This window comes from Chaetodon trifascialis, chromosome 10, assembly GCF_039877785.1.
Source record: "Chaetodon trifascialis isolate fChaTrf1 chromosome 10, fChaTrf1.hap1, whole genome shotgun sequence".
In the NCBI taxonomy this organism is placed as follows: domain Eukaryota; kingdom Metazoa; phylum Chordata; class Actinopteri; order Chaetodontiformes; family Chaetodontidae; genus Chaetodon; species Chaetodon trifascialis.
Genome location: NC_092065.1, coordinates 8829140 through 9117497, shown reverse-complemented (window position 1 = coordinate 9117497; position 288358 = coordinate 8829140). Strand labels below are relative to the sequence as shown.

The 288358-nt window shown below is 43.3% G+C and overlaps 8 protein-coding genes across 31 annotated transcripts; 4 read left to right on the top strand and 4 right to left on the bottom strand.

The window, feature by feature from the left end:
• Window positions 1-8104: 8104 nt before the first annotated feature.
• LOC139337401 (reelin-like) lies at window positions 8105-98559 on the top strand. 4 transcript variants are annotated; one of them, XM_070971944.1, is made up of 65 exons: window positions 8105-8655; window positions 28446-28553; window positions 44111-44249; window positions 54230-54300; window positions 61829-61861; window positions 62004-62082; window positions 62209-62305; window positions 64586-64637; window positions 65804-65912; window positions 66400-66640; window positions 66822-66967; window positions 68768-68919; window positions 69067-69182; window positions 69873-70081; window positions 70455-70583; window positions 70669-70778; window positions 70988-71054; window positions 71335-71568; window positions 72614-72775; window positions 73523-73759; window positions 74086-74278; window positions 75081-75193; window positions 77098-77235; window positions 77399-77585; window positions 78388-78593; window positions 78705-78876; window positions 79095-79301; window positions 79432-79667; window positions 79826-79983; window positions 80069-80276; window positions 80365-80441; window positions 80957-81115; window positions 81228-81422; window positions 82796-83069; window positions 83193-83333; window positions 83446-83623; window positions 83747-83831; window positions 83968-84150; window positions 84270-84438; window positions 84593-84698; window positions 84819-85045; window positions 85166-85389; window positions 85657-85807; window positions 85922-86180; window positions 86373-86622; window positions 86948-87116; window positions 87247-87387; window positions 87627-87804; window positions 88542-88735; window positions 88837-89087; window positions 89193-89347; window positions 89453-89667; window positions 89867-90044; window positions 90144-90319; window positions 90425-90531; window positions 90664-90906; window positions 91015-91190; window positions 91273-91346; window positions 91639-91800; window positions 91898-92055; window positions 92311-92536; window positions 92695-92892; window positions 93279-93377; window positions 95239-95365; window positions 97139-98559. In XM_070971944.1, the coding sequence occupies exons 1-64, from the start codon at window positions 8403-8405 to the stop codon at window positions 95357-95359; spliced, it is 10461 nt and encodes a 3486-aa protein (XP_070828045.1). In that variant the 5' UTR covers window positions 8105-8402; the 3' UTR covers window positions 95360-95365; window positions 97139-98559. The 4 variants fall into 4 exon arrangements, with proteins under 4 accessions (XP_070828045.1, XP_070828046.1, XP_070828047.1 ...); XM_070971945.1 differs by having other exon boundaries at window positions 8106-8655; window positions 92311-92530; XM_070971946.1 differs by lacking the exon at window positions 95239-95365 and having other exon boundaries at window positions 8106-8655.
• An 814-nt stretch (window positions 98560-99373) lies between these two features.
• On the bottom strand, window positions 99374-100346 carry bncr (bouncer). Its single transcript, XM_070971878.1, has 2 exons — window positions 100339-100346; window positions 99374-99764 (listed from the first exon to the last, which is right to left on the bottom strand). The coding sequence occupies exons 1-2, from the start codon at window positions 100344-100346 to the stop codon at window positions 99374-99376; spliced, it is 399 nt and encodes a 132-aa protein (XP_070827979.1).
• Window positions 100347-100455: 109 nt separating this feature from the next.
• Window positions 100456-101562, bottom strand: LOC139338112 (protein Bouncer-like). The gene is made up of 2 exons (XM_070973040.1): window positions 101517-101562; window positions 100456-101264 (listed from the first exon to the last, which is right to left on the bottom strand). The coding sequence occupies exons 1-2, from the start codon at window positions 101537-101539 to the stop codon at window positions 100775-100777; spliced, it is 513 nt and encodes a 170-aa protein (XP_070829141.1). The 5' UTR covers window positions 101540-101562; the 3' UTR covers window positions 100456-100774.
• Window positions 101563-101813: 251 nt separating this feature from the next.
• On the bottom strand, window positions 101814-102947 carry LOC139338175 (small integral membrane protein 29-like). Its single transcript, XM_070973131.1, has 5 exons — window positions 102893-102947; window positions 102491-102757; window positions 102383-102408; window positions 102181-102286; window positions 101814-102092 (listed from the first exon to the last, which is right to left on the bottom strand). Exons 2-5 carry the CDS (start codon window positions 102635-102637, stop codon window positions 102054-102056), a joined length of 318 nt encoding a protein of 105 aa, XP_070829232.1. The 5' UTR covers window positions 102638-102757; window positions 102893-102947; the 3' UTR covers window positions 101814-102053.
• A 1062-nt stretch (window positions 102948-104009) lies between these two features.
• On the top strand, window positions 104010-119361 carry pik3c2g (phosphatidylinositol-4-phosphate 3-kinase catalytic subunit type 2 gamma; the record flags this gene model as incomplete). The annotated part of the gene is made up of 32 exons (XM_070971877.1): window positions 104010-104198; window positions 104279-104358; window positions 104602-104759; window positions 105127-105241; window positions 105357-105468; window positions 105868-105938; window positions 106112-106175; window positions 106366-106491; window positions 106595-106625; window positions 107805-107988; window positions 108105-108227; window positions 108395-108523; window positions 109106-109220; window positions 109308-109441; window positions 109595-109783; window positions 110677-110770; window positions 110912-111006; window positions 111223-111403; window positions 111536-111643; window positions 111734-111826; window positions 113338-113467; window positions 113573-113709; window positions 113806-113975; window positions 114065-114221; window positions 114491-114600; window positions 114701-114869; window positions 116002-116120; window positions 116215-116311; window positions 116403-116466; window positions 116762-116841; window positions 116949-117074; window positions 117786-119361. Coding segments are annotated over 32 exons (3903 nt in total), but the record flags the coding sequence as incomplete, so codon positions are not given.
• Window positions 119362-119624: 263 nt separating this feature from the next.
• LOC139337332 (1-phosphatidylinositol 4,5-bisphosphate phosphodiesterase zeta-1-like) lies at window positions 119625-135075 on the bottom strand. The gene is given in 11 exon segments (XM_070971876.1): window positions 119625-119707; window positions 119928-120077; window positions 122734-122860; window positions 124694-124866; window positions 127101-127217; window positions 128243-128402; window positions 128583-128759; window positions 130444-130596; window positions 130886-131030; window positions 133305-133506; window positions 134886-135075. Coding segments are annotated over 11 exon segments (1677 nt in total).
• Window positions 135076-154707: 19632 nt separating this feature from the next.
• Window positions 154708-237184, top strand: LOC139337128 (pleckstrin homology domain-containing family A member 5-like). 20 transcript variants are annotated; one of them, XM_070971544.1, is made up of 29 exons: window positions 154708-154831; window positions 154933-155009; window positions 156406-156463; window positions 199656-199739; window positions 208591-208711; window positions 208853-208957; window positions 212591-212663; window positions 214921-215021; window positions 216281-216396; window positions 217928-218434; window positions 219905-220385; window positions 220990-221073; window positions 221774-221893; window positions 222965-223018; window positions 223955-224035; window positions 226898-226960; window positions 227048-227128; window positions 228163-228312; window positions 228449-228550; window positions 229158-229313; window positions 229900-230055; window positions 230669-230783; window positions 231353-231468; window positions 232773-232988; window positions 233082-233243; window positions 234201-234334; window positions 234782-234924; window positions 235241-235340; window positions 235985-237184. In XM_070971544.1, exons 1-28 carry the CDS (start codon window positions 154740-154742, stop codon window positions 235330-235332), a joined length of 3840 nt encoding a protein of 1279 aa, XP_070827645.1. In that variant the 5' UTR covers window positions 154708-154739; the 3' UTR covers window positions 235333-235340; window positions 235985-237184. The 20 variants fall into 20 exon arrangements, with proteins under 20 accessions (XP_070827645.1, XP_070827652.1, XP_070827654.1 ...); XM_070971543.1 differs by having other exon boundaries at window positions 154719-154831; window positions 217925-218434; XM_070971551.1 differs by lacking the exon at window positions 229900-230055.
• A 14937-nt stretch (window positions 237185-252121) lies between these two features.
• LOC139338094 (zinc finger protein AEBP2-like) lies at window positions 252122-277304 on the top strand. 2 transcript variants are annotated; one of them, XM_070973012.1, is made up of 9 exons: window positions 252122-252758; window positions 253717-253927; window positions 255984-256091; window positions 256445-256631; window positions 258015-258139; window positions 264553-264620; window positions 272987-273100; window positions 274308-274337; window positions 275380-277304. In XM_070973012.1, the coding sequence occupies exons 1-9, from the start codon at window positions 252217-252219 to the stop codon at window positions 275384-275386; spliced, it is 1392 nt and encodes a 463-aa protein (XP_070829113.1). In that variant the 5' UTR covers window positions 252122-252216; the 3' UTR covers window positions 275387-277304. The 2 variants fall into 2 exon arrangements, 1 of the variants encoding a protein (XP_070829113.1); XR_011602557.1 differs by having other exon boundaries at window positions 252127-252758; window positions 256445-256620; window positions 275380-276365.
• The last annotated feature ends 11054 nt before the right edge of the window (window positions 277305-288358 follow it).

Here is a 288358-nt window from a genome sequence, read left to right as displayed (position 1 = left end):
GCAGACAAATGGGTCTGAATACAAAATGAAGGGAAATATTTTCAGGACATCAGGTGGTTTGAGCTGAACGTTATCACAGGTCCACAACTTCTACCTTCCCGAAGAAGGGCTGAATGAAAGATGGATCCATCTGCAGAAGGAATAATCACATACACAACAGCAACTGGGCCTGAGCTAAACTGGACCAACACGAAAGGACTCTGTCCAGTCTCATGAATCATGATTAACTGGATCCAGTTTTTTTTATGTACAGTCAGAGCAGAAGTGGATTAATACTTTGTGCAACTCACTGTGGAAAACTTGTGCTGTTTGTCTTGTCTGTCGCTGACTTTGAAGCATTGTTGGTGTTAAAAACAGATAGGTACTGCTGTTCAGCATGTGAAAATGTCCACTTTGTTTCTGTAATTCGGGAGTCAAAATATAGTGTTTGTCTTCTGGAATATTGGCATTTGATTTTTTTCTGTGGCAGCAGTGCACATGGAAAAAGAGCTCTCCCATGTGTAGTGACTTAAACTGAGGCGAGGTTACAACGGAAAATCACAGACTTGGACTCGTGTGTCAGCAAACTCGCTCATTATAACAATATCTTAACTTTCCTTTGGTCCGGTTGTGTGCACTCATATCTTTCTTTTGCAATTAGAAAGAATTGTTGGGGTCTTTGTGTCTGCTCAGCATTCCTGTAATTTGTGTTGTGTGATTTGTGCCAGTAACTAAACCAACAAACAGTAAAAACCATGTCTGGGATGTTTATGGTCTCAAGACACTCAAGTGTCTTTGTGTGAGTGTTTTCATCTCATGTGCCCACTGCTGAGACCCGACTACCAGCGGAGTTTGCTCCTTGTGCGCTGGCCCAGTGAGAGCCTCGCTGTTTGTGACTGCAGCCCTCCCACTGTGACAGGGCATTGAGTTTTTGGGGTGATCCTGGCTGGTTTTATTTACACATCGACCAATGCACCCCTCCTTTCACTCCTTTCAGGGGGGACAATCTTTTCATGGGACTAATTGGAGTGTGCAAGCCATCATAGCTGAAGTGCTCCCGCAGGGCCTCTCTTTCTCTTTCTCTCTTTTCTCTTTTTCTCTTTTTGCCTTCTCCCCTCCTCCAACACCCAGGCTTTTATTATCATTTGCCATATCGAGTAAACAACCTGTTAGTGTAAATTAGGGTCCAGTGAGTGATGAAGCGACACATGCAACCCCTCCTGCCTCCCCTGCTTCTGCTTTCCCTTCTCTCCCTTGCCGTCATCCTCTTTCCATCCCTTTGAGCTCTTTCCTCTTTTGTGCCCCCACCCTCTGTTCTGCCTTGTTTGGCACGCAGCCTTTTCAAAGACAGTGCTAAGGATGGTGGCTGTGTGTGTGTGTGTGTGTGTGTGTGTGTGTGTGTGTGTGTGTGTGTGTGTGTGTGTGTGTGTGTGGATGCAGGGGGTCTGAAATGAAGATTGAAGCGGACAAAAAAGCCCTGGCGCAACCTTGAGGTGGAAATTAATAATGATAAAAATAATTACTGCCCCACTCCCCTCGCCCACGCCTCCCCGACCTAGTTTTCATAATGGAGAACGATAGCCCCCAGTCGCACACCATGTGTGTGTGTTTAAGTGTGTATTAGTGTCTGTGTGTGCACGTAGGGGAAGGGGCTGCAGAATGGCCGTGGTGTAGTCGGGATGGATGTAGGACAGGACCTACATGAAGAAAACACAGAGGCCATCAGGTACAGGGATGTGTGTTGCTGTTAATAAAGACTGCTACAGGTAAAACAGATGGCTCTCCTGGCACATGCTCGTTCTCTCTCCTTCTGCCTCTTGAGCATCAGAAACACTTTCGCTGGTGTTCGTTCTGTCTTGGTGCCGAGATCAAGGTTCTTCATTTGGGCAAATGTTTTTGTGTGTGTGTGTGTGTGTGTGTTTGTGTGTGTGACACAGTTTACACAGTCACATTGTGGGGACTCACGTGCCTTATGGGGACAAAGTGCAGGTCCCCTTAATGTAAATCATTAAATTTTAGGGTGAAGACTGAGGATAGGGTTAGGTGAGGTCAGGTTAGGTTTAGGGTTAGGAATAGGCAACTAGTGTTTAGGGGTAGGGTTAGGGTTAGGCTCCAGGAAATGAACGCAAGTCTATGTAATGTCCCCACAAGTGATAAAAACACAACGTGTGTGTGTGTGTGTGTGTGTGTGTGTGTGTGTGTGTGTGTGTGTGTGTGTGTGTGTGTGTGTGTGTGTGTGTGTGTGTGTGTGTGTGTGTGTGTGTGTGTGTGTGTGTGTGTGTGTGTGTGTGTGCGCGTGCGTGTGTGTGTGTGTTTGCACTGCGAGCACGTGTATTCAGCAGGGGTGTGTGGAACAGACGGTGAACACTGTGCTGTGACCAATCTCTGCTAGCAGCTCCGGTTAGAGAAGGCTGCAGAAGGTCACACACAAACACAGATATGTGCATGCACACACACACACACACACACATTTTATGATGATGAACTATGACACACTTACACTTACACTTACACACTTTGGTGACCTATAGATAGAACATTTTTGCCATTATAACACCAGGGCTGTGTGTGTGACAAGGCCTCACCATCTTACTAATCTGACTTTTAACTTGTAGTTCTTACACCTTGGTTTGTAGGTACTTTATGATTGCACATATTCAGCTGGGCAGCTCAATGTATCCGTGGACTGCACTGTGGCAAAAACTGGGCCCAGATCAACTTTTTGCCAGACAACCCACCCTGAGTTTCTTGCTTGTGTCTTATTCGCCAACAAACCTGTTCCGCCAATCCAGTGTTCTCATTGAAATGAATGAGGCTTTACGAAAATCTTTAGGCCAGCCAAATGCCCCAATTTTTTTTGGTGACTTGAGCTCCTCCCTAGATTCATGGTTTTGCTTTTACAATCTCCGTCCCTCTAGCCTGCTGATACTTTTCTGCTAATCAAGGAGGTCCCTGGGCTGTCTAGCCTGAAAAGACTTGGTTCTTCAGGTGCCAACGTGACCACAGCCACAGAGGACCTTTGGGCCACTGCTCCGAGTAGCCTTTGCATTAATGGAACCTTTGGCCTTTTCAGATTCCATGTTCCCAACCATGCAGGAAAAATCTACCCACGACTTCTACACGGTCGCAGAAGACAGGCTTATTGTTCTCAGGGCCAAACTCCAGCAGACCGGTACTTAGGAGAGAGCTGAGAACTGTGAGCTGTTACCACTGGAGAACTGCTGAGTCAGGATATAGTTGAACAACAGTCCTGACTGACACACCCTCTCTGGACCCGAGGACAACTTTGCCCATCTCTCTGGCAAAAGCCACTGAGGTTGTAAAATTGCTCCACAGTGGCACCAGGCCAGTGGTTGGGGAGATTCATGTTAAAACGTTGAAAGTTGAACAGTGTTGAAACATTGTTGAAGTGCTTTGGGTGTCATGGCTCTTCAGTATCGAATGGAGAACAATGACTGGCAACTGGCAGAAATAGATTGGGGTTTCCACAGTAGTGGCTCTGATTATTGGGTCAGACTGCTCAGCCTCACCTTCTCCTCTCAACAACAGGTGTGTTTAAATCCACCTGTTTTATGTGGAATTTCAGTTTGTGTATAAAACAAACGTGGATATCCTGAAAAAAACGCTAACAACAAAATGCAACAAAGTGCAATAGAAACAGTTTCAGCCAACTAATCATGACATATTGAAACTTCCACTCCATTGAAGAGACTAAAAATAGTAAAAATGAAATTTGTGTTGAGCAATGAGGATACTGTAACCTTCAAATTTGCACACGAAGCAAAGCAAGCATGCTGTCTAAATCTTTTTCCACTATTTGAGGTTAGACTGGTGCTTTTTTTAATTGCGTCATCTCATAGTGCCCTCTCCTTCTGCAATGGTATACTGGCAGCTGACTGGAGCCAACTCCTAAGATTCACATAACAGTAGTGAATAGAAACATGCATAAATTTGCATTTTCTGTTGCTGCTTTTCTGAAAATTCAGTCAAGATGTTTGCTACATTTGGATGGAAACTTATCATAGGGACTCTTAGTGTTTGATATATATAGTGGCCTGTCTGCCGGGTTAAGTGCATTTTGCTTTCTATTGTTGGCCAGTTGGCTTGCAGGTGTAGTGTTTTGTACTGACACTGTACAAGACAGCCCCATCAAAATTGTGACATCCAATATGACCTTAAAGTATGGCGTTATCTGCACATATTGGAACCACTTAAGAGCAAACACTCAGTACATTGCTAACATATGTCACATTTGCCACATGTAAACATGTCCCATGCTTTCAGATATATTGTACTGTATATATTATATTTTCATCCATCTGAAACCATTTTGACTGATTATTAATACCAAATGTGGGAATGCAGTGAAGTTGTGCTTTAAGTGATTACTTTCAGCTTCCCAATTTTATCTGCGAGAACAGAAACGTCAACATATTTTTGCTTAACCATGCAGCTAGCCAAAAGGATTGGAATGGGTGTTTTGTACTTTGGGCTTGGATGGCAAAACACATTGTGATTTTCAACATTTTGACTTTCCCCTGTCTGAAACTCTGGTGGCAGCATGAATCTCTGCATCTGGCTGACATCTTTTAGCGGATATCAGCACACCACTTCAAGCTCAACCACAACAAGACTGAGCTGCTCTTCCTCTCAGGAAAGGCATCTGCTATCCATATGAACTCTCCTTTAACAGTGAGAAGTCTGGTGTCCCCGGCTTTGACGGCAAGGAACCCGTCTGTGACACTGGATGACTAGCTGGCCTTCACTGCAGACATCACTGTCCACAACATCAGGAGTACATGTGCGTTCCTCATCCAGGAGGTGGCGCAGGTTCTGGTCCGGACTCTTGTGATCTTGCACTTAGACTGCTACAACTCACTCCTGGCTGGTGTTCCAGCATTTGTCATCTGGCCTCGGCAGCTCATCCAGAGTTCAGCAGTCCCAGTTTACCCAAGTTCTCCCACACTACACCGCTCCTCCGTGCCCTGCACTGGCTGCCAGTGGCTTCTCGACCCGCCTGAAGACACTGGTACTTTTCTACCATGCTGTGAATAGCTCAGACCCATCCTTCGTCCAAGACTTTATCAAACTATCCACCCCAGCCTGCCCACTACGCTCTGCTACAGCTGGTCGACTTGCTACTTGCTCATTATGAGGGGCCCAGATGCCGTTCAACAGATCACAACTGTTTGTTGTTCTGGCTCCACAACGGTGGGACGAGCTCCCCACTGACATCAGGGCAGCAGAAACTACACATCAACTCTACTCATCTGTTCAGGCTGCACATTGGCTGAGCCAAACTCTTCTTTATTTCTCTTTCTAAATGTAGCTCTTGAAACAGTTCAGCATATTTGATGAAACTGATGTACTTGCATGATGCTTGCAATTTTTGGCTTGTATCCTCATGGCTGAATGCACTTATTGTAAGTTGCTTTGGATAAAAGCGTGTCTAAATAAATGTAACTGTCTCTTGAGGCAGTGAGGCTTTTTTTGGATCCAAAAGGAACTTCTGGCTCACTTGTTATTAAAAAATAGAAGTTTAATGCTGAATCCAAGTCAAAACTTGAAAGATACATTTTTCAAGTGCAGGCTCAAGGCTATAAGTACAGTATGGCAACATTTACCGTAAGGAATGCTATCGAAGCTTCACATACTGTCAGGACTTAAGCTCTTTAAGAAGTCTCATCGGTGAGTTAATGCAGTTACATTAATTAAAAGTGCTTAATTAAGGCAACGAGGAGCTGGAGGGTGGCTGTGGACTGGTTAAGAGGAAGAGCAGAGGAGGACTGAGATAACCTCTGACCTCACTCTTCAGTCTCAGCAGAGTGGTCCACCTAGCTGACCTCGTAGAGCAGCTGGGGAGGACACACACTGCTTCTGAAAAGTTATTAGGTTCAGTTGGACTGTTTCTTATCGTACTGTACTTTCTTTTCCTTTGCTTTTCTCACTGTGCTGTAGTGCACATGCTTGACATTGTCTTAAATTGGCATACTAAAACAAACGTTACAACACACCTTGTGAAGCCTTTGCCACGCTTTCCACATAACTTTATTTAGCTTTCTGATGTTGTGTTGTCCCCAGGGCAACAGTAGCAGCAGGGGTCTCATTCTCGGTGTTTCCATAGACTCTATGTGAAAAATGATTGCTTTCTCTTTTGAGCTGCTGTGGCGACTTAGTTCTTTAAGGTGTTTGAGGTTTTGGGAGAGAGTTGTTGCCACATGTGATGTCCATGGATGAAAAAAGCAAAAAGATGAAGAACTAAAACTCAAACACATGATCTCATCAGGCATGAAGTGTTCACCATGGAGAATGAATTGTAGAACACTGTGACGAGGAGAGGACAGAGCAGGCATTTATGGGGATAAAAAGAGGTGCATTTTTTGTTTCAGATCTGACAGAATGGAGAGCGTTTCATGCCATTTCTTTAAAATCAGACTAGCTGTATTTGAAGCATTTCTAGGCTGTGTAGATTTGTCTCACTTTTATGGCTTTTCTGACAGTTGTAAGGTGATATGTTGTAGATCTGACTGGCCACCTTAACAGAAAGTGAGTGAAGCTCTCCCTTAAAGTTGCATAATATTTGCCTTTTTGTCCAGCCTTCTTGGATGTCTGGCCTGCTATGTGGATAAACATGCTGACTGTTGCTGGTCTGGGTGCAGCAGCTTGCCTGGCAGGTGAATTACTTCACTCGAGCAAAATATAAATCTCTCTAAGTACCAAAGCAGAGAGAGGCAAGAAATAGGCAGAGACGCAGTGGTACACATGCATTTTGCTTCTGCATGTGTGTTTTGTATCCGTGAATGTGAATATGGACGTGTGTAGGGATATCTGTGTGTGCATATGCATGTGTGTGTGTTAAAGAGAGAGATCCAGGGTTTAGACTGTGAAAGCATCTGGCCATGCCGGCCTGGCTGCATGCTCCTGCTGTGGGTCAGTCAGGCTGTTTGGACATGAAGTGACTGTGAGTGTGTGTGCAGCTTGCTGGCTTGGGAGTGTTTATGTCTGTAATAGGCACTTAACCACACAAACCCAGCAGGCAGCTGACTAGAAACGCCGGTGGAGACACTCAGTGGTGTTAATGGCAAGCTCTTTAAGTTCCCTGCTTTGTTATAATTTGCTTAATGTGGGAGAGAATATTTTTGGTGAGGGTGGATAGTGTATCACTTTCCTACAGAGCAAGAGATGGACGAGCAGAGAGAGAGACATGAGTGAGCGTGCTGCTGAAAAGTGTGAAGGGTGCAGATTCATATTGTTTGTATTTATTCCCAGATGAAAATAGAGCGAGTGAGATTGGGTGTGTACAGAGTCTTAGAGAAATACTTATCCATCATTTGGTGAGCTGGAGCAGAGACCGGTGGGGGAGAGAAAGCAGCATTATGGCTTATGTCTGCACCGTAGTGGTGGGTTAATCTAGAGCAGAGAGGTGGCTCGCCCTGCTCTGACAGGGAGAAAAAAGTTGGAGAATCGTGTGGAAAAGGAGATTCTGATGGAAAACCCCTGAAAAAAGCAACAGCAGAGAAGAAGAAAAACAAGTTTGAGCGCTGCTTAGGACGAGAGAGGAGACAGAGAGGTACGGGGCTGGAAAAAGAGGGAGATCGAAAGAGGGGAGGGGGACTATGTGGGAGAGCAGCAGAGAGACTCAGGGAAGGAGAGGGAGGTGAAGAGAGCGGAAGAGGGAGGGAGAAAGGAGGTGTGATAGTGGGTGGGAGAGGAGGAGACAGTCTGGTGGATGGGCAAAAAGACAAAGGAAAGAGGAGAGTGAAAGGGATATGTCAGTGAGCTGGTTAGGGATGAAGAAACTAACAGATGCATAGAGATAAGACAGCCAAGGTCTCAGGAGGGGCATGCAAGAGTGCAATGTGGAGTAACACAGTGGTTTAGTGAGAGGTAAAGAGAAGGAGAGGAGAGAAGGGGGGAGGAAGAGATTAAGGAAAAAGGCAGAGTGATAGAGTGGCAGGGAAGAGGGAGGAGGGAAGAGCTGGATGAGAGAGAGGAGGGAGGCCGTCTCGCAGAGCGCATACAGCACGCGTGGAGCTGGTGTTAGAGCGAAAGAGAGACAGAGAGAGGGAGGGTGGGAGGAGAGAGGGAAACAGAGGGAGGGGGTGAGGTATTTAAACGCCGGAGCAGGACAGCACAGGCGAAGCTCTGAACTCCCAGAGAGTGAAGGTAGGACAGGGAGAGGAAGCAGAAGAACAGAGCTCTGTAGTTTTCCCGACGGCCAAGCCCACACACTCACACACACGTACATACTGCACACACAGACGCACACACTCTCACGCACGCACTTTTGGACTTTCGACTCGTCTGTGGACTCCACGAGCGGTCCTCTGGAACTCTACCTGTGCCGTCCTCGCTCCCACTCATCACTCTCCTCACCTCTTCACCCACCTCCACTCCCACAGTCCCTCGCTTGGTGAGGGTAGATGGCCATGGCGCAGGCCTCTCTCGGGGGTGCCTTAAGCTGTGCCCTGCTGGCCCTCGTCTTGGGGAGCAGCAGCATGGATTTCGGGGCGCCCCCTGCAAGCTTCTACCCCCGTTTCAACCCCTTCTTCTTCCTGTGCACCCATCACGGGGAGCTGGAGGGAGCCGGGGTGGCAGAAGGTGGGGGAGAGGTGCTACTCACCCTCCAAATTACAGGCAACCCCACTGCCTACACCCCTGGACAGGAGTATCAAGGTGAGCACACCCCCTACGGTGTCCACTTTCTTTTTTGCTGCATGTTGAAGAGAATGGGATTCATCATTAGTTCCGAATCACATAAAGAAGAAATGTGTTGAATTGATCTGATTGTAAAGTTCAGTAGTTGTGGAAAGTAATGCATTTTGTGTTATTTTAAAATAGTTTTCCTCTTTGGAAAGAATTTCACTTGTCCTAAAATTGTTATTATACACAAGATACATTTTACATTAAAGATATAAATAACAACTTCATGATCAAAAATTCTGCACACACACGTGTGTGCAGTGCAAACATTTCCTTGCAGGTGTTTTTTTTTTCCACACATGACACACTGCTGTATTGTTTGCATATGGGAGTGTGCAGTTTGTGTGGGGTGGCTGTTGTTTGAAACCGGCATTTATGTAACTGTAATAAGTAGTGATGCTGAGTGGGACTCCTGTTCAGTGCCGTGAGCAGCTTTGGTGTTTTACTGAGCTGTGATCCTGATGCTCCATGTGTAGGTGGCTTCTCCACAGGACTAACAGCGAGATCCCTCCAATTGAATGAGGGAGAGACTGAGAGAGAGTGTGAAAACTGCGAGTGACGATAGACAAACGGAGCATAGAAAGAGATGCTCAGACTGGTAGAAATAAAGATTTAGAAATCGGTAAACCATGTGTAGACTGCGAGAGGAGATTAATGTCCCGTTTCCCACACTGATGTGCTGGCACCTGGTCCTGGAAAAACGATCTCCTCTGACCTCCCAAACTGTGTCATCATTGCTCAGCCACTCACTCTCGCCCTTCACTTAACACTGGGGACAGTGACCCGCACAGGCCACCACAGACCGACTAAGGTCACGTTCCCAAGCAGCTCTTCTCTAGGACTCGGATGTATACACATTTTATGTATATCGCTGATTTATCTAACTTCCTGAATACACACACGTATTTATACACTGCCCATATCTTTTCCTAACTCTGTCTTTGTTGTATTGCACCTAATATGTTATGGCAAACAGTGGATTTATTACACTGCTCTTGCGCTGTTAACAACTGTATTCCATTATCATGGCAAATAAACCTCTTGATTCCAAAAAGGATATGTGCTGCAGAGTTTGTGTAATTGTATACAGAAAGAAAAGGATATGAGAGGGACAGGAAAACAGCAGGAAAGGAGAGGAATCTGGAAGAAACAGTATTATCGTCTGTATGAAAATAACAGCCTGGATCAACCCTTCAGTCAAGCACCTTTTAACGGGGGCCGGGCTTGTAGGCAGAGCGGGTGGGGAGAGATTTGAATAACGAGCTGGTGGATGGGAGGGATGGAGCACGCGGAGAGGTTTAAATAATTAGCATTAGAAATGTGGTGGACTGGGAGGAGGGGGAGATTTAAATAGGGCCACGGCTGGGATCGGATGGAGTAGGGGGAGATTTAAATGACGATGAGAGGATTGAGCAGATAAGATACCAGCAGTGGGGCTTGCACAGAAAAATGACAGGGTTCCAAGCTGCTCACTTTTTTTTATCCTCCGTCCCATGTTTTGGCACACGATGGCAGCTCATTGTTAAATTTTGACTGAGTTTGCATGAGGATGGAAGCATAAATGGCAAGTGAGCAAGTGCAACGTGGCCGGCTGTGCGCTTAGTTGTGCAATCAGGAGCAATCCCAGTCTCCCTCTCTCCCTCCCATCTCTCTCATCTCTCCACAAACCTTGATCCTCACATGTTCTTACCACAGTCACTGCCCGGCTCATTGTGGCAGGAATCAGGTGGTTTGAGGTCTACGTGCAGAGGTGTGGGATTGAGGGTGGGCATTTATCAGTCTGCTCTGCCGAAACCAGAATCAGAGAAAAACACACATCTTCTGGTGGTGTGGAGGAAAGGGCGAGGGAAGCGCTCGTGCCATTGTTTTGGACGTTTCTGCGAATGAGCATTTGTATTCCAGCTTGCTTCTTTTATTTGGTTTTGATCGGTTTTTTTATGTGTTCTTTGGGCTTTAGTTTTTGGATTACATTTCGGTTTAATCTACTAAAAGCAACGTGTGATCTAACCACTGAAAGAGCTGCATGTGGAAATGGTGGGCGGAAGGCATTAGAAATGCTGGCCGTGTGGTTGTTGAAGGGCTGTAGAAAAGAAAACTAAAGAAAGAGCGCAAAGGAGAGAGGTTGTTAGTGGAGGGAGGGAAAGTTGGAAAAAGAAAAGAGACAGGGGGTGAGTGTCTTAAAGACCCACCTCAGTATTCGGTGCCGAGCAAGTGGAATTCTGTGTGGCCGATTTGTCGTACAGTAATTGGGTTTCTGACCTTCTGCCTCTTCTGTTGCTTTCGAGTGATAAGACCATGTGTGGGCAGCGTGCTCTGTGTGCGCGCACTGAAGACGAGATTACTGTGTTTAGCCATCAGAATGAAATCACCAGGAGAGGTTGCGTTACTCTGTGTGTGAAATGTTTGAGAGGGTGGGTGTATTGGCAGGGTCATAGTGGACAAAATGGAAACAGAAATACTGTAGAGACACTCTGAACTGCAGGGAAACAGAAGGAGCAGAAATGAAAAGATTTGTGGAGATTTGTGTGCTTGCATTCAGACTCTAGGGTCAATCCTTGTGCCAGACAAATGAAGACCAAGTGTCACTCACTCACACACACACACACACACACACACACACACACACACACACACACACACACACACACACACACACACACACACACACACACACACACACACACACACTCATATACTGCCCACATACAGCCTTATCTTTCAGAAGAGAGAGTAAAAAGAAGTAAGGTCACGCTTGGATTTCAGCCTGTCCTCTAAATAATCAAACGACCCTTTTGAACCACTTTCACAGGAACACTCAGGAAGCAGTCCTTTATTTCTGTCAAGCATTTTTATTTTTTTTTAAATTTTGTCTCTGACCTCTTTTAACACTGCTGTGGGAATGTGAGATGTTCTCCGTACAGCAACCGCATGTTTATAGGAACCAACATCAGAATACAAAGCCCAGAGCCCTGTTTCTAAACACAGTCAATCAGAGAGTGCTGTTTTTCATTCTTCTTGGTTCTTGTGTCCCTGCATTGGAATCATTACGTCTTCGTTTTCACAGATGAACAGCAAGCAGGGATGGTGACAGAGCAGAAGGAGAACGGGAAAAAGGCAAAATTCCTCCAAACAGACTGTTTTAGTATCAGAAAACATGACCTTTCCAGTGAAACACATTGGATTCAAATCATGAGAGGGGACTTGCTTCTGCTGTGGTATGCAGTATGATTAGACAGCACAATGGAAAAGATTGGTGAGGGAATTAAATGGCAGTGCGGTGTCCTCTGCAAGTCAGTAGAGAATAGCTGGAAAAATGGAGGTGCATGAGCAGAAATGGGGCCAGTGAGATTGATTGAGTGCCTTTGTGTGTCGAGGAATTTGTACCATTTTTTTCCTGTTGATTTCATCCTAGTTTGTAATGATGCGTGTGCACTTGTGATTAAAGCTGCAATGCATGCTTGTTTGCGGAGAACACAGTGTTGTGTCAGGTGTCAATTAGTCCGTCAATTTTATGTTTATGGTGCGTAAAAGGCTTAAGTGAGTGCTTGAGTTTGCCATATGCCTATTTGCATACATGCAGGGTTATTCATGTCAGTGTAGAGCACTGAATGAGCCACTCACACGGGCCCGTGCTGAGGCACGCATGTTCAGGTAGGCAGCGTGGCTCTCTCTCTCTCACTACATTCATTGTTCCTACACACTATTGAAAACCAAACAATATTCAATGGGATTCAGCAGTGTGCGTCTACCGCAGCGCAGAATAGAAAAAGCAGGAGGAGAAACAGTGTCGCGAGGGAAAGTGACAGAGGCTAAAACAAGAGAGACTGCTTAGAGAACTAGTTGACAGCACAGGCTGAAATGGCCATTGCTAATCTGTCAATGGTCTCCACAGAAGTCCCTGTTCCATGGACCTTTTCATGTGCAAATGATTGAAGAGGCCCGGGAAACAATCAACATTTCAAGGAGATTTGGATGTTGCCACTAAATGACATTCTTAATGGGAACTTGGAGATAAATTCATCCGCACAAAATGCCATCAGCTCTTCCCGTGATAACCTATCAGATTAGACACTGTGAATTACTTCAGCAGCTCTCCTGCCAACCACCAGAAACAACTCACTGTGCTTTGCAATGGGAAAGAGGCCATTATCTCTCTGCAAAGTTGATTACTCGTCATGGTTGGGGGAGTTTTTCCGTGAGTGTTGACTGATGTCTGTAAAACAACAAGTCAGTCATGTTGAAGTGAAGGTCACACACACACAGAAGGTCCCAGTAAGGCTCTAGAAAAGCAGATATTATCTTAGCGAATGGCAGGTCGCATCGGTAAAGCCGCAGCGAGACATCATGGAAACACAGGGCCCCATCTTTAAGTCTTCACAAGCATGCGCTCAGAGTCCATCCAAAATGGCATCAGTCTGCTGTGTCCTCAACAGCCCATCGGATGTCACCATCGCCTTCTGCAGCACTTAACCCCTGTGGCGACTGTTAAGGGTCTGTTTTCTGACCTCATACCACTTCTTGTCAGTGCTGCATTGCTTGGAGCTCTGCTCCAGCGCAGTGATTAGATTTGGCTGGTGTCCCCACTCTTCCAGTCCACCAGTCTAGCGCGCCTCACGTCTCCATTCAGCTTATCTGTAGCATTTTATATTTATCTAATTAGGACTCTAACCAGGAAAACTCTTAAGTATTTCTTGCAGTGCAGTGAGCAATGGTCAGTGAACCATCAAAAAACTGGCCTAGTTTTCATGACATCCAGTTTAGAGGAACAGGGACGCTGAAAAGAAGTTAAGAGTGTGGAAAGAGCAGAGGGGATAGGGGCTAATGGTTTAATAGAGCTCGCTTGTGAGCGAAGGAAAAGCAGCATGCAGATAGGACTTTCAAATGGTCCAAACCTGTGCATTCATTAGCTTCCCAGCTCTTGAGCCTCTCTGCCTCCTGCTCCTTTGTCTGAATAGGTCACTTCACTGAGTAGAGAGAAGTGTGTCAAGTGTATAACTGTTTGTATGGGCGTGCTGGGTGTGTTTGGGTGTCCTGTCTTTGTGGACATTGAATGATGAACCATTTAGAGAGCATTGTATTCACTGAGATATTCCAGTTTCCTTTATACGAAGGAGCAGATGGGCGAGAAATGAGAATGGATATTCATTGGGAATCTTCCCTTTGTCACACATGCACGCTTGGCCATGCACGCAGCAGTGAGCTCTTAGTGGGTGATCCATCATGACATGGAGACAGGTCAGATGTTCCACTGGCTAAACACCAATGTCCTGATCAGCAGGCTATTACAATTCTTTGTGTCGATGTTACAACAGGATATGACATGATAATATGAACAGGAGGTCACTATTTTCCTTCTGTCAGGTGCTAAATGGCTATGTCAAGTTGTTTTCATAGGAACATACTCTGGCTGTAAGATACTGTACAAACCTATAGCAATGTAACGACGCTGCACTGTCTCTGCTTTTGTATTTTCTCATAAAGGGACAGCGAGCTGCAGCAGCTCTGGAGAATTTGAAGCCGTGATAGTTGAGATTGCCCAGATGCCATCTATATGGTACATTTCTGGAAAATTGATTTACTGCATCAGAGCATGGAGAATCGCCTCAGATAGCAGCAACATTGTTAGCCTTTGCCAGGCTGGTGCCAGAATGATGCCAGCGTGGTGCCAGGTGTGGTGGAAAGAGCTAAAAATGAAGGCAGTGAGTGGATCCCTGCCAGGCAGAGGTGTGTGCCTGCACCGGTGTTATTTGGACGAGCAGCAAGGAGCGCTTACATTTTTTATTTTCAATTTCCTCAACGGATTCATTTTCCAGCCAAAACAAGAAAGCTTTTAACAAGCAAATGTGAGTTGTGTTTTCACTAACTTTCATGAGTGGGCAGACGAGTGGGTGTAAGTATTTTCAGGATGTTGGAGTGTGTGCTTGCCTTTTGGGGGTTTGCCTGATTTGAGTGCCTCTTTGTTGATAATACAAGCTGGGGTGTGCAGATGCTGGGCTCCCGCTGTCCTAGTACGTACTTGCTTACTTTCCCTTGTGTTCCATTCGGGTGTGTGGAGGTTTACGTTTTAGACAGCACTCCTGGCATTTACCGCCCAAAATATGGTGGCATTAAGCGTTTTTCCACGCCTGAAGCTCAAAGCATTTGCTAGCATTCCTATTGGTTACTCACTCACATTCACGTTGTTGCTGAAGATTACGTTTGACGAGGATTGGTGTATTTCAGTCATTGTATGCAGTCACATAGTCCCTACGGTAAACCCTTAGTGAGGAACATAACGGCAGCTCACAGAGCCCACACAACATACTCTAGACCCTGAGGGTGTGAGGATGAATCTCAACCACACTGTATTTACTGCCTAAGTTTTCCAATAGAAAACACAAGGGACACACCCTTCTACAGTCTATTTAAATTAATTTTTATTGGCACATTACAGTTTCCCCCCCTTGCCTCTGCCTCTTTGATGTTTACTTTCAACTTAAAAGACAGGTTGTAAACATAATTACAGCGTTGTTGTTGTTTTTTTCCATCTCAGAAAGACCAAATACCAGCTCTGCATATGACTGCATATTAAAAGCTCCCTGCGTCTATGCAAACTCATGCTAATGTTCCCATCCCAATCTACCTCATAACAATGGACCAGTGTTCATTCTCCTTAAGGAGTACCAAGTGGCCCTAAGCTGGATTTGAAAAGTGATGGATCCTTTTTAAACCTTTCTGCCCTCCTCCCTATCCTTCGTGCTGGACGTGTTGTTCTCATCGGGTGGTTTCCCAGCCGCTGTTGATTAGCGTGTCAGCTTTTGCCAATGGCCTCTTCCTTTTAGAGAATGGAGCTCCTGTTGGAGGATTGTGTACCTCCTCCTCCTTCTTCTCCTCCTCTTGCTCTGGATCCTCCTCCTGGCGGCTTCATTGAGAGAGCTGTAATCCCTGCTTGGGGGGCAGTGTGTCGTCTGTGCTGATAGCATTCAGAGGGCCTTGTAGCGCTCCAATGGACCCACTACAGAGGAGGCGGCATGGTGCAACTGGCTGGGTGCTGGGCACATGGCGCGTGGCACAGGCGGATTAGCCCCAGCTCTACCCCCCATTCAGCACCAGCCCCCTTCAAACAACCAGGCCCACTCTGCCCGCAGAGACATGGCAGGCTGGACGAGACAGATTACACATCTGCGCGCATGCACCAGCTCACACGTATTCCAGCCGAAAGAGACAGCATGGGTGAGGGGGTTAGTGTTTACAGGGCCCCTGAAAATACTTCATTCCCCTAATGCTCTGTTGTGAAATCCCACATATCAAACCTCATACCTCCAGCCCCCACAGGTCTGTGTGTCATCACTGAGCTCTGACTCAGGATTAGAGCATCCACAGAGATTCTCCCTGTAGACCACGATAGAGATTAGTACATTTGTCTTGCTTTCAGCGTTTATCAGGAAGATTTCTGAAAGACAAGCTTACCTCTGCCTTCCATATGCCTTCAAAAGTATTTAGCTGCTGTTCTTGTGTAGTGTGGTCAAGATCAGCCCCCTCCGATAACAGACCTTTAGAAATCGGCTATCAATCAATCAGTTGTTAAGATAAAAGGTCTCTCTTCCCACCAAAGAGTCCCCCGTGGAGCAGCATGTCTTACGCCTCAGCGGATCAGGTGTTTGATTGCGTCTTGCTTTTCAGTCTGTGATTGTCAACTGAAATTCAGAACAATGAAGAATGAGAATAAGTGACGTTCACCGTCCTGCCTCCCTGCACTCTCGGGAGACTGCATGTGTCCGTCCCGTGTAAAAGACAGTGTTCCTCTTCCTTTTTCTGTCCTCAGCCTCACTTTTTCTTTATTGGCAACATGTGTCTGTCACCCAGCGCTCAGTGCTCCCTTTCATAGGGACCAAGAATATGAGACCAGCTCTTAATCACACCTCAGCATTTACCTCAGCACCCTCTGGAGATGGCAGTCACACCAATGGCAGTAAATAAACAGTCATGTTTATTTATTGCATCCGTTTTGATCTTTCAGTGAAATTGCTAGTTTACAGTTTTTTAGATCAGTCACATGTGAGGGAGAGTAAATATCCGGGAAATACCTGCGCTCTCAACTTTTAATTTAGATGAAAGTGCTCAGGAGTCACAATGGGAGCAGCTATGACTCAGAAGTACCAAAAAGTAATTAAGAAAACCTAAAACTAGTGCCTCTATCAAACTACAGGGAAATTTGTGGCCAGTTGCAGAAGACTGTGTACTTGAGGCTGTGAGTAAGGTCTGGCCAAACTTTAAACAAGTGAACTACTACACCGCAGATGTGCAAGCTGTGGTCATCAGATTTAAATGCAGTAGCTTTTGGTTAGAGACACAACAAATACCAATGCGGCCGGCTTCCCTCAGACTACTTTGTCGGAACGTAAGCATCACAATGTCTTTGTCAGTGAGTCGACACGTTTTTTTACGTGCACACGTCACTGCGTCCTGACAGCAGAGCATACAGAGCGATAGCCATCGAATGATCCCCGCTATCGAGTGAACGCAGAGGTCTGAGGTAGAGGTTAAGACAGGAAAGAGGTGGGGGTGAGAGAGGGGCGATGGAGGGAGCATGACAGCCTTAATTACTGTAATGAGTGCATTGTTATCAAGCTGAGCTGGTGTGATTAAGACTGGATGTCAAGGGAAACACTCCCCATTGATCCCCTGCCAGTAGAGACCATCTAGTCTTTCATTACTGCAACCAGCTTGTTAATTAGAAATCAATCTCTCCCCCCTCTGCTCTATGCCCCCCCCATCACCACTCTCCCTCCACCCAAACATTCATACCCAAAAGCTATGGAGAAACGTCAGGCTTTGACTAATGTCAGTGCTTTTTCACTTAGTTGGCCATAATCTGTAATTTTCACGCCAAGAAAGAGCAGAGAGCAAAATAGTGAGGCACAATATCCTGGTTTCCTTTCCAGGCTCCCAGGACGTCTCTGAGTTCTTAAAAGAATCTGCCAAATGTTTGGATTGCTGTAAGATCGAGGACTGAATTCAGATTTATTAGCTGAATAATTGTTAGCATGTTGTCCTTCTGCTACATCTGTGTGCAATTGTGCATTTTCAGCATCAATGAGTCCTGTTGGTATTTTTTGTGGAAAACAAAATAAGACCAAATGGCACGATGTGTGGCTCATTTCTCTTTAAAGGAGACTCATTGTACATCAGTTCACACCCATGATGAGCCATTTGGGTAAGTTGATCTATTGATTATGCAATGTCTCACTCTTCTGAAAGAAAGAAGCAACATCTGGCAAAAAAAAACAACCAATTAAAAACTTTATATTATATGATATTATAGTATATAAGATAAAAGCACGTGCTGCAATCATGAAAACGTTGTGTAAGCATGATTGAGAGGGGAAGAGGGTGTGGACGAGATGCTGAAAAGGACTGACAGAGCAGGGATGTAAAGTGAATCTCTGTGTAAAGTGACAGTTCCATTATTCATATTAGGGCTATTATATCTGTGATAGCAGGAACGTGGTGGAGACTGCTGTCAGCCTGGAATACTGCAAGCAGCTCGAGTCTGAGCCTGCACTGAGAGCTCTGTGTCTGTATGCGCCTGCCTGTGCACATGTGCATGGGTGTGCATACAATAGTTGCTGCTAATAGGCAGAGCAGCTGCCTGGTTTTGCAAAAGGGAGATGTGTCCAGATGTTTCTGGGCAGTGGGCATTCAAAACAGCGTACAGATGTTACTATGTCACAGGCACAGGTGGATGGACTCATTTGGGGACAAATTTTATGTGTCAGCTTGAAAATATGCAAGGATATATTTCATCTACAAATGCTAATTTCCTTTCTTTTGGTGATAACTGACCCCAGTGAAGCCGTCCCAGTGCTGTCTCTGTCAAGTGTGGCCCCTGGAAGCCACAAGCGTGTTACGTAAAAAGTCACAGGTTACTTGAAAATCCATGCACGCCGTCCGCAAGAAAAGCTGACTTGTTTTCAGAACACTCATCACAATTGCTGTCCAACATAAAATGAGCACCATGTCTTTTACTTTTCATGAAGCTCAAACAGTTCAAAAGTCCAGGTTGATCTGATGAAAACTGCAGTTTGAAGTGTCAGCCCATGAGGATGGCGAAGACGAGGGCAGGTTCACCTGGTGCTAACTTACTTACTTATTCTCTTTCATCTCATAAGCTTTAGTGAGCCTGGAATATGCAATGTTGGAAATACAGGGATGGAAATTCAGCAAAACAAACAAACAAACAGCAGGACTGTGTTTTGGAGATATTCTTTAAGTACAATGTGAAAATAAAGTATTTACTTTTTATTTCATCTCTGGCACTGTGAGTCATTTTAATAAGACATGACTGAGTTGCTCCGAGACATTGACATTTATTAAGGTTGGTCTCTTCGTCCTTTGAGTGGTCTATGTTGTGTGTCACCAAAAACAGCATGTCTCTTCAATAAAACAATGATGGACTAGAATCTGTAGCTCAGTTTGACTCCAGTGCAGGTAGGCAGGCTTTTAAGCTGCTTTCTCCTGAACTGTATAGCTGCTGTCTCCACAAATTCATCTGTGGTTTTGACCTTTTGATTCCTTACTTTATTAGTTCCCTTAGCCATTAAATAGCCCTTCAACACCCCGAAACAGCTCTAATGTTGGATGGTTAGCTACATCTAATATTCTTTTACAGAAGAGTGGTAGAAAACTCAAATTGAAGAAGAAGGATACCTTGATTGGGTCTTCATGAAACTTATGAGCCAGCCAGATTTGGCTGCTCTTGATATGTAATGATCTTCATTAAGTGATGAACAACCTTAAGCTCTTCTTCTTTGGATCGGTCACATTGCCTCTTTTATCAGCATATTAGCATGCACACTGAACAGAACAGAGATCTACTGATAAAGGTGCTTACTCTCATATCAGATATTGAATATGATGGCCTGCGGGACAAATTTCCAAAATGTCAGTGCAGGGAGATTTTAAATTCTACAGACCTCTGGCGATCACTGTTTTGAGTAGCTGTTGTGTCAATGTGAAGAAGCCAACTGATCCCTTCTCTGCTTGCCGTGTTAAATAACTGGTTGTTTGAATGATTTGACTTCTGTGACGAGGACGGCCAAACTGGAGAGGGGTGTCACTTTGTTGACGTGAGCTTCTGTCCCTACATGTCTGTGAAAATTCCTGCTCTTCCTTGCTTTCCCTACTCTCAAGGCCTTGCTTTGACAGATGCCTTCCGGTCATGGCTCGGTCAGTTGTGAAGCGTTTTCGGGTGGACGGGGTCCTGGGAGGTCGGGGACAGACCAGCTGTGGGAAGGGGATGCAGGTCACTTAGGCTAAGTAGCCTGGTGTCCCTCAGAGGGACGTAGCAGGCCATGAGGTTATATAGGTTGTGGTTGACAGCTTGGCCCTCATTACCTCCTTCCTGTTTCCTATCAGGGCAGCTCCCGATGGGGCAGGTGAGATGGAAGGGGAGTTATGCAACAGCGCTGGTTGATGTCCAATGTCTGCATTTTGTCTGTGTGTACTTTTACAGCTGGCTTGCTGGTCGGCTCTCTGTTTGTCTCTGTTTGAGTGTGTGTTTGTAGTTTTCTGAGCAAAGTTAGCAAGTGATGATGAGGCGTCTCTTTATCCAAATAGATGGCTGTTTTTAAAGGATGTGTTAAGCTTGCTGTAGTTTTTTTATATTTCTATACATATATATTTAGTGATATAGTGTGTGTTTGCGTAAGGAGTTGTGGTTTGGGTTTTACCCGAGTTTTTAAGGCTGACTGGGCTTTTAATGTTTTCCTACATTCCTAGGATTTTCTCTTGGGAAGGCTAAGCCGTGCGCAGTGGCAACTTTCCTCTGCAACCTGTGTTAGTTTACTTTAAGATTGTTTATATTTTCTGGTACATGCTTCATATTTAGAGACCTTGAATTTCATTTGTGTGTTAGCATGTTCAGTGTGACTCTGATAAGTAAAGAAGGATGCTTAGCTTGTCAGTGCTGGATGGCTGAAGCCTTTTCTCTGTCTGCAGAACACATGGTGTTGATCATAAGGACAGCTCACTCCAGTCCTGGCAGTCACCAAGCGACAGAGGGAAAGAATCATGGTGTTCCTGAACCCCATTACAATATAACCCTTTACAGCAACCACCAATTATGTATCGCATGCTGAATATTCCCTTCATACTGAATGTTTAGTAAATTTAATGCTTTATAAGGTGGCTTTAATGAGTAATTATGCAGAATTCTGTTGCTTGCTGTTTCAGTTTTCTGACTTTTTTTTTTTTTTAAATCCAGTTGTCATTTGGTCTTATACCTACAGTGCTTCCTTATCTGTTCTTGTCTCAGTCTATCAGGATTCCATCAAGACTGATGAGGACGAAGTCCACATAACAGAAGTGTAGCTTATCAAAACCCATTTAGAGTCTCGCATCAGAGATCGGCACTGAGATGGGATCTGTGTGCTGTTTGAGGCCTCTGTACAATGAACCACTGAATAATGTTGAAAGCCCAGAGAGGTGATTTGCTATCAAAGCCAATCTCAGGTAGAGAGAATAGCCTTTGAGTTGTCACAACTTGATGTGCTTCTTCTGAACATGCAATGTTATGAATGCTATGAAGAAAAGGTTCTGTCATAGCTGATTTGGCCTTGTTGATTTGTGGATATGCCTTCCCAGTGGGGTTGTATCTTCCTTGTAAGTCAAATTTCAACGTTTTCGACACATCAGTGAGAATGAAAAGCATATATACGCAGTACATTGTGTGCAGAATAATATGACTTGTAGATCACTTGCAGATTATATGTAAGCAGTGCTATCCCAAAGGAAATGCCCTCAATTTGTGTCCTCTGAAGACTTCGCAGCAAGAGAATTCTTAGGAAGACATAAACTGAGGCTTCTTTTGTGTAAAATAAGTTATACCTGCACACCTGTGCTCGCTCGTGTTCAACCATGTGACACACAGGCGCATATGAATGTAAACAGACACACGCATACATTACATCGTATGAGAGCGGCACAATGAAGTGTGATTCTGAAGCAGATTATGTGTGAGGAACAGGATGTGTGTGACAGAACTGCCTCCTCACTCCTGTTTTTTCTCCACGGCTGTTGCAGGGGTGAAGCCAAGCTAAGCAGGCAGGAAGGCTTCAACTCCCCTTCTTGGTAAACAGAGTAGAACCTCAATTGAACTAGATGGACCGAGAACAAGAATAGTGTGCGCGTTATAATCTCTGGCACTCATGAAAGGACCTGTAAACTGGTCCCAAGAGATTAATTGCTTTCCTTCAGCCCTTTGTGAAAAATGTTGGAGATGTTGCAGTTAACCAGACCTGTAGAAACTCGGTGGCGGATAGGTTGTCTGTGATCTGGTGTTTCACAGCAGCAGATGGTGGTGCCGGCAGGCCAGGATGGTGCCAGAAGGTTACGCAATGGAATGATGCCTCTAAGACCTGACTGGAACACCACATGACACATATATGTGCAGAAACACACTTCCCACACAATCTTCTGAAACTATGCAGAGACAGAGATTCAGTTGTCTGTATTCTCGAACTTGTGGTCGGCTTAAAGGACCGGCCTTTCCGTTCCTTATCAAAGGAAATAGCTGCCTGTCCTTCGTGGTGTCATGCTCAGGTGACTGACAGTTTGAACCGTTTCAGGAAGCTGAGAGTGAAGTGGCACCCCGACACTGGCATGGCCATGGAAACAGATGGAACTATAGCTTCCCCATGGTCTGGCCTCCATTTCCTGGTCCTCTCTGGGGCACGTGTGTGTCTGCCAGTGGGATATGGGTCAGATGGTCGGCTATCTTTATCCAGATTGTTGCCAGGAAAACCTCCATCCATTTGGAAACAAAAGGGGCGTCCTCCTGGTTCACTCGGGGAAAGAATTGGGAATTTCATTGATAATACTTTCTGCTACAGTATCTATTTTGTCATGTTGTGCATTTCAAATTACTTGCCTCACTATTTGGCTCATACTACCTTAAGCTATGATATTTTCTGCCTGTGGAATAAGTGGGCGCTACCAAATAAAATATTGTCAGAACCTCATTGTGTAGCCATGTCTTTCCAGTCTTGGGTACTTTCTAAATGTTTTTCCAAGACTTGTTTAAGTAAAGTAAAGGTTATGAATGTGGGTGTGGTGAAGGCTGGTGGGTGTGTTTGTATACAAAGAGCAGAAAGGAACTGTTCAGACCATGCCAACCACACGGGGACTTCAGTGCAAGTGGAATAGGCTGCGACATACATCAGGTCTTCTCTCAGAGCTCCCAGGCTTCCTGTCCAGCTCCAGCCTAATCCCTCGCCATGCTGTTTTCTAAGAATGAGCTCATGCCACCAAGCCTTGCCAACCACATTGCCATCCACGCTTTGCTACACCTTAAGGAGACGTTACTGTTGCTTTTAAGATGCCACTGGGCCATTTTTCATATGATTGCTGACCCAGCATCCAGTGAGCAGCACTTTGGTCTGTTTTTCACTATTTAATAGACCTGCTTCTTGGTAAGGAATCAACCCAAATCATATACAGCCATAGCTGATCCCACACTGCTTGTACTATAAATAAAGAAACAACCAGAAAAAAATGGATTCTCTATCTACCTCAGGTGCATCCATTCCTAACGGCAACCACACACCGCTCTGGGACTCGAGTAAGACCGTGCTCTAGTATCTTATCAAATTTTAAACGTCTACTCACTGTCTTCTTCCAGTACCTTGTTTGTTCCATGTTGAGGATGCTTTTACAGTATTTGGATTAGGTGATGCACTCAGGTAACACCAGGAACCGATGAACCCTGTTGTTTTGATTTCCAGGTGGTCAGAAGAAGTTGGGAAATCCTATCTGAAAAATTGATCAGACAAATTCAAACCAAGAGTTAGCGAGACAAAAGAGGTAACACAATGTTCTGCACATGGATAACTGTGGATGGAAAATCCGCTTTCAGATTTCCTGGCAGTTATTTGTGATCTTATTTTTGCTGAATGGATTTTCACAAAAGAATAATTTTCCATTACTCATTAGTCGTCACTGTGTGTGTTCTGTATCTGAGCTCTGAGCGACTCGACAGCAGAGCCAACATTGCATTTGTGAATGTGTGTTTTGTGGCATTGTGTGGTTTGCTGGTACTTAGTGCCTTAACATTACTCCTGTTGGATCCAGAGAGGTGAAGAAAGCCCCAGGCCCATCAATAGTTGAGTAGGAGCATGGTTGTGTGTGTCTGTAATGAGGCATACCACATCGCATCATCAATATTACATGCTGGCTTAAGGCCAAGGGATGCGCTCTGTGGTGTGTTCAAGTATAAAGTATGAGCGTGTGCGTGTGGGTGCGAGTGCTATGCATACAGTGTAATGAGTGTTTTGTAAGACCTAGGTTAGGTGCACTTTGCAACTGCAGACACCAGACTTGTCCTGGAGCATGAAAAGGTCCCAATGTGGAGTTAAAGAGGGAGGGAGGCATTAAGAGCAAAGGGTGCCGGTAGGTCAGGAGCCAAGGTGCATCTGACTGCCAGAGAGGAAGAACAGCTGCAGCCTCTGCCACCACCCAACCCACCCCCCAATGCTGACCTGGCAATCAAAGACAATAAACATATTGTATTTCCACAGAATTAAGTATATATTTGCATGCATTTCTGCATCATATCCACAATACCTCATTTCAGAGGCATGCACAGTGCATGTTTAAAAAAAGCCTCCTGTTGTTTGGCCTGTAATTCAGTTTTATGTAGGTCTTTATCTCAAAGTCTCTTTCCGCCCTACAGTACATGTTTCATAGAAAAGCTATTTGTCTCCTTTGAGTCTTGAAGCAGGGAGAGCCTGAAGTTCAGCCCAGATGTTTGAATGACCTGCCTAACACCTGGCTTGTTTACACTTGAACAAATCACACACAAGCGCTCATATGTGCACGCACACATCCTCACACAGAGCCTGCCTCAGTGTTTGTAATAAAGTTCACCCCATTCCCTCCTCATGGCTCCCCCTCGGCCAAGAGAACAGTATGCAGAAATGAAGTATGGACAAGAATTTTAAAGGCTACCATCAAAGGCCGCCAGCCTCTTCCTTTAGATCTGTGTGTGTGTGTGTGTGTGTGTGTGTGTGTGTGTGTGTGTGTGTGTGTGTGTGTGTGTGTGTGTGTGTGTGTGTGTGTGTGTGTGTGTGAGAGGGAGAGAGAGGTTGAGTGTGTGAATTACCCCCACAGGTGATTGGATCTCATCTCATCTCATCTCATCTGATTGGCTCATCCGTCTGTTGCGTTCCACAGGCGAGCGAGAGAGGGGTGTTAGAGGCCTGTCTAAATAATTTAGATCTTGCATTTGTATTGATCAGGTAGCTCTGCTCTCCGTGGGCCACTCCACTACTACCTATCCTCTCCATCCCTCTTCGCCCCGTTCTTGTTTTTCGATTGTAACCTCATGCCCCTAGCTTTGCCTCCCCTCCACCCCCCCCCCCAACCTCCACATCAAACAGAGTGCAGGCATGCTGCTGCGAGGGAGCAGAAAATGCATGAGAAAGGAGTAGATGGGAAAAGTGCAGAAGAGAGCTTTTTTTTTACCATGATTCCTCAAGTGGGAGCGAGGCTGAGGAAGAGGGGCTGGAAGAAAAGTGTAAGCGGTGGATAAAGAGAGAAATAGCATGGTGGAGGCAGAAAAAAAATCTTTTGTGTGTTTGTGCGTATGTTGCCTATATGCAAGTGTCTGCGGAGAGTAATGGAGTGTGTGTAACCTTGGTGCTGCAGGTCAGTGGAAATGCAGAAATGAGCGTATTGTGTGTACGGAGGCTGATGAAGCCTAGTCCAACTTTGCTGTGCTTTGAACTCGGTCCATTACTCCATTAAATACTGCATCATGCCACGGCCTTGGATCAATACAACATAATGTAAACACATATAACCTGTCTCACCACACACTGGGATGGATTTGTTGAAAAGGTAATGTATTCTGGGGAGCAAAAATAGCATAAAAGAGTAGCACATGTATGCTCAGCATGAACATGATAATTGCTTGCTTGAATGGGAAGGCCTCTTCCCTGCATTCTGTTGGTATTGCAGTGTTAGAGGTGCACTAAGCAACATGGATTGAATATGATAATGCTTCTGTTGCCAAGCAAAATATCTGCCTTTCCCACAATACGGCGTCTTGTACACGCTGTACATGCTGATAGAATTTGGCAGTGCTCACGGCCGACAAGAAAAAGGAATACAGAGAAATTACTTGTTGCTTGCTTGCACAGTGTTATTGGAGCCATTCATGCAAAGAGAAATATTTGCAAAATATTTAGAAGTAACTTACGTTTTGCATTGTTAGTCAGCTCAGATGAAGACGAGTCAGTGAACTAATTTCCTCGCAGATGCTAATGTTTTATCTATGGCGTTCCTATGTGTTGGTTTCTATTTTATGCATTTGTTTTATGCTTTTCTGAATATTTTTTGGTTTGGATGTTGCCTGTATAATACAAATTAATACAAATTTCCGCAGATGATTGAAACAAAAACAGCATGCACTGCAGAGTTGCAGCGAGTGTCAACCATATACTTGAATCCCATCACTGAAGTGGACATTTCTACATTTAGATTTTTAGAATTAGGTCGAGCAGCCTTACAAGCTCGTCATTTACTGTTGTGTGTACTGTAGTGGAGCAGAGAGCATTGTAAAGACAGCATTAAAGCTATAGCTGCATTTCTGTTTAAAAACAGGATAAGAGAGGAGGAAATGTCTGGATGTAATAAAGAGACTTGTGGGATGAATTATTGAGGCTTTGATATGGACGGGAGAGATGGGCTGAACTGCGCTCTTAAGACAGGGTGTAGCACATCCAGTGTACACAGACACATGCAGAACACACACACAATTGCTGGGCGGCTTGTGTGGGGACGTGTTAATGGAGTCACCCAGACAGACAGACAGGCTAGGAGACGGGGCCACACAGGAGTCTGCTGTGCTCAGATTCCCTCATCGAAAACACACCCAGAAGAATGAATGCCCCAAGACTTAACTGACATGCTGCTATTCTTACTAAAAACACACTGACGCCGCGGGTGTCTCCTCCTTTTCCCCATTCGCTTTTGCCCCAAAAGGGAGGGGGGGATTCCAGGGTCAGGAAATAACAATGCCTCCACCTTTCCCCTCTGCAAAGGATTTTATCCCTCAGCGTGTAAAAGTGTATTTTTTGGGAGTGTGCTCTCCTGTGAGCCACAGACTGTTCCCCTGTGCTCTGATCTGTCTGGCTGGAAGCAGTCCAGTGGCTGAGCTCTTTTCCTCCAGTGGTGTAGCCGACTCTGTGGTCCCATCACTCAGGGCTTTTGTTTACTGGGTAGATCAATAGTTAACTTGCTGCTGGATACACTAAGCTGTAGATCTGTACAGCTGGATAATAGACCTCTGGCAGTTTTCTGCTCTGCTGCTGCTGTTTGCGGTGACCTGTGATGAATAGAGGCTTAGCAAGGCTATCAGGGTTACAGCCAATTAGCTCATCAGTCTCTTCTAATATGGTTGTCAATAGGGACAGGCTTTGATTAAAGCAGTGTGATTTGTTCAGGATGACTTAGATTACATTCCTGAGCTGTTTGCGGTGAGTCAGACAGTGAGGTGAAGTTAGCGGATTGTTCTATTTTGTTCATCTACTTTGAAAGTTGAACCATTTAGCAAGCTCCTGTGTGTCTCTGTATATCTGTGTGTGTGTGTTTGAGAGATATTGTTGCTTTTGCTTTAACACCTGCTTGCATCCACTTCCACATACTTCAGCCCAAGACCTGCCAGGGTTATTGTTAGTAGTAGTATTAACTGGCATTAGATATATTTTTTGCTTTATTTTTATGTATTGTTATGTAAAATAAAGATTTATTGGTTGTAGAATAACGAAGAATAACGACAGCGTCAGTGTATAGACTGGCTCTCTATAAGCCTCACTTTCACCTTGTGATCTTGTCTGCCACCGGGTACGATCTCAGTCAGGCTGGCAGCATTTCTCTGTGCTTTCATGTCTCAATTATACATTAAATGAATGAATGAACTCACATTTTTTTCTCCTAATGTTTTCTTCTACTCCCACTTCCACCCCGAAGCCAACCCCTGCTGTACTTACTTGTTTGCATGAAGCAATACACAAACTACGTTATTTCTCCATATAGAATTACAGCAATTTCACTTAACCTCTCCGGTGAATGTGCTCCCTCTTCAGTCCTGTTTCCAAGGTGGCGTTGATCGTTTCTTCACGTAAACGTAACAAACGCGGTGCGTCCTGTTTTTGGCAGTTGTTTGGCTCTGAGGAAAAAGTTGTCTGTTTCCACTTTAACGGATTTCCTCTGAAACACTCTCATTTAACACAGTACATGCATTCTAGACACAGGGGATTCATAAAAAGAAAGAAGAGAAATAAAATAAAATGAATTGATTAAATAAAATAACACCTGTTTGCACATCTGCGCTCTCTGCTCTCCTGCTGCAGGCCGTTTGGTCTCACTGGCCTCCCAGTTAATGGTCACTTCACATTTACATTTGTTAACACCTGAGCTCTGTGCTCATTAGCAGCAGGATGTCACGGAGCTGGAGTGTGTATACACGTCCAGACTTCCTGTCCACACGCATGTACATCACACACTCTAATTATCAGTGTAGCGTGCAAATGACGTGTGAACATATCTTAGTACTTGTGAACTCTGACACCTTATTAGCGGTAAATAGAGTTTACAGGAGGTTAACGTATTGTATTTCATAACTTACATTTGTGAAAAAACTTGGTTTGGTGCTTTGTGACTTGTAACATTCAGCTTGAGAGTAACACCCCTATTAAACACCTTCCTTTTTTCTGTCTTTTCAGTCACCATCTCCACCAGCATATCCTTTGATGGTCTGCTGGTGACTGGCCTCTACACCTCCACACCAGTCCAGTCGGCTCCCATCCCTGCTCCAGCTGCCTTCGGCTTTGGTAAGTCTTCAGAAGATACCACTGTAGACTGTAGAGTGGCTTCCTCAGCCATGCTCCTCATGCCAATACAAGCCCCTTATTTAATGCTCAACTTAGCTTCGCCTTAAAACAAACTCTCTAGATGGTATCTTAGCACTGGAAGTATCACAGTGTGCACGACCCGGCTCAGTGATCCACATCCGTTCCCGGAATGAGCATAAGACCACTTCCCCACTCCTGTCGTGACAGGCCCGTGATGGATGAGGAGTGGGGATGATGTGACCGTGGGTTCGGCCAGATGCGTTTTCATTGATGCTCGAGTGAAGAAAAACAGAAAACTGAATGAGATGAGGAAAGGGAATTGGAAAACAGAGCAAGAATTGTACATTGGGCCTGTGACAGGCAAAACCAAACTTCAAATAATAAAAAAAGAACATTAATATTCATCAGATCAGATGGTCAGATGTTGAGATGCAGAAAAGATGCAGTGGTCTGGTTGAAAAGCATTTGGTTCATTAACATACAAGTTCACACTGTACCTTTTTACTATATTACAATCAAAGAAGTGGATATTGGTTTTGGAAAACAGTCTAGGAAATAGATAGAGTTTAATTTTACTGTTGCAAAATCTCTTGTTTGTGTCCATGAATGTACAGTGTGAATGACCATTATTCCACATGTTGCAAATATATAAGGTTAAATTTAGTCTTGAAATTGACAAGTGCAGTCTAATTACTATGTTAAGAGGCAACTGAATTAAAGTTAAGTGTGACCCATTTCTGGACACACAATGAGGATTTTCAGACTCAGATGAAGTGTGTGTGGATGGAGCCCCTGTGTGCATGGGTGGGGGCTCTCTCGGGGTGATGGACTGGCCATAAAGAACTCCTTAGAGAACAGGGCTATTGGCCCAGAACTGCTGCCCAGCGGGCTCACTTATCCTGACTGACTCCACTGTTCTTCAGACGCTGACTTCACCCCGGCCAGGGCAGCTCTTCACTCTTGGCAGCCCTGTTTACTGGGGAGGCATCCAAGCAAGGATTGCGTCACCTTTGCTTCACTCTCATTAATTTGAAAAGTTTTAAGAGAAGGGCTGCACAGACTGATAGGCAGCAGCTTGTGGGACTGTGAGTTTCTGCATGGTGTGTGTTTAAATAAGTCTGCAAAGCCTTCCGTTACAGTATGTGTAATCTGCTAAGCAGTGATGCCATCCAGGTTTCACAGCGTCAGTCACTGAGTCTGTCCTCAGCTGAAGAGCTCTCTGTACTGTGTCTCTCTGCTCTGATTCTCCGGCATCCCCTCCCAGCGAGCTGCTTCAGGACTGGAGCTACACAGTGTTTTCATCAAGGAAACAGAAGGGTAATTTATTATTGCCACCATAGTCCTCCTCTTAGTGCCCATGGTGGCACTGCTGTCTACAGTTGCATTTTTCCTTTACTTCATTTGTCTGCAATTATTTGGAGGATGGGGTTTTTATGGGACCACATCCATACCCTAACTGACAGCAGCCCGACTGGCCTGCAGACCACGGTCCATGGCAGGGTGTCACATCTGTGGAGAGACGGCTCTTCAGCCTTGGGAGAGCTGAAGAAAGATGCTTCCAGAGAGAGAGAGAGAGAGAGAGAGAACTTCATCAATGAGCTCATGGAAACCCAGTGACATCGCTGTGCATAACAGAGCCAGTTTTTGAGCAAAAGGCTTTGAAGATGATGCGGTGGAACAATAACGGAATGAGACACCGCTTGATATCCATTGTTGTTGTGACAAATATAAAAGGATCTGTGAGGACAACAGGGTCACGCAACTCCACGAGGGAGTTTTACGAGCCTGGTGTTTAGCGTAGAGTGTCTAAGATAGGGTGCGGCACTAATCTCCCTCAATGGAGGCATATAGGGGACAGGGATTGACAGGAACAGCAGCATGCATACACACACATAGAATTCAGTAAAGAAATTCCACCCACTCTCACTCAAAACCACACACACACACACACACACCCCAGCTGCGTACAGCTGTTCGTGCGGCGGCTGGCTGGGGGAACATGTGTCTGACAGATGTATCAATGCAGGAACCAACATGAACCTCAGCACGACAAGAACGAAACCTCACTGCACCACCACCACAGGATGGCACACACAGGGGGAAGATCAGCGGTAAATTAAGATGGCTGAATGCGTTTGAGATTTGAAATCACAAGATAATGATGTAGAAGAAAGGGAAGACTTTTTAGCTCGTGGATCTTTCATTCTTGCTGGGTTGAAGTCAGTAAGTCAGAGAGGGAGAAATAAAGGCAGTGATGTGTGGCGACAGAGAGGTTAGTGTTTGTACACTCTGTGTGGGGATGTCTAGTCGTTGGTGTGGTCAGAGCTGTTGCAGCGAGCAGACAGGACGACTGCACGCCGCCGCCCCCCCCCCCCCAAGAGAGAACTCCCCTCGGCCTTCTGTGTCACACTTCACAGCGTTTTACGGAGAGCTCATAAAACCAGCGCGTGTGCACGTGCATGACCACACCGCATGCAAATACACAAGCTCCATCACCGGTCCTCTTCTTTTGCTGTCTGGTGTGTTTTTGTTTGTAGGTCTGCCACATACAGTAAGCCAGACACCCTCATGTGTGCACACACAGACACGACAACGTGGAGACAGAGGAGCGAGCATTTTATTGGCTTCCACTCCCTTTGGATAACAATGCATCACACTGCATTTGTAATAAAAACGCAGAGCTTTAAGGGACTGACTTTTTAGTGCGTCGTCAGGCTGAACACCCACTCATTGTCGAATTAGCTCAAGTTTGATGGAGCAATTGGGGTGGCAGTCAGGGCAGTCTGAGGAATGGCATGCTTTTGGCTTCTCGGCTGAGCTGCCCAAGGCTCGTTCCTCCACTGCCTGAAGGCAGGAGATCCCCTCTAGCCGGCGGGTGGCGAACCACAAACCTTTACGATGCTATAATTGCTTTGCTATGGCGAGTGCAAAATCAGACAAACTGGAGCTAAAAACAATGTTGACAGAGGCGGAACACAGGAGTGTAAATTGACTGTGGCTTTTATAAATGTGCCCATCAGGGGTCTGTTAAACTATTCTGGCTGAGGCACAGCCGCAGCAGTGATCCTGTTTCAAAGTGTGAGGGGCTGGCAGGAAAGACTCAAGGTGTCATTGCGGGATTCATGTAGTCACAATCGACAGTTAGTGGACAAGGCAGACTGTGTAAAGTGATTCATTTCATTATATTGCCTATATAGTTTGACAACCTAATTGCTCATGAGAGACCTTCGCACCATATTTTACAGTGAAACTTTTAGACAGTGTGTGTGTGTGTGTGTGTGTGTGTGTGTGTGTGTGTGTGTGTGTGTGTGTGTGTGTGTGTGTGTGTGTAACATGCGCAGAGGGGATGTCCATACACACTGCCAGAGAAGCAACATGAGTCTGGACTGACTCAGCTGCTGGAGAATTCCAACTGCTTCGTGTTTTTCCCTCCTTTGACTTTTATTCCATTAAGAGCTCTTTCTTTCCATTCCAGCCTTTTGGCTTTCTGAAAGGAACTCACACAGCCTTCACACTGGCGTCCGTCTCCAAACATTATATGATGAAAACAATGACTTATGTACATTGTCATGGTTTTGATTTATTTCGGGTTTACACGAGAACAGTTTGCTGTTGTGTGTTGCGCAGCGATGATGAGGTGACGTATCGGACCCCACCGCAGGGCCCGGACGGAAAGAAATGTCACATGTGGTCTGATTTGTATTGCTCCCCCAAAATGTTTCCCATCACATCATTACCCATTCCAGCACAAAGACAGAACAAGTATTCATTCTAAATGTCTCCAGATTTATAACGCAGATGATGAACAAAATCCACTTGAAATGGAGGAGAGGGCTTTGAAAATAGACAGGAGAGGGAAATGGATAGGCGAAAATGCCAACATGGGGCTGACAAAGTGTTTGAGATTAAGGGAATGAGTGTGAGAGGAGAAGATTGGAGAAAGTGTGCATGAAAAATGGCAAAGAGGGACCAATAGAAGGGAGACAGTATGTGAATGATATAAGGAGGGGGAAGGTGAGAAAGAAGATGAGAGGATGGCGTTCCATCACTCCCTCTGACGGAGTGGCTGATTGGTGTTGCCGTGCCAATGCTGAGCTGCTGAGAAACTGGTCATTGATGGATGGCTCGTTTGCAGGGTGATGTTTATTTTGTCGTTAATTTGCATATTTGTATGTATTTGCGGGGTGGTTGGCTTCTGCTAGCAAGGATCAGTCCCCATCTCCATATGATGGATCTGGCCGTCTGACAAAATGGACAGCTTAGTGACAGGGACATCCAGCCGACACTCGGTCCCCATGACGAATGGGCTCATGCTCACACACGGCGCCATCAGAGATGAAATCCTGCTGCACCTTGACCTGTGGAGGAGGGGCCAGAGAGGGTGCGCAGCCAAAAGTGTAATCATGCCACACACATATTTAGAAACACACAATCATTAATGGTCTCTTCTTATCATTATGCACAATTATGCATTCAAATCCTGATATCCACACACACTCATCCATCTCAGGGCTGAAGGTCGGCTGTCTGTGCCCTCTTGCCAGCAAGCCAGATTGAATGTCAGCCAGAATGTCAGACTGTGAGAGATGGCACATCATCATGTCAGTATTTACAGAGACACACGCGCAGGTATGTTTCCGACTGAACAAAGCCTTGTTTTGGAAGTACTAACAGTCCCAAGAGAGCGCAAGTGTGCCTCCACATACCCCCTCCATCAATGGGATGAGGAGAGAAGCTGAGAGGGAGATACTGTGTAGGGAGAGATGGAGGATAAAGAGGAATGATATAGAGAAAGGGTGGTGCAGGGAGGAGAGAAGGGGTGAGGGAAGGGGGTTCCCATGGGGAGAGAAGCTGTCAGTCCCTGGGAGACTTCAAACGCACTGCAGCCCTGTGATCAGCCTGCTCCCTGGCTCTCTGCTGACAGCTCCCTGACTGCGCCGCTTAGACTCCTTCACACATGCACACACATACACACGCATATACACTTGCTTGCTACCATAAGAGCTCTCACACTCGGTGATTTATCCACTCATACCACAACACATTCAAATTCCATTGACATACGCACACTCACGCTGATTCTCACACTAAGGATGCGCATCTGTGACACATTTGCTCTGACATCCATCCTTATAATAACCTTGAACACTGCCAAAGTTGCAACTCTGTCAAGGACATCACACAGTCCCAAACTGTTGCTCCTCAACTACGGGCTGAGCAGAGGCAAGGTGGTGCTGGCCTTGGTGGTGGTGTTGATGATAATGATGATGATGACTTATCTGAGCCATTACTCCTTCTCTGCTCTGGGCTGAGGCACCCAAAGGCAGATCCCTCCTGATGATGAATTCATTAGTGCGGAAGATGAAATGAGTTGTCAGGGGCAGGGTTATGTATGGGAGGTGATTTGTGTTCTCTGCGGCACAGCGTTAGATCAGACTCAAGATCGGTCGGGTCGGCTTGCTGTAAATCTCCCTGCTCTGCTGGCACAGGACTTTCCCACCCCTCGTGCCCAGACTGAGCCTCTGCTCTGTCCCTCCCGTCGCCCGACACGTCCTCCCCCTCCAGTCTCACAATGCGTGGAAGCTGCTAACAGGTGGCTAAACATTTGTTTGCTCTCAGAGTCCAGAGGAATGCATGGGTGATTATGCATCTCAAGTCATGTCGCTACTTTCTATGTGCAAAACCTCCTCGGAAGCAAAAAGCAACCCCAGCTTCAAAGAATTCAAACAGAACACAGCATAATCCATTATTAATTTAAGGTCACCCACAGCAGACTCCAGACTGGTCCATTAGTGCCGGCCATACATCCCAACAGCATAGGTCTTGCCTCTCAGGTGTGATGGTACAGTAGACCTGCTGGAGCACTGCTGCTGGCTCACTTAGTGTACACCAGCTCTCCTGGAAAACATAGTCCCTTCTTTGAACTCCCCCTGCTTCACTAGGTGTGCTACATCTGTGCGTATGTGCACGTCTTGTGTTTTTGAGTGAAGCTGTGCATGTGTGTGTGTGTTTATGTTTGCTTTTTCAAAGAGCACACATGTATTTGTATGCACATGCTGAGCATTTGAGTGCTTTTTCCTTTCTTCTCCGTATTTTTTGCATCCAAATGTATGGTTAAAAAAAAAAGGTCCAGGGTGACTGAGAAAGCAGAAATAGGGGAAAGCAGGAGCTGGACTGACTGTGATAGAGATTTCAAAGTGGTGTGTGAGATGTTGGCCAGTTTTTTGTTATTTTTATTTTTTCAATCGTGCAGGAGAGAGCAGCAGGCGTAGGCTGTTTCTCCCATGTGTGGTCTCTCTTGAGCAGAGCAATGTTATTTTCTGCCATGCAGAGAGGTTGGTTACATGCCAGAGAGAATGAGAGAGAAATAAAGATAGAATAAAGACAGAGAGAGCTTTGACTCAAAGACTGCTCAGTTTGACACATTTCTGTGAACACTAGTGGGTTTGCATCATTTCGGCAAAGAGGCAAGCTGACTTTGAAATGTATCTTTGTTGTGTTGTGATATAAAACATCTTATACCCGATACCTCCATATGCACCTTGCAAGTGTGTGGGCATCTGTGGGTTTGCTGTGCAAACGGAGAGAAAGTGATTTTACAAAGTCTTCTCCACAAAGTGCATGCCATCCAGGCTGCACTCTGAGATCTATTCATTTTTAAAGTTCCCTTGCAGAGAGTATTAGAAAAAGTGCAAGTGCTCTCTCTGAGTCTGTAAGATGAGGAAGCTTAGTGGTTCCACTGGTTTCTCCCTGTAGGGCCCTGACTGGATCTGGCTCTCCACCCTCTAAAAGCCTCAGAGAAAAACTGGAATGCTCCGCTGCCTGGCCCTTTTTTTTTTTTTTAAACATTACATGTAAGTTATCTGTGAGCAACTCACCCAGATCCAATCTGACCCATATTTTGGCAGCAGAAATAGTTGGTGACCTTCTCTGCGTTTCGCCCTCCTTACAAGAGCCAGGCTGTTGCCGTGATTAGTTCACTGCCTCCCAGCACTCCTCTGTCAGACCAGGCTCAGCTCCAGCCTCCTCCATAAACACATTTAGGTTCGCACACATGCTGTATATACACACGCATGCAAATGCAGCACAGGCCCTATGCCTTCCTTTCCCGAGGCTTTCCACTGGCTCCTCACCTGTCGCCCCGGGTCTCTATCTCTCATTCTCAACATGTGTGTCAGGACAGAGCCTGCGAGTCCACGGCCTCACCAGTTTGTTTGTTTGCTGCATTGACGGGTGGGGAGCGGGGACGTGGGTGCAAGAAATTAGCACAAGTCAAATCAGATTAATTAATCCCCAGCTCAAACTATTAGCTGAGGAGTCGTGTTGAATTAAAAATCAAATTAGCCCTGGCGCCTGCCGCTGAAGCTGTGGTGTGTGCCTGCCAAGCTACAATGACACACACCCACAGAAGGCAGCCGCTCATGGGCTTCACTGATAGATGGACGTATGGATGAATGGGTGGAAGGGTAGAAGAAGAAATTGGAGCTCACGGACTGGAGGGATGGGGGAAGGAGACTTTAGTGACTTTGCCACCCAGTGTGGAAAGCTTCTCCTGGGGCACAGAGCTGGCTGTTCTCCACTGGGTGCTGCTCCACAGGCCTCACACCACTAGCACTCAGCAGGCTTAGCTATGTCAGTCCAATTAGGGCTTTCAGCAACATTTCACCCTGATGATTTATATAACACACACACACACACACACACACACACACACACACACACACACACACACACACACACACACACACACACACACCTTGAGCCTGGGACTGAACCCAGTTTTAAACAGGCTCTTGTTTCTCAGTGTGACTCTCAAAAACAGGGAAACGGGGAAAGCTAAATTTTGTTTTCAGACAAAAGTTATTGTCATGGCCTTGCCCTCTCTCCTATCAGCAGTTATGACATTGCTGAGTTCTGAAAAAGTGGCAGTATCTCTTTAAGAACGTCCAATCCTGCAAAAAACACGACAAGCCTGATGATCAAACAGGTTTTAAACACATTTCTTCTATTCTATGATTTTAACATTTGAGGGCTGTTCACTTTTGCTTTAAATACTATTGCTAAACTCTTCTTGTCGGACTTCGTTGCAGCAATGTTATGATATTCTCAGCTACTGCTTAAGTGAGTAAAATGTTACCGGTAATGATGGAAATGATGGCCCAAACCATGAAAATGAGACTGAAGTTGTAACAAACTGCGCTTTTCATTAAACTGCCTCAGTGTATTCAGCAATATAAGTTGCAGTCGTGCATGTATATATGCATTGGGGTGTACTATTTGTACTTGTGTTTGCAAGTATGTGAGTGTGCCTTTGAGATGGATTGCGGGGCTGTGCAGAGATGTAGAGGTCTCATCTATCATACAGGGTGGGGCTCCAAAACACACAGTACTTGTTTGATTCAGAACAACATTCATTTCAATTATGACACATTAGTTCGGGGGGGGTATATTATGCTCCAGCAGTGTTCCTGAATTCCATTTATCATTCATGCCTGTATGGCTTGTAGCGCTTGATCACTGAAAGGAAGCAGTACGCAGCCTCAAGCAATGAACTAAATGCTTATTTTCTTCATACTTTGATATGTATGGGACATTTTACAGTAGACAAAGCAATTATTAAATTAGTATCAGTATTAAATAATCGTTCATGTATGACCATATGTTGTTGTGTGCTTTCTCCCATTCAGCTGGGTAGAGCCATACTGGCAGCTCTTACAATAAGCTCCAGCTTTGTATGTTGTGTTGTGTGTCTTGTGTGGGTGTGTGTGGCCTTGCCTTCAGGAGTTTATGGATGACGGATGCTGTGAGATACAATGGAAGCCTAAATGAAAGAGCAATTGTTCTCTGAATGTGTGCATATGGGCAAAAATTGGTTTGGTGCTGAGAGCCGGGCCATGAATACATACATTTTATCTACACACAAGTGGGTTCTTTCACAGAACATTTAATTGAACGTACTGTGCGCACATGGGAAAACATAATAATGTAAACATAAACATGTGCACAAGAAGTCTCACATATACACTCTTGCGCATGCTCACCTACACACAGTCACAGCTCAGCAGACCTCCAGGTGTCCTTTACTGCCAGTTAAACTCTCTTTCATTCATGTGGCAAATGCCCCCCCCCACCCACATTTTCCCACAGAGTCTCCTACCCCCTCTCCCCCTGGCCACTGGCATCTTTCACCACCCATATTAACACACAGCTTCCTTCTGGCAATGCCGTGCCGGACCCCTGCCATCGCCACAACGCTGCCAACCCGTCTCCATGGCAGTATGATTGGCAGATGCTGAGATGGATGCCCATTTCAGCCAATGGCAGATCAGAGCCGGGCTGTCATGCGCCGACCCTGCAGTGGTCTGGCTGACCAGCTGAGGATGGCGTTGGGAAGAAGGGGTGAATGCAACGCAACAGGCGCACACACACACTCACACACACACTCAGCAATGCATCATTCCGCAGCACAAAGCGTATGGGGTCCCTGCTCAGGCTGTCAGTACTGTTGTGATGTATCATTTATGTCGCCATTGTGTGGCCTTCTCTTTAAACATGTTGACAGAAGCATTATTCTGGCTTTTGACAGATTCCCATACATTCACAGGCTTTTAATAACACATGTTAATGCTCCAATAGGTTTATGACAGGTTTTAAGAATTACCACATGAAATATGAGCCTTTAATGGGCCTGCTCTCAAATTATCTGGGGTGGTATACATTGAATTTGTAAGTCTGAGCAAGTGGGAGAATGAGCTCTGCTTATTATCTGTCTGAGTACACACACACACACACACACACACACACACACACACACACACACACACACCAGAAGCACACACGCAACAGGCCTGGAGGACAAAAGATGCGCATCATAAACATTAATCTGTGCTTTTTAAATGAGACCCACTTTTCTCCGTTTAATCAAAAAGTATACAGTCAGAGGTGACAAATACAAATTCTTCAGACAAAAATCAAATAACCTAATCTGCTTACGGCACATTACGCTGCTTCATAAAGCTTTCATTAACGCTCCGAGCAAACTGCTGTATATACGCATGCAGTTTAATATTCTGTTTGCGTTTGCCTTTGTATGCACATGTGCAGACATCCAGGGTGATGAAGTGCATGTGTGCGTATGGTTGTGCATTAGGTGTGTACTCCTAGGTGTCCTGTAGAAGAGAAGAGGCAGCAAGCACCCAGATTGGTCTCACCTGTAGGACTCAAATGCATTTTCCCACCGCCCTCCTGTTGATTAGAAATCTGCCAGGAAAGACATGTTTAAGTGTCTTGAAATCAACCATTTATCAAGAATGGAGCACTCAAACTAATAGATTTCTGTTGCTCCACTAGCCAGACACTGTTCAAGGACAGTTGTGAAATGAGTGCAAAATCCAGTGGCTATTTGCTACTGACCAGATGTCAAATGGTTTGTATAAACTCTGAATGATTCTGGTAAATGCGCACATCAATTTGAATGGTGCCTCTCGAATCCTCGCCACTCTGCCACAAAGCCTAACTATCAGTTCTAATGCCAGTTAGACCGGCTCCTGCTGGTCCTACAGTGTGAAGTCGCTGCCAGCCTGAGCCACCGATTGCCCATCTGCTCCATCGGGGAGAATTCTCGCTCCATCTATTTGACTTGTTTTGAGCTTGGCTGTGGAGCGCTCATTAGCTTTGCAAAGTGAGATACAAAGACAGATAAAAATGCTGTCTCCAAATAGAGCGATGTTAAAGAGGACGCAGGCAGATGTGGAGTGAAGTGTTTACATGTTTAAAAGATGCAAGACCAGACGGAGGAGAAAAATGTGATGAAGCCTTTGTTTCTGCAGACATGGGCGGACTGAAAATGAATACATAAGAGGCGCTCAACTTCCCACTTCCTTTTTGTGGGTGCTTTAAAAATCACTACAATTACCAGCGGAGATTGATGTCGGGGTGACACTCCTACAACCAACATATGACCCTTAAAATCCTGACACACCCATTTCCTGTGTTTCTGTGTATCTGAGTGAGTGTGTGTGTGGGCATGCCCGACGGTGCATGTATAAGCATTTGTGCGTCGTGTATATATGTGTGTGTGTGTGTGTGTGGGTTTAAATGTATGAAACATGCTCTGCCCAGTCATACCGTGGGAGTTAGCAGGTCATCTTCCCTTGCCATTAATCACTGCCGACAGCTCATAAGTGCCCAATCTGCATGTGAAAGAACTGCGTGTGTTTGCGTGCGTGAGCGCGAGCGTGCGTGTATTTGCATCTGTGCATTTGACTGTGGATGTGTGCTCGCAACGGTCCTTCAAGATCCCCCTGTGGCTGCTTATTGAATTAGAAGTGGCCTCTGCTGATACTTATCCAACATGCAGCATGGATGCATCACCGGTGGCATTTGGACTGCAGCTACAACATGTGTCGCTGTCCGCTCATTGGCTGAGGGCTGCACCTGTGGCTGACTGTGGAGTCCCGTACGTAGACAACAAACAAGCACAGCTGATAAAGCATAAAATGTTGAGAAATTGGGACGATCAAGAGTAAGAAAAGAGGATAAACACAAAATACTGACAGATATCTGTCATATAGGTAAAAACTAATGCAGAGGTCCATCCATCCATCCATTTTCTATACCGCCTATCCCTTTCAGGGTTGCGGGGGGGCTGGAGCCTATCCCAGCTGTCAACGGACGAGAGGCGGGGTACACTCTGGACCGATCGCAGGGCAACACACAAGACACACAACCATTCACACCTAGGTGCAATTTTACAGTCACCAATTAACCTAATGAGCATGTTTTTGGTCTGTGGGAAGAAGCCGGAGTGCCCAGAGAGAACCCACACATGCACGGGAAGAACATGCAAGCTTCACACAGAAAGGCCCCGCCCGGGGATCAAACTGGCAACCTTCTTGCTGTGAGGCACACGCACTACCTGCTGCGCCACCGTGCTGCCCAACGCAGAGGTCAACAGAGTAAATTGATTACTTTTTTCAGTCGGTGTGACCGTGTTGCATAAGGACACAGGAAGGGCTTTGTTATATATTTTCATTTCACAATGACGAAAGAGTCCGTCGCTCTGTGTCTCTGCTCGTCTCCCCAGACAGAACCAGGAATGTCAGAGCTTCCTTTTTTCCCGTCCAGGTTCACTACAGCTTGTTGCTTTAGTGGAACATTTGGGATTTGGATCTCATTGAATAATAGTGATTTTTTCTCTCTCTCTCCACACCCGGACATGAAAGGGACTAGTTTCATTATTTGCATTTTTATGCCTGAGTGTATTTTTCAAGTGGGAATAGAAATTCTGTGAGCAGTGTCGAGTCCCAGCGCTGCTGTGTCCTGGAGTGCATCAGTCTGCCTTTTCATCTTCACCCTACTCTAACTGCTCTCTGCTTTTCTTCAGCCACACCACAGTTCCTCCCTCTGTCTACCTCTCACTCTGCCTGCTACTATTTTCTTTATTTTCTCACTTTTATCACAGTGCTAAGAGTTACAGTAACCTGTAGTAAATTAATTTGTTTTGTATTACAAGCATTGTTGTTGGTCCCCATCTCTTCCTTTTACTCATTGATGAGTGACAGCCCCGTAAATGAGAATATTCCTTTGAATGAGCGAGTTGAATGAGTGATTCATTGTCTCTGTCCCTCTGTCCACACCGACGTTTACTTTCTCCTTCTGCTATCTCCGCTGCTCAGTCTGTTGCTCATCTTCATCACCACACATCTCCTGCTCTGTTTGTCTTTGCAGCTTTCCAGCCGGTTTCCATTGCTACCACAAGAGCCAAGCTTGTATTATGCACACCTGCAGGGATTCTCAAATTGCACCGCAGCTCAGAAAGATTCACAGCGCTTCTCCTTCTATTCTTCTGCCCCAAAATTGGACAATTAGTGCCAAAACTGTTGTCTTGAGTGCCTTGGTTGCGGCGGTAAATGTGTGGCACCTAACAGCAAGGAAATTGTTCTGGAAATGGCATTTTTTTTGTGTTAGGGGGGTTAAAAAGAGAGAACGATGCATGGGTATGTCAGTGCATGCTTCCCTGAGTGCTATGTAAGAACAGCACAGGAACAATTTCTCTTTCTCCATATGTTGGCGGTAAAGACGGGGTGCTGAAGAGATCTCGCCAAGGCGAACGACGCGGCAATAAGCCTTGACAGTAATGCGTGTTTATGTGCGTTTCCCTGTGTGAGTGTGTATGTGCTTGCTTAAGATTAAATCATGGCCATTACGCAGAGAGGTTGTAGCTGAGGTGATTAGAGAACAGCACTACTATTAGTGGGTGATTACATCTCAGTCTATTATTACACAGCGGCAGCTCCTTCGCGATGCAAAAGGCTACGTTGGGCGACACCTCGTAAATCTGAGGCCCACACGCTGCTTGCACACATAATGACACAATATGTTGTTGTCATGTGTAACCTCTTAAATCATGTAGCATTGATGATTATTCAGTTTGAACTCCAGTTAAGGAGTTTGATGTTTCGCTACGTGATGAGAAAAGGCACAACTCCCGAGTGGAAGAGAGCCGTTGCAAACCCAACAGGGTAAACAAATAAATGCATGGTGCTCAGCTTAAAAACAAGCTTGTTTTTCTTATTTTTCCATCCGACAGCAATGATAACTAGGTTTGTTTGTAGCATGCCACACACAAACGCATAAACATAAATATCTTGCAACAATACAGAGGAACACACACACACACACACACACACACACACACACACACACACACACACACAGCTGGCCGAGTCGAGAAGAAACATTTATGGAGCTGTCGACATTGTGTGTATTTATGGATGCAATCTGTGAGGTCAGATTTATTACTGTCAGAAATGGGCGGAATTATTTCTCTTTAAATAATTAGTTTTGAAACACACACACACACACACACACACACACACACACACACACACACACACACACACACACACACACACACACACACATACACACACAGTCTTTGCATATTGATTTGCACATTGATTCAGGGGATATTAAAGCTCTGATGTTATTAATCATTGCTGATTATGTTTTCAGTGAGTTGACTAATGATGGAGGAGAGGAGAGGATTGTGTTTGCAGGTTACGCAGAGCAGAGGCTGGCCACCGGAGCCCTGCAGCTCAGTGCACTTCCTCATACATAGACGGGACATAACATACATTTTTAAACTGGCTGAATGTGTTTGCTCCATGTGCACTGGACCAAAATATGTTGGTAGAATAATGATAAATTCCCAAATTATCTGCCTGTGCACTCCTTATTTCAGTCGTCCTTGTATTTGTGATAGTTACTGCACAGTTTGGATGCTACAAAGCCATTTAGTTACAGTAAATTATTAAACTGTTCTGTATGTCTGCGCATTGATTGATGAGTCCGGCGGCGTCCTGCCCTTGCCCTCTGTGATATGAAGGAAAGATTGTGTGACATGATGTCATCCCATCGGTGCAATCATAGCCGGACACAGACCCTCATTAATAAGAGCATCATTATGTCGTGTCAGCTCACAGGGATGAGGAAAAGAAGGAGAGGGCCGGGGGGGGGGAGCAAAGGAGAGAAGGTGAATGAGAAGTGAGTGTGAGGCAGGAGGCAGTGAAGAAGAAAAAGAAAACTGTGGGATGCCAGAGGAATGGAAAAAATAACAGTAGAATGGCATGAGATCAAAGTAGTGAGGGAAGAAATAAAAAGCAAATGGAAAGAAGAAAAGAGGGAATAAGGTGGATGTGCATCTGCCAGATCTGTGACATTGGTAGATGTCAGTTCTCTCCCTTGTTTCCACTATCAGTTCTCCTTCACACAACAATGGCCTCATGGTTTCTCTTTGTGTATCTGGTGAAATTCATTAGCCAGTTACTTTCTGCCTGTTCTCACTCCCAACACGTCAAATACAGCAGCTTTGTTCAGTGGCCTTATGCCTCAAACTATGTTTTTCCTATGATTTCCCTACTGTTCATACTTTCATTACTGTATATAATCAACCTGACCAGGCTTGGTTGAGATACTGTACAGCTGATAATCCGTCGCAGTGAGCATCATTTTTGTGTGTGTTTTGTTTTTGTGAAAATAACTGTGCGGTCATGTAATGAGTGTGGATTGATTAAGTCTGCTGTTTGGAAACTGGTGAGGGTTGGCCACCAGTAAACAGTCTTTTTAATTCAAGAGACCATAAATTAAACATAATGCTTTACACCACATCCATGTTTTAGTAATTGTTTGTCTTTGGGTGTGGTTTTATGGAGGCGGTGTTGTTCAGGGGGCCGGTGAACACACACCACTGGCAGGCTGTAAAGATCACTATCTTATAAATTGGCTTACCACACAATGATAATGTAACTTTTAATGCAACATACAAAGTAAAACAAGTTTTATGTGCACTTAACTTTAATACTCTAATAAAATAAATGGAAACCATCTGATAAGTGGAAGTCAGGGTAAACATCTACAAGACTAAGGTTAGCTTTGGAAAATGTTTGCTAATAGTTAAATTATAGTAGGACACAAAACATTAGAAACACTCCTTCGTTGGTCTCCTGCTCATTCTCTCCTCCTCTCCCCTCCAGGTGTGATGCCAGAGCGGCAGTTCGGTGGAACGCAGTTTGTTTGCAGTGTGGTCGCCTCGCACGTCAGCCACCAGCCCTCCTCCAGCTTCAGCTTTGTCTGGATCGCCCCACCGCCTGGCACTGGCTGCGTCAACTTCCTGTAAGTCATGTGCGAGTGTGTGTGGGTAAAAGAGAGCAGCTCATGAGATAGAGAAATTGCAGACAAGTAGATGTGGTGCAGATTAGGACCTTTACAGCTGACACCCGTCTAACCCAGACATGGAAGTCGTAAACTGTAACAATAATATCCGTTAATGTTGTGTGGCTGCATTTTGACCCAGTAAGCCTTGTGAGGCTTATCAGCTGACATCATGGGCGGTGTTTTCTCTGTCAGAGTCACAGAGAGGATGTTAAAAGGTCATCTGGTCAGAGAAAACATGCAGAATGACTGGAAAGAGGTTAAACTGGGGACATGATCCTCATGCTTGACATGACATGACCCTGCTGAGAAGTAACAGAAATGTCCTCGTCCTCTCACTCGGTCCCTCTGCCCATTGGAAAATGTGTGAGTGGTGAACAGATCCACCCTTCCCCCGAGGATGGGCGTGATTCAGACTCATACACACAAACTTTCTGAGCTAGAAAAACTGCATGAAAGCATTAATAAGCAGCAGTTATCCCCTCTCACTCAAACTCACTCATACAAATGGCTCCTATTAGAGGCTCAGGATGGATTTTTAGCCCATTGCAACAAACTGTGGGGCTGTTGCTGAGGGATGCTGCACAGGTGTGTTTGTGTACACCTTACTGCGTTTCCCTGAAGCTCACATGTTGTTTGATTGGCCCAAGATCTAGCTTATTACATCTGAGAACAGCCGTGGTCTTTTTCCTTTTTGTCATTTTCATTCCCCCCATCATTTTCTCCATCTCTGTCTGTTGGAAACATCCTCTAACTCTCTTTCCCTGTACTTCTCTTGGCTGCTGATTTACAGCCACATGCTGATAATCAGTCAAAATGCAATTAGCAGCTGTTGCTGGAGAAGCATAAAGGGAAAGGGAGGACTCCAGTAACTCTGCCCCATGCAAAGTCACAGCAGCACATTAAAAAGATCTTTTAGAAATTCGCTCAAATTTTGTAATATTTATACATTTGACTCGGGTACTGCTCACATTTCTACATCAAGGGCAACGTTTTTCGAAAAAGAAATCGAAGCATGAAAACATCATTAGGATTTCAATCCTTCAATAGTCAAATCAAACTGCAAACTAATCTCTTATTTTTTTTTCTTTTTTTATTACCAGCCATCCTCTTTCCAAACTTGAAAGACATTGCAAATTGCACATCAGTGTTTCACAGCTAAATTAAACATTTTGGCAGTACTGACAAAAATCCCTCAATGAATTCCTGGAGGGACACGATAGACTATCAGACAGAGACTTTTATGGACAGACCGACGGACAAGGATTCAGTTGGGGAATTTGCTGAAGTGGAGCTGCCATTTAGACAATATCCACAGAGCCAAACAGATTTACTGGCTTTTTTGTCTGCCAGCAAACACATTTACTGTCGAGCGTGTGTCAGGATTGTGTGTTTCCTCAGTATTTGTGTGTGTGTCCATGCGTGTGCTGTGTGTTCGCGTGGAGCAGCAGTGTGCCAGTGCTGATGACAGTGGGGCTGGCAGGGGGCCACAACTGTATGACAATAGGGGCCCCTGCGGCTGACCTTATCAAAGTCAGCCAGTCACACTCCAGCTGGCTGGAGACTGCTCCTTACATACACACACACGCAAAGACACACACACACACACACACACACACTCTTACTGCACCCTTTTCCAGTTCACAGCCCCCATCTCCACCAGTATATCCTCACATCTAGAGTTGCCCTCTCAGGGTTCAGTAACGTGACTCTGTGAGAGGAGAGGCCCTTGTGAGGGTTACCTTTGGTGCCTTATATGTTTTTCCAGCACTGAACTGTCAGTGTTATCACTCTTTAGGTCGAGATGTGATCAGACGACTGTCATTTCGTCATATTTCCTTGATTTTTCTAAAAAAATTCGCCCATGAAGTGCGATTTTATGGCAATTGCTTCAAAAGTCAAGCAAGATAATAAAAAATGTGCATGTAAGAGAGATTGAATGTACAAAATGTAAATAATGGAATGTCCTACCCTTGCCCACACTGCTCCCACCCTGACTGATACAAGGACCGTATTCCACAGGCAGTGTCCATGAGTGTTTAAATTAACGGCGCAGACATCCTATGTCCTTCACAGCGCTGGAGCTGGTCCGCCACTGCATCAATATGGGGCCTGTGAGCAGTTTTATGGGCCATATTGTGGGAGTGTCGCTGGTAACAGATCACTAGCAGGAGTGTGATAGAGTGCAGTGACGTGGGCATCCAGAAGAACTCATTTTCTGGGTGGCTGTAAATTGCCACCTTAAAGAGAAGGGGAGGCCTTGGAGGAGGAGAGGAGAGGAGAGCAGGCAAAGGAGGTAGAGGAGTGGGGAGAACACACACATACATACAAGTCACTACAACTAGTCAATCACCAGACAATCAGCGTGAGTTTTGAAAACGGCTGATCATTTTAGCTGTTTATCAAGCAAAAATGCCAAAAAACGTTTGCTGGCTTCAGCTTCTTAAATAGGAAAAGAAGGTGTTATCTCTGCTATCTACTTTCAGACATTTTACAGACATAACTATTAATGAATCAATTTAAAAAATAACTACAAGATTAATCAGTTATAAAAGTGATCATTAATTGCAGCCCTAACAGGATTCTCAGCAATTATTCCTGTGAAGTCAAACTGTCAGCCAGGAGCGAACCTTTCCTTACACTCAAAATGCAAACCAACTCTTGCTTTAATAATTGCATAAAACACAGTTGTGTCCCACTTTTTATTCTTCTTGCTCAGACTTGTCAGTCCACACCGCGACATAATGCACTGAATGCTTTGCTGCACTTAACGGAGGTGAGAATGGTTAAGAGCCTCGTCTGGTGAATGCAGAGATGCACTGGTGTGTCTCTTCCTTTCTTTGCCTTTCTTCTGCTTCACTTACAGCCTCGCGGCAGTCAGGGCTGTGCGTGTGTTTGTGTGTGTGTGTGTGTGTGTCTGCGCGTTTGCGTGCATGGGGTTTTATATGTAACAACGGCCACATTCAGAGAAACATATCTAAACATAACTCATAACTTGTAACTCTTGCAAGTGCACACGTGCAGCCCTGCATCAGCACGTCCTCGTGTGTTGATACATGCGTATGTGAGATTTTCAGCTGCGGTGTTTTGTGCTGTCTCCCTGTGGATCTCTGACAGCTGCATGGTTCGAGATTGCTTTAATTACTGCATGTGAGCCCCCTTCCCAAAGTGTTCCCCTGAGGATGTCTGCAGATCTGATGGTGCTCTGCTCCTTTATGTCATGGCATGCTGTGTACGGGTGTGTTTACATGCATGTGTGCATTTCTTTGCAAACACTCCCGTGTTTGTTCTTTTTCTACATCTCTGCTACCTGTGGTTCCTCTGTGGAGTCCTCAACTGATTGAAGCCACTTGTAGGAGCAATTAGGAGGAGAAATAGAAATAGGGCAGGTGGGCGCTAAAACACTCTCTTGTCTTGTTAGCAGTAATTGAAAAGGAACAGTTCCAACGCTGCAATTATGTGGGCGTTGTTGTGTTGTTGATACTGCCATCTGTTCAAAGTAGGCAGGTCTGTGTGCGCATGAAGTTTGTGAAACACGCACTACGGTATTGCATAGTATGCGGCTGACTGCTGCATGTGAACACAGCCTGATTTGGCTGCTGAACAAGCATGGCTGTAGCTGGAAGCTGTCATTTTAGAGTGAGCTGCAGCGTGCAGTAGATGTGCTGCTGACTGTAGGTGTGCTGATAAAGATTTGGGTTGACCTTTCTATTTTGTGACAATTTTGTGTCCTTAAGCTCATCCAGTCTTGTTACTCTGGTAATCAGGATGATGGACAGCTTGTTAGATTAATCAGAGGTCAGAGTTCAGACATCAGGCCGACAGATGACCTATCTTACCCAGCACCTAATTTCTCCTGGTATTAGTCATCTCCATTGATTTCCTATTATTCAAGTCAATCTTTCAGTCTGTTTGAACATAAAATCACTGGTTAATGAGCTCCCCTCATCACTAACGCTCCATACTAGCCTGTGGCAGTGTGACAGATTCACTGTAGACATTGAGCCAGTGAAAATGAAAGATTGGTTCAAGGTAATCGCATTTTGGCATTGTAGATATAGAAATACGGGGCAGAAATGTGAAGCATGACAGAGCACATAAATCTGATCCGCTTTTTGTCTCCACAGACCGGCCAGAGCTGCAAATCTGGCACAGTCCACCCATATAATTCTAATTTTCATATATCACACATTCACATATAAGACAGCATATCTCTCATATTCATGTGCTTAACCTTTCTTAAACTTTTAAAATGTGCCAGTTTTTCAGGATTTAACAGTAAATCAAAGTTGTTAGAGGCAAACCCACTCCCATGCTCCTCAGCAGATCGCAGCCTGGACTCCTGTTGCTGTTTACCCTAGAGGTCTCTGCATCCATGATATGGTCTTATTTCCCAAGGGGCGGTCCATGACCCCTGTAATTATACACATACACCTGTGTACACAGAGACACACATGCACACACATGTACACCCACATACATGCATATTGCACATCAGCGCTCTGATCAATACCGCCACAAATTGTCCACATCACATCTGTGCCGCACCAACATCACACTTTCATCAGGAGGTCACCATCACACCTGCTGGGACGGTGACCTCCTTATCAATTCTAGATGAAATAGCGCGTGGAGACTGAACCACGCTCAGGGGAGAGGGGGCCCGCTCCTCATGGATTTTGTGAGAAATGATTGCTTCACATTCTGCACTGACAAGATGAATCACAGACTTGACTTGTTGTGGGGATTCATCCCGCTTTTGTTGACTCTCAGTCAAAAAGGTAGATTCTTCTCCTTCTCCCTCGCTTGTCCCAGTCTAACCCTTCCTGAGAAAGTGAGGAATTGCGGGTTTTCTCAGACATCCATTTTTTTTTTCTTGAAGTAGCTGCCTTCAAGACTAAATCAACAACAGCATTTTTAGACTCCACTCTTTTTTTTTTCGCCTCGTATATTTACTCCTAACTGCTGTTGTTTTCCTAATCCCCCTAATTATGACTCGCTAACAGTAGTCAAGGTCAATTGCTCTTCTCCTAGCTGTATGCTGAGCATTAACTGCACTTCTTCTGGCACTATTTGGAGCCGTAACTCTCTATGACCCTGTGCTAACAAGCAGGTAATTTGCCAAACAACTCCCAAATCCCTGCTCTGTGGAGCTTCATTAAATTTGCATGTTCTCCAAGAGCCTTTTTCAATTAATTAATTAAGGGGTGGAGGGAATGAGGGGGGTAATGTGATTCCACAAAGCCAGTCACACCCTCTGAGACTCTGATGGGGATGTAAATATCAAGGTTGGGTCGAAATCAAGAAATCGTACTTTACATTTCATCAAAGCTCTTGATCAGCGGTTTTCTGGATAACTGAGGCAGTGGATTTCTTTTTATCTGCCTCTCTCATTGTCCTGTCTTTACCTCTCCGTTCCTTTACCTGTTGTCCCTGATTGTGGTGCCCAACCCACAGCTGGTCCTCAAACATGGAAGATAAATCAACCAATTAGGGTGTATTATTTTAAGGGCTAGGTCCAAATGCACCAAATCAGCGCTGGCGACTGGAACTGCGCTCCACTCATATTAATCATGATTACCAACAGGCCTAGCGAGCTGGGAGAGAAAATGAGCTTTTAATTGGGATTTGAGGAGAAGAGGATGGGAGAGTCGTCTAACGAGGGAAGAAGTGCGAGGCAACATGTGTTTTCTCCCCCCTCAGATGTAATAGTTCTCAATAGCATTGTGAAAAACCTGCTACAGAAGTTTGTTTGTGTGGTCAGTGTTCAGTGAATACTGCGGTCTTACAGATAGCACCGGCTATATTTAACTGCATGTATATGGCTTTAGGGTAAATCAGCCACCAGTGCTCCCCGCTGCGTGTGTGTGTGGTTAGCAGGGAGCTGTCAAGCTGGCTCCTGGGGGATACTTATGGCCGACAGCAACATGTAATCTAACATGGAAGACATGCCTGGTAATTACCCACTCCAGGCCCTTTTGGGAGCTCTTTGAGTGACAGCCTGTCCATCTGCATACATGTTAAAGCTCATATGTGGCTTGGAGTGTGTGTGTGTGTGTGTGTGTACATGTGGACTGGATCTCTGCCCTTCCTCACATGCCTCGCTATTTGACAGCAGATTGTGGACTTTGAAAGACAAGGCCATCTAACCCCCATCTCTCTCTCATCTCTGACCAAATCCCAGCCCCCACCCCCTCCATTTATCCATATCTCTCACTCAATCCTTCTCTTTTTCTTCATCTTCCTCAATCCCCCTCTCTCTCTTCCCCATCTCCCAGATTTTCCCCTCCTGACTAATGAGAGGGGAGAGGATGACACTTATTTTCACAAGATGAATGATCCCTCGTTTGAATCAGAGAAGGAGAGAGAGGAGAAAAAAGAAACACCAACACGTTTAGGCACTTAATTGCTTTTTTCCCCCCAAAGAAAGTCAAATTAACATTTAGATGTTCAGTAAATGTTTTGTGTATGTCAGCGCTGTTCTGTGTGTGTCAGTGCTGTTCTGTGTGTGTGTGTGTGTGTGTGTGTGTGTGTGTGTGTGTGTGTGTGTGTGTGTGTGTGTGTGTGTGTGTGTGTGTGTGTCTCCCAGAGTGGAGATGGTAATGAGAGACACACGCTGAGGAGCCGCTGGAGTGTGACGGCAGGACAGACGCTAGCGTCGCGCTGCGCCGATCACACACACTCCGGCTCAGACTAAATGCCCTCTCCTGGCTACTGTTTTAATGACAGACACGTTATTAAGTCACACATAGTGAGGAAGACACACACACACACACACACACACACACACACACACACACACACACACACACACACACACACACTCGTCAAAGGAAGCACTTTTCCCACTGAATATTTCTCTTCCGTCATTGTTTGCTGGATGTCTTTGTGTTTCATTGGGGGGGAAGAAAACAACATCATTAGAAACAGACAAGTGCTTTAAGACTTTTCAAAGACACATCTGCATAGTTGCATTTTAAAAAGCTTCCCCTCAAAAATACTACAACAGCTTTCACACTGCAGTCAGAAATGGTGCAATATAACAAAGTACAATCCCATTTTATGTTACTTTATACTTATATTCCACTGCAATATCGTACCTTGATTAGCAGATTAAGATTTTACCAACAAAACATATTGTCAGCTTTCTCAATATTAATGCATTGTTATAGATTAAACAACCCTACACTATATAAAATAGTTAAAATGATATCACATTGAAAGGGGCCTTTCTGCTGTATAATAAATACTTTCACTTTTAATACTTTCATTTTATTTTCTTGTACTTGTGCACTTGAATGCAGGACTTTTACTGTGGAGTATTTTTACATTGCTGTGTTGCTGTTACATTGCATCTGAGTAGTTCCTCCACTACTGCGAGCTTTACAGGGCATTTGTCTCCTACCTGGCTCGGTAAGGGTTACTGTCACAGATGTGTGTGTGTTCAGTGAGTGTAAAAGATGTGTGTGAGGTCAAATGTGCTCTTTGATGGAGCCCCCTGTCCCCCGGCACTTAACAGAATCTGTTTAGTGAACTTGAGCTGCGACTGTGTTTAGTAAATATTTAAGGGCCTTGTTCCTACATCCCCACCCGCTGTTCGTTGCGCGCCATCTTTTATTCATAAATACCAAACTCAAATTAGTTTTCACCCAATTCTGAAATATGAGTGTAATTAAGTATGTTTTCTCCCCAGCTCTGCACAGGCACAAGAGCTCTTTACTAATTAATGAGGGGCCTATTCATTATTCATCAGCTGAGATGAACGAGTAAATGCCTTGGCACCCATAAAAGGCCTGAGTCTGCATGGTGGGCCTGGGTGGGGTAGAGTTTGGGAGGTGCGAGGCAAAATCAACATGGGACTGTGGAGACGCAAAGATGAAGCAGGAGATGGAGAAGGTCTGAAAAATGGATGTGGGCCTCGCTGACGCAGGCACCCACCGTGTTGTGTTCACCTCATGAAGTTTTCCTTATTTTTAATCCTCTCCTCCTCTTCTAAACCTGCGTTGTAAAGGACAGTGTGATGAGCGGGTGTGGCAGAGCACACACACACACACACACAGACAGTATGGATTGCCTGCATTGACTTATAGTGAGTTTGAAATCACAGTGAGGTTACTCAGACCTCCACTTTATTTGATTTGACTTGTATAACAGAAAATGTTGTGTAATGTCTCAGATCGTGGGAATGTCCCGAACACTGAGACAGCAGTGTGTCCTTACATGGCACAGACCGAGAAAAGAGGCCTCTTATTTCCACAAGTGCCCCTTGATGGAACTTTCTCACTGTACTGTATGTGGGTGGCTCACATAGTTCTGTGTCAGTGTGTGTTTTTAGCATGAGGTTGCTCTGATTTACAAGCCACGGATGATGTTCATGATTAAAAGCAAAGCCAAATTACGATGTTAGACAAAAGTCTGGGTGCCAGACAGATGAGACGAGACGGCCGACTCCCCTCGATGTACAAGCAGTAATGCTGCGAGCAGTCCATGAGGAAACACACCCTGGCTGTGATATTTATCCTCTTTATGTTTTTGACCTCAATCCCACTCCAACTGTTTCCCCCTGTGTATTATGTGCGGAAAACGCAGGTCAGTGGTGTAATACAGCTTTTACTAGCCATCTAAAAATGTTCTGTTGTCTCATGTTGCACAGGACTGTCTTCATGGGGGCACTACATATCCCATTTTGCTGCTGCCACTGACTAGAATGAGCTGCAAACGCCTCAAGGGCTCTAAAACTTTACAGTCTTTTTCACAATAACTCATTCCAAGGACTCTGAAAATTGCAGCTTCTTCCATACTCTTTCCGCCTCAATCTCCCCCCTGTGTCCCAGTTATGGGCCTTTATTTTTCTTGTCTTTCACTCTTTATCCCATTACTATTATCCACTGTTTTTGCATTATAACAGCTCCTGTATTGTCATTGCTATTGTTATCATTGTTATTGTAAGGGATGACAGTTCTGTACTGGAGAGCTGCTTCGTCAGTGTGCACTTTTACTAATGTAACTCTGCTATTGCAAACTACATGTCTGCAGTGCAGCAGAGCATGTCTCAGTGTCTGTGTAAAATATCCCACCGCACTCCGAGCCATTTCACCCTCTTCGACTTTTAAAGCTTGCTCCGTTTTCAAATGAATAATGCATTTCATGGCCATCGGAAGGAAATTCATATTACATTCCATACATACCGCACGCAACATACAGTTGGATTTACATTGGCATGCAAGAGCGCAGTGTGGTACTGCAGTGATATTTGATAACCCAATAAAAAACTGTATGTAGAATAACGTGAATAAGGAAATATCCCAGTCAATATCATATAAAACAGTAACTAGAAGAGTCGAGCAGGTGTGTCTGGAGCCGTGTGGTTCTTGAACAGGAAGTGCATGGCAGGCTGCAGCAGCAATGCAAAATGTCAAATGCCAACAGCAGAATCTGCCAACAGCAGAAACAAGATGCCAAAACTGAAGCAGCTGTAGATCACTGCGGCTCCAGAGGAGTGAGGAGTTAGCATTTACCGGTGGTATAAACGGAGCAATCATAAAAAAAAGCTTTTCAAAAATTTTGAATCAACGCAACTACAAAAGGACCTGGCGGAGATAATTATCCTTTTAGTCACAGGATGTGCAGTCATAGTAGCAGGACCTCCAGCTTTGCTCAGCGGTGACTGTGAGAGGAGATTGATGAAGCTGTGTTTGTGTCGGTAGCCCAGCTCACTGTCCTGCTTTTTTTTGGCTTTATGGTCATATTATCAGATTCCCTATGTGTAAATTCAGCCTCTGAAGATTTTGTTTTTTCTTGTTTTTTAAAGTTGCACCATAATAAACTTAATAAAATGTTTGTGCCAGATTGGTCTTCATAAATTAAGGACAGACCATTCATTTTCTCTTCATACTGTTTGTGTTAATGCTCTCCTTCTCTTTCTGTCTTTTTTCTATCAGAGCCACAGCAACGCATCGAGGACAGATCATTTTCAAGGATGCTCTGGCCCAGCAGCTCTGTGAGCAAGGAGGTGAGTAACAGTGGCAGGACAACACAAATACACCCCGACTCCCGCTTTATGACAGAAACATGAGCGTATACTGCACTAGCAGGCATATTTATTCATATGTGAAACGACACCTATATGTTGAGGCACACGTGCACCGAGACATACCGTACCCCCTCCTCTCTTCCCATTACTGTCCATCATATGCACAGATTGTCAGAATATGGATGACACAATATGGTTGATGTGCTGCTTCTTCATGACAGTGGCATTGCAGCACTTCCTGGCTCTCTTTCTGCCTAATGATGCAGCCAGAGCCAGAGATATTTGGATGTCCTATATTGCCAGCTTAATTTCAGCTTATGCTAAACTCAGCTTTTTTTTCTCTCTCTCTCTCTCTCTGCCGGAGATTTACGCTTTATGGCCGACACTTCTTACATCCACTTTCTGTGACAGCCTTAAGTAGCTATTGACAGACAGTGCAGTCCCACTCTGCATGCTGAGTGTGTATAATTGCTTGTTTACAGGAAAGAAGCCTCCTCCTCACTCAAGAACTCCTCCTTGTAGATCAAATTTGACTTTAATGCTCAAAGTGGAGAAGTACACTAACTGCTGCTGGGGTCTTCTCTAAGTGTTTCAGGGGAAAAACAACCAAATTTCAGCTGTAAAATATATACTTAATCTCCATTAGAAAAAAAAAAAAACCTCTGTAGCAAATGTCTGAGGGCTCCTCATGACAAGTGTGTCCCTCAGCAGGTCATTGGAGACACTACTGTTGATTGTAGCACACGCCAGGAAGAGAGTGTTCAACTTGATGGCTCCATGCCACTTGGAAAGATGGGGCACAGAGCCCTCAGTCAGGCCTGGAAGAGTGACAGAGAGAGAGCGGCAAGGCTCTTCTCCTCTGTCTCCTCGCCTGAGAGCTCATCCTCTCACCACCGCTGACACACTGCCCCAGTCTTCTCCCTCTGCAAATGAAATATCTACAGCCAACAAGAGTCACTTAGTTGTTTAGTGCCAAGGCCCTGCAGTATCACACTAATACACAACTACTCACAGCAGACAAGCTGGAAAGCAGAGATTTAGACCTTACAAGGCCTTGGAGGAGGCAAGTTGTGAATGGGAGCAGACGGAGAAAGTAGCAGTGAGGTACTGTAAAAAAAAGAAAATCTGCACAGAACAGAAACAGGTATGAGAGCTACAGAGGGACAGGAGGTGGGAGGACGGTGGGGACAGTGATGAGGGACACACAGGAGCGATAGCAGAGGGATGTAGAGCTATAAATTGCTTGTGTCAGTAATGACAGTTTCTAACTGGTAAAAGAGAGACGAATGGATGGAAGGATGAAGATACAGTAGTAATGAGAAACCTGAGGGGTGAGTGTTGTAGAGGTAGTGGGTGATTGAACATCTTTGGCCAAAGAAAAGTGGGGAAGCAGTACATGTGAGCACGTGGCCGACCTTGTTGTAGGCTAATTCCTTTGACGGCCAATAATGCAAAGCTCTTTCTGTCTCTGAGCCACGCCAGGAAATCTGAATTACAAATGAGAAGTGAACATGCCGTAGGCAACAGAAGGCGAAAGGAGACAGAGGAGGGACGAGAGAAAGGAGGAGACAGAAACAGAAACGGGTCTGATCATTTTTGGTCTCTTGTGGATTGTCCGAACGGAGACAAGCATCGTTTCTCTCTGCTCCACTGATCTAACTCACCGTAGTCAGTTCCTCTTCCTCTTTCCAAACCAAAACCTGCAACTTCAAAAGAGCTGTGCAGATTAAAAAAAAAAAAAAAAAAATCATGAAACGGGAATGTGCAAGGCGCTCGACATAAAACCGAAACCTGGGAACTTCTTTGACATGACACAAACTTTGCCGTGGTGTAGCCAGGGCTGCATTACCGCGTGGAGATTTGTGTGAAGTGTTGTGTGAAAAACTAGGCATAAATCATTTATTTTAACAATTATTCTTTTATTGAAAAGCTGCTTCACTGAAGACTCACGCTGGCTCATCCATGATTTCATCAAAGGATTTTTTAATTCATAATCAGAGAGCCTTGGATTCCCTTTGGACAGCCAACCAATACCATAAACTTGAATTATTAGTAAGCTGGTCACTGTTTTCTTCATTTTTTCTTGACTGCTGGTCATATCCTTGAAGAACACCTGATGTTTTTCCTTCAGTTTTTATTATTCTATTGTTCTTGACCCAGTGCAGCACTCCCTTTTTTTTCTTACACATAAATTGTGTTTATTGTGTTAATTCCCTTAAAGCCGGACGTAGCAGCAGCTGAGACCTGTAGACTTTTCCCTCCTGGCAGGAATCAAGTAGGCTACCATCCCAAATTCAACCGCAGAGTGGCAAAGTGAGTGCAGGCTGCTCTGAGCAAAGTTACTTCAAATCTAGGCATTAGCATTCAAAGTGGAATAAAAGATACGGGGCCCAGCTCAAGCCACTTCAGAAGTTCATATGCTTAAGACTCAAGCTTTGAAGAGCTGGAGAAATGGAAGCTATCTAAAGCAGGGTTATGATCCATGGAGGAGAGGGAGGGAAGGAGGAAAAGAGGAAGGAAGCGACGGAGGAGAGAATCAGAGGGCAAGCTGCTCAAATAAGAAGGGAATCAGGGATGATCAGCCGGGTCGGCGATTTAAGAGCAAATGGGCAGATTAGCCAGGAAGCTAGAAAAAGAAGGTAACTTTGCAGCTCGAATTTGAGCTTAGCATGATAAAGAGATGGAGGAATAAACTCTAATGTAAATAAGAGATTTAAGGATAAAGAAAGGTTGGGGGGGGGGATAAGCCTTTAACGCGCTGCGGAAGGTCTGACATGCAGCACTTTGCCTCTCGGTAACAGAAAGCCTCCCTGCAAGTTCATTGAGACAGGTGTCTGTTTTAATGTTTCCACTCTGAAGCCTGCTGAGACATAAGCAAAGGGTGGATTTGTGTGTGTCTGCTTGTGTGTACATGTGTGTAAAATAATCTGTCTAGCAGTGTTGGGGGAAGCGTGGTCCCAGACACACCGCTCTCAAAGCTCCTTTCTGCTGTGCCAGCGCCCTTCTTCACCCCATGCCTTCATTCAACATCCAACTGATCCCTCCAACTTCCCTTCGACTTTGTTTTGATCTACACCCCATTACTTTACTTAATAACCAGCACAGAAAAATGCCCTTATATTGCTCTTATTTGTGGATTCAGAAGACAAAACTAATGGGACTCTGACAAATACTGCTGCAACCAAACCAAATGAAACACACAGCACAACGGAGTAGTTTGTGGCGCCAATCAGCACATTGCCAAATTGTTTGGACAGGCTCCTGGAGACACTTTAAAGCATGACGCGGCAAAATGCAAATCGCCGCCACAGTTTTAAATGACTGCAAGTATGCGAACAGACAGGCAGGAGGATGAAACAGAAGTACATTTCCGCTCCTACTGAGCAACCATAAAAAGACTTATTAAACACAGATGAGAAGAGCCAGGGCAGGGGATGAAGAGAGGTAGGGGTGGGCTAGGAAAGGGTGCTCTGCGCTAAAAGGGTGGAGTGGTTGTGGCCGTTGAATGGCGCTGCAGGCCGTCCATCAGCTCTATCTCCTGACAGCAGGGCCAGCGGTCCCTGCTTCCCGCCCAGCATCGCCAGGTCTTCTCATTTCCAGCAAGGGAATAAATCAGGTCTTTATGGGCCTGGCCAAGTGCACTGCACCCCAGATGGATTATTAAAGGGACATATAATTCAAAGAGGCCACTGCTCCCTGAGGGACGCCAGATCACAGTGCAACAGAGGAGGGACGGGTGGCCTCCACTCTTCCACCTCCTCGCCACCCGCCCAGTCTGCCAGCCAGCCTGCTCGCCTGGCTGAACCCCGGCTCGCCTGCCATCCTTCATCCCTCACCAGCAAGAAGCCTTGAGACCTCGCTAGTCTATATTCCCCCTTTTTCAACCTGTCTCCTCAAAACACTCTTTTCTCCTGTTTTCTCATTTCTTTGTTGTTCTCATTGCATTAAGATTTTTCCTCTTTTTGTGTGTGTTTTTTTTTTGTTGTTGTTGGAATTACCTTAATGGTTTGATTTCAGCAAGCAAGAAAATGTGGAAGGAGATGTGTTGTGTTTTCCCCGCTCATCTCCAACACATTGACAGCCAGGAGATGTTTGCCAAAGAGACAAACACAAAAAGCCATAAATGGCATGCTAAATAAGCCTGTCCTCATATTTGAGACACTTGGCGAGACGCCTTAATCCTCACTATTGTGAGGAAAAATATGTCTCGTCTCTGCCTTGCATTCCACCTTTACTTTCAGCTAGAAAAGGTAACACTGAAATTGGAAAATAGTAGTGAGTGTAACTTCTTTGCTGGTCTCCTCTCCACTCACCTATGATTATTGTAATGATGCCAATTGAAGCCCACACAAAGGCTGTGGTTTTCATTGAGTGGAGTGAAGTGGCTGCAGTCTGACCTTGGAGAACCATTTCTTTCTAGTCATTGAAGGCAAAACAACAGCATCCTGCATCCTGGAGAGTCAGTAATTGCAACCGCCAGTTAGACGGGAGCAACTCAACTTCAAACGCGGTTCATGTCGTGAAGGATGTGAGTCAGACGGAGGCAAAAAGAGCAAACGAGAGGAGAACAAGGGAGACTGGGGAGAGTGGGTGCAGTTTACAGGGTGGGGAGAAAAGGAGGAGAGAGAGAGGAGATTAGAGCTGGAAGATGGAGAGAAGAGGGGGAGAAGATTTAACATGACTTGTGCCCTGCGCTCTTTGTGCCGAGATGTCTGAGTCTGCCAAAGCTTATGCTCATTTAGCCCCCCCTAGCATCACCCCAACCCTGCTCATCAGCACCCACCCGATTTTAGTCCCACTGTAGTTCATTGAAACCCCTTCCTTTTTAAGATCTCCTTCTTTTTATTGCCCCTGTTTATAGGTGTGCATGTGCACAGCAGTGAAGTAGCAGAGAGTTGGGTCAGCGGTGGAAGGCAAAGCCGTCTGTGTCTATGTGTGCATTTCTGTGTGTGTGTGTGTGTGTGTCCCTCTGCATGCTTGTGAGTATAAGCCCTGGCCAGGGAGATACAGGCATTAGCAGAGATGAGCCGCAAATAGAGGAGGCAGTAATTGAAGTCTTTAAGAAAGTGAGAGGGGATTAATCCAAGTGAAATGAGCGCCACTGTCTGCTCCCGATGCACAGAGGGTTAGGCAGAGAGAGACAGAATGGGTGCGGATGGAGGGGTGGGCAGGAGGGAGAGATTGTGATAGAAGGCAAGTGAGAGAGACAGCAGGAGAGCGTGATGAAGCATGGAGAAAGAAAACTGTAAATGAGGCCTTTTTGGAAGCTTGAAGGGATTATCCACCCAAAAAAAAAAAATCTTTGGGCCTTTCTCCAGCCAAATGGCCTCACTAGAAAGACTGGGAGCGATTTAGAAGAGTTTGTTTAAGAGGGAGACGGGAGAAGACTGTAGAGAGCAGAATACCAACCAAGCATTTATTACTGTGTCAGTTTGAGAGAGTGGATTACCAGGAATTGGGTTTTACTACAAGCTCTTTTCAAGTTCAATATGTAAGATGAATGCATGCTCACGTAAACTGAGCGCACGCAACTGCATATTTTTATTGTTCTTCTAATTTAGTAAGATAATAAGGAACAAGGAGAATGAGGGAGTTACACATGCTGGGATTGATAGCTCCTCTAAACATGTTTTGAATCAGCAGACATTGGAGGATTAGAGAGCGAAGAAGGAGGAGAGCAGGAGAGAGGAAGAGGGCCCTTTGATCTGCTTTTAATGGGCTTCATCGTCGAGCCCGAGCTGCAGCCATGGAGCTGAGCGTCAGGGCCCACCAGAGCAGCAGCAACGGCGGCAGCAGTCGCAGCCACTGAACCGCCCAGCTCTGTCACACAGGCCACTAAGACTTCAACTTCTGCAGTCAGCATGAAACTTTACCAGCGCTCTGTGAATAGTAAATCCATTTCTTAAGTGCCTGGCATTTGGATCCAATGAGGAGAAATGAGGGCAGCTAACAAAAGTGAAGCTCGAGCTCAAAGTAAAGACATTAGCAGAGCCATTACGATAGTAAGAAACCTTTTTTTTATAATCCCCCCTCTCATGATTCAGGTTCTGTTGTTTATGAGGGGTTTTAGGTGGGCTTTCTTAAATGTAAGCCCCTCACTTAGAGGAAATTTCAGAGCTGCTGTAAGGCTTGAAAGACAGTTTTAAGGAACTTGAAATGAAACTTTGGAATGAGTCCTCACTGTGTTATCTCAGTGTGTTTTATCAGGTGGGCAGGCTCATCCTGGATGGAGAACACTGTGGCAGATTATCCCTCTCGTCAGTCTGCAGTAAGGCTGTCTTAGAAAAAGCCAGGAGAGAGTAAAGAGGCTCAAAAGGGATTGAAGGGTGACATGTTCACTTAGGTTAAAGCCACTGTGCCACTCAATGGTGACTGATCATGAAACAAGGCTAAACTCAAATTCCATAATATGGGCGTGCAACATAAACTTGCTTAACAAGATAAAGCAAACGTGTGCAAGATGCATTTTTTGCTTTATTTTCTCAGTGGCTGAGTCCTAAGTATACAACAGGGAAGTTCTCAAGCTCATTTATCAGCCGGCAGCCTTTTCTTTGTGCAAGTCTGAGTTTAGTAAATGACATCCACCGAGCTGTGTTATGCATCACACCGTTCTATGTTTCTATGTGTAGCAGCTAATAAAACAGTTTTATCTTGTGCAATATCTTTTTGTGGGATATGTGTGCAGTGTTTTGGTGCAGGGCATTGTGCAATATTCTTGATGTGATCCTGCAGATTGTGCATGTGTGCTACATCACTGTGTTCTCTTGATGCCTGAGACAAATTTCTCCCACAGGAGATGATAAAGGCTACACTAACTCTGCTCTGTCTGTAGTTTCTCCCAAAGTAATCTATCAAAAAATCCTGATTAATTTTTAAACCTCACTATGCTCTACCTCCTTCATCTTTTTTAGCACAAAGGTTGCACCCATTCTCTGCAACTTTATGATATTATGCCCACATGTGGATGCATACTGTATTTTACAAGTGTTCTCAGTAATTGAGTTAGAGCCACTCTTTTTTTTTTTTTTATGCCATCTTTGATTCATTAAGTCTTAACACTCACTAACCCCCACCATTCACCTCCCTCCTCTTCTCAGAGCTGTGCATCCCCTGGGAGAGATTGATGGTTGAGTTTGTTAGCCAGGCAGTGGCCACAGATTACAGCACACGCGCCTCTGGGGAGGATGGCGGTTAATTGGCATTGAACCGTTAATCATGGCCGCCCGGCCTTTCATTACTGAAAGGAATTAACATCAGCAGCAGCCAGGAGACTGCAGCCATGGCCGGCCAGGACACAGAGAAAGTTTGTTTCACTCGGGGATGATTTGAGAACAAGCCCATTTTCCTGCACTTACTGACTTATACCCACTTTATTCATACAGTAAACGATGCAAAACTGCACTGGCAGGACTGACATCAGACATTAGACGATACCTGAAAATACAAGATGTTCCCACTTTATAACTCACAATATTTACCCTCTTCTTCTCTTCTCTGTCTTTTTCAGCTCCAACCGAGTCCCCATTGAGACCTAGTCTTGGTGAGACTGCATTTCATTGCATTGCATGTTTGTTTTTCTTGTCTTCTGATGTTATAATCACACAGGTAATTACAGCATGAAAAGACAAGGTGTCGTGCAGATTGTGTCTAACTGTGAGCATATGGTGTATGTGCTTGCGTAGTGGAGCTCCACGGTAAACACGCCGTGCTGCGGGATGACTTTGACTCCAACCTCCAAGGAGAGCTGGACCCGAGCATCTGGTAGGTGAAAAGGTTATGACTCCTCCTGTAATCTTAGGGTGCAGCTGCTACATCTTCAGTGATCTTCCCTTGATCCTTTTTGCTCTTGCTATAACTCCTATTTTCTCCTCTCTCCCATCCTCACAGGTCTGAGTGCAACAACTGTGAGGTGGGCGAGCAGTGTGGTGTACTGATGCATGGCAGAGCTGTGACTTTCTGTGAGCCCTTTGGAGAGCGAGATCTGGTAACTGCCATGTTTGACCACACTGCAACCGCTGTACATTTTACGGCCCATTGACCATACATCCAAACCAACCACTCAGTCGCCACAATCACAACTGTAGTAAATTACATACATACTAAGTGTAACCATGGTAGGATCTCATGTTTAAACATCTGTATCTCAGTAAATTATCTGCAAATTTCTACACTATAGTGCCATTCTCATAAGGATGGTCTGATTGTGGTAAAGGACTGGACATTTGTCTGGCCTAATCTAGCTGTTGGCAATGAATTTCACAATAAAAGCATGCATTTGGCAGCAAAACAATTCACACATTTTGCATTTTCCTTAAAGCTGCAGTAGGTAACTTGTATAAAATATTTTTTTTGTCATATTTGCTAAAACTGTCCCTATGTCCAGACAGCAGTACATGAAACATATAATCAGTGAAAAAAAACAGCTCCATTGGTCCCACCTACTGCTCCTACTGCGATTTGCAAGAATCCACCGCGCCCGACACAAAACAACCAATTAGAGCAGTATTTCTCAATTCTGGTCCTCGGGCCCCACTGCACTGCATGTTCTAGATGTTTCCTGCTCCAACACTCCTGATTCAAATGATCAACTCGTCATCAAGCTCTGCAGTGGCCTGATAACGAGTCACTCATTTGAATCAGGTGTGTTGGAGCAGGAAACATCTAAAACAAGCAGGGCAGTGGGGCCCGGGGACCAGAATTGAGAAACACTGGAGCCAGAGGAGTGTCTGAGGGAGTGTCTGACATCTGTCAATCACTACTCACACACACTGCGAACTGCCCCCCTCTCTGCTCATGCTGCCGGCTGCCACTCAGTCAAACAGCTCTGTGAGTGGTGTCAGGAGGCGAGTGAAAGCTATGGCGGAGCAACAGCCATAGAGAAACTGCCCATACTGCCGCTGCCAACAGCAGATACAGCTAAGACAACAAATAACCATGAAGCTAATATGGTGATTGTTACTGTAACACTCCACAGCGTGTACGGTATGTTAGCGACTGTGATGTAGCAGCTGGGCAGAGTTAGCTTGTTTCCAATGCTAAGGCTAATGTTACTGGTTGTCATGGCAGCCGCGCAGATGCCGCAGGGAGGAGGGCCTTGGAGGCAGGGCATGAGTGCAGCAGAGAGGGAGGGGGAGTGATGTGGAACTTGTGTTAGTTCAAATTTTCAGGCTAAGTCAGCTTTCTTCTCAATCTTACCTACTGCAGCTTTAAGATGACGTTTCGGGCTTAAAATGTGTGGAAACAGAAGAATTGATATCATTTCTGGCACATCCACAAAAGTAATTTTATGGGTCTCATGATTTCTTTGTTCTATTTTCATTCTTCGTGTCAACACATTACAAGAATTTTTGTATAACTTCTATTAGATTCCACTAAATCCTACACACTGGCCCTTTGACTCAACATATTGTTGCACCTGTTTGGCATCTGCGAGTTTTTGCTCCAGCAGTTTTAGACAAACTTCTCGGATCACAAAGTTTGGGAATTTAACAGTGAAGATGAAAACAAAAGTAGAACAAAGGACTTAATATCATACTATGAATATTTTACAGTAAAGTACAGTAGTATCAGGATACTGCCAGACAGCCAGTGTGTCAGACAGACACACATCATGACAACACACACGCCCACTCACTCGTAATTGCTTATCAAACCTTTTCATGCCCTCTTTCTACCATTATGAAGTTGATTTCAGACTGTTTATTCTGCCGTAAGAGATGAAAGCCAGTCGGCAGCAGCGAAGTGTTTAGTGCCTCACGAGTTTATGTACTTCTCTGATAAGCATTTGCTTTGTCTGTCACTGGTCCAAATGTTTGATGCCGCTGCCTGGCAGCTCTTCTGTCAAGTGCAACAAGCGTGCACATCCAGAAACACTGACACATTTACACAGGGATAGTCACAAACACAACATCATCAACAATGAGAACATACATATTCATGTACACAGAGGAGAAAAAAGCTCCACTAACTTGCCATTTAAAGAGCAACTTAACACCACATGATGTTGTCAGTGTCAGTGATACAAGAAATGTCTCCAGAAGGGTTTAAAAAGCTTGATGTCATTGTTGAATTTGACTACAGGTGCAATAGACTAGAGAAAGCATCAATGAAGCAAAGCTCCTCAGCAAGGCGTTCAGTTAAAACCACTTTCCTACTTTAGTGCAGCAAATTATACTGGAACTGCCTCCACCTGAGTAGTAGTTGATATTATTTCATTTGGTTATTTATGGGTGATATTCTAAACTTCCTTCTGTGTCCTCCACAGACCACTGTACCTCTCAACACAAGCACAGCCTCAGTCCTGCAGTTTGCCCTGGGTGAGTATTAAATCTCCACACACAGAAAAACAATAGGACAGATTTATGTATGAAACATTTTTAACCCTGTTCAAATATCTTCACCCTGCGTGCAACAGCAGATCCCTTTGTCATCCTAAAGAAATACCCCTGTGACATGTCAGTAACTGGTACACTGTGTATTTTTGTGTTTCTATCTCTCTCTCTGCTCTGCCTCTCCTATCACAATAATGAATGATTTACAGTATTCTGGAAAGACACCCAGAAGGCCATGGCAGAGTTTTTAGAGGTGTTGTATTTTTCATGTCCATTACATGCATCCACCACTTCTCATGGGAACGCGACTAGGAGGAAATAAGAGTACATACCGGAGCGACAACCCTTCCTGTACTTCTCTTTCTCTCTTTTTTCGCCATCTCTCCATCTGTCTGGCTGCTCTCTTGTTTGCATTAATATGAGTTTGCGATGCAGGACTGTTGTGTATGTGTTCAGTAGAGCAGTGCAGTGAAGGGGTTCCAGGTTAATGCGCAACTATATTCATTGGGGATGGAGCGGCACGGCAGGACACTGACCTGACATGGACGCTGCACACTGTCAGACGGTGGGGGAGGAGGGGGAGAGCATGCATGGGGGAGAGGAAAGGTGGAGATGTGCGGGTTAGCCTGCTTCCTCCATTAGCAACCTTTGATCCCCGCCAGCTCCCACAGCACCCTCACAAATCTGCATTTTAAAGGCGCAAAAATAGCCTGATCCCACACAAACTCTGAAACAGAAATGCACAAGAACATGGGCGCACATACACACATGCACTCAGAGAATCTAGCCGCAGCATAGCGTCCTACATCAGCGCTTCTCCTCCGATCACCTCTGTGCAACCCCTTCATGCCGCCTCCTAACTTCTCTCAGCCCTGTTAAGCTGCTGATCACTTAGTTCCACCATGACACCATTTAGACATAATTTTCCACTTGGCTGAAGGAGGGAATGTGGGAGCAATCGGTCAGAAGAAGCCACCCTGCCGTGCCTGGCTGCCCCTCAGGGCATACAAAGGATCATTGCCCAGCTGATAAAATTCAATTGTTGAAAAAAGGAAACTCACTAACACTAGCTGTTCCCTCAACAGGAGAGTGTTAACAGTCCTATATGTCTGTCCTGTGTGTGTGCGTGTGTGCGTGTGTGTATTCCCCAGGCTCAGGCTCCTGTCGGTTCAGTTACTCAGACCCCAGCATCACTGTGTCATACAGCCTAAGTGGTAACACCAACACCTCAGATGACTGGATCACACTGGAGAAGATCAGGTCTCTCTCTCTTCTTCTTCCTTCTTCCTCATCCATCCCACAGTCCTTCCATCTGTTACGAACACCCGCCCGCTCTTTTTTTCCCTCGTTCACACCTCCCCCTCTCAATTTGTCATTCTTCTCCTGTTTGTGTCTCTGTGATCCCCCTGTTTTTCTTTCCTCGATCCCTGCCTCCCTCTATTTAGTCAGCTCTCAAACAGTGGCATAATGTCATGATACTGTCTTCTAAATACAATATTCAGCTGAAATATGTGCACGTTATGCTTTTGTATATACACAGAAACCAACTCACAGACCACCAGCTACTTAATCGCTTAAGCTCATTCTCAAAACTACTTTTCACTTCTCATAAGGACATGCAGTGTCTCTCTGTATTTCTCCATTTCGGCCTTATTTTATTGATTTAATGCGTAAACATGTAAGAATGAGTCACATACACCCATACATTCACCCAGACCCTCATGTTGTACGTTTTCCTCTCCTGTAGAGCCCCTACCAACAGCAGCACCGTCGTCCACCTGCTCCCCCTGCCGCATTTCTCCAAGGCTGATAGTGTCCGTCTCCGCTGGAGTCAGGAGGCCCCCCAAGGCCCCGAAGGCTATGAGTCCTGCTGGGGGCTGGATAATGTGCTGCTGGTCAATGCTGCCCACAGAGCCCCTCTCATGGAGGACAACTTGGACCCACCAGACACTGCCAACTGGCTGTTCTTCCCTGGAGCCACCATCAAGGTAAACTGATGAACCACTGCATATTTCTATGGATTCCCTACTATGTATGGATTTTAATTATAATTACCAGCGTGAGGTGCTTTTAACCTTAGAGCAGAACTTTTTCACGTGAAAGGTGATTTTCTCAAGACACTGCTTTGCAGAAGTGGTCACTGGTTGCACCTGTTTTCTTATTGGCCAGCATGCCTGTCAGTCCGAGGGCAATGCCCTGTATTTCCATGGTGGTGAGGGAGCTGGCCAGAGCTTCGCGTCCTCCAGAGACATTGACCTGCATCGTGAGGAGGGAAGGAGCTACTGGGAGGAAGACTTTGAAAGCTCACCCTCAAAGTAAGTCAAGACGATGGTCTCATTTCTTCCCCCACAGGATCAATTTATGTAAATGTATTTTAAATAAGTAAGTAAGTATTCTTTATTGCTATTGCACCTCTCATAACTACACTTACAAAGTGCTTCACAAGTGCACATAAAAACAGCAAAATATGGCAAAACAATTACAGGAAAAGGTCAAACTAGACAACAAAAAGCTCTGGAGTAATACTCGATTAAAATGCCAATCATTGCAGATTTGCAGGTTTTTAAACAGCTTTGAAAGCTTTTTGAAATGGTGCACTGAGAGGGAACAATGGCTTTAATATAGTAAAACCAAATTTGGTTGCAAGATCTGAGGCAACAGTGTTTTATGCTTTTAAAACATCAAAATAAATAAATAATTAAACTGCAATCAAAACAAAATTGACCCAGGAAAACATCATGTGGTGAAGGGGCAATTTTGCATGATAGATTTGACTTAGCTGACAAAGAGAGAGTTAACAGAGAAGGAGGATTCTGGTAGGATATCAGTGCTCTGGTGTTTCTGTGTGTGTATAGTGACACCTGTCACTTGTCATATGTCAAGTGATGCGACATGCAGCGTGTTGCACAAGCTTTAAGTCGAGCTTGGGGGCTGACACAGGTGAATGCCATGCCTCTGACTGCTACAGAGACAGCAGTCCATCTGTTCAGAGTGGGACACATATACACAAACACATGCCTGCAAACACACACTGGACAGCAGACAGCAAGGAAACACTGAGAGGCACCGCAAGAGGTGGAGAGATAAAAGAGGAGAGATGATAGATAGTGTTACTGCCAGGCAGTAATTAACAGGCCTCATGCACCGGCTCTGTCAGTATGTTTTTCCATTAATGATAAGGACGGCAGACAGGAGAGGGTTTAACGGCTGCCCCACACCCTCACACCTTCCTGCAGCATGCTGACATGCTACACTGCATGCTAGCTCTCACCCATCAGGCATCATGGGCTGACACGTGTGAGGCATGCATGGAGAGCTTTTGCTTGTATTAATGCTGCAATCCACTAAGTGTCATTTAACCCAACGGTGGCTGTGACAGAGACACACCAGCATATATGCTGCATGGCAGAAAATAGGGAGGAACAGGGGGAAAGAGGGGGGTAGAGGAACACAGGAGAGGGCTGACACACTGAGTTAACTTCTGTCAGTGCTAATGAGGATCCTCTCTCCACTGTGTGAAATATGTGTCTGCACGTGTGTCTGTGTGTGTGCGCGTCCTGTGTGTGTAAATCCTCTTTCAGGTGATTTTGCTGCCATTGTGTGTTTGTTCACCGGCAAGGTGCGAATTATGGCAACTGTTTACTGACTTCAATAATACTCCAGAGGGAGATGCTGTGTTAAAGAGGCAGTCTATGAACACAAGTGTTTGCATCCTATTATGTCACTGTCTGTGTCCGTGCGCTGCTATGTCAGTAAAGTCTAAATTGGTGTTAATATTTGGTGAAGGTTAAGTGCCTCAAAGTGTGATAAATGGAGCCTCAGTTTCTTTTCTACTTTTTAAACTGGAAATGATATATTGACACTGTGTTGCTGTTTCCATCTTTAGCTAACCTACTCTCAAAAATTAATTGGTTATTACTTTTAAACTAGATTCAAGCCTTAAACCATTGGGCTACAACTGCGTTATTAAAGTAATGCATCATGTGGCATGCTTGCTTGAATGTCATGTCTTCTTGAATTACTTATGTTGTTGCATTTGCATTTTGACACGACATTTTGTGCTGAGAAACTTCTTTTACTAAATCAGCCCTCCCTGTCTGTGTTTTTTCACTCAGCTGGGACATAGAGGGAGCCACCTATGGGACCCAGTGTGGAGAGATTGAGTCGGGCTCAGCTCTAGTGTTTGAGAAGGAGGGCCGGAGGAGAGTGTGCACCCCCTACCTCGACACCACGTCTTATGGAAACCTTCGCTTCTACTTTACCATGGGTGTGCAAATCCTCCATCCGTAATAGTTTGTCAGTTATTTTGGTTAAACAACAATAGCTTTGCTTACAAGACATTTCTGTGTGCATGGTGTTGCTCTTTGTGGTGCCTTTGTGCAGTACACTGTATAAACATAGTGTTTCTATTTAGGTGGTGGCGAGTGTAATCCAGGAGAGTCCCATGAGAATGACGTGATTGTGTTTGGAAGGTCTGAAGGCAGGAGGGAACGCGTGGTGCTCGACACACTTCCATACTCTTCTTACAGGGTGAGACATACAACCCCGATTTCAAAAGTGACGCTGTGGAAAAAATGAATGTGATCATTTGCTGATCCTTTTTGACATATACTCAATTGAAAACAGCACAAAGGCAAAATATTTAGTGTTTTACCTCATCAGCTTCATTGATTTTTTGTTCTTCTGAACTTGATGCAGCAACATGTTTCAAACAAGTCGAAACAGGAGCAACTAGAGACTGAGAAAGATGTGGAATGCTCCAAAAACACCTGTTTGGAACATTCCACAGGTAAACAGGCTCATTGGTAACAGGTGATAGTATCATGATTGGGTATGAAAGGGGCATCCTGGAAAGGCTCAGTCGTTCACAAGCGAGGCTGGAGTGAGGTTCACCACTGTGTGAACACATGACTGTATGAAGGATATTACTACATGGGATCAGGAACACTTTGTAAAACTGTTGTCAGTAAACACAGGTCATTTGCAAATGATTGCATTTACTGGTTCTAGCCTTTCATTTGTGAGGATTAGCGGCTTTTCTCCATCTAATGATGGTAAACGGAATATCTTTGGATTTTAGACTGAGCAATTGGAAGACATCATCTTGAGCTTTAGGGAAAATAGCGATTGTAAAAAATGTACGACTTTTCACTAATTTCTAATTAGTACCTTCCCTCTGGTCTGATCTAGTCATTCTATCCTCTGTCTCTCCAATCTCAGACTCCTGCGGTGGTATCAGTGGCACTGCCCACTGAGCTACAGACACCAGTCACCCAGTTCTGCCTGGAGCAGCGGTCACATGGGGGTGCCAACCGCCATGTGTGGGCCGTGGACTTCATGCAGCTGCTCCCTGTGCTGCCTGGCACCCACACACATGTCGCTCAGTTCTCCATCAACCTAGGCTGTGGCTCGTACCAGCCTGCCAACAGGTGTGACACATTTTAAAACTAGGTTAGGCAGTGCTTTTATGTGGAAATATTGCCACTTTTTTTGTCAAAATAGCACTGCAACAAAGCAGACCTCCACAGGCCAAGTGAGACACCCTAGATTCACATAGTTATTTTGGTGTCAAGAATGGTAACTGGTGCACACAGGAAACTGCCAAGATGCTTTTAAACAGCGGCATCTAGAGAAAGCTGAACTCCAAGAATAAGAAATATGAGTTGAAGGAGTTTATTCAGATCATTTTAGATTTTTTTCGAGGTATTTAAATCCTCAAGATTTAAGCTGTCGCTGTCATTTACACTGTTTTAGGTTGAAAATTAAAATGTAGAGACAAGATGTTCTTTTATTTTTCATTAGCGTGAGTCTGGAGTTTTCCACCAACCACGGCCGCTCCTGGTCTCTGCTCCACACTGAGTGTCTGCCAGAGCTCTGTGCTGGACCCCATCTACCTCACAGCACCATCTACTCCTCTGACAACTACAGCGGGTATGAACGAGTGTGCAACTGTCCTTATGTGGATATGTCTCTCTCTGTGGATATATGCACTACATATTGTTTTTTGTCTCTCCAGGTGGACCAGAATCTCTATCCCTCTGCCCAACGCTGCCCTGACGGAGACTACACGTTTCCGCTGGAAACAGTCTGGTAGTGGAGTGGGCAGCATGTGGGCCATAGACAATGGTTAGTATTATACATACAGTTCACTTAGTCTCATGAAAAGCCTTATCTTGTTTACTTGGACCCCACAAATAAGCCACAAAACCTCCTCCTTTCATGCCTCAACCTACAAACTACAGTTTATTAAAGCTCAGCTAAATATGCCAAAAAAAAAGAAAAGACTTTCTTCCAGTAAAAGAAAATTCAATTTCCTTGTCTGTGTTTTGCTTCAGTGTATATTGGTCCTGCCTGCCTTCGTTTCTGCTCTGGGAGAGGACATTGTTCTCGCACAGGCTGCAAGTAAGGATCTACGTTTTATTAAACCAAATAAATCCAGTGTCTCTCCTTCAAAATGAGTCTGCTCATTATCCAGCTAATGCCTTACAGCACCAATCACCATTCAAAATTAATCCAATTGTATTATGGTTATGATTTATTAATGGATTTTCATTATCTCTGTCTTCGTTTTCTCGTTTATATCCTTCACTCTTTTTCATGTCTCATGTCTTCCCCTCCTGCCTCTCCTCTCCTCCTCTCTCTCTTCTTTGCTTCTCTCCTCTCCTCTCTCTCCATCTACCAGATGTGACCCGGGCTTCAGTGGTCCAGCCTGCGAGCTTGCCTCCCAGACCTTCCCAGCTTTCCTGTCGGAGGGTTTCTCCAGCCCGCGCCTCTCCTCCTACCACAGCTTCTCCTCACTTCGTGGGGCTGAGGTCAGCTTCGGCTGTGGGGTGCTGGCCAGCGGCAAGGCCTTGGTCTTCAACAGGGACAGCAGGAGACACTTGGTCACCGCTCCATTAGACAGTTCCCAGGCCAGGTAATGAAAGCAGGAGCAGGATCACGAATGTGAAAGCAAAACCAAGCTTGTTTCATGCACATGCAGACATAAGCAGAGACACGAGGGAAGGAACGAACGCTCTTGTACAAACATGTACATACAGATGTTCAGCACGCACACAAGCAGATCTACATTCTGCTGTTTTTGCCATCGTTAGATTACTTTGCAAAACAGTGGCTGCTCTTCATCAGGTATCTTTACTTCTGATTTATAGTCTACTGTAAATATTCAACCCAGTCAGCCATCCACTCTCCTCCTTCACCAATCCCTCTTTCCCTCATACTCAGTGTTCCTATGCTGGGAGATGGATTGTCATCATGGGGAGGACTGCAGATGAGGGGAGAGATGAAAGGGGAGGATAGAGAGAAGGATAGAGAGGAAGCGATGAAGTTAGATATGGCATCTGTGTTAGATTGATTATGCCTGTTGCGGCTCTCAGTATGCCACCTGATGGCCGTATTTAATGCCAGTTTCCTGGCTGATTGAGTGAACAGCTGCCTGAAAGAGGAAACTGCAGCGTTATTGAAAGCACAGCTCAAGCCAAGGACAGAGAGAGCTGAGAGGTGACTGGCAGCTCCAGATAGATGATGGAAATTATAATAAATACTACATTAGTATTGATGATGTCAGCCAAAAACAAAGATGAACACATAAGAGGACAAAAACGAACTAATGCTAGAACTTAGTACAGTAGTTCTGTCTCTGTCGTACTCTTTTTTCCTTCCACCTCTTCTCATCTAATTTTGTCCTCATTCATTTAATCATCTCATCCATCATCCTGCCACTTCCCTCCCACCGCTCTGCTCTGCATGACTGCCTGTTTATCTACCCTTTTACCCCTCACTCTCCTTCCTGAACACACTCTTGGTCACCTTACTTTTTCTTCCTCTCATTTATCAACCTGCCCTTCTCCTTCTTTCTGTGTCATTTCCTCTTTTTACACTTTCTTTGCTTTACCTGCTATCGTACTTCCCTTCTCTGTCCAACTCATTTTCTGTCCTATTCTTGCTCTCACTCTCTGCAGGTACCTACAGTTTACACTTCGCCTCGGCAGCCGTAGCACCCTGAGCTCATGCCCTGCCCCAGACCAGCCAGGAGAAGGTGTCCTGCTGCATTACTCCTCAGACAACGGCATCACCTGGACGCTGCTGCAGCACTACGCTTACCAAGGCTTCCATGAGCCAAGGTACCTCTTATGTTCAGAGTGTGTGTGCATGAGATGTGTGTGTCCGCCTCTGCACGCTTGTATGCCCATGATTCCACAGAGACACTGTAACTCCATTAACGCACACATTTGCACCGTTAATGGCATGCTGGAGGTGTAAGCCACTGGGACCTATTGAGTCAGTTAGTGCTATCTATGTGTGTAATGAAGACAAAGTGGGCTGGGTTCCAGCTGCGCGGGATGGGTCTCTGAGCTCTTCATCAGCGCTAGAAAGGTCAGCAGGGGGCAGTGAGTCAGGGACAAGTCCTACACAATTCTCTGACCTGCAGGTGCAAGCACATATTCGTACTTTATCGAGATACAAATCAGCACAATAGAGGAATCAGTCCTGGGAAAGAGAAGAGTGGCCTTTGTGGAAAACAGAGTAAGTTATAAGAAACTAAAGAGTGACATAAGAGGCTGTCTTCATAAATCTTGGTTATATTGACCATCTGCATTTTGTCAGTCTTCAGATCGTTCAAGCGTTCATTACTTGCAAACCACAGACTGCGATTATGTGGGCTTTAGATCCAAGTCAGAGTGTGAGTCACAGTTCAGTCAGCTCGTGTGATTAATTCCAGCTAAAATGCCAGTGCCATTATCAACACTATCCCCAAATACGTCTCACTGCTCTTATGTTTGTCCTCTTTATGTTTGCGTGCGTCAAGCAAACTCTCCAATAAAAGTGTGAATAAAGTTCAGTTTAAAAATCTCTCTCCCCCCAACCAGGATTGTGTCAGTTGAACTCCCGTCCGGCGCTCGTAAGTTTGGCGTGCAGTTCCGCTGGTGGCAGCCGTACCATTCAGGCCGTGGCCACGATGTGTGGGCCCTGGATGAAATCAGCATGACGTCTGTGCTGTTCAACACCATAAGTCTCGACTTCAGCAACGTGCTGGACGTCACCCAGAGTCTTGGTTTCTATCTTGGCCACGTCCAGCCCTACTGCCAGCACGACTGGACCCTCAGGTACGAGACTTAATGCACTGATGCAAATACTGTCACTACTTGGCAGCGGTGTGTGAATGCTGTTTTTAATTTAGTCAAAATGGGTTAATCGTGTCGAACATGATTGAGCATTTGTCAGTTCTGTGATGCTATGTGGAAAAAACACACAGTATATGCAATGAATGCATTTTAGCCATGATCGTCTTTGCTCCTACAATCCAAAAATGATACTATTAAAACAATCAGGATGATGTTACGATCATATAAAAGTTCTACTCACAGTGGCTTTAAGGTCACGCACCACAGCATACATCATACAGTATCTCCTCCTCCATGTTGTTCTCTAGTTTCTCCGGTGAGCCCAGCCCTGGCTCCAGTATCCGTTACGTGGAAACTCAGTCAATGCAGATCGGGGCCTCCTACAGTCTGCAGTTCTCATTGGTGATGGGCTGTGGCCGCGAGCCCTCCCCTCACATCGACACTCAGGTCCGCCTGGAGTTTTCCACCAATCACGGCCTCACCTGGCACCTGGTCAAAGAGGTAAGGAGCATGAACCGTATTCAGCTGCGTTGCCTCTGTAAAGTGACTGTTAACATCCCTTTTCACAGCCTGGCTCACACCTTTGTTTACAACTAAAACTTGTAGATGTAAGTCAGAGAGATGAGGAAACATATCATTTATTCATGATCATGAATATTGATTTACTCATTACAGCCTCTGTAATAATGTGTAAATAATGAGAGTCTTCAAATGTGGCACTTTGTTGCAGATGAGAAATTATCGCAATTACTTTTTATCATCCTACTATTAGCAAATACATGGCAGTACTTGAATCAGCAAGCAGATTATCTTCCCATGATTCAACAAAGATTTTCTGTGATCACAACTGGCTTATAAATATTCATAAGGCACCAAAGTATCTGCCAAGATTTTTATTGCCTTTGGAATTGAATAGGGCGTAATGAGTCCTCCATCAGTGAATTTTCTCTAATTCTCCCATGTGCATGAAAATGCAGTCATCTGGCAAGTGCAGAATGTAGCTCACTGAATGTCCTGTACTGTTAATCCTCTGCTTGTCTTCCAGTGCTCAAGGTCAGAGATACTATAATCCTGTGTTAGCCTTTTATGTGCGTATACTGTGGGGTTAATGCAGCCTCTGGGTGTGTCTGCAGTATGTCATTCTGTTTCTGAAGAATTAAGCTGTAAAACGAAATTCACAATAATAAATTAAAACTTTGTTTTTTGAATTCTGCCTAACCAACATTCAGCAATGCCTTTTCTCCCCAAATGGTCATGCAATAAAAACTGTATTGTAATGAAACCCCTTGTTTCTTTGTCCTAGGCCTGTCTGCCTGGCATGCCAAGCTGCTCTGAGTTTACAGCTCCCAGTGTCTACCACCCATCAGAGTTCAAAGACTGGAGGCGCATCACTCTGTCTCTGCCTCAGAAGACGTGGTAAATAACACACATACATACAATAGACATAGAAGAAAAGATCTCTGATCTTAGTGTCATGCTGTTTTTTGGAGCTAACAAGCATATTGCACCTGAAACACAGTCAGGTGTGCAACACAAAGCTGAAAAAGAGAACAACAGGAAGCATCCACACCTGCTCATTGCTGCGTGTCCACACATACTAAACATATGTAGACACACGTCCATACACAGCTACATGTGCTCAAACTATTTGACATCCATCCATCTTTAAAAAAATGGAGTATGCTTTGTTCACAAGTGTTTTCAGCGGTTAATATTGCACAACACTTTTCAGCACCACTCCAAGATTTTAATCCACGAACAAGGACCTTTTGTCCCGCAAGCCTTTAATATAAAATACTCTCTCTCACCCCCAGACACACAGATATCATCTCAAATATTTACTGAACTTTTGGGGTTTGGTGTGGTGTGTCTTTGGTGCAGCTGGAAAAACAGAGATTACATTTCCTACTATTCTTTTTGGAAAAACAACACTAAAAAAGTGACTTATGGGTCTTTAATATCTGTCCAATTTGGTCATCTAAAAGATCACAAAAAGCCAGTATTGCTTCAAAAGCAGGAGCAAAACTTTGCACACTTGAAGGACCAGAGAAAGGAGCAAAGACTTTCTTATTTAACTGATATCCTCAGCTTTAAACACTTGTTGTGTTGTGGAGAGAATGACTTGCAACTTGTTAGATGCCAACACAAACGAGGTGCACACAGTGCCTGTCCGGTGTACTGCTCCTTGTCTGGAGAAAAGAATATTGAATAATTTTCAAAGCAAAATTCTCTTAAATGTGCCAAATCGAAACAGTATGGGAAACTCCTCAAGCTCTGGCTCAATCTGACTACCACATGTTAGCTCAAACCCTTGGTTTTGTATTGTACATGTGTGAATGTAAACACTGTAAAGACATTGTTTTAAGCTAACAAGACCTGAATTTTTCACATAAAACAGAACTGAATCAAGCCCCATACTGGACCAGTCATCCTGTACCGAGCAGTTCATGAGGAACACATGTACTGTGAACAGCCTTAGCTCACACATATATCATCTGGAATAATAACACATAAACCTTCTTGACGGAGCACTGCGACCTCCACCTCCAGTTCATTCTGGCCAGCTACTAAATAAAGGTGGTCTAATCTCCTGCAGGGTGTGATGAGAGGTCACAGGGTCATGGCAGTAAATGATAATAAAACAGTCCTGGCCAGCTCTGTATAATCAGGAGGTGGTCTGAGTTGATATGGGTCACCGCAGCAGCGCGACCAAGAAACCTCGCTGCCATATAATCCTCCATATACCTGACTATCTATGCTTTTACAGCCATTTGTCATTGCTGTGCATGCGCCGAACAGCACAAACATGTCCCCGCACTGCACACACGTTCACATCCACAGCCTGCCTCGCACAGAGGTGACGCGATGATGATATTGCCCTCTCTCTGACATTCGTTCACACAGCTGCAGAGCCCACACACACACACACACACACACACACACACACACACATATGAAAACAGACATACACACATGTGATAAGGTTAATCTTTACCTGCCAGAACACTAAATCCACAAATCTCTACCCCCCGGAGAAAAGTAGATTAGTGAGTATAACATGATGATGTGGACAAGCAGGCAAAAACTGTTGATTTTTGAGATCATGTGATGCTTTTTTAACATTCTATTAGTTTTTATCAATTATAGTTGAACAGACAGTTACAGTATTGCAGTTTTTCTTCCATCCATGCACATTTTGTTCAGCTTTTGGGGTGTGAATCTAGTTGAACTGTTTGTGTGTGTGTGTGTGTGTGTGTGTGTGTGTGTGTGTGTGTGTGTGTGTGTGTGTGTGTGTGTGTGTGTGTATTGTCTGTGCTCAGGTCCAGCGCCACGCGGTTCCGCTGGATCCAGAACTACTACAGCGAGCAGGATGAGTGGGCCCTGGATGACATCTACATCGGCCAGCAGTGTCCCAACATGTGCCACGGACATGGCTGGTGTGACCATGGACACTGCAGGTCAGCTCTCCCACACACGGACACATTAAATTTCTCAAGGCTGTTATTTATTACTTTTTCAATATCACTCACCATGGAGACCCATAAACATCTGAAGGATGTCTGCGGGATTCATATTAAAGCATAGATGAGCAAAAAGTTGAGCCGCTGTCTTCTCTTGTAGGTGTGATGATGGTTTCTCTGGAGCAGACTGCCAGCCCTCCTCACCCCTCTCCTCCAGTGTACTCTCTGACTTTGAGTCCCAGGATGCACTGCTGGCCACATGGCAGGAGGTGATTGGTGGAGAGGTGGTCACCCCTGACATGGGCTGTGGTGTGGTCTCATCTGGATCGTCCCTGTACTTCAGCAAGGTAAAGCAAGTATAAAATTGTTGTGTTCAAGAATGTTTTTTGTCTTCCTGATAGGTATCAGGGTATCAAACAAGTAAAGTTTTGATTGCAGAGGAATAAGTGATTCAGTTATTAGTGCAAATCCAGATCCAGGTTCAGATCAGGAACTCTTTAAACAATTTCTAAACATTGCCAGAATACAGCATTTTGGAATATTTTCATAGTTTTACTCACTAAATCAGGCACATGAATTCTATAATTGTGCTTGTTGGTGCAAATCCAGATCCAAATTAAAAATATGAAAATATTTTGTGTTCTTAAAATAACTCATTTAGGAGGACTGTGCAAACTTGGCAGAGGTACAGAATGCAATCCCTGATTACTTTCTACTTTTTACTCCCAAAAACATCTGACCTTTGACCTCCAAATGACCTCTACCATTAAAATGTGTAGTGTTTCTCATCATGCCATGGGTCTCAGGAGCGCTTAATTCTGATTGGATGGAGGGTGTGCACAATTTTCAGTCAGCTGCACACCTCTGATGTTTTGGAACAACCTCATAACTTTTCTAAATTAGTCCACAATGCTGGAAATGTAATTGTTGCAGCTGTTACCAGGAAGCAGCCTCTCCTATTTGCTGCAGTAAAAATGTATTCCAGGATTGACAATGATATTGGCAAAACAATATTTAAATTTCAATCACTGGAAAGTGGCCATGATACAGTATAAGTGGGACATCTCTGATCAGTGGTTATAAAAAACAACCTTTACAGTATGTCGTAAATGGTCCCTTCCTTAATATTGTTTGTTGTGTTGTTGTCAGGCCGGGCTGAGGCAGCTGGTGAGCTGGGACCTGGACACTGAATGGGCGGAGTTTGTGCAGTTCTACCTGCGGGTGGGCGGAGACTGGGCGGAGTGTAACCAGGCAGACAGCAGGGAGGAAGGAGTGCTGTTGCAGTACAGCAACGACGGAGGCATCAGCTGGGGCCTCATCGCTGAGATGTACTTCACTGATTTCACCAAACCTCGGTGAGAAAGCTGGGGTTGAAGAAAGTGGAAAATTCACATTTTGTATGGGGAAAGTCGTTGTGATGATTGTGTGTTTTGGAGGAGAAACATCAATAATCTGTCTCTTCTCAGCTTTGTCCACTATGAGCTTCCCCTGGCCTCTAAGACACCCTCTACAAGGTTTCGTTGGTGGCAGCCTCTTCACTCTGGCGACGGCTATGACCAGTGGGCAATCGATGACGTCATAATTTTGTCAGAGAGAGAGAAACACATCATCCCCATGGCCAATCCAACTCTCCCACAGGTCAGGAATCAAGCCGAGGATTTTACCTTTAACTTGTCTTTTGTGACCTCGTGTAAGGCTTTGTCTTCAGATATTGCTTCTTTTGTTGTAATGGGAAGTGTCGGCCACACTGAGATAGAACAGCTGTAAAATCTTGAGTCTCTCCAGGAGTGTATCAGACACTGGTAGCTGTTTACACAAAACACTACAATAAACTCACCTGGCTTCTGTCACTACAGAACTTTTACGAGAAGCCAGCATTCGACTACCCTCTGAACCAGATGAGTGTGTGGCTGATGCTGGGCAATGAAGGCATGGAGAGGGAAAGCAACAACAGCTTCTGTGCCCCAACGCCGTCTGCCATGGTGTTTGGGCGCTCCGATGGGGATAGGGTGGCCGTCACCAGGGACCTGGCCCTGCGCCATGGATACACCCTTCAGTTTAAGGTACCCACATGGAAAGTGTAAAACCTAGAAAGGCAGAAGGTATTTTAAAGATGCCATATGAGAAACAGGCACACAGTGCTGCTGAATCACAGCTGAATTGATCTTTAGCGATCTGTCCACTGTTTCCCAGTTGAACATAGGCTGTGAGGCAGAGTTCAGCGCTTCTGCTCCAGTCCTGCTGCAGTACTCCCATGATGCTGGTCGGACCTGGGCCCTGGTGAGAGAGGGCTGTTACCCAGGAACCCCTGGGGCAGGAGTCTGTGAGGGCAGTGGTCGTGAACTCAGGGAGCCCACGGTCTACAACACTGGAGACTATGAACAGTGGACCAGGGTCACTGTGGTCATACCACGCAATGTTGCAGCCAGGTAGATATGGTGACACATATGCAAATGGTTCTGCTGATGAAGACTGATTTTCTGCATTTTCTTTACACACTGAATATTTTAATAGCAGTTGATTACCATGATTTAAATGTCTATCATATTACTCTCTTTCCCTAACCCCGCTCCTCTCATTTTCCCAGTAAAACCAGATTCCGTTGGTTCCAGGAGAGCAGCATGTACAGAGATGCTCCACCTTTTGCATTGGATGGGGTCTACATCTCTGAGCCATGTCCAAACCACTGTGGGGGACATGGAGATTGCATCTCTGGAGTCTGCTTCTGTGATATGGGATACACAGGTACACGCTGAAGATGAAGAAAAAAAAATCATATTTTTCCTGTGTCTTTATGTGTAACATCATTTATCCCTGTCTATTTCCACAGTGGAGCAAGATAGTTGTGTCCCATCTGTAGCCAGTCCCACTGAGCTGACGGAGGGCTTTGAGGGGAAGCTGAGCCCACTCTGGCAGAGCCTAAGTGGGGGACAAATTGGAGGTGGTTGTGGCATCATCGGTGAAGGCAAAGCTCTTTACTTCAGTAGCCCTGGGAGGAGAGAAGCACGCACGGTGCCTCTGGACACCACCAACACACGGTGAGTGGAACTCACACCTTTAAATCTCTCATCTCAATCTGTTCATTTAACATGAAACTGAAATTTAGTTATGACTGTTTACGTACAGGTTGGTCCAATTCTACATCCGAATTGGCAGCAAGAGTTTGGGGCCCACTTGCACCAGGCCTCGCTCCCGCAATGAAGGTAATCACCACATCCTGTATTGAGGCCCTCTGCTGCAGTCATGTGGCTGTTCCTTAACAGTGCAGCTTGTAGGGAGCCGCTCCGCATCTGATTTGATCAGCTCACCGCTGGCTTTTCTCCGTTTGCTTCTTCTCACTCTTTGTCTTTGATCAACCTTGTGAACCAGCCAAAGCTGCGTCGCTACAGATCTGGTCCTCGCTGTGACTGTTTTTTCCTAGTGGAGAATCAAAGTGTGTGTTATTTGTTCTATTCCATTTCGTCAGTCAGCAGATTGTGGATCTCGAGCCTGCAGCAGTGCTGAAGGCTCAGTCTGATCGTTTCTGCAGCATCAGATAAAACCCTGCCAGCCTCCTAAACAGTGTGTCTGTGATAATCAGGGCTTCTGGACTGTGATTATATAAAATTTCATTATATTGTTTATTTTTATTTCCTACTAAACTTGCTATTTGTTTCTCTGGAAAATGATTTGCCATCTAAAAGTGTTATCCACTCTGTCGTTTTTTCTATGATTCCAGGGGTCATTGTTCAGTTCTCTACCAACAATGGTGTCCAGTGGCAGTTCCTGAGGGAGCTGGACTTTAGCTCCTTCCTTGAGCCCCAAGTGGTGACTATTGAGCTGCCACCTGCAGCCAAAACGCCCTACACAGTATTTAGGTGGTGGCAACCACAGCAAGGTTAGTGCATAATTAGGGTGTGCACAAAAAAAAAATAAGTAAAATTGGTGCGTTACAGTATCTTTTCGATATCATGTCTTTCATTTTTACCTCTTTCTCTCCATCCTCGTAGGGAAACACTCTGCTCAGTGGGCTTTGGATGATGTCCTGATTGGTATGAACGACAGCTCCAGAACAGGCTTCCATGACAAGTTCGACGGCACGACCCCTCTGAGGCACAACTGGTACCGCATTCAGGGTGGGGAGGTGACCGTGGACTGTTTGTCTCTGGACACAGCACTTACCTTCAACTCGGAAGCCATTGACAGTGAGTCACACAAACACATTACTGTTCATAAGCACATACGTTTAGACAAGAGGGCTTATGACCACAGGGCTGTCAGCTGTAATTGTGTGCATGAAAAGGGAAGGAGTAACTCGCTGCTCCCTCAACAATCACTGTCAAGTGGCCCCTGAAAAAGACACTTAACTGCTTCAGTGAAGCAGCAGTGTTTGTAGCGAGCAGCCCAGTGTGAACGTGCTAAAGTGAATGAATGTACAGCAGGGGGTTACTGCAAAACGGCTGGACGCCTCGGCTGACTTTGCGTGAGGAAAGAACGGCAAAAGATGAGACAATACACACGTACATGCATGCGCACATCAAGTATACCACCGACACGTACACACATACTCAACAAACCACATAAACGGCTGTACAGTGACATCACAGCATTACCCACACAACAGGCTGAAATTGAATCACCCATTTACTGTGGCGCCGTGGGTCCTGAATTATTAATGAGAAGAAACCTGAATGAACATCCTGCTTGTTATTTATGCTCACATCAAGCTGTCAGCTGATTTACTTTGCGCAAATATTACATTACAACTGGACCCATTCATTAAGCGCGCACAGCAAGAGCAATTTGGCAACACATCTATAAACATAAAGCTCCTGTGTCCCTGTGTGAGCACATAAAGCACCGATTGTCAGATCCCATGGCCGTTCTCATAAGAAACATGCGCACATTTCCCACATAATTCAGCAGTAAGTATTATTTTTAAGGCTATTTTCGCATTTGCGTTCGGGCTTGTATCGAGTTTGTGTTTTGGAACACTATTCATCTCATGTTGGAGTGCTGTGCGTGCACTGCCTGAGCAGACACATTGTACTTAAGGCAAGACCTCACATTTGTGATGAAACTATGTTCAGGTGATGTCACTTGAAATCTTGTTTAACTGAGCTTCAGTGACGTGGCCTTCTCCAAAGTGAGCCTAAAGGGCATCTATCCACCCACACTTCTCGAACCCACTCAGCATATTTAAACAATGCAAATGAAGAATGAGGGACAAACAACTGTAGGAGGCGTTATTTTGTTTGTTTTTAAGTTTTAACATCAACATACATAATGAACCGTGGAGTCTTGCTTATTTCGTCATGTTAAGGAGGGGCCGGAGAATTCACGCTAACCAAACTTTAAAATCCAAGCCAACACAAGCTACATTTGAGCAGAAAAAGCAGTTTTATGCGCACAGTATGAAGGCCTAATGTGTTTCTGAAACGTTTTGATTTATATACACTTGTCCTCTTAAGGTGTTGTTGAAGAAAATAATGTTAAGTCATTGTAACCTGATGTGGACACTAAATCGGGTTATACTCAATTCCAAAAAAATGTGGTGTTGCTTTTGCACGATCTACAGAGAAGCCAAGATACGCAGAGAGCTGGGACTTTGAGGTTTCGGGCTCGTCATTCCTGCAGTTTGAGCTGAGTATGGGCTGTAGTAAGTCCACTTCCTTCTCCCATGGTGTGCGACTGGAGTACTCGACAGACTGCGGTCATCACTGGTCTCTCATCACCCCGGAGTGTGTGCCACCAGCCATTGGCTGCGCTGGTTATACTCAGAGTTCCATCTATACCTCGACCCAGTACAAACACTGGAGGAGGATCACCGTCTACCTGCCCAGTGCTGCTAAGTACGTGTTTTTTATCTTTTTACCCAAAATAAGTACACAGCAGTGATGTGCTTTCTGAGTGTATGAGCTGTGCATGAACTCCTGAAGCTACTCTTCTTTATAACTTGCTGTTGAATCCCCCAGTTCCCCCAGAACTCGGTTCCGTTGGATCCAGACCCACTTCACACCAGGGGCAGAAGGATGGGCTCTAGATAACGTGTTACTTGCCCCCGGCTGCCCCTGGATGTGCTCCGGTCATGGTCTGTGTGACAACGGACGCTGCCTGTAAGTAAACTCCTGCACAGATCATTAATTTTAATCTTGAGTCATTTGTTACACTTATTTTCTGCCTAATGAAAATGTTACTTACCTTTATTTTTCTCCCTTTTTCACACAGGTGTGACAAGGGTTATGGAGGGGCACACTGTGTGCCTTTGGCCCCCCTGCCATCTGTGCTGAGAGAGGACTTTAATGAGAACCTGCAGCAGGAGACGTGGCCTGAGGTGTATGGAGCAGAGAGGGGAACTCTGAGCGGAGAGCCTCTTAAATCTGGCACTGCACTTATCTTCAAAGGGGTAGGGCTCCTAAACACCATGCAGAGAACATCCAGAGCCATAATATTACAGTTAAATCACAAAGACGCAGTCTGATATGTTTATATCACAAACCAACCATGTAATCCATGTCTTTGTTTGCAGGATGGTCTGCGAATGATAGTGTCAAGGGATCTGGACTGCACCAACACTCTCTACATCCAGTTCTCCTTCAAATTCATCACTAAAGGTCAAAACTTTATTAAAAACATAACTTTCTTCAAACATAACTCAGTTTGCTCCCTCGTGGTTTACATGTATCTTTGAAGTACAGGGTTTTTTTGTGGGGATGTAGTCGTAATAATTTATTTTGTGGCCTTTTCTAGGTGTCCCAGAGCGCTCCCATTCAGTGCTGCTGCAGTACTCTGTGAACGGAGGAATCAGCTGGCTGATGTTGGACGAGTTTTACTTCCCAGCTTCCACTGACACTCTGTTCCTCCACCTGCCGTTGCCAGCCAGCGCTCAGACCAACGCCACCCGCTTCAGACTCTGGCAGCCTTACAACAGTGGTGAGTGGACACATTGTGTGGTCTTGTCTGTTTCTTTTCCACCTTTTCTACAAGCTTTCCTGAACCTGTAAAAAAAAAAAATCTATGTGTCATAATCTCCACAATGTTATGCCCTTCAGGTAAGAAGGAGGAGGTTTGGGTAATAGATGATCTCATCATTGATGGCAGCTCCTTACACAACCCGCCGGTGGTGATAGACAGCTTTGAGGAGGGCCCCAACGAGTCCAACTGGCTGTTCTTCCCCGGGGGAAACACTGGCCTCTACTGCCCCTACCAGAAGACTGGACTGTAAGAAAAACGCTCAGATTTGAATGTTGACTGTGATGGCGCCTTGGCAGTGTTCTTGTTTTTATTTCATCTATGAGCCCAATGGTGATAAAACTTGCAAAAAGATGTTTTTACCCCTGACTAATCTTTGTGTTTGTGCGTGGGATTGGTGCAGGGAGGAGGATGAGTCAGCCATGGTGTTTGTCTCCAGCGAGCTTGGAGAGCACTCCATTACCACCAGGGACATTGACGTAAATGAGAACACTATCATCCAGTTTGAGGTACACAAACACAGCCGTGATGACTTCTATTCCAAAACAACAGTCATAATACTTGCTCATTCAAGACACAAATCATGGCTCGTCATCTTCGCTGATGTTAACGTATATTTATATCTCCAGATTAATGTGGGCTGCACAGCTGAGAGCTCCTCTGCTCATCCAGTGCGCCTTGAGTTTTCACGAGACTTTGGTGCCACGTGGCACCTTTTGGTGCCCCTGTGTGCCGGTGCGCCCCAGCCCTCCTCGCTGTGCTCCACAGAGCTCCACCCTGCCAGCATCTATTTCCCTGGTACGACTCAGGGCTGGAGGAGGGAGGTCATCCACTTTGGCAAGCTTCGCCTCTGCGGGTAAGAGCAGGATACATCTTGTGCAGCAGATGCACAGAAGAAAACAAGCGGAAACTTTTTTGAAGTTCAAGTTGATTCAAGTTAATACTCTCTAATCTTTGCGCTTTGACCTCTCTACAGGTCAGTGAGGTTCCGTTGGTATCAGGGTTTCTTCTCAACCGGTTCTGCTCCTCCAACATGGGCGTTAGACAACATCTACATCGGCCCACAGTGTCAGGACATGTGTAATGGTCACGGGGCTTGTGTGGGCGGCACCTACTGTGTGTGTGACCCCAGCTACTCTGGATCTGACTGCTCCGTGCCTGACACCCCCAACCCCGACTTCCTCAAGGAGGACTTTGAAGGTACACCAACATGCAGATGCACACAAAAAGCCATCAGGACTGTGTGTGCGGGCATTTGATGGACCATGCATCTGTGTACTATTCATTGATGTTTTCTCTTTTATGTATTTTTAATGCATTTGAAAATATTGTTCTGATTAGTGCCCAGTAAATAAAGGTTCTATTAGGGCTTCAGTTTTCCTGTTTTTTGTATGATGGATTTATGATTGTGAGTTTACAGTTTGTTGCTTTCTGTGTGTGTGTTTGTGTATGTACTTTTGTCTCCAGGGGGAGCTGTGGATGCAGAGCGTTTCAGACTACTGAGCGGTGGTAAACCATCCAGGAAGTGTGGCATCATGTCGAGCGGGAACCACCTGTTCTTCAGTGAGGATGGCCTGCGCATGCTGGTCACCAACGACATGGACCTGTCGAATGCCAGGTGACGCAACAACCACACAAACAATCAAAGAAAAGCACTCACCAACACACATGTACCGATACACCATTAACAGTTTTCAGTGACATCTCATGGGTTAATGGCTGTACTCTGCAGGTTCGTTCAGTTCTTCCTACGTCTTGGCTGTGGTAAGGCTGCTCCAGACCCTCGCTCGCAGCCAGTTTTGCTGCAGTTCTCTGTGGACGGAGGTCTTACCTGGGGCCTACTCCAGGAATTCCTCTTCAGCAACAGCAGTAATCAAGCTCGCCTTGTAGCCCTGGAGATCCCGCTGCGTGCCCGCACGCCATCCACTCGCCTCCGCTGGTGGCAGCCATCTGAGAACGGACACTTTTACAGCCCATGGGTCATTGACCAGGTACAGTAAGTGACGACTCATCCACCCACCCATCCATCCATCTATAAGTCTTTTAATCATTTCCATGAAAACAGTAAAATAGCATGTTATCCATTCAAACTTTCATTTTTCATCCGCCTGCCAAATCCCATCTAAATGTAGTTCCCACTTTCTCTGCCTATGGAAACTATGCAAACACGTATCTTTCCCTAGGTGGTAGTAGGTGGCAGCGCCAGTGGCTGGGGACCTTTGGAAGATGATTTCTCCTCAATCGACGGGCGCTCATGGCTCCTCCACCCTGGAGGAACCCGAATGCCTGTTTGTGGCTCTGATGGGCCTGCATTCGCATTCATAGAGAAGTCCAACACACGCTACGCTGTTACCACTGACATCAGTTTGGGTCAAGACGCCTTCATCCAGTTTGACTTTTCTGCTTCCTGCTCTGTCACCAACTCCTGCTACTGTAAGTATTAAAAAGTGTGAATAAGATTCTCTCATATGAGAAGTTGGGACCAGAAAATGTGCAGCATTTAAATTATTGATATATATCAAAATAGTCGCAAATAATTTTTTTGTCAAGTATTCAGTCAGTTGTTACATCGCTGTTTGCATGCAGAAATCAAGCGATAAGTGACGGTAGAGCAGTGTTCAGTGAGCATTATTTTGAAAAGATTTTAGTTCTCACATCAGTCATTTTTTAACCTTCTCCATTTATATGCTGTTTATGTTGAAATTTGTTTCTGGAGTTTCTTTAAACGTAAAGTTGTGCTTCTCTTCTTCCTCTGCAGCTGTAGAACTGGAGTATTCTCTGGACCTGGGTCTGACCTGGCAGCCTGTTGTCAGAGATTGTCTGCCAACAAGCCCTGACTGCTCTGCCTACACCCTGCAGAGGCTGCTGGTTTCCGACACTTACAACAAGTGGGGCCGTGTTACCCTGCCTATCCCATCATATGCCAGGTCAGGACTGCCCTGAACTTCACTCAGACACAAGGACAAACTTTTGTAGCTCATAGCTTATCCTGATTCTGCAGTATACTCTGATTTGTTTCAACTTAACTGTATCTGTGACTTTAATTTATGTCTCTAGGTCTCCAGCCACAAGGTTCCGTTGGTTCCAGCAGGCTCCGTTTGACAAACAGCAGACTTGGGCTCTGGATAATCTCTACATTGGAGATGGCTGCCCAGATATGTGCTCTGGACACGGACGCTGCCAACAGAGCTCCTGTGTGTAAGTAACGGCAGCCTTATGCAAGCATGCACCAGCGTTTTAACTGTAAATGTCTGGAATGTCAGCTGCTAGAAATGAGGTGTAATGCTTTTATGTAACATGTGGCCATGTTGCTTTATAATCTTATTTATGTGCTTACAGAAAGTTGTATATGAAATATTGTCACTTCACGCACTATAACTTGATGGCCAGCTTGTCTGACTCTGAGTATTTGTATGTGACTTCACCATCCTCCCCAGGTGTGACCCAGAGTGGGGTGGGGAGTACTGTGACGAGCCTGTTGTTCCTCTGCCCTCCCAGCTGAAGGACAGCTTCAGTCGAGCTCCCTCACTCAGCCACTGGCACATACTCACCGGTGGGAAACTCAGCACTGTGTGTGGAGCTGTGGCCTCTGGAGCTGCTCTGCACTTCAGTGGGGTAAATATACATCTACCCATGTTGTTGGATCCTGTTTTATTTAATTTTTCCATCTGTCCTTTACTTTCTTGCTACATTTTCTACCATGAAATGCTCCACAACCAGGAATTTGTTGAAGGATGAATGCAGTTAAGTTTTCACACATCCTCTGGGGTATTCACTCTCCACACGAGTCATTTTGTTCTCCATTAGGTTACAATTTTTTCATGTGAACATGAGCTATGCATCAGTCACCATCCACTCATGCTAGGAAAGGACAAATGTCTGCATATGTGCTGATTCAAGGAGACAAACAGATGATAAAGAGAGTTAGAAAACAGAGACGTCCAACAGTATTGGAAGGATGCTGCTTGAAGTATTAATCTGTTGAATAAAAGACCGCAAAGTAAGTAACTGTCAGCCGTTATGTACAGCTTAAGCTTTCCTGAGGCACTTAGTGCGGTGTTGTAAATGGATACCTACTGACAGGCTGATCTTGGATGGACACACTGCCAGAGAAACCTTTTAAGAGCGGCAGTTAAGGTCTCGCATTAAACTTTATGAAGATAAATTACTACTCTGGTTCACTATAGTTAAGTCAGTTTTATTGTTCTGGTTATGTTCCACTAATGTTCTCTGTAATAAAAATAACAATGCAGATTATGTTTGAGACTGTTGGATGTTTTCAGATTGACAGGCCTTGACTGGCTGAGCCCCCGATTGACTCACACTGCGTTCCTCCATGTGTCTGTGCACAGAGCTGCAGCCGTCAGCTGGTGACAGTGGACCTGAACCTGACCAACGCGGAGTTCATCCAGTTCTACTTCATGTACGGCTGCATGATCCCACCCAGCAATCGTAACCAGGGTGTGCTTCTGGAGTACAGTTTGAATGGAGGAATCAACTGGCACCTGCTGACAGAGATCTTCTATGATCTGTACACCAAGCCTGGGTGAGTGTTTTCACCAATGACACACAGACATACGGCGCATACAGCTTGTGAAGCAGGATGTTTGCGACTGTCTTTATGGTGTTTTTTTTGTTTGTCTTCAGGTTTGTTAATGTGCTGCTGCCCCCTGCTGCCCGTCAGGAAGGAGTGCGTGTGCGCTGGTGGCAGCCACAACATGAGGGAGCAGACCACAGTGACTGGGCTCTGGATAATGTCCTCATCGCAGGCTCAGACCCACGAGCGCAGATATCTGACACATTTGGAGGGGTGGCACTGCCCAATCACGAGAGAGCTCCTGCTGATGGGACCTCAGGAAGGATAGGGCAGCTGAGCGAGCAGGAGGAAACACCCATAGGTATTTCTGAATCAATGCCTCAGTCAAACAATCCGCAATAACTTCATCTTGTTTTTATTGCTAAAGAGAGCCTCTTGGATAAGTATGTAATTTCTTTGTTGTCAGTGAGCGACCACTGGTTGTTCTCAGAGGACTGCTCAGTGCAGCGTTTCTGCAGCTCCCCTGACGGAGTGATGGTGTGTGGCAATGCTGATGGGAGAGAGGTGTATGCTGTCACACATGATATTGTTCCTGACAAGGGCTGGGTCATGCAGTTCAAGGTAACTAATGAGCCTGAAAATGCCACACAGGCAATGAAAACACTTGTGATGTCGGTGGTGTTGCTATGATGACGGGATGCTTTTCATGCCTGTGTGTTGATTTAGATTGCAGTAGGCTGCAGTGTGCCAGAGCGTCATGCAGACCGGCAAGTTCACGTTCAGTATTCAGTGGACTTTGGAGTGACCTGGAAGTACCTGGTGCCCCAGTGCCTGCCTGCTGACCCCCGCTGTGGAGGTCAGGTCTCACAGCCGTCAGTCTTCTTCCCTGCTGAAGGCTGGAAGAGGGCGGTCTATCCCCTCCCTGACAGCCTGGCTGACACGTGAGTCATCCTACCGCAGCATGCTTTTGACAAAACATACACTTGTGCTTCATTTTTAATGGTACCATCATAGCATGCTTCACATAAATAATTGATAGATCAAATTATTGTCATCATATAAATTATTAAAACTATTGTCATATAAATCATGAAGATGGTTTGCATGTTGTTTGAATAACCTCTGCTGTCTGTTCCTCAGTGCGGTGCGGTTCAGGTTTTACCAGCAGCACTCAGACATTCAGTGGGGCGTGGAGAACTTTTACATCGGGCCAGCCTGCGACGGACACTGTGGAGGACATGGAGATTGTCTGGATCAGCGCTGTCTCTGTGACCCAGGCTTCACTGGGCCAAACTGCTACGCCAGCACTGCTCTAAAGGTAGAGCCTGGCTCTCGCTCACAGAAAAGAAGAAGATGAGAAGAATTTATCTGTCTGAGATGATATGTCATTCAGATGTGTATGCTTTTTTTTCTGCAGGCGTCTCTGAAGGAGCGTTTTGACTGGGAGGGGGCAGCAGGTCCTCAGTGGCAGGTGCTGGAGGGTGGTCGGCCCTGCACAGACTGCGGTGTTTTGGTAGAGGGGACAGCCTTGTACTTTGGGGGGGCTGACGCCAGACAGGCTGTCACTGCTGATCTGGACCTCCGTGGAGCAAAGTTAGTACTCAACTTCTGTCGACCGCAGCCAGAAGTTTTCTGTTCGTCTTCACACACTGTGCTGCTCTACAGTACGTGCATGTTGAGCTGTGTGTTTGTGGATAGGTTTGTGGAGTACTGGGCCAGGATTGGAAGTGAAGACAACATGACCATGTGCCACCGGCCAACTTGCCGTAAAGAGGGAGTGCTGCTGGACTACTCTACTGATGGAGGTGCACTGACAACATGCGTGCAGTGCATTGTGTATTCTTACTTTTTCATCAGTCCATGATGTCTTATCTCCCTGATTTTCTCCCTCCTTTCTTTTCCTTTTTATTCTCACTCTGTCCACATCCGTCCCTCAGGTGTGTCCTGGACACTGCTGCATGAGATGGACTATCTGAAGTACGTGTCAGTGAGGAGAGATTATATCGTCCTCCCAGAGGGAGCTCTGACCAATGCTACTCGTCTGCGCTGGTGGCAGCCGTTTACCATTTCCTCTGGCCTTGCCACCCCCAGCCTGGAGAGAGCCCAGTGGGCCATAGATAACATCTTGGTGGGGGGGTCAGACATCAACCCATCCACTCTGCTTGACACCTTTGATGATGGTGAGTGTTTGTGTTGATGTAATCTGAGCCACGCATCACCAGTCAGTGATCTGGAAATCACTTAGACTCTTCCTCCTCTTCTCTTTTTATGTCTTCGCCTTTCATCAGAGGGTGTTTCTCATGAGGAGAGCTGGAGTTTCTACCCTAATGCTGTGCGCACAGCTGGCTTTTGTGGAAACCCCTCATTCCACCTGTACTGGCCAAACAAGAACCAAGACAGGACACACAACATCCTGGCCACGCGAGAGCTCATAGTGCAGCCTGGATATATTCTCCAGTTTAAGGTACAGTACTGCAAGAGTGCCACCTGCTGTATTAAAACATGAATGTTTGGTCCTTTACTCATCATCTGTCTTGTCCATGCAGATTGTTGTCGGCTGTGAAGCAGACAGCTGTGAAGACCATCATTCTGTCCTGCTGCAGTACAGGAAGGATGCAAGGTAACAGTTACAAATCAACTCATTTATTATTTGATGGTGTGTCTTTTCTATTCCAACAAGGAAAACAGCCATTGTGGAAATAGATATTTATGAACAACCTGACAGTCAGAGCAGGTGGTGCCATGAAATGATCTAACACGTCAGTGTTAAATGTCAGGTCGGTTGCCTCAATAGCTAAAATCAATAGTTTGTCTATGCGCCCACCACTTGGCATTTAAACATGATTTGAAATGATTGTTAGTCTTTAATGCATTTTTACATGCAGTTTTCAGCTGTCGATCTCTCCCTGTAGGTCTGACTCATGGCAGCTGGTGCAGTCAGAGTGCCTCCCCTCCTCAGTCAACAACGTGGGCTGCTCTCCCTTCCAGTTCCATGAGTCCACAATCTACAGCCCAGTCAACAGCTCAACATGGACCAGGGTCACTGTCCAGCTGCCGGACCATGTCTCCTCAGGGTAGGAGAACTTTTTCATCACTATCAGCCAAATAAAAGGCAGCAGTTCTCTCTGCTGAAGCAGATTAAGCCTTGTCTGATTTGTTGTATATTTCCAGGGCTACCCAGTTCCGCTGGATTCAAAAGGAGGGGACCGGAGAGCGGCAGAGCTGGGCAGTGGACCACGTTTACATCGGCGAGGCCTGCCCGGGGCTCTGCAGCGGCCACGGCTACTGTACAAGTGGAGTGGTCTGCATCTGTGATGAGGGACACCATGGTGGGCCACAAACAGCACATTTTCTTCAAACTGCTCCATAGATACACACACAGTTCTTTCTCATTTGCACTGATCTAAAGAAAACATACAAACATTTAGACTGAGAGCATTTCTGATGAGACATCTTGAACACTGTTTTCTATCAGGGCTTTGCGCTGTTTATGTTTTCATTTTACAAACTGTGAGTCCTCACCATCGACTGGCCTGTAATCTTTATTTTCACCACTTCCACTCTGCTTCCTCTCGCCTCAACAGGTGACGACTGCTCCCTCTCCAGCAGCGACCTGCCAAGCTCCATCAAGGACAACTTTGAGTCAGGCAGCGTGTCTCAGGAGAGCTGGCAGTTGATCCAGGGTGGTGGCGTGGGCAGTGGGTGTGGGCAGCTGTCGCCACATGCCCACGGAGACTCACTCTACTTCAATGGCTGTAAGATGAGGCAGGCAGTTACCAAACCGCTGGACCTCACTAGAGCCAGGTACAGGTACTACCAAAACATATTGTACATGAATTACTAATTATGTAAGCATACACCTACCTACCTACCTCATAGCTATAACAGATGAATTCTCTCCACATTAGGACGTGAATTATCGAACGTTAATGTTTCCTTCTCTCTTTTCCTTCTCTGTCTTCCTCCAGTAAGATCATGTTTGTGCTGCAGATCGGCAGCGTGGCACAGACAGACAGCTGTAACATAGCTCTGGATCAGGCTGACACAGTTGACCGGGCCGTGCTGCTGCAATACAGCGTCAACAATGGCGTCAGCTGGCATGTAATCGCCCAGCATCAGCCCAAAGACTTCATAAAAGCCCAGAGAGTTTCCTACAATATTCCACTGTGAGTACATCAGTTTAAACTACAGCACTTTCTCTTAAGGGGCCATTTTTAAAGGTTTTATTAGATGCAACTAATGGCTTTATTATTGTTAATTAATCTTTTACCAGTGCTTTAGAAATATTGCCAAGGTAATGTAGTTGTCACTCTTTGATCAGGTCGTAAGTAACCAAGTAAGTAATTAATAAAAGTGATCTATAAAGCATTTGAAAATTATTTATTTTTCAGTAAAAAGCCATCAGTTACAACTCTTGAACCATTCATAATGGTGCCTCATTAGAAAGTGGTACTTAGAAACCAGTGTGGTTAGGTTCGTCTTGCTGGTTTGTGGCTACTAGAAACGCTGACGACCCTCACTGACCTTTCAATGTTTCCCATGGTCTCTCCAGAGAGGCGAGGGTTAAAGGGGTGATGCTGCGATGGTGGCAGCCACGCCACGATGGCGCAGGACATGACCAGTGGGCGCTGGACCATGTGGAAGTAGTTCTGTGAGTACCCAATTCCTAGCCGGCCCACGGCCCCCCAGACTGGCCCCCAAAAGAGCCCCGATCTGCCCTTGTCTCTACCTCTGCCTCAGCCTCACCTGTAGAAACGGTCCCCTCTACTCCACACAAACACAGGGATACAGTAAACACACACATATATTGTAATATCCACACGTGTGCTGCTTACCACCCACAACCAACCTCTCAGCGGTTGTTTAAAATGCTCATCACGGCTTCTGGTGTCAGGCAAGCAGAGTGGAAAAATGACTGCAGTGTGCTTTGCTGTTTGTGGATGGCTGTTCTGTGTACCACAGATCAACTCCTGCTATCAGATCATCATATTTTCAGTGTCGTGTAGAACCCATGCATCACCCAGAAAAACAACTTATCAAGAAGTTTCTCCACCAAAATGTCTAAAAAGTCTTAAAATGTCCCAGGGTGTAAAGAAATTAAAACCTTTAAAGATCATAGATATAGTTGCCATTTTGTTTTGTACTGAGGTGTTCATTAGATGTGAAGCACTCATTGCGTGTCCATTTCTAATTTACATCTGCCCCTAGTGGCCATTTTGAGGCATGACACAGCGCAGAGCCGAGATCATACTGTGTGTAATACAGGAAACTGTGAAGGAGGCTTCACATCTATGACAGTGAGTCTTTGTTCTGCTGTGAAACAACTGCTATCACACAGGCCCATAATCTGATTGGTCTATTTTTGTCTTCATATTCACATTCATTCCATGTGCAAAAATGATCCTGCATTTCATTCTACTGGGAATAAAAAAAATCTTCAGATTCCTTAAATTTGATCTGATGGAACTTGCAGACCCCCTGCACTGATTCACTGATTCTCTCTCTCTTTCTTTCCTTCCCACTTTACATTTAAAGTGCATTTTGGTCCATTACCAGGGCCAGTAAACATTGTTTCTATGTGGAAGACAACGCCAGTGTTCAAATAAAAATGGCAAAGCTGGAAATTCTGCAGGGCACTGAACATATCATGAACACGATCTATACTCAGCTATTCTTAACATGCCAGTGTCATAAAGCATTTTGAATGCATTCCCTGCATGTTGCTGTGGGTATCAGAGCAATGCTCCCTCTCCTGTGGGTTCTGATTGTTCATTCGGATGTGTACCCGATGCATTTCAAATGCTGCAGTCACAGAAGGCACTCTCATATTTCATGCACAGTTCATACAAAAGTTGCACATACAGGCAAACACACACTTAAGCCTAACCTGACCTGAGCCGTCCTTGGTCCAAGTGGTCGTGACCTGTCCCACACCCTCCCTCGCACTCGCACGGTTTTCAACAGTGTCTGCTGAAAAGAGTGACCGTGATCCTCACACTTTGCTCTGTTGTTTATTTCTCTCTGTTCGCCACTCCTCCACTCCTTCACACATTCTTCCTCTCACACCTACTCCTGCTCAATCTTTTCTTTTGCTCCACACGCCTTTCCTCCCTGCCGCTTAAACGTGTTTGATCATGTGGTCATGCTCACTCCTCTGCTCGTGCCGCATCGTATCCTGCCTTACTTCACCCTCCTCCTCGCCCTTCTCTCCTTCCTCAAAACTCCTTCTTTCCCTTTTGCTCTTTTTCTCTTCCCATTCTGGCATACAACGGATGGATTACTTCTGTTTATCTTGCTCTCTTTCTTCACCTCTCCCTGTGGTTGTCTCTCTCTCTTGTTCCATTTCTCTGCTGTCTTCTACTCTTCTGCTCTCCATTCTTCTCTCATATCCTTTCCTCCTCATTCTCTCTGTCTGTCCAACTCACTTTCACTTCTTCTTCCTTGAACCTCTGACTATCTTTATGCCTCTCCTCTCTCCTCCCTTCCCCCTCTTTGGGCCCCTGCCTCCCCAGGCCAGGGCTCCTACCCCCCCAGACCTTTCTGCGAGACAGCAGTCCCCTCCTCCTGCTTCTCCCCTCTCGCGCTCTAACCTCTGCTCTCTTCTGTATTCTGCTCCCTCTGGCATGGCTGTAGTGTCAGGTAAGTTCTCCGCCTCTTCCTGAATGCAGCCCCCTCCCTCACCCTCCTCCCGACCCTCTCTTCTCCCCTTTACACTGTGCACACCCTCCGTCACTTTCACTGACACACCCAGCCCTCCTCATTACCACCACAGTCATATTCATGCCCTCGCTTTGATTCAAGCCCCAGGCGGGTCGACAAGCGGCCAGCTGCTCGCAGCGTCCAGGTGGAGGCTCGCTGACAAAATGATCCAACATACAGATCTGCACAGGCAGCACAATATTCACAACAAGACGATGAATAGAGGCATAAACAGGGCAGTAAGATCTTGACTGGTGGCAAATTTTACAATTCTGAAATGACATTGCATCCCCTAAAAGGGGCCAACACAATGTCCGCAGATGAAGACACATTCCTGCTAAATGGCGTTCTACACAACCCTTGAGGCATTTTTAATGTAATAACTTACATATGCAAATGTCAGCGGTGCTGTGTTTGTGTGTATATGTGTGATGTAATCCATCACTATATCTATATCTGTTCGTTTTGTTCTTTCTACTGCAAACTGTTTTTGACCTAGCTGCTAACATACAAGCCAACACAGTTCAGTGATCCCACTTGAAGAAGTCTACTGTTTGTGGGTGCAGCGTTTATCTCACTGCAGCCCAAACACTGAAAGTTTTTTTTTGTTGTTGTTCATTTATCAACATCAGTTGCAGTGCAGGGCTGCTCAAATCACTGATTTCAAATGAAGGCCCATTTGGTGGGAGAGTTTCATCTGACTAACCTCCTCCATCCAGCTCCTTGCATGGCTTTATGGACCGACTGCTGCATCTGCTCTCCATCCCCTTTTTTCACTCATGGCTGTCTGTCTGTCCGTGGACAACAACAACATGAACCTGAACCAGGAGCCCCCTCCTCACTGCCCTCTGTTTTCTGAGTGAAAATCAGAAAAACAAGTCTTTACACACACGCACACATTCTGTCAAAACGTTATCAGCCATCCCTCCCATCTGCCTTCACATCCACCTCCATAGCATCGCTCATCACACACACGCACACACACAGACACGCACCATCCACCACCCTCCCCCTCCCCTCCTGACCCCCCCCCCCCCCCCCCACGCTTCGCAGAGGCCCCTGCCTGCCCTGGCTGCACTCCTGGCTCACTGGCACCGCCCTGCTGGATGGAAGAGGCAATGAACAGGCTAAGCAAGAGCGATCTACAGCAGCTTTTCTCTGTGTCTCTTACTTTCAACCCCCCCCCCTTCTCTGCTCACATCCCTGCACTTTTATGGCTTTGATTTAGTGATTTTTTTCTTTTCTTCCCAGTGATGGCTGTTAACTCTGACCTCAAACACTCAGAGTCAGAGTTTCCCTCTAGTATCTGTGGTAGTATGTTTGTAGACTCTGTGTCCCATGTCTTGTCTTGTGACATTTGGTCTTGGATACATGTAGCTAGTTCTACCACCACGTTCACCATCTAGCTGCTCATTTTTGTGCAGAGCGTAAATGAATCCAGTCGTGTAGAGTAGCGCCACCCATTCTCCAAGCCATGAGACCCATGCAGCTGTTGAGTGTTTGAGGTTATGGCTGAAACATGATTAAAAATGCCAGCATGAACCTGGGTGTGAGTGGGTACGAAAGCTGCATTCGACCATTCGTGTGTTCTGCGTGCATGGATGAGAGTGCGTGCATGGGAACGTGTGGCCTTGTCGCGGCCTTTACGTGGTCACTAATGTTCACACTCCCCCCTCTTTCCCTCCCTCTTTCACTGTCTTTGTATCCCTGCAGCACCCGTAAACAAAACTACATGATGAACTTTGCCAGACAGACCGGCGCGCGTCACTACTACAGCCGCAAGAGGCGGGCACTGCTACAGCGTGCCTGAACCTACGGAGAAGGGATTCGCCCTCTGACCTGCCAATCACACATCGAACCGCCACGCTCATCCCTTTTCTCCTGACGGCATATCGCCCCGTCGAGTCCCATCCACCAGTGGATTCCAGTCAGCCTTAGACTTCCCTCACCCACCTCTCCCTACCCTCTGCCATAAACACAGGCCATCCAATCAGTTTACGCCAGCCAATCAAGGCCTTCCCAACCACACGGGTCGGCGGGAATGAAACTCAGAAGAAAGGAGTGAAGCGGCCATTTTGTTTACTTTTTTTCATGGACGGTCGGGGTTTCTAGTTGTTTTCTAATTGTTGCTGTGGTTCCTCTGATTCCTGTTCCCACCTCTGATAACCCTCCCTCTGGCTTACCTCCCCGTCACTCCCCCCGTCCCCTCTCCTCATCCTCCTTTTCCTACCACACTGTGAAATTGAGAGATAATATATCACTGCTGAACTGACCAGCCGATTGGAGAGTTGCCTCCCAGTTCCACTGAGCCGCCTGGGGGAGGACCACTCCACTGCCGCCAACCAGTACGCCAGGAGAAAGACCACGACGATGATACTGACCATTAAGAGGAATAACGGTGATGAAGAAGCTCAAAAAAGAAGAAAAAAAAGAGTACTGTGTTCTTGCTGTTCTGTGTGTCTGTGGGTTCTTTTTGTGATGAGTTGACTGTGGTGTTCTGTTCATTTGTTTGTTCGTTTTCTACTAATTCATATGCTTTTAAGGGGGGGAGGGGAGGGGGGTGCTGGGTTCTGTTTCCTTTTTCCTCGTTTACCTGGAACGGATGTGGGCAGAGCGGGAAAGGCCCGGCCTGCACGGGAAGAAGGAAGGAAAGAACGATTTGCACGACAGGAAAAGGAGAAAATAAGAAAAAAAAATTAAAGACTGAATAATGATTTTTTTGTTTTTTTTTATCATTTTTTTATATATGTTGGTTCCCGAAAATACAGATATTTATGGTAAATGGTTCTTCACGTAACCTATTTAAGATGCACTGTGCGTGAAATCTGTATGTTATTTTCTAGTGTTAAGTTATTAGGCAGTCGAGTCGAGCTCTCAGACTGCATCATCTCCCCTCTTCTCTTCCCTCTTCTCTTGTGCTGTTTCCCCCCCTCCCCATCTCTCTCTCTCTCTCTGCTGATTTCTCAAACCTGGAGGTGAGGCTCTATTAGTGTTGTTTTTTGAAGTCTGTGTAATATGGACCCTCTGCCCTCAGTGTAACTCCAGTATAGCAATCTCCTGTATATATATGTATATCCACTATGGGGAGACCCAGCAGCCTTATAAAAGGGAAATAAAGAACTGTCCAAACCTCATACTGTACACATCGCTTGAGCTGCTCTCTTTGACTCTTTGAAGATAAGCCTTTCATCTGTTCATACTTTTCTTATTGTCAACAATGTGTTAGTTGTCTCGCAGTACTATCTGACTTGCCTTCCCTGTCAGCGGCACTCAGTCCAAAGCGCATTCTCATTGGATCTTATCAAAGATCACAAAAGAAAATTACACTCTGCATTTGTTGGGAGTTATTTTCAGCTGTGAATTAATACACATCTTCATGCTCCAGTGAGCTTGAGTATCAGCTCAAACTACAGTGTTCATTGTGATGAAGGAACACGTCACCCTGTGCAATAGTGTCGCTCATTTATGTGTTTTTAATTTGTGTTTTTGGACATCAATGGAGCTTGAAGGCATTTTGGTGTTTAAGGGATTTGTTGACAATAAGAAAAATATAGAATATCGCCAGCTTTATCTGGTGTGTGTGTGTGTGTGTGTGTGTGTGTGTGTGTGTGTGTTAATGTGATGGAAAAGTGCTTGAAACTATTAAAAGAGCACAGAATAAGATTTTTTTCAGATATTTATTTAGACAATAAAACCTAATAAAAACTGAGTTCTAAGATATTGTAAAGAATAAAATACGCTGAAGTCTCTGCCGTCAGCTCGGTGCACACCTCAGTGTCTTCAGACTGGGTATGTACCACATATTTGTGCAGACCCTCTGCATTGCTCCATGCTGAGGCTGCAGAGATGGCAGAGCACTGCTGGCTTGGTGTTGAACCATATAAGCATCCTCCCCCTTGACATGAACTCCTGGAGATTCTCATAACATAGCGCATCAGGAGTCTTTAGTCACAAGCTGCCGACCAGCACAGCTACAGTCAGCAGGGTTATGGTGATGCAGAGGGAACTGGCTGTGATGCCCGGGCAGGAGTTACAGTACGGCCAATCACAGCAGCCGTAGCTCATGGTATAGACGGTTCCTTTGAGGCGGATGCTGTGCACCTGGCTGCAGGCCTTCTTCGGCATGCAGCCCCTGGCCGACAGGGCGCTGTGGTTTCCGTAGCGTCCATCTGCTTTGAAGCAGAGCTCATCAGGAGGGCACTCTGTCACAATGGGCTCAAATGTCTTCTCCTTCTCCAGGATGGGGCTGTAGTAGCAAAGCAGGTTGTCACAGAGCAGCGAGGGGAGGAGAAGGTAGAACCACAGCACGGCGACACGCAGGAGCTGCAGTACGTTGGGCCTGCAAGTTGATGAGCAGCGTTTGGTGTTTTAGTGACATTAACTCATATTGCGGCTAGAAAATGAAAGCACAACTCAGGGTACATCAAAGATTTATTACTGCACTCCCTTAAAATTTGGAGACATAAAAACATATTAACATACAAAAAACACTGGTTCCTGCACTTCCCATAATGCAATTTGATAGTAAATGCCCTTATTCAAACATAAAAATATGACATTTCAAATTCCACTTTGTGTTAACGTGTGTGCTCTCAAGGCCAAGATCAGGTCACATCTCAGACTTGACAAAGCTCCTCCAAAGTTACAAAAGATGTAATTCAACTGTTTTCATTAACTGTAGTACTCTACATGATTAATATATTGACTTTGACATGTAAAATCACTCTTCTTTTATCACTTTTTTCTTGTTTAAAGACTAAAAAGAAATTCAGCAGATTGTTTGGCTCTGATTCTTAGCACAGGTGTCAGTGATTTCTACTGATTGAAACAGTTAAAATGCTGAAGGCTGTAAAAGCAGAAAGTGATGAAACATTTTCACTGTTCAACTTTTAAAATGCAGAATTGAGACTCACCCGTCCATTGCAAAGGTTCTAACATAAATCAAACAGGTAAAACTTTTCAGAGCTTCTCCTGGTTAACTCTGAACTCCCTGCACAGGCCAAACCTTCTGACACACCTGCTTGTAAAAACCTACACCAGGTGGGAGCTTTAATCACGGTGCTTTTATTTTGCTGCATTCATCAGTGATCACAGAAACAATGTCTGCATTTACTCTGCTGCATCAGGAGGATGGCTGACAAGTCCACCTTTTCTCTCCAGAGCAGAAAATGTAATGACATAGAATATCGACCATGATGCATTTGTTCCTTCATTTACACATTACAGTTATTTAGCTAAAATAGTAACAATCACAAACATTTCAACATTTGACTAAATGTTAGCCATGTTGTGGAGACCCAGGTAAGCACCTGTGGCTAACAGGCCTCCCCCAGGCTTCTACAAGCACCTCTATGATGCAGCAGCAGGTAATGTGGAGCTCTTTGATGATGTGTAATTTGCACATGAATCCCATGGCTCCTCTTCAAGAGCATGAGTGGTGTTAGTGTAATCCATTTTTTCTGTGATCATCCCCAGTAGCATCTTCAGGTTGGCGTCAGACTTTTGCGGCACATTACAAGAGTCCTTGCAGCAGCAGGTGTGGCTGATGTTGTACTTGACCCCCCGATAAGAAATGATTTCATGGGAGCCGCAGAGTTCAGGGTCCACGCAGCCCTGAGCGGACAGGACATGGATGGAGCCGTAGCGGCCTCTGGAGCTGGAGCAGCGCTGATCAGGCAGACACTGGCTGGTGATGTTAGGGCAGGACTTGCCTTTGTGCTGCAGAGGACAGTAGTAACACAGGAGGCTGTCCAGGCTCAGAGCAGGGAGGACCAGAGCAGCTGTGGCCAATAGGATGGAGGTCAGGAACCAGCGTGGTCCCAACAGCTGGACGTCCAGACTATCGTAAATCCACACACACACACACACACACACACACACACACACACACACACACACACACACACACACACACACACACACACACACACACACACACACACACACACACACACACACACACACACACACACACACACACACACACACACACACACACAGTTAGGAGTGAGAGACTGCAAACATACTTTCATATAACTAATTACATGCATCACTTCGATGTTTCGGGTTAGGGTTTCTGTATTTAGTTCACCTTCCCTTTCTTTGCGTTCTCATCTTCCTGTATGTAAAAACACCCAGAATGTGATCATGTGTCAACGTGAGGAACCTCCAGAGACCAGCAAGCCCTCTGATTACCAAACAGAAACAGGTGAAGCTCATCAAGTCTAATTTTTAGATACACAGACAGACAATGAAAAAAAAACAAAAAAGCATTTAAACTGGGTTTTAACTTTCAGTTTATTGATTAAAAAATAACACCTCATCCTTCAAAACATGTAGGATACTGGCTTTAAAAAAAAATAAGGATATTTCTCAACTCAACAAAAGACAAGATTACAGTGCCATCTGCTGTCTGCTGTGCTACAGTGAAGATGTCATGGGGGAAGAAGATTAAATTAAATGGTTTAAAGTGGTGCTAGTAGCTGTTGAATGCTGCCCAGATGTTGTTTATGAATCTCACAAAGAAGTCCAGTCTTTAGTTATTTAACATCTGCAATACAAAATATGAGGGAAGACGTGTTCTAATCAGAACCGTCTCCTTTCTTTCTTGATTTTCGGCTCATGTTACTCATGAGAAGGAGAGCTTTCCCTCTTTGTACAAAGGTTCCTGTGAAGAAAAACAGACTTTGTTTAAGTCCAGGTACAGAATGGAGGCTTATTGTGTATGACTTGTAAAGCTTTGGTGGTTCGCTCACAGCCAGTTCCTCCTCCTCATCCTCCACGCCGCCGTCACCCCAGTCCTCTTGCTCTGCAGGGTCGTAGCTGTACAGAGGAATCAGCCTGTGGCGCAGCTCATCCAGTCTGAAGCAAAATATACAAAAGAAACTAAACTGTGACAGAACATGACACAAGATATCAAACTGATCTGAAAGTGATGCTTTTCAGAAACAAACTCACCTTGATCTCCTCCTGATATAAACAACCTGAAGAGAGAAGCACAACAATAAAGGCACACGTTTGAAGCATCCAAGTGAAATTAACTCTGCAGAGCGTGCTGGATCTTACCACTGCCACTATACATCCAATCAGCAGGAGTAGCACAAAGAGGACGAGTGCATAGTAACCAGGAAATCCAGGTTTGGGATTATGTGTTGAAATGAGGGGAGTTGTGTAGTTGAAATGCATTTCTTTCTGCTCGCTCTCCTCCATCATACACCCCTCTGCTCCGTGCACCTCAGCTGACACCTTTGTGACACATTCAGTGGAGTGCCGTTGCTGTCATTCCCACTGAAAGGCCACGGTTCTCAACCCCAGGAAGACACATAATTAATGCTATAGAGCGTGAAAGAGACACACTCTACGAAGAGCTTTATAATCCAAGAAGGTAGGAAGCTGATGACAGTATAAATTATGCCTTCTACAACACATTCATAACATTCCTCAGCTAAAAAAAGCCTTCAATCTTACCTTATATGTCATGTGTAGAGGATGTGAACACACATTTCCACCTTGGTGCTTTAATTGTGCTTCACATGAAAAAGTCACTGCTGACATACCTCAACCTGCTCAATGACATTCCTGAGTGAGGAGGGACTATGATGTCATGTGTAGGTTTGGTTAAACCTGAGCGATGTGTTTGTCACCTAGAACGGAAGTTGACACTTTTATTAGACATTCACTTAAATCCTTCCAGCAGGACTAATTAAACAATGGTGTATTATAGTAATTGTTTTAATAAGGGCCAGACTCATAACACTTTAAATAGTATCTTTAAATAGTGTCGGCATATTTGTGTGTATGTGCTGCTGGAACTAACTTACCTCTACAAGCAGAGCGTACATGTTCTCTTTCCTCCAGCAGGGGGAGAGCTGAGCTGTGGGCTGCAGGAGGGAGAGGAGGAGAGGGGAGGAACAGTGGCAGGGGTGAGGAAACAAACGGGAAGCTTTCCAAATCTTGCACTGGTCTAACTGGCTGAGCATGGCCACAGCCAAGCGCTCACCTCGTCCACACAGGGTGGGAGCTCTCAGGGTAAGTTACCAACATGGAAAAGTTGGAATACTTTGCTATTAGACATTGGTATTTGGAGCTAATTTTAAACAGTTAACTGTACATCTGCTCATAGTAGATGTCTGTTTTTTGACTGGAAACATACCTTTCTGTGTTCCTGTGGATTACATTTTGACTGAACAGAATTTATAAATTCATTTAACTCAGGATGTGAAACAAGTTGGAGTGATGATGGTGGTATTGATGACTTTTGTCACGTTTCATTCTACATGCCATGATTATAATGGCGCGCACCTGTAGATTACCTGTTTGAAAGCCTGTTAATGATTAGACCAACGTAAACTCTCAGGTTCAGTTAGACTCCAGTCATAAAACTGTTTGCTTGTCCTCCCAGTAAGTCTCTTGTGTAGTTAATCCTTTATTCTGGTTTTCATGATTTTTTTCTTTTTAACCACATAGTTCTGCACTCTGCTGTGATGTGAAGTGAGGACATGCTGAGATATAACACCATCTATGAGGACTTGTACAACTTCCTGTGATGGATCCTCCTCAAAGGCAAAATGGATCAGTCCAGAGACAAGATGTCCATCGCCCTCCCCCTCCTCTCAGAACCAGACTTCCTAGTGCCTGTCTGTCAGGTACACAGGGCAGTGGACCCCCTCCTGTTCCCCCCAGGACGCGAGTACCCCTCAGCAAAAGATTTTCCTGTGACATCTCCGAGTCTGCTCACAAACTGAATCGTTCCAGGACAGAAATAGACAACCATGTGAGTTTCTCCCCCAGCAAAGACAAAGAGCTCCTTTATGATTTAATGAAATGAATCAAATTAATCTTTTTCCACATCAGGGTCCATGGACCATCAAACTTATGGACACGCCACAAGGCAGCACCAAGAGTCTGACTTCCTTTTGTGCTGCAACTTCCAAGTAAGAGAGAGCATCAACATTAGTTCTTACATATTTACAGTAGTTTATTTTTCAGCATTATCATTCGGCTGCGATAAATATGTTAAACTGTATCTAATGAATATGAGGAGGATTGTTAAAAATATCTCTCGACATAAATTTTTTCATGTGAGTAGCTTTTTATTACTGGACTTTTCACGGTTCAAATGATGATATTTGAAGATTTCTTCCAAAGAGAAACTGTTTTTCTTGTCCGTCTGGCAGGCTTATGTCACGGTACACGCACACAGACAGCGATCATAACTCAGGTGTGGTGTGGGGCCGAGGGCTGCAAATCCATCCTGCCCTGCTGCAGCAGGTGGAGGTGGTTGTCAGTGTGGCCTCTGAGTGGGATAGTCACCAGCTCCCCTTCCCCACCACCGGTAAGATTAACCCCAACAGGTACCAACACAGTACCACAGTCACTGAGCCTCTGGTTTTCATTTTAAGTCACACCTAAATGATAATAATCATAATAATGAGGCGTAGATTCATCTTTGTACTGTAGTGTATGTTGTGTGGAAGAGCACTCTTTCATGTATATTTGCGGAGGTGGAAGAAGCAGAAAATGGAAGTACCAGTATGTCAAAATGGTACTTTCATGCAGCACTTGATTAAATTTATTTCATTATATTCCACCACTGCATGTTGGTTATGCTCCACAGTATCTGAGGACTTTTCAGCTCAGTCATTAGTCACTGCACATGGTGGCAGAAGTGTGTGAACTCTGAACTCTGATCTTGTATTCAGTGAACAGGACAGTGCAGAGTCTAATAGATGAAATCTTCCATCTGCTGGGCCTCACTCCCAGCGCAAGTGGACGTTACGTTTTAAAACTGTGCGACTCTGAGGAGTTTCTCCAAAAGTAAGTCACTAATCCAGAAATTAACGTTTAACTCTGAGCCTTGAAGTCTAGTCTGTGATCACACAGTGTGTGTTTCCATTGTCAATTTCATGCCATTTCTCATGTCTCTCCTCAGTGAAGAACTGCTGGGCGTGCATGAGACTATTCAGATGTACTACAAGTTTAAGCTAGCAGTGCCCCTCCGACTGCTCAATTTTAACAGCCTCAAACACCGTCTGACCAGGGATGTAAGTCAGTTGAAACTCCTTCTCTGTTCCCACATTCAGCATAGATCATTTACCAAGAAGGGGTGGCTTGTCTTCAGTCTTGAGATGTTGCTCACCTGTGTTTGGCCCCTGGCCAGCCTGTTATCGTCAGGGCCGTAAAAACCTCCACCCTGAGTTCTTGACTTTGTTCTGTTTACACATCATGTCATGCCTGGTGACATTTAGCTGCAAGGATAAGAATAGAATTAAGGTGAGCCTAATGCGGCCTTTCATTTGTAGTCATGCAAAGCCAGTTCATGCCATTTAAAGATCCTTCTACAAGTTGAGTATAAATTCTGTATGAGAAGTCTCTGTTTATTCAAAAACACCACACAATAGATGCACAGCAGTCAGTATTTCAACCTATGTTTCCTCTCTGAGGGGGAGGACGACCGAGCCCCCTGCCAGCTGTACCATCTCCTGCGTCCCGCCGGTGTCTTCAACACCTGCAGGTAAGAAGGCGAGCAGTCCTCCATCCCACATCAGTTTCAACGACAACCGTTCAGTGGGTCATGTGTCAACCGGCGTCTGTTTGTAGAAAACATTAGGAAAGGTAGCTGTGCTTTGTGGTTTCCTCCTACTTTGTCATCTGTGTGTGTGTGTTTCACCTTTCCTCCCGTCTCAGGTTGAGTCTGCAGAATGTGCTCAGCAGCTACAGCAGACAGGCGACAGAGCTGATGAGATGTAAGGTCAGTCGAGACAAGATAACCACTGGAGAAGTTATGTCTCTCACACACATATCCAGCAGTGATCTGATTCTTTGCATTTAGCAACTTGCAAACATGTGCAATGTGAGGTTTACCTCAGGGTACTTCAGATAGATCAGCAGCTGTAACGTATCTTTTTCTGACCTCCTGACATTTCTCTTTGTGTCTGCAGTCTGGGATGAACGTGAATGCGCTCGTGGGCTGTGCTCGCACCATCAGCAATCTCCTGTGTGGGCTCTCGTGTCTGGAGTTGGAGGACACCATTGGCCGGCTCAATCGAATCGCTCCCAAAGCTCTGGTAGGACATCACATACGTCTGTCCAAGTCTTGTGACACTGCAGTGCACCAAAAAAAGTCTTTGATCAACAACACAAAGCCGCCTCTCCTTATCTTTGTTGCAGAGTCATGATGAGATCTCTGAGTGTGAAACTGGTGAGTCGCTGTAACTCAAATGGAATGCCATTGTTGTGTGTTTGTCTTTTAAAAGATTTTTTTTGGCATTTTGCCTCCTGTTTCATAACCAAGTCTGAGATATTGCAGCTATATGATAAGAGACTAGGCCACAGGTCGTGCTACACTGCCTTTATTGTGTCTGAATAAAACAGCAGGCATTAAAGGGAAGTTTTTTCATGTTTTATGTGGATATCTAATCAGTGTGGATGGTAAATGTAGTCAGCTGAAGCAATGGATTCCTCAGTGTGTGCTATGTTGGCAGAGAAAGCTCTTTTCTGCTTTGTGTTGTTCTTCCAGCACCAGCGCCATCATTTGACATCTGCAGTGACGTAGTTGGTGTCACAGAAGAACTTCTGGCTATTTCAGATTAGACCAAATCTTGGCTTCCAAACTAGCCATGTGTCCAACGATCACCCCTAAACTTGAGTGCAGAAGATGTGATGGAGGAGGATACTTTTTATAGTATTTTGACTTACTCGGATATTCAGGCATATTCATTTGTGCCAGAGGAAATACAGTGAGGAGAGGCTTTGGCTGTATTAGCTTTATAAGAGGACACAGCGAGCAGGGACCAGAACCTGAACTGCTGAGAGCAATCAGTGATTGGTGGAGCCTTTACTCAGATTGATGGCAACTGAATCATTCTGCTGCAATGAATTTGAGTGATTGCAGTTTTTGCCGGATGGTGTCGCTGACGCCAACCCAGAGAGTCTGTGTGTGCATTACTATGCAAGAAAGTTGTGCTCCTCACTTGAACAGAGGTGTGCTTTAAATGTTCTTCAAGATCCTGAAGATAAACTGGAAAAGACAACAAGACCAGCAAGGCCAAGAGAGCAGAAGAGCAGTGAGTGAGTGAGTGTTTTTGTTTTGCCAGCAGAGGAACAACTGTAGGTCGAGGTGGCTGTCAGAAGCTCAATGCATCCTGGTACATGTAGGCACTACTGGCCCGGCTCTACAAGCAGGAGAGCTCAGCATTCCTGGTCACTACAGCACACACTGAGGAATTTATTGCTTCAGCTGACGAGCATCAACACTGACTGGACATCACACGTCTGCCTATGTATTATAACCCATTTATTAAATGTGTGTATACTGCTTGTCGGCTTGCTAGATTAATATTTTGATTGTCGAAACTGGTGTTTATTCCCTGCACTGTAGCCATGATCCTGCTGCACCGGGCGCTGCTAAAAGTGCTGCAGATCTTTTTTGACAACTTCCTGTCCGACTTCAGAGGTCAGCAGGTAACCAGCAGACCACAAACACGAGATGTGGAGGACAGCGCTGAAATCTTCCAGTTCAATATCGCTTCTCTCTACCAACTACAGCTCGCCTGGCTGACCAAGTACGTGTGCATTTGCAGTCACAGACAGACACTCACTCTGATGCTCGTGTGTACAGATCGAAATTGACCACATCCATAAGAAGACCACCACGATTTATTGTTTTCTCTGTTTTTAGTTATGAGTGCTTCTCCGTTTCCTGTGATTTGACGTACGGCACAACAAAGATCTGTGACACTGGTATTTCTGAAAACATCAGCACCGCCTTGTCAAGTGGGAACAAGATCCAGTGTAACCGCATGTAAGAATCTCCTAGACTCAGTGTTAATTTACCGTATTCAACTTCCTCTTCCCTTGTTGACACAAGACCTCCATTGTCCAGTGTGAGAAATGATCTGTGAGTTCATTTTAATACAGACACAGTTTCATACTTTTCCTTTGACCCTATGTGCACTTTTTTCATTTTAGGATGGTGTTCCCTGTTCCAGTAAATCAGCTACCATATGAGTGCATGTTGACATTTCGCCTCAAAGGCTCCAAACGAGGCAAGAACGCCGAGCTTTTAGGCTGGGCTGTATTACCTCTTTACAGCGACAAGTAGGTGTTCGCACAACATTTAAGCTATCTCATAAAGTTTTTGACTAAATGCTAATACAGGAGGACCAGGGAAGGTGGAGGGAGGTATGCTCCTGTAGCAACAAGCTCAGCGTTGAACAAGCACCAAATGTTTCTGTGTTTCATATTTTGAGAGACAGACGATTGGAGGGTGTACGAAACCTGCCACAGGGCTCCGTTTGTAAAACTGGTGGAATACCCCTTCAATGATTCTTTTCTCAGCATGCATCTACAGATCATTAAGTTTAACCAGTTTTCTCTAGTTTTATTGTCTCTGTATTTGCTGCCATATGCCCTCTGACTGTCATGAAGACTCTAAGATAAAGATAACTTTTTGTTATTAGTCAGCTGTCAGATTTGTTGCTTCTGTCTTATCTGTTTAAAGGCTGATTTAATTGTATATCAATTAATTGTACTTCTACTAGGTGCCATATTTTTATTATTACTTCCAATCAAAAACAGTACTTCATGTACATTTTCCTTTCTATTTTGTCACCATTTCCTGAGCTCTTAAGCACAGCGCTCTAACTGGTGAGATGTAATAAATTTCCTTTTTTTGTCTAGGACTCTGTTGACGGGGACCGTTCTTCTCAGTATGTCCACGCTGGCTGAGCCGCCTGCTCCTCCATCTCCCGCCCTGTTTGACAGCCACAGACAAGCCGTCGGGGTCATACTGCAGGTCAGTATCACTGGACGACTCAGATGATCTAAACCCTAATGACACCACATCACCTGCTCAGTCGTTCATCCTCCCATCGTTCTCCAGCTCCAGTTTCAAGATCAGTTTGAGTGGAAGTATCAGAGGCCCATCGCGCTCCCCGGTTCAGTCATATTTACTCAGCCCTGTGAGGAACTGCAAAAGAAAATGCTGGACGTCTCGAAGAAGCACTGCCTCTGCTTGTGAGTGACAGAACAGACATTATATCATGAACCACTGTGCATGTATATGTGGCATACTTTTGTACATTAATAATATTTTCATTCCTAAAGACAGATTTCTAATCTTTTCTGCTGTCCCTAAACTCATCCCTGACATTATCCATCTTTCCCCAGTCTGACACAAAACGAGAAGGCTTTCCTCTGGAGTAAGCGTTACTGTAGTGACAAAGGAAGTACTTTCCTCCACCTGCTGCTGGGTGGAGCCCCCCGGTGGCAGCCTGAAGACCTGACAGAAATCTATACTGTTGTAGAGCACTGGCCCCTCTATCTACCTGAGGAGGCGCTCTTCCTGCTCAGTGACAGGTAAATATGGACACAGTCATCATGCAAAGCTGCACACAAACAGAGCACACAGAGAAAGGCTTGTTTTGTTGTTGTTTGTTTGGTTGTGTTTTAGTTCATAGCTACAGTACATCCTGCAGTGGTGGAAGTAAAAGTAGTCATACCACAGTATAATAATACTGTTACAAGTGAAGGTCCTGCATTTGAAATTTTAAGTAATACTACATAAGTATTAGCATCAAAATATTCAGAATCTTAGGTATTATATTACTGGATTATAATTTGATTATTGTAATTAAATTGTTAATTAATAAGCATCACTAATGTTGCACCTGGTACGGTGGGGCTATATATTGAATATAGCATTATTTATCAGTAAGGCTTAACTGTCAAATAAAGCTAGTGGAGTATAAAGTCAAACATATGTCTCCAAAATGTAGTCCAGTATTTAGTAGCCTGAAATGGCTTAACTTAAACTTAAACTTGTACTTAAATACACTTGAGTAATTTTACGTTCCACCACTGGTGCAGATTCAATACGCTCATTGATTTCCATATGATTCGTTAAACACACAGAAACCTGAGTGTTTGCAGTACGCTGTGCCTCCGGCTGTTTCTGTCCTCCGCTGACTGTGGAACTGACAAACAAAATAAAAGGTCGAAAGGGTTTAAAACGATTAACAATAACCAAACTCAGTGAAAAGGACTTTGGTTTTCAGAGTAGATTTGTGGAGTAGAGTTGTGTTTATACACACTTTAGCTAGTGGTCAAACACAGCACTCAAACTATTGTAATAGCTGACATTTAAACACTCTCATCATGTCTGTGATGCTGTCTGGATCAGCGGTCAGTTCTGTAGCAGTCTGAATCATTGTCCATTAGTCACGTTTGGTGACTCGATATGTCTTTTTCAGTTTTCATGATCAGACTGTGCGGAGGGCTGCAGTTCACTTCTTTGAGCAGATACCAGATGGAGAGCTGGAGCTGTTTCTGCCACAGTTGGTCCAGGTACAGAAACACAGTAACACCACTAACTATCACACCAATGTTTCACTGGTTTGAGCCATCAGATTTTACATTTAAGAACAGGTGGCACACTCTGTAGCTTCCTCTGTGGTTTGATATTAGTTTGATCATCCTGTCCTTCAGGCTCTGAGGAGTGAGTGGGAGTTGGATGGACCTCTGGTGATGCTGCTGTTGGAGAGATCACTGAAGAACATACAGATTGCCCACCAACTCTACTGGTGAGCAGCAGAGTCAGACATCAAGCTGAGGGAATGTAGCTCTGGATGACTAGTAACACTGTAATGTTGCAATGGGAGTGAATGTAAGCTAACACCGCTTTAGGCAAAATGCATTGATATCTTTGCTTTTATATTCTTTCGTGTGATTTGAAGCTCAGTCTCTCTGCAGCACGTACAGTAAACTTCAGCTTTTATTAATGTTCTACATGCTGGCAGGCTGCTGCAGGATGCCCACAGTGACCCCTACTACCAGAGCTGGTTCAGTAAGGTTCAGGCTGCCCTACGGCACTGCTGTGGCCGGGCGCTGAGGCAGGAGCTGGAGCATGAAACACGCCTGGTGTCTGTGCTCACAGAAGTGGCCAAGACGGTTCGCACTGCTGAAAAGTCTCGACGTAAGGTGGGTTAACAGACCCCTCACCTACCCATTCATTCATTTACTCACTCACTGGCATGTGATCCTCCGTTGTTATGACTCATTTAGAAATATCACATATTTTGTTTGTCCTTTCATTCTGTGCTTTCTCTGCAGAATGTTTTGAAGAAAGAAAAGCTGAAGATTGATGACTTCTTCAGAGACGGGATCAGCTGCCGTCTGCCACTGGATCCTGCAGTTTGTGTAAAAGCAGTGGACTTGGATGTAAGAACGTTTATGTCTTCACTGTAATGTAATATGCACATGCTTCAATAGCACAGTGTTTACTCCTCTCATACTGTATGTTTCTTGCAGGCCTGTAAGTTTTACAACTCCAATGCTGCTCCTCTGGGGATCTCATTCATCTGCTCTGACCCTCTGGCCAAGAACGTCAGTGTCATCTGCAAGGTTGGTCATAATATGTTACTTTACTGATCCACACTGGGCCTCATGCAAGAACATTTTCATATTCTTACCTTAATATTCTTTAACTTAAGTTTAATTAACTTAAATCGCTGGTTTCAGCCTCGTGAATGTCACCTGTTCATGAGGAAGTTCATTAGTGCAACTGCCCTGAAATTGCTTCATAAGGCCACCTGTTCTGCTGCGTTTGTAGGAAGCTTTCATTCACAAAAATGTTACCAAGCAGTACAAAGAAGACGTTCACACTGCAGAGCTTCTAATCCTGCACTCAGAAATCAGCAGAGGAAAGCATAGCTAATTATAGTAATTATGTCAGTGTTAGTAGTTGTATTAGGAAATATTAATAGTACAACTGCCGATGGTGTTATTATGAGAGCAGCTGCTAGCGTGACAGGCATAAAGAGGGAAGGATTTTACAGGAAGTTAGATGCTGGAAAACGTCTTCTAAATCAAAATGATCCATGACTAATATGAGAGGCGTTCATGTGACAATCACTGAGATTTTAGATGGGATAATATTACAGCCTGGAATGGTTGTGTTACCAAGTCGTGTCCAATAAAAATCAGAAAATTTTTGAAACAGTTTTGGCTCCAGAATGAGGATGGCTAAATGATTAAAACCTCCATTTAGTCGATATCCCCACAGTGCTGCCTGACAGGGGAGAATGCTGATGTAACCATCTTTTCCCAATATACTGCTCGATTTTGAGTTTGTTTTCCAGACCAGAAAAACATAAGTGACCCCAGATCATTACTGGACCACAGCAGTGCAACTAGGCTGTGAATGTTTTGGACCCTCTCAGTGGTTAGATAGTGCCAACCCTGGATAAACCCTGTGTTTCTGTTTCATTTCTATTAAAGCAACACCTCTGCTAATTTCAGCTTGTTATACACGTTATTGTGCACTTCACACTTAAGCAGCAACCTGCCTCTAATTAAATCTTTTACTGGTCACTGGTGATTTCTTATATTCTTATTAAACTGTTGCTCAGAGGTGTCTTTGTCTCTTTTTGGCTTTTCACTTTAGCTTAGTTGAACTGTTGTGCAGCATTTTCTCCATGTACAAAACATGACCTTTTTTTTTCAAACCCTTTATAGAAAAGTTATTTATAAAGAGAACTTTCTAAAATTCAAAAGCATGAAAAAATATAGAGTAGTCTTCTCAACCATCTGACTATAAGTATATATAATGTGTTTCCTCTCTATGAGGAAGAAATCTGTGATGTGTTTCTCCTACGTTTGTACCTAAAAGATCATTTTACGTACGAGAAAAGCGATGAATGCCACAGATTCTCTTAAACTGTGCCACTGAGGAATGCATCTGTTTGTATGAGCGGTTCTTGCGTGAGGCTTGTTGTCTTATATTTTTGTTTCCTTCAAGAGGAAATCAGAGTTCATAGCTGGTTACAGAACAGCTTGCACAAACATCTTGCTGAATTAAAAAGCAACCTTTTTAGTAGCCCTGTTGTCATTATTCAGTTCAATGTGCTGTTCAGACAGGAGATAACCTTCGTCAGGACATGCTGGTCCTGCAGATAGTCCGTGTGATGGACAGGGTCTGGCTCCAGGAAGGCCTGGACCTGCAAATGATCACCTACAGGTGTCTCTCTACGGGCAGAGCTCAGGGTCAGTGTCTTTATTTGTGTTTTTTGATACACATTAACAGCTCCTTTTGTATTTCTGTGGCTGTGAATTCATGTTTTTCATCTATCTGTTCTGTGTGGTTGTCAGGTCTGGTGGAAGTGGTTCCAGAGGCAGTGACCCTCGGGAAGATTCAGCAGGAGTGGGGTCTGGGCGGCACCCTTCGAGAAGACACGCTAGAGAAATGGTTCCACATGTGGAACAAAACTAAGGAGGACTATGAGAAGGTTAGGACCACTACAAAATGTTTGGTAACATAAGCGTTATGCTCGACTGTACACTTGAATATTCCCATTTAACTCTCTCCTGCTGTGCGTGCGCAGGCTGTGAAGAACTTCATCCACTCGTGCGCAGGGTGGTGCGTGGCCACCTTCATCCTGGGGATCTGTGACCGCCACAATGACAACATCATGTTGAAACACAGTGGGCACATGTTTCACATTGACTTTGGCAAGATTATGGGCAATGCGCAGAAGTTTGGAAGCTTTAAAAGGCAAGCGACTTAAAAGTCAAACAGCATTTTGGAAGTGAAAGGATTTTTGTTTTAACAAGAAACTTCCCCCGCTCCTTTTTGCAATGCAGAGACCGATCACCATTCATCTTCACATCTGAGATGCAGCACGTCATCACAGGCGGGGGCCAGAAGCCTCAGCGCTTGCATCGCTTTGTGGAGCTCTGCTGTGAAGCTTACAACATAATCAGAAAGCGCTCTGCACTGATACTCAGCTTGTTGGAGCTGGTAAGACCTTTACTGAATAACACCAACACCATAATAAGCCTCATGCAGGAAGCGATAAACAGACAATTTTCCTCATGATAATAATATGAACGTGCTTATGCTAATAACTGGCATAACAAGTGGGATTCATCTACACACCTGAGTAAGAGCAGATTTGGATGGTTAAGAACATTTGGTGCAACTGAAGATGACTTGAAGAAGATGTTGCTGAATAAGGCTCAATATTCGATAGAATACCTTTTTATTCATGGTGAACATGTGGTTTCCAGATGCTACATGCAGGAATGCCAGAACTGAAGGACTCTAATGACCTGCAGTATGTCCAGAACAACCTCAGACCTCATGACACAGACCTGGAGGCCACATCCTACTTTACAAAGTAATTCAATGCACATCACACACCGCCTTCAAAACATCCCATATTTTATTTCTGCGGTTATGTGAATCTGATCCTTATATTAATGGTTTGTTTGATGTAGGAAGATCAAGGAAAGCATGGGCTGTGTTGCAGTCAAGTTTAACTTCCTGACACACAGCATGGCTCAGGGGAAGAAACAGGAACCACTAACCCGGAACGGCATCCCCGCTCCCAGCACCAACATCCAAGAAGCTGTCATCCAGGGATACACCATCAGGGGAAGAGATGTGGTGAGGCTAGGCTGAGTGTTGCTCTTTGCGCTGTAGTAACTCAGATGAAATGTCACTGAGAAATTTCGCCTGATGCACCAGAGAGGAGCCAGGGGAGCTGATGAAACACCTGGAACTGACAGCGGGTTCACACATATTTGCTCTGGGAGGAACCACCCCTGGCACTCTGCGTGTGTGCGCGCTTGTGTGTATTAGTCATGTTGAGGGGACATAAATGTGTTTATGCAGCCACATTGTGGGGACTCTTCCGTATTTGTTCCTTATTGAGACAAAAACAAGTCCCCGTAATGTAAATCATTCAATTTTTGGATAAAGATTTGGTTGAAGGCCAGGGTAAAGTTAGGTTTATGTTAAGGTTACAGTGTTAGGGTTAGGCAAGTAGTAGTTATGGTTATGGTTAGATTAAGTATTCAGGAAATGAATGCTAGCCTATGTCACGTCCCCAAAAGTGATGAAGACACAACTGCATCTGTGTGTGTGTGTGTTGGGCCTGCTGTCACTTATGGCCTCCAAGGCAGCAGCGCTGTGTTAAGAGTCTTTTGCTCGCTCTCCAGAGTCGAGTGAAGACTGTTCCTGGTGTTTGTTGGCATTTCACTGCTCTTTGATCAGAATTGGCTTCCTGAAACTGTTTGAAGGCAGAGAGGAAGCGCCCTGTCAGTCAGCAGAAGCACAGAGATTTGCCCAGTTTGTCAGATTCAGCCTGTAGCAGAATTAGTGGCAACGACAAGTATCATGCATTCAGGCATTTATATGAAGATATTATAAATAAGTTTCCCAGTAGATCAGGAAACGCAGCATGTTGGAACGCTTCATTTTCTTAATGTGCTTGTTTTGTTTGCACAGCATAAACGTACAAATTCACTTTTTCACTACCTTGTATCCAGATAGACTTTTAGAACTATAATAATTGGAAGCTTTACAGATTCTTGAGGGCAAACACTCCTTTGTGCTGCCGTCTTTCAAGAGATTTTAAGACAGCAGGCCAGTTACCAAAGAGCGCTCACAGAGTTGGTGGGAATCAGCTGTTTAAGAATGTGAACGAGCTTCAGCATGGATTCTGAGGTTTCCACAGTCTCTCCGCACTTACTCACCCTGCACCCTAATGGAAAAGTGTATCTTGTTTGATTTGCAGATCTATGACCTGAGAGTAACCATTCATGATGGTTTTCTGAACAGTGAGAAGACATTCGGGCAGTTTGAGCTGATCCACAAGCAGCTGCAGAAATACTTCATTGAATCCATGCTGCCAGAGTGAGTGAAGAAATTGCATTTTATTATTTTGAAGCACTGCTTCTTTTTCCCCAATGATGACATAATTCAACATGTTGCTCCTTCTCCCTTATAGGTTTCCCAGCTGGTATAAGTTGTCGTTCACCCCGGGGAAAAGGATGTCTCAGCTGAACAAATACCTAAAGCAGCTTTTTGAGGGACCATGCAAGGGAGTAAGTTCCTCTTGCCACTGCTTGGCTTCTCTCAGTGATCTCTTTCACTCATTGATCTGGCTCTAACTTGCAATCCTGCCTCGCTCTGCAGAATGAATTTGTGTGCAGCTTGTTCCTGGATGGCCCCAATATAGTCCAAGAAAGTGTAGCGACAGGTAATTTTCTGCTATTCAATGATAAGTGGGTGCAGTAAAAAACCCACACACACACACACACACACACACACACACACACACATATATACACATATATATGTGTGTGTGTGTGTGTGTGTGTGTGTGTGTGTGTGTGTGTGTGTGTTAGGGGGGGATTTTAGGGGGGTAAAACATCATGCTAAAGTTAATATGCAAGGATTGATTGTGTCTCGTGGAAATGCTGATAATAGTCTTAATACAGTGTAGGATGCATTCTGCTGTGACTTGAGTGCTGACTGGCACTGATCTGTTGCAGGAGCCCATCCTCAGATCCAGCTCTACATTTCTTACTCCCACTCTAAGCTCTCAGTCTTGGTAAAACATCTGAAGAACATTGTGAGTTTCCTCACTCCTTTTATTGTATTGTTTGTAGCATTTAACAAGACGAAAACACATGAACTAAATGTGTTTTCTCTTAAAAATCCCTTTTCTCCTTTTAACAGAAGCAGGCCAACGGCTCCAACCCCGACGCCTACGTGGTCACACGTCTGAGACCAGACCCTCGGCAGCGCTCCAAGAAGAAGACAAAGGTGGTCCGCAATAATGACAACCCCACCTTCAATGAGCTGGTAAAACTTCCATCCTTCCTATGCTCTATCAATGATTTAGAGTCACAGCATCCTTTGGTTTTCCATTCGATTCCTGGGCAGGTTTAAGAGAGTAATGCTCTCATGTAAGGACAAAACATGCTTCTCTGTACAAATGTGAGTATGGTAAAGTAATCTAGTGCAGATACTTCCTCAGCTTAGATGTAGTTTTGTATATAGTGACCATGCCAAGTTGAAAATCATAATCATCCTCTATCCTTAGACACTTGATTCGGATAAGGAGAAAGAAACGCACATGTAATATGTTTTAAACATCAGTCATATTAATACATTTCTAGATTTTCAGATACATTTTTATGATCTAATAATGTGGATTTCTTTCCTCTGTTGTACCTCTAGTCCCTCTTAAGATGAAGTGCTATCACTCAAAGCTTTAAACTCTAACTTTGTGTAATGTGCACTTTTCATGTGTGCCCTGCCTGAGGCATCGCTCTCCCTGCTGTGCGAGTCTCTTTGAGCGTTGAACCCTGCAGACTCTGACCAGAAGCTTCACACATACTTAGCAGCTTCTTACTTGCAGTATGCTGCGAATTGAAACCTTAAAAGAGCCACATGGAAGGAAACAAAAGAATAAAGTCAATTATTCAGATAAAAGCCAAACTATACAAAAGACATATCCTTGAATTACTGGATGTTCTGAATGCAGAGCTGTTGTGTGTCCCTTATTTACAGATTGAGTACAATTCTGTCCCACTGCTGTATGGGATGGTGCTGGAAGTGACAGTGAAGAGCAAGAAGACTTTTGTGGCTGCAACCAACATTAAACTGGAGGAGGAATTGCTTGACAAGGAGACCTGGTTTCCCCTCGGGAACTGTGCAATCTGACCTCAGAGACAGCTGCACTGCGGTTTGGCTGCCAGCAGGGGGTGCAACCACACAGAGGGAAGGACTCACTCCGAAGATGTCTCAGACCAATGAGTGAGACAAAGAAATTCCCCTGTGCAGAGGAAGTGTGCACTCTCATTTATACCTATTTATCAGACGTAAATTAACCTCACTCCAGGGCTAAATTTGCTCAGCAGTGGATGGTGTGTTTGGATGAAGTTACAAGGCTGAGTAAAACTCAGGCATGGAGACTGTTTACTGTGTGAAGCATTACTTAGTGTATGCATTTCTTTTGAATGTTAATCAAATGAAGGACATTTGCTAATTTGTCCAGTTTTTTATACGGTCTTGATTATGGATGAAGGACAAAAGTTTTACTTTCAATATCATACTTGCGCTCTCATTTGTACTTTGTTTTCTTCTCTGTGAGTCAAAACTGTCCTTGTAAGCGTGTGCGGTCGAGACTGTCGATGTGACAGATTAAAGAGGCAGTGATGCAGTGCTGTTAGGATCTGCCTGCCTGATACCTGCCCAGACTGAGTGTTTGTCCCTTTGGGCTGTGTCAACCGCATGTCCTTGACCAGTGGAATTGGAGGCGGGAGGCAGGAGGGTGAGGGAGCAGGGGAGAGGGGTGAGGAGAGTGTGTGAGCAGGATGACAACACTGCCTCTCTGGCCCGAGGGGCTGAGTTAACACTCTCCCCCTCACTCCATCCTTTGTCTTATCCATCAGTGGCATTCAAACACAGTTATGCACATGCATGCACAAACACGCAAAGGCAGGCACTCACATGTCCACACAAATACCCCTGAAAAAGCACCTCCTCACACACACCCACGCACACGTGCACACACACTCTTTCTAGAGCTCAGGCAGGTCTTCATGTTATCTTAATGCCATCCTCCTCCTGACAGGCCTGCTGACCCGTACTCTCTTCCACCTCATTCATAGGATTTAGTGATGAGGAGGATAGAAATAGACTTCCCTGCACTGGATTTGGTTCAATAATGTATATCTCTGTGAATGCTATTTATATTATTCCCTGCTGGGTCCCTCGCAGTGAGGTAGGCTTGGAAGAAAATGCTGGCTGCTACTCTTCATAGTAGTATTCATGGAGTATTAATGGATCCTGGCATCACTCATCAGTTGCAGACCAAACAGAAGAATTGCATCTATTGTTTTGGAATAGATGATTAATCCAAAAACAACACCGTGTCTTGCGCTTGGCTACGATCTACTTATGTGTGTTCAAGTCTGCCACAATAATTGCACTTGCATCAATTATTAATTCTGTGATAAGAATCTAATATCCCACTCCAGGGATTTCTCCGGCAGAGTGATTCTTCGCTAGTCCCTCTTTTCAGCTCCGCTGGAACCTTCTGGTCTTTTCCTCTGCAGCACAGAGTGCAGGCAGCAGAGAAAATGCACATCTATTTTCTGACAATAAAACTGGTATTTATATCTGAGGAAATGGTGCTCTTGATTTATTTATATATTTTTGTTGTTGTTGTTGCATTAGCCACGCTTCTCTATCTGTTGGCGAGGTGTGTGTGTGTGTGTGTGTGTGTGTGTGTGTGTGTGTGTGTGTGTGTGTGTGTGTGTGTGTGTGTGTGTGTGTGTGTGTGTGTGTGTGTGTGTGTGTGTGTGTGTGTGTGTGTGTGTGAGATTCTGATATGGAGAGCTGTTTTTAGGGATACCAAACAAAGACGAAGAGGGAGGCTGGATCCAGGCTGCATCCGTCTCGGGACCGGAGAGGCACCCAGCGGTAGCCTGGAGGTGGAGAGAAATGTGTGTATAGCTGCTAAATACACAAGCGTCACATATGTGGAAGTATTTCCATAAAGGCTCTAGAGACCAACCTTCAGTAATGCTGACTTTGTGAATGAATGGAAATACAATGATGGTCACACAATGTCACCTGATGCAATTTAGCTCTTTAGCTGACTCCCAACCCCCACCTCCTCTCCCTCTTTCAGCATGTGCGGCTCACCTTTCTTCAGGCTGGTGAAGGGCAGCGTGTACTGGCCCACAAAATCGCTGCTGAGAATGCCGGTCTGGTCTCGGACACAGAAGCGGATGAGGCAGAGCTCGGGGATGCTGATGCTGAATTTCATGTCAGTATCCCAGTGAGGACTCAGAGCTGTAAAGGTGATCAGAATCAGTCCATTAGAGGCTATCAGAATTTGTATATGCTGTAAACAATTAGTCAAAATACTTATTTACATGAAAATGTGTCACTAACTCCTGATTCTGCAGCTCGTCTCAGCTCTATGGAGCATTTAGCATCTTTAACTCATTGTTTTGGTTCACTGCCATAGCATTGCTTTCAGCAGGCAGATGTTTTCAGTGAAACAGCTCTAAATAACCCCTGTACACTTCATGCTCACACCAAACTTCAAAGTTAAGAAAAATCAACTGGCTCATGCACAGAGTGGAGCATTTAGCAGCTAAACAGTGAGATAGTCTTCTTAGGAGTTGGTAGAGACTAAAAATGGAGCTAAAAATGAGCAAATGTTCGACTCGCATTCACTAGGTGGCCGTAGACAAGACTACAAATGAATGCTAATCCTACCCCGCATGTAATGAATGTGTGAATAGTGAACTATTTGTCAACTATTTGCCACATCAACTTTATGGGGCAATAATATGTGAGTGTTGTATTTGCAGCTTGTTTCTGAAGTGGCCAGACATGTTATTTCAGGTTTAAAATGTCCACAAGCCCAAAACTGCAGACACAAGTTAAACTAAAGCCTCTCTGGAAAAACCAGTTTTGATGAATGATATTCAAGATGTCACTAATGAGGCTCTCATGCTTTCACTCAGCTCTTTCTCAGTCACCGTGCTGGACCCTCACAGCAGAGGACACAGCAGCAGAGTTACCATCACCAGACAAAGAGTGAGAGACTCACAGAGAGCCTCGTTCATTTATTCAGCTTGTTGTTAATCAAGACCAAGAGCCCACAGCCATGCTAGCAGCTCTGTGAGGTTGCACTCGGGACTTAGAGCCACATGCTGACAATCATAACGCTAACATGCCGATCTTAGTTCAGCATCTCAGCATGCTAACATTTACTATTACTAATTAGTAGTAAACAGAAAGTACAACTGAGGATGATGGTAATGCAATTCGCTTGTCGATAGTTTTGCAAGAGTTTAAATTCAAATTCACAGATATATTCAAAGTATATTTTAATTGGTCATTGAGATGTTTCGGTCTAGACCGAAGTGGTGAAGTGACCAACAACTGACATTGCCGTCTATAGTGAATAGATAGTTCAACAGACCCACAGTTTGATGCATGACAAGTCTTATTTAGGTGCAATACTACAGTGACAAATGAGGAGAGCTCCCATAATGAGTCATCTGTGCTGCAATCTTGAACCCTTTTCTGATTCGAAATAAGTTCCTCTGTAACAGCCAAGTTTTAATCTAAATCCACACTCATTTGTATTCACCAGTGACCTTATCTGTTTCATAGTGTGAAGCGATTTTATGATTTATGCTCATGCATAAGTGCTCTGCTCCCTTCAGGACTCTAAACCATCTCTCCCACTCTCTCTCTCCTTCTCTCCCTCTTTGTCACATGCCAGCAGCAGCAGCACAGTGTTGTATCTCATCAATGCGATGTCTTGATATCAAGTTAATTTTTCATGTTCCCATTGTTTAAAGACGAAAGCTCCAAATCAAATGCGACATACTGCATGTTCTGTGGTGAACACCGGCTGAAATATGAAGAGTCTGTCAGAAACCTCGACAGCTGCGGGATTAACTTCCACACTTGAAAGTCTGATGACAGTTACAGGCAGTACATTTAAGACCCAAACAGCCATTTTCACATTCATCATTGTAAACAATAATAAACTAGCCCTAGTCATTATGGCTGCTGGTGATAGGGTACTGTGATACTTCTGAGTGCAAACAATCTCCATCCAACTTAAACTGTAGCACTTTGTCCTGTGTGCGGTGACGGTAAGCTCTGTGTTGCCAGTCATAGCAGTGCCGCATGACAGACTTCTCTTCAAAGGAAATCCACTTGAAGAAAATCATCAGCACATTTCTATTCACAAGCCCAACAGCAGCTTACTGGGAAATAGATTTAAAAGGAAGGGAAAAAACAACAGGACCCCACAGAAATGCTGCTGTCATACAAAACTCCCTCGACTCCAGTTTAGGTGGTTTCCGTGTTTTACTTGAAGGTTTGTCCTGCAGTGTGGAGGTACTAGGCGTGTTCTCAGATGAATTTGGATCTGTGTTTGTTCGCATAAATACAGGGATGGCATTGTCTGCCTGTTGGTAAGTCCACCACTTTGATCCTGATGGATTGCTGTAACTGACATTAGTGATCCCGTGACTTGTCCTCTTGGGACACTTTGAGGTTGAAGTTTGTGTTTTTGAGTGAAATATGTCAACAGCTTTGGACAGATTACCTTGAAATTTATTACAGACATTCATATCGCCCTCAGGATGACTTGTGACAACTTGTGATCAATTCAAAATTTTCATTTGTCAAATACTTTGTTCATGACCAAAAATACCAGCCAAGCTAATGACTGTCCCATCAGCCTTATCGTGTTAGCATTGTCACCATGAGCAGGCACGTATATATATGTTTTCATTGGAGGGGGGTCTTTAAGACACATTAACCCTCCTATTATGTTCAAGTTAGAACCCAAATCTTAACCCTGGAAACATAGAAATAACTCCCAATGGGAGCATGTTAGCGTGCTAATGTTAGCATGTCAAGCCTGTCAACCTGTGTCCAAGCAAGACCATGTACAGTGTCCTGCAATACTCACAGTTGTTTTTGACAGTATGTGTGCTTTTTCTGCACGAGTCACAAGCTATCCCATAAATGTCCACCCTGACAAAGAGGTCCGGAGCTTTGCCACTCCTGGGGACAGGTAGGTTGGACCCACTGATCACCTGTAGACAGACACACGCAGAAAGGTAGAACAAATGGTCGCATAGGTGGGTGCATGACAGTGTAATTGATATGAGGGATAAACAGTAATCACAAAAGAGAAGAGAAAACAGGAGAGAGAAAAGAAGTGGAGAGGAGAGGGCTGTAATTACACTCGTCTGGAGAGAGGCAGGCTTATCTGCAGTCCTCTCACACTGAGCCTTCCCTTCCCCAGCACTGATCAAAGACAAACCTGCATGTACTTATCACGACATGCCCCGCTTGGCACTGATGGAGCTTTACAGTGTCCGGCCCAAAATTACAGTCCCTTTCCTCTCCTAAAGTCACGCTACAACCCACCCTGCATTATGCTTATGCACAGTTACAGTGGCCCATACTTGTGAGCGTGTACTAGATAGTAGTTTGGAGTTATCACTTCATAAAGATTTGCTATTGAAACACAGATCATTGTTTATAGCTGACAGTTTTATGCTAAACAGTTTCATGAAAGCTCAAGGGGAAATATTGTTTTCCTGAGCAGATGAATAATTTACTGTTTAAAGATTGAAAACTCGACCCTACCTAACTTACAACAGTGAATGCTGCTCATGACTCCGATTCCCACTGAGTTTAGAGCTGAGTCAAGATTGTAGGATTTTCCCTGAAGTGATCAAGTAATACAGAATGGTGCTGTGAATAAAGAAAGGTGAGGTTTTTCCCAGGGCATCCAAAGCAGAGCACACCACATTTATATTTCATGCACTGTGCTGAGAAGATGTACAGTGTGTGTGTGTGTGTGTGTGTGTGTGTGTGCGTGCGTGCGTGCGTGCGTGCGTGCGTGCGTGCGTGCGTGCGTGCGTGCGTGCGTGCGCGTGTGTATGTGCATACTCCATTAGAAGACAATGCCTAGTGTGTTTTTGTTTAACTTGTGTTGTCTGATCCAGATGTATTTCCTTCATCAGACAGCATACGGACATTAGCAGAGGTACGGCATGAACAGACTGCATGAATTCTTTAAGTGGTCTAACTGGTTACATTCAACTCAGCTGCTGTGCTTACCGAGCGAGGTCAACTGAGGAAAAAGTATAAACACACAGAGTCTTATTGCCGTCCAAATTATAACAAAGGTCAGTTGTTGTAATTTGGATGAACCGACCCTTTAAGAGGGATTTTCACTATGATTTATAGATGTTCATAAAACTGATTCCAGCACAGTAATTATGATGTCTTTCGTCTACCTCCTCTGCACTAAGTCTGTATGAGTCCCATGTGATCCCAGTCAATTCCACATGTTGTCTTTGCAGCACAAAGCCTCACATATCTCTGAGTCCCGCCATTATGTTCTGTAACAGCAAACTGTTGTCTCTCTGTAATTGGACTTAGAAGAGTTGATGTGTGAGCCTCGTCCTTATGGCGCACTAAAGAGACGTGACTCTTCTCTACCGCTTCATTGCCCCTATTGTTATGTGGCTTAGATACAGTACATTACAAGCGCTGTGTGTACTGTCCCCCAAGACGCTTAAAATAATGGAAAAGGGATGATTTATTAATTGGACCCCAGGTCTAATTGCATTAGATCACCCCCCTCTTTTCTTTCCCTTTATTTTCTGATGGAGATAATCTAATTAAACGGAGACACTCTCAGGGAGTTTTACATCATTGTTGGTTCACAGCATCCGGCAGGAAAGCATTTATCTAGAGGCAAAGAGGAGATGCTGCACAATCCCCAGATTGTGAGGTACAGACACACATGCACATGCATGTAAAACACACACACACAGTCCTGTAACATTATACCTTAATCCATAAAGCCACCCCGAGTGGATTACTCAGCGTTCAGTGCGTGATAGCTTTACCTTGAGCAGCAGGTGTGTGGGTTCGAGGCTGTTCTGGCTGTGGCCGGGATCAAAGCTCCTCTGACTGGACATGAGCACTGCCGGCTTCAGGATGTATCCACAGCCCCCGTTGTCCTGGAAACGGCCATCATTAAGGTCCATGGGAAAGCCCAGGGACTGGAAATTTAGAGCCACTGCAAAACACCACGGGACAATCTTGGAACAATGAAAATGAGGAGCCACGGAGCAGCGGCAACGAGATTTATTGGAACAAAACTGAGAAAGCCTAAAGCTTGTTGAAATGAAATGAGCAGCATGAGATGGTCTCCTGCATACCTTCTGTTTTTAAGACTCTTTTTCGTTCTGCAGGAGGGAGCTAAATTATACAATGACTTGAAATGTTTCTGCAACAATAGCGCACATTGCATCAGGGACACTTTCACAGTCACCAGCTGTGAGATGCGTGCATCTGTGGTGGGTTTTCTGCACTGTGAAGCTTTGTGTCCTGTGCTGCATACACCGTGTCCTCAGTGTCATCAGTGACTGCACTTTTCAGACCTGAAGAGATCATCAGATAAGGGAAGCAGCAGGTGTAATCCTGCTGGCGGGTTAATATAAATATGTGATAAATATATGATAAATATGGAGAAAAACACCTTTAATTACCCATCACACTGCCGTGCATCTTTTTCTATACGTATGTCACAGAGTCCCAGTGAATGTTCTGCTCATCTAACTGTAATTGATCCATTCAGGCTGCTGCTTGGTGCTGCAGTCTCCTGCAACTGTGAAAAGTGCCGATCACCATCTGCACAGCTGCCATCGAAGCACGCAGGCAGTCTGCTCAGCAATCAGCCAGGCTTCATGTCAGAATCAGCGGTTGGCCGACTGAGTGACGGTAACGGCTGAAGAGGATGTGTAAAGGCAGGTGGAGTGACAGGGATGCTCGGCAAGACACTGCCAGACACATCAGGGTTGTGACTTTAAGGTCATGGCTAAGCACACGTTGGCATAAGGCTCGAGGATGAAGTTTAGGAATTAATTTTTTTAGTTTGCTTTAGGGCTGCACGGTGGCGCAGCAGGTAGTGCGGGTGCCTCACAGCAAGAAGGTTGCCAGTTCGATCCCCGGGTCGGGCGGTGCCTTTCTGTGTGAAGTTTGCATGTTCTTCCCGTGCATGCGTGGGTTCTCTCCGGGTACTCCGGCTTCCTCCCACAGACCAAAAACATGCTCATTAGGTTAATTGATGACTCTAAATTGTCCGTAGGTGTGAGTGTGAGTGTGAATGTTTGTCTGTCTTTGCATGTGGCCCTGCAATCGGCTGGCGACCGGTTCAGGGTGTACCCCGCCTCTCGCCCATTGTAGCTGGGATAGGCTCCAGCCCCCCGCAACCCCGAAAGGGATAGGCGGTATAGATAATGGATGGATGGATAGTTTGCTTTAAGAGCGCAGGTATGTGGTATGACTCAAGCCCAATGCTCACGCTTGACTCTAAAGTAATTATAACTGCATGAAAAAATACAAAGCTGTGACCCAGACAAGGATGTAGTTTAGAGAAGAAAAAAAAACGCATTTAGGAGGGTGCAAATCGATTTAGAAAAGGTGTGATAAGGGCCAGGAGAGGACTTGCTCCGGGGGAAACTGCAGATGAGGCGGTCAGGCTGTGGACTGGAATGAAATGTTCTTTTCACCGCTAATCGACAGGACACTTGGCCGGTTGTTCCCTTTGAAGTTTGACAATCTTACTTTCCGTGCCTCATCTCTCTCCGTTTGTTAAAAAAAAGAGAGAGAAAGAAAAGAGGAGCTTGTAATGGATTGTGGTGGCTGTTCTGTGTGTGTTGAGAACTTTTTGATTCCTGTTGAAACTGCTGACGCACAGGGATCAAAGAAATTCTCCTTTCATGTCTTTTTTGAATGGATGTTTTCAGGGTTTTAATCTCGACCAAAATAGAAGCTGAGTTGACAACAAAGTATTGGTAACTTCAGGAACATTTCGTTAGCCCTTCTTAATTTGACATATAACTAACATATCTTGTATTTCTTTTAAAGATCCTTTTTTATTTACCCTTTAAAGATAGATAAATGAAATACCTATTAATTGATGGGTTAATTCATAAACCTGTACAATGTTTTATTGATTCCTGTGTTTATCTACCAATTAGACTGGCTTAATTTGCTTTCTAAACATTTCCATGTCTCCATAATTGCATATCAGATAACAGCACATGTACTGCATGCATACCGTATTGATTTGCATTCATCTTACGAGTTTGGAAATGCGTAAAGGTTTTAAAAACAGAGGAGAAAATCAGCATGTTTGTTAAGCTCATTCCAGATTCCTACGCCTAAATAAATGCGTGTGTGTGTGCTTATATGCATGTGGTCTTTCTCCTGTTTTGGACTGGAATATACTTGCTGTCTCCCACTCACCGAGCTGTGAGCCGACGTTCCAAAACTCCTGAGGGTTGTAGTTGGACGAAGACATCCTCGAGGCCGCCGGGTAAATCCTGCTGAGGAACCTCTGGTTATGCTGAACAAAATCTGCACCTGGGAGAGGATGCACAACACTCAAAGGTCACATATCTCCTCTGACACACACACACACAGATGTCGTGTCATGTACATTTTAGTCCAATCATCTGACTCAGTCACAGCGGCTATGCAGTGATTCAGGAGAGCAGGTCTATCTGCAGGGAGATAAGAGAGATTTTTGAGAGATTTTTTTCATTTTCTTTTTCTTTTTTTTAATGAAAATGCCATTTTCTGATTCGTCATTGCGACAGATCACAGTTCGTGGCGTTACAGATACGACTCTTTGCTCTTGCTTATATTGAAATAGGCTCCCAATAAGTAAGACACGCCAATTAAATTGTTGTTTAGCTTAATGTCAAGTGAAAATCTTTGTAGAATACATGAGAAGACGGAAACCATTCTGGATAGACTAAAAAAAGCCTGACACACAGCTTCAGTGTGTGTGTGATCGTACCAGCTGTGCAGTCTCCCTGCAGGGCTTGATGATGACAAGAGACTACAAGGTTTTTACAACTCCGCCGTAACTGAGACTGTTCATGGTCCCTGCCAACCAAGCCAACCAGCTTATAATGTAGCTGTGTGTCTGGAAAGCGTCATTCTTCTTCAGCGGGAGCAGATTTCATTTCTCCACGTCACTCTGTATCTCCAGTAGACTGCAGCACAGCAGCGCAATGACAGTTTAACTGATTATCAGTTGATTTGAACCTCTGTGGGCTCTTTGTCACATCCCCAACGGTGAGATGGGAAGGCGCATTTCTGGGCTTCTGCTGTTGTGCTTTATTTCCTGAAAGTACTCCTCTATGCCGTATATGTCATGTTCAATATGCTTTGGATATTATGGAGGTTTCTGGCACCAGACGTAATTGCATTTCTCATCCAAAGAGGACCTACAGAGACTTCTCCTTTGAGCTTAATATAATCTTAACTCATGTGAATCTGCTGGGCTCATCAGAACAATATTTCGTGATATTTGGAATAATTATACACTTTCTTCATCACTTTAAAATCAGGCTTTCCTCATCTGTAAAATAATATTTTACCTGAGGCTTTGGCCAGCTTCCGAGCCTTCTTCTCCGCCATGGATGTGTTCTCATAGCAGTTCTGACTGTCCATGGAATGAGTGAAGCTGATGAACTTGACAGACCTGGTGTATACGACCAGGTCAGATAAAGCCTCTGCCACCACCACCTTCTTCTTCTACTCATTAGATGTAGGGTAGAAAGGAAGATAAAACCAAACAGAGCATTCACCAAATTGCAACATGCTGTGATTAAATCTTTACCTTTTTGTTCCATCAGCTATCGTATCGGTGCAGCATCTCCTCATACCAACAGTCTATATCTGTCTCTGTGTTTCTGCTCTGAGATCTAACTGACTTACTTTGGTCTTTGACCTTGCCTTTCTAGGAGACCAGAACTTTGCTTTGGTTTGATGCTCCTCATCCTCCTCATCGTCCTCCTCCTCATCATCCTCGCCCTCATCTACACTCTCCTCCACCTCTGTCTTAATCTGAGTCTTGAGCTTTTTATTCTTGATGAGTATCTTATGCTGCAGGTCCTGGCAAACCCACAAAGCACACATGCGGTACGAATTTATACATGACTATATGTGAAGGTACCTTAATCATGGACACCTACTGTACATTCACCCCCGCTCACATACAACCATAACACAGTTGCATCAGTCAAACAAACTTCAAACTTAGGACATCAAAACACTTGCTTTGTACGTAACGCCCCCTCCCTGATTTGAGAAAAAGATGCTATTCTTCAAAGAAACACTCAGTAGCCACATCCACATCAATGCGTCAACACAGCCAAGTTAGGTGGGAGAAAGAAGCAGAAAGCAGCAGGTGTACCGAATCACTCAATCACACATCTGCTGCTATATTTCACCGTCCTGGCTCCAAATCTGTTATAGGGTTCTTTATGCAGATGAGCAGCAATATGCTACAAGTAAAAAACATTATGGTCTGCACTTGGAAGCAGCCCAATGGTAAGCCACATGACAGGAAGTCACCCTGTCAGCGTCACATACTGTATGCACAGGAAAAATATGCCAAAATAATTACAGATCTGCCCACATTAACAACCTGTAAGAGCCCATATAGTATGAAAATTATAAGCTTCCTTTGGCACTGCACTCTTTCATTTTTTCATTGCTGCTACAGAAAAATGATACAGTCTGGAGAGCTACGACAGAGGCTCTGCTTATGTTGATGTAATTTAGGATATATGAGGGTTCTTAAAAAGAATTATGCCAGTGTTTACAGTAAAAATAGAATAAAGCAGAGTAATAACTTGTTAATTAACTATAGCTTATTTCTAATTACACTGCATAATGGAGAAACAGAGGGAAGAAAATTGGGTTTTCCGTCCTTCCTGCGGCTTTGACGATTTAGTAAACAGATTTAAAACCTTTAAGTGGTCAGAGAGGCGTATAAGATAATGAACACTTCTGAGTATAGAGTATTTCACTACTGGATGTGTGAAGCTGCATTAATGTGACATGTGAACACTGATTCAGTGTTCAGGTTGCTGCAGGTTAATAGTCAAGATGGAACCACTTGTTCTGAGGCTCCTATGCACGCCCCCACTTCCTGAGACATATAGATTAAAAAATAAAAAAAAGATATGGGGAAGCAAATCTAACATGCACATGCAGGATAAAACACAACTCATTTGTTTTGCAGTAAATTCCAAAGCAGCAGGCAGCAAAGAACCTCTGGAGAGACGGCACATGCTCATCCACCCTCAGAGAAAAACCCTTCATCCCCCTCGTCATATTCAATAGGCTGGAGTGACTGAAGCAGCATCTTTCAGGCCAGTCTCTCAGTCAGAAGTTGAGGCAGATCCTTTCAGCGGAGAAGAAGCCGCAGCCCAAACCCGGTAATCTAAATGAACAATCAGCTCAAGTGCCTCAGCACACTTAAAATGATGGACACTTCTCAGGATCACATTAGATTTTGTGAATCTCTGAGAGATTAAAGAGGTTTGGAAATGCGGACATCCATCTACCCCTCCGGTCCCATTGGAGGAGAGAGGCGCAGGAAGCCTCGGAAAGAGACTAATGAGGTCCTCCGTGACACCGAAAAGGTCTCATTTTCTCCTTGTTTTGCTTTGCTATGACAGGCGATGATTTTTCACATACAAACGCTGTCATCCCTCTGCCTGCACCAGCAGCTCGCACATTAAACACAGATCCTGCTTTCTGATTTGCTGCTCATATGGCCAAGTCTTACATTTGGGCTCGGGAGGTCCCCAGAGGTTGAGTGCTGCAAGGGAGTTCTCAGCAGCTTGTCCCCCAGGATAGAGATGAGGTACTGGGCCATGACCTCCTGCTGCTCCTGCGAGCAATGGTTTTCTAACGACAGGATCACAGGATACGCAGACACCTGTCAACACATAAATAAAATCATGACTCAACCCCCATTTGGAACAATTAGCATCAAACATGGATCTGCTGCTCTCCCTGCAGGCTCTAAATTAACAACACAGAAAATGGCCTGAACTGCCTGAATCAAAGACAACATGCAAGCAAAGCATTACTCTCAGAGATGCTATTAATTAGAGCAAATGCAGCTAAGTGGGGACTCCTGGGGCCTTCAGAGGCAGGAGTGAACACCGAGTCAGATGCCTGGAGCACCACTCCAGGACATATATGCCATGTAACATAATACATACCTCGAAGGCATGTCGCTCCACAGTGCTGATGACATCCTTAAAGAGTATCTTGGTGGTCAGGGTGTGGCCATGGTAGACTACAGGCTCCATATCAGGCCCATCCCAGCAGTCAATCTCCAGACAGCGACAGCCTTTCCTCAGAGCACTGTGCCACACATACACACACACACACACACACACACACACACACAAGCACGTGCATGCATACAGAGACACATAGACAAACACACTGAGCTGTGGTAAGGCTATGATAAGCACTTGTAATGTACTGCATCAGAAATTAGACGTGAAGAGTTGAGGCACAATCTCAGCTATTCCCTTGCTCAGGTCAAGTTCTCACAAGTGGAGCCATCAAAGCCACTTTCCTACATGTTGCGTATTACTGTACATGTGGATATTGTGCTGCGAACATTGCAATCTAATAGTTTATTCCAACAGCTGCCACGACCTGAGTGAATCTGCTCCTCATTTAACACCAAAAAAGGGTGATGTTACATTTCCATTTCTGTACTTTCAAGTCAAATTTACGCAGAACAGAACGTGTCTTGTTGTTAAAAGATATTTCTTGCTGTTGGTGGTGAACAAAAATGATATCACTTTCACAGCAGGGGTTGGGCAAATAATAACTGTGGCAATGATACATTTTCTCGCAACCCTGATGCAAAGTTGTATCACCCTTTTACTCCAGACAGTTTGACTCCGGCATGGTTGTGCTTTTTGGGGAACCACACTTTTCCACCAGAATATTGCTGTTTTGCATTTGAATGTCAGCACACACGAACACGCGTCTGCCGTGTATTTCTTCAGCAGTTGCCTGCTGTTCTTTCACTTCCACTCTCAGCCATGTGCTTCTCTTTGGTTACAGAAACGTCATGACTGTCTTGTGCACTGCAGACTTGCTCTGTAACCCCACTGCTACTATGAGTGTCATGTTGCAAGTGGCTCTATAATTGCCTCTGGCATTTCAGAGAATGGATGACTGGACCGCACGTCTGGTTTCCTTTTATTAATATTTTGGCTGTTTTGTTACCTTTTGTATTTCTTCTTTATTATGTTTTTGTGTTTAATTGTACTGCTGACTGTGGAGAGCAACAGCACGCAGAGAAAGAGGCAAGGAATAAAAGGTTATTTAGGAGATTTAAATGCTGAACGTGTGTTTACAAGGTACAGAATGAGTTTATCTCATTCTTATAAAGGAAAATAAATGTGTTCTAGAGCTGGAAAACAATAAGCTTAGTTAGCATAAAGACTTCTTGTTGGTGCATTTTTCAGTTGTATGCAGTTTATATGCTAAGTAGAATGCTCTCTGGTAGAGCCAAGCTAGCTGTTTCCCCCTACTTCCAGTCTTTATGCTAAGCTACTGTATGCTAACAATGGCCTGACACCAACTCCATCCCTAACGCTGAGACATGAGAGTTATGTCAGTCTTTTCATCCAACTATCAAATGAGTGTATTCCTCCTCCTCCTATAGGCTTTTGTTAATCGTGTATTTCTTCAGTCTCCCACCTGTGAGCTAATGGGATTTCTAAAATGCCACCTCCTCGTCCTGCCACTTTGTTCTCCTCTCTCGATGATTATTTCATTATCTAAGTAAACCAGAGCTTCCAGGCTGCTGGTTTGGAGGGTTCCACTCAACCAGCCAGCCAGGGCGCTCAGCACTTTCACAGGGACCATAAATACAGCACTTCTGCTGCCATCAGCCCCTTCTGTAATCACCTCCATTACCCCATAAAGGGACCACAGCAATTTCACTGTCTGCCTCAGCACATGAGTGGGTCAATGAAATGAGAGCGAAAGAGTGTGTCCAGATAACACACATGTAGCTCTGGAGGAGAGACTTGAGAGTGAAGATAAAAGTGTATTGAGGGGCATTTTAGATCTGTATAAGAGCCAAATAGGGCTGCACGGTGGCGCAGCAGGTAGTGCGCGTGGTTGCCGGTTCGATCCCCGGGTCAGGCGGGGCCTTTCTGTGTGAAGTTTGCATGTTCTTCCCGTGCATGCGTGGGTTCTCTCCGGGCACTCCGGCTTCCTCCCACAGACCAAAAACATGCTCATTAGGTTAATTGGTTACTCTAAGATTGTCCTTAGTTGTGAGTGTGAGCGTGAATGTTTGTTTGTCCTTGCATGTGGCCCTGCAATCGGCTGGCGACCGGTTCAGGGTGTACCCCGCCTCTCGCCCATTGTAGCTGGGATAGGCTCCAGCCCCCCACAACCCCAAAAGGGATAGGCGGTATAGATAATGGATAGATAAGAGCCAAATAGTGTTTAAATTGGCCTTTGTTTTGACCTACATAAAAAAGCATATTAGTGAAATATATTTAGCAGATTAGTTAATGTTGGCTAATACATATACATATATTTTGTTTGCATCATGAAGAAGAACACACAAGCTGTACTGTATACACTGTACTTCTCTACCAAACATAGGCGTCCAGGTTGCTCTTTCCCACCAGCTGATCTCCAGTCAGGTAGGTGTTATGTGATGAGGATATGAAGTAACTGGTGAGAGGCTGGTTCATGTCTTGGTACACAGATGTGTGGGCCTGGTTGAACACACAGCAGTCCTTGGACTCCATGTACCTGAGGAATCCTTCAAATGTCATGGACCTGCTTTCTCTGGCTGGAGGAGGAAGAGGAAGAGCGAGCAGACGCTCTGTCAGTCACAGTCAAAATCAGTGCCAGTTCGTCTACCAAGCACAAAAAAAGTTTAAAAAGAGGACTGCACCAGCCAGCTCAAGCAAAGTTTCTGCTCCTATAGCATAATGACAAGACTAACATGCAATGTTAAGCAGGTATAATGATTACCATGCTTACCATCTTATTTTAAGCATTTACAGCTGAGGCTGTAGGGAATGTCATTATTTTTGCAGATATTTGGTCACTAACTGACCTGATGATGATGCTAGAAGAAATGTCCAAAGTCATTAGAATTTATCCTTTGGGCACCATGACTGCCTGTACAAACTTTTATGGGATCCATCCAAGAGAACAAAGCAGACAGACCAACATACCATCACTAAAAACTAGCTCCTTCAAAATATAGCTGCTCAGTAAACATAACTGAGTTACTATTGAGATTTCAGATGTAGTACAATACAAAACTTCAGTAAAGTGACATTTAAAAACACAAATGCATAAGTATGCTCAGTCTGAGGTGGCTGTAAAACTCCTCCAATGGAATAATCAGTCTGAAATATAAGCAATGTCACAGAAACAAATCTGGTTTGATTAAAACGTCAATGACAAGACCGAGAGGGGAGAAGTCAACTACAACTCCCAGGGAACACTGCTGCAGGAAACATCCAATTACTGAGATTAAAACTGACCTTTTTCCACATCAGACATTTTTGTTTTCATAGTGATGAACTCAGCATCTCTAATGAAAATTAGTTTCATCTCTGCCTTTTCTGCTGTGACAAGTCCAAAGGTCTGTTTTGTTGCTTGTGAAACTAGGACATCAGAGCTTTGACATAAAACATCTGCTTTTTGCACCTCCTCTGTATTCAGGTAATTCATTTGCTGAACAAAATATACAGCATGCAGTATGATTATAGTACAGGTACAAGAAAAGCTTAAAGCTCCTCCTCAAAAAATCCTGTCTCACTCAGAGACTGTATGATAAAGTGAGGAGAGTGAGGCCTTCAGTTTAGCTGCAGCACAGACTGGTCCTGAGTCTTAATTGTGTTGTTGTTTCCCTGTTTTTCTGCTTTTGATGCCGTGATGCTGCCAGCAGTACAATGGGCCCTAGACAACATCTGGTCTACTGGTCCATTGATGTGCCTGACTCTTCCATTTTCCTTCTGTCATTTCAACCCCCTGCCTCTGGACTTCACTTTGTCAGCCAGGCACCACTGGAGCTTAGGTCTTAACTTCTGTTTTAACTAAATTAGCATCATTATGTGACAAAGCCTTAGTTCTTCCAGAACAGACTAATTTTTTTTTACCATAGTAATGAGCAGCAAGCAGCCTAACATGGTACACAGCTCTGCCTTTGCTTACCTGTCTCTTCAATCTCATATCTTTCAATCAAACTCTCAGCCGTTTCCTCATTTGCTGTGAGCTCCATCTGCTCCTTGTGGAGGAACCTGAGGAGGACGCAGGCAGGCAACGTCATCTGGCCTGAGGCGTAGCATTGGTACAGATGCTGGATTTGAGTTCTCCTGGTGGAGGGGGCCGTGCCTTTCTTCATCTTGCCCTGCACACAATCAGTAAAGCCCCTTAATCCCTCATCGTTTATCCTGGGAAGTTGCTCTTTAGTTTCTTTGTAAAACTTCCAACTTTTAAGAACTCAACATGCAATTCTGAGAAGAGTATGCGTCTACCACTAATTTATTTAAGGCTTGCTCTTTTCTTCAAGGCTGAATATCTGCCATCATAGTGTTAGAAAGAAAGAAATTTAGGTCCATTTAAAGCACAATACTCCAGATTATTCTTTACGGTGCCATCTTTTAGATACTTTAAACCCTTGTAAGTGTTTCAAAGACACATCACATCACTCGCTCTCTAAAAATATACAGGAAATAGTGAATAAAAATGTCAACTCAGAGATATATCCCAGCTTTCCGAGCTCACTGTTGAAATTCTTCTTTTTCAAACTCAGCATGAGAGAGAATTCAAGAGAAGTCAGGGTCTTCACTCTGCGCAAAGTTCTCCCATCCTCTCGCACTGCACCTTACCTCCCTCCCTCTCCTCTCTGTATCTCTTACTTCCATCAAATACTAAAGCAACGTCTGTGTGACTTTCTCATTTTAGTCCCTCTCCTCTCCTTGTCGTTCCTCTCAGTCAGTGAGACAAAAGTGTCTGTGACTTTCCCTGGCTTTATGTGTGTCTCCGTGTCTCTCTCCCTCCCTCCACACCTTTCATCTCTCTGTTCTGCAGCCCTTGACAGTTGAGACATATGCCTAAGCCAGTGCTGTCACCGGTACCCTGCAGTGGGCCGGCCTCCTGCTGCATCAGTCACCTCAGTGTGAGCAGCATGAAGCAACCAGCTCTGCTATCATCTTCATTAAGCTTTAATGCAGTTGTAGCAGCTGTATCTAAACCAGCACATCCTTTTTAAGTGGGGTATTGTGTGTAAAATAGCTAGCAACCGGCCATGAAGTCAAGAAAAGCCTCCAATCTTACATAAGATGTGGATAAAACTTTGTCTCACTAACAGTAAACCATTGTCGCCAAGGAGGGAGTTAGCCAGATGCAACTCTAGAGGGACTGAAATGTTGAGTGCTTCCTGAAAATTCAATAAGATATCATGTAAACAACAGCCTACCTTAGATACTGATGGTCTTTGAGGCTCGGTTCTATTGATATTTAGTAAACAGGAAATCAGTAGGGTATAAAAACGCTCAAAATAATCTGACTTCTTCAGTTTCTAGAAAGTATACGAAGTTGTCGTCTTGGTGACAAAACATTCTGATTCTATGTGCATGTAGTATGAAAAAAAACAACACTGAAGATCATGAGCACATTCCATACGGCTTCTCTGATGTATGGCAGAGGAAGATTAAAACTCACCCCGTGTCTGTCTCCTCTCATTTTTTCAGACGTGAGCGGTGGACTTGGTAGATTTCAGACAGAATAGAGTATGTGAAGAAAGAACTTTTGCCTTCATGTTCCTTCCTGGTGAAAACTCTGTCTGGGGTGAGGAAAAGTCTTTCCCTTTCATATGATATATATATATATCATTATATCTCAGGGTGATTGGAAGTGTAAACCTACATTGTAAGACAGGCATCAAATAAACACAGCTTAGCTACAGCTAGGTCAACACACACTAGTTATTTCCACCATGGAGGTTCTGTTTTCAGCCTTGTTTGATTGCTTAGATCTTGAAAAGGACTTTGCAGGATCTCAGATTTCTAAGGAATAACCAATACATTTTTGCTCAGGACATCGCCACCATTTGTCTTTTAATAAATGTTAGAAAACTCTACATTTTGCAACACACTCAACATTGCAAAAGCAAATTTCTTTCATTTTGAAAATTTAGCCACACTGTTTTTTCGCCATCCAAACATCCCATCTTTACCCAGCTCGGTGCATAAAATATCTGGATGACCCAGAATATTGTTTCAATTTGGAGGTTTTAGTCATGCTAGGAGGGATCTAGGGATGGCGGGCAGTCGGTCAAAACAACACTTTCAGAGTAAAATGTCTGACAAATGACAAATATTCTAGCAAAATCGCTCTTAACTGAAGACCATTACCTGCAAACTTAATGACATTTCCATAAGCCTCAGCTCAGTACTTTGTCTGCTGTGCTACTGAGCAAATGTAGCATGCTGACTCATAAACTAAGATGTTGACCATGATAAACTTTATGAGGTATGACATGCAACAAGGGTGGCCGGCTGCAGCCGTGCGGCATGCTCTTTAACCATTTGGAACGCGAGTTCAAACCTGTTAGCATCTTTCTCGAATCTCATGTTTATTTCTAATGATTTCTGATATTTGGTTGCCAGTTGTGGCCTATTTCACATAAACAGTCATTCCTTTTAAATGCACTGTGTAATTGCTACCAAATTTAGATGAGCGCAGTAAACAGTTTATTCTGTAAATGGTGCAACTGGCACATTATAAATGAAAGGTTAATAACTCAGTGGTCATGAGTGTGTCCCACATGAAAATATGGCACAAGCCATCTTTGTCCACCACCCTAATATTTCCAGACTGGGTGTAGTTATTCTCCAAAAATCTTGGCCACCACCAGCCAGTCAGCATTAGTATTTTGCTGAAAATCATATATGCTGACTTCTTGCTTGTGATTTCCTACAACAGCATGTTAAACTGAGGCTCCAGTGTGAGCTACAAGTGCTACAAGGCGCACTGGGCTGCTGTCTGAATACATCATGCAAATGCCCACAGAGTCTACAGAGCACCAAAGATTGATTTCTATAGTAATTATTTCATTCTCAAAAATGTCAAAGCCACAGTGGACGAACGTGTGAACACATCATGAAAACTCATCTATGCAACAGTCAGTGAAGCTTAGAGAACATTTCCACTGAATCCGTGTTGGTTGTTTTAGCAAGTTTGACAAGAGCTTCCTCCCTGCTTGTCTGTGTAAATCTGAATGTTATTGGTGGGGTGTGAATCACTGGTGCACAACAATAGTCACTGCCTAGTCATAGTCCAGCAGAGTCATTCCTGTCTATACCAGGCTGTAATGGCTTGGCCTCGGGCCTGTCAGAACCATTGGGCATACGAGTTTGATGTGATAATTCCCAGGCAGTGAACATGGAGCCCTGTGTATGGACCCTGTCTCTGCATCACTGCACCTCCCTCTCCATGGTCGGTTAGTTGGACTCATTTGGGAGCAGAGTGTGCTTGTGTATGTAGCTGTCGGTTTTTGCTTCTGTGCTCATGTGCATCTGTGCATATTGGAGGGTCGATGGCGAATAAAAGCGCAGCAGTCCGTAGGTGTGTTTGTGTGTGTGCTGGGAAGGCAGCTTGACACATGTGGAGCTCAGATGCACCAGCAGGCTGTGGCACCGTCCGTGCTGCTCATTGTGGGAAAAATCTGATCACTTTGCTTCGCATCACATTTTGACGTGCAGAGATCACAGTCTTATCTTAGCCCAAGGCTCCAGTTTCACAGCAAGGCAAGGCAGAGTCAAAAACGGCACCTGTTCAGATGCTTAAGATGAGAAGAGCTCAGACTTCTGCTCCTTTTTGAAATGGGACTCTGTACTTGAAATTGGAGGAGGGGGTGGGGCAGACCATATTTTCTTTGACAACGTATTCCCAGCTGGATTTCCACCGGCTCATTTGGTATTCATTGGCCTGTTGGAGCATTGAGTCAGACAGCAGAATGCCAGTGGTAATTCCTGATGTCAGGGGATAACTAGAGAGGTGAGGAGCTGTGAGCTCTGGCATACAGTACGTGCATGTATAGTTTATGCACTTGTAGCATATCATCTAGCAACCCTGTGCCCTACAAAATATATTCATTTGCTAGTGCTTTGCCAAACTTTTGAAAGGTGGAGGTCAGGGTGGGTGGTTTGCTATACAAAGCACTGGATGTTGAAACCGAAGACATGCTGTTTTCAATTTGCTGTTGAAGCTACTACAACACTTGGTTAAAGTTTGAGAAAGATTATAGTTTTGGCTGAATAATGAAAAGCCAACATGTGTTGTCTCCAGTGAAACTGTGAGCTTTGTCTGAACTTTACCAAGTGCTTTGAGTTGCCTAAAAACAAAAATAAAACCCTTAATCATGCATTAGTTTTTAGGATGTATATTTTAGGGAAAACAAATAAAAATGTCGATAGATAACGTTTTGCAGATGCGTTCAGCATTTCGCATTAGTAGTGCACATTTTGGTACATGAAATTTAAATATTTCCTCATTATGTTGATTAAAAAAACTTGAACTTGAATGTTAAAAGACAGGATTGTAATCAGGCTGTTCATCACCTGTAGCAAAGTCAAGATTAAAATAGTGTAACAGTGGTAAAGTTTAATGGATTCCCATATAAGTCACACAAGCATACACTGTCACACACACACAGAAATTACATGCTGGCAGAGTTTATTGCCAGCTGGGTGAGTATGATAATACCGATTGGCTCATTTTTATGAACAATTGCTTTATCTGGATCTCTCCACATGGTTTTTCCTTCGGGTTCTAGCATAACTTTGTCATCAGGAAATCCCAAACACGCTTCAGTTTGGGGAAAGTGATGGAAACCCAACCAGCAAAGAAGAGTCCAAAGTGTTTATCTTAAATTTTAAAATCTGGGCACTAAATAGAAAGCCGTGAAATCTGCTGTTTACGGAAGATGAATCTAAATTCATGGCTGCTTAGTATTCTTGCTATTCCACTCCAGAGATATCGCTATAGCCCTGAGCAAATGGCCATCTGTTAGAGAAAAACACCATCCAGCAGCTTGCATGTTGTTGAGGCATCAGAGTCATCATTCTCTGACAGTGCTGGTGTGTGGAGAGAGGCAGGCAGTTGGTTATTAGGAGAGATTCCAGCCAAGGGAAATCAGTGAGTCAAAGCAGCAGGCAGAGATGTTCATTTGTTATTCAGCTCAGGAGAGAGACAATGATTCAGATCTAAATCCATTCTAAGGAATGTGTAACAATGATGATACATGCGCACCAGGCGCAAGAGCCTACGTGTTGCGACAGGTCCTCCACATCCAGCTCATCCCTCCACAGACAAATGTTGCACGTACAGAGCTTGACATAAACAACAGAAATCCTACGTTCTGCGCTCTCAATAGAAACAGATTGCAGGGGCCTTTTTAGTGCAGATCCCAAATAATCCACCAGTCTCTATTTATGCCTGTTCTTATCACTTTAAAATATTTTGGCAGGAGACATGGAGAAATGTTTAAAAGCTGATAAAGCTAACTTTCTGATGAGCTGTCATGCTTTTCTCTCATTATGTGACTCTGCAATTTGTCAAAAGATGCAGCCACTCAAATTGACCTAAATGTAATGAATTGGCCAACACTTTGTATAGCTAATGCAGAGTATGACTATAATTAGAAAGCACAACTATGAAGAGTGCTAATTTAATTACCGCTGGTACAAATTATAGCATAATTGTCAAACTTTTGCTGACTGCTGTTTTAATTATAGCTGGTTCCAGTCAATGTGCAGTGATCCCCAGCAAATTACACATCCTCCTTCCATCTCACTGTGCTTTGCCCATTCATTTTCGGTGCCATCCTACCCCATAATAGCCATGGGAGATTAATTGGTGTCTTTTAGCCTCACTGACTGCCAAGGGTGATGTGAGGCAAGTGCATCCACCTGACAGGGAAAATGGAACCATTTAGCTTTCTATCATGGTTCACATAGCTTCTCCATCCTCCCAGCTAATTCATGCACCCATATTAACCTAAATAGTTAGGCATCAAAATGTGACCTACACCGTCAATAGACAGCTTGGACTCTAGAACAGGATGGAAGACCTGATCGTGTTTGGGGTAAGTCAGTTAAGCATCTGTCTCTGTGTGTGTGTTTGTATGGACATGTATTACTCATGTTGTGGGGACATAAACATGTTTACTTACAGGCACAAAATGCAAATCATTAAATTTAATGTAAAGACTTAGGTTAAGGCTACAGTGAGGTAGTTATGGTTATGGTTTGGCTAAGACTCCAGGAAATGGACATGCTGATGTAATGTCCTCTGACATGATGGAACACTACTAGTGTGTGTGTGTGTGTGTGTGTGTGTGTGTGTGTGTGTGTGCCATTTTTGGCAAAGACAGAGCTGGACTCCATTCATCAGGCAAGTTTGTCTCAGCCAACCTTCATCAAATTATAAAAAGATGGAGAGCTTTCTCAACCTCTCACAGTGGCAACAAACTGCCAAAGCTCACATACATATCAGATTCTATGAAACAGGAAGCCTGATTCAGCTTGTAAGGCCCATTACTGAGAGTAAGCGGCTCTAAAAATGCAGCTTTGGCATGACTAAGTAAAAAGTTCTGCACAGCCTCGAGGAGCCATTAATGGGGTTTTGGAGTCATGGGCCCTATTTTGGTGCAGGCACACTGTGCAAGGCATGGCTTTATGAAGTGTTACTTTCTTGAGGCACAATGACATCTGTCCTTCATGCTGAAGTTTGCAATGTTTAATGAATCCCTATTCTCCAAAATGTGGAGAGAAGCGCAGGAAGGGTGGCATCTGGCAGTCCAGAGGAATACTGCAATTTTGGTGTCCATTACCGGGATTAGTGCCATCCACAGGCCACCTGTTAACAACAAATCAGCACGGCATACTGTAGTTCAAGGCTGGCTTGTTTTGTGCTATCTTTGTCGCTTTAGTGATACATGTATAATGTGATGTGAATTCTGAGTGAGTATTGCTGATCCAAGTGAGGTTCATCACTCCAGCCTGAAGGTCCGAGCACCAGTAGAAAGTCCCTTGACAGTAAATATTCATAGCGTATTTAAGCGCCTCTCTCTAGCTCTGGGATCCACAAATCAGTCAGGACGTCATGATGTCAAAGGCACAAGCTTACATATAAATTTCATAGTGTGAATATCTTGGCCGAAATAATCTGAGTAATATTATCAAAATCATTATTGAAATGAGATTAAAGTCTTTAGTTTTACTTTAATAACCAAATTTGCGTTATACTTTCTACCACTTTATGAGGACCATTCCACAGCCATTTGAATTATTTAACATGATATATGATTAAATGGGTTAGCGTCTCATCTCTGCTCACAGATAGTGTGCCCTCACATTTGTTAAGCTTGGCCTGTCATCATCCGAGCTCCCAGGAAAAAAAAACGTGTTGACACCAGAGTGAAAAGGTGTCGGAGACAGACACTCTGCATTTATGCTGTCTGACAGTCTGTCAGAAAAGTCCACAATAGGAGGAATCCAGATTTCCCTCTCTGCCAGCGAGCTGTTAGATATTAGTCAGGCAGAATTCACACTGATATAGGACCTATTCATATTTGAGTACCCATGAGCAAGATCATCTGTATGTATGACACAGCACAAGCCAGTTACAGAAAAATCAAGGTAAAGTGACCTTGTATATCAATGCCTACTGCAAACTACTGCAATTCTGCATCGTATCTGAAATGTAGCAACAATGCGAACAAATGGTGCCAAGGGGCTGATTAGACAACATCACCTGTGGGCATGCAACCCTGTTAAGTACACTGTTCTGGGTTAATTGTAATACATTTTGATGCTGCTGTTAGATCCAGCGTTTTGCAGAGCTTTCTCCTTTACAATTCCTTTCCCACAAGCACTGAATTTGATTGCTTGAAGGAAACTACTGGCCTTACGTCAGTTGTTCACACCTCATTACAGCTTAAATCTATTTACATGAGGCTTAAATTCTCCCTGACTGTATGTTCCTGTTGTCCTCAATCAACCAGTAAACAGAATACTCCTGACCACCTGTGCAGCACCACCCACAGATAAAGTAATCCATCATTGAAAAGAATGAAACTGCTAGCATCCGACTCCATGTTTGAATTGGGGGAAATTTGGGGAATGAAATGATTACTTTAATTCTGAAAGTAAAAACATTTCACTACCATGAGGTTGGCATTAAAATGTAACTGTGTACAGATAAAAATATAGAGGACATGTGCTCAATAACAAAGAATCTTAACTGTATTTCTCATTGTTACAGTACCAAGCCAAACCCTGTGTAATTTCTCTTGCATTTAATCATTTACACTGTCTCCTTTTTAACATGTAGTAAAAGTTCTGTGGTATCTTAATGTTTCCCATAGATACAACAGACTACTCTGTGTCCGTTAAACCGAAGCGTGTGAGCTGGTGGACCTCCTCAGACCACTGAGACTGAAACAAGCTCGCCCACTCTGGCTCCGCTGTTGCCCACTAAGGAGCCTCTCCTAATTAATCAGTTGCTTGGCAACATCTGGCAGGGATATAATTTATGGCAAGCAGTCTAAACACCTGTTATGCTGAGACAGGAATGGGTGGAAGTTGAGTTATTGTGCAGCCCATCAGGCCCTCTCACACTGTGTAAATATCTGGCAGCAAAATGGAGTTTGACAAGGACATTTACATATTTAGGCCTCCCTTGCTCCAAAATGCGAGCAGCCGATTGGGTTTCCATTGTAAATTAACACAATAGCCTCGAGGATGTTTCAACTCAAGTCTTATTTTTACATTTTTCTCCAGCATCACTTCATCAGATCACACACTACAAAAGCATGCAAAACATTTATGCTAGTACAGCTAAGATAAGTAGAAGCTTTGTGGTTTCATAAATGTTTCCCTCACACTCTCATTAAGCCCTCACATCATATTCAAACAAAGCTTAACAACAAAGCAGAGATTTCCAGAGGGTACCTCCAATTATTGCCGAGCTGTGTCCTGTTTTCCTCCTGTTTTCTCAAGTAGCTTGCTTGTACCTGCAGGGACATGGCAGTCATCCAGGGAATCGTGTTGTCTCACATTTTGCAGACTGTTGCCTTGGCATCTGTCTGTTTGCAAAAAAGAGGTAGCATGTGCCCTCTGCATGGTACTCAACCTGACTCATTCCAAACAACAGGAAGCTGTTTTGATATCAGTATCACCTAATATAGACCTCAGAGCGACACATTGTGGAATCTGTCAGGTGATCCCTAGCTTTGTTTCCTGTTTCTATATTAAACGTGGAATGTGTTGACAGTGAATTTAAGGCATTTTATTCTTCTACTTACATCTAAATTTACATTTCTTTGAAGGCGCCTTTCTTTTTCTGTCTTCTTTTACATCCTCACAGAAAGAAAACCTTATGCTTAGCCAGGATGGAGTATTGTACGCTACAGCCTGCCTCAGTGAGCTCTGAGGAAATGGTTCATCGCTGCTCACTAAATAAATCAGGAATCCATTAATTGCATTTCACAGCAGTCATGATCTGCAAATTAGGAATCAAGGAGCTCATTTTGTGTACGCTACTGTAATTGCATGGTAGTCACAAATGCAATTATTCCAATCTCTTCTGCTCTGATTCCTTGCCAGTTTTTGCTCTTTCTGTCATTTTCCCAATGTGTCATCATCTATGAAGGTGTTTTTCAATTACTTTAACACTGTCCACAAATAAGCCAAAAAATGCTTGAAGTTCACAAGGTGGCCAGAGAAAAACAGAATAACATAGTGTCATTTAAAATGAATATTTTATTGGAGCAGTACTCATTAAACAGCTCCAGAAAGTAGTTCAGTTTCTATTTTTTCTCCCCACCAGAAGCTGCCGACAGTAGATATTATACCTTGTGACTCCAGGACAAACTTGTAAGGCGCAGTGTGAAGTTTCTCTTATTCTGAGTTCGCCAATCAGTCAACAACTGGACAGCTGTTTGAACATTTCCCCACTGTAGAGAAAACTGCTTCTGCCCTTGCATGTATAGAGATGCTGAGGATGTCCAGTGCTTCACAAGCCAAAGCAGTAACATGAGTGTCTAAGCTGAGTTGTTTGCTTTGAGTCTGATAGGTGCCAAGAAGCTCTGTTTGTCTCCACTGGACATAATGTATATAGTGTAAAAAGAATTACTGTGGTTGCTTTAGGTTTTATTGTTCATGAACACTTAAACATCCTAAACGTAAAGTTGAGGACAGAGCTAAAACATGTCTATTCAAATGAATTCAAATGCACATTTCTACATTGTCACTGTTAAGAGTGTGGTCCCAGCTTTCCTCTAAAATCTGTTTATGGCATCCCTTTGTGTGCCGTCACTATCCGGCTCTCCATATAGTAAGGATTACACAGAGAATCAAAAGATGTCTTCAGTCCAAGGAATTATGATTTGATGCATGTGTAAATGCGGGGTAAGGAGAAGGAACAGGGAAAATATGTGTAAAGGTTTAACATTCACGGCAAAAAAGCCGATTCAGGGAGCTTTCTTTGGTATAGCTCCACCACCTTCCTGTGCCCTGTAAAGTTTCAGTGAACTCTTTGATCTGTAGGCTATAGAGTGCACACATTTGCATGTTCCTGTGCGCCTGCTGTACCACTGCTTGTCAAAAAAGTGATCATTCTACCATTAGTGCTGCTATTCTGTCACCTGTGTGTCAATGCATGTGACAAGGAAGGGAGACCAGCAAAGCTTAAGTGCCAATTAAGTAGTTTATTCAAAATACACATGACTATTTACACAAGAGGATGGGGTGTGGACAGTAATTGTATTGATAGAGAGCGGAATGTATGGATGAGTGAGGAATGTGTGTGTTTGTGTTGCAGGCAGCAAAATGTTTGACCAAACCATAACCTGGAGGCTCGGATCCTTGGAGAAGGGCAGTGAGATTTATGGTCTTGGGGGAGGCCTATACAGGTAGGTAACGACCATACAAGCTGCCAGCTCCTGCAGGAGAAGACAGGGGAGACCTACCTTAGATGTATACAGATATTTGTAAAAACAGATATTTTCCCCAAACAAATGCTCACATAAGCGTTCCGGGCCAGTAGGTGGCGATAAAGTTTCCATCAACAATACATCAAATACCAGAGAAGAGCATTGTGACCGTGCGGTGAGCTTATTTTCTTTTGGCAGCAGTAGTAGCTGATTATTTATTTTAACACGTTCCGGCACACGGCCTAGCAGTGCTAACCAAATGTAAACTAATCCACCATTGTTGCTGTTTCAGACGCATCCTCATTCTGCATCTGCAGTTATGAACAAATCTGTTTTAGTGACCTAAAATGCCATTTGTATGTGTATGGGATGCAGAGTGAAATGTCTGTATACATATGGTAAAACATTGAGCCAACCCTAAACCTGGAGGTGCGGATCTGTGGGGAAAGACAAAGACAATGACAAAGAGCTGCATTTTATAGACTTGCTGGAGGCTGACACAGGTCTCCACAAAATTAGGGTAACGACCGTCCTGGACTGACAGCACCTGCAGGAGAAGACAAGTTAGAGCAGGCAGAAGGGGACAGTGTGTGATATCCAACAAGGCTTTGAATAGGATATTGTCACAAAAGTCATCACTGTCACACAGCAGTGTGTCCATCAGCCTATCCACGAGTGTCAGACTGTCTTTATTTATTTTACCTTTCTGCTGAGCTCAGCAACTGCAGTGAATGTGAGCCATCTCGCCGACAAAGCACTGATAAATTGTCTGCCTGCAACAAGAGAGAATGAGAGCAGCGGAGGGAGAGGTTTAGAGGATGGACAGTAAAGAGGATAGCAGGGGGATAACTGGTCCATGCAAGCTTTGACAAGTCCAACGTGAAGAAGGAGAACCATTGTGTGTCTCTTGTTGTGCATGCATTCATTTCTAGTGTGAGTCCAAAACTTTGCATACCTGTCCCTCTGTATATGTCTTTCTGTCACTCAGCGTGTACCTGTGCTTCCTCCAAACCACAGGTATGCTTTTTGCTCGTGTACATGTAATGCTGTGTCTTTGTTCCCCAGCTCACAGCCTCCCCACAGCCTCCCTCACCAGCATCATTTCCCTGCAGGAGGTCAGATGTGTGACATCTCATCAGCCAGGCTGTATTTGAGATAAGTGATGAATCAATACTTATTGACTGGGGGAGCTACCGCAAAAAACTCTTCCCTCACCCCGCCTGCTTTGCCTCAGCGTCCCGGTATAGAAGGCAGATGGCCCTGTGTACCCAATGGTGCACCGCACACGGGACGTGTTTAGTGGGCCAGACACAACCTCTCTACAGGACTCAGCTGTGTCCTACTGCCTCTCCAACAGAGTGACAAATTTAGATGCTTCTGCAGACACACACACACACACACACACACACACACACACACACACACACACACACACACACTCTGTGGCACTCTATCACAGAAAGAGATATAAAGGAATAAAAAATGTAGAATTTTTATAAAATGCAATTTAATTGTAATGTTTGATTAGAACTGTGTTTTGTATTTTTACTGTTTTAACTCTTTAGCAAAGACTTTTAATCATGGTGATTGAGTGTAAAGCACTCTGTACATTTGTGTGTGACGTGCAGTAAATGCTAGGATGTTGATGTTGACTACCCTTATGCTTACTGGACCTTGACAGGGGAGGAAATGAGCTCAGATTTCCCACAACCCCTCACTCCCACTCGTCGATTCAGAGCCAATTTATTGCCTCGGCCCTTTTACTGACGCTGACTCTGGTGATCTTGCCACATGGCTAAACTCTATGTGTGTTTCTTTTTCAGTTTGTGGTTTAGTTGGGAGCTCTGTATTCAATATCATAAAGGAAACACTGAACTCCCTACACCTGAGCATTTGTGGAGTGGGAGGTAAAAGTCAAAAGCTGGGTCACTGACTCAGCACAATGTGCAATCTGCCACATAAGCAGAATAAACAACAGCCATGTGCATCAAGGAAAGAGAGATACTCAAAAAGGTTTTTACTCACAGTTTGTGCTCTTCATCTATAATTGACAGAGTGGTCTGACATGAGATCCAGAGAGAAGGAACTTGTATTTGTTTCACAGACATTAAAAGTGACATGTACCCACAACACTGCGCCATTTTTGGGGGGTTTCATTAAAACAATTTATAGCAAACATTGAACTGTTTGAGTAGAACTTTGGCTGCAAATGACAGGAAAACATTTCCTCGTGGTTGACACATCATTGTATATCAACGTATTAGATTCCTCCTGTCTGAACCTGTCGCTTGTGTTTATTTCTGTATTCCTGTAAATTAACACACTGTGTGGGAGTTTCACTAGTGGCTTCTGATGCAAAATGACTGAAAGTCCCTGTTTTGCTTTGGTTGTTTTATTAACATGCTGTAAACTTCCAGCCTCATGACATGTCTAAGGACAGACTGTTTGTGGTACAGCATTTAATGATTGTGCACCATGTCAACAGAAGCAGACCGGATGGACAATATAAAGCTGTGTGGTTTCTAACTGCATACTTCATCAATCAGGTAGTGTGGTGTCAATACATATGTACAAATAAATAAGGCAGAGCATCTCCCACTCAATTCTTCCTCTGGATTCAGTGGAGCTCATTCACTCAGTGCTGAAGGATGTGGGTTGGGTTGTGAACAAAACAATAATTTAAGAAAAACAGATACTTCTTTCGCAGATGGGCTTTTGCTTTAGTACATGTAACTCACTCATTTTCTTTTTGAACTGACTGTACACACTCCACTGAAGAGCATGATTAAGTACACAGACACATTCGCAGGAAGATACACTCTTATGGAGATGAACAGAGGGACTTATTTTCTGTGGAAATCCAGGATTTCACAATAACTTCCTGTGCCTGAGTTGCAGGACTTAAGAACAATGCCAATGAAGAAATCCCCCCGAGGGGAGCAACTAAACAACTGCTCATGTAATACCAATAAGGCTGTGACTGAAGCACTAGTGATACTTTGATCAGGTGAAGTGTTGTGCAGATCATGCGGTTTTGCATGACCTTGAATTGAAAAACTCCAAGCTGAAAATAGCCCCAAGCAGAGCAGATGTTCATACATAAATATGTGTACTGAGATGTCAAAGACTAGGTCATATGTTTCCTTGCTTTTCTGGAATATCTAATTTAGACCTTTTTTTTTTTTTACATAATTAATTACTTTGGAGGTTATTCTATGCCAGCTGGATATATACTGTGTTTTGTTTTTGTTTTTCTTTCAAGGCCACCAGCTGACAGAGAAGCAAAGGTTCTGTTAAGCAAGACTCTTTTTGTTCCTTTTGCTGACTCAGCAAAGGCGACTTTGTGTGCCTTATATTTTTTTCCCTTCGCATATGAACACAATATTCTGTGCACAAGGCTTTTTGTCTTCTCTGCTGTGTAAGATCTGTGTTGAAGTGTGCCACCTTATTAAAATGGAATCTTTTCCTTTCATTATTAGGAAATATTATTAATGTATTAGACAGCCCTCTTTGAATTTTATAGTAGTTGCTGAACAGAGTGGAAGGGATAATCTCAAAAAGTTTATTGTCCCAAACTACGGGACCATTTGGGAATATCAGTGCTGTCCTTGAGGATTTCTTAGCATCCAACCGACAGAATTATTCCTGGACTGGGGGCTTTCTCAGTGTCGCTCACATGACCCTCGCTGCCCTGAGAAGATGCTCATGGCCTGTTTGTCACACTGCTTTGCTTTCCCATCAGACACAGGATATGTGTGTCAAGAGGGGTGGATTGCATGCTGAGATGTCCTGAATATTGCAAAGCTAAACAGATGTTGTGGTTGCACTGTTATACAGCATATGTCATCAGCTTCTTTATAAAAAAAAAGATTGAATTTCTTGCTTGGTTTCACATACAGAACCTAATTAATACTGTACATCACCTCAGACATTTAAGCTGTCTGTAGTGGAATGTGGCCTCGTCTACTCCCACCAGATAATCATACTTTTGCAACAGCACTTACTGTACACAGCGCTAGGCCCGAAGTAGTTTTTCAAGAACTGATCTATAATCTGCTACTTAAGCATAAATACACAGCAGGGAGACGGCACAGGCTTGCACTCACGAAGATGAAACCAGGAGGTGCTGCGTGTCAGGATCTGTTATGTCAGCACACGTGATGAGCTTTAATGAGCACTGTATATTGGGAAATCACACCCATGTCAGGTTATTTATGCATTATACCAAAGCGGATCCTAAGACCCTGATCAATGTTAAGTAGTCCTTCATCTTAATTAAAAATCTGCACCGTTACTTAAACACAGTAGGATCTTTTGACTAATGGTGCCTGCTGCAATCAATAGGGAACCCAGTCATGTTATGTGTAGATGATTTAAAGTCCAGTGCACTTACAGCAGCCTTTTGTAGTGCTTACTAAGCACCGACAGCAATTAATAAAGCAATTTATGATGCAGAGGGAGGCAGGTTAATTTCATTATGTTTACACAGACGGTCCAATAAAGAACAATAATGCCTAAAGACAGCATGTGGTTAAGATTATGATGGTTATGTCAGTTTAGACATTCAACAGACACATTAATACTGAGGGGTTTTGAGCTCTGTTCCTCTCATACAAGAGAGGATATGATACTTTATTCCTTCCTGGTTCTGCTGTTGGTCTGACTGTGTGGCTAGGAGTCTTAACCTCATTCTGGAGCTTTGCAGATAGTAACACAGTCAACCTTTTCAGGACTTCAGCATGAATAAACTATCCTATTGAACACAAGTCAAGCTCTGTTTTTACTTTACATAGCAAAATAAAACCCAGTGGGTCTGGGGAAAATAACTTTTTTTTCTTTCTTTTTTTTTTTTTTGCCACGGCAGAGCTGCAAAGCGTTTCCTCACACAGCCATTTCAGGTAAAAACTGACTCAGGCCACTTACAGCATCCTCTAATTACAAAACAGAGTACCCACTCATTCAGTCTTAATGATACATATCACTAGTGGAAATGTCATAGAACCTGGAAAGAAAAACATTTGGACGGCATCCAAAAAAGCTATGGATCCAGTGAAGTGAGGTCATCGCTGTGGTGAACATAGAGCCATTTGTGGGTTGGGTGTTTGTGAGGCTGTGACTAACAGTGATTCAGGGAAGCGTGTTTAATGATTCAGAGGTGAGTTGTGAGAACTAGACCTTCCTTTTTCCACAAACTTTCAAAGCCTAGTGACCCATATTCCTACTATCCATATTGCTACTACTGCATACCTCTGCATCTAAGACTGAATTAAGTGTTTTACCATTTTTCCAATACTCTCTCCTGCTGACTTGACTGGCGCTCCTCGCAGCACTGGTTTGTGGGTTATGCATGCCAGTCAAATGATACCGTGTGTTGCAATCGGAGAAGCACAGATGTCATCATGTTCACATCATTGAGCAATGTGTAAGGGACTGAATAAATAGTCCAGTACCATTGGAAGTTATTGTGCCCAGTAAGTTAATTTTACTCTGTACTTGTGTGATGAATATTACCTCTTGAGGCTATATTAGGAACTGTTATTTTTATCCAATCAAAGAATTACTAATTGTCCCTCAGCAGTAGTTAAGTGGCAATGCAATAAAATTTCCCTCATTTCCAGTCCACTAATTTCAAAGCGCTGTGTTCAGGCTGAAGGATGGCTCTATCTGTAAAGGCTTTTGATGCCAGCAGATGAGAGGTCTGCACAGATGCCGAGTGGCTCCAGTCTAAAGAGGAGAGTCCTCCCTCTTACCTAGCACAGACAGGCACGAGGCTACTGCTGAGCTGGCACCAGAACAAAGCCCTCCAACAGCTGCTTGATAATGTGCAACCATTAATTACATTCTGATGCCTCAAGTCTGGCCTGTGTTGCTGAGCAGAGAGCCCTTGGCTTGCCGAGCATGGAGAAATTATGTAAGAATGCACTGCACAATGTTAATCAGACACAACACTGTACTTAATAATGATTGTCTTGCACTTATGTATTCAGTCCCTGAGTCTCTTTTAGGAAATGAATTAATATTTTGGGAGTTGAATTGAGTCATTGAGAAGATGGTTGTATTGTTTTATTCAGCTAATCTTTTTTCCTTCATTCGGTCTAAAACGAGGATGCAAAGCAGCCTTGTATTGCAAGCAACAGGAAAATGTTTTTCTTTCTGATCTTTCAAAGTCTCTGCAGAGTCGATTTTGGATTTGCATCACATTATGACCAAAGTCTCAGTTAAGTATAGTGTGACATTTAGTGGATCCCAGAGAAATCAGTGCCTGACACAATGAATAAGCAAATCTGTAGGGGTCAAGAACTTAAAGGCTACAAATATACACTGAATTCCTATTTTCTATTACTCAACTCAGTGCTGTTGAGAGAGGTTTACACACATCCCCCACATACGTGCCCTGTACTAGCTCTACCTTTTGCAGAAAGGCAAACATACTTTGTCACTCTCATTTAGGCTCCCACTTAAACTAAATGGTATTGGATTGCTTGAGTGCTGATGATAAGCTACAGTACAGTGAAGCATTTATCATTCACCCTGGCAACTGTGGGCTGCAGTTGAGATATGTCCTCTCCTGCCAAAAGGAGAATTACATGAAGTGACCCACGGTGCTGGACTTTCTCTTATTTCACTACTGTCAGACCTTGGAAATAGAGGTCCAGGGAAGCTTGTATATTGACTAGTGCATCTGTGAAGTGAAAAAACAGCTTAAAGGGAAACTGAATTGAAATGTCTTTGTTTGGCTTTCTCTATAAATGCTCTTATAGTAATACTTTAGACTAATATGCTTATTAGTTAATGCAAATTTTTTGTGTGTCTTCAGGTTAGCCTAGAATCTTAAGAGCCAGGAAAGGTAAATAGTGCTCGCATGTTTCACTTTTCTTTTCTGAGTGCTAAAAATGGCAAGACTCACTGAGAAGATATGCCAGTTGGAAAATTGAGAAGCAGGGACTCAGACACTACCTCACTTTCAGATCCCATGGGTATACCAGCACATGCAGGTAGGTATCAGGCTCTAATCCAATTATTTCCACCTAATGGATCTTACTCATAGATATTCTGAAAGGGATTAAATAGTGATGGAGAAGTTGAGGCTTGAGGAAGTAAGGTATTAGATACTTTAAGATGCTTTAAATGTTCAAAAAAGACTCAATTTCAGATTCAAAATCCATCAGATTTGATTAAAAGATGTTGTATTTAGCTGTGCATTATGAAACAAAGCCTCTGCACTCAGCTTTGTTGAATATTGTGATGCTCTTTCTTCTCATGGCCCATTGTCTTAACTAGCTGGGGAAAACAAAGTTATTTTGTATGCTGTATAATCAGAAAGCTGTGCTGCTCTACCCCAGGTAAGTAAAACAAAGGGCTCAGTGTTTGACACCTGAGCAGGAGGGGCATCAGTGGCCAACTGCTTCCCCTCCCTTTATAGTTATTCTCCAAAGCACATGACCTGGCAGTTGGCATATACATCTTCCCACCACTGGCCGCCTCAAAAGCACTGGCTTACCATGTGTCCAGAACACAATGCCAACAAACAGGCCAGGCACAGTGGTGTTGAATGACTTGTCTTTGTACGGTGTGAAAGGCTGATGCTGCAGTTTCACAGCACAATGACAGACGGCAGAGAACCACAAACCTAAAGGTAGAGCTGAAAGTGTGTGCTCGCCAGTGCATTGTGTGTGCCTCATCTCTGTGTGTGCCAGTCTGTGCCCCCATGCAAGGCTGGATTACCAACCAGGCAAAGCAGGCAACTGCCCCAGGACACCAAACCTCAAGGGGCCACAAAAGCTGCAGGCGTGTGTATCATCTGGCTTGTGCTAATTTAACTGATCATTTGTTTTGGAATATATGCCAGTAAGACACGATACCATCTGACATGATGAGGGACCAAAGGGATCAAAATCAAATATTAATACCATACTTATTTTGTTAGGTTTTTAGGCATTCAATGTCATTGTATTAGATATCAGATAACAGAGAAGGGAAATATGTGTTATTATCTATCTTTATGCAGAGCCCTGCACATTGAAAAGTGATGCTAAAAGGGGTACCCAGCACCTTAAAAAGTGACACGAAGGGGTCCTGACCAAGTCAGATCCAAGGAGTGACAATGTGTTGTGCTGCTACATGGTCAGTGTCAGTGTAGTCACTGGTATGACCCATGTTGCATGACCCTAACCCTGAATCAGCACAATCTTTTTTAATGCATGCAAAATCAAAGCTAAAACAATTCAGCTATTATTTTTGGTAGCAATTAATTAAATACATGCATGCAGTGAATCTGAGGCTTTTGAGGACCCTGGGGTTCTGGGGCCCCTGAGCAGTTGCCCACTACCCCAGGTGGGTAATCCAGAAACCATAAATCGATGTTCCTAATCAAATTACCACACAGAAAACAGCTTCCAAGCAAAACCTGTACACGCTATGAGCAAGTGCAAGGACGCTCGTTCCTTCATAGGCACCTGCAGTGTGCACCCTGGCTCACTGTCACACTCTTGTGTCTTACTGGGACACTTGAAAAAGGAGCCATGATAATCATATTAGGAGCACCTGCGTCTTTCCTACTGTAACAAGCCAAATTGTCTGCTGTGAAAAAAAAAAAAGGGCCATAAAGCCATATAGGGGCCCGCCCTGCAGATCAATTTTGCCCTGAGGCCTCCTGACAGGTTCGTCCTGCCCTTCCCCCACGGCTGTTCATCCTACAGAGAGGTGTCTTTGTTTAGAACAATGCGCAAAAGGCAACAAAAACACAGCCGCTCCAACACAAAGTGCCTCCGCGACCACGGCAAAAGACAACAATAACACGGCCATAACCAAACAGCAGAGAAAAACAAGTTTAAAAGGCGTTCTGTGGCGAAACCTCACACAGAAAAATAACAAATTTCAGGTCTATTAATTAACGTGTTTAACATGTCTGTGAATCAATTCATCCCCAAATGAATTGACTGTACCTGTCTGCCCTACCCCCTGGACTCCTGCCCTCCTCTCAGCCATCCGCCGTTGCCAAGGTTTCCGTGTACGCGCTGCCTGCGCGAGCGGAGCCGCGCGATTGTCATACAGTATTGCCAGACATGGCGGCGGATCTACAACCCGAGTGGATTTCTTGTCTGCCTTCTTCCTGGAGTTATGGGGTTACTCGGGATGGACGCGTCTTCTTCATTAAGTAATTATCCCTTCAACGAAAACGACTCAAGTCATTTCTGCCCGTTTCTAAATCGAACAAAGTCGCCGTGTAATATTGAATGATTTTCCCTCTCTCAACAGCGAAGAAGCCAAGAGTACAACCTGGCTGCACCCTGTAAGTGGCGAAGCGGTAATAACCGGGCACAGGAAAACTCCAGGTAAGGTGTCCCTTCACGGCTGTCAAGTTTCAATGTTCGCCGTCATGTGCTGCTGTTTGCGCATATCCCCAAACCGAGACTTCCCACACTGCGAGAGAGGCTATGACATCTATGCTCTGTTTCGAAATGCACGAGTGGGCTTTTGTCGCTCGTGCTGTGAAAAGTGAGCCCTCTCATGCCCACCTCTCTGCCCTGCTCGTGCCATTTCCTCGTGAGCCTCAGCCTCTCTTTCAGGCTGGTCAGTCTGTGAAGTTGACGAGTGGACGCTAGCTTCTTCTTAACTTGTAAAACGACGGCTTTTTACCAACAACCACTTTGGTTTTTAGAGGCATTTTATTTTGTTTTTAATAGACTGACGCCTTCTCTCGACCGTATCACCAGTGTGATACGTAGACTTGATGGCAAATCGATCGGTTAACAGACAGATCCCACCGAACAGCGATATCCTATTTGACAGGTATACAGCAACAGCTGCTGTCGACTCAAGTGCTAGTCGAGGTTAGCTGTAAATCTACCGAATTAGCTTCCGCCACGATGCCACTTCTAAAATCCCTTAACTAGTCTTAAACGCAGTGTGTTACATGGTAAAATCAGCTCTTTGCTGTGTGTTATACTGGCGACGGTACCATGCGGCTAACTATGTAGCAGCCTCCTCATTCAAGTCTCTTCAAAGCATTCCCACTAATGTTGTTGAGTGGCTGCTGCATCTCAGTAGGTCTTCAGCTAACAATTACTGGTTTTTGCTCTGTCTTAGGCTGAATAGATTGAGTTATAAGTCAAAATTTTCTGAAATTTCCCATAACCCAAACCCATTACTGCTCAAGCAATTAGTTGATTAGTGGATTTGTTGATTGGCAGAAAATGAATTACATGCATTGTGATAACCGATTAATCATTTAAGTAATTTTTCTTCTCAATTACTTTAATTTGTCTCATGTAATAAAGAATTGAAAATCTTCGTGTTTTGGATGAATTGTTTGGCAAAACAAGCAATGCCAGAGATTACATCAGTTACATTGAAAGTGTGATGGGTAGTTCTTATCATTTTCATATATTAACCGATTGATCAAGAAAAAAAAAATGACTTAAATGATCTGTTCACTCATTGACTATTATATAAGAAAGCAGCAAATCCTCAAATTGGAAATGCTGGAAACTGTAAATCTTTGGAAATCTTGCTCAAAAAATAACTGAAATGATGACTCATTTTTCAAAATAGCTGCTGATTAATGTTTTTTTGTAGTCTAATAGCTTGACTAATCGTTGCAGCCCTGTATCACAGTGTGTAAATTGACAGCTGGGAATGAATAGCCTCAGTTAATTTAATACACACAGCATCTGTTTGTTCCACCAGTTTGTGTTCACATGTTTTTGTGCACCTCTCCCTCTTTCGCAGACCTACCCACTGGATGGGAAGAAGGATATACTTTTGAGGGTGCACGGTGCTTTATCAAGTGAGTTCAACACCCTCCCTCCACAAGACACCCACCTATCATAATACCAGAACCTGCATACAACAGCTTAACATGCCATATAAATTCAGAGCACTTTCTGTTTAATATCACCATCGCTGCAGCGTGCCTTAATTCCAAACAGGAATTTATTCATTACCAATTTTATCACTTCAAATGAATGAAAAGCTCATTCAAATGCTGCCTTATTCTTGAAAATACGCTGTGTATTAGACGTAAATATTGCATGGTCTTTACCTTTACCTTTACTCCCCGTTTCTCCACTGCAGAAGCCTATTGCAAAAGTTAATGATTACACAGGAACATTGTGCAAATACTAGACAGACACGGGCAAAGTGTGGTTGCTGTCTTCTTGAGAGCTGTTTTTGTTTATTCAGATTCTACTTGGAGAGTTGAGCCAAAGTATAATGCGTTCTCTTTTTCTGACAGTTATTAAACTGTCAGAAAAACTGTTATCCCCCCTGTTTGGGTTTATATGGTCTGCTTACAGTTTAAAATGACACTTGTCTTAAGTAGATGCTGGAAAATGGTTCTGAGGTACATGCCAGCCTACGGTATTAAAGACTTCTTATTGAAAGTCTCCTTCCATTGATTTTGTTTGAACATCATATTCCCTGTATGCTCATTTGTTTGTGGTGTGTGGGCAGGAGAAAATGTGATATATCATCCATGTCCGTGAAAGCACTGTGGTTTGTTCAGTTTGTGCCCCTCTGCGTTTGAAGACGAGGATCTATGTGAATTACATTAGTAGCTGCCGATGTTACGTAGTCGCTGAACTACAGTATATTTCGCATTTTCCGCGCTCTCCTCCATGGTTGCCTGATGTATGCAACTGGTGAAAAGAGATCATAAGCACTGTCATTCAGTCAGCACTGAATCATCATCTGTCCTCAGAATGTTTTAAATCCAAGGATATGAGTTGAAATATTTTGTTATTTTGCATCTCCTAATGAAACACTCCTCTCACAAAGATGGATTTTGCAGATGAATTTCTCTGCCAAAATACAAGAATGCTTCTGTCTGATTGAAGACACTGCAATACACAGGCTACGAATTTAGGATATTATGCCTTATTATCCTCACTGAATCCCCCCTCCGTCTTTGACTTCCTCATGAATTTGAGGCGCTTCATGTGGCAGGTTGCCAGGCAGTCTGACTGAAAGGCAGTAATTTTATATTCCAGTATTTTATCACAGCTTCTCAGTGCAAAACAGACTTGGGGACCACATTCATTAGTTGATCACTGTGATTCTGGCACAGTTCAATGACATAGTAATGTTCTTTGTAAGGCAAGTCACAAACTAATCATGCTGTCCCCTACGGAGTGTGCAGACTGCATTTTGTAAGTGATAAACCATCAGTTTCATGCATTAACTACATTTTAGACACATTCTGAGGTTTAAGGTGAGTTTATGATTTATGTTGAAGAAGTCATTTGAATTCATGTGTTGTGTCCTTAGAAGCTGCAGATGAATTTGTAGCTTTGTTGTAGTGCAAACTCAGTCACAGTATCTTCTATAGAGCCTTCAATAGCTATCCATAAAGGTCACTGTACTGTATCTGAAATACAAGCCTGATTCCAAAAAAGTTGGGACGCTGTGTAAAAAAACACTGCTAGTCCTTTCTGACATATACTCAATTGAAAATGCACAAAGACACTATATTTAATGGTTCACCTCATCAGTTTCATTGATTTTTGGAAATATCCGCTTATTCAGATTTTGATAGCAGCAACACGTTTCAAACAAGTTGAGACAGGAGCAACTAAAGACAAAGTTGTGGAACGCTCCAAAAACACCTGTTTGGAACATTCCACAGGTAAACAGGTTGATTAGTAACAGGTGATAGTATCATGATAGTACCTTGAAAGGCTCACTCGTTGACAAACAGGTGACAATTGAGCGAGGTTCACCGCTTTGTGAACACATGATTGTAGAAAGGATGTTGGTACATGAGCATTCTTTGTAAAAATGTTGTTGGTAAGCACTCCTTTGGATCGACTCCATTCTGTTTTATTTAGTTTTTACATAGTGTCCCAACTTCTTAGGAATTGGGGTTGTATAAGCTAAACCTGCTGTACACAAAGTCTTATTTAATACCTATTTATTTATGTGCTCCTCTGCTGACACCTAAATTTGAAGCTAATGTAGTGTTGCGTGATGACAAGCATTTAAAACCTGCCTCAGTCATCTTAATAGCAAAAGGAAGCATATTGATTACCTGACAAACTAAATATAAATATATCATCCATATATAAACAAACTGCACCAACCATCTGATCCACCACTGCTCAGCAAAGAGGACTCATGGTTTTATTTGTCTGCAAAGAAGCAGGTGAGCCACATGTGAATCACTTGTAATTACAAGCAACGGTTGCAATAAAAAAACTGCAAAACAAAAGCATGTGTTGATCTGGTTTAATTGGGCCGTGGAGAAACAGCCCCAGCATATCTCCTTGTTTTGACCTCAATGAAAATCTGACCAACAATGTGACTGATCATTCCCCAACATTCATTTGTGTCAGACAGTGTTAGTTTAGCAAGTGTCCACAAATATACAAAAATATCCCCAAAAGACTGATTGAGTGCAATGGAGTGAACAGATTAGCTTCCCCTCAGTCCTTTCTCACCTCTGTTTTCCCTCTGACATTCATTAGAGGTGCCTGTCACGTAGCTTTAATGTCTGTCATTTATTTTTGAACATGGCATGAAGGGAACTAACTGAAAGCTAAAGCATGAGCTTCACGTTTGAGATGTATATTATTTTCATATTGTCAGTAAAAAACAACGTTAGGCGTCGTTCTTTTTGTAGTGGGACTACAGAAAACACTAGAGGGCATGCTGCATGCCGCACTGCCAGCTTGCTGGGTGGACTACACTGTTTAATCTGAATGAATGCTGATGCAGATTTTGTGGGTGAAATGCAGATAATTATCCTACATGTAACCAGTAAAACAGTCTGGCTTGTTTGGACTGTTCCACACATTTTCCCAGACTGTTTACTGGAACTGGCACACGGTTGCTCTTTATTGTCTTACTTAAAGCTTTGAGAGTGGTAGTTCTGTGTTGAGCACTGTATATATTTGGGTCATTAGCCTGGCTGCGTGCACTGATAAACGCCTGTTCGAGGCAGGTCACTTTGTCAGTCTTAAATGATGAAGATGCATCTTAGATGTACTTAAACTTGAGTAATTTGGCTGTGTAAAAGCATGCCTGTTAATTTCATTGTGACTCATTGTTTTGACAAGGACTTGTTGACAGGTTTATGTGATAACTGTCTTGGACAGTACTTGGGGCATTCTGAGGCTTAACGTGAGGCTGCCAATAAAAGCCTCTGAAAACTGTCCAAAACCATTAGCCTGATGACAGCTGGATATGCCTTATGTTTTACAGTAGGTTAGCGTTACTTTGTCATCAATTTAGTATCGTTAAGCATTACAAGTTTAGGGTTGTATTTTTGCATTTTTAATACGTGTAAACAAGGGGTAAATAATTGAACCACACACCAACACCCTCCTCTGGTTTCCAGACTCATTGATTCATTTCTATGACTTGAGTCTTTCTTTAGCCTGTGAAAGGATCTGGCCCGTGCACATGCTGGCTGTGTGGCTTGGCTGTTACCATCTAGTTACACAGTGTGAGAATCAAGGAGCAAATTGTGCTGATGTAGACTGTCTTCTGATGGGATGTGTTCGGGAGGATAGAAGGTGCAGATTGTTGGTGTGATAGTGTGGACAAGAGGCATGGCCCATCACAAGATTTGATTATTTTATGGTACTGTGAGTTTTGAATGAGTGAAGGTCAGCGCAGATGTTAATTGAATCAGTCACGGCTTACTGCTCTCCTCAGACTGAGCAGCCTCTTTGGAGTTTCTGGATTGTTTGCAGGTGGCTGAATGCCAACACTTTAGTTTGTGGAGCTGTGTGTCACCTGGCCAGCGCTTGATCCCCCTCTGGCAGACAGTGAGATCATGGCGAGGTGTGAATCTGCAAACTATTTGCCTGTGAATTTCATTCCACCAGTAAAGTCAGTGTGCTGTGGCTGTTTCAATGCTGCCTCTGTTATTATTTTTCTTTTAAAATGTGCTTGTTTGCTTTTGTATAAAGAGCACATACCCATCACACACACACGCACAGTGTAATTGTATCTTCCCATCTGCTTTGGCTCATTTAGGAGAGACTAACGGGTCAATAGCGCACACCCATTAGTCCTAATACATTCAAGTTTTTAAGCCAGTGGCTTTTGGCCCCGGTCTCAACAGCTGAACTTGGCGATAAATCAGAGAACATTGAACTCCATCCAGCCGTTCCAATTATTACTGGTCCTCCAAGAGCTGAAACAATAATCCACACATCCGTGTAACAGGCACTTTCTCCTTTAGATTACCTTTCTGTTACTTTGTACCCTGTGTCGTGAGCTGGAAGACTTATCTGAACTACACTTCTGTGCAAGGATCTGCAGCTGGGCTCTCTGATGCTGCAGATAACATGCCCACATGCAAAATGCTGTCTTCTGCATTGGCTCTGTGCAGTATGCTATATGGAGAGTCAAGCCATTGGACATTTTATTTTCATGACATTTTCTCTGTATCCCTCTCTTGGGTGTACTAGTAAATTCTACAGCCACCCAGAGTGCAGTATCTCTTCAGTTTGTTTTTGTTTGTGACGTAAACCGCATTTTGATGAGACCGTGCCATCTGGCAGATTTGTATTCTCCATTTTATCTCTGTAGCACATAATCCCACATTTTAACTTAAGCCTCATTTTGAACAAGAAGGGGGGGGGGGGACATGATTTGGGCAATTGAAGCAGCATTTTGTCAAAATGTCAGAAGGAGAAATGGGGTGAAGTCAGTTTGACTGGTTCAAATGGCTTAATGTGTTAGTAGGAGAGTGATGACCCTAATTATGAGTTTGATGCCTCATGGATGTAGGATGTATTTACAGCAACTATGTTTATGAATAGACAGGTGCAGATCTCCTGCCAGTTCCCTGTCTTGTGGACTATTCTTGTCTCATTTATCCTGTCTGTAAAAGGAGGGGAAAAAAACGTAACTGCTGAAGCCAAGGCTAATTGCAGTAGGTTACACAATGAGATAGCTGACAGCTTGTTTTGAGGCTAATGAGTGAGGCTCAAACAGCTGACCCTCACTGTGCTGTAAACCAAGAATCTTGCTTGATTGCTGCCCAGTTATTAATGTTTCGTTTGGTGACATTTTGTCTGCCTCCTTTGAGGTCAATTTGCCGCTTCTGAGTCCTCATCAGTATAAAGCGCAACATAAAGTATAAATATTGTACTAGTCTGCTCTGCAACCACTGCTTTCATTAGACACTTCTACTGCTGCATAATTCATCACTCAGAACAGAGGAAAGCATGTCAATTGAAATTTGGCCAATTATGACAAAAATCTCTCTAGTGCATCTCTGTTTAGCTGTTGGCTGCTTTTGCGCTTTCAAGGCCCACACACTGGCTGACTGTACATTTAAACGTAGGAGTATTGGACTGCAGTGATGCGGATCGATATTCAGTTGTGGTGAAAGTCACCCAGAGATAAATAATCAAATCCTCTTTTTGATGACTGTGGTTTCTCATTGATGACCTATTAAAATCTCTGCTTGTCACGACAACAGTGTAAGCTGTGTACACAACATGGGCATATTTCCCTTTATGAACTTGCTTGCAAGTAGTTGCCTGTTTAAACATCCAGCAGATACAGAGCAAGATGTGTTTCTGGCCCCAGGATTAAGTCCAATATTCACTCTCTTTTAGCTCTGTTTTTGGTCTCTACCAACTCCTCACTGAAATATCTTCTGCTAAATGCTCCATTGTGTTCACCGGCTATTTGCTAGCTTTGTCTGTGTGTCTTTTGGTGCTGGGCAGGTAGCTTATATTGAGTTTTTAGAGCTTTTTCGCTGACAACAGCTGCCTGCTGTGTGTACATTTGCTTGCCATATGGTTAAAAATTTCATCAACATTTAGCACCAAATCTAGCATAATGCAAATTAGACATGGGCATTTCATGCAAAAAAATAACTGGGAACTATTCCATTGTTCTATTTTTCCTAATTTAGCGGCAAAATACTGCACATTTTCAGCATACTTAGTGGTAAGTTCTGCTCGATTTCAAATAGTTAAACTCCAGAAAGTGTTACTTTTCATGCCATTTGTCCAAACCAGTACTTCTGTTCATGTCTTGCCTCTTCTCTCTCTAAGTTTCGTCTTTGCAGCTCCAGACACTTCAGACACTGACACTTAAGGGCATCAGTAAAATGAGGCATCTTATCAGAGATCTGAAGAATGGATTAGCATGTCACAGACTTCAAGCATAGGGGATTTGTTTTCATTTTCATGAGTGACATCAGCTAAAGCGAGTGAAAATCCCCACTGCTAGGGGACAATCTGAGGAGTGAGATCACTCTGATTCTCACTTCTTTCTCTGTGGGCTCGCAGCGGCTTTTTCTGTTGCTTAACCTGGAATGTAGTAAAACTTGAGGGTTGAGTTCTTAATCTTTGAAGGCAAACACTACAGACGTCCCTATGAACCCTCCAGAACTGTCAACAACACGGTTATGGCTGACTTTAAGGCCATCTCTTCTCTCCAAGGAATAATCCAAGCTTCAATCTGTGAGCAAAGCCTTATATCAGACCAGATTATGTAACCCTGAAAAACCAGTCACAGTAGTGAAAGCGTGAGAGAGGTGACCAAGTGTTTGGAGTTGGAATTAAATTGAATACAAGATAGGGCTTAATAAGTGCTCACAATTTTGACCTCCACATTTAGACTGATTAAACTCAATAAAGTGAAATATTGACTGTGTACTTAGTGTCTCAAATCAAGTGCTCCCTAGTGAAAAGAAAGCTTTGACCAGTCGTAAGTGTTTGATTCAATCATGCTGTGATTAAGTGCTCTCTGCTTCCAAAACATGATTGCAGCTGCAGGCCAGTGCATTGCCACCACACAGTTAACCTTCAGTGTAATGTAACTCCGGTTTTTAATGCAGGGATCAATTCTTTTTAAGAAATTGGCAGAGAAAGTTGATTAGCTGGAAGGTGTAAAATTTTATATCAGGACGCCTCAAGGATAGCTCCAATTAAATGTCAAGCCACTGTTGTAAATCAATTAGGCTGTACCAATGCCTGTATGTATTTATATTGACAAAACTGAAAAACAGTGAACTGGAAAAGATGAATCACTTTACTCAAACTGAGGATTTTGTTCTTTTTTTTTTTTTTTGGCAGTAATGCTGCCATAAAGCATGATGGACATTTGAAGATTCATTCAAAAACCTCAACAGAAGCTCTGAATGTAAAAATATGACATTTGGTACAGCCCTGACGTCAGTGTGCATGGTCTTAAACTGTGCCAGGTCTCGATATTAGGTGTTGTGTCATGGACAAAAAATGTATTTACAGCTCTATGTGGGACACTGAATACAAAGTTGTGGACAAGTCCATAACCACAATATTTTCATTTTATAGAATGGTCCAGCCATAAACGTGGAGTTTTCAGTCAGGATGAACATCACAAGCAGAAACTGACTATACTGCATATTTAATATTGTCTAAAAAATTCTACTCGTCTTCCTACGTTACCGGTTAAATCTCACTGCTTAAGCTAACCCCAAACCTAATCAAACCTAATTAGCCACATCCAGTGCAGGGTCGCTGAGGCAACACTCACAAATGTTCCTATTTTTGCATTTTCTTTCAATTAAATCAGTAGCAACAGTCCACTTTCCCACACAGATGCCTCTGGCTCTGCTTTCCTCAGCGTGTGTGGCGCCTTGAAGTACTTCAAGAGATTTATTATAAAGGCAACAAGTAGACCCCTTTTCTTTCAGTTGTTTTGCTGGAGCTGCAGCCAGTCAGATGGGGTGAGGGACGGGATGCACATTGGACAGATGACCTAATTCACACCTATGGGCAAATTAGTTTTCACCTCACCACGCAGATATAAAGACAACATGACCGTAAACAAACTTTAAAAGATGAATGACAGGTTAAAGTTTTGTCTTTGGGAAATTGCAGCTGAAGAAAATCATTGTATTATCAGATTGACAATAATGAACTCTCGAGGAAATATCTCTCTGCTTTGTGTCATGCTGAGCTGTGCCTCTACCTTATCCATTAGTATTATACACTGATTAAATGGAAAAAGAGTGATAGATAATATGCATTGAAAGAAATGATCCCGATGATCGTCTTAACCGTAATCATGAAACGCATATGCAATATCTAACGGTATGCTTGTGAAGAAGTAAGATGTTCGTTCCTGTACATATGGCTAGCATTAACAAATGGCACATCAGGGACAATGCTTTATTCAGACTGTAAAGCTCCGAGAGAGTGTTTACTCACCCCCTTGGCAGGAGGAAGCTCTGATGGCTGTGGCTGCTGACTCACTAACTCTGTCAGTGCTCAGTACTCATGCATTTCACTTGTGTGTGTAATGTGATTTAGGAGGGAAACCAGCGGACCTGTATATCATCCCCGTCTCAAGCCCCACAACTTTGTGTTCTGAGGCTGGGTGCTGACTGAGACAGACAGTCAACGAGACAGGCTTTGAGCAGTTCAGACTGCTCTCACGCGTTTTAGTCTCTGTGGGGTCGCTGCCATCTGGCTTGCACTGCAAGAAAGTGTGTATGTGTTTTGGTGTTTGGATGCTGCTCGTGTGAATGTATGTGTAAGAGATCCTGTGATGTCGGGGCCCGCCCCAGGTGCTGATTAAGGCTGTTTCTCAGTGAAAATCCACATCAGACCAAGTTATCCTCTGCTCTGCTGTTAATAGTCTTCTTGGCTACATATCCCCAAGTTTTGTGATGCGTTTGTTGTTTACAAATTGTGCACATCCTATGGGAAAGATTCTTTTCTCAGGATTGGAAACTAAAGGAATGGCTGCTTTTAGCAGGATCAAGAGGCACTTTGTCGGCAGTGATCTTAGTTGCCATCAGTAAGAAGGTGACAGCTCTCTAGTGTAATCTGGTTTTTTTTTTCCGTCATTTGTAGACTGTCAAAGAATGCACAAGATGCTGTTTATCAAACCCTGTCATCATTCTGCAATAATTTTGAACAAAGTGTACTTCTTCAATTCTCAAATAGTACTTAGTGCTCTGAAGTAAAGAATATGTGTGTAATCCCCAGTGATATAGAATATGTTGATTGAACGTAGGCCTACCTCTTCAGCGTGGAGCATGCAGCCTACAGTAATTCTAAGTCCTAAAGCCTCTTAGTTGTGTAGAGTCTTTGATTTAATGCTGATAGAGCTGTTGAACTTCAGTAATCCCTGTAGTAATCTGCAATGAGCCACCCTTTGCTGATGTTGTGCCATGTTGAGTCTGGAGACAGCTGTCATCATGGGGATCATGCTGGTGGTCACCTATTATTTCGATAGCTCAACCTATTACAGTTTTACAAATCTGATAGACTTCTTACAGTTTGTATTTCTTAAGGCACTGCTTTGCTTTGTCATGGATACCAGTCTGCTTACCCTTGTTATTTATCCATATAGCTACAAAGTAAAGCGGGATATCAAGTTGGAGAAGCAAAAGTGAGTGTTTGCGGGATCTGATCTTAAGCCATGTGTGAGACTTCAGTGCTTCTCTCCTCTCCTCTGCCTGCCTGCCTGACTGACTGCTGCTAAAGAGCCTGTTTAGTTGAGGAACTCAATATCACTTGAAGTTTAGTTCATTACAGGCTTGTGATGAGATTGGCGGTGGACTTGTGCAGGTGGAAAGCAATGTATATATGCTAATGAAATCCCATCACTTTGATTCAGTGATACCTGTTTTGTGATGGGCATCGCTTCAGCTCTTAAAACGGTACAGCTCCCATATCATGACATGTCAAAGCACACAGCTACTCCCTCGATCTTTTTTCCTCCTCCCTCTCTTTCTCTTGTCTGTCTACCTCAGTTCAGTGGACAGTGCACGGCCCAGTTGTTTTCCAGATGGTCTGTGATGATTAGGGAGCTTTTGGAAGCCGTCACTCTGCTCAAATGTTCTACAGCTGTGAGCTCTTGGAGCACCATGTTAAAATGTCCACAGAGGGCTTTGGAGCACCACACTGTTTCCTGAAACAAACTGTTACAAATTCAGCCTCTGAATTTGTCTTTATCCACATCCAAACAGGCACTCAGTACTCTCCCTGTTTTTTTTTTTTTCTACTGCTCCGTGGAAAGAGAATCGGAGCCTCTGTTTTCACAGTGATCACACCTTTGTAGAAAAAGTCCACTAAAATATTGAAGCCTATCGTCCTCTCACACTCTTCCAGAGGACTGAATAATGGGTGTAGCACTATATTGATGTACAGGTTGCTGCCAAGTTTTCAATTTAGCGGCAGCAGTGGAGGGATTAATATCGTACCCTACTGGTCCTGTGGCTTTGGCTTATTCCCTCCTTACTCTCTCCCGGCAACAGTGTCAGCTGCACCGTTCCCCCTGCAGACCTCGCATGTCCCACAATTGTCTCTCTCTGGCACATGTTGTTGAGGCTAGACGTAATGCTATCAGCAGGACATTGTGTCTTTCTATGACTCTTCTTTAAGTTTTTAATCCTCTCACAATTCTCGTCTGTGTCTCTTGAGCTCAGTGGCAGCACAAATGCTTTTGGCTCCTTGGCTGTGATCTTTGGCTGTTTTCGTGCTCATGAGAAGCATAACGAGTGTCATTAAATTATTGGAAATAAAATTCTGCCTGCCCGTATGTAGATTTGATAACTCTTACATTATCTCTAATGGTCTGTTCACTTCTAGGAGAGATTGGATGTTCTGGTAGGCTTATTTTGTCTCTAGTCCATCTCCAGTGCTGGCACTTGTCGACGCCATTCATCTAAAAAGTCCTTATGTAATAGCATAACTGTGTGAAGCACTTCCATAGTTTTTCCCAACAAACATCAACCCAAAGTGAAAATGCTTTTTACAACCACTTCAGGCCTCTTGTTCTGTATGTCTGTGTGCATGCAGTTTTAGTGCGAGGCCCATCATGACTTGAGTGCACTGTAAATTCTGCTGCTAGATGGGCCACTTGACAGATAAAAATAGCACCCAGGTCATCACGACTGCTTCAAATAGCACCACGTTCTCTGAGGTGTATTCGTGCCATCACACCCATCAGATTGGAGAGAGACTCAAGATATTTCAAACTTGTTTGAAAATTAACCTACACCCTGACATAATATTGTATTTGTATAGTATGCATAGTAAATTCTTTGTTGGAGATTAGGGCCTCTCTCGGGGCAGGGAGGGTGGCAGTGATCGGTAAACACGCTGCATTTATTGCTCAACTGTTGGGTAGTGACTCTTCTGCTGTCAGAGTCCTCTCCCACGCTCTGTCCCAGGATCTGGCCGTCCCTGCTTAAACAAATATTTGAACTCCGTGCCAAGTCTCTCATTGAGTAATGTATACCTGCTGTGATTGATATCGTACAATTGTGTTTCTCACAAGCTTAATGCCATCACCTGAGTTACCGTAAGAAGAATGTGCCGTAATGTGGTGAGAGTCGGAGAAAGCTGAGGTTGTCCCTCGCTGCAAATGAACACTAGCTGTTTGTCCAGTAAACACAAAACCCTGGAAAAAACAAACTGCTAAATGCACATCCCTTGATCTAAATTGGTGCCTTGGAGGCACTGCGTGCTTCCTGTTTCCCGGAGTCCGGGCCGTCTGTTCGAGGTCAGGTGATTCACAGATAGCTGAAGAGAATAGCATGGCTGGGTACTGTGCATAGCCTTACCCCAAACTTTCACTTCGGATGTTTGTCACAGTCGGAGTTAGCCTGTGTTGTTTTTGTTTTAGTAAAGAACCAACATTTTAGGAAACAGTTTGTCCACATTGTCAGAATCCACTTTGTAAACAACACTTTTAATATGTTTCTACATACAGTGTTTTTATCTTTATGTTAATTTCCCAGCTACGTTTCAACATTGGCAGATTCTTTGCTCTTCATGTTTTGAATCCTGAATTGACTACATTGTTTTTTTTTTGCCCTTCTCCTTTTACAATGCAGTTTGACCTTTTACAACACATTACTAACATCGACTGTTACTACACTCGCTGGAATCTGTATCACCTCACCCCGTTCTTGTGCTTGTGCACGTGCACGTGCACCCTGGCACACGTCAGAATACAAACAATACGATGACTTACTCATCAAAACGTGACTCTACCTTGCCACAAGTGGTTAAAAACTCGATAGGTTACCTTTAAGGAGTCGATGAAATGAAATCAATCCATCCCTCCTTTCACAGTGCATATCAGCTCTGTGCAGCCTGCCTTCAGTTTCAGTTAGAGGGTGTGTGAGAGTGTGAGAGATGAGGCTACAGTGGAGTAAGCTGACAGGGGCTTCATAACTGTAGTAATGGTTGCACCACATAGTGATCCATCAGTCTAATCAGCTGTCAGCCCTCTGCAATATGTTTCTGCAGCAGTAGGGATGAATGTCTCTGGAAGTCAAGAGTCTGTTTTAAATATCAGCACTACTTGCTCAAGGATAAATGCAGCCTTCCCACCTCTGTGCTGCTATTCACAAACTTGTGTGCAGGCATTCCTCCTCCTCACTGGGTGAGAGGCAGCCCACTGTTTTTCACGGTAAGACCTCTGCTGGTGATCCAGATAACTGCACTCTAAGCCGTGATGCTACGATTGCGACGTCTCTTCCCCAGTGCTTCTTGTCTAAGGTAGTGGGATTTAGCGGAGGGACCATTTCAAGACGTCTTTGCTGTGTGACAGTTTTATTACTGCCTGTCACTTCACTGATGATGGCCCTTATTGAGTTAGTGGGTGGTGTGGTGTTTGAATGTAGGGGTGGGAAAAAGAACCTGATATAAATGTCACAATGGTAGAGAGACAAGCCATGATATGAATTTGATTTGTTTGCACCAGCATAAGATGGACTTCAGATCAGATGAAGTGCACTGGCGGGATCGGCACAACTCACTGTGTGTTAAGAGTGCAGATGTAATCAAAGTGTTTTTTTCTAGGATACTAAAAACCAGTGTACATACTGTGCTTAAATCACATTCTTTTGAAATGAGGACAAAAATTATATGTTGTGATTAGAACTGCAACGGTGAGTCCATTAATTGATTGATGGAGTATTTTGACAACTAATTAATCGTTTCAGTTCTTTTTCAAGCAAAAATGCCAAAAATTTGAGGTTCGGGCACTCAAATGTGACAATGATCTGCCTCTCAGGCTTAGATTATGGTAAATTGAATATTTTTAGGTTTTGGACTGACAAAAAAGATATTTGATGAAGTCACTTTGGGCTCCATCATATTGTGATTTTCACTGTTTTCCAATGTTTTATAGATACATGAATAAATATAAATTCACACAGATGAAACAGTTAATTTTTTTTTAGAAGCAATAATCAACAGATGAATCAGTCGTGAAAATGATAGATGGATAGAATATGATGACTAGCGGACAGACGGAGCCACCGTGATGTCACCCATTGGTTTGAAAACTACTGTTTTGAAGCCTGCAGGCTGCTTTGCCTCTGGCCATAATTTACAAAATGAACATCATACTGTATTGAAAAAGACCTGAAACTAGCGATTCAGACCATCATCTCACGAGGAAAGTGTTTAATGAGCTAATAAATCAGGTGAGAAGTGGGGTCATTTTCTCATAAGCTTACATACAATCCTGCTTCTTTTGCGACCAGTGAAGTCACCCACTCTTGGCCATAAGAAAGAATGCGGGTTTAAGAAACTTCTGCATTGTCTTTAGACCCAGAAGCTTCGTCCACTTAGCATACTGTCTGTGATTATGATACAAGTGTATGTGTCTCTGTGTTTGAACGCTTCTGTCTGTGGCTCTTTTAGTTGATTAGTGGTTGTGGACCAATTCATGACAGTTCTAGCACAAAATTAAAAATGCATGTTTTACTGTTTTGTTTGTACACCCACAAGATACATAAATACATCGTGCATCACAAGTACTGCTATTTTCTCTTTTATTTATTTTATTTCTGCACCAGATCATCCAACAGCCAGTTGGTCTTTTGAATGCCTTGAATCTACAGCATCACAGTAAAACACAGGATGCCGTCTTTAATTTAATTTAGCTCAGTTTTGTATAACAGTGATGTCATTCGCTCTCAAAGGAAAACTTCTGCTCCTTAGTGAGTCTGTCGGAAGCCTCATAAATATCTGAGTATTTTTAGTCCGAGTCAGACTTGAGGTACCTGATTTCTAGGAGTGATTTTGAAATGCTTGATGAATGCCGGCTCTGGTCCTTGATGTGACAGACTGGCATCTGTTTGTCTGAAGAATCTGAAATCTTCCCCAAATCATTAGGAAGTTTCTGCATAGTGATTTGGAACAAGCCACAAGTGGACTGCAAGATCATCTGAGCTGTTAGATTTGCCTCTCTGCCTATTTGTTTTCATTGTTTATTTATGGAGGAAGGCTTATTAGTCATTCAGTGTGACAGAATAAATGTGTACACAAAAAGTTTGCTCTTTGCCAAGAACTAAAGCAGAGTTGAAGCTGGCTCACTGCCAGGCTTAAAATTGGCTTCACCCTACCTATTTATTAATTTTATTTAGAAACCTAGTCAGGACAGTGCTTGATAGGAATTGTTATATTTTTGGGCAGATTTGTCTGAAGTCTCCAGCAGTGTTTTTGAATAATGCAGAATTGATTTTTTACTGTTTGCTTTATTGGCAAAAGGGCCGGGATATCATGGTGATATTAAGTGTGGCTCGATACTTTCCCACAAATAATCCAAAAAGAGGAAAAGGAAAACAGGAAGCTGAAAGGACTGAAATTATGTCCACATGCTAGCAATGTAGTTGTGAAGTGGGAACAGTTATCATGTGCATTCAGTAAAAGTTTAGTTCATTTTTCAGGTGACTGGCAGTCGGAGCACATCTGGGGCTTGGTTGAGCATGAAACTCTCCCAGCTGAATCATCAGTACAAAAGATGAGCTTCTGTGTTAGAAAATACCTGATTGTTAGATCGAAAGCCAAAGCTGGTGTATATAAAAACCTAAAAATAGTAGTCAACTGTGACTCCAAAGCAGCATTTTAATAAGATACATCAAAGCTGAAATGCTGTTGCTTGTGTTGTTTGCAGTTGTTGGCTGTTTAAATTGGTTTCTTTTCTGCATGTCGGCTGATTTTGGATGAATTCAGCTAATACTGATCCTGATTGTGAGATGTGTGAGAAACACAGACACTGATATAAGTGTTCATGTTTCTTGTTGCCCTCACACACCTGAAACCTGGACAGAGGTGCTTTGGTACGCCGCATCAGATTTCAGGTTGCGCTCGAGTACAACAATTACAGCCTTGTAACTCATTCAGTCTGTCTCTTACTGTTGCTCTTGAAGCATGAACCGCTCTTTAGTTAAAGCCCAGTGGTCATGTCAAGCCAGGAGGGTGTTGGTTGTGTTCCAGCAATGTTAACAGAGCTGTCCTAGTAATGAGGTACGAATAGACTCATAGATTGAGAGCTTTCCTCAGAGAGAGATGAGAGAGGTACGTGTGACCAGCTTGTCATTCGCATACTCCCACATCTCAATGCAACATTGCGCACAGTTTTAAAAACTGACTAAGTAAACCTCAGCTCAGCGCAGTGTGGTTTTGGGCGTTAGCATGTGTTGCTAAGCCGCGGCGTTTCTTGCTAATTGTGCATTAATCATTGCCGATAATGTGAAATGTCATGGATGTACATTAAGAACCTCAATCACAGACTTATGACTTCCCTCCATACAAAAGATTAAAAGTAAAAGGGTGTGCCACGGTTAAACAAGCCTTCATGTCCCTCCTGGATGAATACACTGTGACCTGATGTGACATCACCAGTAATAACTAACACTCGGGGAGATTAGTGTGTCTACTGAGACGGGAGCTTTATTTTGTTGACTAAAGGAGTACCATTGTTGTCTGGTCACTGTCAGGGAAAAAGCATGCAGAACAACATGAGAACAGTCATGAGGTATTATGATAAATCAACAACAGGCTTGGTCAGTCTTCATGCTGCACAGTGTTCTTGAGGACAGGACTTTCAAATCAATAACCAATATTATCTCTCTCCTGTCGCAAACTCAGAGTGGCCCTGTTGCTTCTTTTGCATCTATGTGGTTTTCATGTAATCTTAAACAGTCACCACCCATCCTGAAGGAGCAATATGCACAGAGATATGAAATCACTATAATAAACGATAATCACACCATTGCTCAAGGTGAGTGTACCAATTCAAACAACATTTCAGCAATGCAACTAGCATCCCTGTGTTTTTTTGACAGACCTGTGTGTCTGTGGCTCGTATGCTTGTCTCTTAGTATGTGATAAGGTGCGGTAGTGACTGTTTAAAAGGACGCTACAGAAACATTAAAGGAAGCTAATTTTCTCTTCACCGCTGCAGAGATTCTCTTCTGTTATTCTGTGACCTAACAAGGTATGACATTTCTTTTTCACTGGAACTGAGTTTTTTGTTTGTGTGTTTTCTTTTTTAAGACAGCATTTGAAGTGTTTCAAGCTGGTACTTGCTTATACAATGGTTTCCTTATGCCTCAGAGATTTTCTAGAAACTGAACTGAATTCCTCTGCCCTTTCAAATACCTCGTTTTACACTTAGGCTAGTTGATACTGTCGGGGAACTCAATCAGGGTCTATTGGGAACAAGTTCATGTTCTGTCTGCAGGATTTGTCCCCTTTCCGTCTCACTCTCTTCACTCCTAATGCTGTGATTAATGGACACTTCGCACACAGTAATTTTTTCTTACTCTTAGCTGCCTTTACCCTATATAAAACTACACTGAAGATGATTCTGATTATCCATGAGTCATCGAACTCTGCTAAGGCTGTTTACATGTGTTTTGTATTTGGAAAAGGTCCATGTCACAGTTCCCCAAGGTATCTGGCAGGAGATGCTGTGGGTGTGTGAGGCGAGGGCTTCCCTTGGTCTACTGCAGTACTCTAATCAACTACGTTGTAATGAATGGAGACGGGAATGGAGTTAAGAGGGGTTTCACTCTGATTTTTATGTGTCCTTTTTTCTGACTTTGTGCTTTGCTGCAAAAAAGACTCTCATGAAGGTCTGTTGTGTTCATGTTTAATCTAGTGTTTTTCACGCAAGACATGTTTCACCTGAAGGAAAAGATGGCTATTAGCTTAGCTGTTGTCTCCTGTCTGAAGTATGGCCCTTCTCTTGTAAATACTGGCAGTTGCACAGGAAAAGGCAGCACATGCCTTTGTGCTCATTCGAGCTTTAATGTGTGCCAAAACTGCCATTTTTTTACCTATCCAGTTACTTTATGTAAAATTAATCCATTAACAATAACTAAATAGGTTGGAAATGTCCACAGCTTTAATTAAAACCTAGCTAACCGTTGCTAAGCTACCACTAGGAGCCATCCCTGATCAGCCTAGACTAGCAGTGGCTGCTTCACTGTACACATACTTAGTTAAACTGACATTTAAAGCATGGTGATATGCTGAAAATGTAAGATTAAGACAGGCAGGGAAACACCGGGGGCTGCAAGCCATTTGGTCTTTCCACACTGCCAACGTGGCAGCACCTCTATTTGTGATATTGATGTTGAATATATGGAGGAACAGCTGAGACCTGGAGAGTCTCTCTATTGTTTTCATTTTTGGCTTCATTTGCCTGTTACCTCCCACTGAAATTATATTGTTTTCTTGCTGAGTGGGATGGAGTCAGAATAAGATCCAACATCTTTACATATAAGACCATTTTCCTCCCTCTGAAAAGGTGGTGTATCCCATTATTTTACAAAGCAAACAGATGTCCCAGTTGGAGGTGTCTATGGGCTTGTGACTGTAAGAGGGATTGTGGGATTGACTGCTGGTTTTGTGCAGAGGATGCTGTGATGTGATTGTTTTGTGTGACTGTGGGATAAAGAGAGAGAGAGAGAAAGAGCACCTCTTAATACCTCTTGATACCTCTGTCTATGGTCAGAAATAACATCATCATAGCTTGTATCACTTTTCATGACAGGGTGAGGAGTATTGTGACCCTGCTGGACCCTGGAGTTGAGCAGCTGATTCACTCTGTATTGAGCAATTTCAGGTGATTCAGGCATGATTAATCACTCAGGTCTGCTGGGTCACCCAAGCACAGGTAACCTCTTTTTGGAACAGATGACTGAAAAGAGACTTAGGTGCAGTGGAGTGGCCACATGGAGAAGCCACATGTTCAGAATGGTTTGGGGGCACCTGGGGATCCCAGAAAAGTAGCTGGAGGGAACCTGCTGATGAAATGATGTGATGATACTCTGCTTGCACCTGGAGTGGAGACACGATGGAAGAATGAATGGATGTTATTTGGAGGTGCTCATGAAAGCACATTTTTTGACAATGCCCGCCTTGCGTATGTGTGTGTGTCTGATTGTTTCTGTGAGACACTCTGTTGTTTTATTTTCCTCCAGTGAAGCCATTAGCAGAATGGGCTGCTCATCTTCATGTGCAGCAGAGAGATGAAAGGCACTTTGAACTGAATTATTTTGAGGTTTCCTCATTTGATTGGAGATATTTTCAAAAAATTAAGTGTAGACTAGTCTTTGATCAGGGTTTAGTTTCTGTCATTGTCTGATTGAGTTTTTTAACATATATCTATTCTTTGATCTGAATAATCTCTGTGGGAGCTGAAAATGCATGAAAATGTGATCGTGTAAAAGACAAAACTTAAAAATTTTCCACAGGTTCAGCTCAGAATGTTAATGTTGCCTGTAATTTATGGTCCTGTCTGATGCAACAACAGCATCCCAAATTGCTTTTGCTTTTATGATTTGGTTTGCATTTGTCCCTCAATAAACCAGTATGTTTGCGTGTTGCTTAATATCATAATTCATAAAGAGAAACAATATCTGCATGTCAAGTGCTGCTGAACTAGAATTTGTACTTTTGACAATAATGAAAAATGGGAAGATTTTTGCATTCGATGTCTGGATTAGTGTGCGCTCACATGGATGAAAGTAGGCAAGACACTGCTGTGGATATTTGCATGTGAGGGAAAAGGTAGTTGAGAGAAAAAAATGACTCATTTCTGCTTTGGATTTGTGTCTGTCTGTTTGGAGGGCTTCTCTCCTAAACATAGACGAGTCTTAACAGTCAAGCAGCTGCGCTCACAAATCTCCCTCTTTGTGATTTCTTTGATGAATATGCATAGATTTACTGAGATCGTCCAATGCCTCTTGTCATGCGGGACTCATTGTTTATTCTTCCATACATTCCTTTGCTCATCTCCAGAAGTGCTTTTTTTGCCTCCTTTTCCAGCTATAGGGTGGCTGACTGTGCTTCTGAAAGTGAGAAATAATTGAGATTAAGACCAGATGTCAGCCTGCATGTGATTAGTGATTTTACTAACCAAGTGTAATTACTGCTTTTACCCAGCAGAGGGCCTCAATGTAGCACAACATGGTGCATGATGTTGCACCTATTTATAAAATTCGACTTGATGGTGGAAACTTGAAGTGATTCAGTGGAGAGTCTGCCTCATTTCAAACGTGATATTTTATCTCACAGATAGTGTCAGGATTAGGTCTTAAAAGCTGGTACCAGTAAACTGTAAACAGCTTTCATATCATTGTTTGCGGTTGCACACACTTGGTTTAAAAGAAACAGTTTCTTGTTATATTTAGGTAATTTCCAGTAGTTCTGGTACCCATACTTATTGGATTCATGTTATTATATTGTGATATGTTTGCCTCATTTTGCACTGCTCTGCAAATATTTTGTGTAGCTAATGATTTTAGCCATTGGAGGGCAGTGTTGGATTTTGGCCATAACACATAGCATCTTTGTAATTAGAATTAGAAATTTTACTTCACTGGAAAATATACTTCTTTGGCAGAGTCTGTGCAAATGAATGTGAGAAGAGGGCTTTACACTACAGGCAGTGTTTTCACTCATATTAACAACACATTTTCTTTTTCCTTTTTCTCTGCCTCCTCGCCCCCACTTTGCATGCTTCTTGCACCATCGATCCAGGTAAGTGGCACTTAAATGCATGTTTCACTTAGAAAATAAAAGGCCTTGCCTCTGCCAAGAGTAGGAGGATGACTGGGTGTATTTCACCTTGAGGTGTTTACAGTCAGAGTGTGGTGCCCAACAGGGAACATTTCATCCCACTGTCTTACTGTTCACTGCTTCTGACACGGGTGCTAACTCTATTTTTATGGAAATAGCCCTGTGCATGTGTCCCATGCTACTGCAGAAACTGTTTTTGGGAATTTGTTTTGCAGTTCTTTTTCATTCCACCTCCCCTTCAGGAAAATTGGGCAGCATTTGTAATGTATTAGGGTTCAAGCCCTGAAGGGTGAGAGCCTCATCATGTTAATGCTGGTGCATTATTATTATTATTACCATTATTTGACGTCTGCTCCAGCGGTTGAAATTGCTGTGAGCTGGAATTAGCTGGAAACATGAACCTCAGCCAAATTACCGGAACTGATTTGCAAGTGTTCCCCAAGAAAGCAAGACCCAGTTGGCCACATGGTGGCACTGTAATTAAGACCCAAAAATGCAGTTCTGTAAAGGGCACGCCCCTCACACCGTAAGTCTGATTGACTTGAAATTGAACATAAGTCCAGCTCAGTGTGCTTTACAAAAAAGCCTCTTGTACCATAATAGTCTGCCATGATGGATGAAATCCGATGAAGGAGGGACAAATGACCGACCTTTGAGTGTGCAATTATTGAAATGCTGCAGGGTTTGTGATGATGAAACAAGTGTGTGATTAGTCTCACGTCTTGTTTAAACAGAACTGAACTAGTTGAAGTGTCTTTGCTAAGCTTTGTGCAGCCTAAAACATGCTCATTGCCGCTTGTGGATTGAATTTTGACTGATTAAGCTGCTTCCTTCTGTTGAGGGCTGAAGGCCTTAAACCTGTGAATTTCTGCTTGCAGCTATGTTACTGTTTTTGCATTTCACTCAGCGTGGTTAAACCATTCACAGAACTGTCTCTGTCTTTCTCTGTCTGTCTCTCTCTCCTGTCTTTCCAAGTAATTCCCTCCCCTTTTATAATCTATGTGCTTGTCAGAATGTTGATATAGTGCCTTTGTGACCCCTTATAACTCTGCACCTGACACATGCAGCTGTTGGTCAGAGCGGTTTAACCAGGAGGGAGCTGCAGCTGAAAAATTTGCAACAGATTTTCATGGAGCCTGTTTATCTGAAACAATATCATTCCCCCGCAATTATCATGATTAAGCTGGACCTGACTGCTCGGTTGTAGGCGTGTTAAGCTGTAAAGAACCAGGATTTGAACCCCAGACAGAAGTAGCTTGTTGTTCTTTTGCTCTGAGGATTTGAGTAATGCAGCTGCACCTACAAAAACAGCAGCGGGTGAACTTAGAGGAGACACTCCCTGTAAATGGGATAAAAAATTTGGCCTCTCCCTCTCATGAGTCAATCCTCCAGATTCAAAGCATTACAAATTTACTTCATGCTATAAAGTCAGAAATAGACTTTGTTGATCTGAATGAGGAATATGAGGAAAGATGACAAGAGGAAAGAAAAACGAACGTGCCAAACTCCCATCGGATTGAGTCACTAACTCAGTTGACTGCCCAGTACTGAAAGCTGTCCTCAATTTGTCAGCTGTGCCTTCCCCTGTACACGCCCAGTCGTTGTTTTAGAGTGGCATTGATTGGCCCCATTTCAAATATGGATTAACGGGGTGTTATAATAGAATGTCAAATCAGGATGTGGGAAAGTTCAGCGGGGACATAGTCTGGGATGCTCTTTATTCTCTCTCTGTATAAAAAATAGTTCTTTTAATGAACTTAATTCAATCATGGAAGGTATTTCCACATGATTAAAGGGCTTTCTTTCAGCTTTAAGCAATTCTGTTGGTCCAGCTTAATATGCTTGGGATGGGTCAGCTTGATTTATTAACGTTGATTCTACTTATTTACAGGGTTGGGTCCGATGTAATCTGATAGGGTTGGTACGACCAATTTTACAGAATTAAAATTACATTAGTAAATGAAGTTGATTCAAACCAAATAAATTACGTTGATCCAGCAGATTTACTTAATGCCGTGAGAAAGCCACTTAATCACATTGAAATACTTTCCACGATTTAAAGTTAATTCAAAGAAAACCTGAATAACTTCAGAGCGTAAAATGTAAAACAGTACAACAAACAGTGTTTCCAACACTGGGGCAGGGTGGGGTCGGGGTGGGTTCAATTTGTCAATTGAAAATATGTGAAAGAACACATTACTCTATTTTTATTCTGTTTTCTTTCTATTGACCAGAAAACACAGCTCAGGTTTTGGATTTTTTTTCACCCGTGATTCTTCTTCCACAGCAGCACGAGCACCTTGTGTGGATGAAGCTTCTTGTTATTGATGTAGTCTATTAAAATGATTGAAACCAATGCAGCACCCAATGACATCGGCACCAACCAGGTGCACTTACAAGCCTTTAACAACAATGGCATTAGTAGGCCTAAACAGGGGAGGTCACACCACAATCAGCGCATTTCCAAGACAGACGAATTTCTCTTTCTCTGTTTGTGTGTGTGTGTTTCTCTGCAGAGCTTGTGTGATTGTCAGTAGACAGGAGGAGTAGAGCGAGGGGAGATTGTCCCCTAGCTAATCGACTTCAAATGGACTTGGACAGATATAAAAATAAAAATACGAAAACCCAAGTAAATTCTATGACCTCCATGCTTTCTTTTTAACATACAACATGCTGAGTATATCTGTACCTTTCGCAAAAATAGTCTGTTGGCACAAAGTGCCACTCAAGTGCTAATGAGGTAGTCGTGAATTAGCACTGCACTATTTTGAAACCAGCTGACAGTGATTACCAAATGTTTCAGATGTCATTATTGCAATTACATGAACATGCTGATCCACCTGTAAGTAACATGTTCAGATTTGGTGACAGCAAAATGAAATGCACGAGTCCCTGTGAGTGTGTGTGAGTGTGTGTCTGGAGCCTTTGTGTTCTTCCAGTTCACCGCTGCTTCTCTGTGCACATCTGTTGACTTGGATAAGGCTTTCTGATGAGACAGCAGTCAGGTTGGAGTTTTGAAGCCGTAGCCAATCCATTTATTCTCGGATTCAGCTTTCAGCGTGACGTCTGATTTGTCTGTTGTTGTGTCTGCCAGAAGTTTGTGGCAAGTTTTGTGCTCAGAACTTCTTCTTCTGTAAAGTTTTATCAATTGCTCATCTTTTGCTGTGCAATTTTGCTTGGGTTACTTGATACATATTATTCAGCAAACAGAGCAAAAGATGGGTAACACAAAAGTAGGCTGTGCATCTGATGAGGTAACTTTATATGCTGTATGGCATTCCTACATCACATGACTGAAACTGTAAACTGCAATATGTGCTCTCCACAGTCTTTGTTTAGTCATCTGCTGTTTACTCTCCTGCAGCCTGAAGACGATAATATTTGACAATCCACCGCACATGATGAGTGTTTTTGAGCTCGCTGTCAGAGAGCTCATCTGGCAAGAAACAAAATTGGCCTGAAAAAATTATGATTGTGATCAACAACTGTACATGTGTTTGTAAGGTAACACTCATGTCACAGTAAACATCACTCTGCATGATTACAGGTACTGCTTCTTTTAGGGGTAAACAACTGATTACTGCACGAATCTCCCTTGTTCTAATTTCCAAATACAGTTTTCTGAAGTCGCACACTCACATTTACACGAGCTGTCCCTCTGGCTCTCACTTTCTCTCTCTTTCTGTCTCTCAGAGTATCTTGTTCTGTCGCTCTCATGGCTGACCCACTTCTGTTGGTCATCTTTTCTATAATCAGTTGGACCGATGTCGAGTGAGGCAGTGCTGCCCGTCTCTCTGCTCACGCTAGCAGCTATCTTTGCCTGGGGACTGGAGGAACTAGAGCTTAGCAGATCCTTTACTGCATTTCATTACAGTGTCAGTTAAAGACTGCCATTCTCTCAAGCTCGCAAGTATTTTTCCTTCGGCTGCAATTTTGCTTGTGGCTTTTCCTCCAAGTACAGTATGTCCATATCTCTGCCCGTTAAACTTCTGGATGATAGATGGATCAATAAGCGCCATCACCAGAGGGGGTGGTGTTATTTGTTTGTGGCTGCGGTTGATGATATTGGATTTTGCTCCTATATTGAGGGCACACACACTCCTCTCTGTCACACACTGTCTGTGAGATTGACACACATATACATACACACACACATTCACTGCAGAGAAACTTTCCATGACATTATTGGTTTTATCAGAAGTAGGCCAAAGCAGGAGCCTGGCCCTCTGGCTGGCCTACTGAGCATGCTCAGCACTGCTGAAGGCTAGGTAGTGGATCAAAACGCTGTTCTACGACGACCACCACATTTCTCCCTCTCTGTGGGTCTGTCACAGCACAGGCTCAATGAACTAAACACATGGGGGCACCACGCAGGATGGAAAGGATGTAGCCAATGTTTTACTTTAGGGCTACAACTATGTTTCACTATTGTTGTTGTATTCATTATGGATTTTCTGCTAATTGTGTCGCAGTTTAATCAGCTAATCGTTTGATCTATGAAATTAGAAAAATAGTGAAAAAACACATCATCACAATTTCATACAGCCCACAAATTGCTTATCTTGTTGTGCCAACAATCCAAAATGCAAAGGTAATCTATTCGCTTTCACATAAGACAAAGGAAAGCAGTAAATCCTGCAGTGTTTGGCATTACATTACAATGGCACTCTCGTTCAGTGGATATGTGGTATTGCGTTGGAAAATCAATGAAGAAGTAAAACAAGCAAGAGGTGATGACGTGAGAGAGAGAGAGAGAGAGAGAGAGAGAGAGAGAGAGAGAGAGAGAGAGAGAGAGAGAGAGAGAGAGAGAGAGAGAGAGAGAGAGAGAGAGAGAGAGAGAGAGAGAGAGAGAGAGAGAGAGAGAGAGAGAGAGAATGAGGAGCCAGCTTAAATACCCTGACCAACCCAGGTGGATAATAGCAGGTCAGGTGACTCCCAACTCAAATAAATTTCTGAAAGTGGCTCAAGTGGAAAGAAAAAATGTGGACAGCAGGCAGAGGAACAGGGTCGTCACAGTCTCTGTGTCCCAATGCACTTGCTAATTACATGTAGTTGCATACAGTTAATACTCTGATAAAAGCGGTTGGCAGACTGTTTACCAAGTTCAGTTAACATCAAAAGCATCTACAATGGCCATTGCTGTAGTACCTCACACTGCCTCTGAAACTGTCACCCTGTCCCTCTTTTTCAGAAGTGTTGCACCTGTTGAAGCACTTCTGGGGCTGTGACTAAATGATTCCAAAGAAATTCTTCAGCGTCTCTCTTTGTCCCCATTCATATGCATTTAGGCAATTAGCTTGGTCTTCAAATAAGCGAGTGTCATAAAATCCACTTAAACAGTTGAGCTGAATAGACAGTTTTCACTCAAGCCCTCAGCAGTGAAGGAAGTAGTCCTGAAAGGAAAAAGGGGCCTTTGCAGCCAGTTAATTGTTCTGCTGGCTGTGATGAATGGAAATCTGATGTAGATCTTGAGTCATTCACTGAGAAAATACAGTCATGGTTCTATAGAAGGGAGATTAGCGTAATTTTGTGAATGGATACATAACAAATCTTTTACTACATGCAGACCCACATTGCCTCAAGTGTGGTGGAGCAGAGTTGATTACATTCATAACATAAAGTTTGCCTTAGCTTTATTGCTGTACTGTATATAGTCGACACTTGTACGGCATCCAAAGGCTTCTCCATAATCAATCTAAAACGACAACTTAATCTCAGGAGGGAAATGAGCTGATAGAATGGGCGATGTTACATGCTGCGTTGTGCTTCCCCACTGCTGTATAATCATCAGTTTTGCAGATGGTTATGGATGGAAGCTCCCAGTGTATGTGGATGGGGTTGCTGTTATTGGCTCCATCAAATCAGCACCATGGCCTACATTATCCACTCCCAACAGATTCATTACACCCAAAGACAAGAGTTGATACAATCATTAAGCTCAAAATGAACTGTGTGCATCCTTTTATGTGCCCAGTGTGGCGGCTGAAAGTGAGTGAGGCCAAAGTTATAGCTCAGCTTGCATTTACCTGAAGGAAGTGTGAATGGGCGTTGGTAAGGGTCTGTGTGCTTTTCACATTGTTTTTATAATTAGGGTTGTACCATTTTGAATAAGATGTCATGGTTCACCATGTATTCAGAGTTATGCTAGTTTTGGCTTGTGTTGTTTGCATAGACTGTACATTGTTGTGCCACAGTAACATCTTTCGCTAACCGTGTGGTGAGTTTTGCAATCCTCTCATTAGAGGACTTAAGTTAAAAGTCTGTGATTTTCTCATTATGTTCTGCATTTCCCAACATTATGTTTACTGTGACTATAGGAAGTCAGCCACCATTGTGTTGTCATACGCTCATTTCATATGACTTATCTGTTGAACTGGTCCACCCCGAGTTTTTCCTCGTTACATGAGACTGTTTCACAGGTTAGTCTCTTTTCATTACTGTTCAGTCTTGGCTTTGTACATGACTGCAAAACCCACAGAAGTACACAGAGTAACATGCACACTAGCAAATAGGGCCTCAGTTTCAGTTCTCTGTCTGCATGCTTGTGTCTTAAATGTTGGTTAAATAATGAATACCCATCTCTGATAGAAACAGCAGTGTAATCAGGTCAGGTGGTGCGTGTTAACATGTTAACACATATTAATCGCTGACTCAGGTATAATTTGCATTACTGTGTTTATGTAAAAAGGGGTATTAGATAATGTCAGCAGGAAAATGGGGAAGATAATTTGTGGACACTGTCTAAGTGTGATATAAGGGGCAACAGCATAGAGCACTAACCTTAATTCCAGTATAATTGCAATGCTAGTGTTGTATGCTAGAGCTTCACTATTGTTATTTTATTAACTTTACTGAACTGCTGAATTCATGCTTATTGATGATGACATTTTTACAAGCTTCTGCCAGGCATCTGCTGAAGCTGAGCGCTGTGAATGGTATGCAGTCAGATGAGGTTGTACACTTGACGCTGCTCCGCTCACATTTTCAGTGTCATTAGCACAGTAGTGCCGGTGCCTCACTTTGGTAGCAAGCTAGCTAGTGAGTCTGCAGGTTCGTTGCCTTGTAGAGTAAGACAGCTGCTTTGTAGTCGACAAACAGCCTTGTCTCCGTGAGTTACTCTTCCATCAACAGTGTAGTGTACTTCTACACACTGCTTCTTCTCAGTTGCTTTGTTCACTAGAACGCTCTATTGTCTTAGCAAACATAACATTACTAGCGTTGTTTACTGATCAGTCTATAGGGCATGCAATAGGCCAAGCTAATTGACTGAATTTTTAGAGTGCCCTCTGCTGGATCACCATCATTTTCTTCCCCATGTTTAAGTAAATGTTGGAATGTTGAATAAAAAGTGACGACCCTCATGTATCCACCTCTTCTTTATTTACATGCAAGGCCAAAACAAAAATGTTCTTTCTCTGCTAGCCCCCATTTATATGACTTGATCAGATTCCAACAACTTTTGGGAGTTTTTCACAGGACTCAGTGTAACGTACTTTTCTCATCATTCTGCAAAACTGAAGCCCCACAGATTGATGCTGTGCTTACCCAAAGGTTTTTGTGTTTATCTTGAACAGTTTAACTATAAATTATTCATAACCAAATAATTACCTCTGTGTTTGGTTGCCCCAGTGTTGTAAACACAAAGTTGTCAGGCTGATGCTTCCAGCTGTAGGATCTGAGATGTAAAGGCTCTATAAATACATTCTGTATAACTGGAGTTGGGAGCCTCTGTATCCTTTGCTGATAATGGAAAAAGAAAGTCAAGCCTGGTCAGCAAGCAGTCGTGATTTGGCTGAGTTGTGATGAAGGGGGCTGGGGTGGTTGGGGGCTCATGCTAGAGTGCATCGCTCTTGGTGTTTTGACTTGCAAACTTTGGAATTTGTGACTGTCAGTGCTGCCAAGGCTCACAAAGCAGCCTGTGCAGTCAAGCGAGTCTGTTCGACCCCACTGTTCAATGCTGACCTTCTGATGTCAGTCACCAGGGACATCGTGCTTGAAAAACACTCCTCTGCGCTTACTGATCTGCAGGCCTAATTTCCCTCCCACTACTTTGCTTGATCACTGTTATGATCCCAGGGCTGCACTGCCTGTGCCTCCAATGAGCATATCTGCTCTTGTACTTGTGTGAGGCAGATCCGAGACACAGCCTTTCGATTTAACATTTTCAGTGTATCAGTAGCACAGTGATTTTTGAGCCTGCTCTTGTAATTATGGTCAGTGGGGTGCTGTAATTCATGAGAGGATTCAGCTCTCCTCAACTTCCTGGCAGCCTGGGGGGACTGTGAGTTTGACTTCCTCATTGATTGGTCCATTTTGCTAGCCACTGCAAAATTAGCCATGTTCTTTTTGATCTTTTTCCAATTAGTTTTTTCTTGGGTGTGCCAGTGTAAACACATTTTCCATTCATTATATCCTCCCAAAAAGGTATTAGGAAAAGAGTCGTGGATAAAACTGTGCATTGCATATCTGTTCTTAGCATCTTTATATTCTGTGCACTGTGAAGGATTGTTCAGTTCAGTTATTGACAAATAAATAAAACATCAACAAATAATGTAAGAGTTGTGTAGGCTGACCTTTTCATTTATACAGTGCTCACAGTAAGTTCAGGTATTTTGAGAGAAATATTTTCAGTTCAGCTTCAGATACAAATGCTTTTGTCTCTGTAGTTGAGGCAGATGATAAAACCTGTCTTGTTCTGAGATTTCTCAATTCCCAACAACTGTGTCTCTATCACAGAAATGGAAACAGCTCAAGAGGCTTCTCTCTGCTGCTATGTTCTCGAAATCACGTTGGTATCTTCCCTGGAGCATGCAGTGGTGTTTCATAAATTAGCTAGAAGTCATTTATTTCAAGTTATCTCGTCTGTCAGTGCAGAATTAACTTCACAAATAAACATGACGTATTAGCATGCATGTCATCTCTTGGCTTAATCGGCAGAAGTTAAAATTCATTGTAATTTTGACCTCTGCAAAGTAATTTCCAAATAGCCGATGTTCCTAGAGTGACTATCTTGGTCTTGTGTTTCTGCATGTGACCGCTCAGGCACCCTGGCGTCCATTGTTGTTTTTCAGCTCCATTTGATATACACAGCTAATTACTGGAGTAGGAGACACCCCCTTTCCCCCTTATACTCACACACCAATGCACAGAGAAGGGTGGCCATTTCAGCTCATCTTCTCACTGGCTCCCTGAAGACACGCTGGTATAACAGAACTGTTTATGCATGCGGTATTCTTTCGCTGTCGCTCAGTCGGAACAGAGGCCCCTGCAGAGTGCTGGCAAACGCTCTGAATCAGGCTGTCTTCTTCACCATCAACCTAAGGCTACTGTTGCTTTCAGCCACCGTACGTACCTGCAGCTGTTCAGAACACCAGCAGGCAATAACCTGTAAATCAGTGACAAAGGAGAGAGCGTGGGAGTGTAGGTGGAAGAGGAAAGAGCCAGAGACGAGAGTGAGTGGGCAGGTAGAAGAGGATCCTCTGAGAGTGGATGAACATGTGAACACTTAGCGATTCCCTCTCCCTTCCTGTCTCTCTCTGACTCTGTGTGGGCAGTTAATGAGTCTGAAAGCTTCTCCCCGGCATCTGTCAGCTGAGAACCGGATGAAGCCTCTAGAGCAAGCTGTAGCTAAGAAGAAACGCTCTATTGCTCATTGATAATTGGTACAATATAAAGGTGTCTTTTTTTGTCTCTGCGTCATCCATAGACTACCGTATAGGCTGCGTTGCCCTTTACTGTACTGCACAACATGAATGCTTATGGAATAAAAGGTGGAAACAATACCACAGCAGGAAATCAATTAGCGCAGCATGTTATATACACCTCTGCTATTCTCACTTTGGATTTATCAAACTTTGTGCATGAAATACTTTATTTTTACGTAGACAAAATATCAGGGACACAAAATAATGCTCTTAACGATAAAATCAAAACTACCTGTGGCCTGAAACACATACCACAGAGATGACTCACCACCTGCCTGATAATGTCTAAGCAGCGACTCAACATTTTAACCTTTTCAGAGGTAGTATTATATATTGCAGGGCTACTGAACCTTTGCTCAACCTCTCCTCTGAAGAACAACTGTCCAATCACAGCTTAGCAGCTGTAACTAGGCACCAGCCGTCAGGCTTTGCATTGCTCTACATGTTGATGTGATGTGCATGAGGCTCTAGAAGAGCAGCACTTGGTATCTCAAGAGTTTGGAGGATGCCATCTTTCACAGACCTAAAACACAACAGCAAATGTGTGAGGAATGGATTAAACTTTGTCTTTACTGCCTTTAATAAGCTGCAAATATAAGCATGTCTGGCTAACTAGCTTACGACATACAGTAGTAACTAAGCCTTCTGCCTAAAGGCAATGGGTACGTTATTAGCTTTCCTCTTTATTTTGTGGAGTTATACAACTGTAGGATAAGACACAACTATATCAGAGTGTAGAGTATCATAGCAGTTCACTCCTGCTCTTTGTATGTTTTAGGGAAGTTCACAGACTTGTGGTAGATATCACTTGCTAAACTCATGACTTACTCACATCCTCAACTCCATCTCTCTTGTAAACGTGAAGCACACTATTTGAAAACAGGAACAATAAACCATAACTTAAATCTAATCTCTGTGTTGCTTCTCCAGGGACATAGCTTTAGCCTCAGTCTTTCAGCGGTATATCATGTACGCGGCCATCAAGTACACATTTAAGACCCATTTACTTGTTTAAAGATGTGTCCCATGGAAACGTCAGCTGGACGTGGACTTCTCAACTGACTCAGAGTTTAAGCATGAGCATTAGTTTAGATTAGCCAACTACACTTTAAAAAGTGGGATTCATCACTTTAGGCAACGGCTAGAAATGAGAAGCCTGCTTTTGTTTACTTCTGTGAGGAATCAAAGATGTAGTGTTTCAGAAATTACTGCAAATTTTAACGGTAAATTAGTCACCATTGTTACTGTCAGCTCCATATGTGTAATGCCCCAAAGGAAAGGTTGAGAGGCATAGCATAGCATAACAGTAACTGAGGCGGGTGGTGCATTATATTGTGCAGGTGTGGCGATTGTTCACAGTCTCAGTATCTACCTTCAAACACAGTGCATCGTTACTTCAGGAGACCTTCAGCTTTGACGGCTAAATGGGAGCGGTGGAGCCAAACCGCTGCGATAACATCAGCAGATATGAGCCGTCCCACCATGTTATCCTTACTCCGTCATAAAGCCTAATGGTGTGAGGCCATAAAATGGAGTGTGTTTAAGTTTTGGGTTGAGATGAGACAGAGTTTGTTTGACCTTGGTATGGTTACTGTAGAGCCGCAACCCCCTTAAACAGAGTCTTGGAACAGTAGTCAGGTCTCCCACTCCCACTGAATGCCTGATGGACTGGTGTAAGGATATGGGGTTTTTCCAGTATTAAACCTGAGCTTGCCATGTTTCCTGATTTATATAATCAGTTGCAGTCAGAACAAAAGCTCAGCTACTGGGTTGATCGTGTCTTATTTCACATGTGCAAGACAAGACGTTTTTAGCCACGAGGCACCAAAATGTGAAACACCTTGCAGCATCTGTGATTTTGAAACCAGCCTGAAGATGTATGTTCGAGGTAATCCAGGGAGGTCGGTGGCTGTGATGGTGACATTTACCTTTTAATCGCCTCACAGATGTCCTCAGACTGACTGACAATGAGCAAGCAGTTAGAAACACACTGTCTAGGAGACTACTTTGATAAAACGCAGTTGTTACACACAACCAAATGCAGTATTGTGTGTAACCACCCAGTCCTGTTTTTTCTAACAATGTGAAGGGCTTGACGGTGGAAATAATTTTTCTTTAGAACAGTAGACTGTTGTTTGATTTAGGTGCTGACAGCAAACATTGATTCACTTATCCTCCACAAAAAAAAATCTCTCCAGTGGCAACACACACACACACACACACACACACACACACACACACACACACACACACACACACACACACACACACACACACACACACACACACACAGATGGCTGAACAGCTTGCTTTGACTTTCCCCTCTGACACCTTTTTTGTGGGTGTTGGTGCACAAGCTCCTCATTGGTCATGGATTCATCGCAGATCAGGTCACTAAATATCATATCATATCATTTTCTCTCTCTGTGTGCTTTCTCTCGGGTTTTGGTATCCATTCTGTGCCCCAGGTGGTAGCCAGATCCCTTGGCTCCTTGCTCCAGCATGGGAGACCCTCCCTGGAGGACCAAGGATAGCTGAAGGACTGAATGTTTTAATGGCCCCAACCCCCTCCCTGGCTTTATACTGGAAGCATGATGCATTATTTATGTAGCGGGGCTGGTCAAGGTAGTTCACGTTAGCAGTGGTGTTAATATCTGTAATGCCTATAGACTGTGTTTTCAACCTTTTTAATTTGTGTTTGGTTTTTGGTAAAACTCAGTGACTTTGAGAGAGCGACAGCATGCTCTTAAGAAATGTTGAAATATCTCTAAAGGGAGGAAATGGGGACAGAAAAGAAGCCACTAAGAGCGTATGGACTGTCTCTGGGTGTCTTCCTGCTACACTGACTACACTCAGCAGGTTAATGAGTGGAGGAGCTGTTTGGCTTCTAGGTTTGGGTCGAGGTCATTGTCCGGGCTTTCATGTCTCCAATAGCTGTAGGCTCCCTGCTGAACCTACTTGATATTCAGTTCTTTCTCTCACTTCATCCCATTGAAACTAACAGGCTTCAGCGAGACAGCTCCAGTAACTGGGATGGACAGGAATGCAAACCAAACTTAAGATACAGTATTACAATTCCCTGAACGGTGGCCACAGTGTTTTGCAACAGATTTACCAAAGCTTTATCAGGATGATTCAAAAACACTTTCAAGGTGAGCCTGTTAAAGCCCTGTGCAGCTATCGCTCATTTTTCCAGAAACCCCTTTGTCAGGACTTGCTGAAGAATGAGCTGAGGGAGGTGCAGCTACCCACATTCACATGTAGGGAGGTGCATGCCAGAAACAACATAGCTCACTGAGGAACTGAAGCTCAAAATCATTTATGTGCATATTATTGACCTGTCTGGATACAGTCCCAAATAAACAAGGGAGCAACTTTAAATCTGGGATATGCTGTCACTTCAGTTCTACCATGCGGGTTTGCAATAATGCCGCCGGCTGCCATGGAGAGTCTCATATTTTTCCATGCCGTTTTACATTTCTTCGACGTGTGGAGGAAATTAGTAAATCGCATGTAGCGAATAAATCCTGCGCGGCTTCTGTAGAGGAAAGTACACTGGTCGTTTATTAATTTCACCGCTGTGGCAGCCCTCGGCCTGTGGATGTGTGCGCGCGTCCCTGTTCGCTCGGTTTGTGATTGTGCTGGGAGGGAATAATAAAAGCGCCACGGGCCACCTTGCTCGCTTTACATCCGGACCGTGACATCATCGCCTCTCGGGTTTCACTGTGTCTCTACTACGGTCGCACGCGGCGCGGCAGTCAGCGCGAGGGCTTCTGGCGTGCAGCAGCGAAGCAGCGGACGGAGCGAACTTCAACACGCACGCTTCCTCGAAGTAACCAGAAACTCTCACGTCGTTACATCTGACGCTCACGTTTGGATAAAGCGGTCGCTTGTTTTTCTGCACGTTTGATCTCAGCGCGGTTGTTTCACAGCCTGGACGTTTTTATGGAAGCGCTTCATTGTGAGTAAAAAAAAAAAAACCTGCAGTGCTGCTTGATATGTGCGACTGGACGTTGAGAGGGGTTTGCACTTAACGCGATAATTTCGGTTGTTTCATGGTTAATGCTATGAGAAAGCTGTTTAGATGCAGCCGCCGTGATTGCGTGCTGTATTGCAGATAGAAGCAGCTGATGCCATGCGTTTTGTTTCTCACATGGCTTCAGCTGCTTTGTGCAAACAGCGTCTTTAGCGCTGGACTTTGTCATCGTTTTTCCAAGGCACCTTTGTGTTATCAAGTTAGAGGGTTCTGTATACTTGGAGTTCACATAATGCCATATAAATGCTGTATTATTAATGTGGACCTTTTATAAATGGTGTCTGCTCATTTAGTAACAATAATAATAGGTCTTTTCCGTTGTAGGTGATGAAAGAAATGTGTACGTTTGATTTAAAAAGCACCTCTTGCCTCCTCTGCTTTGGACTTGCAAAGCCTAAAGGAAATTGGGAGTATGAAATCTCAAATATTAGATTTTTATCTTTCATACTTCCCAAAACTCATATTCTGCTGGTCTGTAAAGCTTAGACCGAGGAGTTTCAAGTGACAGAGCAGAGAAAACAAACCCCTGGAGGGAAAATACTTCTGATGTTTTCTCAGTTTCTATTTTGTCTTGTTATTCTCTTGAATTTCAGTGCTATCTGATTTTGAGGCAAATGTATTGCTGATCAGAACAGAATGTCTGTCCTGCCAATTTTGATGCACTGTTAGGAGTTATCAACATACACGCAACAACAACACAACAACATTTTCATTTCCATTTTTTCTGAAGTGTTGGCCATCACTTCACACTATAATCAGCCCTGAAGAGCCCCTGTTTGTCCCCCATGACTGCGTTCCATTAGCATCAGATGGTATTTTCTATTCCTGGCAGTACTGAACTGAGCAGTGGTTCTGGATCATCTTTAAAAGCTTTTATCTGTTAATCACAGTCAGTTAAGCCATAATTATAGCATTGCCCACTGTCTTTCCTGCAGCGACGTACTGTAGGCTGTGTCCTCTTTAATAATAAGTGTAGACTAGATCACAAGCACTAGATCTGCTAAGCAACATGTATTTTGTTGTATTTAGGTTTTGATCTCGTGGTTTATTCCAGAATGCCTGGAAACACACAAGCAGCAGTCGAACCTGTTCTTCATTATGTTTTGGGATGCGTTTCTTGGCAGTTGTCTTATTTTGGTGAACTCTCGTTTTTAGTTTTAAACCATGCACAAACATCGTCTATACAGCTGCCCACTGTTTTGTGTCTTTATATAAGAATATGGGAAATCTGAAGACCATCTGGATCTTACATGTTTCCATTGAAGTATTTCTGTCATGGTCTGATTGGTTGACTGCTAAGTGGATGTTTGCATGCAGCACATTGGTTTGTAATGTCTAACTAAAACTATCCCAGGGAGAGAATGGATGGCTATGCTGCACTAAGTGCTTATTCACTTTCCCTGTGAGGTCAGTCAGTGACCATCGTCCTCGGTGTTGAGTGTTTCTTACAGACTTTGAATCATCGATGTTTCTGCAATGTTTCCTACAGACAGAATTTAGTTGTGGTGTTCAGCCCGGGGGTGGAGTGCTCCGTCATCCACCACTTGAGTTAACTGCAAGACATCATTGCACTCACAAGCTAGCATATAGACATTTTACCAGTCTGTATGATTCTACATCACGTTATTACACAGCTCTTGCAGACCTTTTAGATAGTTCAATTTGATAGACTGTTAAGTGTATGTAATATTCAATGAAAACAAATCTATTCAGATGGGCCATTCAAAAAGATTGCATATGGAGACAGTGCTATCATTAAAGAGCAGGTCAGCAGTAATGGATATGTACAGATGGCCTGTTATTGGCTGCTGGACCAGCCGCAGCACTCTGAGAAGAAGGCATCGAGGAGAGGGGAGGGCGGAGCTGCATTTGAGTTCAGGCTTGGAGATAAACCAGTAAAATGGTAAAAGTGCAGAGAGGTGTCCACTCCCATATTCAGCCAATTTATTTGTTGTCATATATTTGTACTTTTGCTGAGCTACAGAGAAAGTGAGTGTAAGTTGCTGTCTTCTGATATGTGCTTTCTGAACTTAGTTTCTCATGATTATTCTGGCAGCACCGTGCGTGTTAATACATTTTCAGTTTCAGTGGGGTGATAGCTCATGAATGTAGCATTTTGTAAAGAAACATTCTGACTTTTGCATGAATTCAAATGCTCCTCAGTTAATTTGCCTCCTTACTACATTATGTGGTAAAAAGAGGAATGAACACCTGAAAGCAAATGTTACTTCCCACTTCTTACAACTAGTTTAGTCTGTAATAGTATGAAACAAAGCTGAAGGTAATATGTTAGACCTTTTTGCACATCTTTAACAGTATTAATTTGTCATTTGTCATATTTCTAACTGCCTGCAGCTTCCCAGCTTTTCATCCATCTATTCCTTTAAGGAGATGACCTTGATTAGAAGAGTCTGAGTACTATTTTGGGTGCTACACATCTGCTCTTTGTCCTGCAGTGGACCTACATATTTACACAGTATGGAAGTGATTTCTGCCCCACTTACAGGAAACATAAACACAAATATCATTATCTTGTTTTTTGATACTTTGGAGAGACTGCCTTTGGATTTCTTCCATGTACCCTATCTGCCATGAAAGCCACATTGAAAGCTAGCCTGCTGTTGTCTTTAATGAAGCCTGAAATTGAACATTGAATGGTTAACAAGGGGAGTTTTACAGACACTGAAAGTGGATTGAGAAACTTTAGATGTGTGGTTAATGTAATGTTTAGAATTTCTGTTTCATAAATAGACCTTTAAGGAACTTATCCTTTTGTCTGATGAGGAACAGTTGTAACATGCTGGCCTCCGGTCAGAGGGTCACAATGAAGCTTGGTTTTCCATGACTATATTGCACTGCAGTTTTTCTGCACTAACTTCCTGAATTTTCTTCATAAATACAAATTTTTCACTTCTTTCAATCAGCGCTATGTTTCCTCGAGAAGGCAGCTTGTTTCCATGGCTCTGAAATCGTCTTGAATCACCCGTTCAGCTGTGTCACCTTGACACACTTTGCACACACAGTCGCAGCTGCTTTGAGAGGGCTGCTAATTGAATTGTTTGTGAAAGAAATTAGATTTGTTGCCCGAATGAGCAGCTGTTTTCAGTGGTTAAGTAAAAAGGTCTAAGGTGAAAGTCAAAGCTCCCACAGCTGCAGCTACTGGCTGTGTTCTCTGTAATGATTGTGGTGTGGTGCAGGGTTTCCACCATTTTTCCTTGAAAGGTGTATATACCCACATAAATTAATGATAATACATTAGTGCAGGTATTGCCATTTTGTGGCTTGATGTTGCTGTGCTGATATACATGTGGCCTCTCTGGGACTGCAAAGCCCCTGTTTTGTCGTTTTTGTCTTTTCTCCTGCTGCCCTCCACATGCCCACTCACAAACTGCCTATTCTGCTTATTCAGCTTAGCTTTTGTGAGGAGGGCTATTCATACCTCCAGTCAATGTCCGTGTGGTATTGAGGACTTCTCCTGCAGCCAAACTCCTTTTTTTTTAATGCTAGTTCAGAGTACTCACCTAATGTGAAAGCGTTAATCAGCACTCACTAGCCTTGTCCAAAGTTGTGTCCAAGTTGCTTACTGTGTAATAGGATTAGATTTCTGAGCATTAACAGGAGGATTAATTATCACTGAAAGGCTCTGTTTGTTGATTTGCAGTTGGATTTGTTCAAGGGACTGCTAAGGTTTGTGCTGCTGAACTTCTGTAAATTTGGCTTTGCTGTGTGATATCACGTGAGACATTACGAGCAAAAAGTCACCAAATAGTCACATCTGAAAATGTAGAGTTAAACATGACTTGTTCAGTTGTGTAAAATGGGCTAATTGAGCTAGAGCTATAATGTGTACCACACAGTCTAGTTTTGATAGGATGGTATGACTATAACTAGCACAGCATTGCTAGAATAAGGGTGTGATCCTACTGAGCGATGTGTGCTGAAATGTTCACACTTAAGCTGCTGTGAGGCCTGTGATAAAAGCATCTACTGTACTGCATGGAGTATATGTCATTAGATGGTGTTCTTAGGGAAGGAAGCTGCACTGCTTGATGGCTCTGACCTGCACTCTTCTCCTCTGTACATTAGGATGCCCAGTCAGTAGAGGACTTGAAGCAACTTGAAAGGCTTTGAGTTGAAAATGATTAGGATAAATTTGCTGTGGTAAGGTAGTATGTATTTATAGAAGTTGAGAGCACAGGCAGAAAGGCGTGGCTTTCTTAGCTTGCGGTTTCCCAACATTAAAAAGCACAGAGCTTGAATCTTGTGGCGGTGTGACTGTTGTGAGGAAAACAGATGGCACAGGATCCTGTAATGTAAGATATGCTGCATTTGTGTATGAATTGTTTTTTTTCTAATACAGCAGCAATAAAGAAAACAGTCCCTTAATGGAAAGGGTACACCTAGTCCATTTCCTCTATGCTGCGCACCATATGTTTCAATATAAGCTGATGCCCGGTCCATTTTTAGAGCACAGCTAACGTGCAACAAAGTACACAGTGGTGTCACACACGAGTCAAAATCTTGCTTCCACTCTCATTTCCCATGCAATACACTATAGGTTCTTTTCCATCTGCGTTAGTGGTAGAGTGCTGAAGTTGCAAAAAAAAGTTGAAATGAGAAAATGTTTTTTAACACAGTACAGTACGAGGAAATCCCCTTCAGTTTTGTACAGTGATACAACACTGAACAAATTGACAGAAAATATGACCACAAGTAGTGTTTGTATTTCTTTTTCCATTTGGCGTGTAGACGGTAAGGCAGTAAGGATGTTAGTTTATCACTCTTTTGGGGTTGACAAACGACATGTCTCTATTTTATAGTATTTTCCCATAGCTGTTTTTACTTCACTCTACTTTCAAATTAAGAGACAGGTTCAGGGAGAGATGGTTTTGGGCTCAGATTTTTTGACAGATATTTTACAACAGCCAAATAGTTTTGTTTTTAGTGAACTTGAGACTGTTGGGTGGATGTCAAAGACAATTTCTTTGTGAAAATGCCCCAAAATCAAATGGCTGTTTTTGGCTTCACACATTACATGAAGAAGGTGGAACGCTAATGCAAATGTTTGCCCTCGTCTCGCCTCTGGGCCGTCCAGCTCTAGTGTTAAAATCCAATGATATGTTGTCAAAACTCATGAAGACCTTTCCCTGCTCTCTAATGTAAAGGTCCTTGTTAGAGCTTCATGGTTGTTTGTGGTTAAACTGTAGTAGAAGGGGAGTGAGGGATCAAAGACCCACCCAGAACAATAAAAGCTAAGCCTGTGGAGTGTTGACCCCCCAGACTTTAAGCTCTTCATTACTGCAGCTCACTGCTAATTGTTGTGGACAGGACAGTCCAGATCCCAGAAAACTACCCAACCCTCTTCACTACAGGGTGGTCAGCTCTTACAACAGCTTGTAGTTCCCCATTTCTGTACATCTGAGGTCAAGAGGCAAGGAACCCCCTGGTACCCCTCACCCACACGCACCCAATAAACCAACATCTCCTTCTTGTAAACAAGACAAAACCCTAAACGCAAATGAAGAGCATACAATGTTTTTGCCCTCTACTGAAGCAAAAATGCTACCATATGCTCCCCTTGCCATACAGCCCCATGATTTTATGCTAACTTAATCTTGACTGTAGTGACCACAGACCACATCCTCCAGAGCATGTGTGACCATTTTAAGTGGTTCTGTAAGCTAAGATTAGTTGGCAGAGGTATTTTGAAAAACATATTTACTCAAAAAGAGATTTGAGTTTGAGCTGGTCCAACAATGGCTGCTGTCATCAACTTTGATTACATTATCATTCACTGTTTTCTGAGGGTCCTTATGTTGTGTGAGACAAGGCAACTGCCCCACTTATCCTGTCAATAACTGTTTTGCAGACTGATCCTGTCATATTTGCAATCAGCTGTTGGTGCCATGTGGAGGCAGTCGAACTGATTTTGAATAATAAACATATCTGCAGTGTGGGATGCCTTCTTCCTTTTCTTTCCGTTGTCGGGCCTTTCACAGTTGTAAGCTAAATTTTCACTGCTCTATCATTTGAATAGCATAACAAAATAGCTTAAAGAGTAGTTCAAAGCAGACAACCACTGATCGCCATGGGCTTCTTTTGTAGGTTGTCCAAAAGGATTTTTTTGCTCAATGGGAAAATGTGTATCGCTGTTACTCATCCTGCCTATTTTTGCCTACACACAGCCACAGCCATCATGTTCCTTCTTAGCCCCCATGTTTTCCACTGAGGTTTAAGGACTCTCTGTCCACCACCATACCACATGGATCATGTTGGGAATGTTTAGGACCTTCTCAAATAGCTTCCGTCTATATAGGTAGAGGGACTCTTTGATGTCCCACACCCCCCTCTTAAAACACTGACCTTGCACACGTGTCAGTCTGCACATCTGCAAAAACTTTCTGAAAGTCAGGAGGGCATTTTGATTTTATAGATGTAACCCATAGACTGCTTTTATCCAGCTAGTATGATTTACATCCTTTTTTATTTCAGGGTCATCTGCGTGTAGCTTGCTAACAGATAAAACTGGATATGTCTGGAAAAATCAAACATTGAAGTTTTTTTTTTTTTTAATGAATCTGGTGTGACGTTTTATTCATTTGTACAGGGGAATTTATCCCTACAGTATGCTTGTCCTCTCCTCAGGGAGGGAAGTGGGCATGGAGAGCCAGTCAGGATTCATAGCCATGATTAATGAGGCAGAGTCATCAAGCAAATATCAATTAGTCATGTTATACAGTGATCCAGAATGTAAATTTCAAAAGTTTTGTGATCCCAAAGAAGTAGAAGTCTTGATGAAAAGGTTTTGCTAATGGGGGTTGTCTTTAATTCAGGGGGGTTTTGGGCCAAAGCCAAGTTCCAGTATGAGGTTCCTGTGGCTAATGACCTGCCCAACATTACTAACATCAACAGAAACGGAGCAACATGATTATTATATATTTTAGTTTAGATTGAGTAGGGTCATCGCTGCTGAATGCAAATCAGCTGTTTAGTTGCTGCCCAGCCTTGGCTTGGTCTGGAGGCTTCTGGGAAAAATGTCTTGGTCTCTTTTGTCTAGCTACAGTAAATGCTTCACTTGTTTTCTTTGGCTGTTTTTGCTTTGCCAGTTTTCATTGGGCAAGTACTATACAACTGGCTTGTGTGAGCTTGTGTGCTGAGAGCACATACTTACTGTACCATCATTTAGGGCCATTGGGACTTAACCACATGGCCTGCCAAACCAATACAATGAGCTGAAGCCAGCTGAAAACTGCATAGAGAGGCAGACTTCCATATTGCACAAAAATATCTGCTTCAGTGCTCATCCAAAATAAAAATTCTTAATAGAAAATCTAACAATATTTTTTGGCAGTATTAAAAGGATGCATCGTGGTATGTGCAATGTGTTGATGCCCTTTTGCATAGTTGCTGGGTTGCATGTCCTTCCTCACTAGGGAACATACCAATATATTACTCCAGTTTATTGCAGTAAAGGCAGTATATGCATATGGGGTTGTGGTGGATGTAATATAGGAGATCGTATACCCACCAAAGTGGATTCAGTGAAGGATTTTCTTTAATTAGGTCATTATTTTTTAGAATATCCTAGAGGGTATTGAACTCTTTGCTTTCCCGTGATGAAACCCAATTATTAGGTTAGCAAAATGCACCCATATGTTTTTATATCCTTTTCTTTGAGCCATGGCTAAAGGTGCCTGCATTAAGTCACTGCTTGCAAAGGAATTAAGAGAATGAACGCTTAAAGAGTCTCAAGTATTGCATCGTTTGGAGCCGATTATTAAATCCCATCCACAGTTCCACATACCATTGTTCTTTCATCCCACTTCTGTTTACGTAAATACCTATCCAGGCTTTCTTCCTTCCTCTTGAATGTGTAGCCAACCTATGTGCAGAATAGTATGGGCATGTGTGAAGGGATACCAAAGAAAAATGGTGCCGTTGGTCTGCCCCAAGACCGCACAAAGTGCTCTGCTGCCAACAGTGCCTCCAGTAATTATAGACCAGAGCTGTGGAGACTGTTGCTCTCCAGGCTAAACTGAAACTAAACCCCCTATTTCATGCTTGGTATTTGCTCTTTTCAGTCCATGAGTACCCCATGTTTAAAAACTGTTATTTTTGGGTTGTAGCTTGACTCTCTTCTGTTTACAGTGCAGCCTGAGTTGAAATATAGAATAACTGTCAAGCTTGTAAAGCCAGTAGTAGATTTTAAGACTGTTGTTGACCCTTCAGCTCTTCTCTTCACTCATATTATCATATGTCTTGTTAAATCTCTGCTGCTGTCAGTATATTTGATTAATATATTGACAGCATACTCTCTACAGTTACTGGACTTCCCATTGCTGTAACTCACCGACAGTCTAATCATATCACTATTGATTCTTCCATCTCCAAATTGTAGGTTATGAGATAGGAAGCTGACGAACCAGAACTGGATCTAAAATTAATTTAGCAGTCTTGTCGCTATTCCGGTGACACTGTTGAAACAAAAGCTTGATTTAGGATTTACCAGTGAGGAAGAATTACAAGCTTCAGCTCAGTTTTCTAAGCGTTCTGCCCCCAGGCCAGCCAGATCTCACACAACACTGATCAGGCTCTACTAAACTGGAAAGCTGCTGTTGTTGCAAAGGCCCCAGTCATTGGACTCCTCCTCTCCAAAGACTGTGTGGTCTGTGTCCTGGTGTTCTAATCATGTTAGGGTGGAAGTGACTGTGGGCCGCTTTAAATGGACAACCGGATGGGTGGGTGGCATCATCTGTATGGCTGTCATTACATGCCAAGTGTAGGATGGCACAACAACCTGCTGGAGCTCGTAAATCCTGGTCATTTTGTGACTTGTTAAAGGTGAAATGGGTTTTTAATGATTTTTACGTCCGGCACATACTAATCTGCATCTAAATTGCTCTTTTCTCCTTTCACTGTGAAAGCTAAAGCTGTGCTGCTCTTATCTAAAAAGGAAAGGGTTTTGGTTTTTTTGCTGTGGACATTTTGCTATCCTTATGTAGCATCTTTCTGCTTATTCCTCACTACCATACTTGGGCTTTTCGAGGGCTACGCAAGCCGTTGTTTTTCCCAGAAACTCCATCTATTCATGTTTATTTGGATTTTGGTGTGTCATGAGTGCCTCTTATGGTGTCACCGCCCCAGTGTACGTCTGGTTAGACCAGTTTTTGATAGATGAATTTCTCACTTGGCACAGCTTGCTAATATTATTTCCATCATGTGCATCTCAATCAGCTGCTCTCCTGTTTTGCAGATGAAGAGTTCTCTAGACCTTTTACAGATGAGGTCTTTGAAAACATGTGCTTTCAGGGCTATATTTATTATCTATTTCTAAAGATAAATCAAGTATCATTGATGTTTTTTTTTACAGACATGTATCTGCAGTGGTTGCTAACATTCATCACTCTTTTCTTTCTTTTTCCCCCTCCCTGTTCTCAACAGTCACAATGAGCGAAAGGTGACCTGCAAGCATCCTGTCTCAAGCTTACCCTCGCAAGACAACTGCATCTTTGTCGTCAACGAACAGTAAGTCTCTTGTTTTTGCTGTTAGAATGCCACTGAGCAGCATTTTTGAGCTCAACAGTATGTTGCTGCAGCTCCTGATGTGTAGGCAATATTGCACAAGTCTGCGTCTTGCCACTCTCTATTTGCAGCACTGCCCTTTCAGTTCAGAGCCTCTTCTATTCAGTGCTTCCTCAGTTATCTATCCTCAGAAACAAATTCCTTAGAAATAAAGACTAAACATCCATACAGAAATGCCACTTTTCTAGATACTTGGATACTCATATTGTGAAAGACTTGTTTTTTCCTGCATATTTGGGCTACTGTTTTCAACAAGTGCTCAGGGCTGCCAATACAAAGGCTGTTGTATCGTGTACATCAGCTCACGGGAATGCAGTGATTCACAGTTCGGCCCTTGTTTCGACCTGGACAAGAGTTCATGGCCTTTTCAGTTGTCAAGTACCAGGATATGTCCCGCAACCATGTTACGTCCATGTGATCATCCACACTGCTTTCAGCACAACAGTCATCACGTCTGTTCACATGACTTGGTCAGAGGCCAGTCATCTTGAACTTTCACTTCAAGGAGAATGACTCTATGACTCTGTCAGACTAAACTTAGTTTCTTTCCACCTCAGGAATCCTCAGTTCTCCCATTTTCAGTTTTACCGTCCTTTTACTTTTTAACCGTGCCCATGGGCAACTCATAGTGAGGTGTGGACAGTCAGGCAGTCTGTCCAGAGGTTTGCAGAGAAAATACGGCTATAACTTTGGCCCCCTTTTGTAGATTCCCACTCAAATTGACTTCTGTGTCCCAAACTTTAAGTGTCTTAAATATACATGTACTAGACTGTTTGCCTCACAACCCACACCATGACACAAGGCTCAACTTTCATCTTCCACCCTCGCCATCTTAGCGTAATGCTGCGTGACACGTATCAGCTCCACTCAGTTTCCCACTTCCTCCAGAAACCCTTGTCATAGCAGATTCTCCATAATGTTATATTGTCGCACTGAAGTCATGTCATCCCAACTGGTGGCAATTATTTCATTGAGCAATGAATGCTAAGTGAAATATGCTCTGCTTCAAGACATGAATTATGTTCAGCGTACAAATAACTATGGGAAGACACCAGCTTCAGCTTTCTTTCATTATATGACTTAGAAATCAAAATCCTGGTTTTAATTCTACTTCTTACTGAAGTCTTATGAGTTGTGTTTTTTTCAGCAGAGATGGAATAATTGGAAAATGGTTGTGAAGAAGCTCGTTGTGCCAGAACCGTCATTCTGCTCTCTCTTTGACACATTCCTCCCCTCACTGTGTTACTCTCACGTCTCTGCTGTTTTTCACGCTGAGAGGCACAACATGACCCTGAAAGATGATATCTAATTTCGCAATTATTGTTTTATCGTTGTCAGATAATCTGCAAAATGAATTTATATCAGATGTACTAGAGGTCAACTTTGGAAAAGCAACATCAAAGTGAACTACTTGACTCATTGTTATTTTTGAGCTTGTTACTCCAACAGTTGGCTATGTTTTAGCGAAAGTAATAAAGGGGGAAATCTTCACCCTGGACGAGTAATAAAAGGCAAAGACGGATTTAAGCTGCCACGGGGATAAAGAGGCCAGGCTGAAAATCACTGCCTAATCTGCTTTGCACTTTAAGTAAACCCAAAATATGTAATTTAGTTTAAATTTGGCATGATAATTTGTATTACCAGTCTTTGATAACATATTAAAAGCATAAACTCACCCCACCCTTACACATATGTAGAATAAGTCATATAAAACACACAAACGGCACAACTAAAAAGAAAATATGAGTAATTCATATGAAGCAAACCAAGATTAATTTTGAGTGAACAGATTTGAAAAGACAGTCTTTTCTGCTCTGAGACATCAGTTGTCTCCCAGTCAAGGAACAAAATGGGGGTCTGCCAGGATGTGTCAAACTTATTTACACATCTGTGATGAATTGCGTAATCACGAGAGGGTGGGGCAGCCCTCAGTGAAGAGGCAACATGTGACAGGCTAAAAAAGAGGCAGCTGCATACTGCAGCTGTGTTAATGATGGTCACCATTGATCAGGACACACACACACACACACACACACACACACACACACGAATCTGTCACATGTTCAGAAAGTTTTGATGCTGATCAGCAAAACTCCTTTGACCTTAAACACAACTGGAACGGGTGAATCAGTGATGCCTGGGCGTCGTTGCCCTTGCCACAGTTATTGTAGGCGTCACTTCAAGGTTCATTCTGTCTGTTTAGGTTTGTGAAAGTGGAGCTGGAACACAACCCACAGTTTGGGGCCACTATTACTTGGACACTTTAGCCTCTCCTAACCTGCTGCAGCGTTGCTTATGGCTTATTAAAAGACATATACAAATACATACGCATCTGTCACTCTCAGCTATGCTGTGATGTAAGTCACTGCGCCAGTCGTGGCTCAGTCCCGCCTTGGCTTCACCCACCTCAGTGAATGTCAGCCTCAGCAGTCTGCTGTCATTACTGTACATGTCTGTGCCTATTTCTAGCCGTCCACATGATCTTGTGCAGGCTGACAGGCAGCATTTGTGTCACGTGTAAAATGTGTTCACCAAAACATGTTTACCACAACATGAACTGACCACGTCTGCAGCAATAAGAACTTATTTCAGGATTGTGGTGTTCATTCCAATTTGGCTTGGGCAATACGTGAATCCCTTTGATATCTCTGGATGTATTAAACCATTATAGGCAATTTTATATTAATGTGACAAAGTATTTTCACCTTTAAGGTGTTTGCAAGATTGGTTTTTGTATATACTTAATTAATTTAAAAAATGACCATTCTCATGATAAATATTGATAATTCAGTATGAAAATACATACACTATCATATCAGATTTTAATCCACATCAGCCACTCCTAAGTCCAGCAAGGTGGTAGTTAAAAAGAGAGCATATCATGATGATACAGAAACTAGCGATGGGACAAAATATCGATGCAGAAATATGTCATATTACTTCCTATTGTGATATATTTTAGATACAAATCTGGAAACTATACAGATATAAAGATATTGATAATTTCATTAAAACATGTAGGTGCTCGTAACAGATTGTATGTGTGTGCGTGTGTGTGCTGATTATTGTATCATGAGTTACTCAGTGAATCCCACCCATAATCAGCACTGACCACTACATAATAATTCATAATTCATAATAAGCATAATTCACATTACAAATCCAGTGAAATGAATTTGTCCAGTCTGACACTGTGAAGGACAACCTCAGCAGCAGAAAGACACATGTTGGAGAGTTAGAGGAGAGTTAGAGTTGTTGTATATTTCAACCATTTTCCCTTTTAACTTGAGGTTTTTGCTTGAATGGGTCAGTTAGGCTGTCTCTGTTAATTCCTCGTTTTTGTCTTTTTCATTAGAATTCATTACGAGAGTTATTTTTGGAGTCCTTGCTTTGAGTGAAACAGTGTCATCAACAAGAAGTATCCAGCTAAATTTTTAATGTGAAAGAAATCTGCATACCACTCCACACCACCGCACTAAAATCAGAGGGAATCAGGGTATAAATCTTTTTCACTGCATTCAAGCTCATCAAATCTTGAGATACTGGCCTTTTCAGGTTTCTGAGAAGCAAACATGTGAGGGTGAAACCCTGAAAAAACAAAAGAAAAACATCACGATTGGGATTTTAATGTGCATGCAACTGATGTAACCTTTTTCAGAATGGCCAATCCATAGATTCAGCACATAACACAGCATACTGCCTTTATGCAGCTCGTCCTCAAAGCCTCTCATTGTCAAAACATTTGATCTTTCATTCTGAACAAACATGTCTTTCCTCTGTTTTGTAGTGTGAATTGTGGAAAATTGTGTCACCCAGCGTTTAGCAGGTAATACCACTATGAGGTGCAAATGGATAACTGTGTGTTCTCATTTGTTTTCCATGTAAAACACCTGAACGTGCCTGCCTGTTAATAACCCCTGTTGTTGCACACTGTCGACGGACTGTGGGTGTTTTGAATGGTGTTTTGCCTGTTGACCTGGTATGCATTTGCATTCCAAAGTCCTGTAAGGTGCACTTTGCTGTCTGAACCATTTGTTGTGTTCATCTAAATCTTCATGAACAACTAACCGCAGGGAGATCATTACTCACTCTTCCTGAGCTGTAGGTCAAGCTCTACATCCTTGATGAAAGCTGGGGTTTTGGGCAGATCTGTTCTATGCCTGCCATTCACTCCACTTTGTTGTCAGGTTACTCATTTCTCTTGAAGCATTAATCTTGCACTCCTGTTTGGTTGCAGGGTGCACTTTGTGATGCACAGCTCAGTTAAATCTTCATTTTGTTTAGACAAATTGTCGACAACCTTGACTTTGTGAGCACCCTTTCATGCTCTGTCCCTTATGGATGTACAGGCTGCATGTACATGTCCTGACTCTGTTCCTTTGCTATGCTAGAGCTGGGTGATGAGACTGAAACAGTCAATCTCATGAGAAGTTTACATATTTACTTAATACCAATAAGCTGACCATGCATTTAAAAATGATTGTAAATATAAATAAAATATAGTTTTAACCTACCATCACAGCTACAGGACAACTGTGCACATGCATAACATAATGTACTGATCAGTTATATTGTAAATATGCTAGACTTGCAAATCTTTAGCATTAGTTCACAAAATGACCTTTTTTGAATCATGATTTGTCTCTTTCTTTATGAAGCCATCACAAAATCATTCTGTTCTGTGGAATAACAGCAAAGGAAATGGTAGTAATGAGATGGAAATATCCACTTGATGTAAATATACACCATCGGCTGTCATTGTTTTATAAGCCTACAGGAATACAGGAGAATACAGGACATAAAGGCTGAGACAAACGGCTCTTGTTCCAGTGGATGTGACTGGATATATATGTACATGTGTATGTGTATATAGGCCAATGTGAATATGTACTTGCGTTTTATTTATTATTTATTTGGTTTTCCATATAAAGCTACTCCTGCTACAGTTGACACAAGCTATAAGCTACAAAGCTGATGTATTACTCTGCATGTGATCCACCAATTCGGCCTACAGCAGCTGACTGGTCCATATAGGTTAACTCGTGCATTCCACCATCATCTAAAAATCGAGGTATACAGTAACCCACGATTTGCTCATTTCCGCATCTTCTGCATCAGCTCCTGTAATACAAGAAGACAGGGGAAATAATAACCATGCAAGATCCAATTATAATTTTCTCAGGTTGCTGGGGAGGCATGGGAGGGGGTCAAAAAGATGGATGGGAAGAAGGAGGTAAAGAGTGAGCTATGTTATAATTAAGATCATTGGAGGTTTAAATGGAGGTTGGAAAATTCATTGAATCAAATTTGCTTTGGCTCGGGCAGAGCACACAATGTGCTCATCTTTATTACATAATTTTTCTATATTATTCACACCGTTTATTTTTGTATTCAATCCGTGTCACTGTGAATGTAAATTTCTGCACATTTATAATGCATATGTGATTACCTTCGTTAATAGAGGTAGATGTGTTATGCAATGTCAACACAATATTTCAGCTACTTGATTTTTTATCTGTGATGTGTCCACAATGAATGCAGCCTCAGAGTGAGAAAGATTCACACTTTGGCATGAGTCAGATTATCTTTGTAATCTGGAAATTGTTGGTCCTTCATCCAGCTCTGCGCTATGTGGCATCTGTGAACTCGCGACAAATGTATACACTAAAATCTTGATCTGTGTATGCTTGCCTTGTCTTATAGTCTTTTGTTCCATAAAAAGAAAAAGGTCAGGTTCACCACCAAACAAAAGTGTTTTAAAGCACCCTTATTTCTTTAGAAATGCTGTGTGGTCATTTTAAAATGCACCCTCAGCCACTCCGTTCAGTGTTTCCCCCCAGTGTGCTTAGAGCGCCAAGCTTCAGTGGCAGAGTAATCCCTCCTCGCCTGTTGTGCACGCACAGGCACACAAAAATCCATGCAGGACCAGGCAGTGATGTGACACTGCAATACATATGGGTTAGTTTTGGAGTCTTAGTAAGTGGAATTGATAAAAGGGTTTAGCCCACAAGACAATATGAGCGCAGTACTGGATGTTTACAATTATTTAAAGAATTAATTAAAGAATTTTTTGAACTTATTGGTTTTATTTAAACCACAAATCATTTCATACATCTTGACCACAGTTGTTATAGCAGTATTAAAGTAAGTGTAGAATATGTTGATTTGGGAACTAAATTAGTATTTTGTTAACCTTTTTTAGGCTGGAATCATTTTGTGAGTATGTGATAAATTAATCGTATTGTAACATTAAGAATAAAATATACAGCTTTTATTATAAAACTGGGAAAATTAGGTCAAAATCTAATGTAAATTTAATGTCCACGGATCCACTGATTTACAGCTTAAAGCCCCTGACTGTATGATCGGTTGCAGTCTTCTCTCCTGATGCAGCACTTTCACCGTCAGCAGGGCCCGAGTTTGATCTGTGGGCCTCGATGTGTGGAGTTGGCGTGTTCTGTGTGTGTACCTCTGTGTGTATCTCCTGGTGCACCAGCCTCCTCCAGCAGGCCAAAGGCATGTAGGTTATGTTGAATGAACACACTAAATTACCCCTGGGTGTCAAAGTAAGTGTGCTTGTGTGCCTGTGTGCTCTCTGCAGAAAGATGCCTGGTTAATGGAACTGCATTTAAAAGAGATGCATGCGTGGTAAACCTGCGCTGTATTGCTTGCATATAAATTAAGCTGTAAACGAAGCACTCACATTGCTTTGCAGGTAGACAATAATGTTTTTTGGGAGACTGACCACCCTTCATGGCCCTCTCAGGCTTCGATTTGAGATTCAGTGACGTTGCTGTTGACATGGAGCTGTGCTAAATACAAAGATGGTTGTTGTTTAGCTCTGGTATTTGGCTGCAACTGTTATTGTGTTCATACATCTCAGTCATATCCACTGTGGGCTGGCATCATCCTAAACAAGAAAATAGTAATTTGAAACAGACAGACGAAACTGCGTATTGTGGATATGAACAGTGACATAATCCCTGTGGAATTTCATGCTAACGTTTCAGAGGAAGCGAGTTGGAGCAAAGTTTCATTTCCAAAATATAGACGTGAAGCTTTTGGTGGTTTCCATTGGATGTGTGCATTCTATTTACTGCAAGTATTGGAGAAATAAATACTGGAGAGGCTCAAACAGGGAATGCTTTGGGATAAAGAGCCGCCCTGTGAATTCACATTATCAAGGCTTTAGTTATTATTTTCATTTATTCAGTATTTACAAATGCTTTGTATTATTAGTACTCAATATTTTTCAATTTCACTGCATGCAGGTTGATTATCCGGCCCAAAATAATTATCAGCAAAGCCTCAATGCACACAAACACTGCAGTTTAGAGCCTGGAAATGGTCTGTTGGCGAAATAGAGCAATATCTGTCTAACACCAAAGTCAGTCCACTTTCTCCACACCTCCAAGCCTTTGTGTCATGATGGCAAGTCGACACACCATTGATTATGGTTCACCTAGGATTTGGCCTGTCACTGAAAGTGCTGAAACTCCTCAGAGCTTCACTTTCTGGACTGAGCTCATTGGATGGAGAAGAAGGCAAAGCTTAGCGGCTGGCAGTGACTTGGAAATGATGTGCTTTTCAATTCTAGAGAGTGTTAGTCACCCCCTTGTCCACCCAATGACTTGCTTCATCGTGTCTCCAGGGATGTCTCACCACCTCTATATATATACACAGTCATGTAAACCAGCCAGTGAACTCTAAGAAAAATTCCCTTTCATGTCCCATTGAACTAACAATCTTAAGATCTGAACCTTTTTATAAATACAGGTGAGACAAAGTCAGTGTGTGATTGTCATTGTTTTGTCTCATTGTTTTAAAGGGTCTGCAGGTGGTATCAGATCTGTCGCTATGCTGCACGGGAATGAAAGTCCTGTGTGTGTTGCCTGCTGTTGTGAGCCGAGCTGATGTTATCCCTTGTGATCCCTTTTCGTGTTTGTGCACCTTGAGCGTAACAGCATGGAGTCTGAATGGTTTCACCGTTTTTAAAATGACTTTCCTTCTTTGTGAGTGGGAGTGTTGATAGTCCTGTCTTGGTGTCTCACAGATGGGTAGAGGAAAAGATTGATCTAGGCGGTATACATAGAAAGGATATAGAGTGAAAGATTTGATCACTGATGATCAATAGGGCCTCTTTTATGCTGAGTGATACTATATGATCTGAAGTGAATCTGTGAATGTTTGATCATTGATCAAATGAGCAGTTAGATCAGGGCGTTGCAGTGCAGCGTTGGCAGTTTCTGTCTTAATTCAGTGACCTGAAACCAGGACATCAGAGAGATTACACTTGTTTCACTGCTGCAGTATTTCTGCTCTACTCCGGTTTTCCTGTCTTTTTCCCTCTAGACCACAACGTTGCTCCCTTCCTAAAGAATGTGGGACATCTCCGTGGGCCAGAGACAACTTCACTTCACAGGGTGTTCTATCCTGTGGCAAATGTATTGAACTTACAATGCTCGCAACTCGTGCGTTAAAGAATCTGACCTGATTCACTTGTGCATTTTAGTACGTCAGGCAGACTTTGCAGACCATTTAAAGCTGTTAGAGGACTGGGGATGTATCTGCAGTGACATGGTGGGAGTAATCGGCCTGATTCATAGGCCTATGTTGACATCTCATTATATAGAGTTTGAACTTCAGAGGAATGATCGGGGACAGACAATAAAGTCTGCTTCCTCCAATCTCCGTCTTTCATCAAGGTCATTAGACATACAGTAAATCAGCCGTCTATACTTCTGACTGAGGATTTGCTGGTATGCCCTTGGCATGCTTTGTGTCTTTTCTTTAGATCTGCCTCCAAAGTGCCGGCGAATGAGAAGAAGGAACGGCCATTAAGCACCATGAGTGAGGCCTCCAACTACACAGGCGGCTCGGACTACGCCGCAAACCCCAGTAGCCCAGCAGGAAGAGTGAGTGACACACATGAAGTCTGGGTTATCAACATGTCCTATTTTAATGCCTTGAGGAAGTTTTTTGGCTTTTTTTTTTTTTCCAGTGTGAGTATGTATTGAGTTCACTTTGCTGTTTACTCAATTATACTGTATTTCTAGCCCTCAAGACCTTCCAAAAAGATTCATAACTTTGGGAAGAGGTCGAACTCCATCAGGAGGAATCCCGCTGCCCCAGTCATCAAGAGAAACTGGCTGTATAAACAGGTGAGCAACATGTATGGCTTCAGTAAGTCCAATAAATCATATGACACAATGTGCAGAATAGACAATTTAGCATAATCTTTAGTCATGCTAGGGACTGACATGTCTCATCAGCTGTTGAATGGATTGTCATTCATGGACATAAAGATGAATCTTAATCACTCAGTTTTTCATTTAGTGCCCCCATCAGGTCAAATTTACTTTGATCGTTTATGACCAAATATCTGCACCACCAGAGACATTCACAGAGTAATTTCTGTTCAATGCTAATCAACAAACGTTAGCTTTGTCATTGTGAACTAGCAAGTATGCCGATATTTGCATTTAGCTGTAATGGCTGCTGTGCCTAAGTACAGTCTCATAGAGCATTCCTGTTGGCTTAAATTGTTAATAACGTTAGTTCATACATAGTGCATAGATAGCAATGAAACCCTCGCTTCATTGCTGTGTGTGTGTGTGTGTGTGTGTGTGTGTGTGTGTGTGTGTGTGTGTGTGTGTGTGTGTGTGTGTGTGTGTGTGTGTGTGTGTTTGACATTAGCTTAAAAAGAAAGTTACACAATGAAACCTAGAATACTAACAATAATACAGCAACTTATTCATAGCACAGCAAAAAGATATCAATAATTATGACCAAAATAAAAGACTGTGCCCAATTGCACAAAACCACTTAAGCTAAATTTGCCCTTAAATTTTCATCTTAAGATGCCTAAGGAAAAAGTGAGTGGCATAAAATCACCATAAGGATTTCTTCGGGATGCTGTCAGGGAAAATCCTTTGATCTCTTTTCCCTCATGCGTCGCTTCGTGGTCCTTAATAACCATTCTCCTCAGGAACATTTAATGGACCCATACCGGCGTCTGAGAAGTAATAGTTTGTGGAACAAAAGACAATGGCTGAATTTATGGTTATGGAGGAGGAGGAGGAGGAGGAGGAGGAGGAGGAGGAGGAGGAGGAGGAGGAGGAAACCAAGATGCATACAGGGACAGGACAGGGAAAACCCTGTGAACATTAGGAGCGATGTCTAACTTGTTGAGAAGCTTAGATTTGATGTAGCCAAACGTAAACATAACTCTGATTTATTAATTTTAAGTATATGTTTTTATTGAAACTCACCTGTTTTTGTCTGTTTTTTGCCCTTGGCTTGTGTGTATTTGTTATGTCAGCGTTAAATTTGCATTGGATTATGAGCATACACCTTCCATGTCCTTCAAGGAGAACAACGTTTTCCACTTCTGTCCGGTTTGGCTTTCATTTTCTTTTGTATTCTCTTTATGGTCCATTTTGGAGGAGCTAGCTAACACTGACAATAATAGTAGTAATAATGTTGCTGTTGAGTAATGCTGAACGATGACGATGTGAGTGAACCATGGTAACTGAAGTGCATATGAGCTGTATTATGACAGTAACTACCGTGAAAGCTGCAGTCTAAACAATTAGGCTAGTAGACAACTTAAGAGGCTTTATGCAATGCTCCTAAATGAACCGCTTAGCCTAGACAAATATTTTGCATAAGGGACGAACTTAAGTGTCAGACTTAGTTTATGCAGCCGGGCTCAGGGCTGTGTCTGTTCTTCTGTTTATTATCTGCAAGTTGATTTATGTTATATACATCTTCATATCAGTTTATTGCATGTTTGGCTATATTTCTTTGGTCAATTGTTTATGAGTGTATTTGTAATGTAACTGATATCGACAGTAACAAGGATATTTGGTGTATGAATTAAGATGACCTGTTCTAAGCTGAGCTGAGCTGAAATTCCTCCTTTTTATGCAGAGAACTGTAAGATTTGCAGGAACAGTCTTAAGAAAGCTCAAAGGATGCTTTTGGATGCCTTCTAGGATCTGAGCACATCTTTGTCCAGTGTTTCTGCTCAGCCAATCATCCTCTGTGGCCGGTGTTTAAATACCAATCCCTCATCACAGCTCCCCGGTTACTTACAGGAGGGTGAAAAGGGGGTGCTTGAGGCAGCTCTTGGCCAGACAGGACTCTCTCATGCTTCTTAAGTGGGAGACTCATTTAGTTTTGATTACAGCCCGGCGCAGCTTTGTGAACACATGATGGCTTCCTTTAGTGCAGCTGCCAGCTGCTATTTCTTTGGGGACCTCAATCAGGGTGACGTAGATCAAGCAAAAGACTCACAAATCTGCTACATGGAATAAAAGCTGGATTTGCACTTTTATTTTCCTGCCTCATTGAAACCTGGAAGCTATTGAGGTCCTTGGCCGAGGAAAAGCTGCAGCCCCTCGCTTGATCCATTGGGAGAGTAAAATGCCACAGTGATTGATGTGATGGTGAAAGCCTCGTTTTTCTCCTCCCGCCTGAGCAGAGTGAGATCTGACAGAACTTTTGGTAAAGTTTATTCATGAACACATTGTAAAATGAGTGGTTAAGACCCTCATTGAATGGAGGGAAGGTGATGGATTAATGGACAGGAGTTTGAATCTTTCTGTTACATTCTTGATGTGCCTCCATTATGAGCGCACTGAGCACCATCTGGTATTGTGACTTTTTGATACTAATGTGTTAAACATGCTGGTTCATGAGAGTGAATTTCCATTTAAAGTAAACTGCTGCCCACATGCTGTTTGACCATAATGACAGAGTTGTTGAAGTCCCTCCCCCTGCTTTTGTCTCCGAGTTGAATCCACGATTAAGAACTCTGCTCAAGTTTTCCAATAATGCGAACAGGGGAGTTAATACCCTTTTCCTCACCCTTCATCTTTTTCAAGCAGCAGCCTGAAGCCCCCTTTGATCACAGCATTTCAATACCATAGAAAAACTTAAGCAAAGCAGGTTTATTTTTTTGCCTGCTGAACAACATACTTCCTCTCAAAAGCCAAAGCTGTTTATTTGGTTGAAATTATAAACACAGTGGAGCACTCTCTTTGTTATTATGTTTATCCCATTCCAGAAATCAAATGTTTTCCTAGAACCAAATAATTTAGCCTCTCACTCTCAGGCCAAGAATGTGTACAATTTGAGTGTTAGGATTTGTTTAGTGCGAAGTGGATGAGCTCCACACCGTCTCCATTAAAGCATATGTTTACCTGAAAATTTTCACGAGTCCAAGGAGGCATTTTACAGAAACGCAAACACAAAAAGAGACAGACAAGGAAATAAACGGTAATAGATATGCTGCTGGAACTCACCATGGAACGTATGCACAGACAGAAGGACAGTGTCTCCACTAGGTCCCACCTGCCCGACCCAATCATGAGCATACACGAGCTGTCAATTCTCAGTGTATTTACAGCATCAAATAGCTAATTGACCATCAGTAAAATGAGCATTTGAACATGAACGTTACAATGACAGAAACTTTATCCGGCATGCATATTGATTTTTTTCATTTGCTGCGCGTCCCATCTGCTGACATTGAGTGGGGTTTATGAGTTGTACAGCAATCAGCCACCAGGGGGCGATTAAGGCGTTTTGGCTTTTTTGCGGAGTAGTCATGTTGTCCATCTTCATATACAGTCAATGGTGCTAATCCAGTCTATTAAGCTACATATAGCCAACATTTAATCACATGGAAAGGAAGTGATTGGACAGCAGCAGGTGCTTTTCCTTTCATTTCAAACCCTTCCCACTAGTTTGTGTGGTGACCGTGTCGTCTTCCTCTGGTGCCTTTTCAGGACAGTACGGGCATGAAGCTGTGGAAAAAGAGGTGGTTCGTTCTGTCTGACCTGTGCCTCTTCTACTACAGAGGTGAGTCCTGTCCTCTCTGCTACCAACATCTTTCATTACTGTTTTTGATTAGTAGTTCAAAAATACTGATGTGACCTTCAGAGCCACAGGCTGTGCTTTTGGCAATTGTCACTGTATCTGTATCCAAGTCCTTGTGGTAAGCAGCCAGTCAGGACCAACTGAGCAGACATATTAATTGAAATGGCTCTCCTGTCGTCTGATTTGCTGTTTGAGACATAATTTTTTCCCCAAGCAAAGCCAGGGCTTTAACCAAGGCTTGCACACAGCCATAATACTGGAAGAGAAAGCATAGCAGTAAATTGGATTTCACACTAATGTTAAGTCATAAACAAGTTTCCAGAGACGATGCCGTTTATATACGGTGGCCTCAGACTAGTGCTAATCTTGGATTCAGTCGCAGTAAACAAAATTATCTCGCTGATAGTAAAAGATCCTCGTCCACGTCAGGGGGTCACTTTGATCATGCTTATGTCTATTTTGACTGAATTTTCAGTCTATGTTTTATTTAAATAGCCCGTAGCACCTCAACCATCACCAGTGATAATCTGACCCGTGTTTTCCATTCATTAAAATCCGTTTCTCTATAAACCTTTCTCGTTGCTACTATTGCACAGCAGCAAAACATTTGCAAGTGTTTGATGTGATCTTTTTAATAAGATGCTATTGACCGGGCATTTCAGCCTCTCTCGCACGGCACTAATGTTCACATCAAATATTGACACAGCTGTGTCCGGAGAGCGTTTGGGAGCTTTCCTATTTAACAAAAATGAAATGAATACTGTGAATCAATGAGGCCGTGAGGTAAATGTCTGCTGTCAGGCAGCAACAGCAGAGAAAATGGGAAGTCTTTCCTGGCATGAGTCCATACATCCCAATGCCTGCTGATCACTCGATGCGGACACAGTCATCATTTCTGCTGATCAGGGTGACATCTAGTCTGTGTTATTTCTGGTGTCTGCCAGTCCTGTTGCCTGCTTTCCGCCCACTGACTGACAAAAGCTATAGACAGCAGCAGACCCAAAGGCTTTATCCAGACGGACATGTTGAGAATCCATCCATCAGCAGAGAGTGGGAAGAGAGGTCATGAACTTTGCTGCCCCTCAACTGCACACAACTGCTATCTGCTGTACTTATCAGACTATTATTGTGCGCTCAGGGTCTCCCACAGTGTTAGCTTATGTTTGGAGATTGTTCTGCTGAATCTTCTGTGCCTGGCAGAGACACAGAGACTTGCTGGTGAATAGATCAGTCCTTCAGACTTCAATATTGGAGCCAGGGGCCTCATTATAGAAACTTCTTAGGTCTGAAATCCTATCTTATCTCAGTTTAGGGTGACATTTAGGATTTTTGGTATTACAAAAAACATCTTTCCTAACTGCATTTGGGAAGAAATACTATCTTATCTTATAACACTGGCTCAAGAAAGATAAAAAATTGGGACACTGTGCAAAAATAAAAACATACCACCAAGAGTGGCCAAGCCAGGGTCCGGACCTGAACCCAGTAGAGCACCTCTGGATGATCTGAAAATGGCTGTGCACCGACGTTCCCCATAGGACCGGTTTGAGCTTGAACAGTTCTGCCAATAAGAATTGGAGAAACTGTCAAAAGAAAGGTGTGCCAAGCTTGTAGGATAATTTCCAAGAAGGCCTGAGGCTGTCACTGCTGCCAAAGGTGCTTCAACCAAGTACTAAATGAAGGGGGTGAATACTTATATTTCAGTCTTTTATTTTTGAGAAATTAACAAAATATCCAAAACCTGTTTTTGTTTTGTCATTGTGCATGAACACACACCAAGCAACGAGAGCAAAAGCACATATGGGACTGAAGCAGTGGCGTCCTTCATACAGTTTGTTTTCCTGCACTGTTTTAGCTAAACAGTTCAGATTGCTTATATCAAATTAGGAGGTTAAGCAATTCTCTGCTTAAAACTCAAGACTCAATCTAATCCCCCCTGTGGAGAGTGCTCCGTCGTCAATGTGGAGCCCTGTCTGCAAACTTAATGAGGATTAGAGCAGCCTAGCTGCATAGGACACTGAATCAATGCTTATCTATTTGCTGCTGATTGGACTCTGCTCATCTGGCCAACACACTCCTCCTTTAGTTTTTATCTCGCAGGCCACTTTGTTTGTCCCGAGCCTTTTTCATGTTTACAAATTAGTGTTCCACATAAGAGTTTTGTGTAGTATCCTGGACAACAAGTTGACTGACAAAAATACCTCGTAATGCTTTGAGTTGACTTGGTTTTTCCCCGCAGATGAAAAAGAGGAGGGGATACTTGGCAGCATCCTCCTACCAAGCTTTCATATATCCATGCTGTCTGTGGATGATCACATCAACAGAAAATATGCCTTCAAGGTCAGTGCATGTTTTCATTCCTGTCAAACTTTGTTAGATTGCACAATCTATGGTTGAGTACATTTGGAGCATAGAAAAGTAAATCACCAGTATTATTTGAAGCTCTAATGAAATTATAGGAGCTGAATGTCCAGAGCCATGATCACTGGTATAATTGTAAGTTAGAAAATTGTTTTTTGCTGTGGTGGTTTTATATTCCGAGTGTTTTCTTAAGCATATAAATCAACTTCTAGATTTACTTTACTTTGAACATGTTTTGTCTTTACTGTAGGAACAATTTTCAGTTGTTTGACAGTGAAGTAATGCAAGTCATTTTTTTAACTTGATCTACACACTGCTAATGCTAAGAAAGCAAAGAAAGCTCTTGCCAACAGTCTTTGCTGGAGTACTGCAGCATTGCTGCAGCATTGCAGTACTCTTACTTGTCTTGGAAACCCCAAGTTTCATGGCAAAAGGCATATTTTATGGGACCTCAGTGGTGTGTACAGTATTTGACTGTGGGTCCTTCATAAACCCAAAGAGACAACAAAGTTGACCTGCCAAGTACAGCCAAACACAGACGCCCGGGAGTCTGCTCAAGGTCTCTCCAACCACACGGCCCACTCCTTTTCCAACTTAGACTCAGGCTGTAAGAGACAGAGTGGAAGTAAAGAAAGAAACACAAGAGCGGGGCCGACCTCTTCAGTTTACAGTGATTCACTCAGGAATGGGACAACTTTTTACTGCATAGTTTCATTTTAAACCTTTCCTGTCCCTTGATGTTATGGCCAAAATGACCATGCCATTAAAAGGTCCTTATTTCCTAAGATTATTCTGAAGCAAGTGGAGTAATGACAGGGCTTTTTCTGTTTTCAGACATTGGTAAACAGGATACTGAGGTTGTTCGCTAAACATTCTGTTTTTCTCTTTCTATGTCTGGCTGTAACAATAAATTGGTTTGTTCGCTGCAAGCAAACTGAGCAACTGCAGAACAATGTGTCTGCCATACAATGCATTGCATGGTGAGTTCTACAATATTGTGGCATTTCACAAGTCCATCACATAGCATTTTGCACCATTAGCTGCTAAGAAGTATGACGCTCTACATTCTTCTAATTCAGTGATGAACCTACATAAAAGCAAGCAACTTCTATTCACTGGTCATCAGAGTTAAATTGTTGAAGACCCCAGCTGACTTTGTGCCTTTCTCTCCTCTCTTTCAGGTAACTTTCTCTGTGTGTCACTGTTCCTGCCCCTGATCCTGTCCATTGTCACAACAGGCCACACATCCCAACATGCGGACATACTATTTTTGCACTGACACAGCCAAAGAGATGGAGTCATGGATGAAAGTAATGACAGATGCTGCACTTGTGCATGCAGAGCCAGTCAAAAGGTTTGTAAGAGCATCACTTAAGTAGTCATTTTTGGAGAGAGCCTGTATTTTATTTGAAGTTGGGAGATTGCAGTGGAGAAAAAGACATTTGAAAAAGGCATTTGAGGACACTTCTCCAAACAAGTGCGATTGACTTTTTCATCCCTTGGTTAATTTCTCCATCCTGATCCTGATTTTTCCTTTTTAACATGTACTATAAGCAAGTGCTCTGAAATCCCTCTGTTAAGCCTGTTAAGTTCTTAAGCAACAGTTCAACACCCGCTTTTGACATTTATGGTCTGTGGGTTTGTTGAAGAAGCTGCGACTGTCTTTTAAGGTTATGTAACTATTTTTACTGTCAAAGTTTATTACAGAGTAACATACACTAGAATGCCATGTGCATGTGGGTATGTACACACTTTAAGTGCATAGTGCAGGTTGTTCAGGGGATGTTGTGCCCAGCTGTGCTGGCTGATCAGGATCACTGACTCATCAGGATAGGGTTTTTTTCCTTTTTTTTAAAACTGTGTTAAATGTCTGTCATTTGGCAGCCTGCCTGCCTGCCTAATGCCCTCCTTTTACATGGGCGAGCAGAGGCGTAATGGTAAAGTGCTTTGTAATTACACAGAGCAGTAGTGCCTGAAATCAACTGGATAGCACTGTTAAATCGGACAGTGTGATGCTGTGAAAAGGCTGTATAGGCTAACAGCGTTGTAATATCTGTCTTAAAGAAACGTAATCCTAATTTCAAAGTATCTAGTGTCTCTGGACGGTATTACATTTTATAACATCTTTTCATATTTTAAACTGGTGGTTATTAAAAAAAGAGCAAGATTCAGTAGTCTTCTCTTCAAAGCAGTCTGAGTAAATGCTCACAGACTTCTCATAAGGCTGAATGTGTGCTCTGCTGGGCTGGTGGAGCCACAGAAGGCTGGAGAAGACATTACGTGACTAGTGCTGCTATTTAAAAGGATACAAGTGGAAACTCTGAAGGAATGCCTCTCCTACTGCCCTCTTACTGCTAAACCAGTGAACCATGCTGCTAAGGGGAATTTGCCAGACTTTGAAGCTGTGACCTTGACTCTGTCTAAGGCCAAGGAGTAGTGGTGTCTATTACCTCAGGAGACCTCCCTGAGGACCAGAGAGTTGTAGATACGTCTTGAAGAGAGGGGGGCAAAAGGGAGCCGCAAATGGATTAGCAGAGTGTGAGCAGCACCTTTGTGATATGCCCCAGCAGAGGCAGCCTTTTATTGGAGATATCTGATTTCCTTTCACACGCCTTGCCTCCTCTGGCAGCTGGAATAAACATTGTGCACCTCCACACATTTTCTTTGCACTTTCTTTTTGTTTCAGAGCTGCCCCCATTAGCAGAGTTCACAAAGGTAGTACATTAGGTCTACAGTATATTTTCTCCATACGTTCTGACTACAATGTCTGAAACACTTTTTAGCGGTGAACTATGGCACAGATGAGTGTCCCAGCTGCCAATTTAATCTAATGTAGTTATCATCTTTCTGTTATTTTTCTGAGGCCTCTTCTTTGTCTTTAGCAGGTTGGACAAGCTAAAAGTGGAGCAGTGTGGACCGCAAGAGATCAATCATGTGGCCAACCACAAGCCGCCACTCACACAGCCCGAAATTCAGAACAATGAACGCAACCGTGAGGTGGACCGTGAGCGCACTGCACCAGTCCCGTCCACCACAACAGAAGAAGAGAGAAAGCAGCGAGATGCTGAGCGCTACGGCTTCCAGAAGGATGGGGCGGAGCGCGAGCGTCCACTCACCAAGATCAACAGTATTAAACTGCAGCCAGCCCAGGCAGCGGCTGTCAAGGCTAACATCACTTCGCCGCAGACTCCAACAGAAATGGACGGCTCACACCGCAGTCCCCAGGTCAATGGATCTGGTCAGCAGGGTCCAGCTGAAGGGACTGGAGCCCCTCCTCAGCGAAGTCCCACCCATGAGCCAGACCGCACCTTGAGCAGGACGAGCTCTATGCAGCAACTGGAGCAGTGGGTCCGCACTCAAAGAGGACGCAACCAGGACGATGACACCAGGAGGTTGGTTTGTTTATATGACCTATTGCAGGCTTGAAACGACCTTAATGTTGCAATGATTTCATCGTGTGATTTCAAAATATGTGCTGCAAGAGGAGAAAATGTGTCAGCACACGTTGTTGTACGATGCACAAGACTCCAGTCTTCTGCTCAGCAAGAAGAGGAACTTGGCTAAACTTAGTATTATCTAGAAATGCTGACTCACCTGCATCTCGAGACAGGAGGAATTCTCTTGGAGCATCTCAGTGCCCACACAAAGTACATATGCAGACTTGTCCAAAGCTTCTTCTTCACGTTTCTTTCTAAAGCTGTGCTGTTTAAAGCCAGAAAATTTGCACGCTCCTCACCATGATTTAAACACTGTGATATTACACTGTGGAGTGAAGCAGTCAGTAGAGCTGGGGATAAACAATAGCTGAGCAGAGCTTTTAGCCCAAGTTAGTGCTTGCCACTGACCCTGCTGTGAGAGTCTCATTTTTAATTGGTTGGGATTAAACTTGCTCCCTCACTGTGTCGGTCGGTCGGTCTGCCTGCCCGTCCGTCTGTCTCTCCATATGTTTATCTGTCTGTCATTTTCTCGTCACCTGGCTTGTGCTCATGTTTGACACAGCCTTGCCTCATTGCCTCCACTCACTCCTTGAATAAGTTTATTTTAAAAGTGGACGTAAACATCTGTTTTGAGCCGTGCATGGAAAAGATGTTGAACCACAGCGAGGCCTTGGTTCTTATTTCTGTGGTGGTCTGCTGTGATAAACGTGTACGCCCTCTCTGTTCTCTCTGCATTCATCTCTGTCAGCAGTCTCTGTTTGTCATTACATGCATCTCCTCCAGAATGATGTTTAGTTTCCATGTAGTCACAAGTCTTTTTTTGATGCCACTGGCTTTTTACAGACCAGTGAGCGTTCTAGCCACGATCTGTCAGGGATTCTCAATAGGAAGCTCTCTCGCTTGCGAGCTGCTCTGACTTTCAGCCCACAGTGGGGAGCTTTTCAAAGCTCAAAGCAAAGAAAGATCTAATTCGTCTTGGGAAGGGTCTTCAGAGTGATGGGTCTGGATTGAACTGATATAGGCGAGACTAGAGATGTTTGGCAGCCATTAAGTTTTAAAAAGACAAATCAAAAACTTTCTCTGATTTTCTATTTCATAGCATGGTGTTGCTTTGATGAGTGAGTTAGCTAGCGTTATAATTGGGTGTTTTGTTTGGTGTTGTTCAAAGTAGAAAAGGCAGAGAAATTGAAAGTCTAATTGACAATAAACACCTTCATTTCTTCTTCGAATCTGCCTGGTAGAGCCAGTCATTCATGAAACAAAAGCATGTTTTAGGGAAAATAAAAAATAATTGAATTAGATAAAATAGTTTTGTGGGCCGATGGTGAAATCCTCATATCCTCAATACATATAGATATTAAATCTTTGCTCAAACAAAGAAATTCCAACAAATTCATATCAACTTTGGTTTTTCTTTGTCCCCAGCATCACGTCATACCAGACGCTGCCCAGAAACATGCCAAGCCATCGGGTACCGTACATGCCTCATTATGGCGATGGCTACTGCAGCATGCCCAGGAATAGCATGGCGCAGCGGGACAGCATCTGCAGCATGTCGCCGTCCTTGTACGACCAGGCCCTGGGTCCCTCAGCAGCAGACAAGCGCCGCTCTATGCGCGATGACACCATGTGGCAGTTATTTGAGTGGCAGCAAAGGCAGGCCTACTCCCGGCAGCCGGGGCTCTACAGCAACATGGCCAGTCCCAAAACCATGATCAACCTGTCAGAGCATGCGGCACCAAGCCACTCCATCCCCCCCTCGCCCTCCCACGGCTCCCTGTCCATGTATGGTGGCTACTCCCCGATGCGATCCTACAACATGAACAGTGCTCGTCCAGAGACGTCCTCTCCCATCTACAGAAGAGATCTGAGCCTCGACAGACGGCACAGGCCACAACTCAATAAGGTCAGTTACGCTCTTTTAATTACGTCGTCTTGTTGCTACCTCTTCTTCTGCAAACGTGTAATGGTTTCCTATTGGAGAGTTGGTGCCACCTGCTGCTTATTTCATTGAACCAATTCCTAATGATCACATACCGGTAGTGGATGGAAACAGGCATTCATTCTCAGTTTCTTTCGCCAAATTCAGCTAAAAATTTCCGATGAATTTGGATGGAAACCCGGCTACTTAAAAGAAACATCAACATCTCTTTCCACCATCAGTGTCAGGACCGGCTGTCTGCTACTTTGCTACTTAAGAAAAGGTCTTTCTAAAGACTGTTGACAGCTTGTACTTTGGATTGTCTGGAATAACAGAGAACACTAGAAAGCTATTAGAGTGAGTTGCTTTCGATATTTTGAGCAGCACAGACAAAATTCCATTCATTTTTATTGCATTTGTGGAGACAGAAATCTGAGACGGATATTTCAAAACTTTGACAGAAAAACAAAAGATATCAGAATGGCTAAATACCGCTTAGAGTATGTGCAAAATGTTTCTTTATTTGAGTGAATGATTACTTATTGCATTGTGTAAAATGTTTTTATTTTTAATTCACCGTGTCCTGCAGTACGCCTACCCACCTGATAGGAGGTCCATGCCTGCAGGAATCCCGGTCCAGACTATCACTGCCCAGTCTCTGCAAGGCAAAACAGTAAGTCCTCATCCATCCCTTCTGGGTCCATCACCATCTCCTAACTGAATTTCTGTAATACACCACCCAGTAATTTCAAGCTTGGACTCTGCACACTTACTCATTTGGGTTTAATTGGAATTCTTTGAGCGACAGGGCTATTTTCATAACACCACCTACCCTCCTTTTCTCCCTCTCCCTCTTTCTGTCCTTCATTCCCTTCCAGGAAGACATTGTGACAGAATTTTTAGAGACAGATTTAGGCAGAACTCAGATGTATGTTCCAAGTGGTAGGATTTAGGGTATGTTCACTTCAGGAGCTCCTTTGACTCGCTTCACATCAGTGGAGACTTAAAAACCCTGTCACTCACAACTCTCTAAGCCAGATCAGGAATTTATGTCGAAGCCGCACACAGTGCTATGTCCTCATGGAGCTGGTAAAGTGTGAACTGGATTCTGTAATGAATGCTAAACTGTTCTTCTGTCTTGAGTGGACGTGTGAACTTTGCATGCTGCTGACAGTGATAGCACTTTGGATAATCTCATGGTCCTGAGCTGCATGAAAACTCAATACCTAGATAGAGCAACTGTTCACCTATTGGAGCCTGATACCTCTAAATCTCCTTTCCTGGTGTGTTCTCTCCTTCCTCTCCCACTCCCCCTGCGGTGTGTCCCTCTTTCATTGTGGCTGTATTTCCCTCCCTTCCTCCCTCCCTTGCAGCCTGAGGAACTGACTCTGCTGCTGATAAAGCTGCGGCGGCAGCAGGCAGAGCTAAACAGTATCCGGGAGCACACTGTAGCACAGCTTATGCAACTAAACATGGATGGCGACAACCCAAAGGTCAGGCCCCCAGAGATGCCCCTGCAGGCGTGTGTGTTAGCATTTGCTGTGTATGCCATCTTTACCAACTTCCATTATCCATCTGGATCCAGAGGAATTTTCTTTTTTTTGGGGTCCTCACACACACGCTGATTTAAGGAGAAAGGACGCAACAGTAGGCATTTTCTCCATAGAGGACTGTGCTTTGGTCTGAAGTTCATCATATCAAGAGATCAGCTGACTTGCTTTCAGCTATTCCCAAAAAAAAAAAATCTTATTTTACAATCAGCATCTGACTTTATGTAGTTCATCAGATCATTGCATGTGATCCATTTCAGTCGGGCAAGCAGTTGTTTGAGTCATTTTACTTCCCTAAAGAGTCCAGACAGATGTTGGCCAGAAATGAAACTTTAAGCCATTGGTGAGCTTAATGAGTGACCAGTTAAGGAGGTTAAGGCCACTGGCATACGTAAATGTTAATTCAGGATTTTTGCAATTTAAGTCTCCTCTAAGACGTCAGACTACAGATTTGACTGTTGCTGATGTAGGCCAACCAGGCCTGAGGTGCTGAATGGTTGAGTATGAGGGATTGAAGCTTAAAATCACACTTGCCCTGTTTTTTTTAGCCACTACTCTACAATTTATTTCAAGTATTCCTGCGTCAGTATAACCAAAGATTGTTGCTTTATCTTATGCAGATCAATGAGTTAATATCAAGATACTCTCAGCCAGTTTAATTGATGCAGTTTAAGTGTTTTTTAAATCTCAGCTCACTGCTTTCTTTGTGTTTTGCCTGCATGGTCTTTTGGTCATTATGGATCTCCTTCATGTCCCATAGCACACTCATTCTGTCACCTTATGTACAGTAGAACTTCTGCTACCTGATCTTTTCTCTTCATGTTGACTGGTGCTACGACCCCAATTCTAAAAAACGTTGGCACGTTGTGTTGTGGGTTACCTTTAGGTATATTTCATATACTTGTTTGTGAGAGAGAGAGGGGGAGAGCTTCAGAGAAAAAATGTGCCGTCCTTTTCTTTTGTCTCACTCTCCTGTTGCCTTTTCTGTCCTCTCCTTTTTGCTGCTGATGTTAGAACGACATTCTCTCCCATCACCTCCAAAGGAACCTCATGTATTTGGACAATCAGGTGGGGTAATGCATGAATGCATGGCCCTGTCTCCTCCTGTCATCACCTGAACTTATTTAATGCTTAATCAGTACTGTTCACTGAAAAATCATTTGATTTCCTCTTTGATGCTGAGCTAACTCATCATTAATTCATTTAATGTTAATTTTTATTGGTGCAACTGCATAGCATGGACCAGTGCAACATACCATAGCATTTATAGCCTAAGCTAGTTTAGTTAAACACTCATCTCTAGATGGGCCTATTCATTCGTTCATTAGTCTGAATATGTACTCAAAACTCACTGCCAGCTATGCTAACTGAATATCTGGATATCACTCTATTCTGTAGAGTTGGGAGATGCAGGAAAACTTAATGCCTTACATACACAGCGCATATAGAGGCGTGTATCATGGCTTTCATCTTGTGTATTACTGCTGTGCCTTTAGACTGAGTAATTACAAAAGTACAACATACAGCGCACAGAGATAAATAACACATTTCTACTAATAATGCAGGGAAGAAAATTTCTTACTGAAATGAGCCTCGAGGTTTGTGTAACCGCTGACAAATGTGTAATTTTGCTCTTCACACTGAATCTAAGTTGATGAGGCTTAGCATTCACCATCCTCTGTACCTACACTACACACGGAGCAACAATAGTGCCTTCTATATTTGCATAATCATAATACATCAAAAGTTTAACGGAAGCTTTCCACCGCTAATAAGTAAGCATCTTAGAGCTTTGCACTACAAGTCTTCCTGATCCTGCTTTTGAGTGTCTCTTATTGCCTCCCGTTGCTGTACCCATCCCTGTCTACTCTGGATGTTTGTGTTTGAGTCTGCTTTATGAGAAAGAGCAAGCGAGGTGTTAACTATGTTGTCGGTGTTGTCTCTGAAGTGAAGCAATGCTGTAAACTGACACTTGCTATATCGCTCCTCTCCACACTGGACTAGATGAAGGAAAATGACCCTTTAATCGTCATGACTCACACTTTGATTGAGAACTCTGCCCCAAGGCCTCAACTTTACCAGCAAGTAAGGCCAGCCAAAGGCTTTGCTCCGCCTCATCCTCACCAGTCGCTGTTGTTATTTTGGTCTGTTGTGCAATGCTCCTCCTCCGGTGTCCAAGTCCTCATGGCATCTTGAGACTGGTCTCCCTGTATCGTTTGTATCGCCAGCACCTCCTCATCCATTGCTTTTGACTGTTTTCCTCTTATTATGAGAAGTCATGCCAATACAGTCATGACTTGTGAAAGAGTAGTTTGATGTGTATGCTTCACTGTTCAGTTAAACCCCTTCCTCGCCCTCAGGTTTGTGTGGCCAGGTGTTTAGACAGCACTCTAGCTGTGGGACTGTCCTAAATCAAAAGCTAAAGCAGTGGTTGCACCCAGATCATTCAGGTAGCAAAGCCTCTAGTCTTTACTCATCTTGCTTTGTCTTCTAGCACCCTAAACAGTGAATGTTAGGGTGTGATTTTCATCACCCTTTGCGGAATGTGTTCCCTCTCGTTAGCCAAGCCACCTGGACCTGGCAGGGGAACGTTAATTAGTGTGACTTAGTTCTGTGTTGCCAGACATGTCACTTCTCACTGCGGTGTTTTACCAAGTACTGCATCTTTCTGTGAAAAGAGGAGTTTTGTGCATTGTTTTAAAGAAAATGTGCATATATTTTCACTTTTAGCAGGATACATGAATATTCTACTGCCATAAAATATAACGCCAAAGCAATACCTTGGCAAATTAACTGTAATTGTTCACAGTTAATTCACCCAGTGCTGCTTATTAATTGTTAGGTGATGTTAGGATGTAGTGGTTTAAGTCTGAGTACTCTTGAGCTATGCAGTAGACCCTATATGGCCAGGGAGGCACATTGATGATGAAGATGAAGACTGAGGTCTTCAAGGTAAAGTCTCTCTTTTTTTTTTTTACCTGTCTGCATAGCTTCTCCTTCACCCCTTCTTGTCATTCTGCTGGTGGAAAGGATAAAGAGGGCCGCCTTGTGTGTGACGATGGCTATGACATCACTTTGCCACTTTTGTGACTTCCTCTCGAGGTGTAAAAGTGCCGCCACAGACTGCCCCCACCCACCCTCACCCCCTCTGCCCTCTCATTGGCGTACCAGCCCAGCAACAGCTGCATTCCCACCTGTTCAGCTCCCAGAAGTCTGTCTCCCTCCTCCTTCCCATGTCACTCGTAATCCACACCACACGACACCACAGTGAAGCTCCCTGAGCTGTGGGGGAGTCTGCATGATCTGTGTGGAATGCCATGTGGTTCTCAGGTCCCACCTGCTTTAACTGTACTGTGTGGTTCCACTGAGGAAAAAGGTGTGAAGAAAAGTGTGTGTGAAAGAGTGCAGGTGTGAGTGTGGAACGTGTGCAGTGGAGTCTAAAAGTATTTGGACAGTGAGTCGTTTTTTGTTGTTTTGGCTGTGGGCCAGCACACTGGACTTGAAATTAAATCATGTCCATAAAGTTGAAGTATTGACTCTTAGCTTTACGACTTGCAGGGTACAGGTTAATGAACCTAAATTGTACGGCCAAAGCAAACAGTAGTTTTTAGGGCCAAACAGATATGTGATATGATCGTGTGTTTCACCTGCTGAAGACCAAACTTGAAGCAAAAAGACTCAAAACGAACAAGAAGGGAAGATGGATGCAGGTCAGGCCTGGCAGGGCGTCACAAGGGAAGGTACCAAGTGTCTGCTGATGTCTGTAGGTTGACCAATAAGTCACTGACTACAGAGGGCTTGAAACAATATGTTAAGCATGAATACTGAATTCAGGTATATGCTAATTTTTTAATTAACCGGGGTTAAGGATGTAAATTAAAGCTGAAAGTTGTCACTTTGACCTTATCGCCATCGTGCCATTTTAAATCCAATGTGAGTACAAACACAAAACAACACAGAATTATTTCACTGTCCTAGTATTTATGGACTGCATGTATTTTATTTTATTTTATTTTATCTATCTATCTATCTATCTATCTATCTATCTATCTATCTATCTATCTATCTATCTATCTATCTATCTATCTATCTATCTATCTATCTGAGTGAGAGGAGTGGGTGAATGATGAAGCGTTATCTGATGAATGGATTTTCTGGGAACATGGGATCCAATGCAGTTGAAATAATTTCCCCATTTTGAGCACTGTGTTTTTTCTCTTTAAAATAAGTAGATGAGCGGTAGTAATACAAATGGAAATAAGGATGACTGTTTCTTTTCTTGGTTTTGTAGGACATAAATGCAGGTGTTATGATGATAAACACAGATGTCGTAATAGTATAGACTAGTGTAGAAGTAACTGCAGTACAGTCTGTTGTTGTGAACTGCTCTTGTGTATTGAAGTAACTACACATCTGTTTATAATTGTTCAGAGTATTGTACATTAAGTCCTAAGAAGATCTGTGGTTATGCTGTTATTCTGGGAATATCTGTAAGTAATATTGCACTTAGACTTAACACACACTCAGTTAACCACAGTCACCAGACAGGCAGAGTCCTCGGACCGATTAGCTGCTGAGCTTGTGCTGCAGAAAACACAGTTGGTGGGACACAGCTTATGCGCTGACTCTAGAGTTTAGTAAGCAAGATTGTTTCACATGCCTTCCCCTTGCATTTCCAATAAAACCACTGCGCTGTGCTGATGGAGACAAACGACGGTGGGTGATGAAACGTGAGGCACCAGAATCTGTGTTTAGACTGGCTGCTCTCCCACTGTTGGTTTGCTAACTTACAGTAGGTTGACTGATTCAGTGAAATATGAGTTTCCACGCAAGGATAAATCCTGGCTCAGTGAGAGAGCCTTGACATGACACTGCATTAGATCTCCAGATTCTAATGTGTATGTGCATATTCGGTGTCTCCGTCTAATGCTCTGTCTTTCTTCACAGCTGAGTCCAGAAGACTACAGGGATCGAGTCTATTCATGTATGCCAGAAGAGGTGGACATTGATGTAAGTTCACTGCTGCTGTCCCGCATGACATGAAGCTCCATTCAGCTAAACGTAATTGGTCTCAACTCTTTATTGTTTTCTCTTCAGACCAAACTTAGCAGGTTGTGTGAGCAGGATAAAGTGGTGGGGACACAGGAGGACAAACTTCAGCAGCTGTACAGAGAGAAGGTGACTAAACAGTGCACATCTGTCATCATTACTTTCTTACACAAAACACAAAAAGTTTAAAATGTTCAAAGGGGTGGAAAAAATAAACTAAAAAGAGTACACAGTTTATATTGTATGTTTAATTTCTAGGAGTAGCTTCAGTTAAGTATATGTGCACAAAGCTGACAGAGAGAAAACATAAACTGAAAATTCTCTTCTAATGCTTAACTACAGTCCAGCAACTGTCATCAGCTTAGTCATACTAAGCTTGCATGTCATATTTAGCAGATGTGACTTGTCAACTGTCAGCAGACTGGAGCATTGTATTGGTTGCTGAGCAGTGTAAACAAGGCATGCAGAGTCAGTGTTTAAGGTAAAGGTGCACTGCAACAACAGTAATATGCTGTGTTTGACCAACATATCTAATGCAAACAAAGTCAGACACATTTCTTACATACGCTTTTATTTGTTTTATAAAATGAATAAGTGAAATGTGAAATGTAGCATAATTTGGAGTTCATCTGGATCTCCCTCCATGCCTGTAACAAACAAACAAACAAAATATAAAATTCATATTAACTTCTAAGATTATTGGCTGATAAGTTGATTTGGCAATTAGCATCCTGATTATTGATTAATGAGTGAAGTCATTGCTCAAGTAAGGATACCAAACTATAGTTGGTTCAAGGTCCTCCAATTTGAGCTTTTGCCTGTTTGATATGCTTTATGTTGTTGGAGATTGAATATTATTATTATTATTATTATTGAATAAGCAATGTAAAAATTATACTTTGAGCTCCAAGAAGGGCTCATGGCCATGTGTCATTATTTTAACGCAGTTTTACCAGTAAAGAACGAAGTTACGTGCAGCCATATTTTTATTTAATGCCTTTGCAAGAAGTATGGGTGCTTAAAACAGGGTCATGTGCCAGAAGAGTTGGAGAGGCTTGAGTAATCCATCATGACTTTGCTCCAGTGAACTGATCTGAAAGGTTACGGTGACAAATTACATACTCGTGCTTTATGTGTATTGGATATGTCGTGTGTTCCTTCAGCACACCCTGGAGACAGCACTGCTGTCAGCCAGCCAGGAGATAGAGATGGGCTCTGATAACCCTGCCGCCATGCAGAGTGTCATGCAGCAGAGAGACTTACTGCAGAGCGGCCTGCTCAGCACCTGCAGAGAGCTCTCCAGAGTCACCACTGTGAGTCATGCAGCACATTCACACACACTCACGCTGTGGGCACTGACGCTCTCTTTCTTCAAGATTAATATGAGAGTTTTTGCCTGCTTTCTTTTTTTAACATTGTCATTGACAAAGCGCACCTCTCTCAAACCAGGAGCTGGAGCGCTCGTGGAGGGAGTACGACAAGATGGAAGGGGATGTGACTCTGGCTAAGAACAACCTGCTGGAGCAGCTTGAAGCGCTGGGAAGTCCTCAGGTGGGATAGTTCTTGAGAATCAAGCTGAACTGCTTTACTCTTCCACCGCTTCTGCTGTCTAACACTGCCATGGTATAATAGTCAAACTTTGGTTGGCGTATCTGTGCTGCAGAGCTTCAAAGAATGCTGAAATTGTGACAGATTACCTTCAACATCTACTCATCCTTTTTGTAGACACTTTTTTTTTGACTTTGGGGAAAAAGTAAAGAAGATTTCTTTGCTCCAGTGCCCTTAGCTGCAGCGTGGAGCAAAGTAACTGAGAGATCAAAGCAACATAGTGAGTGATTGATGACTGTGGTGATGATAGAGCAAGTCTTAATTAAGTCTGCCTTTTATCTTGTCCTTCATCGCGGGAGAGGTGTAGAGACGGTGAGAACAGTCATTCCTGCTTGAGCCTGAGTCAGAGGCGATGCTAATTCAGAGTAGAGGAGTCAGAGGGCCCACAGGGAGCCTGGACATCCTCTTCTTAAGTGCAGAGGAGATAATTACACCTCTGTTTCTCTTGCTCTCCTGTTCTTCCCTCTGTCCAAAGAGCCAAGTAAAGTGTTAATTTGCAGATAATGTTGTGTGATTTGTGAACACGTGTGCGCTTTCTGTGCACACCCAGACGGAGCCTCCCAGCCAGCAGCACGTCCGCATCCAGAAAGAACTTTGGAGGATTCAGGATGTGATGGAGGCCCTCGCTAAACATAAAGCGCAGAGAAACGCTGCTGATGGTGTCAACTCCTTTGGGCCCATGGGCTTCAACAAGCACAGAAATGAGGTGAGGCACCCACTGAACAGTGCACATGGTCATACTGTTCTGCAGCGCCGAAGCAATTAGTTGAACTTATCATTTAATTAGAAAATGAAATGACAATAATTTTAGTAATCATTAAATTGTGCCAAAATGCCAAAATTTGCTCACTCCAGCTTCTCAAATGTTTGAATCTTTGGGTTTTGGACTTTTTGTTGGACATCCTCAAGGGAATTTTTCACTATTTTCTATTATTATTATTATTATCTATTACAGAGACTAAAGAATTAACCCATTAATTGGTAGAAATAATCAGCCATGAAAATGATCTGCAGCTGCAGCCCGTCAGATCTCCTGCAGATGTGTAGATGATGACGAGTTTAAGCTGCGGGCTCAAACTGCCAGCCCTGCTCATGGACAGTATGAGTGGTGGTATCTGACTGGATGTGTCAGTCACCCTGTAACAGCATGTGGAGCCTTCTCTCTGGCTATCAGCTGGTTTGGTCGTCCTGTGGGTCAGTGCTACTCCGCACCAGATGGTTGCCCTGAGCGTGCGTGGTGGCGCCATGTGTCACCTTGCTTCCTGTCCTGTCATGCCCTGTATAATCCCCAGGAGGAGGACTCCGTACCCCCACGGCCACCCCTACCCCAGTCCTACGTGCCCAACCCCCCCACCGTGCCCCCTCTGCCCTCTAATGCCGGTGCGCGCCCTTCATCCCTCCACAGGCCGGAGGACAGGAAGGCCCATCACAGGAACGGCACGCACAGCGTAAGCTTATTGACCCGTTGACCTCGTGGTTGACCCCGCCCCCAGCTGTGTCGTCACACGTCATTGCTTGCTGTGATGGTTTTCACTTTCATTTTGACAGACATCCCCCGTCTTTTGGATTGTTTTTGGTTGGATCATGTCCTTTTATTTACTTGATGTCATTCTTCCGTCATCATTTTTTTTCAGTTAGTAGGAAGAGGCCTCGCTCGCATATTTTTTTGTTTCCTCTTTTGAATTGAATTGCCATGTCTTCCTTTTCTGTGTCTCTGCGTGCTGAAAAGTGTTCTATTGTTCAGTTTTGTTGTGTTCTGTCCTTGGTTATAAACTAAACTGTCTGCCTGCTGCCTACTTTTTCATTTGACTGGAAAACTGTGTTGAACTCAAACAACATGGAGAGTTTTTCTTCAGACTGTACACATTTAGATTGGCCTCTCTGTAAAGGCATCATTTGGTGGAAAAGGACTCTTTGTTTGTCAGTGTCTTTGAAGTCATCATGTAGGAGAAAATGTCTCCTTTTTCAAATGGTTTTTGTCTCAGTTTGGAACCAAACCCTCCGTAATTGTAAATCGCTGCTGTTCTGTAAGTGTGTTGAACTTGTTGTTCTCTTTGACAGGGTCCAGACTACAGGCTGTATAAGAGTGAACCAGAGCTCACCACAGTGACCGAAGTGGATGAGAGCAATGGAGAGGACAGATCTGAACACCCATCTGAACATTCTGGAAACAAAGGTAGTCACACAAAGTAATATGATGCCACATCCTGGTAACTGTGCACTTCTTGACAATGCTAAAAATCCAGTCGTCTGATGAAGTTATACTCTGACACAGAGAATAAACACAAGGTCAGGCTTCTCTCCAAAGGTTAGCCCAGTGTCATGAAGTAAAGTAATACTGCTCAGGGTTTTATACTAGGTTGACTTGTGTACCAATGCTGAAATATTCCTATTCACTCAGCTATATTTAGATTTTATGCCACTGCATGTTCTCTGTGAAAAGGTGGTTTAGAACCTCTTAAGGAGTGCATTGGCCTACATTTGTTGAAATAGCTTGCACAGCATAGCCCAGGTGTTGAGTGATTTCACTGTAGCTCCACACTTGTTCTTGTTCCACACTGCCACACAATCAACAGTAGCAACCTGCTGCTGCTGCCGCTGCCGCCTTCAAACACACACAAACGTATTTCAGTTCATATAGCGTTCATTTCCTAAAATAAATCGCGCTCCTCAGTGAATACAGAACTAGGTGCTCTGTCATTGAAGCAGGTGGCTTACTGACCTTTTGTCTTCTTTACCTGTCAGGGACGTCCTACCCAGTTGGCATTGTCCCACCCAGGACCAAATCTCCAGTGCCTGAGTCTTCCTCCATAGCTTCATATGTTACCTTAAGGAAGACCAAGAAGCCTGACCCTAGGACGGTGAGTCCCTGGACATTACTCCGTACTGCACTGAAGATAATGTGATGTCTAATAGTTAATGTAAATTGTCCTTAGCATATTTTAACCTTTTGGACCATAGGCTGCTGCTACATATCACCGTCAGTTGTTGGAAACTTACTTTAAAGTGTAACGGCTAAACTGTCTAGCACTTATTTTCCTGTGTTGCAAACCAGACACCATTGTTTCTAAGCAATAGAAAAACAATGATAATAATAATGATTAACAAAAGCTTTTTGCTCTTGTGTTCCTCTCTTGTCATCTTGTCATTACAAGCCTCCTGTGGGCAGCGGTGAACTGGCCACCACTTAATTTTCTCGAATTGCTTTTACTCCCGTCTTAATTGCTTGTTTTGGTTATTAAGCTGTTGTGTGAAAGCTAACATGTGGCACAAGAGGCCAGGGTGTGACTCACGCTGTTAAAACCAGGCGGTCATAAAATAGATGCCAAGCTTGGTTTATACAGTTTCCAGCCTCAAACAGTATCAACTTAAATATACTAACCATGTCATTAGTGCACCACACTGAAGGGTGTGTCCTGCTTTTAGTGTGTCTGTATGGGCCTGAAAAAAAGATGGACATATAGTATAAATGAAGCTGAAATGTCAGCTGTACGTACACACATACTGTAGAGTTCCCTGTAGGCTATATAGCCTGTGGTTGTAAACGAGTGTGTCGCAGGCCTGTAGAGTTCAGCTTAGACCGTTGGATACCAGCCTCTTGAACAATCTGGACAGTGGAGGCTGCGTCCTCGGGCTCTGGACTGAATCCAGATCAGCCAGCCCCTCCAGCATGGCCTGAACCTGAAAGTGAAAAAATTCTCCTCAGTTCACTTCACATCATCAGCCTCTCTTGCTCAAGCATTAACAGGCCCTCAGCCTCTCTGAGTGCACCCATGTGTGCCAGCAGGAGCGTGTGTGTGCACAGCAGCCCGTCAGGTTGTTTCCTCATGTGTTTGGACTTGTGCATTAAGGAGCCATTTCACTGTCATTGTTGTGGTTATTATGACTTCACGGTTTAAAGAGGTTTCTCCAGTGCATGTAGTATTTCCAGAGAAGATGTGATTGTTCCACTTGGTCACGTTTAGACTGTTTTCAACAGTACCTAGTATTCACTGCAAACGCTGCATCATGTGATCTGGTGGCATTGGTGGTGTGGTGACATTTGTTTTCTAGCATTGAAAATCTGAGCGTGCTTCTACATTATTATTAACTTCTATTTATTGTCTATGCTTCTGTGTCCCTGTGGTGTTCGTGCACGTCTGTGGTTGTCGTCTCTGGCTAACAGGAGCGTCCACGCAGCGCGGTGGAGCAGCAGCTGTGTGCTGCGGAGAGCAGCCGGCCCAGGATGAGCGTGGAGGAGCAGCTGGAGAGGATCCGCCGCCACCAGCAGGGTGCCCTCAGGGAGAAAAAGAAAGGCCTCAGCATCCGGGGAGGCAGCCAAGAGAACACGCCCTCTCGCAGTCACTCATTTACTAAAGAAAACCATTTTCGCAGCATGCAGGTATTGCGACTGCTGCAGACACTAAGGCAGCACTTAGGCAGAAATCAAATGCTGGAAGCATTTTTAAGCTTGTTTTTTCTGTGCCTTTTCTAGTCCCAAATGAGGCGCAGAGATGAGGTGATCAGCAGCGACATTCAGGAGCTGGAGGCCTCACTCAGGCAGCAGGAGGTGGTGAGGGAGCAGGAGACGCCCGCTGAGGAGATTGCCCGTCTCAAAGAAGCCTCGCAGGCTGACCACTTAAATGTGGACCGAGAGGTAAGTCTCATCAGCTGGCTGTCGCAGTCATCAGGCTGAGAGGGCTGATGTTAATCACGGCCAAATTATTTTCCAAGTGTTCACTAACAGCACATCAAGTATTGTCCATTAAATTCTTAATGCCACAGCAGATTTTTTATTTATTTTTTTTAAATTAAGTGGAATAATAAAACAAACTGACATAAGTAGACGGTATTAGTGCAATTAAAAGCCAAGAAATATTTTGAAATAAATATGAAACTTGATGTTGAGCTCGTCCTGTAACTAAATGTCGTGTAACCTTGAACGCTCGGTGTAACAACCTTTGTTACCTAAAGCAAAATTATCGGGGAGATGATGGCAATGTGAGTCATATTTGATGGGTAAATTTCAAGAAGGAAATTATCCTTTTTTGGTAGCTAGGGGATGAACCATGACTGCGGACCAAAGTGCGTTTGACATCATATTACACCTACAACACAATTCTGAAACTGATTTGTTTGCTCATATTTTCAATCAATGTACTAAAAGTTGAAACTGAGCGTGACACTGTGACCCCTCACAGTGAAATCTTTTCATAGGTTGCCTGTAAGGCTGGCACTTTAAAGGTGCTTCTTATTGTCTTTAGAAGAGTTCACAGCCTTTCTCTGGATTACATCAATGAACTCCTTCCAGTTTTATGTTCCCAGCTGTCTCACATTAAGCGTTTGTCGCTCTAGGACAAAGCCTCCGGTGATGCTCCATTTAGTTCTAACACACACACCCAAAATGTGGAACAGCCTGCCTGTACTGGAGATGATGACAACAAGCATTTTTTATTTATTTAGAAATGTCATTTTCTGATTTGTATTTGCATATTCTTATTGCTTGCACCTTTATCTTATGTCTGTTTTTCTTTTATTTGTTCAGCACATAGTATTCAGCTCGTTCTTGTGAAGAGTGCTGTGTTAAGTGTTTCTTTGTGTTGTGTTTCCTCAGCTGTCTGTGCCTGACAAAGTGCTGATACCTGAGCGTTATGTGGAGTCAGACCCTGAGGAGGCTCTAAGCCCTGAGCAGGAGGCTGATAAACAAAGGAAAGTTGATCGCATCAAAGCCCTCATAGCCAAAAACAGGTAAGCACACATCATGATCTGTCTGTACGTTTTATTAGCAAGGACAGGGCTGCTCAGACCCTTGGTGCTCGGTAAGGATCCTTTGGTGAAAGGGCGATCTGTGCAGGTGAGCGCTGATATTCCCTGCAGATGTCATGCATGAAATTCTTTGTAGAAACAAGGGGCAAGTCTGGGCTCATGGCAGGACATCAGCTTATTTGCCTCAGAGGGGCCCACGCTGCCTGTCTGCTCTCCCCATGCAGATCAGTGCCTCAGATCTGCAGAAACATCCCTGCTCTTATCTTGTAGCCACTGTGGCATTTTATTCTAAATGTCAGCTCTCTTGAATTGATTTTAAAAGAGATGGCTTGTCTTTCCCGGGGTAATGATGTCTACTCTGAAACTGCGTTTACAATTAAAGCTGTATACTGTATATTACATTTCGTATGTGCGTGTGTGTGCTCCCAGCATGCAGAATGTGCTGCCTAGTATGGCTCTAGGCCCAGAGGAGGAGACTGAAGAGGAGGTTACCGTGCAGGAGAAAGAGAAGATGATTAATATCTCCTACGAGCTGGCAGCAGAGGCCTCCAAACGCAGCAAGCTGGTAGCAGGTACATCTCTAGAGAGCACAGGGAGGAGGCGGGGTTGATCAAAAGAATCTATGTTATAGAACAAAAGCCGGCGTGAGCCTGTTCTTGAACTTGGTTACTTTTTATTGTTGTTTATCGACCTGCGGCTGCCTCCATTGTGTATGTGTTCAGTCATTTGTCATCGTAGTTTCAGTACTTTCCTCATTAATTTCATCGACTGCGCTCGTTATTTTCTCTGTTGTTTCCGTTGTTTAGTGGTTTTCTGCTGATGCCGTGTGTTTTTGTTATTTTGTGCGTGCCTGGTGTGTGTTCAACATGTTGTTCTGTTTCATTGCAGTGAAAAGCCTGTCGCCCTCTTCCCCGCCCCTTCCACAGTCTCCTAACACGCCCCCTCAACTCACTGATGGGTCTCACTTCATGTGTGTGTAGTAGCACCAGTAAGGGCCTTCATCAACCCCTTTTGTCCAGACTCACAATGCTAAAGTGTTCTCAGTGTTGTAATTGTTGCGTGTGGGGAGAAAAGTATGTCACAATGAAGCAGTTGATGAACAGTTGTGTGTTTTCATGCATTCGGTGTTGCTGTAGACGCCATTTTTTCCTCATCTTGTGGTATTTCTTAGACTCTGTAGCTACATGACTCAGCTTCTCATTGTTCCTGTAGTGCCATTATATTTTTTACAATATTCGTTGCTGCAAAATGATGACTCAAATAACTGGAACATGCAATCGGTGGCCACTTTATTAGGTACACCAGTATAATTAAGTGCAATTTGAAATAAAGCCATAAACATCACCGTTACAAAGATTAGAATGTTAATTTTTGTTGACATTGTTAAATTAAATTTAATCAGATGTTTATTACTGAAGTCATAGTTAAAGATGTTGACATTATAATGAGAGGTAACCGTGTCAACAAAAACTCAACATTACAGTAGGAACCATAATGTAGACAAATAATAAAGGGACCACTGAATGTATAGTACAACTATGAGTCTTGTCTGGTATTATGGTCTGGTATTATTCTTGGAACATAATTTGACCTTTGCCCCCGTTTATTAAGCCTCACCTTCTCTTTCTGCAGCACAGGCTCTGGCCTCAGTGAAAACCTACACCTGAAGGAAACAGCAGTGGAGGTATGAAGATGCCTCAGAAGACTTCCCCAAGGACATCAGCACAAGGCCACGGCTTACAGAGAGACAAACTGCCCACTCCGTACTCTGGGGTCTCAACCTTTGACTTCTGTAATCTCACTGTGACGTCTTAAGCTCCTATGCCACCAACATTTTTTATGTGTGACATTTCTCTGTTATTGCCCCTGTTCGGGGCACCACACTCTCTTCAAACTGGTGAGACAATACAGCTTTGATACTGTTATCATTTCACTTCCATTTTCAGTTGTTGCAAGGCTTGTAAGATTATTTTTATTATTTATATGGTTTTATTAGGTTCTTGGTTGATTACGGGCCAACGTCTATCTATGTGTATACACACACACACACACGCACACACACGCACACGCACACACACACACACACACACACACAGTACTCAGACCCTGTGATGTTTTGGGCCGTGCCACATTTTCCATTCATGTTTCACCACTTTTCCAGAACAGTTTCGAGAACATGTTTTCACATGATTTTATTTCAGTTAAGTCTTTTATAAGTCACTTGATCGATGATGATCGATTGATTGATGGTCATTAGCTAACCATTCATATTTATCAATTTATTGTAAAGAACATTTGTTGATGCGAAACATGGGTATATAAGAGATGTAGATCCTTCCATTATAGTGAAAGGAGGGGATACTTTATTACTGCAGACTAGGATTATTTCTAATTTCTCCTGTTTCTGGGTTGTAATTATTTAAAAATGGGATCTTCTGCAGTCCCCGTCGCATTGTTGCCGACACATATGTGAATGTTCAGGCTTTAGTCACTCTATACTGTCTTTTTTTATTGCAGAGAGATATATTTAACTGAGGGAAGGACGAAAATCAGAGTTTGGTTCTATTTTATGACATGTTGGTTTGAAGTCTTGAAAGTAAAACAAAAAAGGTTAGCACATGTAAAAAGCAATAAAAATGAAACATTTGTGGATCTAGGATTATTTTCTGTGTGTACAAAGTGTAATTATCAGAGGTTTACTGTGTATATAATGTACATGGTACAGCAGGATGGGAGCATGTATCCAACATATGGTTACATACTAGATTTGATTTGCAAATGTTCATATTCCATCTGTTTTATATCATGTTAAATAAATGTTGCTGTTCTTAAATGGTTGCATTGTGTTCTTTACTGCCCTTTTTACTAGAGGACAAGCTGAGGGTACAGCCATGTAAACCTACTTACTGAACTAGTCATTTTAATTATAGCCAACAGAAATGCTCAAATGTTTAAATGGGTCATTTGTAGAGTGCAGACAGGTGAATGTAGGAGGATTTGGTTAGTCTGGTTTGAAGTCCAGCGTTTGAGTGACAGCAAGTTTAAAGATAGAACTATGGCTCCCTCTTGTGGTCATTTGCTGCTGTAACACTGGTGACAGCTTGAAATAAATTAGTACCACTGTTGGGGCTAGTTACTCAAAAAGTAATGCATTACATATTACTCTCAAAAATAGTAATGCCTTACTTAATTACTCCCTGGAGAAAGTAACTAGTTTATTACTAGTTACATTTTTTTTCTTAATTACTCTATAATCCCCCCCCCCCCCCCCCCCCCAGCTATCGGTATTTTGCCGATTATCTTTCGAAAAGACAGCGATTCGACGGTAGAAAGAGGTAACAACAGGTCTCTGCGATTTAGGCTTCGCTTGCTCGTCTAATTCTACCACCTTGTCCATTAAAGACATCAAGGCATGGGAGTAGTCCAACTATGACTCTCCCTCCCGTTGTTTACGGTTAAAAAACCTTCGCTGCAGGGAGCTCAGTGGGTGTGAACATCCATAAACTTCCCTCAAAATCGGAAATATACCATTAACAGTCTCTCTCTCCTGTTTAGGCAGACAATTAACTTCTATACGGGCTGCCCCTTCTAAATGATTATACACACAACTGACTTTTTCCTTTTCATTAGCTTTCAACCGGATATGATTCTCAATCAGTTCAATCCATTCTTCCAGACTAGGAGAGTCAGCTTTGTCCAGATCACCAGAGAACTTTGGGATCTTCTCACTTTGCTGAATGTAAACCGCCCATGTTTTCCCCTCTGAGCCTCCTCCATGACCAATGAGCGCTGAGGACTCCACCGAAGCCCAAGATCCTCTCTGCCACGTGGTCCTGGCCAACCGCTGCTCTTGCCGTATTCTCGGTCAAAAACAACAAAACAAAACAAAAAACAATAACGCCAGCACTTTCCCCCAGACAAAACCTTACTGGTTTAAATACATCCTGCCGACAAGGCCAAAATGTTACACCCACTGCAGGTCACTGGCACCAGAAATGGCGATCAGCCACGAGGTACAAAAAAGTATTTATTTATTACCAGGAAACTCGGCTTTACCTTTAACCCCCAGTCAGACTAACCCGGGCAGCGGCTGGAATATGTGAAAACACACCATTTCACTCTGTTAACAAGACTTGTACACGAAGTAAATACACTCCAATCCCAAGCTGAAAATCGAAGATTTAAACACGTGCAAGAAAAACGGTTACACTGCAAAAGGGTAAAGACACCTTAAGCCTGCCGTGACCACCCGACTGGGGTCGACCTTTTGAGGACAAATGTTTGAATGGGGGAAACAAGCCGAACAAAACAAATCAGACAAACAAACGAAAAACAAAGAAAAATAAAGAACTTGTCCGCCCCAGGGGCAATACCCAGCTCTTTTGCCCACGACATCGGCACACTTGCCGAGGCGGACTAGACAGAACAAAAAACAAAAAACAAAAAAGAAAACAAAAATAACAAAAACCGTCTCACAGCAAGAGCAGCAAGTGGACCACTGATGCCCTGCGGAGGAACAAACATCACCAATCAACAATTTATTAACAAGACAAAAATACATATTGTAGTGAACTGAGGTTGTGTTGCCTGAGGAAACAGGGATCACAATTAGAGACTGATGAGTCTCACCTGCTCCAAAAACTGTGGCGGCCGCCGGTGGCTGGACTGATGACTCTCAGCTGCAGGTGATGAGGGAGGTGAACTGATAAGAGGGAGCGGAGAAAGCAAGAGGGTGTCGCTGGGGAGCGGAGCTGGACGACATCCGGGCAGTTTTCCCAATCGAGCCGTTGCTGCACTCAAGGGAGGAGGGTGGGTGCCGTTCGTAGCTGTTTAGGGCTGCCGGCGGCGAAGACCAGCGCCATAAAGCCTAGACCCCGGGGGAGGGTCTTGGCCACCCGGCCAGCTAAGTGGACTTGACGTTTTAAACTGTAAAAGTTGGTGTTATGTATCTGTCCTGTGTGTTATTGTCCGCGTCCAGTTTTCGTTGTCTAAATGTAATTTTTATACCTTTTAATCGAATTTCCACAGCAGCGTATTTGTGAGGAGCTGAGAGGAGGTGAGCGCTTCGACAGGTGGCGATACAGGTCCCGCCCAGTTAATCACTCGCCCCTTATTGGGTGAAATTAGGTGTGCGGTAATCTAGAGTGAAACTGGTTGGTGAGCCTTGTTTTACTCAGAGTGTATTTATCTTCTTTCGTGTGACGTGACTTGTGTGCTCGCATGCCATTGTGTGCTTACCTGTAACTGGTGATTGGGCTGCTGTGGTACTCCGGGCAGGTGGTTGGCTGGTGGGGGGGACCGGGAGAGGGGGATGTGTAAGGAGTTGGTCTGTTCTCTGCTTTTCTCACAAAGAAACTGTGTGGCTTATGAATTATTTGTTAAATAAAGCGGTTTATTGTCCATACGTGGGGTTTCGGGAGTATTTGTTCTCAGTTCTCTGACACCGGACCAACCCGGTTAAAGGTGGTGGCAGCCTATCTGTCAACCTGCTCATTTGGTTCTACATTAATTGGAAACAAAGGGCAACGCACATTACAATATTTAATTTCGGCCACGTGTTAAAAACAATAACTAAAACTTTAAAATACCTGGTACGTTGATCTATTTCAACATCAACTACCAGCCGCCTTTAACCCAGCAGGGATTGAAACAGGTCTGAAATACACAGACACAGTAAATACAACACATGTTCAAACTAAACAATATAAGACATGTTAGGATGGCGAGTGGGAAGGGAAGGAAGGCACAGGCTGATGCAGGCTGTATTTCCCCCACATGATCATTTATTGTGCCGAAACCCAGACTATTTACAAGTGATTTGGACAAATGTTACAAAAAGGCAAAAGAAAAAGAAAAACAAATCCTTTCAAAAATAAAAAAAAAAAAAATAAGAAGAGAAAACTAATAAATTAAATAGTAGCTCAAGTCATCTAAATAAACTTTGAAAAACAAAACTGACTCCAAATCACAGCATAGGCTAAACCCTTGTAGGGCCCTAAGCTTTAAGCAAGCGGTCCTGCTCCTATCCTCTGGGTGGAGGACAGCAGAGTCAACCCGCACCCCTGGGTGCTGGCCACCTTTATTCTCTAAGCTCCTCCTACAGAGACAAAAGAATAATTAATTTTCAATTTGCACACAATTAAACCCTAAGCTCCATTTCATATGACCATACAAACTTTATCAAAACATGTAACGGACCATGATAAATTACAATAGCCCTACAACTGTTAGATGCTTAAAAAAAGTAGATATGCACGTTAATTAATTTGGACCCCCCTCCTCTCAACCACACTTGGCACAGTCCACTGCCACCCCTCTCCATAAATGAGGATGGCCTCCTCCGCCTCAGTTTCCCTGGCGGGGACTGAGCCGGCACCACTAGGCGCAAGAGAGGACAAACAAAGGGGTAAGCGTTAACATGCGAAAAAACCTCATTAAACATGTTAAACTGTAACATGTCTCTGTGTCCTTATTTAATGTTTTAAATGGCCTATAAAATGTGTCAGCGGTTACGTGCTGTGTCCTCCATGCCAGCGAGACGGTTAAACAACGCAAACGGTAAGACACAACAGTCCGTCCATGTACTGCTTGCCGGCATTACTATAGGGAACCGGGCATCTCCGTGACAACATATAAAAAACACAGAAAGAAAAGCCTACCTCTAATTCCTGCACGCCCGCTTTTCCCTGCATCGGCCGCAGAACTGAGTGGGTCGAGGGCCGGTTGGTGTTTACGAACAAACTCTTGCGCTGACTTTTTTTTTCTTCAAATGCATTACGCTACATGGCCAAAACGAAAGGGTGTTTGACAATGTGATCAATCGGCTGCTGATCAACTGTCTGTCCTGCTGAAAAATCCAGTAGAATACCATTAAAAAAACCCATTAGGAACCATTAGGTTACTAATGGTCTAATGGGAATTGGAACCCCATTAGGAACCATTAGGAACCTACTGGTCCCATTAGGATGTAAAACCATTAGGAACCTAATGGTACCATTAGGACGTTAAACTATTAGGAACCATTAGGTTTCTAATGGTCTAATAGGAACTGGAACCCCATTAGAAGAAACCATTAGGAACCTACTGGTACCATTAGGATATAAAACCATTAGAGACCTAATGGTCCCATTAGGATGTAAAACCATTAGGAACTTAATGGTACCATTAGGATATGAAACCATCAGAGACCTAATGGGACCATTAGGATGTAAAACCATTAGAAACCTAATGGTACTGTTAATATCTAAAACCATTAGAGACCTAATGGTCCCATTAGGATCTAAAAAAATTAGAAAAACAAATTGAGAAACCTACTTAAAAGCAATAAGAAACCCACTGCTGCAACAGAAATTATGACTAAAAATATCGTGTTAAAGGTTACTGTGAAATATCCTCTGAAAACATACTTAGGAAATACAGAATAGATCCATCTAAAGATTTTCACTGTTTCAATTAAAGTGGGGTTGGAAACTTAATAACAAATAAAATGTACACCACTATTTATTCTACAACTCCTTTATTTGATGTATTCAGATGTAAATTGACAATATCAACCACTTACTCAAGGAACTGGAACTTAAAAACTAAAAATTGTATTTCTCCATGTGTCTATCTTGTATGTTAGCGGTACTATCACTTGAGGTCATAATTTCACCTTTGAAACAGGTGAAGAGCTGCCCTTGGGGGCTCTGCATACCATAGTTCTGATAATATTTGTGGACAAGCATTACAGTCTTAATTCAGAACCCCCACTATACAGTGTGTTATTAAGTCAAATCAAAACATACTACAACAAAAGGTCAATGAATCTGTACCAGAAGTGACAATGCAACATAGCAAATAAAGAAGAATCCTCCTCCATATTGCCAGTAATCAGCTGGATCTTTGGTGCATCTGGGGGTGGGGGAGGGAAAAAGGACACAGTAAGATTCACTGAAAAGTCCTAGTAGGATTTCAATTTGCATTTAATTTGCAGATCTACCATGGCAGAAGTGTAGCAAAAGACAGCCAATTGAGAGGCCTGTGTGAGTTGTACCTGATGACTTGTCTGTATTTCCAGCTCTTCCAGCAAAATACTTTTTTGGACTTTTTTTTTCAGCCTTAAGTTTTACAGATTTGTCTCCACATACAGATCTCAGTCACAATGTAAAGGATAGTGGATTATATTGACTATACTAATAATTGATTAATATCTTGTCTTATATACTGAAGTTGATACTTACTAATGGTGGACTTGTCTCTCTGCCGGGTGCCTGTTCTCCCCTGTAAACCTTGTTCAAATGCTTGATCTAAAAAAACACAAGCAAGTTTCTCATCATTAGCAGTTATCAGTGTTGGAAATGGGAATGTAAAAAATATTCAGCAATAAACATAATCACCTAATCATTCACACACACATACACACTGATGCACAGCATTGGGCGACTAGGGGTAGGGCTACACAATTGATAAAAATTTTATCAAAGTCGCAATATAGCCAAGTGCAATATTCAAACTGCAGAAGCTGCAATTTTTTGATTGATGACATGACAGTCAAATGTGTGACAAAAATGATGCAGAGATGCTCCGGCCTACAAAACAGATGCCAACAAATATATCATTATGATGTAAAAATAATCATTCCCACTAATCAATCTCCGGGCACTTTGGCTTCCTCCCACAGACCAAAAACATGCTCATTAGGTTAACTGGTTACTCTTGGATTGCCTTTAGGTGCCCTTAGGTGTGAGTGTGAGAGTGAATGTTTGTCTGTATATGTTGCTGTATACGTTGCCCTGCAATCAACCTGCAACCCCGAAAGGGATAGGCCGTATAGAAAATGGATGGATGGATGAATATTTAATCACAATCACATGTTATCTGCCATCTAACCCACACACACCAAAGTTCAGATCAAACTGAAAATATTTCACACCACTGAGTAACTGAATCATATCATGTGTCAATATGTGTTTGGATGTGAGTGAGAATAGAAAAGGGTGCTACCTGCAGGTTGAATGAAGTTGCTGAAACCAACAACCCCAAAATACATCACAGCAACTCCCAAGGCAGTTCTGGATCTCAGCAGATGCTGCATTTTCCCTTTTGCAAAGACAGAGAGGACAGAGACAGGACAGGCAGGGCCGGTTCTAGAAAATGATGACTAGGGGTGCATCTCAGATCAGAGGGGGTGCACATGCCTGGCACTTTATGCAACACTAAATTATGCATTTTCCCGTCATTTCAAGCCGAATGATACTAGCCAAACAAGAATATTTAAAGTGTCTTTCAAATGCTTTATTGCAGTAATATTGTAGCAGAATAACAAAAAAGGCTACATTTAGTCTGGGCTACCTCACCCATCAGACAATCTAGCAACAGATGTTTCTTACCCTGAAAATAAAACATAGAAATTCAAATTAATTTTATCTATACAGCTCAAAACCATCACTAAACATGACAGTCATTTCAAGTGGAATGATACCAGTCAAACAAGAATATTTAAAGTGATGTATACTTCTGTAAACGCACTTGAAGTGGCTCCTCCATACCTAGGTTGTCAGGTGGGCCGGGCGCCTGCTTTGGGTCTTGTGGTGAAGGGGCGGGGGGGGGGGGGGCTGCGGCGGCAGCGGCTCGGGCAGGAGTGAGCAGTCGGACGAGGCTACTGCTTGCTCCCCAGCAGCAGCTAAGCTAACTTCAAGTTCAAGTTCAGATCGAGTCTCTGTCTCACGACCACCGTTGTCTGACTTGCTGGCGTGGTTGTGCTTGAACCACTTTCAAATATCCATTGTTTACTTTGTGTTAACGGTGCAGCAGAGAGCAGCGTCTTACTGATGCAGGTAACTGCGCGCTGGACGCAGATGAGTGACGTGCCCTAACGCAGGCGCACTTGTCTAAGTTTTTTTTTCCTCTTTTCAACTGAGCATGCAGACACATAAACTGAGGGTGCAATGCATGCTTATGCACCCTCGTAGAACCGGGCCTGAGGACAGGTCATGTTTATCAACGTTTCTTTGTTCTACTAAATTCTCAACTAGTTAAAGATAGGGTATGTTTCATGTCGACAGCAGAAAATATCATCTGAGCTCTGAAAAAGGAACGAAACAAATGCGATCTGTAGCTCCTGTAAAGCTCCGATTGAATAACATTCAATTCAGTTCAATTTAATTCAATATACCTTTATTAGTCCCGCAATGGGAAATTCCAATTTACAGCAGCACCAGTAAAAGATAGATAAAAAACAGCAAGTATATACAAAAGAGTGTAATAAAAATAAACATGATCTTAAATTGTAAATTGTATTTGCATACTGTTGTACAGGATGGACTGCACAGATTATTGCACAAATTATTTCCCAGATTATTGCACAGGTAATTTACAGATGATTTTCAGGTAAATTATCAGATTACTTTGAGCAGTTTTTATTGTGCAGCCTGACGGCTGCAGGAAGGAATGACCTGCGAAACCGCTCCTTCACACACTTTAGATGTAGCATCCTGTCACTGATGGAGGTCCTCAGTGCAGTGAGTGTGTGTTGGAGGGGGTGGGAGTCATTGTCTGTCATGGAGGACAGCTTACCTGTCATCTTGCCTGTCATCCTCCTCTTCCCCAACTCCTCCACCTGACAGGCAAGCTGTCCTCCATGACAGACAATGATGATCATCATCTGCAAGTGTTGTCGCCTCTGTAGAATTATTTCACAACTAAAGACAACTAAATGAAAAAGTGATATTTATCGAATGAAATGAATCTGCTCTGATGTAAATGTATATTTCTTCATCTGTCCATCATTGAATCTTCCATCGTTTCTCAAACAAACAGAAGCACATGGCTCATTATAATGCAGAATGACGTCACCTGTCGACCCTCAAATTGGACATTTAATGATCGATCATCACACGCAGTGCTGATATTCAGATGTTAGTGAGGGCTTAATCCCAGCTGGATTACTCATAAAACGTCGGGTCTTATCACAGTTTGAAGGTCCGTTTAACCAGACCGTTCAAATAAAAAACTTTTGGCCAAACAGGAGACAAGGCTAGTTTGTGTTGGACCAAGTGCGGACACAAGCTAACGGTTTACATCACTGCAAAGTAACGTTACGTCAGCTGTAACGCTAAATTATGTTACGTGTGCTTTGCTGCTCATATCAATAATGCATAGATATCAATAGCAACGTTACATTATACCTGTGTAGTAAACGAGGTTAACTCAGCAACAACCAATGCTAGTAACATAACGTTAATGATATGACAAAGACTGGCTGCCTGTAAACACGTTAACCTCCGTCTAAACCACATTCAAGATATTAAGGCCATGATTCATGACAACAAGCTAGTTAACGTTGTTACCTGTAACACTGGCTATTTACTTAACAGTTAGCTAGCCTAACAGTTTGCAAACATCATCATTCTGAGTTAGAGAATGAACACAAACATTGCGTTAGGTTATTAATTTACAGAGAATAACAGGGAAATGCTTTCTTACCTGGTATCTCCAGGATAACAGTTATAACCGTGAAGTTCACTGTCAGCTGACCAAATAGATCCGTCTGACTCTTACACTGTGTGCGTACTCCATCTTTTTGTTCTCCGTTTAAATTTCACAACTCAGATTCGCTCAAAATAAAATAAAAAAAAAAAAGCAAGCAGATGCAAAATAATCCAGGTAATAATCCAGGTAATGCATTACTAGTGGTCCACTAGTCAGGACATGTGCTCGCCGAGGTGCGCATGTTACTGGCTTAGTAAATCGTCCATTGAAGAGGAACGTTTTTTTTGTTTGTTTGTTTTTTTTTTAAGCACTGTAATGTAGCGTTAGAAAACATTAGCGTTACCACATTTCCTATTCAAACACGATATCACCGTTACAACCATAGACATAATATACGTAGACGCCTCATTGACTGACGCTTCCTATTGGAGCTGATGTTCAGCGCGACCGCCATCTTGGATGGGTCTCCCATGCGTCCCTAGTGCATTTATTTCTATGGAGGAAAGTGTATGTCCAGCTACAATTATCATCATAACTCCTCTAATTTTTACCCGATTTTCACACGGTTTGGGTTGTTACAAACGTCAGAGATGTAGTTATGATACAGGACGGTGTCACACATTAAAAACAAATGCTTTCATGCCGAAATACTTTGTCTTTGTTAAAGAGCATAATACAGACATATGGTATGGTATTAATAAATGTATAAATTAATTAATTTTAGATTTTAATAAAGAAACAGTTTGATTGTTCATTTGATTTCTCTTTCTCTCTCTCTCTCTCTCTCACACACACACACACACACACATACACACACACACACACACACACAAAATCATGGCCCTTCTGTACACACCAATAACACAAGAATTTCTTCATTTCTGTTTTTGTGCGCTGAGTTTATTTAATGTAAAGTTAAGCACAGACACATGCACGCGTGCGCGCGCACACAACACACGCACAAAAACCAGACATCTCGCATAACCTGTTGACATGCGTATTAAACTTTGAGTAAGTTTTTATACTCATTTGTCTTGGAATAAAACTTCACCAAAACAAACTGTCGAAACGAGGATCATCATATGTGTCGGCCCACAGTCCACTGCTGCTGTCAAACACACACGTACGTACACACACACACACACACACCGTCTGGCCTGACGTGTCTAAATTTAAACAACTGTTCACAGCTTTAGGATGACAAAGATTCCATAATAGCCTGGACTGAAACTGCTGATGTTTGTGATATACACTGATTTTAACACATGCATACATACAAAGCTCCCATATATTCCTGCTCAGTACAGTTTTTCCTTCTTTCTTTTTTTTTAAGGCCTGGAAAAGTTAGCTTTAAAAGTCCAGGTCATTCCAGCGTCTTACACTACCCTGTTAAGCTTGAAACTGGGGCTGGGAAACTAAATAAAATAAAATAAATAAATAAAATAGGGGCATTGTTGCTCTCTACGTTGACTTCAGTTGGCTCTGGTGCTAGCGGAGACCCACCCAATATGGCGGCGACGCTGGATTACGCTCCCGCGCGAGGCGTCTACGTATTTTATGTCTATGGTTACAACGTTACAGCAAACACATATGTGGTAAGGCTAATGAAATCGTCGTCGTTAACGTTTACAGCTATCAGTATAAGTAAGTAGCTCAGTGCTTACGTAGCCAGTTAGCTTAACGAGACGACTGTCCCTCTTCGTCGTCAGAAGTTGAACCAGCCACAACGACGTGCTTCCTTTTCAGATGCATCGCCGTCGCACTGCCATGGGAGGCAAGTTCTGCCTTGCAGATTTTGCATTGCACATGCTTATCTTTTCTTTTGTGAATGCTCCCAAACTTTAGAGCTCCGTTGCCGGGTAGATATGATACTGGTCTGGCATAACGTCCGATGACATGACGGCTGACGCCAATTACCATTACTGCGCATGTGCATCAAGGACAGACAGGCAGACAAGGCAGCGGAGGGTACAGCGGCAGTTTGTGAGAAAAACAAAGCTTCAAAAAAAAAAAACGACGCGTCGACTACTAAATTAGTCGTCAACGATTTTGATAGTCGACACAGTCGTGACTAATCGACTAATCGTGGCGGCCTTACTAGTGGACCAACTGACTAGCGCTGATGATTGTGCGCCCGAACCATTCAAGCCAACGTGTTTTCAAAAAGAAGACGTACACAGTTGTCATTGGCCAGTTTCTTTGATGACAGCCACATTAACCAATCACATTCAAAGAAACATGGTGAGACAGCCAATAGTAATTGTTACGTGGTATCTTTTTCTTTATGAAGAAAAGATGATAAAGAAAATAAATAAATAAATGATTTAGTTTTATTTGTAGGCTGATACATTTAATTACATAAGCATCTCTCTCTTCCTCTCTTTCTGTCACACACGCACACACACATAGATAGATAGATAGATAGATAGATAGATAGATAGATAGATAGATAGATAGATAGATAGATAGATAGATAGATAGATAGATAGATAGATAGATAGACGTACAAAGACACACCTTAAAATTACAGAGAAAAATATAAGTATGGTCATAAACCTTTATATGAGGAGCTACATATTTAATTACAGAGTTTTAATGTAAAAGTACACATAAATATAAAACTAGTAAGATTTACCTTAAAATGACAGAGAAAGATGTTTGATTGTAAGTATGGTCATAAACCTTTATATAACAGCTACATGTTTAATTCCAGGTTGAATGTAAAATTACGCCTAAATATAAACATAGTAAGATTTATCTTAAAATTACAGAGAAAAACATTAAAATGTTAATATGGACGTATTTAACAGTGTAATTTATGCAGCAGTCGTGTGTAAAGGAGCTAGATGCACATTTGTAATATTAAGTATTATAATTACACAAAATTTGTTTATTGTTATTACCTGACACACTTGGGCCTCTGGAGTCAATATGTGGAACATTCACAACTCAGTTTCTGTACCCCTACGTTCATCTTTGGGGGTACCCCTCCTATAAAAGGGGTGTCTCCCGCCTTACCTCTCCCCCTTCTGCTGTTGTACTACATGGGAGAGGTAAGCCTCATTGCTCTCGCTGTAACGTCGGTATTTTAGCACTGTTAAACTACGTTTATAAGTTCATTTTTCAGCCTAAGCTTGTTGTACAATATTTTAATATATTCCTGTGTCACTGAATTTGTGTAGGGGCTCGAGTTGTATGAATGTAATTGACGGAGGATTTTGTTTTTTACCTCTCGCTGTCAGGTATGTTTTCTGTGTTTTATTGCACTTCATTGAATGTAACATGTCCGCCCCTTCTGCTGTTGTACTACATGGGAGAGGGGCTCGAGTTGTATGAATGTAATTGACGGAGGATTTTGTTTTTTACCTCTCGCTGTCAGATGCCAAAAATAAACGGAGACCACCTCTAAAGATATACACGGTTTGGGCCTCTTCATCACAACTTTCATCACAACACAACGCAGACAATACTAGAGCCCACCGGTTACACATAAACTGTTATATAACGAACTACATATTTTTTATGTAGTTTTTTATTTTTTATGTACGAATTACATTTTTGTATTTATTTATTTTTTTTTTTTTTTACAGTATAGCCTACACAAAGACCCACTGGAAATCACAGATGCGATTGCCAAAGAAGGCTATAACATCTGTGTTCCTCCATCACATTAGGAACCATTAGAGACCACTACACCCTGTAATGACCACTAGACCACTGTATAGTGACCATTAGACTGGTATAGAAACTCCTGTAGGAACCATTAGTAGGGACCAGTTAAAGTCCTGTAGATTTGTGTAGGGGGATAATAAAATTCCATTAGAGAAACAAACTGAACCATTAGGAAAACAGAAGTAGCCATTAGAAACCATTAGAAACCATTACAAAGCCACCAGGAACCATTAGAAACCAATAGAATATGCCTAATGGTTTCTCTGACTTTTTTCAGCAGGGATAACTAATTAGCACTGGCCCACTTCTAATCCCAGTAACAATAGCACTAAACTAGCTCCATCGACATATAAATATCTTTATCTTGCAAGCTAAAGCAATAAGTATGTGAGTTCAAGAAATGTATATTTTCTAAAATGGTTCGATTTTATGAAATAAATAATGGCTATGCACGTTATTATTGACGTTACCTGTGCAGGGCTCTCAAGTTTTGAACTGAGTTCAGAGTGCGATTTGGCAGCGGCAGTGAGGGGTGGGGACGGGGGTTTGATCTGATAAATGACACATAAATTGGTACAAATAAAAATATTTATTCAATTCAGCATTTCTTAGTGCAAGTGTGTGTGTAACCCCCGCCCTTCCCCATCCTGCTCAGTGTATAAAAAAAAAAAAAAAAGTGGCTCCCGCTCCCGGACAGGAGACTGCTCCGATCGTTCACTTCAAAGAGCAGCTCCACGAGCCGTTTCGTCCGGGACCAACACATCACCACTTCCTCTACCTGTTCCACTGTTTTATAAAATAGCGGCGCAACTTGGTGGGCGTTATCCTGGTAATTTCTCTGTGTGAGAAATACAAGATATGGCGTGTGAGCATGTGAATGGGTTGAAGTGCGTGTGTCTCAAGCCCAATGGGTGAGACTTTAGAGCTTTGCCAGTGAAGTCTCTCCGGGGATGGTGGCGTGGTGGCGTTGTCCTGTATGTTTGCGTCTGGGCATGCGCATGCGCAGTTGAAGGAATCGCCGATCGATTACTTTCCCCTGCTACTTGACTGTGACCTCAGTGACAAACCATATGCCCGTAAACTTGGATTCGTATCCACAGTGAAGACTTCGTAGTCGTAGAAAAATGAGTCGTATTCTCAAGACTATGCACTCACAGCTTTTAGACTCATACTCATATAAACACACTCGTAACCCGAACCCAGTTTCACAGACTCCCGTATATGACAGCGGAATTTTGTGTAAAACAACTTTTATGACACACAAATTGTTAACTTTACAAATACGAAACTTAAATTATGGACACGTCTTTTTGACAGCGATCTTACACCATAGTTACCCGGGCAGAGTGTGCACTTCACCATCAAGTTATTTTCCTTCCGTTGAACATATTCAAAATAATGACTGAATCTCCACCCGTCGAAACTAGCTTTCTGCTGCTGGGAACCTTCCTCTGAAAAAGAGCTTGCCGTTGTTGACGCTTACATTTTTTCCAATCTGTCTTTGCGGGTACCGCTCTGCTGCCGGCTGCCGGGTGTCGACCAATCGGTGATGGTAAATGATACCTCGTGCCAAACCCAGACCAATCACTGTTTCATTCACGCCCCCTCCCCTTCCCTTCTGTTCTCTGTGTTGAGTGCGTTGTGTGTGATGAAGGTGCTACTGGCAAATGTAATGCAAGTAACTAGCTCGGGAAAACTGTAATAATATTACCATTTTCATACGAGTAATGCCTTACACTACTAGTCACTGAAAAAAGTAACGTTATTAAAGTAACGCGTTACACCCAACACTGATTAGTACACATGTTATGATAGCAGAGACCACATCAACTTCACAGAGTTGAAGTCAACTTCCTGAAATGTTTTAATATGCTAAATAACAAAAGCAGAGGGGTAAATTACCCAAATTTATAGTCATGTCCAACCTTTTGCCAGTTGTTGCTCATGGAGCCCCAGACCCAATTGCTCATCCAGGACTTGAGGTAGTCAAGTAGGTAAACCTGTATTTCCTCTAAAAATAGGTATCAGACCCTTCATAAATGATATATAAGTTGTAACAGATGATTTTATTAATAGCTAATAAATAATTTACTACAGCTATACAAATCACTTACAAGCCATCAAAACGAACACATTGTGAAAATGCTTGTGGCTGATTCCTGCTTGGCATAATGCAGTTATACATATTTACAATCGATTTAATGAGTTTGGATTTAACACTTTCTCAAAAGCCATCAAGTCTAGAGTCATTAATATTAATAACCTCATTTAGGTCCACATACTGACAGGCTTTTCCATATGGTAAGTGGTCCATTACAGTGTTTGCCTGAATAACAGAACCATCAATATTAATCCTAAGTGCTGGAGGAGGAAGACCATCTTCTAAATTGATCTGTCACAACCTGGCAACTCAAAAGTCCCTATTAACTACTTCGAGCATTATTAAATGAAGATCCTCCTGAATGAAGGTGGCCTGCTTTAATTTGGGAATCGCTGCTTTAGTAAACACCGTCTCCACCATTTAAACGACGCTGTGTGATTCTGAAACACATGTAAAGTTTAAATACCAACGTCAGAGTTTCTCCTCCTCGTGCCGCCTCCGACCAATCAGAGAGCAGACCGCGTGATTTAGCCCAGCCCTTCTTCTGCAGTGAAGCGTTCGAGTGTGCCACGGTGAAATTTTAATACCGAACGTGTCCCACGGTACGTACGCCGCTGAAATGGCCGCTGCGGCTGCAGAAGAAACGACCACACTGAGTACTGAGAGCGATGTACAGCCCGTGGAGACAAACGAGGGCGACGGTGAGGAGAAAGAAAATGGTCTCAACGAACCGGAAACGGAGGAACCAGGCAGTAGTGTAGAACCGAAAATGGAAGAGGTGGACGCGGAGGCCGGCGAAGAGAAGCCCGCCGCGGCGGCAGACAAGGCCGCGAGCGAGGCGGTGACAAACGACAGCGCTGTAACGGCTAACCAGGAGGCGGCAGCCGCTCCTGAAGAATCGGAGCAAAAGCCAGAGTCACAGCAGAGCCCGGGAGATGGTAACAACGACTCTGTGGGCGATAACGCGTTAAAAGAAACGAAGGAGGAACCGGGGGAGGACAGCCGGTGTTCGGGGATGGACTGCGAAAAGAGCAAAACAGTTTGTGAAGATGGTGAGAAACCCAGCGGAGGGGGCGGGGAGCTGGGCGACAAGAGGCGGCCGAGTGTGGAGATGTCGTCCTCGGATGGTGAACCGTTGAGCCGTGTGGACTCTGAGGACAGGTTGGTCGGGGAAAATGTTCTGGACCGCTGTTTGCTTGTGAACGTGTCACAGTAGTAGTACATCCGTCGCAGCACAAGATAACAATTAATTAGAGTTTGAGTAGTTAGCAAGTCAAGCTATCCACAAATACACCCGTTTACGTTAACCTACCGAACCACTGTCTTACTTTCACATTAGCTAGCTAGTTATATTTAAGATCAGGCATGTACTAAGACATCTAAAAATTGTCTGACTGCATAAAAATAATAACCTAACACTACCTCTTTAAATGCATCTACATCTGCTCATTCTCCCCGAGTTTCGCTAGTGGATGTAAGATGTCTCTACTTCGCTCAAAGGTCAACTTTCAGAAATTTGTACTGTGGAGGTTTAGATTTCTCATAAAACTAGGCCTTAAACTCCGATATGTAGGACAGCACATGTTCCACCTTCGACAGATGAAAGGGAGACCTGCTTTCAGGTGTCAGCCTCTGCACAGACATCATTCTGCACAGTAAAGGCCAAACAGGGACTTTACACATGCTGCGAAAATTACATTTCCTGGAATTCTACTCTCATTAAAAAAAAAAAAAAACTGGGGCTAAAGCATTGAACTGGAAATGGTAAGAAGTATGTGTTGCTTGTTGAATGATTGATGAGTAAACTATTGCCTATGAGGCCTTTGGTGATGTCGACGGCGCAGCAAATTGGTAATATAGTGCTGGGAGCATTGAATATACAATGCAGTTGATTTGGTGTGAGTGATGAAAGTGGTATGCATGGAGAATCAGTTCCAGACAGAAGGCTTTCACGCATAGTGACTATTTAATATGGCTGCTAGTATCTGCACCTGTTCTTCACGGCTGTGCAAAGCCTGATCTCAGCTATGAAGACACTTGATGGCCTTTGCACCCTTGTTTTATTACACTGGAACTTAATCCTTCCCCTCTCTCTACCCACCAACCCTTCCTCTCTCAGTATCAGCAGTACCCTGATGGAGATGGAGAGCACGGTGTCCAGTGGGCGCTCCACCCCGATTATGATGAACGGACAGAGCAGTGCCAGCTCCTCCACCACTAAGACAGTAGCTTATCCCTGCTGCTGGGACCTCTGTCCACAGTGCTTCAACTCCAGTCCTGATCTGGCAGAGCACATCAGGGGCATTCATGTGGATGGACAGAGAGGAGGGGTCAGTAGACTGTTAACTTTTAGACAAGCTTCATGTTGGTCTCCTTTATTGTGCCTGACAGGCAGCCGGGCGAGATGTCCTTTTTTGCTCCAGCTTAGCATTGAAAGTCCACATACCAAAGACAGAGTTGAATGGTTTGCTGCAGCTGGACTGCATGCAATCATGATTTGAGTATTACACTTTTTCTCAGTCGCTTTGGTACATTTCTCAGATCAGAATTGAAATTCTCAAAACCACTTGTTCAATCTTCACATCATTGTGTCACTCTCATTTCTTTGAACTGTTCTGAATGCTTTGGTACATCCATATAAATGATTATGTACAATTCTCTGCTGTTTCCTACAGTATCAATTGCTTATGTCATGTTGATCAAAAAGTCTTTACATGCAAGATAGTTGAACAAGTTATCAAGCATATTTCTATACATTTCCATGAGACTTCTTTTCTAAATCTGTCCTGAATTGGTAAATTGCTCCCAGGTGAATCTTGACTTTCTCTAATGAAGGGAAACTTGTGGAACGTCAGGCACAGATATTTACTTTTGAGAGATGAACTGAGGATTTTGAGCAAGTAACTGCCTTTTGCAGGTAATCCATGGTGTTTTGCTATTTGTACGAATTGTTTCGAGAAATGCACTTACTGTTTTGCAAATGTCGAGGATGATTGAGAAATGTACCAAAGCGACTGTGAAAAACCGTAAAGGGTTGGTTCAAAAGCTGTAGGCAGTTTTCATTGGCTTTCTGTTGAAGAAATAGTCCCTTTTAAAGACTGTTTACAGTGCATTCTGTGGATTATCTGAAGTCACAGGCACTTTTTGGAAAGAGATTTTGCTTTTTTAAACAATAATTTATCAGCATTGTGAGCACTACAAATGAAATTGCACTCACCTTCATTTTATAGGAGTGAGGTAGAAATCTGGAAACCTATAAATCATAAAACTAAACATGCTTGGTAGCACTAGAGCTACAGTGATTCTGTAAAGATCTGAGCAATATGAAATCACAAAATCTTTATGCACAGTATATGACACAGTATTCATCATGATATAGTAATTGTTCTGTAAATTCATTGAAGAAATGGTTTAAAATAAACGTTCTGTGTTGTATTTTCTAAATCCAAACCATGTCCACATGACAAGTCACACCCCTTTCAGTAACAAGTCCTTCCCCCTCATCTTGGGTTGGTTGGGATGCCCCCTGCTCTGTATTTACAGTTTCTCTCTCCATGTGTTCTTGTCACTCTCTTCTTCTGTGGTGGTTGGAAAGCCAGCTCAGAGGTGCATTACTGCCACCAACCGTTGCTCTGAAGTCTTGTGAGAATGTGGTAATCAGTCCCGCTGCCTAAACCTCATTACCTTGCGAGGCAGCTGGATTCATGAGGTCACATGAGAATCCGACCCTAATTGGCTGCCCCAAATACACAGAGACAGTGAGGGATAGCTCCTGCGGTGAAAATGGTATTGCAAAATCTCCACCAGTGGATACGTTTCTACATTTGCACAATATGCACCGTTGTATCGACCAAGCCGAACACTGTATCCCACCCATTTGACTGCATCATTAAATCACTATGTCATCAGAATATACCTTATGTACAAAAATATGCTAAACATGAATATTAAACAGCCTTTGAACCAACCTTTGAATGCAGCACAAAACAACTTTGGCTCTGTATCAATGTCACTTTTATTAAAAAAAGTTGTAATGTTTGTAAGTTGTGTCATTTACAGTGTTTTTATGTTCTGCCTGCATGGTCAACAAAAGGTTTCACAAAATAATGTGATGTGTTTCTGTCTGTTTTACAACTTCCCACTTTTATTCTTTTCTCTCTTTGTGTTGTCTGTATGTGTCTACAACATTAGATTAGATTCAACTGTATTGTCATTGTGCAGAGTACAGGTACAAAGCCAATGAAATGCAGTTAGCATCTAACCAGAAGTGCAATGGAATAGTATTCTTTACAGATGGGAGCTGCTAAGTTGGTGCAGCACAAGTGATGCTGTACTGTATCTTACAGTTAACTCGTCTTCCTCTGTCTGTCTCTGTTCGTCCCTCAGGTGTTTGTGTGTCTGTGGAAGGGATGTAAGGTGTATAACACACCGTCCACCAGTCAAAGTTGGCTCCAGAGACACATGTTGACCCACAGTGGAGATAAGCCCTTCAAGGTAAAAACAATAACTCAGATACAGTGTACACCTGCAGCTGTTTTTCCAAAGTATGTTGACCACTGAACTTTGCTATATGATAATATTCTTTTTATGGGAAATATTTCTAGTCTCAACGTCCAGATTGAGCCATCATCATTGTTATTTCACTCATACAGAAGTCTGGCAGTACTGGACTTTTTTCTGTATATGTTTCAGTGTTTTTGCATGTTTCAAGTAATACATCTGAATGCCTGTGCTGCCACACAATTAAACAATGTAAATGTATTAGTAGCTTATGAAAAAAGTTGTCATCTTGTCCTGTTAAGTGGAAAATATTCCAATTTTTCTTCTTATTTTGTGCTCTGCTGCAGTGTGTCGTTGGTGGCTGCAACGCCAGCTTTGCTTCCCAAGGAGGGCTAGCTCGTCATGTCCCCAGCCACTTCAGCCAGCAAAGCTCCTCCAAAATGTCCAGCCAGGCCAAACTTAAGGAGGAGTCCCCCTCCAAGGCTGGACTCAACAAGAGGAAGAAACTCAAGAACAAACGCAGGTGCTCCCTACGTACGTACCTAACAGGCACACAAACTAACCCCTTGTCAAAATGTTTCTCGTTGTGATGTCTCTCTTGGTGAACACATTTTTGAGGTACTGCCATGTTTGTTGTGCTGAAACAGACTTTTGCAGCACCTAACCTCCAACATGTCTTTGTTGGAGAAGCTAAAGCTGGACCACACACACACACACACACACACACACACACACACACACACACACACACACACACGCACTTGTACCAGTTAGACAGGTCCTACTCATGGAAATATTCTGCATGTCAAAAGCAACTCGATCTTTCTCACATAGGGTCTCTCAGCTGATGCATCTAACGCACAGCTTGATGCTGATAGTTTGCTTCCTGATGTTGGGTTTTACCTCAGATGTCTTGTGCCTGCATCATGCAAACTGCTTTTTTTCTATTTGTATACCTCCTCTTGTCAGATAGTTGGTGTTCACTGATGTATGAATATGTGTGAAGTGCAGAAGTAAAATCCCAATTTATTAATGTTTTAACATTACAAGCAGCTTGTTGCAGTTTGCTGCTGTTGTCATTAGATACCTATCTCCTGTTACTGTAAACCTTATGATGGTGTCAGATTCCCACTTCATTACAATAAGAGGATAACAAAACTTCAACAAAAATGTAACAAAAATAACATAGAAATGTATGAAGGAATACATAAGTACACTGTCCCAAACTGACTGTGAATCAGAAGCTGTCTTGAGTTTAATATTTTCCACTAACCTCGTTCTGTTGATTCGTCTTCTCTGCAAGTTGCAACACGCCACATGTGCATCCATTGAGACCCATTGACATTTGACAATGAGTTCTATGCAAACACTCTTATCTTAAGTATCTCAAGTTTGCATGTTTTTGGTGTAATTATGTATTCTGATCTCGAGACTGTGAGATCCAGCACAGAGACCTGGGTCAGTTTTCTAACTTCTACATTTTCTCTGTTTTTTTTTTATGGGTACTTTTCCACAAAGTGCTTTGCAAAGACTTCAGCCCAAAATCCTGAATAAATGTATTTTCTAAAGGCTCGAAATGTCACAAGGTCTCAGTATCCTCACCACTGAATATGTGCAGTGAGGCACTTATTCAGAGCAGCTAAACCAGAAGAATCTCATTACCACAGATTTCAGTGGAGAGTTGTACCTCTTTGCTACACATTTGGATTTTTTTGTTGCTGCAAAGCAACATCTGAAAACCACAAAAGAAAATCATTTTTCAGTCATGAGATACTTCTGACATAGTTATGGTTACTTACAGAAAGACTTGAAGAGCCATGCATTTTTTTTATATATAGGGGCCACAGCGGGAACCCTGGTGTTATGTTTGTTTGACTCTGCTCTCATCTGAGTCTGTCCTTGCCCCCCACCCTCCAGCGAGGCCCCACGACTTCTTCGATGCCCAAACCATGGATGCTATTCGCCACAGGGCCATCTGTCTCAACCTCGCCACCCACATTGAAAGTGTGGGCAATGGCCACAGTGTGGTCTTCCACAGCTCGGTGAGTCCGTGTGCAGCTTCACTACTTCACTACTTTTGCATGTCTTGTAATGTTTGCGTCTGGCTACCTGTTTCCATTTCACTGGGTTTAAACACAAAGTATAACTTAGGGGATTCAGAGAGAAGGGTTGATGGATGCCTTCTCTCCATTGAAATCACTTACCACATAAACTAATTTTCATCTCTGCATCTATATTTTGAAAGGTGTATAGATTATAGGAATAATGTATTAACAGTGGTCGTAGTATTCCTGTGTTCCATAAATGCTGACATAACATGTATAGAGGTAATTATTGGTACTTATTCTGTTTTGCAGTATGTTTCAGTCATAATCTGTCTAATGTGTAGAAAAGACAATCTGCCTTGTACTTTAACATACGCCATCTGTTATTTTCAGTGTCTTTATTTTTGTGTTATTTTCTGTTTAGACAGAAGGGGGCAGTAAAGAGTCACTTGACAATCAGCCTCAGATTACTGCAAATTTTTTCTTGGTGCACTTGAAGTGAACCTTGTTAATCGCCTCGAGGCTTGAAGTTGTTTTTCCCTGAATCAGGCTTCACGGGCAAGACAATTGGATTGTTTCTGTATATAGCGCTCGGTCCACTCTGGAACCCAGTGTGTGTGATACGTTATTAATTAGCTCTAAAATGCCTTCGCACCTCACTGTTGAGGGCACATGTGAGCACTCACAGGGAAGAAGAAAAGAAAAAAGATTGTCTGTCTCTCATTGACAACGGTTTCAAAGAGTGGAGGATTTGTACATTAGGGGAGGTTCAGTGTAATGATGTTTTGAATGTGAAGGGGTTTGAATGGCAGATTTTTTTTGAATGACTGCTTTTCTTGTGCAGTTCCACTAGGGAGCACTCTGTCTCCTGTTCATGCCACTGGATCAAAGAAAGGGTCGTCATCTGCTGCTTAAATGCTCCTTTTCACATAGTGTACATCTAAAAACACACACAACCCGCCTCACTTGTTCCACCACAGTCTTTCCGTATAATCACAGAGAAACCTACTCTTATGTCAGTCATTCTGTTAACAGTGGGATACCTTACTGCAGAAGTTCAGCTTGACTGCAGGAGAGAATTTGTCATTTGGTATTTTTTAGCTCATGTATAAATTATACATTTAATGTGCTGTGCTACTGAAGCATGCCACCGCTGGCTAACCTAGCAGAAACAATCAGTGCACTCAGGAGAAGAAACTACAGTTTCTCCCCTCAGAGAAAAAAATGAAACATCTCCTGGGGAGTCCTCACATGTCATGCAAACCACTTGGATTAATAGTCAGACACACACAGGTAGGAGGATAGTCTTAAGTAGGGCTGCAACCATAAATGACAAAGAAAAGCAGCCAATCCTGACATTTCAGAAGCTGGAACCAGCAAATGGTTGACATTTCTGCTTGAAGAATGACTGAAATAATCGATCAGTTAACAAAATAGTTGGCAATTAATTTTCCTTCTGTTGACTACTTGGTTAATCAACAACTCATCGCTGCAGCCCTAATTTAAAGGCATGGGCAATATTGTTGAAATTATGATATTAATAAAGATATTTTGTGATTTCTCTCTATATGGCAGACGTGTGCAAAATCACATACAAATACTACGAAGAATGAATCATTCTTTGCAGAATCATTCATTTGACGATCGTATTGATACGACTCAAAGTCAGTAAACTATAGTAATATTAAAGCCTGAGCAGTTTCAGCTTTACACACAGACAGAGAATAGAGATCAAAGAATCCAATCAGTGAGTCCCACGGTGGGGCACAGCTGATGTAAGTGTGTGATACACCTGCAGGTTACCCAGGTTTCTCTAAAGCATGCACGGGCGTTTTATTGTGCATACAGATAGCCTTGAAGTCTTGTCATGCATCTTTTTCCCATTAAATCAGTTTCCACTGGCGGTAATTTAAACATGTCTGAAAATGCAGTGTTAAGTGCAGTTTAAAACTGGCCATTCACGCTTCTGTTCATGTTAATGTGTAACTGTAGTTTTGACATCAGTGCTATCCTCACTACAGTATTGTTCCTTTCCTGCTCTGCTCTGCTCCTACAAACCTCAAGTGGTCACCAGCAGCCAAGAATTTAAAAAGAAAAGCTCAGGAAAAAATAGTGAAGATAAAGCTTGGGAAGAGGTTAAGAGAGGTAACCACATATTTGGACATAGACTGAGAAGGAGGAAGAGCCAGCCAGGGGAGGGAGAGTAACAAATGGAGAGAAACGGAGCCGTGGAGCGAAAGGACAAGGAAAAGGGGTTAAGTGAAGGTCAGGGTCATGGAGTTGGAAGGAGATCTGGCCGGTTGGGCATACATTCTCCCTCTCTGCAGCCCCTGGAGGATTGTGGTGGAGAGGGACTGCGGCGCTGCGTCAGACCCCAGGCCCCAGCGGAACCTCCCAGGCCTGGGGAGATGGAACAGAACTGTAGGGGTTCGGTGGAGTCTGGCCAGTGGGCCTGCTGACACGCCAGAGCAACTCAGTCATGTTTATGATGGGATATTTTTGTTATTTCGGCAATCTGCGTCATCCACAGCTTGACCCCCTGACACTAGACAGGCACCCAGTTTTAGCAGGCCTGCCTCCCCCAGCTTTGGTCCTGCACTTTTCACTGCCTTGTTTTGGAGCCACACTAATATCCACTGTTCACTCCCTTTTCCCTCCCTCCCTCCCTCCCTCCCTCCCTCCCTCCCTCCCTCCCTCCCTCCCTCCCTCCCTCCCTCCCTCCCTCCCTCTCTTGGGTCTATAGAGGATTAAGATCTGTCCCTTAAAGCACCAATTTCCATCATCAAACCACTCAGCTCACAAATCACTTCATGCTGCTTAAACACAAGCCCACTTCTTCATCTTCAGCCTTTACATACATGGTCATGGCCCCTTCAAGTGTAGCCTGGGCTTGTGATTATTAACCTGGTGCTGTGAGAAGCCAGAGGGTACAGGTTAACAGCTGTGCGTTTTTGATTAAAAGGGCAGTAAAGCAGCTGCTGGTGTACCGAGTCTTAGCCGCAAGGCTTAGGACGCTTATTGTAGGGCCCTATGCAGCCAGCATAGGATTCAGGCTAACGCTGCAGCCAGACCCCCTTGTTGTCTCTGAGAAGTCGTCTCTTCTCCCTCGTGTGGGTTTACCGTGGTGCAGCAGTATCCAGCCAAGCCCTGGAAAGCTGGCAGATAAAGGCAGAGGCAGATAAACACGGGCGAGATTCAATGGCAGTGCCAGTTTATGAGGTGCTCTGAAAAGCTAGGAAGGAGTTTTTACATCTTCCAAACATTGAGTTGGAAACATCAAAGAGGGCTCTCTAATTGCAATTTAAGTTGTTCTCTATAAACAAAGACAAGAATGTTTTGCGTTTGGTGATGGATGTTTGATAATCTGCCAATATATATATTTTATGTAAGAAGGCTGTAATAACAAACCTCTTTTTTAGCCATCCAAATATAGACATTGATGGGCACTGAAAATAACTGTTGTGATATTGAAAAGCTCATTGAAATGAAATGAAAATACAGCTAGCCAATACTCTGCACAACATCACAGAAGTAGAGTGACAGGAAGCATGCAGCGTGTTTTCATCTATTTAAGTCACCAGGTTAGTAGAAACCTGGTTTCTGAATATCCACACATACGTGCAGCAGGTCAGTCATAAGATTTCTCTTTATTATGTGAGCATGGCTTATGGATCATAACTGTAGTGCAGTATAACACGCTGTGATGCTGCTCTCCGATGGAGGAGAATCATTAAAAATACGAGGACACGTCATTCTTAAACATCTCTTTCCAGCTGCTCAGCTGTTCTTTTCCCTGGCTGCAGCTTTTTTGTCATACACATACTGTGCTTGGAAAAAAGCTAAGTTTTCCCTAGTTTTCCTGATCTATCCTCTTCAGTAGAAATCTACCTGGGGAAACCAGGGTTCCCTAGTACTCTACCTTGATTCTATATTTCTCATCTACGTGACGTTTAAGAAATCGGATGACTAGTGAAAGGTTTACTTTTTTGCATGTAAATGCACTGATGGAGCAAGAGAGCGTGATGACGTCCAGTGACAGAAAGTAGCATAAGTATGTTTACTACTGAACTTAAGTATTGTTTTGAAGTAATTGGACTATTTGTATATGAAACTATTTGTTTCTATTTTCTGCTACTTTCGTTTTCTACTCCACTACAATTCAGAGGCTAATATTGTACTTTTTGCCCCAATGAAGTTGCGATACCTATTACTTTGTATATACAGATTAATAATACAAACTGTAATCTGCAAATAAAATAGGTTTTATTATTACAGGTTAACATAAGCAGGGGATACAGTAGTTAAAATTAAAATTAGCTGCACCTTCAACAGCTGCGACATCCAGTATTATAACACACACTATTCTTTTTAATAGTTTATTTCCACACTGTGATATTGCAAGTTTGGCTGAAGTAAAATATCTGAGTGGTATCTTCTGACACTGATGACATCACCGTCTAGCTGCATGCCTGTGCCAGAGAGCTGCAGGACGCCTCTACAGCGTGTACTCCATGTATTTCTCTGTTCTGGTGTTTCTGTGATTCACTGACAGGGAAATGAACACAGAAATCTCCACTTTCCTTTTCCAAAGTCACACTGTAGTACACATATTTGATTTCTATTGGTCATAAGAAGAGTTTAGATATCACACCAGCAGTATTTCTGTTAAAGTGCGAGATGCTCAGATCATTTCTCTCAGTTTCATCACTCATGCTGCTCCTGCTGCTTTGCTCGGCCCACTTGTTCTCTTTTCCACTCCAAGGAGGTTTATGAACACTGGATTACAGGCAAGAGGCAACAGCATGGTTGATTTGCCAAACTGGGCAGCTATTTGTAAAGCTTCTCCCAGACAATTATTAAGGCACACAGCCAGCAACAACAAAACTCATATCTGCTAACTGAGCACAAAAATTTCTTCCAAAAACTTAATCAAACTTCTGCCACACAGCTCTGTACCTGGAAACTTATCAAAACAGAAATATAGATTTGCCCTTCCTGAATTCATACAAGCTTGTGCTAGACAGAAGACAAAAACATGGATCTGAGCCGAATAATATGCAAAATCAGACCAGTGAGATAAATAAAAACAGTCCGAGGTTCCTAAAAACAAACAAATTAAAACATGTTTTGGCTCAAAAGTGGGAGGTCAAGAAAAGCAGTGAGATGAGGAGGAGAGTAATTCTAGGTCTCTGTCTGTGTGTCTTCTCTCAGTGGAGCCTCCTCCCTCCTGTCCTCAAACCAGTTTCCATCAATGCCGCAGCCTGTCTCTGGAGTGACAAAAATAATTTCAGATATTCATGTGCGTAAGAAGTTCTTCTCATGTGAGCTCATTCCCCGTCCTAAAAATAGACATTCCCGACAAAAAAGAGCCAATTGACGCAAGAGGTTATATCTGTGGCTATTTTTGACACTCCTGGTTATTTTTCTAGCTTTTCTTTTCCCTACTGACAATATTTGTGTGAATTCCAGACCAGTTTTACTATAAACCAACACAGCATGATAAATGAAATGTTACACATAAAAAGGGCAAACTATGCACAAAATCTGGTATTGTCTCAACTGTATTTTCACAAGGAGAGAAGCCTTCAAGTTCGAGGCTGCGCTGGCATATAAAGCCTTGAGTTGTTAAACCAGGTAATGAAACAATAAAAGCTAAAATGAACACAATTTGCAATATCACTGCAGCAAGTCTGCATCAGACAGATCCCGTCTGAAGCTGTGAAGCGTCTGGTGCTGACATAATCCACAGCTCGAGCAGCGACTTGTTTATGGTGATAACTGCTCAGTGTGTACCCCACATCTATCTTCTTTGCTCTCAAGACTGTCAGCTGCGATAAGCAGTTCTCGGCTAAGTCCACAGATAGGAGGAGATATCAAACTTTTGTCTGGATTTGAATCCCTTGGTTACAGTGTGTTGCAGGGGAAAGTGGGATAGATCCCATTGAAGCTAGAAATCTCACTGAGCTCTTGCATACATTATTAAGAGTGCTCACATTGCTTATTAGTGTAATGATCAGCCACTGTATCACTTGGTGAGATGTTTGAAGCATGTAGCCTCGTTATTCATCAGAGGGATGGGGCCACGATGGGGGCTCGTCTTTGAAGCCTGTTCTCAACAGACGGGAGAGATTGCTGCAATAGGAGCCAAGCCCAACGCGTTTATGCTAATCTGATGCTTGTCAAATCACAAACCCTCTTGATATTTGAAATTAACCATAATATGTAGGTTAAATTATATGCCGTGTCAGTTTTTGGTGGTTGCTTCTCATCGCTTAAGCTGGTTAGAGTATAGGCCAAGAGTACAGCAGAGATGAACTGACTGAGTGAGCGCGAAGAACACGGTTCATTTTCTCAGACGCTTCACACTTTTATGGCTCACCTATTGTTTTTCCCTGATTGTGTCTATGCAGGTGCTAGCCAGAAGGAAAGAGGGGTCTGGCAAGGTGAAGGTCCTCCTACACTGGACACCAGAGGACATGTGAGTAAACTGTGATTGTGATGTATCGTGCAGATTTTCAAAATTATGTAGTAGTTTTAGGATTCAGACTAGATTTTTCATTTGATTGATTCAGTTCTCAAGATTGAATTCTAATTGTTTTAACTAGTTTATCTTAGAGTGTAGTTTATTTTAGTGACCAAAATAATAGAAACCTGTGCAGAGTGTGGACTTTAAATTTAACCATCTGCCAAAGTTATTCTTTGTTGCTTTATTCCTGTTAGGGAACGGGTGAAGGTACATTTGAAATACTGTTCGTTAAATGCAGCATTTTTAAGTAAAGGGTTGTATGCATGACAGATATATGTCCATAAACACTTTAAGATTTGTAGATAACCTTTTAAAATGTCTCTGATCTACAAACAGGCAACTCAGCATCACATTAACAAATCACCTGCACATGCTTACCATGTAAAGCCTGAGCCTGTCACACAAACATTTCCTTTTTTGAGCAGCAGGGTTTCATGCATGTACAAGTGAACATCAACAACGTGCTGTATATGTTTCTTTCTCTGATAGTTTTATGATTCTCCTCTCCATCCAGTTGTGCACTGAACATGGTGGCCTTCCTACGCGTTATGGCCTGCTATAAATCCTCCCAACCTTCTTCTCTTGGCTGATCCAGTGTTTGTTGTGGAGAGCTCTCAGTGTGAGGAGTTCAGGTCCCCTCGTAGTCTATATCACTCTAGCACCTCTACTCGTAGCCCACGGGCTCTGCTCAAAGGGAGCTACGGGCATCAGCCATGATTATCACCCAGTGTTATGATGCCCACGTCCATGCCTGCAGCAGACTGGACTTGGCCATTAGAAAGTCTCTCTCTGTTCCTCTCTGGGTCTGACCCTGGTTCTATACCATCTGCTTGGCTTGATCTTAATCAGAAAAATGTTGAAACGGCCCTTTGAAGTGTCTTTTAAACAGTCGACTTGCATCCAAAATTACTCGGAGGCTGTTTTTTCTTCTTTGTTATGGCTCTCCAGTAAAATTTTCATCAATTCCCAGTTTAATTCCATCTCAGTATTTTAGTGTTACCTCTGCATGAACTTGCCCATCGGGGCAAGAGTCACTCAGTCCTGTCCTGACTAGCTGCATACTTATTCCTAGCTTAGCCTCACCAGGCTCAGCCCACTTGAGGTGAACCTTGGCACCACTTAAGCCCCAGCTCATTTAAGCAATTGGGCAGAAGGGCACACATGTCCGGCACTGTGCTTATGAACCGGGTTTGTCTCACAGAGAGAAAGAGCTTCACAGAACGCTGTGATATTCAGCAAGACACTTGCTCAGGGGAAGCTCCCACCACACTTCCAACACTCCCGCACTCCCATTAAAGGGTTTGACTGCACAGCTTCTGAGGATGATCAGAGAGAGGAAGAATGAAAGAGAGGAGGAAGGAGGTGGGAGATGAGAAGAAGTAGGCAGAAAGGGGAGAAAGGCAAATAAACAGAGGGGAGGAAGATGACGGGGTAAACAGGAAACAAGAACAAGGTCAAGAGAGACAAAGAAGAGGTTGGAAAACATAAAAAGGGTTTGGCGAAAAGAAGAGCAAAGATGACACCGGGCAAAGAAACCTGCATGATGCATCATGAAGTAGATTGCCGCTGACAGCTTCCGATGAACATACTGTAGCTAAATCCTTGTTCTCTCAGCCCTCTGCTGCTTCATCCTCCCATCCTTCCTCTTCTTCTTTCCTTTTCCCCTCTCTGATCCATCCTGCTGTCTCCTCCTCGCCCAGTGTGTGGGAGTTTAATCTTGTGCATAGAGAAATAACGAGGTAGAGGGGGAGGGAGAGAAAGATGAAGTTTGGTGATCAGGAAACTCTCCTCAGATTAATTCCAAACAGAGAGACATAGATGGAGATTGATACTGAGACTCAAAGACAGATAGAGGCAGAATGGATGAGGCAACGAATGGGGCAGACAGAATGGAGGAAGGTGAGAAATGAGAGTGGGAACAAAATGGTTGTGGGAGAGAAAAATGCGGAGAGGCAGAATGAAACCGGAGAGGGTGAATGAGCGGGAGAGAATTAAACCGAGAGATAGACAACAAGAGTGAGATGCAGGAGTAATCAGTGATGCTACTGACTCATATATTTGCCCTGCAGCAGCCAAGTGCTCTGGTCATTAATGTGCATAACGGATGCACAGCAGGGTGGTTCAGGACACGCACAATGATGTCTTAAACTGTGAGGGTAGCTGTGAATCGCCCAACAGATTAAAGATGAGATTTAAGTATGTACAGTATGTATGAACGTATTCTTTTCTGTAATGCGTACAGTTGACTGTTTGGTCAGCCCCGCCTCCGTTGCTACAAGCTTAATGATTTTTGAAGCAATGTATCCTTAATTTTAGGCACAGGCAGTGAAAAGAAACGCCTTGTCTCTGGCCAAGAACCAGGGATTTTGTTGGCTGAAAGGAGTTGTCCCTTGCAGAATTTATCGGCTGTAGCTAGTTAATTAACCTAATATAAGCTCCATGAGTTTGTTGGAAACTTTGCCTCATCTTAACCTTTCCAGCTGACTTGTTTTAACACAAGTAAACTAGAAAACAAGAATCTTGTAAAAGGAAACAGGCCCTATAAGGACTTCACAGCTAAAACCTGATATCATGCTAAAAGACATGAGTCTAAAGCTGCGTGTCTCAGTCAAGATACTAAACAGCAATAAAACCGAGGTTCTCCTCATTGGCAGCAAATCCACCTTATCCAAAACAAACAGCTTTTCTATCACCATTGACAACTCCACTGTTTCACCCTCCCCCCAAGTTAAGAGCCTGGGCGTTATCCTGGACAGCACACTATCCTTCCAATCCCACATCAATAACATTACCCGGTCTGCCATCTTCCATCTATGAAACATTAATCGCCTCCGCCCCTCCCTTACCCCTCATACTGCCGCCATCCTTGTCCACAGCCTCGTCACTTCCCGCCTGGACTACTGCATTTCTCTCCTCTTCGGCCCCCCTCACAAATCTCTCCATAAACTTCAACTGGTCCAAAATTCAGCTGCCCGCATCATTACCCAAACTCCCTCCATCCATCACATCACTCCTGTCCTCCAGCAGCTCCACTGGCTCCCGGTTCAGCACCGCATACAATTCGAAGTCCTCCTGTTTACATTTAAGGCCATCCACAACCTCGCCCCCCCTTATCTGTCTGATCTCCTCCACATCCCCACTCCATCTCGAACCCTAAGATCCTCCTCCTCCATCCAACTGTCTGTCCCCTCCGCTCGTCTCACCACCATGGGGAGCAGAGCATTCAGCCGCTCTGCTCCCCGTCTCTGGAACTCACTACCACCCCAACTCAGGAACATTGACTCTTTTACCCACTTCAAATCACAGCTCAAAACCCATCTGTTCAAGACTGCCTATTGAACTTAACACCCTGTTTGCTGCCTTTTATTGTTTTATTGCTCATTGTTTTGTCATCGATGTTTTTAAAGTTTCTAAATGTCTTGTACGGTGACCTTGAGTGTCAAGAAAGGCGCCTTTAAATAAAATTTATTATTATTATTAAGATGTGAAGTCATGGAAGTAAAGCGACAGCAGTGTTCTTGTATTGCTGTGTAGACTCAGTTAGTCCTAGTATTACAAGCATGATAAGGAAAGATTTGTTCAAACATAACCCTGTTAGGCTGCTTAATGTCTTTTCAGACTTGTATTATTATAAGAGAAAAGGCTTTCAGAATGATCTCAGCTAACTTTGATGGGGTTGCTGGACTGTAAGTTTCCTCGAATTCACTGAAGGGCTGACTAAAAGCTGCTAGTATTAGCCTAAAATCCAAAGGACCCCAGCTAGGTAGCCCAACAACGATTACAATTGTACTTTTGTATTTTTGATATTGGAAAAGTCAAAAAACCAAACCACCACACAAGCTTATGAAATGCTAGGTATCGGTCTTAGTGCAGCACCGGGGATTTGGTGAACGGTAAATTGTTTTAAGACTGGGCTGTTTGGTAATGAGTGTCAATTCAGCCAAGTTAATATTTGGTCTTTGACTCAGTGTAATATCCTAGTGTCTGACAAGCAATCAGGTGTTCATTTAGACCACCATTAAGTGTTGTGACCCTCAACACCGAGGTCAACATCAAGTGCTGTATTGTGTGTGTGTGTGTGTTTGTCAGTCAGTGAGTCAATGATTAGCCGTGTGAATGTGGGAAGTCGTGTTTATTAATGCAGGAGCAAACCATTCACGTCCTGACTGACACTCATTAACTCCATTTGGATTAATGAGTAACTGATTAACATGAACCATTCTGAGCATGAACCACCAGCGGCTCACTAAGGAGGACGAGGGGGGTGGGTGGGTGGGCTGAGAGACACAGAGAGAACCATAATTGCTGTCTAATCTCTGATGGATGGGTGAATGGATTCCCCTGCATGCTGTCGAATGCTTTAGAATCACAAACCGTACAATACAGTCAGTTACAGTGAACGCCTTGAGACACTGGATGCGTCCTGGCACGCTGTTTTGGACAAACAACATGTTGCTTATCATGCACAACATGTGTTTACAGTGTCTGTTAAATATTTGTTAGGCTAGTCCTTGTGTCTTTTGCTTGTATTTAGGTCGTCCCCAGATTGCGCAAGCAATGTCTCAAGTTAGTAGGGCTCTCATGAATAGTAGTTTGTTCACACATTTCCAGAGTATAAGAGTATGCATTGATAAGAAATTGAAAGAAAATCCTGGGAACTTTGTCACATCAAATTGCCAAAACTTATTCAGTGTACAGAATTAGGGCAGAGATCAAGGATCTCTTAAGATCCGCAAGTGACATCCATTTGAATTGTGAGCATATTTTCCCTTCTTTGTGCCCGTCTTTCATCATGGAGGAACAGCAGTACATGAACGGCATTTTCTACGAGCAGCCAGTGAATATATGTCAGCCGTATGGCCAATCTGTGGCATTTTGTTCTGCACTAAAAATGCTTACATATCTTATCTATAGGATAGAGAATAGAAGAAACAGGTCTGCAAGAAAGCGCTTCGTTCCAGTTTATATATGTAACAAAACAAAAGCTGCTACTTTGATCTAACTGTAATAAAACAATCTTCGACCTTAAACCTCTACGTTGAACAGTCATTAGCAGGCACTCAGTCATCTAAACCTGGACATCACTTAAGCATTGATTGATTGACCTGATACAACCCAGGGCTTGACCCTCAGTGTAAGGCTGATGTCATGTTGGACGTGTTGTTTATTCATGAACCAAAGTCTTTTTTATTCTTCTTTCATTTTTATTTTATGGAGGCTGTACACCTTTCGTAGTGTTTATGCTGTTTTCTTGCCTGCAGACATGAAATTCTGTGAGGTGAAACTGTGGTTGAAAGAACTCAAAACAGCTGCAGGCAGAGTAGATGTCATGCAGAAGAAGCACCATGTCTAATAGCAGTTTTTCTTTTTTGAAATTTGAATGCATGCACACAACTGCCTGAGTAATTATTCGTATGCAAAAAAAATCCAATGATAATTCTAAATCCATTGATAAGTCTGATGTACTGTATAATTATCTGTGAATAAGGAAATTTTGATTTAAGGCCCATTTTGCTCAACTGTGACACAACAGTGAGCAATTGCCTGGGCTGTGATTGTGCTGAAGATGCGCATCCCACTCTTTCTGCCAGTTTGTCTTTAGGCTACAGTGGCCTTTGCAGTCCCTGAACCAGCTCTCAGCCTGCTCTCCTGTGCTTTGCAGAATGATGCAGTTTACAAGGTCGCTGAATCCTGCAGTCATTTGTGCTGAGTTCCATATAAAGCCATTTAATGTGTTGGTGATTTAATATACACTTTGCTGCTTTGTGATGAACTTATTGCTCCTGTCACCACTGGAAGCTTCAAGGCCTGAAACCAGCCATCAATCTAGCTTGGAAGACTGGGCTTCTCTCTGGCAGGCACCCCCAGTAGTTCTCCCTACAGAGGCCTCACTCATAATATACATTTCTGGCTCGTAAAGAAGCAGGCCAAGTAACAGTCTCCTCTGGAAAATCAAATAAATCCATTTGTCTTTGTTTGGCTTGGTGTGACTGAATGGAGTCGTTGGATGGAGGTGTTTTTGAAAATCTCTTTGTACGTATGTGTGGGTGAGTGATATGAGCACTTGTATGTGTGATGTGTGTGACATGCTGACCCCCCAGTGCAAGCTCTCCCATGTGCCTCACATCCATCAGAATATAATTACTCATCAGTACCACAGCACGCTCGCTCTGACATGTTTACGGTGACTCTGGAGTGGAACACGTGCACACACACAAACACACATGGGTGTTTACCACATATTTAACACTCTGCAGGTCCTCCTCTGTCATTTGAGGTTTGCTTTGCGCAAGGACACTAACTCAAGACTAACCCAAACTTTAAAGCTGCTTTGAAGGGGGCTGTTTCTTGTCTTGTCCCTGCCTGTTCTCAACTTCCTCTTTCTTCTCTCCCCACCATTAAAGGGGATAGACACAGGTTTGCCATGCAGTACAGCATCAAAAAAAAAGCCCTCTGAAATCCATAATGCTTTATTTTGATTCAAAATTCAGTGTTTTCCCTGGTAATTTTTTCTGAGTTCTGTGTTTTACAGTTAACATTTCGTGATTGGGAAAATCCTGTTTTTTGTTTTAATCAGATCCTGCAATTTCCTCCTTGTTTTCTGCATTGTGGAAATCATAAGGCCCTGCTTAGTATCAGGATTACATTTTAGAAATACTTAAATAATACTCTCCCTCCATCCCATTAGTGCTCATCCATGTATTATAAATCAACACTAAAAATCCCTACTTATATACCATCAGCCGTACAATGATCACATGTCATTGTCATCATATTCATATTCATCATATACACATGCATGATGATTTCCCCATGGGCAAGTTTCTTAATTTTAGTTTTTATTTGTATGACTTTCTATTTGTAGTGTTCCCCCCCAGTTTCATGAGCTAAAGTGTGAGTTTGGCTTTTGACTTGTCATGAATGGAGAGTTGTAATTACCTCTGGCCACTTTTCTTTTGGTCTTCTGTAACGCATGCCTGTAAGTGTGCACATGCTAACCCCACCATTACATCTGGTCTGAGTCAGTGTGTGCGTCTGTGATGCTGATGAACGTCTAGTCAAGCTTAGAATGAATAGTGGTTGCAAAATGTGTAACAATTTAAGGGCTTTGTTTAATGCACTATCACAGGTGGGATATTGGTAGATTATAAATTCACTGTTGTGGCTTTCTGATCTTTTTAGTATATACTAAATTATCATATGTGGCTCGCCCCACCCTCCATGCACTTAAACATGCCATAAAAGGATTTGCAACCACTGTTTAAGCTCGTTGTTGTACATTAATATGAGCCATTTAACTTTTTCCCTCCTTCTCTACTTTCCCTTTCCCCTCTGTCTTTTCCTGTTCTTCATTCATCAGTTTTCTATCACATTTTTGTTCTTTTCTTCCATCTTTACCTGCACCCAGTTGCGCTGAATGCGCTGCATTTGAACCGCTACCTGCACACCATCCCTCTGAATGGGCTGACGAGGCATGTGAATGAGTGATTTGGCAGGGTGGCTGCCTGCTTGCCTAACTGCTGCCTGCTGTGTGTGTGTGTGTGTGTGTGTGTGTGTGTGTGTGTGTGTGTGTGTGTGTGTGTGTGTGTGTGTGTGTGTGTGTGTGTGTGTGTGTGTGTGTGTGTGTGTGTGTGTGTGTGTGTGTGTGTGTGTGTGTGTGTGTGTGTGTATTTCTGCATCTCTGGGGGCTCCTGTGATGACGCACATAGTGACGGGGGAATGCTGGGGGTGGAGACGGGGGTGGGTGGAGGAGGGAGGGGAGGCGCAGTCGACTAGCTAAGCTCTTTGTTTCCTCTGCACCTCAACTTGCCACGCCAGTGCTTGCTAACCCTTCTTTCACAGGGGGATTAGACTGGTGTGGATACAGTAAGGTGCAGCTGAGTAGTACAGTATATCATGTGCGCGTGTGTGTGTGTGTGTTTGTGCATGCCTGCCACTCTAAAGACATCTCCTCACTACCCTTGAGCTTAGAGAGGTGGAAAAATCAGGCTAATGTGAAAGTATAGTGTAGAAATTACATAATAATTAATAACTTAGGAAGACGTATGCTTTGTCCTCTGCATGTGTGTGTGTGTGTGTGTGTGTGTCAGTCCCACTGCCTTGGTCAAGGCCATGTTACTTATGGAAATGTACTCAGTGTTCAGAGGAAGGTGTTAACATGTGCGCTGGACTCAATGAGGCTCTTTGTCCATATCTCTCACCCCGCTTCATTCAACCTTACTCCCACTCTATCCCCCATTTTCTCTCCCTCTTGTTTAACTCTTGTGAGTTTAAACCCTAACCACATGTCCTCTCTCTACGTGTGTGCTGTCTTGCAGACTGCCTGATGTATGGGTGAATGAAACTGAGAGGTCTCAGCTGAAGACTAAAGTAGTGCACTTGTCCCAGTTACCACAGGACACTGCCATGCTTCTAGATCCAAACATCTATAGGTGAGTGTGGTATGACCCCCATAGCCTCGTTGTGCACATGCACACACAGCCGCACAAGCACCCACTGCTGCAGATCCATTTTGTCTTAGCCAAACACATGTTGCCCATGTGTAAACATTATCTAATCCTCTGTAGGATTCATTGTGTCAAGCATTTAAATGCCACAAGAAAGTGTTTGCAAGTCCCCCCCCCCCCGTGTGTGTGTGTGTGTGTGTGTGCGTGCGTGTGTGTGCGCGTGTGTGTGTGGCAGATATCCCTAACACTTTGCTCCACCAGGTGGCACCAACTCCTGACTTCAACAAATAGGTTTAAAAAAGTGCATACACAAAATGTGTGTGTGTTTGTGTGTGCACAATGAGGCCAACATTGAACACCGTACAACTTTATCAAGGATGTCCTTGACCTGCAGTAGTCAGATTTGATTTAATTTGTCAGAAAACATAATGATAGTGAAGAGATGTGTTATTTTATGTCTTAGAGAAGTTTCCTTCTCTGGAGATATATTCAGGATGCATTTCATGTCTATAAGTTTCTCAGCTGATTGTTATGGAAAGAAAAGATTTATCTGAGGAAGTGATGCTGTCAAAATCACTTTGCTTATTTAAAAATAGACATTTGAATCGACGTTTTAAACCAGAAAAAAATCTCTGGCTAGTGCACAAAAATAAGTCCACACCTTAAATATTCTCTGGCTTCAAGCGCACCACATCCACTAAACATTAGCCATGATATCATTTGAATCCCGTGCAGCTTTGCCGGGTTTAACACACTCATCACTGACATGAAAAAACAAGGTTAGCTTTATGGTATACCATAAAAGACTGAAAATGCATCCTGAAAGAGGAACAATACACCTAAAATAACAGTGGTCATCTTACTGGAGATATATGGCTCACAAGTGTGCTGATCAGCACACTGGCTGGCTGATTTTAATTAGACCTGAAGGCTCCGTAACTGCAGGGGCTGCTGCTGGACTGCTGGGTTTCATAGTTGAATATAACCGTCAGCACTCAGCCAGTTTATGTCAAGGTTGTCCTAGTGCATGAAATCCCCAAACAAATGAGGTGGTTGGTGCCTGTGGCAGTAAATATAGCTATAAGAGACTAGTGGCAGTGTGGGATTATATTACTTCAGCAATGTTTCCATGTTGAGGCTCTTGCATTTTGTGCTTGCACAGTAGCTTCACAAACCTTCTCTGTCTTTTCAGAGCACTTCCTCAGAAGAGGCTGAAATGCAGGTAAGCTGAAACGGTTTAAAGCGTGCATGTACCAGATATAGATCAAACATACTGATATACACTCACATATATTTAGGCGTCGATTTTACACACAGTACCATGGTGGGTATTTGGCTAAAACACAGTGCTGTAGTAGCTCACAGCCGACAATTAGAAACCTGGTAATCAATCACAGAAAGAGCACAAGTTGTTTGACCTTTGCCAATGAATGAATAGAAGCTCACAGCTTACTTATTCTGTAGACAAATCATACTATACTGTATTGCAACCACATATACATGATACAAGTACGTAAGTCTAATGCCAGCAGCTTGTGTATTTTTCCATGCACACAAATGACTGAATTTTGCCTTTTGCTTATTTTTCTTTAGAATTGTTCTTGATAATTCAGTCTCAAATCATTTTGTAAAATTTATTTCTAATAAGTGTAGCATTGCCATAGTTTGTTTCACAATAGTGTAGTCACAGATGTACAGAAAGGGTCGGCTGATGCATAAAAGTGTGTTTTATCAGCATCCGTGCACAGCCTTTGAAGTTCACAGTGAAGTTGGTCTGCATCTGCAGACAGCACAGAGCTGCTGCCTCTTTGAAAATTTCCATATTCTTTTTGCTCTAATGGAGATAAACGATGCCGATGCCTTGATGGTATGGTAATGTTTCATGCATCTGCAGTATTACCTGTGGGTCTGACTCTCCTGTGGTGAAGCATCATCATACATGATTCCTTATTGCCCACAGTTTCACGGTTTCCTGTGTGCCGTGAAGTAATTGGTAAATGAGCAATTTTGGAGCCACGACCCTTGGCATTCCCGAGTCCCATTCAAAAATGAGGTCATATTTGGACGTTGATCATTATTCCATTAATTGACCTCAGTAGTTCAGTGTAGAAGAAGCTCTAAAATACAAAGTGTAATATGTCTGCAAAGGAAGTCTGAACATCCAGGATGAAGCCCGTTTCTCATGCTGTAATCTCTCCTCTGACACACTGAGAACAACTCATTCTCTCTGTCTCTCTGTCTTTCTCTCTTGTCTTTGTGCTCAGCCTGTAAGGAGTCATCTGTGGACTCGATACTTAAGGGGAAATACTTGTTCATAGGAGGTTTATCTTTATGGGATGGGACGCTCTTCATCTGTCTCTGCTGAACGGGGGGAGTGAAGTGGCGATAAAAGGAAGTGAAACTTGGCTGTGCTGCAGGTCTCCTGTTTTCTCTCTTCAATTTTGTATATCTGAAATGACTGTTGTGGCCAAGTGTGGTGTAAAACGGGACTAACGATTTATGAAAAGTTTGTGTTCATCAAAAACTTAAATGAATGTTTTGTTTTTTTTTTTAACAAGCACCAAACTGAAAACATGCTTAATACCCAACGGTGTAAAAGAACAAAACAAAACAAAAAAAAACCTCTCTTGTGTAACCTTGTCAGAAAAACAGCATATTTTATAACTGTTTTTGTGTAAAATATTTATGCAGATTTTTAACTTATTTTTCTACCATGAAAATGCTGGTGTAATGTGGATTTTTGTGAAGGTTTTGAATAGAACCGTATTTACTGTGATAATGTTAACTGTCACTTGTAGGAATATTGGGAAAATTGAGTTGTGATTACGTTGTACATGAAAGAAGTCTTAACAGATCCTCCTATTTATACTCACTGAATGCAGTACTTACATACCTGTGTGTATGACAATGAAGTGTGAGGTTGTCCCAGTCATGTCAAACCTGTATTCAACGTAATGCAAACTGTCACAGGAGCAATAACTTAATAGTTAAGGACACGACTGTGTAGCTCTTAATCTCACCCAGTCTGCAGACAGAACAACACCGAAATGACTGACATCAGCACACACTTAAAAACTGTAAATCACACCAACTTAACCCCCTCCCGGAAGTAATATGTTTGTCATAGTTGGTATGATAAATTTGCATTATTACTTTTTTATTGTTTTAAAAAAAAAGGTGTGTTTTCTACTGTATGTTGTCGCTGTTGGAAGTGGAATACTGTGTTTATAATAAAATGGAGGATGTTGACAAACACCAGTTGTTTGTACAGATGAGGATGCAAGGTGTTGGAACGGCAGAAAGCAGCAATGCATCCATTGTGGTATGAATATGAGTTCCTTATGTGTGCGTTGGAGGGATTGGCTGAGTTCTCTGGCGTCCATTAGCGGAACAGCTTTGGGAGCATGCTGTGGAGGAGCTAATGACTGGGCCAGCAGGGCAGAACCCCCGCCGGCCTCAGCTGTTAGTGAACATGCCTGCAGAGAAAACTGAGTTCAGGGAGAGGTCCGCTACAATATGGCTGTCCCGCTCTTCAATCCACGCTCACACATACGAAATTCACAGGGATTTAGGACTCCGGCATGTGATATAATGAGGCCCTCAGGTGCTGCTCCATTCTTTTGCGGGGGAAAGCCTCAGAGTTTTTTTTGGCAGCCTGTAGTTTTTTCTGCTTTGTTTTATGTCTTTTTCATACCTGCAGTGGTCTGTGGCAGCTCATAGACCTGTTTTCGTGGTGAAGTGATAAGAGATGAGTCAAAGATCTGCAACAAGTTTGGGGTCATTACAACAACCCCACAATTAGTCCCATTTACATGACAGTAAAATGTGAAGCTTTTCATTTCAACAAATGGCCTATTTCATGGGTTCTTGGATCAAGAGAAGCTAAAAAAAAAATGTTCTGGTCAGTTTCAGCTATTTTCATTTTCCTTTTTTTAAAATTCAGATTTGACAAAGTTGAGCCAGGCTTCATATTTGAACGTGTCTTTTAGATGCTGTCATCACTTATTGTCAAAACTTTAATACTCCAGACTGTATGAAAAATGATGTGTCAGTGAAAATGCTTAACCAATACTTGAGCCATAATAATAATGATTAAAAAAAGATGTCGTCCAGTGTCTGTGCAAGTCCAACAAGCTGTGTAGCAGAAGCATTGGGCCAGTGTAACTTAAATTAAACCCTTATTACATATAAAATTTTTCACCTCATTATTCCAAGTTGCTTGGGTCATTGCAAGTCCATAAAAATCATTCAGCCTATAGTCAAAAGCATATTTCCATCCTCTGTAGAGGATTTCTGCAGAGGATTTTTATACTTCAATTCATTGGTTTGAACATGCAAACACATTTAAACAGACCGCAAATTTAATCACTAATTGTTGAGATAATATTGAAAGTTAAAGGTTATAATAAGTCCTGTTTATCCCATTTTCAGCTGCATAAAGTTCCATTGAACTCCTGCTTACTTTGGCTTCTGGTTTGATAAGTAGTGTGTTGGACTTATCACAGGATCACAGATTTAAAGCCATCACTGAGCAGGAAGTTCTCCATGATAAGCGCGTACCGTGAGGTTGGAGCGCACACATTATTTAAAGTTGTTCAGTTGCTCATGAGTCAAAGTGCAAGACAGCTGAATAGACCTATCAGTTTCTTGTAGCAGTGAGTAAGTAACATTCCCACAGTTCTGTGGACAACACGCCACTAATGAATTGCAGACTGTTTGGCTGTGACAAAGCTGGAGATGATGCTTACAAACAGGAAGTGGGCCATATCTACACTGCTTTTTCCAATTAAGATCAATATTGCTCAGTAGGAAAATGGTCCTTTTTGGATGTCGCCTGCCTGATTCGCTCTCACCTTGAGATCTCTCATTATATGTACCTTTACCTTAGTGAACTGCATGAACAGAATGAGTGTTTTTGACAGTTTCATTTTATCCAGTCTGCATGTATTGATTAAATTATTTCATGCTTTTATTATTTTTTTATACCATAACCATGGCCTGGAAACTCTGACTTTGAGAAATACTATTATAAATCACTTCATAATGTTCACATTCTTATATAATATCCACTTTTACAAGCATTTCAAGGTCTAATAATCCCTGCCTTTGGATTGAGTATCCATGTTTCTTTAATGTGTTCATTTCTCTATGCCGCACATTTCCAGCATTTCCCTTAAGTGGTTCTTTGCAGGATGTTTTGGATAAAACGATACCGCATCGTTACCGAGGTTTGCCCGGACCATGACTTCAGAAGTGAGTGACATCATTTGGAGCGAACAGAATGACAGACAGAAAGACTGGCAGGCAGATTTAGAGAGTGGACAGCAGTTGTGCCTGCAGAACCTAATCCTGCCTCAGCCTGTCTGTGAAGGAGACGCTGGGATGCTACCCTGAAGTGATGTCTGTTCACTCAACCCATGAGATGAGTTTTCCTCCTTCATCTCCTCTTCCTCCAAACACCCAGTATGATGTCAGTCCCTTTTCCTCCATCTCTGCTGGAAAGGTTTGACATTAACAGTCTTTGGTTTGGATTGATTACAGCATGTTTACAGATGTGAATTTACTGATGTTGCTTCCTGTACTGTGACATGTAAATCTCATTAAGCTGCTTAGTCTTGTGTGACTCTGTCTTTAAAGGTGTAATGCAGAACACAGAATTCAAACATGGCCTCTCCTCCCAGCTCAATGCACCTGCTAGGACGTTCAATGCAAGCAACTATTGTAGGAACGTTACACTTGTTGTCATGGAAAAGCCAATACCTTTAGCAAGACACAGTAGCTAAGCTAAGTGTAGACACCTGCCTGTCCAACAGAAAACAGGCCAACTCTGCATCGCTCTTCATCCCCTTCCTCTCCGTCAGTGCTAGCCAGCGGGTAAAAGGCAATCCCATCCTCTCCTTTGGGAATGAGCTTTGTCCGCTTGGCATTTTGCCTCGCTATATTTGCATTTCTTTGCCTCTGTCTCTGCCATTTTCCTAGCTTCCTCTCGGATGTGTGCTGCTTATGGTCTGGCACCCGGTTGCTACCTTTTTGTCATGTCCCAGGCTCACCTGCGCTCTGTTATTGGCTGGGGGCTACACACCCACTTGCCAAAGGTTTTATATATATACCACCACACACTTAGAGTGCGTCATACGTGATTATTGAGAGTGATTGCTTCCGTATGAGGCTGTGTTTTTTAGAAAAGTCCTGCACAGTATACCTTTCTCTTGTCATTTGGCTCTGTAGTCCCAACTGCTCAAAGCTGGATCTCTTCCATTGTCTGCAGCTCTGCTTACACTTTGTCCTGAATCATGCATCTGATTTTCTCATTGTGCACAAAATCTTCCCTTTGCTTTGGCCACTCGCACTGCTGTCTCAGTAAAGAATGAAGGCATTACATCAAGAACAAAAGCGATGAGCTGCTGCTCTAAATCCTGGACTGGAATGGTTTTCCCTCACTGTTTCACATATTTCAGAGACAGAAATGTGAGGGAAAGAGAAGGACTTGTTCACTGGTAAACCTGAAGAGTTCAGTATTATTTTAGAGGCTGGTTAGTTATTGTGTCTGTAGTCCTTAATATTAGTATCAGACCAAAAGCTTTTGATTCTGTTTGTCAGTTATACTATAAAATTTCACTTACATACATATATGATTTGAGATAAAGATTTTTTTTTACTTTATGTCAGATAGTCATACAAGCCTCTGGCCAAATGTGTTGCTTTTCATAAACAACATCTTGATTGTAAAAATGACAGAATCTGAGAAATCATGTTGCACCAACATGGCAGCTTCACATAGTAAGTATGAGCAGAGCCCATATAAGGGATTGATGCAGGCAGCTGGAGCAGGTATACACAGGTGTGTGTGTGTGTGTGTGTGTGTGTGTGTGTGTGTGTGTGTGTGTGTGTGTGTGTGTGTGTGTGTGTGTGTGTGTGTGTGTGTGTGTGTGTGTGTGTGTGTGTGTGTGTGTGTGTGTGTGTGTGTGTGTGTGTGTGTGTGTGTGTGTGTGTGTGTGTGTGTGTGTGTGTGTGTGTGTGAAGAAAGAGGAGCTGCAGGAGAATTTGTATCTGCCTAAGTCTTCTTTTATAGATGTCATTTTAATTGGGTTTCCGTCATGTTTCCCATTCATCCGCTACAGCAAAAAGCCCTAATGGTCTTTTTATTGAGTGGCCTATCCATCTCAGTGTTTTTCTTCTAAGTCGAGTTGAGATGTTCCAAGTCTTTATTGTGACATAACTGTCCATCCATAGCTTCCTCTCATCGTGTTATTCATTCTCATGGGTTATTCATTTGTTTAAGCATTGTGCACAAATATATTTTGACAGCTTTGGACCCATCCATTAGTGCAGACTGCATGGAGAAATGGTCAATAATCTATCCTTAAGTGGCCCTGACTGTTGACCCCTCCTGTCAACACAAGGACCTGATCCTGTCTAAACATCTTCCAGCTGGGGAAGTCAGCCTCTCAGTGGTGGTCTATAGCTTGCTCTCCACCAGGTTACTGTACGTGCTATCCCTTCCTTCGGTTTATCTCACATTTTGTGGTGCTCAGGAATGTTTGTGTCCTCAGCTTGGAGCAGTTTGACCAGAAAAAGGTGGGAGGAACTGTTGCTGCAGTGCTCGCTCGCAAGTTATTTGAACAGTCTCATGCTAAATCTCAAAATACTGTATTTTCAAACGACAGTCACATGCCATTGCTTATTGGTAAGGGGTTATGCATCATCATCCAGGTTTCGTGCATGTGTGCAACATATTTGCTATAAGCAACCAACAGATGTAGTGTTACATTTTCTGTAGTTGAATTCATGTGTGTAAATTAGAGCAGGACAAACAATATGATCCATATGATCGAGTGTATTTAAACCCGCTGCAAGCGCCGCTTCTGCTGACTCAGTCAAAAGTACAAAACAGAAAAAAAAAAATGTTAAAAATACAGGATTAGCACATATGGACTCATTGCTGCTTACTTTGTGGTGGTTTATTCAACATGAATCCTGCAACATGTTTAAGATAATGTCCACCTGTTTGTCCTAAGAAGAAGCACCTGGCAGGTGATTGTTCGCACAGAGCATTGTGTCTCCTTTGATAGCGGCTTTACTGATGCTCTGTGTACAAGAGGACACCGAGTGTTTCAACAGAATGAGAAAGTGTTGGACTTACAGGCTAAAAGCTGCCTGGCAATGCAGTGAAGATTCTGCACAGATGCACGCAGGTGTGCACAGACATGCAGCCTCCCTCTGATTATCCTTGTTTCCATGAAGTCTATTATTTATTACTACCTGGTAGCCAGAATATTCAATGCAAGTTTTACACAGTGCTGATTATTTGCGTTCTTGCAAGATTTATACCGCTCTCATGTCTGTGCATTAAGTATGGAGCTGAAGAAGGAGGCAGTTATCTTCGCGGGGGTGAACAGCGAGCCTGGCTCTAGTTGAAAATCCCCTCCAGCAACTCTGCAGAACAATGTGTCTCTGTACACAAACAGAGAAGTTGCATGTTGTGAGTATTTCTTGGCATAAGACAGCTGGGTGCAGTCACTTGTTTCATTTTTACATTACTGTTAATACACAGATGAAACAAACGCACTGAGATGCACTGTGTGACTTGGGCCTGGCTCAGACTGCACGGTTCTCGCCTGATTTTGAGACGATTTTGTCGCCTGACCAAGACACGGCACAGGTTTCAGGCACTGATTGTTAAATCTGACACAGTTTAAGACAAAAAAATCATGTAGTCTGAACCAGGCCTTAGTGACTTTTGAGGTATTGGTAGCCATTTTTGAGGTTTGAGAAGGGGCAGGCTACCTGTTTCCCTCTGGTTCCTGTCTTTACGCTAAGCTAGGCTAATCCCCTCCTGGCTCAAATTTCATACTTACACATTGGAATGATGTTGAACTCTTAATCGAACTCTTGGAGAGAATGTGAATAAGTGTATTTCCCAAAATATCCAACTCCTTCAGTGTTTCATGCCTGTCAGTATCCAAACACAGACCAGGCTCAAAGCACATGGTTGCTCTCTCAGTGGAGTCCAATAGACTCAGTTGACTTCATGCAAATATCACAGCACGACTCTTTGAAGGGGGAAAGTCATTGTGTGGATGTTACGTAAGTTGTCATTACAGTTGACCTACAACGCAATGAAAGGGCCTGCATTAATGAGTTAATGTCCAGCTCCGTCTTTGTGCTTGCACAACACTCATTCACTGCTGTTTCAACATTCGAGCTCTGCCACAGTGTCGAATGGCCCTTTGGCCATTTACCCAGCGTCACGCTCCCTCTCCACTCTCCCATCAGGCTGTGCCGCTGAACGATAGTACCGGCTTTTATTTATAGATGATAGTATTTCATTGGATCCACAGAGTGTCATCAGCTCTGGAGGAAAAAAAGCAACAATGGGGAGTTGAAGAAACAAAATGTATACTGTATGATTGGGGCATTATGTGTCCGGTTTCAGCTTGGAGTAATGTCCTGTGTTTAGAGTTGTTATAAAAATGTGTTCATATATCATCCAGTGTCTTTTTGTCTTCTTCTGGTGGGATCAGATTCTGCAGAGAGATAAAACTGTATGACCTCCAGCTGGTGCTCATCGTGCAGCAAATAATCACCAACATAAACCAATTACACGCCGCTTCTAGACAAGCATTAATTAATGTTTCTGACCTCTACTCAGGATTTATGTTTCTGATATCTATTTATTCATGTTTATTTAGGCTTTTACAGTTTTTTACTACGCTCGATGACATGAGAATTAATTTAATCAAGATATATTTCAGTTCAGAGAAGAGGATGCAAGATTGTGTGTGTGAACTGGTTTTAGTTCTGTTCCTGTGTGGCTACATTCCTCATTCCTGGCCAGCATCAGCATGTTTGGCTCCAGACAGCACTTGTCTCAGTTTTGACACCGAATCTCAATTGCGGCAGGTCAACGTGCTGATTCACGAGGGTCAAGGGAGGCGGATGGGATGATAGTGATTGCAGCATGCTGTGTGCTGATGACAGATGCAGAAATAAATGGTTAGGGTTGTTTTCTGTGTTCTGAACTCAGGCCCTGGGGAGAACCAACATTAGCTATGCCAAGCTCTCTTCTACCTCATGTGAAATAGAATAAGTCTATTTCAGTCTCTTTATGTATTGTGCCATAACATATTTCCCCATATGTCTCTGGAGGTTGGAGGTTGTGTGTGACTGAGGTCGCCATATGGGAATAATGTCACGTTTCTTGTCTGCCTTTTAACCAATTCCATCATGTCAGATCGCTTGAGATCATCCTCAGAATGAAAACCACTTTCTCTGCGACAAAGGCGGCACGTGAGAGAGATGGAGCAACACTGGGCTATTGTGCAAGATGATGTCAGAAGACGTTACCCACAGGACTTCAAGCTATATATTAACCATTGCCAGTGCAGTATAGCTTACACTCATCAGCACTATCTCCACATCTTTGGCGTCGCCGCCATCATCACGATGCAGGTCGGTAGGTATCAGTGGTGACTGGGGCTTGCTGCTTGTGTTGAGTTTCCTCTTCTGTCTTAGCTGGACCCCCGTTTTTCTCTGACGATTAAATCCTTTTGTTCTTAAAATGTGTGCTCTCCTCTTGTAGCCTCCCATTCTCCAGGCTTCAGCGATTTCTCAGATTTGCTGCCCAGCTGTCTGTGTGGTCCTTCTGTCTATCTTTATCTCTTGCCCTCTTTCCATCGCCTCCTCCCTTCCTTATCTTCTTACGATATCGAGCATTGGGCTTTGACAGCTACAACTCTTATTCTCTAGTTCCTCCACATTATGCAATATCTTAAAGTTGGATTAAAGCCCATCAATCCCATATGAACTTGGCAGGCCTGCAAACAGGAAATAGGATATGGCGTTTGAGACTTGCGGAGTATGTGAATTGCTCTCTCTCATTGTACACCAGCATGTTTCTTTGGTCACACAGTAGCGTGCTATGTATGCTGTAACGCAGTGAATGTTGAAACTTTGCAACAAAATAAAGTGAAAGAGGTGATCTTTTATGTTTTGGTAATTTTATGAATTAGCCAGCTCTAATGAGAATAGTTTACTTGTAACTAAATATCTGCCATGAACACTTAAAGGCATTTAATTGTAGGATTAACACATATGGACTCATTGCAGCGCAGTCCTAGAGACAGGCAGTACAGCTTTTGTCTACATTCATTAGTGCACGAGACATCACAGGTCTTATTTCCTGGCAAAAATTAAAAGAATTTGCAGAATGTACCGTTCCGCAATCTCAGCGAGGTCTTCGTCTTGTCAAGTAAACATCGCCGAGCAGATCAGGCTACATATACACAAACACACTGATTAGTCAGGTGGTTAATTAATAATCAGTCTTCTCCCAGATGAAACCAATCAGAGCAGCACTAGACAAGACAGTCTGACTCACCATGAGGATGAAAAATGTTGCTCTATAAAAGCAAAAAAAATGCAAGAAATATTGTGTGAAAAACATTTAATCTAATAGATCAGATTTAATATAAAATGCATAAATTATCAAAAAAGTAATACACACACTCACACAGAGACATGTTGTGTGTTGAGAGGTGGAACCATGTTAAAATCAGTAAAAGAAATGCGAGCTCTGTTAATCACACTCTGCTTGACACAGTCACATCTCATGCAGTGAAACTGTTGACCTGAGCTTGTTAGATCCGGCTGACTTGCAAGCCGAGTGTTTAGCTGCCTGCTCAGGTCAGATTACTGACTGCAGTAGTGACCAGTCTCTCCCCCTCACTCACTCTCACACACACACACACACACACACACACACAGAAGTAATGGGCATGTCACGCTAACTCTGGCATGGATGCTACCTCTTTCATCTAAGGGCCAGCCCACCCCGCTGAATGGGCTCCCCAGCGCCAGCTGCATTGCCTGATATGGAAATAACTAGTGACTGTAAAACTGTTGGTGTGTGTGAGAGGACGCTTGTGTCTTTTAAACCATCAAACTAGTCTCATGCACAAAAAATAAAGTCTGTGCTTTCAGAGGTAGGATCCTGAAGCCCAAAACAACTTAAAAGTTGCTCCGACGCCAAATAGTCTGTATTTTTTAAAGAACAGCTGGGAGGGCTCCGTATCTATCGGAATTAGCAGTGTTTGCACACAGGTAATAGCGAACGCAACCATCGGACTCTGATCTGTCTTGCCAGAAACAACCACTTGACAGCTGTATCCTCCAGATAACTTCAAGAGGCTCAGCGCTTCTTGTATTAAACGCATGTACTTGAACGCAACATCAGAAGATGTCTAATCTCTGATGACAAAGCCGTAAATTCTGAGCACTGTTTTATACCTGACACATTGCTGATCCCAGCCCAACATGGAGCTTTCACTGGACCGTCTCGACTGTTAAATGTTGCTTTTCCTTTCTAAATCTGTTTTCCAGGACTATATGTCATGTTTGTTAGTTGTTATTGGTCCCGCTTGTGTGGTAAATCACAGTTAGCGAAACAATGGTTGAGCATGCAGACAGGAAAATGGAGGCTTGTATAAATACCTGAGCAGGATTAATGTTGGCTATCTGTCAGTTTTGTTTTGGTCAGTGTGTTTTCATCCGAAGGGAGCAACTAATCAGATGATTCCAGTTTAAAATATAAATATTGACATCATGTTTACTCTTTTAACGGATTCCCCTGTAGGACCCCGCGGATGTTTCATGGAAAACTTTATTTGTTCTCACGTCTGTACCCTCTCATCGTCACGCCATTGTCGGCCATGCGATCTAACCTTAACCTCTCGATGAAATGCATGACATCCGCACATAGCAGCAGCAGCTAAAGGCATGATGACAAGCTGCCTCCTGCTCTCAGAGAGACTGAAGGAGGACATTGATGATAAGGGCTGAGCACGGAGCGCTGCGATGTGTATTTGTGCTGCAGTTGGGGATGACACGTGGAGAGAGGCCTTTGCAGCCTCCTGCCTCTCAGGGCTCCTTTGGCCTGTGTATAATTGATGAGTGGAGTGAATAAGAGATGAGTTTGTGACTGTCAGCCAGCCTGATGGGGATGGACAGAGCTCAAGTTTGGCTCTCCTCATCTGGCTGATGATGACAATGATGGTGACGATGATGCCCGTGTTTCTTCCGCGACACTGTCCTGGGCTCTGCCCGGGCCGTGCATCACCACTATCGTCACTGCTACCTCTTCTGGATGGCAACACAAAGACAGAGGGACGTGCCAGGAAAGAAGAGGCAAGGAGAGGGGAAAGAGGCGAGAGGAGGGGTTGGTGTGTGGGGGAGACGAAGAGCGTAAGAATGGAAGTTAGATAAAAGGAGGGCAGAGGATGCGAGTGGGGGAGGGGATAGAGCAAAGCAGCGAGAGAGTGGAGAAAATCACTTAAAAGAAATGATGACATGCAGATCAGACTTAGAGGGGATTCGGCTGGAGGATAAATAAGTCGTTAGAGTGAGAACGTCTGCAATGATGTGTTTGAGCAGCTGGAAATTAGTGCTGTAGCTTTGCTAAAAGCAGGAGCAGCCTCTAAACTGACCACGCAAAATTATTTCTCATTTCCTCATTTCTAACCAGAAGCGCTGTGGGCAGGAGATGCTCGGACAGCAGTGTGCTGCTGTGGGACGAATACATTAGTGGGGTCGTCCCTGAATCATTTTCAATCTGTGTCCCCTTTTTAATAACCATTCTGCCACTGTGAGACAACAATTTACATATCAATGTGTTCCTTCAGAGAGGGATTACCACCAGAAATTGGACTTGTTACGGATTTGATGGAAAGAAGCGTTCTACAAATGACTCATAAAGGAATGCATTTTCTCCCTCCTTGACATGAATGCTGATGCTCAGTCGTCACTGTGGTGTCCAGAGATAACTGGGCTATGCACGAAGTTGCTACAAGCTAGTGTCAGGACAAAAACTGTAAAGGATTGATCTGGCTTTGTGACGTGAATGATAATTCCCTGCTGTAGTTAATGAGGGCAACATTGGAATTGAATTGAATTGGAATTGAATTCTGACCTATGTATGATTGTACATATATATACATTTATATACACACACACACACACACACACACACACACACACACACACACACACACACACACACACACACACATACATATATACATACACACACACACATACATATATACATACACACACACACATATACATACGTGTGTGTGTGTGTGTGTGTGTGTGTGTGTGTGTGTGTGTGTGTGTGTGTGTGTGTATATATATATATATATGTCTTTGAACATGAGCTCTTGCACACATAGAATTCCAGTTTCAAGGTCACGATTCGTTTGGTGCCAGATGGGCCATCATGACATATCATGTCAGGTGGTAAAAATGAATCATCCTTGCATGTACCAACAGCCATTCAATGCTCTAAAATGTAGAGGATTATGAAAACGGTCATTATTATTATTATTATTAACCACAGGTTATTGGTCGGCATGTCCTTCAGATGGAGTTCAGACCTGGAAACATTCAGTCTGTCTAAGGTCCAGGGATGATGTCCTTTATGGGAGGCTGACCTCTGACCAAGTGAAGAGTGATGTAGTATCCTATTGTTTCATTAGTTCTATCCTTTATGACTCAAATTTGGCTGAATTTCCATCAGGTCAGAATCGCTCTTCGTCTAAGGCTTTGGTCCTATAAAAGGGGCCTGAAAATGAATTGTCAAATTTCCATGAAATTTGCTGAGGACAGTCGCGGTCCCCTATGGACGAATCCTGTCCATGTTTCGTTAACCTGGTGGCTTCTGGACAAAACTTTGTGTTGTAATAAGAATCAAATGGTGAAAATGTGAAATGTTTAAGCTAAGAAGGAGACTGTCATTGTTGCACATTTATTCTCCCATGGTGATATTCCCGTTTGGCTTTAAGGAGTGACCTTTACTCTACGGAGCTACCTTCACAAAAACTTTTGAATTTTAGCTGATTTTTCTTTATAATTCTCTTTATAGATACTTTTTAAATGGTGCCAAGGATATCTGACCTTAGCAGAAACTCCTCAAAAGACTTGTTCAAAGGCTGCAGTAGACTTGCATGTATCGTCTATAGCTGTCTGTCTACTCCATCCTCTGAAAATGAAATGGAGACATGCGATGGGAATCTGCTGGGTTAGAGGATGGCTGTGGCCGTGCCATGGAGAAAGAAAGTCTGCCCTTTACACGACCGCTGGGACGGGGTGACTGACATTTCTGCTAATGCCATCACATGAGCCGTGCCATTTGAATGAAGACATGGACAGATGCCACCCTGCGCTCACACCACTGTGACCACACAG

Coding starts and splice junctions, on each gene's coding strand:
- LOC139338175 (XM_070973131.1), bottom strand. CDS start 102,637: ATGATGGAGGAGAGCGAGCAGAAAGAAATGCATTTCAACTACACAACT. Junction 102,287..102,382: donor TATATCAGGAGGAGATCAAG/GTGAGTTTGTTT, acceptor ATTTTGCTTCAG/ACTGGATGAGCTGCGCCACA. Junction 102,093..102,180: donor ATGAGGAGGAGGAACTGGCT/GTGAGCGAACCA, acceptor TTTTCTTCACAG/GAACCTTTGTACAAAGAGGG.
- LOC139337401 (XM_070971944.1), top strand. CDS start 8,403: ATGGCCATGGCGCAGGCCTCTCTCGGGGGTGCCTTAAGCTGTGCCCTG. Junction 71,569..72,613: donor TTAGACAGTTCCCAGGCCAG/GTAATGAAAGCA, acceptor CACTCTCTGCAG/GTACCTACAGTTTACACTTC. Junction 87,117..87,246: donor CCTATCCCATCATATGCCAG/GTCAGGACTGCC, acceptor TTATGTCTCTAG/GTCTCCAGCCACAAGGTTCC.
- LOC139338112 (XM_070973040.1), bottom strand. CDS start 101,539: ATGAGAACGCAAAGAAAGGGAAG. Junction 101,265..101,516: donor AGAACGCAAAGAAAGGGAAG/GTGAACTAAATA, acceptor GATTTACGATAG/TCTGGACGTCCAGCTGTTGG.
- LOC139337128 (XM_070971543.1), top strand. CDS start 154,740: ATGGCGGCGGATCTACAACCCGAGTGGATTTCTTGTCTGCCTTCTTCC. Junction 230,784..231,352: donor TGAACATTCTGGAAACAAAG/GTAGTCACACAA, acceptor TTTACCTGTCAG/GGACGTCCTACCCAGTTGGC. Junction 234,925..235,240: donor ACGCAGCAAGCTGGTAGCAG/GTACATCTCTAG, acceptor GTTTCATTGCAG/TGAAAAGCCTGTCGCCCTCT.
- LOC139338094 (XM_070973012.1), top strand. CDS start 252,217: ATGGCCGCTGCGGCTGCAGAAGAAACGACCACACTGAGTACTGAGAGC. Junction 252,759..253,716: donor CGTGTGGACTCTGAGGACAG/GTTGGTCGGGGA, acceptor TTCCTCTCTCAG/TATCAGCAGTACCCTGATGG. Junction 256,632..258,014: donor CAAACGCAGGTGCTCCCTAC/GTACGTACCTAA, acceptor CCCACCCTCCAG/CGAGGCCCCACGACTTCTTC.